Below are 288,358 nucleotides of genomic sequence, written 5' to 3'. Positions count from 1 at the left end.
CAATCAATTCAATTTTTAAGTCTTACTTAAAGAATGCTAATTTTAAATGAGATATTCTTCTGATCATTTCTACAATTGAAGGGATGTAAATTCACATTCATAATGAATGCTTTTTTTTTAATATTTGATTGCAGTAAGCCAAATGATCCTATTTAATATCAAGGACAGAGCTGGTATCTATTTTTTGATAAGTACTTTGCATAGCATACTCCATACAGTTAAAATTTTTTGAGAATGGTTTTAGAAGGCCCAGCTCTTTGGTAGGACAGTCCCAGTTGGTAGCATGAACAGACTCCTCCTGCAGAGCACCAGCCATGGTGCTAAAAGTCGCAAATTCCAGGTTCTTTGTCCTAATAATCTTTTACTGCCTTGTTCTAATCTCCAGCATCACCTACTCAGACTTCAAAGAGAAAGATGTGATCATTAACAACTGTCTTCTCTTTTTAGCTTTCATTTTACCTTGTTGTCAAGTCTTAGTTTGGTTGCCAAAATTCCTACCCTGTTGTACCCTCTCAAGTCTGAAAACAACTTCCTTCAGCCTTGCAGGGCTCACTTGTTTGGCTTCCCATCCTCAAGGTGATGAATTTCAAACACCACAATCTTTGGAAATGAAATGAAATCTTCCGTTCTCAGGACTGTACATATAAAGTCCTGGGAAAACAGTTTTGGAGGGATTTTGACCAGTGCAAGTCAGTCTGAAAAAATTCCTTAGAACAATGTGGTTTTATATGGTAATTACACACACTTAGAGTCAAGGAGAAAGCGTAAGAAATGCTATTTGTTTCTGTGTCTAATATAAATAATTGTCATTATTAACAGAATAGAGGAAAAGACAAAAAGCAGATGCCATAGATAAGTTGGTGACAATGAGCTGTTCATAATAGGAGCATTATTGTGTCTTCTGTGAGGTAATATATAAATATTTTAGTTGAGCAGAGTTTTAGGTCATATATAGCTTTCTTAGGATTTATAAAAGTTCAAGACTCAGATTTTCAGAAAAGCAGCAGTTGAGTGTAGTGCAGATGAGAAACAAATCTGTCCCTGTGACACCTTCAGGTTTCCTGAGCTGAAAGTTACAGCTAGACAAGGTCACGTGGAGTTGCAGGGCCATGCTGTACCTGTTAGCCACTACAGTGCTTTATCATGAATTATTACTGTTCAGATACTATGTTGCCTGCAGTTTGTAGATACTGAAAGAATTTTAAGAGGGACATAGTCAGAATTTCTCAGTATAACACCAGAAGCCAAGCATTTCACTTCTAACAGAGATTCATGGCTTCAGACAAAAATACCCACTCTCCCTTCATTCCCTCTTTAAATAAGGGCTAAGATTTGTGTCTCATGGGATGTTGTGAGATTAATTTTTTTCTTGTATGCATAAACTGTTTTGAAGCTAGAAAGGTTCAAGTCTCACTTGACAACAGCCTTGCATTTACAGTACAAGTGGAGCAGACCCCATCTCTCAGAGAAAGGGACAAACAGCTTGGAACTTGGCAAGTATTCTCTCCAGCTAGAACAAATACAATTTTGCAGCCCATTGATTTCTATTTACAATGCCAGGTTTTATTTGATTTATTTTTTTAAATATCTTTATGCCACAACACCAACCTCCTTTCCCCCTTCACACTTTAAAATGAAGTGTGACCGGCACGTGGTCCTTATTAGCTGAGAGAGATTTTGGATAAGTTAAGGATCAGCAGACAGACAAAACAGGGCCATTTTGGGAAAGCCTTGATGATGCAGCCCAAAATAGTTTTCTCCTTATGTGAGAGAGTTTAGGATTTCTGAGTATATTGGACTACTATATAGTCCAATACTCTGAAATAGTTTTCTCCTTATGTGAGAGAGTTTTTTTGAGTATATTGGACTACTATATAGTATATTTCTGAGTATATTGGACTACTGTGCAACTGCATGGACTGTGTAGGGGGGCCTCACACATCCAGAGATAGGGCAGAGTTACACACCTGCATCTTAGGTGCTGTTTTTATGACTCTTAACAAATAATGGTAGCAAATGCATGGCTGTTACTTGCAGAAAATTCTCTCCTCCTGTGTGACCCTCCCAGCACTCCAGCGTGTGCTGCCCAGCACAGTGCTGCAAGGCATCAAGCCAGAGTTGTCCTGGTGATGAAAGGCAGGGGCTGAGAGTGGATAGTGCCCTGGGATCCTCTCCACAGAGCCTGCTTTGGGGCCCTTACACCAACAGGGCATGAACCCTCCCAGCTTCCCTTCAGCTGCTGTGTGGGTCACTGTGGCTGTGACCACACAGTGCCTGCCACCACGGAATGAGCAGAGGAGCCCGAGGCAGGAGGGTACAGGAGGTGGTGGTGGTGCCTCAGCCAGAGAAATCAGGCTGCTGCTGCTGCCACAGGCACTGTAGAGGTGGGCATGGCTGGGAGGGAACAGGGAGAGAGAGGGAGTAGCCACTGTCAGTGGGAACCATGGACTGATACTCTCTGTACTGTTGGAAGAAGGAAAGTTCTGGCTGATAATAGAAAGTATGCACAATACTTAGGGGTTACAAAGAGAATTTGACCTATCAGTGAATTAAATATGAAGAAACTTGCATTGTCACTGCTCACTCTGACTGGTGCTTATGGGTGAATGGAAGATCAGACTGTCAGGCTGTCAGCTCCTATGAGTCCTAACTTTCCCCTGAAAGGGAGATGGCCATTTTCCCAGCAATGGCCCCAGCTCTTTCAGTTCCAGCCAGTCAAGTCCCATGACATCAAATATTAATCTGGCACAGAACTTGGGCCGTCCGAGTACATTTTCTAACCAACAGCATATCAAACCCTTTGGACCTGATGACATTCACTCCTTTGTTGTCACATCAGTCAGTCACTTTTACCCAGATTCTCAGCCAATTCAAAGGAAAGAGAATGGCACTTCAGAGAACTGACTACTGCAAAAGGACTTTAAAAAAATGAACAGAGGGAAGGCAGGGCTGAACCTCGTCACAAAAGCTCCCACCATGAAGTGGGGAGAGTGCACAAGACGCCTCAGATGACCTCGCAGCAAGAGGCTGTGTTGCTATTTTGCATCACATTTCTCTGCAGGGGCAGGACTGGGATCATCCCAAATTTAGTCTCTGGGCTCCCAGCTACTTCAGAGCCTTGGTCCTGGTCTTTTTGCATAATGACATTTATATTCATTTTATAACAGAATTTCCATCTGTATAACAGATATTTCTAATACTGTGAAAGCAAACAAAGCTCATAAATCAGATTTCCCAGCTGGAGCATGGGAAGACAGGACCAAGGCACTGGTCTCTTCCCATTTTCCTTGCCTGACCATGACATCACTGGTGTGGCAGAGAGGCAGCTTCTGCCTATGCTTTCTCTAGCATCCAGAATTGGCATGATGCTTTGATCCACTTCTAGTTTTGCAAGGAAAAAGCAGCTCTTTACACAGTTATCAGAGGGCTGAGCATACAAGCACAGGACATTAACAAAACCATTCCAGTGAGCTGGGGGAGGGGGCAGGAAATGACAAAAATGAAAAGAATTTTGCTCTTCTCTAGACAAGCCTAGAGACAGTAAGAGAAAATTATAACTTGACCTTCAATTATTGAAAGGAAGCAAGGAAATAAAATTTAGGCTCAAGAAGATTCCTTCCTAATGACTTGAACCAAAAGCCAAAGCACATTAACATATGAGGACTGGAGGGTTCAGAGAAATTGCTGGAAATTGTATGCCTATAGTCTTGGAGGAAAATACAGGAACTCCCTTAATTCAGTAGTATAGCTGGCATGCCTCAAGAAAGGGAAGGTATTGGTATTGGTTCTACTCCTGACCTTGTAATGTGCAGAATAGATGGCTCAGGGGACAGGCAAAGAATACAAGGCAGCTTTTTAAATGGTCAGAGGGATTCTGCCATGGACTTTTTTTCAGAAGGTGTTTCTGACTGAGCTGGAGTGGGAGAAAGGATCACAAGCCCAACATGATTGTTGTCAATTGCAGAATCACCTGTTAAATGATGGCTAGAGGCATAAACTAGCCCTGCTATGCACAACAGGGTGTTCTCTGAAAACTGGTAAGAGCCTTTGGTGTTTCCAAAGTTGGGTGCAAGTACCTGAGCGTGAGCTGTTTATATTTAAGAACAAAAAGTTAGCAAATAAAGGAGACCTAAACATGTTTTTTAAGGATGTCTGAGAGAATTAAAAGCATCGTGTGAAGAGCTACTTCCATGGCAATGGAGTACAAAATTAATTGCTGAGGCTTAAAAGTGATTACTGTCTGAAGGATTGATAATCTTGTGTCTGTTCTAGCAAGGGTTTGAACATGCATGTGAACACACACACACACATCCATAGCTCATCTGAGTTGCTGGTTCCCTTTGAGGCAGCTTCAGCTGCAAGGACAAAGGCAAAATAAGCCCATGGATGGGAAGACCCTCTCAGTCCTTGGTATTTCCATGGCAGGAGTTGCAGCGTAGTAGTCAATGCAGCAGTTATTCTGCAAATGGAGAGCTCTGGTCTCGGGCTGTCAGTCTCACACCCGCCGTTCGGGAACACCTACATTCCATTTAAAAATAGGATTGTAAGACCTGTGAATACAAATGGGCAGAAATTTTACTATTTAAAGGAAAGTTCTGGGGAAACTGTGTCATATATGTAGCTCTTTCTAAAATGCTAAAGGCACCCAGGATTACTTGTTCTGCAACCTCTGCTTTCTGTGTCCAGCCAGTAGATGGATGAAACTCACATCCTGCGTGGGACTATCCTTTCCCCCAGCTGCCTGCTTCCTGCCATGCTCCACTGCACTACTGCTCAGGCAAAAGCATTTTCCAAAGTTGGGAAAGGACTGGAAATCACATGGATTTGCAGTTGGCAGCCTTAATGGTTGCCTGAGTGATCAAAGTTGGTGGCTTGGGGAGGAGCAGCAGAAGTGCAGGAGGTGTGCTCACTGCCTCCAAGGGATGCTCCAGCAAGGGAGAAGCAGCTGGAGGGAGAGCACTGAGAGCCAACACCACCCAGCCCAGCCTCCTGAAGCTCTGGTAGCTTCAGACAAGTGAGATGCAGAATGTCACATGTTGTGAGGAGCTGTGGGGCTGTGAGGGGAGCAGAGGCGGGGCAGGATGATGGAGGATGACAGTGGAGGCACTAGGCCAGATTTGTGGTGTCCCATTCGGAGGTTCAGGTGCTCCCTCGACCAACCCTTTGCTCAGTGTATCTTGGCCAGTTTTAGTGGGTGTTTGCACAGTTCTCAGCTCTCTGAAGAAGTGAGATGACTCCCACTTATGCATTCCTGTTATTTAAAGGGGAAAGCAGGGTGTTTGGACAGGAATGAAGGCATCAATACCTGATACCCCTTTTGGCAGGTAAGCCAAGAGCATGAATGGGATGATCTGCCAATCTCAAGGCATTAAATATTTCTGCTTTGACTTACACCAGCTCCAAGCTGTTGTCAGAAAAACGATTAGCTGCTTACATCCAGACACTAAGCCAAATCCTGGCTCCAGTGAGGCCAGTCATAAAACTCAAATTGATTTCAGCAGCAATAGAAATTAGTCTCCTAGGCAATGGTCAAGACAGAGGAGTTGGATGGCAGTTTCCTATCACCTGACAATGTAAGTTTATGTTAATTCACCCAAGGCTGTGATATTTTGAAAACTGGTGTGTGAGGGTGCATACAGCACCAGGGCACGGCAGTACAGCACTAGGAGACCAAGTCTTGGTAGCTACTGATAGTGATTTCCAAAGTTTCCTGCAATTTCAGATGACTATCTTAGGAATTGAGAGACATGGACATCCTGGCTCCCAGCTGTGCATGACTGACAGTCTATGTCATATCACTTAGTGCTGAAAATTTGTTCATTTAATTACTCAGCCAGACAGAAATATTAAATGCTGTTTCAGAATTCTTATTACAGTATATGCTTTCCAGTAACTGCTTCACTTGTTCTCCACTAGCAGTGGAAGAAAAACCCTCCCCCTGGGTTTTTACTGCCTGTAAGAGTAAACACCTCTTAGAAAGAGATTCTTTTCTTTAGCCATTTTCTGTTTCTGGCTGCATTTACACTGGTCTCAAGAACATGTGCAAATTGCTGTGGATGTTCTTCAACGTCCATTTAGATTTTCTCCTTTCTTTTAAGGAAATGCTCATGGACCATTTTTTTTATTTCCTCTTTGCTTTTCATTTCTACATAATTTCCCATCGTGACTTATTTTCCGATTCCATTCTGCACACATATGAAATAAGTTACATTTTATTCTATTCTAGACCTAAATTCTACATTCACCATTAATCTTAACTTTTTCCTCTTAGATTGCATAAAAAAATCTGCAATTCACAGTCCTGTCTGCTGTCCTGTGGTAATTCAAGTCTTAGATTTATTATATTTGCCAACAGTAAATACTGTATCCATTTTTAGAGAATGATCCAATCTGCTTGTATTTCCTGATCTTTCTTCTCATTCCTTCGTTATGATATGCTTTTTGCCTCTTAATTGTTTCCATATGCAATGGCCTCAGTCACAGTGGCTGCGATGAATAACGTCCATTTCAAACTCTCAGGGTTTTGGTCACAGCAGATAACCATGAACTGGTTACTCCCTGTCTGCAGCAGCACTCCTCATGGACAAGTAATAAGTTCTGCAGTATTGGTAAGTGACAAACACCAAAGAGTAAATGTTGCAGGCAAAAGGCAGCTTGGTTAATGTGATTTCTGCCCTTTTAGCTAATAGTCTTCATTTCACTTTTAAGTTCTGAACAGACATGAAATTTTTTTCCAGTATGGCTGAATAGCATTAGGAACCAACCTAGATTCTCTCCCATGAACTGTGTTTAAAATGTCTTTTTTCTAATAACTGGGGGGGTCCCTTTTATGTTTTATATACTGAGGCTCCTTTCTTAAAGTATAAATCTGAGCCCCTTCAATGAGGCAGAAAGCTCTGCTGGTTCTTCTGCATTTCATGGCTCAGTACAGGGCTGGATGCACTTAACTGGGAGGTGTGAAGGAGCATCCAGGAAGAGATGGAAGCTAAATATATTCTGCTACAAGATTTCTTCCATTCCACTCTCCACCCTCAGATCCCAGAGACTACAATGGCTTATGCAGGGTTTTACATATGCAGCTAATGGTGGAGGGAGGAGAATTCCCACGGATAAAGAGTTTTAGCCCAGTACCAGCACAGCACACAGCCTGAAGTGGTGTTGGGGTGGATTCTGAGGAAAAGGCTCCCATCATTTCTTCCAAAGAGAGGCCCTACACAATTATTTTTAGGAAAGGATTCCTGGCTAGAAGGACATCCTTTCCTACAGCTTTGACATAGGCCCCTGGACAAGGTGGAGAGGAGATGGCATTTCATCTAGACCCCTGCACTTAGTGTTTTCTCTTACTTAGCTCCAAGGGGCTTCCTGCTCTGGGGAGTTTATTTTGCTCCAAGCCACCCTCTGACAGTGTGTGTGCCTCACACAGCTTGCAAGGCTGAAGTGCTGTGGTCCTCCCAAGGCCAGGTGCCTGTTGACACACTTTCCATCTTTTCTGAGAGCATTGCTTTCTCTGTAGGAAGCCCAGCTCCACAAAAACACAAAAGAGCAAATAAGAGTTTCCTCTCATTTGCCCCTGGTTTTTTGCTTATATAATTCCACTAATTTCATTTGCATGAGGACAAAACCAGACCTCTAGTCTCTTGGTAGAAATTATTTTACAGGGCTGTTATCCAAACCAGAAGGCCGAGCTGGAGTCTACTTCTCATGCACAAACCACGACAGCAGAAGTGACATGCAAAGTGGTTATTTTATTCTCACTCTATGTTTTTTATGCATGTTTACGTATGTTGAGTGCAGTGAGATGGGGGCAGAGAACAACAGCCAAGCAGCCTTCCCTCTTCTGCACACGATTGTCCAGCTCACTGGCTTTATCTCCAGGTACACAAAGGGAAATGAAACCATTAAAAAAGAAACCTGCAAGCTGTAAACTCTGAGAGAAAGAAATTACTGTTGGTCTGTCAGGTCTGTAGGTGAATTACTTATTTATGTAGTTCAATAGATCTAATATTAATCACAGATGAAAGACAAAAGTTAAACATGCTTTGCAAACACACAGAATGCCCTCTCTTTTACTTGAGAATGGGTCAACTTAAAATTGCTCCTGGACAGGCACAGATAATCGAGTGGGGAAGCAGAAATGAGGATCAAATGAAAGCAACTCAAATTGCTTCTAAAAGTTTCAAATGAGTATGCAGCTATAAAAGATAACACAAAAGCTAAAAATCATGGCTCAAGCTCAATTTTTTGCAAGCAATCATAAATCTTAACTTCAGCAGCTTTGTGTTCGTCTAGGGGCACTGGACAAGTGAAAAAAGTTGACCTCATCATCATGTGAAGTTTCCTATTCCTGTCCTAAGTTGTCATTGGTAAAAGCCCGCAGCAAAAATTCCAGTTGTAAACAGTGATGTACTGCCAATGTTTCAGCAAGGGTAGCCCACATTTTTTCTTCTCTGCAGCTGTAGCACAGCTTGTGCATAAGGGGCTCCCTGGCTCTAGAGGAGAGGGATGCAGACCAGACCCCCCAGCCCTCCCTTCGTTGGCTTCTCTGGTGAAACATAAATGCCCTTTCTCAGGTGTGACCAAAGAGGGAGATGCTGTAATTTGTAATTTGCTGCAAATGAGAGTCACAAGGTCTTGTTTCTGTGGAGCTGCTCATGGAAATAGGAGCAAGAAGTCCTTACCCTCTCTTGCACGCCCTCCAATTCCACAACACAAAGATGCACCTGCAGGTTTTGCACCCTCACAACTCCTTCTCAGAACTTGTGGCACCTTTCCATACCATCCTTCTGGGAAAGAGACACTTGATTTTTGGGTGGCTGACCATATGAGTGATGGTGCAGATGTTCCTGAAATGTGGGGTGAAATTCAGCTCCCCAGACAGCTGTGGGTTAGACTTCACTGCAGAGCTGAAGGACGTGATGCAGCAGAACAATGAGTTCCCTTCCAACACATCTGCCAAAGGCAGCAGGCACGTGCCTCAGCATGCAGCTCCCACTCTCACTTGCAGGATGGCTCCTTCAAATCTAGTTTTAAAAACATGGGGATCAGTGACTACTTATTAGCTGTCTCACTGCCTGCCTGACAGTTTTCCTTGGTACAATTAAATATGTCTCCAGGATGTATAGTAAGTGTCAATTGAATTTTTAAAGCATCATGCAGACAATATATATGATGTAGAAAAATACACTTCGGATCTGGTAGCCCGTGACTGAAACAGACAAAGAGAAAAAAGGTCTGGGTAAAGAAAATCAGATAAAAAGAGCTTTGGGAAGAATTTCAGGGATAGTAACCTCCCTTTGAAATGTGTCTGTGCAGTCAGCGTCTTGGAGAACCTTGAAAATGTTTGTATTTTTTTTCCTGCTTTATATCTGTAAAAATATCCCACTCATTTTTTCTTCCCCTCAGGCCTAGTCAATATTGTCATTAAACAACTGAAGGACCTCTTCTAAACAATTGGAAAAACTGTGCTTGTAAAACTGTGCAAATACCTGTTTCCAAAAATAACTAAAACTGCTGTGGTTTCAGGGACACGAGTGATGCATTTTGAAATAGGACTAAATCTTTATTTACATGAGAGAGCATGCTAGCTCTGGTCTACTGAGAAAATAATGGGCATTAAACCCTATACAGCACACAGTCCAGTGAATAAAAGTAGATTAGAGTGATTTAGTCATCTACCTTTTCTTTTTAAGACAAACAACTCACTTTGAGGCTGAGCAAAAGAATAACTATTTTGTTAACAAGTCATCTGTTTTGATTTTAAAACTCTTAGGACTTCTTTTATGTAATGGAAGATAATGAGAGGCACAGCAAGAAGCAGGTTTATTGCACCCTACAGAAATGTGTCAATCCAAAGGTGGAATGTCACTTCCTTAACTTGGTCTTCTCTGTGTCACTGAGTTGATGTGATGAGGCTTTGGTACGGTCCCAGCCAGCCAGTGGTGGATTTCCTTCGAGGCAGAGGATGTCCCCAGAGGTAAGAAAGCTGTCCCATGTCCCCACCTGCCTTCACTGCCCAGTGAAGGAGATGGCACGAGAGGGAAGAGGCAGAGAGATGCAGCCTGAGCAGCAGAGGTCTGTGATATTGCCTGCTTAAGCAGCTTGCACTAATTTGAGCAGCCCAAAGGTCAGGACTATTTATGCAGATAAAAGGTCAATGGCAAGCTGGCATGTGGCTGCAGGCTATCTTGGTACGCACTTCACCCGGGGCACTGGTGCAGGCTTCTGATTCACAGTTTGTCTTTCTGCATGAACTTTCAGGCCAAGCTTTGGCTGGGAAAAAAAAATCTCTGCCATGGGAGTTGACACAGTTAGGATCCAGATGCAATTTTTTTTTTTTTTTTTTTGTGGCTCAGGCTCATCTGTAGCTAAATCAAACCTGTGAATCATTATTTATAAAGGCAGCCAAATTCTGAACTGTTTGCTCAATATTTAATCGGCCCTTGTGTTGGATAAACCCCTCTGAAAGCATGCCTGAGTGGAAATAGAGGAAAAAGTGAGTAAGATGCTCAGGATGTGACCTGCTGAAAGAAAGCCAGTGAAAAGCCTGCTGAATTCAACAGAGGTGGATTCTTCAGCTGTCAGTGTGTGTGGACATAAATCTCTTTAAACATGCAGGATCTTAGAGCACAAGACTTAATGACAGGGTTTGAATTTCCAGAGCAGTTTCAGCTGAGGTGAAACAATGTATGTTTGGGTGAAAAAGGGCAGTAGATATACTAAGTTAATCTAGTCAGGTTCTACACTGTATTTCAAATTTTACAGTCAATAAGTACTTCACCTTTGCTGTGGTGAAAATTAAAATATATTTTAACTTTCAGTTCCAGCAGTCTGTTTGCCTGCACTGATTTTAAAGAAAATCCTTTTGACTTCTGCTGTAAATCAGTCCCATATGGGCCCTGGTCCCCAGTAGGAAGTATGGAAAATATTTTGTGACATTTAATTACTCCAAAAAAAAGGTAACGGGAAAGCATCATTACATCGATTTGTTTTTCATCACAGAGGTATTTGGCACCATGCCCTAATTAAGGCTGCAGCAATAACTCTATTATAAGTAGTGCTTTGCCTCCCCCGGGAATTTTTTAATAGTTACCTATGATTCTGTCCTTTTTGTTTGTTAATAAAGAAAAAATATGTTAGGATGAAAGCCTTCCATGTAGAAAGCCACCAAAATGAAGAGTCTTCAGATCCAGAAAAGCATATTTTTCCTCTTATTTCTTCCTGTCAAAATGGAGAATTACCAAGTACTTCCTTGACCACTGTCTTCCTAGATCTTGAGGGGAAGTTTAAACAGTTGCTTGGATGCATCTTGTCTAGCTGTGATGATAATAACTGGGTGGTGCTTCTCACAGAGAAAGGCTTCTGCCCCTTGGGTGGGAGAGCTGCTGACTCCTGATGGCTTCCTCTTACAGCTCCTCAAAGGAAAGAAAAAGAAGCCTTTGCAGAATCTGAAAACATTGGAATACATGCTGCAATTTCCTGGACTTTATGCTGCCTCTTGTAAGTGTTACAGTATTATTTCCACTCCTAGGAAAACAGAACTGTACTAAAGATGATGACTGTGGGATTTCTGTTATCTCGGAGTAAATACGGGGTTTATGCTTTCCCTCCTATTAAGGTATTTTAGAAAGTGAAACACAGAAAAAGTAAGACCTTGCCCAGAATTTGTGTGAGGGCCATAAATTCTTGTACTTCAAGAACATGGCTTAGAAATGGGATCTCTTACTGCCTCTGCCCAGGCAGCATTATCATCTTCCAAAATGAAACACTGGTGAGATGAAGACCTAGAGCTAGGTTATTCTCATAGGAGCACAGAAAATACTGCAGGTTTGTGGACAATGTTCCATCAGAAATCCTCATAAAATGGAAGCAGTTTCTCTTTGAAACTAAGAAAAAAAGAAAAAGATTGTGAGTCCCATTGGCTTTTTACTCTCAATACTAGTCTAGAGCACAATATTAGATATTGTCCCAACCTCTGGCCTCCCACTTTTATGTAAGTGAGCACACCTATCTGCCTTTTTGGACTCTCTTGTTTTGTGTTGGTGAGTGGTCACAATACAGTTAAAGAGTCAGTTTTAGGTCGCCTGAATCAGCTTTACAACATCTAGTCTTGAGGAGGGGAGCAGTGTAATCCCAACAACAGAGCTCTGTATCCACTGGCTGCAAACCTTCCTGGCTTCTCCAGTGGGTCTGGTGCTCCATGGAAGGCACCACAGTGCTAGAGCTGCCCTGGTATTCCTGTCTGAGTTACCTAAAAGCTGGTTGGGATATGCCTGGGTCATATTCAGCACTGACACAGCCATAGGTATATTCTGAAAGCAGATAATGCAGTCCCTTGTGCCAGATACTGCTCTTGTCTGTGTGCTTCCCACAGAAAGTGAAGTGTGGAGGAATCACCTGTCCATAGTCCCCAGGGGAAGAAATGCTATCCCCATGATTTTGGACACTATGGAGTCCAGGTGTGAGTGCTCTAGGGAACAGGCACAAAGGACAGGACAAGGCTTTCAACATGCAAGGAGAAAGTGCAGTTATTCCCACAACCATGTTTGTATTAGAGGAGGTGTCTTCCATCCAACACAGTCCATAAGCCTCTGGCTATTTCTATCCACTGCTGCCATCCAGGTGAGGTGAGGGTAGCCAGTTCTCAGCATTCTGGCTTGTTTCATCAATAGATGCTCTCAGGATACCAGATGCCAAGATGTCTCATTTAGCACTTTAAAATTTTGTAGATAACTAAGCTTTTCCTTGCTGAGGGCTGAATGGGCCTTCCAAATACATCTGGGTGGATAAATCTTGATTTCCATCTTAGTTTTATGCCCATAAATCTTGAATTGAGGCCTTTCTCAGGGGGGCAGGTTCTGTTACAGAAAAAGTTGGAAAAAATCAGACCCATTAATGGGAAAACAGCCATGAGCAATTTTCCTTCTGTATGCAGTAGTGAAATGCTAAGTGTTAGTACTTATGATAAATAAAGAACTTTTTTCTTCTTATCTCAGAAATTCACTTATAAAATTTGCAGTTAATTTCTAATTTGACTGTTCAAATCATCACAATAATCTTGAGGAAGCAGCTATAGCATTTTTGTACCATGGCACAGCATTCTGTATACATCAGTCCAAATGATCCACTAAAGTTGTTATTAAAATGATAGAACAAATTGCATCTACACAATATTAAACATATCACAAAGAGTAACTGTGACAATTGCTGGCATATACAGCTCATCTAACCTTGGAACTCAAATTGCTTTTCTAATTTGCTGCCTTAATCCTTAAACTGTACTTTTATAAAACTGTATTTTTGTGTTGAGGGGGAAGGAAAAAAGCACAGATCACAAACATTGACAAATTTATTAAATTACATAGCAGAGAGAGAAATTATCATATTAAAAAGACAGAGCTGGTAGAACTATACCTGTCCATTGCAACAGAGAAATTACCATCATTTTCCATTATTGCTCTGTCAGAGGTGCCACAGTCACAGCCTGCAGCTGGGGCCAGTGATTTGATGTATTTCCCTGCCTCTTGTGGCACATGCAGGCTGCAGAGAGAGTCAGCTAGGCTGCTGAAAAGCAATTCTGCCTCTCTGGCTACCCCAACATAGCTGGGGATTGCTGGTTTACCTACCTGAGGTTGCCAACAACCCGTGTGTGCAAGGGGCAAATTCCCCCCTCTGACATTAATTTTGCCGGGGTGTTCTCTTTAATGCTTAGTAATGGCACTGGAAGTGTTGGTGTAATTTCACGGGTAGTGTAATTGCAACTTAACTTCGTGGCTGATCTCTTCAACAGATGGAAGCAGGGTGGGGGTGGTGATGAAACCCACAGGAAATGGGTGCTGCTGTAGGAAAATGCAGATGGAAAAAAGGAGACACATAAGAACAGAGAAATGGAAGAGAGGGAGAGAGAGAGAGAGATCAAGGAACCAGGAGGCCTAAGAAACACGCGGCAGAGGGAGGATGCTCTGAATGACCATTTCTTTAGAGAAAACTAAATGTAACTAAAAAGAGAATGAAGAATTTAATTCAAATTACAGATACCAAATCCTTTAAGGGACATACACAAAAACATACAGTATGGTGTTCAGGTTCTCTGGGACCCTTGCATTCAAGTCCCTGCTCCTCAGCAGACCCTTAAGCCATAATCAATGAGCCTTCAACTCACTCATGCTGTGGCCCTCACGTTTCCCAGAGCCTCCATGCTTGTAGTGGCCAGTGGCAAACTCCAGGAACAGGACTCAGTCAGAATTTGGTGCCTGAATACAGCCCTTCCACATATTTCTCATCAAATCCCTTGGGACCAGTTTCACAGAAATGCAGATTTACAACATCTCAACAGATTCCTTGAGCCTGGGCACCTGAGCAACCTAGGTGCCACAATGTTTTGCCTCTCTGAGGTAGTGTGAGGATAAAAGACAGATGCCAAGGAGAGGTCTTGGCACATCAGGCCCAGCATCACGCACCTGAGGGCATTCTGTGGCCAGGCCCCAAGCTAAGGTCTCTACAGGAGATGGTTTTGCTCCACAAAATCCACCAGCACTCTGCTCTGGTCCAGATTTGAGGGTGTGATAGGAATGCACCCCGAATGCTGCTATGCCACTTTTATCCCAAATCTAGAGCAGGTGATGAATTTTTTTGGTCAAGAACTTTTCTGCACAGATTCACGCCTCTAGAAGTGTAAAGAAGTTGGGAATGTCAGAGCAACCCTTAAAATTGAACCAAAGGGGGCATCAGGGAGGAGGAAAATTCAACTGAAGCTCAGCTGTCTGCATCCAGCATAGCCAGACCACAGGCAGGGATTTGCTCCTCCTTCCTATGGCAGTGGTTGGAGGAAGCAAGGGTAACAATAACCTTGGCAGTCATTGCCTGCTCTGGGAAGTAATTTATTCATCCAGGTACACATTACACATTGAAAAAATGTTATCAGAGTTTGAAAAGACAATAGTTCAGATGTGCTTGATTTGTGGACTATAAATACAGGTAAAGGCAAAGGAGGCCTAACAAAGCAGTGCATCACAAAACAGTAACTGCAGGTAGATTTCAAGGCTGAAGGCCAGCTTTTATGGTGGTGTTTCATGTACTGCCTATGAACACAAAGTGAGGATGAGAGGCACTGTACTTAATAAAGGGGTCCTTGATTATTTTAAGAAATTAGGCCTTCTTCTGTTTTTTTCCCCTCCAATTTGCTTCTGAATTCAGTGGATACAAGATCCTGAAAAGAAAGCAGCCCTGAGAATTTGAATTAATGTTCAGGAGGAAAAACTCACAGATTTTTTGTTTTCTGAGTTCATTCATGCCAGTCCCATCCCAAGCACATCCTATTTCTGTGGCCTATAAACTAAAGACCGTGAAGAACTGAGATGAGTAAAACCTCTTTAGTGAGAGCCATTGCTCTAGTTTGAGTCCTGATAAGTATAAAAACTATTTGTTGACATATTGTGTAAATATCAAGTAAATAATTATTTCAATAAATGTGGAAGTAGGTTGTGATCACATTGAAATGGGATTGGTATTGTGATTTTTGTTCAAACTTGGGTCAGAAAACTTTAACTCAGGCCCCCAAAGTTTAATAATGTATTTATGGTCCTGAAAATGAGTGCTGTGGTTTTCACAGAGGACAGGTAGATCTGCTGTCACCAGATTCAGCCAATATTGCAGCTCTCTGTTGAATTATCTTTGAAAATACATGTGCAAGTTTGAAAATTGCATCTGGAACCATTTGTCCAAATGCATCTTACAGAAAACCCTTACAAGACTCCAGATTTTAGCTCAGAATTGCTGGCCACCTGTGCTTAGGCACAGGAGCAGGACATATGCGATTCCTAGCAGGGGAAATGGGGGAGGAAAAGGGAAAATGTCGAATAGGAGAGGTTTAGGTTGGACATGTGGAGGAGTTTCTTCAGAGAAAGGGAGATGAGACATTGGAATGGGCCGCCCAGGGAGGTGATGGTGGAGTCACCATCCCTGGAGGTGTTTAAGGAAAGCCTGGATGTGGCACTCGGTGCCACGGTCTAGTTACATGGTGGAGATCGGTCACGGCTTGGACTCGATGATCTCAGCGATCGTTCCCAACCTAACTGATTCTGTGAAATCTATTCTTTTCAACCACGCTACCAAGCGATGAAGCATCTCTAGCCTGCAGCGCGAGGTGGGAATTTTTCTAGACTGTGCTGGATACAGAGCGAGTCTCATTTGGTAACTCTGTGTGGGTGAGGCTTTCCGGAGCGCAGCACGGAGACAGTGGCTCGAAACGCTGTAGCAAAGGCGCTCCGGGAGACCCGGCTGCCGCCCTGGGCCGGGGGCCGGGCCCGGCGCGGCGGCAGCGGCGGCTCCGCGGGGCTGCGGGGCCGCTCCGGCCCTCACGCACTGCGGGCGGGGGGAGGGGTGCCCGCCTTCCCAGCCCAGAGTGTGCATGTCCGAGTGACGCATTGCAGGTACGAACCCACCAATCAGCGCCCTCCTTACGGAGTCCCCACACTCCTCGACATTTTTTCCTAAAATCCTCTTCCGCACAGAGAAATAGTCCCTAGCCCCGGTCCCCGCCCCCCTTCTCTCGCTGCCCCCCTTCCCCCCGCCGTTTCACAAGCGTTGCTTCCCCCAGTTCCCCGCAGCTCGCTCCTTCCTGCGCCGGGGCTGTGGGGCAGAAGGAGCGGCACTCGGGGTGCGGGGTGCCCTGCGAGGAGAGCGCGCAGAGCCGGGACTCGTTTCGCAATCCACTTCAGTGTCGGGGGAAGGGGAGGGGGAGGGAGCGGCGCGGAGCGATCCGGGCGGTGAGGCGGTTTATGAGGCGCCGCCGGCGGGCGGGCAGGACTCAGTGTGAGGCGAGCCGTGCAGCGGGAAGGTCGCGCAGCGTGCGCCCCGTGCAGCCCTCAGCTCCCACCGCACCCCGCAGCCAGGCCGGGCCACCATGGTGAGTCCCCGGGCACGGGGCAGCCGCGGGGTCCGGCGGGTACCGTTGCGGTGCGGAGGGATGGGGGCGGCTGAGTTCGGTGCAGATGGGGGGCGGGGGGGAGGGGTGGGTTGGCTGCTGTGGGGCGAGGTCGCGGGCAGAAGGCTGTGGGGAGGGATGAAGCTGACCCTCGCCGCGGCCGGCGGGCTCAGGCCGGGGCGGAGGGTCCCGCTCGGAGGCGCCGTTTGCGTGGGAGGAAGTGGTGGTGGCGGCGGCGGCGGGTCCCGCCCGGGTCCCTTTCCCGCCCTGGGGCGTTGGTGTGGATTCAAATCCAAACGGCCCCTGGGTCGGCGGGAGCGCCGTGAGGCGGCGCCGGGCGTTGCCGGGGGGAGCGACGGATAGCGGTCCCTCCTGGGAGGGGACCCGCGGGCTTGGGAGGAGGGGGGAAAGGAGCTTGCCACGATGGCACCAGCTCTGCTTTCTTACCGCTTCCTCCCTCCCTGCTCTCGGCGTGTGCGGCTGAATGAGGCAGCCTGAGCTGTCCGGCTCGCTAGCGAGGTGTGCTGCGCCTGGTCATAATAATGCAGTGCGGAGCCCATCAGCTTCTGAGCAGCATGATGATGAGGGGCAGGCTGTGCCTCACTGCACCATCGCCCTCCTCGCTAGACCTGTTGTCAGCTCGCGTTGGAGCCCCTGTCGATTCCGTGGTAGCGCCATGCTGTTGGTGGCTCTGTTGGATAAGGGATTATTTGTGTTCTTCTTTTTTTTTTTTTTTTTTTTTTAAACAATTTTTGTTTCCCGTTTTGGTCATTGCGGAGAACAGTCCTGCGTTTTAATATTACTAGCGATGCATTTAGAATGGTAATCCACTATCGAAATAGAACACATTTTGTGATATCGGAGAATGGTTTCAAATTCAGTCTAAAGGATGTGAGTTTAACGTTTTTTGGTTTTTTAAAATTAAAACAAGTGGATGCTGAGAAACGTACTAAAAGGAGCAATTCTGTTGCAAAAGCAGCACCACTGACCACTCAGTGCTCTCTCTGCATTAAGAGAAGATGCAGTAGAGTGGAATTGTCTTTTCATTCATTATATTCTTCTGAGGAATCAAATAACTGTCAGCTCATCACGTTTCATGTGAACGATGGCTACTTAAAATTTAAGGGTTTTTGAAATGCTGTCTCCGGGCAAAGAGATTTGGTGAATAGAAGCCTGAATTTATTCTTTAGCTTGAATTGTGAACTTACACAGCAAACCATCCATAAAGCAGGGGGGAAAAACCGGCAATGAATGTAGTAACAAAAGACTTACTGCATTTAGTCATCATCTGTGCAGAACCAAAAATGGAGTATCTTCAAGCAAGGTCCGTGTAAAAAATGGGTGTGTCCAGGAGACACAGTGACACTTTGACTGTGGTTATAGTTCATCCCGACAGACCAGACTGGCTCAGCCTGTGACTGTTCAGTGTTGCCCATACGAGATAAGACAGAATGATTTGTTCCCAAAACAAGCTAACCTACATAAACCTGATTTTAGTCCATATAGTCTGGTCCGGTTGTTGTTCTTAAGTCAGTCCTGCCAGAGCAGAGTTGTCCCCTCAGGTGCGCCTGCGAAGCGCAGCGAGGAGCCGGGTCTCGGAGGGAAGCGGTGTCGCCGCTTGCTGTAGCTGTGCCCTGGGCAGCGCTGTGGAGGAAGGCGCTCCCGCCCTGTGACTGCGCCGCAGCCATAGCGGCTGTAAGGGAACTCCACCTCTAGAGGCTGCGTGTGCCACAGAACGGCCGCGCACACGGCACAGCGGCTCCCCTGCTTTCCCGGGAGCTTTGGCTCCTTTGTCAGGCCCTCCGCACAGCCTGCGGCTTGGGGAATGGGGGCTGTTGCGATGAAAATTCAGGTGCTGCAACGTGAATCGCAGAAAGCCACGTCAGAGCTGCGATGGCATCAAATGGGGGTTTCGGGTGGCTCTCGGCCGCAGTAAGGGCATGTCAGAGCTCCAGCGTGGGCGCCTCACAGCCGGCGTTTGACAGCACGGGGAAGGTGAGCGCGCTGTCACGCGTGTGCTGCACCGTCATGGAGAGCTCCGGGAGGCCCCTGTAGGAAGGCCGCGGTGCCCGGGAAGCGGCAGGCAGGGCTCCAGGCTGCTCCCCTCCACCTGGGTGGCACGGGAGGCTGGGAGCTGGCAGGCTCGCTGGCCCCGCCTTTTACTGCTGTTGCGCAGCAGCGCCTGCAGAGCCCGGCACTGCAGAGTACAGATGGTGTTCGTTCAACCTTGCCCCACCTCCCCGCTTATCTTTCAACTGCTTCATACCTGTGCCTTCTAATAAGCTTTGTGCTCTTCTCAAGCACTGCACCTCTTACAGGTATTGTCAGAGCTCATCCAAATTCCTGGTTAGGGGTCTTAAATTGCTGGAAGAGTTTATAAAGAAGAAAGAGTTTGGGAATGCATAACAACTTACGTACTGCTATGTCATGTCTCCGTATAAAATTGTTTATATAAAACAGTATGTGACTCAACCTGGTAACCCATAAGTATTGACCTAAATAAATTAACTGGGTTCTTACTGCTTAAATCTGATCTACAGTTTTCAATGGATATAAATATCTTATCGAAATGTAGCACATCATTCTCTTCACTCAAACAATAAAAATGTAAATAGCATGCAAAGGTATGAGTCTGTGTTAATGATACTCTGTAGCCAGGTGAAAATCTGTTAGGCTTCTGCTAAGTGACCAGCAGAACACTTCCATCCCAAGGCTTGGTTTTGAATTGGTTCTGTTCTCAGCAGTACTGCTGCCATGCCAGTCTTTTTTAACAAAAGGTGGAACCTGCATGGGAATATTCCTGCAGCAGAGATGAATCTGTGGCTGCCAATTCCCATTGTCTGCTGCTGCAGGAGTTCCTCAGTAGCGTGGTCTTGGTTCTTAGAGTAGGTGAGCTCCAGCCTGAGTGTGGCCTTACCTTGGGCTGTTGCTGTACTGTGTGCACAGAGGGCTTTGTGAGCAGTTCAGCATTTGTACCACTGCTCAAGCAGCCACCTTCACTTCTGTTACAGGAAGAATCACCAGCAGCTGGTAAGTTACATGTTCCCATGCAGCATAAAAATGTAATTGAAATTGGCAAAGTAAAAATTGACAGGTATTGTAAATACATTTTTCTAAGTCTTCCCCTGACAGATGCTAATGTGGAGTGAGGATTTGGTGGGCACAGTTATGATTTTTCAGTCAATATTGCAGTAATTATAAAAAAGTTGCTGCTTAAATGGTCACAACAGGAAAGAAGCTGCAAAAGCAGTGGTGTATTTCAGCAGTGAATATGTCTTATCTGTATTTTTTATGCTTCAGTAAAGAGCTCAGGAAGTTTCCCTTAGGAGGAGGTGTTACTGCAACTCCACTCAAGCTATCCGGAATTTGAAGAATCATCTGGTTTGAGAACCTAGGGAGAGCATTTCTACAGTCCTCAAACGTTATGTTCTTTCAAGAGCAAAGTTCATTTTGGGTTTGGCCTGGAAGATTGGTGGTTTTCATTGCTATCAAATCTAATGAATTCAAAACTGGTGAGAGAGGAGAATGAGGTATACACTGGAGCTTACCCAACTGATGCAGAAATTGTCTTAGACTGCAGAACCTTTCTCTGTTGTCCATGTTACCTAATGTTAACTGAGTCAGTGCAGTCAATGGGCTAAAAAAGTGTAGACAGGCTGTATGCCACTGAAATGACCCATTTGGACTGAAGCTGGTGGCTTGTCTTTTACAGCCAGGTCTTGGACATGAAGTTTCATGTAAATCAGGGGATGGTTTAATTCTGTTAAAGAGTATGTTTTTCTGATTTAGCTGATCTGCCTTAAAATTTGCACTTGGAGGTTACTATTGCCTTACTGAGACCTAAAGTGTTTTGTGTTGAAGCTGAAGCTGGTAGTGTGCTGTGTAAATGAGTTTTTCAAACCAGTCTGTGGTTCTAAAGGGACCTGTGTGCCTTGATCTTGCTGGCACTGCTTGGATTATTGATTGAGTGGTACACGTGGTAATCTATTACTCGAGTGTATGGGGTATTGCAGGGTCTGGAGAGGATAAAAGGCTGCCAGTTCTACTTAGCAAGCAATCCTGATGACTTTTGAGCTTTATTAGAACTATTCTAGAATGTTACAAATCAGTCCTGAAGAGCAGTTATCATACTCAGAGGCCTCTACAAGTCTGTCTTATTTTGCCTTGAACTTTTGCTCCAACTCTAATCATATTCTCTTTTATTGCAGGCTGATCAACTGACAGAAGAGCAGATTGCAGGTGAGGTTTTTGTGTGGTATTGTTACTCCTACTTGACCTGGCACATCTCCTAATCCAGTGACAGTCTGTGTTACACAAGATAGTTAGCTTTCTTAGATACTAAAGTATTATGGTGGAATGTTTTAACTTGTCACCTAATTTTTAAAGGCTTATCTACTGTAAAAGCACCATGGATATAATGAGTTCTAGTTCTGTAGTTAATATAGTTAAACAATCCTCACAGCTTTTCTGGCTAGTAAACTGGTGATTATTCTCTCATGACTACAAAATTGTCCCAATTGCAGACTGAAAGGGGGAGTGGGGCACAGGGGATGACAACAGATCTGGTGAAGGCTTGGAATCTGCAGTGCTTTTTTAACAGAAGGCAAAAATAATTTACTTTGCTGTCTCCTGTCAGCAGAGATGTTTGAGTGGCTCTTGTTGATGACAGCAGAGACTGGCTTCATGATGACAACTCTTGATATTCCATATTTGGAACTGTATTGTGTACTTGGACACAAGTGTTGTGTGTGCTGCTCTGATGGTCTGGCACTTGCTCTGTAATGCTTAAATAAATATGCATCTGTTATATCTTGGTATTGGCCCCCTAGAAACAGGTTATGTGCACTGGCAGCCATTTACTGATGGCAACAACTTGTGGTTATTGTGTCCTACCCATGCAGGCTGCACAAACTTATTGGTCCCATTGCTCTCAGCAGACTGATCTTAACTTCAGTAATAGATGGAACTTAAAGCTGGTAATACAGAATTCAGCTTTGCCACACATGTTCAAGAATGTCATGATTTTGATCTGACAAGTGTATAGTGTTAATACTGGAAAGTCTTGGTGTGCATAACTGTCCTGTGAAATTACTTTAGAGGATGTTGGGTTCTGCTGAGCTGATAGTACCAGGTCAGGCATATGAAGAACAGCCTCTGAGATTCTACTATTTAGTTATGGTGCAGCTCTTGAAGACACTGTATTAAACAGAAGTGTCATTATGAGCTGGTTTGTTTTTGCCATAATTGCCAAATCTGAAGTGTTAAGAACATTCTTCTGTAGCTTTTAGTCTTTAGAAGCCTGCTTTTACTCAAAGGAGACTAATTATGGTTTTGTGGAAAGTCCTTAGTCTATTTACTTGTTGCCATGGTAGTGTCTTACAAGTAAGCACAAGCCAAATTTAGTTCAACTTCGGGTTGGTTTTTTTTTTGGGAGCTGGCCTACATAGCATAAGGGTTTTGTGATCAGTTTAGTTAGAGCAGGCTTTATCAGTTGTCGCTGCTGTCTTTCCAATAATGGTTCATTGTTCTAGTTGTTAATTGTCAAAGCCTTATTAGTTGATGTAGCTAATTATGGAATATAATCAGGAAGCTTATTAACACTACCTTGGGATTAGCGTCAACTTTATGTATTCAGTAATGATCATGTACTCCTCTGAGGCAAAAGTAGATATTGATGAGTCTGTCATACAGGACCAGAGGCTTTCAACTGCATGGAAGGATTAAAAGTATATCTTAGTGGCCAATATAAAAAGGCCTGCCACTTTCTGGGCAGCTGTGATGTTTTGTTAGGCAAATGTATTTGCAAGTAAACCATGAACCTCGGTTGTGAAGACATAAGCCCACTGGTGGTGTGTGAAGGAATCATTCTCAGCACTGCTTAGGAGAGGTTGCATCTGGTCTTGCATGGGAAAACTCTTAAAGACACAGTTTAAGTGTTACACAGAGACTGGCTACAAGAACTTGAGCCACCACCATTCTGACTGAGCTTCCCTGGGGATCCGTAGCGTTTGGTTTGGAGGCAGACATAGGAAATGGTACTGCAAGGCAGAGGTGACATTGCATTGCCATTCCTAAGACAGAAAACCAGAGTACTTAAAGCAGCCACTTCCCCAGGACTTAAATCCTTCCCCCTCTGCTGTGAAGCATCACAGTACAGTTGTTTAAGGTTCCAGATGGCATTTCCTGTGGAATATGCTGATCAAATAGCACTGAAGCTTCTTGTCAGTGTAGGTAGGGGTGAAAACCTTTCCAGATTGTGTTTATATGAAAGACCGATACTGAAAGCCAAGTAGCTACAGAATGGTAATAGTGGCTGCAGTTTCATTCAGCAAGAATTGAAGTTGCTAAGTCAAGTGGCTCTCCCTTTGGATAAGTGTTGTATTACAGAGGTAATGGGGTCAGGACTACCTGGGTGGTCAGGTGGCAGAGCAGCCTGAAGATGCTTTTGTCCCAAAGCCAGCTGGTCAAGTGAGCTGTCCTTCCCCTGGAGTCCAGAGTTCTGAATGGGCTCTGTGTGCAAGCAGGCCCCTATGTATGGTGTTCACTGCCTTGTTCCTTCGGTGTGCTGTGGTTCTCTGCTGGGGATTTGGCCACAACAGGGATTTAAAATTTGTCATAGTAGAAACAGACATGTTGAAGTGTTGAGGTCCTGCTAGCTGTGAAGAGAACAATTGACATTCTGCTATGAAAGTTCCAGACATAGCTGGCTAAATTGTGTAGCAGTGGATATGGTAGTCCTGGTTCACTGAACATATTAGGTCACTGAAGGCTGTCACTTCATTTGGAAAGGTGATGTGGTGCACAGATGCCTCAGAACTTATGGCTGGTTAAAAGAACATTCTGAGCTGGGTTCTTAGAGTTCACATTGTTGGATTAGCATGTCTTTCATGGGGCCTGGAAGCAGTCTTTATCTCAGGATGCTTTTCGGAAGGGTGGAAAGGCTGAGACCTTGTAGCCTTAGCAGAGACTTTTCATTTGCCAGTTTGGTGGAATAAAGAGGATTTGCTTTACATGCTATATGGAATCATGGTGTTTAAGTGTGCCTGGTATGTTTTATAACCTTATGTTGCAGGATGTCAGAATTGAGTTGCTCACTAAACTTCAGTGTTTCATAGGTGCCTTCACTAGCCATGGCTGCAAATCCTCCAAAGCTATGCCAGGTTGTTCTTGTTCTAGTCTAACTGCATCTGTGTATGTTGTCACTCCTTTGTTCTAATCACTGGAGGTGGTTCCTGGAAGTGGTTAGAGAGGTATTCTAGTGGTATTCTTGACTTGATTCAGCATTTCAAGCAGGAATAGGCTGTTCATCTTCAACTTGCTTTATTTTCTTTATGATTTTTAGCTGGTTGCTTCTTAACCTATTGCAACTTGGAGTAAAAGAAGGGTAGAGTTGCCCTTGGAATTGTTCCTTCCAAGTGTTGATAATACACCACTAAAATGGTGTATGCATCTTACAGAAAGCAAGTCTTTGAAATTTTTATACGAATGAAGCATTGCCCTTTCTAAGCAGAGTCACTGCAGTACTGTGAAATGTGCTTTATGTTTGGTTAGTGGTGGTTGCCTTTCACATGAAGGGATGAAGTGGTTAACAGCTAAATGTTTTGAATAACACTTGAGCACTTGACTCTTCATGAGGATGCAACTTTCCCCTTTGGAGGTTCTTCCATGATAGACTGTGAATGTCTACTAGGATTGACCCAAAAGCATTTTCTTCCCTGGTGTAGGACCTTAGCCCTAAGAAATCTGTTGCCTCCAAGATAACTGAAACTAGCCCCCCAGAGACCATTTGGAAGAAATTCCAGGCATAGGTTGTATCTACTTGTTTCTGCTTTGTGATTTTTACATACTGGCTTGAAAGTGTTTCTGCTGGTCCTGTGGTAGCCTTGCTCTGATTCTGTTGCGCTAAACAGTGGGGGTTGGCTCTTGGGACACTTGAGACTTAAATGTAGAAGAGTAGTGGGGTTTTTCCCCTCTGTGGGATTTGACTGTGTGACTCTGGTGTTGTAGCTGTATTCATGAACTATAAAAACCTTATCTTTATAGTTGAATTTTTAATACTTGCCAGCTTGTACTCACCTCAAGAGTTTCAGAGTATGAAGTAAAGGCTTCATCAGGTCATGTGAAAACACAACTTTTGCTGTGACTGATTCTGGTCTGGGAAACCCACCATCTGGAAAGCTGGCTGCATGGAAATGTTGAAAAAAACAATAATTGGAAATACTTCTGATGCAGGAGTACCCTTGAGCTGACAGGCTGTCCAGAGCCATGATCTCTGAGATGGCTGGAAAGCTGGGAAGGGATCTGAAGTCTGCAAGGGAATGGACAAGATGCTCTTGCTTAACTGCCGTGTGTGCGAGCTTGCGCAGTCCAGTGAGCTGGTTTGAGGTGTGTGGCCAAAGACAGATGGCATGGATGAAAACCAACTCCATTTTTGGACTGGACAATTAAACATGTTATGCTTGTATTAATATTCCTGGCCACAGTACAGCCATGGTGTAGGGGGTTAAGAGATGGTGTCAAAACACAGCAAAGCAGTCTTAGGACCAGTCAGAAACATTTCTGTGGAAGCTGTTTCAGGATACAGTAGGGCTGGAGCAGTTTTGTGAGCAGCCTTTCAGCATGAACACTCCAGTGGCTTTCTTCTTTGAACCATTGTGGTAGCATACAATGTTCAGACATCTGTGCCCAGTGGAAGTGGCTTATATTGAGAAACTTGGGTGTAGTTTGGTCAGATAATACCTTTTTCCGTTGACTCATGTCCTCTATCAGTAATAAAGTGCTATTAAGCTGTGGCATATGTACCTTTAAAGTACCATTTTCAATTTTCTCGTGGCAATTCCATATTGTTTTATTTTGAGATGCCATTCCTACCAAGGATGCGGATCACTGTAGTTGCAGACAGCTATTTCAGCGCCATATTAGGAGCCCTTATTCAAGATAGACAGTAACAAACATCTGAGTCTTTTGGAAATGGATGACCTTCCATCCTAATTTAGGTCAACATGCGGTTCATCAGTAGACTGGTGGGTGTGTTTTCAGATGCTGATGTTGCCATATTGCCATTGCAATTACAGCGGGCTGAGCAGTATACCAAAATTTTCTTAGAAGATTGAAATCAAATTTTGTAACTTGCAGCAATCAGTAGCAGTGAATTTTTTTATTGTTAACATTTCAAAGTTTAAGGGATTAACTTTTTTTTTTGTTCTGTACAGAATTCAAAGAAGCTTTTTCACTATTTGACAAGGATGGTGATGGTACTATAACTACAAAGGAGTTGGGGACAGTGATGAGATCACTTGGTCAAAACCCCACAGAAGCAGAGCTACAGGATATGATCAATGAAGTAGATGCTGATGGTAAGAACTTTACTGATAAGTAATTTAGTAAAGTGCCTAAACCATATTTTTCTAACAAAGATTTTTCAACCTTTCAGGCAATGGCACAATTGACTTTCCAGAGTTTCTGACAATGATGGCAAGAAAAATGAAAGATACAGATAGTGAAGAAGAAATTAGAGAAGCGTTCCGTGTCTTTGACAAGGTACAGTAATGTTTACCTGGAACGTTCCTGTTAAGAAAACTTGGTGTGCTTGTAACGTGCTTTCTCACAGATCTGAGGGGTACTCTTGTGTCACAGAGCCTCTAGGCTGGCCAGTCACCCTAAAGCTCAGCCTACTGTGGTGGTATGGGAAAGTCAGATGAGCTGTCAGGATAGTAAAATAAGTGACACAATTTTAAGTACTGCTTGCTGTGATACTGAAATACTTCCAGATGACTGGCAGGAAATTGTTTTAAGTATTTAAAATGTTAATGTTGTAAGTCTTTTATGTAGTCTTTGCTAAGTAAATTGCTAAAAGAATCTAAAGTTACTCAGCTTACTTAAGATGCACCTTGGAGCTGAAAACATGATGTGAAGTGCCTTGGGGTGTGGGAAGGAATACATCAGTTGAGTTAGTGTACACCAGTACTTCAATATTCAGTGTCCCAACTAGTACTGAGATATGTACAAGTCATCTCTGAAGTCCTTGGCTTTATGCTGGACTCCCATGAAACAGGCACATCAGATAAGTAGCTTCTGCTCTAAGAAATCACCACTTGAACCACAGTCATGTGATTTAGTAGGCACCCATCACCTAAGAAGTTGCAAAAGGGGGTGATTGCATTGTTCATGGTTTAAAAATGTCAGAACAGGACAGTCAAAGGCTATAAGCTTACAGTGCCCAAAGACATTGGACAGTGCTGAAGATGTGCTTACAGCTCTCACTACCTTGAGCAAATGCTGGTGCTTAGGGCTGTGTTACCTTCTTAATGCTCAATTTGCTCTGCAATGTTCTTAAGTTATAGTTAAGTCATTAGGCCTTAGGCAAGTCTATTCCAGTGTTCCTTTTTCTCCTCCCAGGATGGTAATGGTTACATTAGTGCTGCAGAACTCCGCCATGTGATGACAAATCTGGGGGAGAAGCTAACAGATGAAGAAGTTGATGAAATGATTAGGGAAGCAGACATTGATGGTGATGGTCAAGTAAACTATGAAGGTAAGGAGTTGTTAATTGTTTCTTTTGGTGTAGCACTTGTCATGCTTGTTCTTGTGCGGGTGCTGTTAGCCACACCAAGTTTAAATAGGGCAGTGTTCAGACAAGTTCATCTGAACACACAGTGTTCCTTTTAGCTAATCTTCAATTAGTATGTACATTGTGTACCTCTCAATGAGTTTAAGTGTTATTGCTGCCTTTGTGCCAAAGGCAAAAAAGGGCTATTTGGTTGTACAGGGTAAGAATTGACTTTGTAAATCTAATGATGTCTAATGACCATTAGAATAAGCAAGTTGTCAAGAGATGTTCATGTGCTGTTCATACTGTTAACTAATGCATGTTGACCTGGCTGTGGGATGTCACTCATTTGTCCTCAATGCTTTTAAAATTACTTGCTGATCAAATGGGGAAAGCCTCTAAAATATACAGAAATTTCAAGACCTTCAGAAGATACTTTAAATACATTTATTTCATGTAAATCAGCTACAACAGTAATTTCTTTCTATTTCTTCCTTTCTTCCTGATACTGAACTGTAAATGAAGTCATGCAAGCAGGAGTTCCTTTAGACAGTTGTTTGCAGCTGAGACACACTAAGCTTGACTTTTTAATATGTTAGAGAAAACATCTAGGGTACTTTCAGATAATCTGTGCTATTTCTGAGGTCTAGATATGCCTTCCCTTTAAGGCCTTTTTCATTGTGGCCTAAGGGTACACAGACATCTGTAAGTGAAAAGTAACTTTTATGTACAAGGCTGCTGCTTCATCACTGTTTGAGTAGGCTGTTCAGAGACTGGCACTGGAGAGTGTCTGTGTCCCAATTGTTTCCAGTTGCTCTTTCAAAACTTGAGCAACCAGTTAACTCCTTTTAGGTTCTGGGTTTCCTGTCATTATTGTACCTGAAACTATGGTTCAGCAAGATGAACGTAGAATCCTATTTTGTGGGTTCTAACTTGAAATGGTTTATGACTAAGCATTGAATCAGTTGCTTAAAGCCAGCCAGGCAAAATAAAATACTTAACTATTCTGCTCTGGAAAATAAAAGTTCAAACCAACACAAAGTCTGCCTGTACAGTTACTTAGTTGATTGTCATTTCAGTGTGATTTGTAGGGATCTTTTAGTCATTCTTGGATATTTTGTCCCCATCTGAGAGTCTGTGGGCATAGGACCCTCTAATGTTTTGTCTTGGAAGTAAGGCTGTTATCCAGTTTACTGATGGACCAACTCTTATGAAAAAATAAAGGCCTTTTGCCATTAAAAATAGGAGGAGTTTAGGTGTGATTACTGAAAAAGAGGACTGTCTTGAAGATGCTTTTTTGAATGTAACTGAAAATGCAGTTTTGAATCAATGTTCAGCACTAGTAAGGCCGCTTCTCAGATCTTGCAATTCAGATTTTTTTCCTTCAAATAACCTATGCAACTCTTTCCTTTTACAGAGTTTGTACAAATGATGACAGCGAAGTGAAGACGTTGTACAGAATGTGTTAAATTTCTTGTACAAAATTGTTTATTTGCCTTTTCTCTGTTTGTAACTTATCTGTAAAAGGTTTTTCCCTTACTGTCAAAAGATTATGCATGTATAGTAATTAGAAGGCCATTCCTCCATGTTTTTCTCCTTTATCTTACTGTCATTGTTCTGATTTTTGGAAAATTGATCTAAGTAACAAATGTTGCATGTGGCTTACTCTGGATATTTAAGCCCTTCTGCACATCTAAAGTTAGATGAAGTTGGTTAACTGAGGGAACATCTGGATTGTCTATTAAAAAAGTAGCTTTCTCTAGGAAACTTAGGTATGACTAGTGTGACAAGTTACATAAAGTAAGCCAGGGTTTACCGTGCATTAGCTGATCCTTGGCTCAAGCAACATGCTGGTTCTAGTTCTCGAGTACGTAGGAGTTTTTCCTATAGGAGTTTTTACCCCTTTCTGTGATGGGAGGATAAGGACTCTTGCAGCTTACCTGCAGGATAGAATGATGTGAATAGCATATATCATGTGGCTAATGCACTGTAAAAGTCATTCTCCTAGCTTACTTCACAGTAACTTGTTTGTGGCCATACCTGTAACATGTTGTTGAAATGTGGAGTCTTAACGTTGTAGACGATTGACAGTCAACAATATGAAACTTAAGTTGCACTAATGCAAAACGGGTGATTTATCCAGGTACTCGTACACAAGTTTTTTTGTACTGCTGGTCCTGTGCCAGAAAACATTTTCTCCTCTTGTTACTATGCTTTTTAAACTTTGTTTAGCCACTTATTTTCAAAAAAATCTGCTTATGGCACGATTTGCCTCAAATCCATTCCAAGTTGTATATTTGTTTTCCAATAAAAAATTACAATTTACCCATACTGTTTCAATGTATCCTTGAATTATTTACAGGAATTGTTCAATGCAGTTGCTGCTCTGTGTTTCAGTATGTAGCAGTTTGGTTTGCTTATGCAATGGATTGGCTGTCTTAAAATAGCTTGGAAGGTGAAAACTTAGTCCTTAAACTCTGGCCCTTAATAGTATTGTTGACTTGAAGAAGCTTTCTTACTAGTAGTTTAAAATGTATTTTACAGTCTTGTGTGGAGCTTGGTGCTTCAATAAACTTACCGTAGTGACTGGCTATGCCCACTATCTGTAGACATTGTGAACTGGATGTTGACCTAGTTCAATAGTTGACCTAAAATTAAAATTCCTTGTTCGGACAACTAAACCTGTTTGCTTTCTTTTAATTATTTTGGAGTTTATTCCCTGTCAGTTGCTACATTGGGGTAACTTAGTCTCACACTTGGGCTTTTCTGAAACTGCCATGTCTGAGTTGCCATTCAGAATGCAGTCAGCTCAAAGTACAGAAGGAAAACATTCTCTTCCTTGTTTGTTATTGAGCATGACTGTGCTTCTAGCACTAGTTTTCTGTCAAGGTTTAATTTTTATTAAAGTGGAAGACAAACCTGGTTTCTACCAAGGATGAATCCAAGAACTCAAAAGAATGCCAGAGGCTGCTCGTGCCCATTGCTTCTCTACTCTGCTGGCAACAACTGCCTTGACTGTACATGTGCAGTATGGTTATCTTGTCTGGGGTTCTGCTGGCCTTTAAACAAAGCATTGGCCCCTGCCTCTGGGTACCATGCAGTGCTCCCTGCTCAGCAGTTACCTAATTTTTAAAACTGTTCCAATCATCTTTGATGTATTTATAAATGCAGTGAGCATCTAAAATTAGGACAGCTGTTCAATCCAAATTCAGGAGCACTTAATCAAGTGTTTATGGTCACTGATCTTAAAGCTCTGCTCTCTGAGGACTCTGAACAGCTCTATTGATTTTCCAGAGAAGGCTTGTCAAAAGTGTTTTGATAGCCAGCATTGGAATTCCTTAGAACTGCTGTTTGTGTGCTGGCACTGATTCAGGAAGCTTGTGCAGTTTTTCTAAATTTCCTAGCAGTTAGGATTTGCCTTCTAGAAAGTAAGTTATCAAACTGACACTTCCTACCCTGTCTTCATCCTGTGCTTCTAAGAGCTTGGGGCAAGACATACTTAGGATGGCACAGGCTGAAGAAAGTTTTCCAGAAGCATCAGAACAACCACCTGAGATTCTGAATTGCTGGAGTATTGGATGTCTCATTTTTATAGGTAAGTAATGCAAACAGGGATCTGACAAGAATTTTTGGTTTAGCTGATCTGGTGCCTTGATTTTCAGTGGGTTGGGAATCACACTTAACCCATTCAGTCTTCTGCTACAGCTCAGTATGCACATAGAAACATCTAAGATGAAAAGGGGAAGATCTTCTCCAATGGAATATCACAATATCCCAACATTCTGAGTTAGAAGGGGGACTCACAAGGATGATGAAAGACTGCCTTAGCCAAGAGAATGGCCTTTGTCAAGATGAATGTGTGAGAAGGCCACTTTTATTTACAGTCATTTTAGCTGTTCCCTGCTTGGGGTGTTCTAGCGTCAGGAATTAAAGCTTCTGGTTTTGTTTAGGGTGAGTGTCCATGTTGCTGTTATGTAAATGAAATACCTGATTTGTAGGTCAGTAATTGAAGTCTTACAGCCCTGTTTACTTAATTCTTTACCTGCAGGATGGGAGTGGTAGATTTCAGTACTTTATGCTAATGGAAGAAGGTCTTGTGAGAACAGAGTAAGTCAAGTGTGGTGGAAGCTAATGGCATGGGTCACGAACCTTTTGGCTGAGGTGCACTTGCAGGTGCTTTTGCAATTGTGAAACAGGCCTTGGGTCACTAGGCAGTTTCTGGATGTTTGTGTGTGTGTAGGAACACTCTGACATTTCAAGTTCAGTTTCTGATAGCTTTACAAGAGACAATCCATCATCCTGTCAAATAGTGTGGAGGTTCTCATGTTCTGTTCCAGCTCAAACAAAAGCCTTTGTGGCACAGCACTGCAGTAAAACAGCTGGTGGTGTTTTAGTCCAAGCTGAACATGGAGGTGGGAGATCTTAGGCCCGAAGATGCCTCCCTGTGTAGGCCTAGGGGGATATCCTAGTGATCTCTGAGAGGAGGGAATGAAGACAGCCAGATTAATCTTAGTAGCACCACTGACAAGGGGAGATGGGCATAGATTTGAAAATACTCTCTTTGAACAGGACAAATGACTTCTTTTACAGTAAGGGGTAAAACACAGATGTGGAATCTGTGCAGATTCAAAACCCAGCTGATGACATGCTGGGCAAGTGTCTCCAGCAGCTCCTGCTTTGAGCAGGGAGTTGGGCTAGGTGATCTCAAGAGGTTTGTGCCAAGCTAAATGATTCCCAGAAGTGCTCCTGCTAGCTTCCTGGGCTTAACTGTTGTGTCCAACCCTACCTTCATCTGGTGACCCTTCCAGTGAAAGAGCATCCACAGTTGCATGGCACAGCCTGGTAAGTTTTAGAGTTGGTCTCTAACTCACCCTAGTAGCTTTAGGAATCACCAGGCAGGAGTAAGACACTACCTCAGGGTTGTAGGTGAGCCATCCTGAAAAACCTGCTCATAATCACTTGTGGCTGTGGAGTTTTGATGGGGGAAATGCATGGCTGGATGAGTAATTGTGGTAGCTGGACAATTTGCAGCCTGTGAGGATAACATTTAATAAATTAATGATAGCTAATGGCTAAAGGAGAAGGTTAGTGAGGATTAAGGCCTGCTAATCAGATCAGTCTTATTATTTGGGTGATACTATAGCTTAGAAGGTAGACAAGCAGGTGATGCAGGAGTGCTGCTGCTGGCCCCGCTGCAGGCAATGCACCCTGGGTGTTCTGGGCTCTCGGGGCTCAGGCAGCCGTGTCTGCTGCTCTAGCAGAGTGGGCCACTCTTGGAGATTGTTCACCAACCACCTGGGCACCATGAGTAATACATTTACTGCTTTCCTGCAGTTGTGTGTGTCACTTCTGGGACTATACTGTGTCAATTGGACTCAGGCCAGTTTAGAGAAAAACTGGTTTGCTAACTGTTGAGCAACTAAGAGGAGTTCCCATAATCTCCTTGCTGGCCATTTCCAGTGGTGGTGGGTGGGAAATACTAGAGACCTGAAAATTTCTCCTTCGAGTACTGCTTTTAGAAATGGCTTTTCTATGGAAGTCTTCATGCCGCAATAGACAATTAAGGAAGTTTAACTCAGTTTTTTAAATCAGACTTCTCAGTTAAAAGCATTCAGCTCTGCAAAACTTCTGTAAAATTGAGTCTTGAAAAGTAATTTTTTTTACCAATGAGAATAGTAGGTATTTGAGATGGCAATGTATATTGATATTCTGGGGCATGCAATGTGAGTTTAAAGAAAAAAATGTCATCTTAACCAAAGGGACAATTCTGAAATTTGTGTACTACATTTTATACCTATGCTTCACAGAACCTTGAAAAGGAGGTTGAATTGTCTTTGGGATGGAGAAAGAGATGATGGAGAATTTGAGAGTTCTCTTTTCTATTTATAACTCCCTTTATAATTTAGTACATGTTTGTGATTGGAATGAGGAGAACTAGCTTATATCTGCTCCAGTTTCTGGCTTTGGAAAAAAAGTTGTCTCCTACACGAATAGATGGCTTGTCAGGTTATCTATTTATTCTGTTTTTGAAGAATTCAGTTGTTGATAGCTGAGTACACACTAAAAAAGGAGTTTTAGGACTTACACTAAGTTTGTGAAGAAAATACAGAAATTACTGGAGTAGCCATGAGGACCTTAGTTGTCCAGTATCCTCTAAGGGCAAGGCTGATGTCATAGTGTCATCTTTAAATGATGTAAAATAGCATATTGAAATGGTTGATTCCCTTCTACCTGCTCCTTAGAAGAATAATTCCTATGTTTTTTTCAAATATGAACTGTGGAGAAGAGAGCATTTATTTCAGTGTCCTGAACTTGAGAGTCCTGAGATACAGTTCAAGAGATTGTGCAAAGATCAACTGGGACACCTTTGACAAAGAAGATTTAGTAAAGATGACTTAAGCAGTAATAGCCTGAAGATGGGGTGTATTCCCTGCACAACTTGGGTGATGTGACACAATAGCTCCTGATGACATTATTGAGAGTTTCAGCTTCAAGCTGTTGAAGAATGGGTCTGCTTTTTCCTGTGTCTGCAGAGTAGCAGATAGTTCCTGCTCCAAGATCTTGCCATTCAAACAGGATGTCATGCAGTGTTCTGCAGTGACTGCACACTGGTACTTGGCTTCTTCAGGAAGAGCTGAACAGAAAATTATAGTGAAGACAAGGAGATGGAAAAGTAAGGGGATGAAAGAATATAAAATTAGGAGAATAGCATGAGAGGAAGACAAAAGTTTGATGCAAATATCTAATAATTGGTGCAAGATGAATCCACCACTATTTTCTGCATAATAGCAACACTCTAGGGCTGGAAGCCCTGCCTTGTTCCTGCAGGGTGTTCTCAAATGGCAAGGGTGGTAGCTGGGTTTATACATTTCTAATGGCCCCCAAAATTGGAATTTAGATTGAAATAGAGAATTTAGATTGTTCCAATTGCATGATCTTCATCTTGCAGATCAGACCTTTGGGTAGGCATGTACTTGCTCAGTAGTTAAACTTCCCTATTAGTAAACCAGTACTTTTATCAGTATTGACACCCTGAGCAGCAAGCAATAGCAGCTCCCCATTCAGTACCTCTCCCTGAAGTCATTTAGGTATCACCATCTTGTGCTGCCTGGTTCCTTGGGACAAGGCAACCCCTCAGAGGTCAGACAGGTATTTCTGTCTGACAGGCTTGAAATTTGGATAGTTGCTGACTGTATCATCACAACAGCACATCCCTGGTCCTGTGGTACCTTCTTAAAAGGCACATGCTTTTTGGCAGCCAGAAAAGTGCTACTAATGGCTCTTGAGAGAAGGAATTTTTGCCAGCTTTTAATGTGTCTGGAATGGCAGAGAAGTTGTCTCTTTCTGGAGTGACAGGTAGTTTATTTTTTTTTACTAAATAGAGGTTTTTTCACCCTGCTAAGATACACAACTCTTGAAATAAAATGGGCAAAAGAGAATCAGCTCTCTCCCATGTTCCCACTCTGTTGTGATTCCTGAACCATTAGAAGATTTGCAACCCCAGGAAGGCTGTGGGTTTTCACAGTTCCCTCTATTTTTAAGGTCTTTAAGACTCTGACTACCATAATTTTTTTCCTATTAAATAACCACTGTTTTTCAAGGACTAATTAAACCTGAGGCGTTTGAAAGACCTGTGAAACTCCCTGTGTCTGAAGTGGAAATGCAGAGTCTTTTATTGCTGCCAAATTAGTCAGACAGACTAGGAAAATCATAATTGAAGGTCTACTCTAAAGCTCTATGGTCAGTGTAGTCTTTACATTGATCTAAAATGTCTTGAAGATGCTTAAAAATAAAGCTTCTTAATGAATGGGGATGTGTGACAATTTCCAATAATTTGGAATTGATTCACAAAGCAATGTAACATGTCATTAGAATTTTTCCTTTTTTAAAGATGCTAGAATTAAGACACTGCATAATTGATTTGCATTTTCAACTCTGAGAATGCTAGGCATTTTTCCATAGAGTTAATAATGGCATTTATTTATACATGCATTGCACTTTAAAAGGCTGCTAAGATAAAAAGTATTAGAGGATTGTCTTCTGTTGACTCTCTGAGGAAGTCATCCCCACCAGGCAGATTAAAAGCCAGTTTGGAAGTTCATCTGAAAGCCAAGAGCAAAGGAGCACTTTAGCAATTCTTCTTGTAGTTTTAATGATTCATTATTCTACCAGCAGGACAAGTTCCTTCATTTTTGAAATGGACTGTGATGCCCAGGCTAATCATGAAGTTACACCTCTCTGCTAGTTTTTCCCCTTCCAGCATAGCAGCATAATTGGATTGATGCTGTGGGGGTTTCTGCAGGCAGTAGCTTCCCTAAAACCTTTAAAATCCTTTTGTGGTTCTTTGCTGGGCCTTGGAAGGAATGCTACAAAGTAATCTCCTCTGTCAGCTTTTGCTTTCCCTTGAATTTCCCTGGTTTTGCCTTTGCCCAAGGAAGCATTAGCTAAGGAGACCCATCTCCACATACCCTGAAGAAATCTTCATGTGGTCCAAGCTGGAGGTCCCTAAATTGCCATGATGTAGATTCATCATTTACCTGGCATAAATTACACTTGAACATGGGTGTTATTGCCAAGATTCTGATAAATTCTCTTTGGCTACTGAAGAGATGTAAAAAATGCTTTTGCTGTTTTTCTCTTCTTAAAAAGTAATCCTCACTACACAAGCAATGAAACTGGGGAAAACAGGGAAAGGGGTTCATATGCATTGTCCTTGCTTTCTTGGCCGCCTCTATCTAAAGAGAAGTCCGCTTCCATGTTAGCAGTTGAAAGATAATTAAAATCAGTCATTTGCTTGTGAAGCAGATTGGAAGTATTATCAAGCCTGAGACCTTATTTCTCATCTGCATTTGAGAGAAAAATACCTCCTTGCATTCTGTCTTTGAAGTGTAGGCAAGCAGTCATTGAGGTGACATGCTGAGCGTTCTTAAGCAAACTGGCAGTTTTCAGAGAACATCTGATGCAATTACATTTTCTATCAGAAGCAAGGGCGAAATGCATCCTCTATTCAAATGTGTATGTTTATGTCTTCAGCCCTCTCTTTTGCACCAAGCCAAAGCAGCCTGTTTTCACCAAAAATGCTGAGAGTTACATCCATTCACTGTTTGTTTAGTAGGATGAAAGGAGTCATATAAATGGTATCCTCACTTGAGCTGAGCCTTTTTTCTTCAAAGGTGAAAGGCAGATTCTAACTTGCCAATCATCCCAAAAGGCAAAATTTCACTTCCAATCTACTACAACTCTGAAGAATACTCTAGCCTGTTCAGACAAGAGGCTTGGGTCAGCTTCTCACAGCTCTGGATTGTTTTGCTATTTCAATAATTTTTGTAAGAATCTATTTATAATTTCACTGATGAAACAATTAGGATGCCACATTGGTTTGTGCTTTCATCAGCTTTTCACTAATTAAAATAGCGACAAATAAAGAGTTTCCATTTCCAATCTTCCTTTAGAGAATAAACTGCACAAGAAGCTCACCTGTTCCATCAGCCAGTGCTAATGGTAGTTATGCCATGTGCCATTGCCTGCAAGAAGCCCAAGTCAACAAGTGAAGCCCACACACAGTTTCAAAGGAGAAGGCAGAGGAAGGTTGTCTATCTATCTGTAAACCACAAATTTGCAGCTTGCTACTAAGTGCTACTGTGTGCTCTCTTCCTGTTTCTGGAGGCATGACAGGGACAATGTTAGCAACATACTGGCTTAAAAGCACCCTGAAGAAATCCCAGCACCTTGTGTTGTGAAGACAAGGTAAAGATTTATGCACAGATGAGAAACAGTAGCTGTGGCTCATTTTCAGAGTTTAAGGGTGGACGTTCTAGGAATTGTTATTTTGTAGCTAAACATGACCTGTAATGTCTGCTGGAGTTGAACTAGATCAGCAATGAAATTTCCCCTTTAGGATGATTGGCAAGTGAAAAGCTGCCTTTCCTCTTTGAGGAAAAAAGGCCCAAGTCAAGTGGAGGATACCATCTGAGATTTCAAATACATTGCTCAGAATATTTTGCTTTCGTGTTTTCACAATTTTCATGTACAGAAGGAGGTTGGTTGGGTTTTTTTAATTCCCCCAGGGAGACATTTGAGTGCTGTAGTTAAACGTTCACTTTTTTTTTTTTTTTCATATTAGTCCTATTTCTTCAGTTCTCACCACCGGTCTCCCTTTTGTGGATGCAAGAAATCTCCAAATAAATCTACTTCTTTACTTTTTGAGTTTTTGTGAAAATCACAGACACTGCTGCTCCTCCCTCCTCTTGGTCTTATTTTCTATTTAAAATACAGAGCTGGTGTGTTTAATTGTTTGGTGAACTCCAGATATTCTGACTTTTTGGGTCCCCAGTCATTCTTGTGAGATAACTTCATTTTAACTTCACTGTTCAGAAGTTGTCTATCTCTGTGGGCAGTACTCTGTCCTGAATCTTTGTGCTTGAGACAGCATAGGAAACAGGAGACTGTCTAGTGTGACAGGTACACAGCAAAAAGGCTTTTCACCTCTTGAACAGAGATTTTATTTTCCTCTTCAGTGAAGCTTAGAAGACTGTTCAGGGCACCTACAGAAGACTACTGAATACAGCCTACATGAACCTGTGGCCATGCAGAAAACAGTCCCATTTCAGATCCTTACTGTTGCTCATGGTATGTGTGTATTCTAATTCACTCATCGTGGGAAGGGTCTATCTCCTCTGCTAACTTGCATCCTCAAAGTAGATCCTAGCAAGGAAATTCTTTTCCAGGCTTACTTGTTTGGCACAGTGCAGCAATCTCAGTAATATGGAGATGAAAACAAAAGTGGCATATGAATTTTGAGCCACTCAGTCAAGCTACCCACAGTGATAAATCTGACATTCTCAGCTCAGTTTGAATTAACTTACCAAAGAGGTTTTTGGCTATTCGCCATTTTTAATTCTTCTATTTTTGTTTGAAGACGTACGTCTTAATTTTCATCTTAAAGGTGTTTTTTTTTTCCCCAAAACATTCTCTATTATAGTAGAGCAGTTTTATGCAATGACTTAATTATAAAAAGTGCTTTAGAAAATCAGTGAAGCATTAGCTTTATGGGGAGCTGTGCTTAAGCAAGAACAGAACCCTGAAAAATACCTATGCAAGAGGATGGGCCATAACCAGGAGTCAATCTCTACCTTCAGTTCCACCATATTGTTCTTCTCTGTCATGTGGAAGTCTGGGAAGTATTGGTAGCTTGAGGGTCCTGTCATTGTGCTGTCCCTGCTGACTTGCTTCCAAGGTATTAACAGTATATCAGGGCATTAACCCCTCAGCTCTCTTCCAGCTCCTAGGTTTGCATGCAAGTAAATCAGATGTAAATTATGGGATAGGAAAACTGATTTATGTGCTACAACATTGAAGCACACCTGTGATTCCCATTTATGTGCTTCTTGATTTCAGAGGTATCTGGATCAAGCCCTCAGTCTCGACCATCTGTGGGGTAGGTCCTGATAGAGTATGTTCTTAAGGATATGCTTCATTTCATCCCCATTTATTAAAGCAATTAAGTGTGTGATTAACTTAAGTAAGAGGTGAAGCCTATGCTAAAAATCAAGCATGAACTTTGCTGAACTGGGACATAAATACTAATTTACTTTAGAGGCTGTCCTCACTCAGCAGCTGGAAAATAAGGCTTCTGCAGACACACAGCCCTGGTAGATATCACTGTGCATACAGATCTTTTCAGACCAGAGCTATCTAAAATCCAACCATTTTGAAGAAAAACACTCTGGCTTGTTTGTGCCTCGTCACGTACACAGGTCCTTCATTTTACAGTAAATTTGGCTACACTGCCTAAGTGTACTCATAACGACAGCCAGTTATTTCAAAGTAAAGACTGGTAGACATTATTGATAAAACAGAAACCACGTCAACAGAGCCTTAACTCTCTATAATTGCTTCTTTTTCAGTCCAGGTGGTTTGTTTTGTTCTGCAGTCCCAAGGACCTCAAAAATTCACTTCAGTAAGTACTATGCAAATGAATATTTCCACCAATAAAATATTCATGGACATCTGAAATGCAAAACATGTACATAAATTGCTGTGTGTTTGCTGAGGCATAGGAGCTCTATGTGTGACCTGAGCACATGAGAAGTAATTCAAATCAGCTTAGCACTAGCTGAGCTGGCAATCCAGAGAGCTATGGGGGGCTGCCTTATTTAAATAAACTCCAACTTGCCAGAGAGGCACTGCTAAATGAGATCCAGTGGATGGCTCTGTGGTGGCCTATGGAGTTATGTCCTCCACTTCCTGACAGTCTTGGAAGTTGCTCCTTTCCACAGCAAAACCAGCAGAACAGGAGGTGTGCCCCACCCCAGCTGCTTTATTGCCAGAGCCTGCTTCTTGCTTTAAACTGCAGGTGAAGTGAAATTCTACCTAAACCAACAGACTTGACACTGAAGCTGTTGAGGCACAGAGCTCTTTCTCTTGACATCACTGTGAGCATGGCAACCACAAATATGGTGATAGTAACTCCTTAAATTGTTGCAAAAAAGGTGTGATAAGTTCATCTATTAATACCCTGACAATCAATAGCAACTTCATCTCAGCTGATGTGGGAGGTCCTGTTACCCCCATGACTTAGACCTGTGGCTTTTGTGCTCTGTGGCACACCAGGACATTGGTCTTTTAAGCACAGCTTGCAAAGAACTGTATTGCAGGAATTGTATTTTAATTGCAATGAGATGGCTGCTGAAAAAGGGGCAACTCATCAGCTCATGTTTATGGGATTTACAGCCAAAATATCTGCAGATGGCTACTAAAACACTTTAGTGTTACTTTTTGTGACTATTCAGCCTTGAAAGTTGTTTCTGGTGTGCATAGGGAAAATCAATATATGTTAACCATCCTCTAAAAAACAGACAAGATAAACAGTGTTTTACTTCTTCCCTTCTAAGGGTTTAAAAGAACTAAGAGTATCTGCCAGATTGACAAGGAGGTGTGTTTTGGTGGTGTGGCTAAGATGAATTCAGATTGTAGATGAGCCCAAAGGATGAATATTTCTGCTGCTGAAAACAGGAGTGAGTGCATTGGATGCATATCATGTCCATGTGGCAGGAAAAAATCTGTAAAATTTCCTTCTTGCTTAAATCACAATTCCATAAAATTAAAATGCTTCAGCCCTTTCAGTATTGAGGCCAACTCTAATCTCTTCAGTAGTAGCATGACTTCTCTGGCCTCTGTAATACAATTCCTGATTTACTGCAAGAGATCAAGCTCAAGGCAGCTCCATTTTACTACTCCAGTCAATATATTGTGTATGTTGTTTATTAAATTGTCAACTATCACTGCACAGGGAATATCAACTGTGTAACTATAATTCCCATCTGTGGGTTTGGCACCCACTGAATAGCCCTCTAGTCACACTCCTCCCAGTAAAGCAAAAAAAGCAAAAAACTAAAGGGCCCCCAAACCTGCAGCTTGATGTATTCTCACTGTAGAATGCTCACATTGTCCTACCACTGGAGTATTCCAGAAGGGGCAGTCACTTCAGTCAGAGAGACTGGGATTTGAAAGCTGGTGTCTTCAGTTTACCTGACTGAATTTGCTAGGTTGAAAATGCAGGTGTGACTGCAGTCTCTTCTTCCAGCAGAACCAGATGATGGGCCATGCTGAGCACTGGAAAATGGCAAAGTCTTCAGTCATTACTATGCTCCACAAAATGACACCTGCTGTGGGCTGAGCTAGGCACCTAATGGAATCCCTATGGGATCTTCTGCAGGAAGGATTAGGCATTGCCTGCCCACATGCCAAGCAGGTGAGTGCTGCAGACTGGAGAGAACCTGAGCAGCCATGTTAGGAGGGCAGTAAGTGGAGGAAATATTGCCAGCCTCCCAGCAGGGCTACTAGGTTAGGTTTGGCCCTTTACTCCTGAGAACTCCTGGCTCCAAGCAGCTCATGTCTGGGAGAGAGATGAACAAAGTGCCTGAACAAACATCTCACCTCCCACACCCCAGAATGCTGTAGATTGTACATCCAATTCCCAGGTGCTTTGTTCCCCTCATTCCCTTCAGAGGGATGGTAGGCACGTAGCTCCGTGTCGTGAACAGCAGCATTTCATTTTGCTTTTAGGTATGGCATTATCAGTGTTACAACATCCAAAATGGCACTAAATACCAATGTGTTACTTTGGATCTTCCTCAAGGACCAGAATTTGACATTTTAAAAAAATCATATTTGTTAGGAAATGTGTTAGGGGTCTATTAACCTCCCTACAGCTGACACTCAAGGCCATGTGTGCAGCGATTGGTTACAATGCCACTAAACCTGGAAATTTAATTATGGGATGCCAGTCCTTTCTTCTCTGTTGTGAAGTGAACATAGTCATCACTTGTTTCTATTTCTGCATGAAAATGATTCATTATGTAGAATGTACTGTACTACAAAAGGGATGGAAGAAAATAGTTCCATGATACATGTTGGGAGACAGAAGCAGTGGCTTGCTGCTGTGATTCACGCTTGTACTGCCCAGGCATTCCAAAAATGGTTTTCTTCACAATTAGCCACAAAATCTGTAAACCATAAAAGGAAAACCATCAGTTTAACAGCAAGTGATTCCGGCTGGCTGCTTGAAATAAAGGAAGGTGATAATTCATGGAGCAAGTAAAATATCAACATTAACTGGACATTTTCTCCTAATTAACTTTACAAGCAGACAGCCCACAGTGGCAGTCTTTGCTCTGAAACTGAAAAGACTCACTGTGCTTCAAAAATCGATATGGTCTGATGAGAACCAGTCCCTGATACTTATTATGGTGTGTCTGTGGCATAGTGCCCTCTGTGCAGCCGCCTGTTGAGGACAGGGGCATGTAAGGGATTGGCTGGACTGCAGCCCTGCTCCCCTGCCCACATATTCCCTGTGGAACAAACTTGGCAGAGAGAAGGCAGTGAGTAGGCTGAGCCCTGGCAGATTGCTCTTCCCCCAGCACAACAAAAAAATGAAAACAACACTGCTGAGAGCACTCAGCTGGATGTCAGCTGAAATATGAAAATGTGGGTGTTGCTTCCCTCAACAAGCCTTTTTGAATTTTTGGGACCTCCTCAAGCTTGGCATGACTAGGTATGTCTCAAGGACAACGTGCTCCTTCCGAGGTTTTTTTATGAGGTCTGAGGATCTGTCATCTTTGATTAAGAGAAGTTTAGAGTTACAAGACAGGGTGCACTGGAGCTATAGCTATGTCATCCCTCTTACAATTTATAAACAGAATAGTTATTAACATGCATGCTGAGAGGTTCCATGTACTTGGGAATGACTCTGGGAAAACATATATACAACGATTAGCACAGAAACATGCACAATTTATTACAGCTGCTAATATACTTTTTTAAACCAGAATCAGCAGTGATAGTGCTTGTGCTCTGCCTTGTGCCTGCCATACCTAGCTCAGCCATGGTCTTGGCTGTACTTCTTACAGTAGACAGAGAGCCCTTTTACCTTTTTGGGCTAAATCAACTTGCTGATCAACAATCTTATGGTGCCACTAATTTCTAGATATCTGATGAAAATGAGAAAAGGGTTTTTTTGTCCTGAGTTATTTATGCCTTGCCATATTTATTTATGATAAAATAGTACTTTTAAGAAATGAATAAGCATCACTACAGTTCTTCAGTGTTTGTTTGAAAGTATAGCAAAGGATTGTATTAATACCAATTATCATGGGACAGACGTTCTCATTTAAGTAAAATCTAAACTTTTATTTGAAAATCCTTTAGGATCTCATTAACTGCTCCATGCCAGGCAACCTATTTTGGTAGGAAAGCTGTTCTGAGTAAACAGCAACTTCCTAAATGAGTTACAGATACTGCTATTATAGAATAATTTGCAGCAAACTATCTCTAACACTTCTAATGTTGTACTTGTAGCCTTGGAATTTCAGCCTGAATCTGGAGTGCTTCATGGACAAACTAGAGCAGATTGGCTGCTGATTTGGAGAACACATTTGCACTTTGTGTTTATTTTGCTGTGTAGCTGTTTTGTGCCAGAAATGTTCTTGTCTGACCTCAAACTAACAACCAGTTATAAATGGCATCTGTGCTGAGGTTTTTCATGGTATACCCTTAGTAATCTCATAAGCAACTGCTCCCCTTCTAAATTTCATCATCATCACCATAATGGCACAAACTGATGCACTAGTGCAGTGCCACTGTGTGTGGGGGCTGGCTTTTCAATTCCATAAATGCATATCAACATCCTGAGAATGGCTTAAAATACAGTTACGGTCAGTAAAAGGATTTGGTAAAAGCAATAGCTCTGTGTTCTATATTAATTCTGAATTATAAACATAGCAGAATATACACAAGTCCTACTTTCCAGATGTTTTCCTTATCCTGGTATTAACTGTTAGGAGAAAGCTCTGTACTATAAGCAATCTCAGGTCTATTGCTAAATGTCAGCTGCTCCACATGTAAGAATTTTTCTTTGTCACTTCAACATTTCCAATATTCTTTTAATTAACCCCTCCCTCCAAAACAGTCTTTTAACGGTCATGATCCCAAGGGTCTGTGTCTCAGGATTAAGGGCTCCTGGGATTTCTTTCTGGGGTCCTGTGTCTGAAAAGACCTTTCTCACCAATCACCTGTACTTAATCATCCCCAAGTCAAATTTGCTGGACTTAAAAATTAAGGCCCCAATCTTCTGTTAGCTCTTACTCAAGAAAGTCTCAGCTCAGTGAGAAGGATCATGGGCCTCCAAAGACCAGTCTGATTATGCTTTTCCCCCTCCCTCCTGCTCATCACTGAAGGCATCACCAGGTCCCTGAAGCTGCCATGTAGACCCAGGCCAGCCCTGCAGCTGCTGCTGAGGTCAGATGGATGCTGCCCCAGGGGCTCAGGCTGCCACCATGCAGCAGGGACAGCCTGGAGCTTGGACATTCAGCTACGACTGTCTTGCTTGACAGGCTCCTGCCTCAAGCACTCCAGGCCCTTCTGCAAGCCTCTGAAACTTGTTTTAGTAGTGCTTGCTCACTGCAGTGTTTGTTTCACCTCTTGAGTGGCATCGTGGCCTGTGGATTATGTCCATGGCTGTCTTCCCTCAGTAGCTCTGCTGCTTGCTTTCCCCAGCACTCCAGAAACTTGAGTTTAGCAGGAAACCTTACTCTTCCTTGTCCCAACAGCCGAAAGTAATCTCCCCCTTGACCTTGCCTGACCATTTGGCCTTTTCTTTGATGAAGGAGAAGACGGATAATTTACAAACCATTCCCATGTGGCGTAAAAACATCCTCTAAAAGGATTTGTTCCTATCTCCCTCAGGGGACCAGTATATTTGAATATGCCAAATATGCATATAGAAATGTCTCTGTGAGTGTTAGAGAACTGTGACAAGCCTTGCCACTTCTCTGGGAGGCTGCTGCAAGCTGGTTGCAATTGGTGCCTATTGGGTGTGGTATTAAGGTGCTTGCACCTTCTTTCTTACTCCTCTTTTGAAGCACACATTACAGCTATTACTAACCAGCAGCAATTGAACCCTTGTCCTGGAATCCCATCAATGAAGCAGTATTTGCAATGGCAGGATGCAACAGATGCTCACTAGCTTGTAGGCTGGCACGTACTCTACCTACTTCCACAGCCATCTAAGGTCAAAGTGCTTCAAGAGCCAAGAGAAATCTATTAATATCATTCTAAGTGTCGTGGCTAAGGTCCAGGTAAGGAGAGCCTCGAGAAGGTATCTTTAGACAAGCAAAATTCTCTGTTTCCCATCTATATTATGACAACAAATAATCTGCTTTTATGGGTAGTCATTAAATGAATGGTGAATCAGTAATCAGTGTGGTTTATATGCTGTGCATGTAACAGTAATGGTGGATGTGAGACCTGCCAAAACTGTGGTCTGCTTTGGACAGCTGACTTTTCAGAATTCTTTTCATTCATGAACCTGCTTTCTTTAGTGATCTGCAACCTCTGTCATGCTTTTCCCTTGTTGCTCATTCTTTTTTCCTCTTCTCTGTCTTGTCCATAGGATTATACTTGGCATCCTACTCACTTTTATTTCAAACATGCCAACTTTGATCTATCTGATCTTTTATTCTAGCTGACCAACACAACAAGAATTATGGCACAAAACTTAAGGAAAATGCTGCTGAGGTTTAAGAAAGAAATCCAGTAAGCTTCCTTCTTTTATAAGTACTTACTGTATTTTGTGTTTACTATTTGTCATAAGGTTGATCTTTAGAATACAGGATTCTAAGCTTCCCATCCTAGATGACAGGAGTATTTGATGGCACATTCATTTATTCAGGATGATGAAGGCTAATTCTTTGTTAGACTGCAAAGGAAAGACATCATGCAGATTTTTTACTGTGCATCTCATGACATTTTATATTTAAATGGGACTTATGTGGTTCTTGAATTGGCCTTAAATCATCTACATGCTGTCACTAAGCATTTTCTTAACAGCTGTTCTTTCCTTTAGTTAATTACTTATCAAATGTCAAAATGTGATGGCTGAGTGAAATGTCCTGTTATCTGAGCAAACCCTAACTTAACAATCAATTTCTGCAGACAAACAAAATTAAGTGCTACATGAAAAATCACGAGACATTGTGACTGCACAAAAGCTTCATTTTTATGCCTGACTAAACCTGACAATCAAAAAATAAGGGAGGAGAGTGGGGAGAATAAATAAATATACATTGTCCTCCCTACCTAATGGTTATGACCAGGCTCAGGATGGACCTCAGCTGTTAAAGACCAAGTTGTGTTTTTTTTCTGGAGAAAAATATAAAATCCTTTTATGGAAGATTATAATTCAGAATTGGCTGGTGGAAGTTGTTGGGGTTTTTTTCAGATGAGTATTCAAAAATCTGCTCATATTCAACAAAATGTATGTTTTCATTCAAGATGGGACTAATTACTGAAACTTCTGGAAAAGCAGACATGACTGTAATAACTGACCAGCCTTACCTATATCTTCTGTGTCTACAAAATTATTATTTGAGTTTGGTTTGGAATGGGGTTGAGGATTGAATTATCTGTTCAAAAATGTAGGCTTCAGCTCATTTCCCAGTTAAAAAAATAGCATAGCCATTAGAAAGAAATATTTAAATACAAAGTAAATGTATTGCATAATATGCTAAGGCGATTTTAGTGTGCTTTTCCACTTCACAGAGTTGCTATGTATTTTCTTAATGGCAGAGATCAACTTCCAAGTATAGCTAGGAATGCCTTTTCTGGATTGCTTTTGATTGCTTTGATTGCAACAACTTCAAGTTTGGGCTTAGAATGAGGTAAGAATATGTAGAGGGAAGCTTGAGTTATGGTGTAGTTTGCTGTCAATGTCTACAAACAAGTGTTATGGGTAGGACTTCAGTTTCATATTAAGAGGAGCTTCCCTAAATAATGTTCCTTGTTAGATCTCCTCTAACCCTGAAATGACAGGAGATGCTAAAATAACATGAGGATTTTATACCAGTGTCTATCAAGTCTAATCTAATCAGAAATGAGCCTTTAATGTGTCACTGACAAAAAAAAAAAAAAGATAAAAGTGAGGCCAGAATCTTGTTATATACACCAAAGCACTTTAGCTCAATAGGATGAGTCTACATTTATTTTAAACCTTGCAGTTATTTCTGTGAATGAAGAGGGGGATCAGAGTATCTCAGGAATGAAATCTCTGTTTGCAGCTCTGCTCTGTAAAGTGTAGCTCTCATTTGCACACCTAAAGCCCACTGTTAAAAAGCTCCAGTGAAAGGAGCAGAAATCCCTGGCTGAGCCCTGCAGCAGCTCGAGCTGTCCAGCAATCAAAGGAAGGAGGACCATGGTAAAAAATAAAATATGCCAGGCAGTGTTTGCTATGAGGACTGGAAAATAAGGTACCTGGATGTGCTGCCTTAGTCTGGGACTGTGTTAACTCACAAAATGTGAGTGTGACTCCCTGGAGAGAGAAAAGCAAGAAAGAAGGATAAAAAGGGGTTATATCCCTACCAGGCATTCACACCAGGCAGGGGAAACTGAGGCAAAGGGTTGTGGCCTGCAGAGCTGTCAGCAGCTGCGTTTTCCTTTCATTCCATATTAAAAAAGGAGCTTATTTAGCACTCTTCTGTTAGTTCTTTGCCCTCCCTTCTTTGCCTGTTAGGAGGGAAGTATGGCCTATCATGGCATTTCAGGGAAGACATTTTCTTTGCAAAGCCCTGAGTGAGCAAAAGAAAATCTTTCTCCTTTTTGTTGCCAATTGTACCTAAGAAAAGAGTTGCATCTACTGTTTATAAGCAGCAAATTATTCTGTGAAATCTGACTGCAGTCTAAACAACGATGAAAAATTTAGGAATTAGTTAGTAGTGATGCACTGGAAGATAATGAAATTCTCAACTTCTTGTTTATATTACAGCATCCATATGTAATGTTTGATAATATATTTGCTGTGGCATTGACATGATTATCTGCATCAATTAAAATGAGTGTTAATTTATAATCAACTGTGATTGGAATCCTGTTCCATGGCAATGAGTTATTCACAACAAGAAATGTTCCATTAATCAATCCAAGAGACTAAAGGGCAGGGTTTAAAAAAAAAAAAATTAGCTGCCTACAAGTGCTAATGATGTTTTTAAGCATTTCTTTTTTTCTGGTGTTTCTTCAAAATACTCACTTAGTTTGAAACAAGTATTCATAAGAAGTTTCTTTCTTGTGCATTGTTTTCCTTAAAAGTGCTTGCATCGATGAAAATAGAAATATATATTTATATATAAATACATAAATAGTATGGAGGACTCAAAAATTAAGACAGTTTTTTAAAGAGCTCTTTGAAAATGGGGAAGACCTCTGAACTGAGAAATAACTGTGTCCTTTTACTGTAGGAACTGATAATTTGGCATATACACTGCAGAAAGTTTTTCCTGGGTTACGTGCTCATTGTATGGGCTGCACCAACGACTTGCAGAATGTGTGGCACACTGTAAAGCCAGGCTGCTAGAAACCCCTATGTGAAGTGGATGTGTCTCATCAGCATCACTGCTCATTCTTCATTGCTTGATGGCAATTGCTTGTGCTTTCCAAGTGCTGTCATGCATGCTGTTTGTTTAAAAAAATCAAAGCAGCAACAAACTTTGAGTGCATTGAGATGATTCACATCACAACTACTGGTGCTCAAAATACTGTGAGCTACATATGGTAAAGAATACACTTTAAAGGCATTTATCTAACACCAAAAGTCTTCTGTTGTTGATGGGCAATGCAAGGTCTGTGAGTCACCCACCACACTTCATAACCATGGCTAATAATTGGCGAAAAGGAGCTCCCTATGGAAGCTGTTGTGTAATGTTGATTTTAATAGCTCCTTGCTCAAGCCTACCCTTTTGCATAACGTGAGTGAGGGCACCTAGTAACTCCGCCACATGAATAACCCCAGTGACTTCACTGTGAGTGGAGTATGGAGCATTGTGAAAGCCTGGCTCCACCAAAGCCAGCAGCAAAACCCGCCCTGCGTGCGGGAGGACAAGATCCCACCTGCAAGGCCCAGCTCGGCTCAGCTCTGCCAGCTGAGGGATGAGAGTCATGGGCCCAGTGTCCTCTCGTGACCTCACTGGGTGAAGAGGGTGAAATGCCTCCCAGCCCTGCCAGTACCAGCCTTGGACTCAGGGGTTCTCTTTTATCTCTTTGAGTCTCAGGTGCTTTGTATTCACTTTTATGTAATCTGTAATTTTTGTGTCTCAGGCTGAATCCTACTTTCAACCAACTGTTTCCACAGATCAGTGTGAGTTCCAATCCCTGCTTCAAATCTGTCAATGCAGGAAGCAAATCTTGCAATCACTTTGCTGGTGTGCAGAGGGGCCAAGTTTTGCCTGGCTGACTGTCCCTGGACACTGAGTGGGCTGTGTGCTCCTCCTGGCAGGGCTGGCATTGATCCGGGGCACAGCAACACCGGGGGCAGGATCTCTGCTGCAGCTCACTTGTAAAATTGGCCTCACAGTGTTGTGACTCAACTGGTTTTATTCCTGACAGAAATGTAAATGTCTGGGCTACAAGGCAGCTGCTACACAAAAAACTTTGTTCAGCGAGCTTAGGAACACAAGGCTGCCGTGCTGTTCAGGTGCACAAGTCCCCGAGTTTAATTCAGATTTTACTCCTAGCTGGGGTTGTTCAACCCCTCTGTAAATGAAGACATGTTACTTGGGTAGTCAGCATGGTTTTAGAATGGATCCTCAGGTTAGAAAACTTTGACCTCAAGTTTTGTTTACAATGTAGGACTCTCACGCAAATTGCAGCACAGAGTGGGGGCGGGGGGAAGCACAACATCTGGTGGGGTTTTACAGCTTCTACTCTAATGCATCATGGCAAATCCACTTAAGTAAGCTGTACAAAAACATCATCACTTCTGCTTAATTATAAATCTGTTGCATGTAATTTTGGGTTTTGAAAATGAATATGGATAAAGAGACTTACCTCTAATCTATATTGATCTCTATCAAGAGATGAACAGATGATGAACTTAAACCATCCAGTTCTATTCCAGTGCATTTCCTGTCTGTACAGAAATGGAAAAATGTTTACTGTAATTAAGACCTAACACTTCAAGTAAACAATTATGATGGTGAGAGATTAAAAAAAAACTGTAAAAAGCAAAATCACATGTGAGGAAATGTCACTACAATTTGCCAAGGTCAGCTGACACCAGAATACAGAAGGCAGGACATGTGCTCATCAGTTTGAGTAATGGGTGTGTTCTTCCTGTGGGCAAAATGCATAAAGGTGAGCATATTGCACAACAGCTTTGTCTCCTCCAAAGTGGGGATAATAGCTTTCTAAAATGTGTCTGAGAACACTGGGTTGGTTTTTATGCTGATGCTGTATTAGTCAGAAGAAACAATCACTCATCCTCCAGGTCTATCACTGCATTGGGAAAGACACACAACTGGAGTGCTGGGGAAGTGATAAAATTCAGACATATGAGAGGCAAAAACGTCATTGACACTCATCATAAAGTGCAAAGGCCAAGAGGGCATTAACCCCTGCTCCTTGTGTGAAGATTTTTCCTGGCTTAGGTTTACAAGTATCACAACATCTTGAAATTTCTGTCTGCCAGGAAAGTGTTTACTGCTTTTAGTGAATGAAGAATGGCTCAACAGAATGGTGGAGTAGTATGTGACCTGGTTGTTACTTGTGAGTCCTGTAATCAGTTGCTCTTGTGTGCCTGGATTTGGAGAAAAAAAGATCTCTATTTTCTCTACTTTCAATCCTTCTTTGTGAAGCATCTGGACAAACAACTTGAGTAACATGATGACCATGGGGATGTAGATCCAGAGATGGATCTGGATGTGTATCCAGATCTCAGTGACCATGGACTTAGTCTACTTAGCCAGCCTTGAGAAGGAAACATGAACGAGGATGAGACCATTTTCAGCTTAGCCAAGGATGAGCACAACCAAGACTTCCTTTCCAGCTGTGACTTGAATTATCACCAGTGTCTGGATGCTTAAGGTAGCCCTGGGACCAATTAGTGTGTGCTGTACTCCACCCACACCTCTGAATAGCCCTTCCTTTGAGGAATGTATTTAGATAACTGCAAATCACAACCCAATGATTCTTTCTCCAGAAACAAGAATCATCACAGTACATTTAGTTCTTCTTTGGAGAAGAAAATATATACACAGCTCTTTTTTATTCCTTATTTCTGAAGCAGCAGGAGATAATTATCTTATTTCAGTGTCCTATTCCAACTATTACATCCTGCTTTACAATCCTATAAAATTCAAAATAACATAAAAAATCCTTAGATGCCTATATTGTGTTATATGTAAAACTTTGTGTGTTTAGAGCCAAAAAGTTTAAAAAGACATCCAGTGTAATTTGTTTGTGCTTGCTTACTTGCATTACTTTTCAGCTTGAATAATACCAATTAGATGGTTTATGATTATTTCACATTGAATTTCACTGCAGGCTCCCTCTGCACCAGCACAGCTCTTCAGTGGTTCACTGGTTGCAGATCCTGTGGGGAGAAAAGATATTTCTTTGTTGAAAGATAAAATTTAGTTTGGAATTTGTTTAAATTGCTGCTGCCTGCTGATCAGTCCTGGACTTTATCAGAGACTCATTAACATGTCGGCCCTGATACTTTGGATGGTATGGATTCTGTGACAAACCTCAGATCTGGCTTGGAAATCCCTGTAATGCCAAATTAATTAAATCCCCAACCCACTGAGTGCCCGGAGTGAGGAATAAGTAAAAGAGAGTAAGGTTAAAAAGGTTAAAAAGTTTAAAACTGAAGCAAGAGTTTGGGTGCAGTGACTCAGCCAAGAGCCAGGGAATCCCACACTGGCTCATGTTCAGGGGATGGATTGGGTCCTGTTGGCACACAGCACACCATGGCCTGGCCACTAGCTCCACCAGGGAGGTGACAAAGGCTGCTTGCTTTTCAAGATGAGTTCACTCTCAGCCCGTGTCTCATACTGAGCCTTTTGCAGAGGTTGGGGCCCACTCTTCCCTCTAAGAACGCGAGTTGGTGAGCTCAAAACAGGATTGTGTGTGCTTGTCAGTGAGCAACATCCAGAGATCCTCCTGCACGTTTACTGGACTTGCTGTTTGTTGGAGGCAGCGTGGCTCAGCAGTGCACTCGGTGGGGACTGAAGAGCTGTGGAGACCATGGGTAAGTAATTTCATCTTTATGTTGTTTTGACTTCCCTGCACATCAGCAGAGATAATGACCTCTGGCCTCTGGTGGCTGCTTTGGAGGTGACAATGACAATGACTACTCAAGGCATTAGTCATGGATCTAGGCGTGGCACAAGAGAGGCTGGGCTCTTATTTTGGTCTTTCAGACCTTTTGCAACACAGCATTCTTAAAGGAAGTCCTTTTCTAACAGCCCTGGAAGTTGACCACTCATTATCCCCTCCTATATGTGGTGTTTCTTGGTTTCTTGGTATTTGTGAGGGCAACAATGGGGCCTGGATGCTGTGCACTCACAAGCTGGTTTCCCAAGCAGCATGAACTCTTGCAGGCTGCTCAGGAACCTGTCATCTCCATCAGCTTGCAGACCAGCATCAGGAATGCAAGGAGGAGGGCAATGCCACCTCTCTCCAGACACGATTTCCCACCTGGGGGAACCCCAGAGGGGGCTCAGAGGAACTGCAAATGAAGACGGGGTTAGAGGGAGTTGTAGGCCGTGCAACTCAGAGGAAGAAAAATATATTCAGGGGTGTGGGAGGAAAGGCAATTGTATAGTTTTTCTAAAAAACCTGAACAGCCCTCTGGCAGAACAAGTAGAAATAAACCTGAAAAGAAATAGTAAGAAACTACAACTAGGTAAATGTTAATCGGAAAAGAAGGCTCTGAACTTAAGGTAATGTACTTATTGATGGCAATAGAAGAAGGTGAAAACTCTGCACATTTTATTTTCTGGCCTGATTCTAGAATTGTACTTCAGCCTATGTATAATTTAAAGTTTTGACTTCAGTGGGAATAATTGTGTTCTGAGAGCCCTGCGTGTGTGTTATGTGTCTGTTGGAGCCAAGGGCTCTGGTGGGAGCAGTGCTTTCTGTGCTGGTTAAGGTTGCTAAAGTGTTTTTAATGCTATTTTTGCTCTTTCTCTGGTGCTTACTATTGCTTGCAGCTTTCTGAAATTTTATGTACTGAACTGAACTCTTCCAGATGGTTTCCTTTTGAAACTGGTTTCATGCATGTGGGCAAGAGAAAAACCAGTTCAGCCATTTAAAATCAGGAATGGCCTTTATTTCCATGCACTGGTTTTAAATAGTTGAGAAATACCTTCTAATCCATACAGTTGTTTCCAATTAGAGGTCAGACTTGCAAGGTGTAAGAATCTTCTCTCCTAAACCTGAAAAACTGAGCACTTCACAGATGTAAAGTTTATCTTTATTTTATTTGGGGCTTTTTTGTTTGTTTTTAATAATTTTCTTGAAGTAGCCCTAAAAATGCAGGATGCCTTGTTCATAAGCTGATGCAGTGTCCCGGTGTAGGTGCAGTTTTAGATTTCTGCTCAGGTGAGTGAAATAAATAACTGGGTCCTAAGACTCCAAGTGAAGTTGGACATGGTCAAAGAAAACAGTAGAATAAGCTCTTGAAGTTACAAAATGGTACATTAATGTAGTTCTCCTCTATGGGAAGCTGAGCAAAGTCTTGGAAAACTTTGCATTAACAGAGAGGGGTTGGTGAGACAGGGTATGTGTTTGCCAATGACAAGGAAAAGCAAGCAAGAACCTTCCTGAAGGTGTTTTATTTATGTGGTTCCTGGTGATCCTCAGGCAGGAAAAGCTTTCTACACAGTGTCGTGGCTCAGACTCACTCAGGCAACACTGAACTGCTTTTAACAGACAGTCAGATATTCTGCTCTTAATTTGGCAGTGGAATCTGCTTTGGTGGCCCATGTGTGACTGCCTCGTGCTGAGCGGTGTTACAGCACCTGTGCCCTGCTCAGTTCCTGGGCCAGGAAGGTCCAGCTGCTGAGAGAGGGAAAATCCCTGCTTGTTTCAGCTGATGCTTCACATCCTTCTCTGGTGGAACAGTTTCCTTAGCAGCAGTGAAAAGGGTCACCCTGGTGCTCTGGGTGGGATGGAAAGAAAAGAAGAGTGGATGCTGACGTGTGCCATGTGCTCAGGCCACCATCCAGAGGGTGGTGCTTCCTTAGGTGTCTCCTTAGGTGTCTCCTTAGGCCAGGAGTTCTCACCCTGCACAGGGAACCTCTGTGAACAAGTTACAGCAACACAGAAACACCTCCCCCTCATTTCATTTGTCTCTCACAGCTGCCCTAAATCCTCCTCCCTGTGGAGTTTCTCTTGGCTGGTGTGATGCTTTCCACCTAGCCAGGAGAGGAGGTGGGTTCCCCTGGTACACCCAAAGGAAAAGAGATGCTGCTGTGTGTCATTGCTTTTCCATATGGAAAGGCACAGGAGGAGGAGGGTGGGGCAGGTGGGTGTGACCTGCCTCGAAAGAGAGCAAGGCCAAGTGAAGAAATACGGGGGTGGGAGAGCCACCCTTATCAAGCACCATAAATGGCTTTCATTGTGGCACATCAAAGCAGAAAGCTTTGATATCTCCTGGTATTTCTTGCTACAGGAAGGCTCCAGAAGATTTGGGGCAATCCTGAGCAGAGTTCCCCCAGCATGAGGTGGGACTGGTATCTGTTCCTGTCCCTGGCATGAAGGATGAAGGATGCCTTTGCATCCCGTTAAGAACGTGTAGTGATGTAATTGGCTCTGGTAATCAGTAACTAGCTCAGGCTATGAGATAAAATAGAGTGGCTCACTGCACTTAGCATTTAGTGGGAGCCATTTCAGACACTGGCTGTAGTGTGGCTGAGCACTTACCAACCACTTCTGCCCATGCCCTGACTCCCACTTCTGCAATGTGGTGTTCCTCAAGGGGCAAGGGAAGGGACTGGCTGCTGGGCTCTGTGTGCTTGCCTCCAGTTCTGCCTTGGTGTTAAGGAAATGCAACTTGTATTTCAGCCCCCTGTGCCCTGGTGCCGATCTGTGGACAAATTGCATTCCCATTCTCTGTTAGCAAGCCCAGGCATTATCTGCTTATGCTGTAAACGCTGAGAGAATGGTCCTTGTGGCAGCACCTAGTTCAGGGTGAATCCAACCCTGAATCAGACTTTAGACTGTCTTGAAATTTGAATAATTCTGAAAGTCATTTCTCTTGTTGAGGCTGGGAGAAACTTGTTCCCAAAAGAAGAGGACAGCTTAGGCAGGCATGTGCTGTGTTGTGAGCACTTGTAGCAGGGAGCCTGCCCAAGGCCACCTTTTCTGTCAGTCCCTGTGAGTAAAAGATGCCTTTGTGCTCCATGTAAATGTCTGGGACAAAGTGTATGCAGGAGAGTCGGGTTATGCCTACAAACTGTGTGCCACTCCTCAGTGTCAGGAAGTGCAAAGGTCTCCTGACTTGCTCTGCCGCCAGAGCTGCTGCCAGCTGCTGTCAGGACACATCTGCCTGGCAGACCTTTTGTGGCCCCTGAGGTCAGCAGGGTGTTACCACCACAGAGTCAGCAACAGCCCTGCTTGGTGGCACATTCCATGGCCCAGGGAGCTGCTGTCCTTCCTCATAAGTGTCCTTGGCCTTTGTTTTATAGGGAAGATCCCAAGATCCCAGTTCTGAAGCCCCCTTCCCCCCCTCCAACCTGCTTGCCCCAGGGTGGAGAAATCAATAAGTGAGGTGCTTGAGTGTTGCCACCAACACTTCAGCTATTATCAGCTGAAGAGAGCTCTTGACTCGAGCCAGGTGAAGGGCTGGCCTTTGCTCTCAGGTTACCTCCATGAGAGAGGATCTGCCGTGCCTGATTTAATGAGTGTCGGTGAGAAGAGCTTACACTGCCCTCTCCTCCCCTGATGGAAGGAAAAGACCGATGGATAACTCAAACCTGCAACCTGATCTGCAGGTCTGTTGCCACCAATTATGTTTTCTGCTGCTGTAACCCAGGGGTTCCCCTTCGAGGTGGTTCTGCTGTTCCCTCATCTGCCCTCTGCAAACAGCCCTCGTGGTCTCTGATGCTGGAATTCCCACTGTGCAGGGAAAATACATGCTCTGGTGGGTTTAAAATAAACAGATACCTCTCTCAAATGGTGTTGGGTAGGAATTGATAGAGATTGATGCCTGTGAGCTTGGCACAATGAACTCCTTGTGTGGCTGCTTGTCTGGAGGTGGCTCCCATTGTACTGGCGTGGCTGCTGGGCAGGCAGCAGGGGATGCATGGCTGAGTTTTCTTTATGGCTGCTTTCAAATATTTATCTGCAGGAGGATAATGGGAGAGCTGTGTTTCCTCTTGGCGTCAGAATTTCAGAAAGGATTTTAATCCCCTGTGCTCCTGCTGCTTGTGGAGCCCTGACAAAAGTGTCTTGATGCTGCTGGTACAGGACTAGCCCTCCTGCCTGATGGCCCCCAGCAGGGATGTGCTTGGACTTGACAGACTGAGCAGCACAGAGGGAAAGTTTTGGGAACTTGACTGAATCTGCTTTTCTGAGCCACAGGGTACAATGAGTGAGAGCTAATAGGGGCTCCTGCTCATTCTCCTCTTTTTTCTCCTGTGTTCCTCCACTTCCCCATTTGAGGTGGTGAGAAATTGAGTGAAGCTGGAGGATGCACAAGTCTTGACTCCAGTGTGAGATGCAGGTGTCCAGCACCTCCCAGCAATGAGCAATGATTTCCCTCTTGCCAGCCTGGCCATTAATGTGAGCTTGTCTTAAGATGATGTGGATGCGACGGCAGGTTTTGTTCCAAACGCTTATGACTTATGAAGGGTTTCAAATGTATTGTCAAAACCTGGTTTAAAACCTCAAAAGCTGCCACAGGCCTGGTACACTGCTCAATTTTAAGTCAGCACTGAGATTACAGGGCTTGATACTCTTTACAACAGGTCTGTCCACAGGGACTTCCTTAACTTGCTGTCTGCTGATCACTGCTCAGTGCCTCATATTTCCTTCAGTCTGAAGGTCTTCTCTTCCTTTGCTGTATCTCTGTGTGGGCAATTGAGAGTTTTATTGTGCCTTTGGAAGGAGGGGGCACTGCAGCAGCTGGAGCATCAGTTTTGGCCTTTGCCTCAATGCTGGCCTTATGGGCTGTGTCTGACAGAGACAAGGACCATGTAAGGTTTTCCTTCTGCCTCCCCAAACCCTCCAGTGACAGTGTGAGCTCTTATAACACCACAACACCCAGCTGAGCAGTTACTGTGCAGCTGGGGCAGAGCCTGCACTCAGGCTGCCTCTGCTGCCCAAGCCGCCCCTCTGGTGAGGCACAGGCAATGCTGGGCACAGGGAGCAGAGCCAAGGGTGCGTTGGGCAGGGAGCAGAGCCAAGGGTGCATTGGGCAGGGAGCAGAGCCAAGGGTGCATTGCTGCCTTGGGAAGGGCTGCAGGGGCACCCCCGGCTGCACGGAGCGAGTGAGAGGAGGGGCTGCAGCCTCCTCCCGCCAGTGCCGGGTTTTGCACAGCTGCTACGCCCCCTTTATCCCGTGCATCCCACCCCTGCACTGGGCAGCAAAGGCATTCCTCTCCCCCGAGTCCAGCCATGAAGTGAAATTCATCTCGCTAACAGCCAAGGAAAGGCTCCTTTGGGTGCAGAAAGCTGCTGTGAGCTCTCCAGGGGACCCTCCTGCAAAGCAGCCACAGCTGCTGGGGCTCAGGGGGGCAAGGAGGAGAGAAGGGCCCATGTGCTCACATCTATTTCCAGGCCCAGTTATCACATAGACGTGTGTTACACTGACTGTGGCTCACTGTGGCAAAGTACAGCCTGGTGATGGGAAGGGAAATCATTCCTCTGTGAGATAGGTGGGGAGTAAAACCTTGGACTGTCAGGTGCAACCCAGTCTGAGGTACAACACTGGGGTTACGCTTTGCTCTGTTAAGTGCTTGATAAAACAGTGGGCTGATAGATACCCAGATGGTATCTAAAATCGTGTATGAGACTGTGTGGGGCTTTTTCCAAAGCAGGGCTGTTGATCAGTGTGTGCACATGTAGCAGTGTGTCAGGGGAACACCTAGGGCTCTCTAGATAAACACATCACTCCTCTCCACGTGGGAGGAGCAGCCACAGAACTGCATCACACCGAGCCCTGCTGGGTGCTCCTCCATCTGCAACCCACTTGGTATGCAAAGACACCTTTCCTGCAGTGAAAAGGCTTTGATTCACCCAGGTCCAGATCACTTTATCGCCATTGCAAAGGTGCTGAGAGCCTACACAGCAGATACCCTTCTGCTTGGTTTGATCATCTGCTGCATTTGTGATCCCAGCAGAGATAACCTGGAAAGGTGTGTTTATTGCTTTGCACTTAGCAGCCAGGGATATGCCTCACAGTTGCACAAACATGCCCTTGGCTAAAGTCTGTTGCTAAGCAATAGTTTAAGATAAGGAATATATACAAATTCCCAAATGTTCAAATTTTAAGGCTTTAGGTACTCATAGGAGAGAGGCATAGCAGCATCTTGCCTTTGTCCACAGCCCCCAAAAGGAATGTTCATCTTTATTAGCCTGGGCACAGCATTACATGGTAAGGATCTGCTTTGTGTTCCCCCTCCTGCAGCCAGCTGCAGTGCACAGCAGAATAAACAGGTCAGATGAGTAACCAGCTGTACCTGTCACCTGAGGTGACAAGGTACAGAGAAAGGACAGCTCCTTCTCCCTGTGCCTTTATTTGTGGCATACTTTTGCACATGGAGATCATAGAATCACAGAATAATTTGGGTTGATAGGGACCTTTAAAAGTCTTCTAATCCAACCCCTCCTGCAGGGAGCAGGGACATCAACTGGATCAGGCTGATTAAAGTCCCTTCAGCCTGACCTTGAATGGTTCCAGGGATGGGGCATCCACAACCTCTCTGGGCAACCTGTTCAATGTTTTACCATCCCCGTTGTAAATAACCTTCTTCCTGATATCTAATCTATCCCAACTCTCCTTCAGTTTAAAGCCATTCCCTTTGTCCTGTTACTCCATGCCCTTGTAAAGAGTGTCCCCCCAGTCTCTCTTGTACCCTGGAAGTGCTGCAAGGTCTCCCTGGAGCCTTCTCCAGGCTCAACAACTCCAACTCTCTCAGCATGTTTTCATAGGAGAGGTGCTCCAGCCCTCTGAGCACCTTTGTGGCCCTGCTCTGGACTTGTTCTGCTGCATCAACATCTCACTTGTGCTGGGGGCTCCAGGCACTCCAGGTGGGCTCTCACCAGAGCAGAGCAGAGGGGCAGAATCACCTCTCTTGTCCTGCTGCCCACACTGAGTTTGATGCAGCCCAAAATACAACTGGCTTTCTGGGCCACCAGTGCACATGGCCAGGTCATGCCCAACATTTCATCCACCAAATGACAGGGAGGAGCCAGAGCCTTTCACTTCTCTCTCTCTCTCTCTCTCTCTCTGCTCCTGTGCATGCTGTGCATGTGGCCCTTGTAGCTACAGGTGGCCTCAGTAGTGTGTCTGTCACCCTCATTGCCTTGATCCCCTCAGCCAGTGAGTCGCTTCATCAGCAAGGGGAACTGCTCCAAGGTGGGTGTGTGCTGCTCACATCTCATGGGCTGTGTCACAAACTTGGGCTGAGTGCATCTGAAACTGAACCTGCTTCTGCATTCTCCACCTGCCCACAGCTTTGAGTCACTCAGTTTTCCTCATGCCCCCTGAACAGTTTTCTCTGCTTTTTGTTGGTGGATCCAAGCAGACCTGTTGGTAGGAAGTCAGCCCCATCCCTGCCTTTCAGCAGAAGCCTTATGGAAAGCCTTCTTGTGCTCTGCCCTGCCCATTTCTCCATGCATGCAAGGGAAAAGCGAGGAGCAGCAGGAGCTTGGCAGCAGCAGCAGTGGGCAGGAGCTGAGCTGACACCCAGGGTGCAAATAGAGTCATAAAGTATAAGTGGCAGTGTGATGCATATTAAAGCAATTTGCAGGGTAATGTTTCCCTGACTATATTCTTAGTAACAGAGAGAAGTGATCTTCCCACCTTCGCTGCAGGCACGTTACCACGCCGGCTCAGAGGCTGCCAGAGGCTCTCAGAGCCTGGCTGCAATACTGGCTGCAGTGCTGGCTGCAGTGCTGGCTGCAATACTGGCTGCAGTGCTGGCTGCAATACTGGCTGCAATGCTGGCTGCAATACTGGCTGCAGTGCTGGCTGCAATACTGGCTGCAATGCTGGCTGCAATGCTGGCTGCAGTACTGGCTACAATACTGGCTGCAATACTGGCTGCAGTGCTGGCTGCAGTGCTGGCTGCAGTGCTGGCTGCAATACTGGCTGCAGTGCTGGCTGCAGAACCCCTCAGAGCCTGGCTGTGCATGGACAGGCCCCATCCCCCATGGCCAGCCTGTGCCCTGCAGCCCTGCCCTGTGCCACAAACCCACAAGTGGGCACATGCCATCTCCCGTGCCTGTCTCCCAGCTGCAAATATAAAAACATGCCCAAGAAATGACTGTGTTCCCTCAGGAATAAGGAAGGGCCAGCCTGGCTAAACTGAGAGGAGAAAACTGTATATCCATGCAGTTACTAACTCTTTATTTGGGAAAAAAGAGCTGTTTGTCTGGTGCTTCTTGGACCTTTGGCTTAATATTAAAATGACCTTCACACAAACTTTCTCCAGCTCCTTCCCAGTGAAGACAGAAGTTCCCATTTCCTTTCATTGGCTCTTGATTCAGAGCAGAGATTCAAAGGCTGGGCTGCAGCTGCCCTCTCCAGTGAGGCCACAATGGAGCAACTGCACTTAAGCTCAGGAGATTTCAACCCCTCCGTCTGCAGGGTGGGTCTCTACAATGCCAGCTAGTGAGCTTCCCTGCAATATGTCCTAAGCAGGTGAAAGGTTTTCCTCTCATCTGCTCTTTCCAGGTCTGAGAATCTGAAACCCTGGCCATGGGATTGCCTTTTCCTCTCCTCTCTCCCCCTGTGCTGGCACAGGAGGTGCGGATTGCAGAGGGCTGGGCATGCAGCTGGGATAAAGGAAAAGGAAGTATTTTCTTTTGGTATATCCACATGGTTCCTCCAAAAGTTGTTGCCAAACACCACCACCATAATTTTCTGCCCATGGCCTTGCTTGGCAAGCTTCCTTTTCACAGAATCATAGCATGGTAGAGATTTTATGTCTGGAAACCACCTAGTCCTATCCCCTTCTCCAACCAGAGCAGGTTGCAGATCTGGAGGGGTTTTGTCTGTTCCCAAGGGTGTATGGCCCACAGCCCCTCTGGGGAGCCCATTCATGTGCTTCACCACCCTCACCGAACAAAACCTGGTTTCATTTTCAAATGGAATTTCTGGTATTTACTGCTGCCACCAACACACCCTTGTGTGAGCTGGGCCGGGAGTTCCTGCCTTCACGTATCTGCTCAAAGAAGGATTGCCCTCCTTTTTCTGCTGCTTCTGGTTTGCTACATTTGTTCCCTTGTCAACCACCTACCCTCATCTCTCCCAAGCAGAAGAAGATGGCAATATTTCCTCTTAGTTTCCAATGGATTTAAAAGTCTGCTTACATGGTTCTTACAGGTATGTAAAATTGTATGTGCAGAACTTAATTTAAAACACAAGTTCATCTACTTGGTGTGTGCTATACAGTCTCTGGAGCATCTTCACACTTTGATGCCAATTTCAAGTCATCTTGAAATCATGCCCTACCTTTCCTGCAAGTAACTTGTTAACCTGCTAAGAATACAATTATTACACAGCCTCTGAAGCCCAACACCACCAGTGTCTGGGTTGCTGTTAACAAACATGGCCAGAGCTTTCTGCATGTTCTCCTGGGAGGGTTGATCATGGAAGTTACTTTTGTTATATCCAATTCTACTTAATATATCTCCAATTTTCCTGTCCCTACATCAAACGTTACATGCAAGGGAGCCTCGAATAACAGCTGCTGCCACTCATGTTAACTGAGAGGAGCACAGGACACTGAAGTGTCTGGTTTCTCATCACTTACAGGATGGATAAAAGTATCTGTTGTACTGACTAGTCCATCAAATATGAATGATGCAGATAGAGTGGCTGTTTACACACAGCGATCTATTTTAGTTAAATTGAAAACACACACAGGGGAGAGTTTCAGCTTTGAGGACAGAAAACACTGGAAATGTCAGGGGCTTTTTTGTATCATCTTTTCTGTTTGCTGGTAACAATTAACTCTGAGGAGTGCCCAGTCCATGGCTAGGAGAGGATGAGCTCTGCTCTCCTAGAACAAAGATCTAAATATCATTAGCTATCTAACGAAATCTCACAAAATTCAGGACAAGGTGCTTGCCTTCTTTTACCACTCTAATTTTTCCAGAATACTCAACTCTTTTGTACAGCATTAACATAAGCATTTACAAAGCCAGTCCCTCTGGAGGATGACAGCAATTGTTTTGCTTCATGTTTAATGGCTTCCTCTCCCTCTGGACTCTGTGCCAGGGCATATTGTAATGAACAAGCTCTGGAAGAATATTATGGCCTCACTCCATCTATTAGGACACTTTACATAGAAATTTATTTTGCACTACCATGAATTGTATAAACACACAAATTAAAGATACATATGCAGTAACTGCTTGCAGAGAGCATTGTCTGCAGCAAACTCATTAGGAGAATGAGTTACTCTGTGCAAAGTCACTTAACCTTTGTGGATTTCCTGATACTGTGTTTATTAATGCCCTTGCTTTATTTTGAAATAGTATCTCTGTGTTGTCTGAAAACATGCTTCAGATTTGAAAATTGACATAGAGCATAAAGGTTTCCTATAAACATACTAATTGTATTGAAAACAAAAAGTGAGGTCTCATTCTGCACTCCTGTGTCCAAGCACAGAAGAGTATGGATGTGTTCATACGCATTCCTGTTCAAACACTTTTGAAAACAAAACTAGGCAATACAGAGCTAAAATCCCTCAGAGGAGGAAAAGGAAAATAATAGCAAGGCTTTGGTTTCCATGGGCAAACATTAATTGTGAGCGGAAGGCTTCTCTGAATAGCCTTTATCAGGATTTGTCCACCGGGCTCACTGGCCAATGTTCTGCTGTGGAAAATATTTCTCCAACAGCAAATGGAGATGGAGGAAAATATCAGACTAACTGTTTGGCAAAAGGTCTGCTTCAGTTAGAAAAACAATGCTCAACATGCACATGTTTCTGTCAGGAAGGCAGCTAGCAGGAACATGGCAATCTAGTAATTTCTCAAGCAGCAAAACCAGGATGTCTCAGGAGCAGCAGGCTGGGTACAGGGTACCCCACACAGAAGTGCTTGGCTGCAGGAAGCTGGGTGTGCAGAGAGCTGCACCTGGAGATATTTTCAGTGCCAAAGCTTCGCTGAGGCTTTACGTAGTATTTTTGTGACAAAAGAAGCCAACAATTAGTCACTGAAAATTCAAGTGACCTTGGTAACCTGACTGCTGAGTCATTCTGTGGCCCATCTTCTACAGTGGTAGAGTTGCCAGGTAAGTGAGGAGAAGCTGTTGCAGATGCCTATCAGGGTGACTCACTTGCCATCATGTTTCTGACTGCACAGACATATGGGACTACGGAATGAAGGCAATGGAAAAATTTGGTTCAGTGGGGTTTAAGTGTGTAGCCTTATTTCAGGGACAAACCATGGAAATGAAAGCAGGTGCTGATGCTGTTGTGTGTTGGAGCAGATCTGTTATTCCTTCAATCCTGTTGTGGTTTGGGGTTTGATCCTGCTTCTGTGGCACAAAGCTGCTTCTGCCTTTGCTGTGAGAAGGCCTGGCATCGTGTGCTTGCTGCATCATCCTTGTATCTTGTACAGCTATAATTATAACCCTGCTGGCTAAGTCAGTAGAGAATAAAGATTCCTCACTTTCACTGAGAGCTTCCAGGTGATATTTGTATATAATACAAATAAAATAAAACTTTGGCCTTCAGGGGAAAGCTGCAGCACAAGGCTACTTGGAATAATTGTACCTATCATACAAGCCATGGCATTCTGCAATGAGCTGGCAAGCAGTATTAACCTGACTGAAACTCCAGCCCTCCTTACAGGTTGGAATCAAAGGCATTGGGGTGGGCTGCAGGTTGGTCCCAAAGCCGTGTATGCTCCATCTGGCAGCACATCTAAGTCCTGCAGTTTGGTAACTGAGGAGTAAGAAATTAGTAAATAAAAAAAAAAAGAAAAAAAAAAAGAAATGTGCCTCTGCCCAAGAGCAGCTACTGCACATTGTCAGTTCAGTATGGAATGGTTGCTGGCAGGGGAAGGGGAGTGGATGTGGAAGGTGCTGCAGATGCTGCCTACAAAGTAAGGAGGAGCCCTGGAAGGTGGCAGGGGGAGGGAGGGATGTGATGGAGAGAGGAAGACCCAAACTCCTGCGGCCTCTGTGCTCTGGTGCTCCACATCCACCATAGAAAAGGAAGCAGCTTGTAAGGAACTGCTAATGCAAGATAGATTATGGATCAACAGCCTTCAGTCTCCCAGGAATTACATGAACAGTCCCATTTATTGCTGGAGCTTGCAGGAGGTTGCCCCTGCATATTGGGGCTGTAAGAATTCTCAAGAGCAATACAAAGCTTTTCACACAAGGGCTGAACAACTGAAGTGCCAAGTCTATAAAAGGTCCTCATCTAAACACATTAATTTGCAAAGACAAGTGAAGCAAGGTTACACATTTCTGGTGGAGACTTACAAGAAGAACATCCCTTGTAACTATTTAGATTTTTCTACTCTCGAGCAAAGGGAGAAGGTGATGCTAAAGTCAGTGAGAGGTAAGTTGTCCTTTCCTGTAAGAAAAGCCAGAGAATTTTAAAACAGTTCTTTCTAGTGAAACCAAAACTGCTCTGATTTTGAAAGCAACTTCATTGTCCTAGAGCTAGATACAATGATTTTTAAGTTGAAACAAAACATTGTTTTAGTTGTGTTTTAACTGACATAACTGATAATCTTACTGACATGATCTGATTACAAATGAATGTTTTCTAACTATAACAGTGAAATTCTACTCTTGAACAAAAACACTTGCTGGATATTGGGCATTTCTTTATACATTGTATATTGAAGTTACAGGACCCACTGGATGAGGATGAAAATTTCTGGTTTTGCAGTAGGTTGTACCATGTTTCTCTCATGTAGGATGATGGAAGCACAGCTCTCAGCATTTTGGTTTTCCTGGTACAGTTATCACCATGACTGCAACTGTGCATACACAGGTTTGAGAAAATGGACAGACTGTCAAATCCATTGATCAAATGTTCAGAGAGATAAAAGTTGAAGACACTTCTCAATGCAATAAGACAGACAGCTGTTAGTCTCTAAATCAGTAGTGAATGGTGACCCCTATATGACAAATCCTCTAATTGTTTTATTGCAAATTATTCATGCTAATTTTTACAAATGTTTGGGGGTTTCTTTTTTTTTTTTTCCTTAAAGCTCTTCAACATGCACACATTCCCATCTTCCACCTCGCTCTCCCAAATGCAATCATCTCTGTGCGTGATTGACCTAAGTGATCACCATGGTTTCCAATTCAATTCAGGTCCCCAAAGAGGTCTTTTAATTAAGAAGCTCTAATAGAATCTCAGAGAAAAGTTCTAGAGTCCCCAGTCTTCAGGCTGTGAGCTACAGATCCCAGGGGTGTCTGTGGCCAACTAGTACGAGACCCTGAGCATGTCCTTTGTGGAAAGGTCATATTCTGTGCAGAAATTTGTGTTAGTGAATCTTAGAGATGTAGGCATCCCATGGAAAATTCCTGGGGATCACACAAAGCTGAACACTCCTATAGCAGGCTGCTGTTGAGCAGTGGGTAGTGGCCAAGAGAGAGGTGAGATGGAAGCAGGTGTGCACAGAAATGTCTTTCTATGAAATTCCAGCTGCAGTTTGTGCTCAGCCCGTGTGAGGAGCTGAGCCTCACTGCCAGTGCTGCCGCACAGGGGAGTGCAGGTGCTGCACCACCCACTGACCTTGGCTGTGCTTTGCTACATGTAAAAGTGCACTTGTTTTGGCAACAGGACTCAGACTATTTAAGAACCATTTTCTACCCAGAAAAAACCAGCTGCAGATTTGAATCGCCGTCACTGGCACTGCAGAGGTGTGATTTCCAAAGCTGCTTGGGACTGGTCTCTGTTTACCTCAGTGGGGCCAATCCCAGCTTGTGTGCACAGGTGTGCAGAGCAGCACATGCTGCTGTTTACTCAGCAGTTGGTACTGTTCTCCAGGAAACCACCTGTGCCTGCTGGACTGTGGATGCACTGTTTGGCAATGTTGTGCAGAAGCACTTGAGAACATTTTCACGCCAGGAACTTCAGCGTTAGACATGCAGGAGAACAAAAAGTGGAACTGGAAAACACTTCTGAACTCTTGCAAGCATGGCATTGGCTGGAAAGTAAAGTTCCAGAAAACTCAAGCCACATATAGAACTTGAGATAACTTTGATGAATTGTTAGTTCTTGGCTGGAAGACAAAAAGAAAAACTCAAATGTTCTGTGTTGATTGTTTCAGGATCAAACATCATGAAATTTTGTTTCAAAATGCTCTCCCTTCTGGCAATTCTCTCAAAACTTCTGGTCATATAAATCTCAGTTACTGAAGATACTGCTTGAGGAGTCTTGTCAGAACAATATTTTGTTTAATTGGAAGCTTTTTAAAGCTCTTTATTTAGTTGAAAATCTCTGAAGTTTTTCTTCAGAATGTAGCTTGAAATAATTTTAAATTTTTCAGCTTATTACTTCTCTGTTGGCCAGCTGAACAGAAAGGACTTTGCAAGTACCCAAGAGGGGATGATGGGAGAACAGAGAAAATAAAACAAAAGAGAAAAGGTTTGGCTGTGATAACTCATCCCCTTAGCACAGCACTACTCCAAGGCCAGACCTGGAGCACTTGTCCAGAGGAACCTGGTGTCCAAGGTACATTCCTGTACCTTGTAATTGCACCAACCTGTGCCTGATGTGGGCCACTCTGATGATTTATAGAAGTCATTTATAGTGCATTAATATAACAAGTGAGTGGAAACTTCCATTAACTCCTCCTCCACAGAAGAGACCTTGAAAGAAAAAGGGGTGTGAGGGAGGGCTGTGCCACGCTGCGACTCGGGTAAGGCAGTCAGGGGTGGGAGGCAGACTGCAGAAAGGAACAGAGCCTGAGTCACAGTGAAGCAACCAGTTCTGCACAGGAAAACACCCCTCTGTCGGCTCCTCTCCTGGCAGAGCTGGTCTGGTGAAAAATGGGGATGAAATGCCTCCCTTGCTCCCCTTCGGAAAACACTTCAGTATCCTCAAAGGGGATTTAAAAGCAGCATCATTATAAGTGGGAAATGAATTGCTCTCTTGCTGGATTTAGCAGCTTCCTGTTTTGGAAACCCGAGATACCATCTCAAATTTCTGTTTGTTGTCAGGCTGGAAGAAGAGACTCAGAGGCTGCAAAGCCTCTGGTGAGGCAGCGCTTCATTTGCTAATTGTCTCTGCCAGACAATGCCATTTACACTGGGCACAAAATCACCTCCAACCTCCAGTGACCAGAAAATTGCTGTATCCTTAACTCCCATCCTTTTGAAACAGCACCCAGCACTGCAAACCTGGACTGCCTGTGTCAGCCCCTCTCCCTGGACAGCAAAATACAGGGATAATTATTGCTGATTCATTCATCCTGCTTTCCAGACATAATTGCAATATCATAAACAACTGCATTATAAATAAAGATGTTTGACTTGTCATGCATAATGTAATGAAGTGTTTGCTTTGAGGACTGTGCTGTTTGACAGGCACAGGACTGGCATCTGCCCCAAGCACACCATGGAGGGATCTGGGTCCCCTGCTCTCTGGCTGGGCTGGGGACTCTGCTGCAGGGCAGGGGCAGAACTGAGGTTCAGAGAGGTCTTTGCAGTCAGGAGGCTGCTTGGCATCTGCTCTTACTCTCACAGACTCAGGTTTTTACATGTTTCTGTCAGAACAGCTGGTGAAGGTGGGCTTTGCCTCTGTGAGAGCTCCTCAGCAAGGAAAACATCTCCTTTATTGCTCTTCTGCTTTTTTAGACCATGATACAATGATTGCCACTTTTGCTGTATAAAATTCAGGTGTTCTGCCTGCCTGCATCTCCTCCTCCATTAGCCAGATGACCACAGCAGCTACATCAGCTCTAAACGGGACCAGACCTGGAAGTTGCAGCTCTGCCACTCAGGGCAATGACCTGCAAGGATTTTTTCCTCCACTGTTTAACACTTGCTTAAGTTGGAGCACTGAGGAAGCCCTTGAATATCGCCCTTCAGCTGGTGGATCTGCATAGATGTTTTGGCTGTGAGATGTTGCTCTTTGTTTTGGAGACAGCACAGCACAGGGAACTGGCCTGACAGCCACAGCTCCCTTCAGTGCTCTCGTGGCTGCTCATGGCAACACAGTAAGCCAGTGTTGCCCAAGTCTGTTTCCTCTAACACCAGCCTTTAAAGAGCAGGAGGTTATTTTCCCTTTGTTGCAAAGACTGGTTCAGGCACATCTGACTGGGATGTGACATTTCCTGAGGGATGTGGTTAAAGACAAAGTAAACTCTGGTGCTTTGGTGACTCCACAAAAATCTGATTGCCTGAGACTGTCATGGAAGAGAGCATCTGGGAAGCAGCAATGCTTCTCCACTCTTCCCTTGGCAAGTTTATGGGACTGCTAAATTTCAGAACTGCCAAATATCTGGACCTCACATGAAGCAGGAATATATTATATGTATCTGAACATTCTGGTGCAGAAAGAAGGGGAGATATGAATAAATTATTAAAAATTAGGTAAAATATATAATAAAATATTAAAATTTATTAAATTATTCTTAATGACCTTTCAAGAGGATCATTGAAATGCAGCTTGGTTCTCTGCAAGGGAAGAAATGATTCTGTATTAAAGGTGGAGCTCCCAAACCAACTGGAGCTCCTTCCAGCAAAAATGAGGGGCAAAAGGACTTATTTTCTTCCCATTTAAACAGAAAGGGAATATTAAATGTCTGTGTGATGCAGAGCAGGTAGCAGGCAATGTGCCAGCATTAGGTACCAGCAAAGATGAGTGGTCTCCTCAGAGGGCACTGAACAATGAAATTCTCCAGCTTTGGTTGGGGCTCAGTTGCAGGCCTCCAGTTGGGCTCCTGCTTGGAGGAGACATGGAACCCTTCTCCCTCTTTCCCTCCCTCCTTCCCTCCCTGCCCCACACCAGTGTTTTGCTCCCTCTCCACATCAAGAGAAAAATGAAGAAAAAGTTAGAGCCAGTATTTTATTCACTTCAGCTTTCAATTTTTAAGACTGTATGAGCAGCTGAAGGACTTAAATCTGTTATTGCCACAGAGGAACCTCATTCTGCTTGATTTATGCTGAGTACACTCATAAACCAAAGCAGCCACAGTTATGAAGAAATGTTCTTCAAAAACCTCATCCTTAATCTCATTTGAGTATGAAACTAAGGGATGGACTTTTTAAGCAGGCCTTCTTGAAACCTGCCCAAAAGATTAATGTGTAAATGCACAGAATGCTCTGGAAACTCTTGAATGGAGATATTTTATTTCCAAACAATCACAGGAGTAACTGTTTGTAGCAAAAAAGATGATTAATGGCATTGTGGCCAAAGTAAGGTAAGTCCCTAAACTTGACAGCATAGTATTTGCATATTACCTCGATGTTAGAGTTTCTCACACTACCTTTGTTTATTTTTACTGGATGAAGCACAAGAAAAGCATGATGCTCACTTAAATCTCCACAAATCCAAACATCTGAAGCTACATTGCTCCATTTTCCTGGCTCTGTTCCTCTCTGAAGGCATGCTGCTTGCATGCTCACTCTCGTTTTTCCCATGAACTACAGGGTGTAGACCAAAATACCCTTTGCAACTGGTAACTCCTAGGCACACTGGGTTCCAGTTAATATAACAACTGGACATTTCAGAATGTGTGAAGCATCTGTGGCATGAATAAGATCAGCAGGAAATATAAGGAGCAATTTTTGTTTTCCACAGGGTCAATTTTATTAAATTCGGTGGAAATATAGTGACCAAAGAAATTACATGGAAAACTGATTCTGTCACCTGTGACAACACTATCAGAGTGGCATGGTGGACATGCTTGGATGTGCAAAGGCTGAGCACCTCTGAGCACTGGCTCAGGGAGGTTCTTTACTTGAATCATCATGGGCTGCTACGCAGTGGTTGCAGCATTGCATCCCTATCAGAGGTTTGTGACACTGACAGGCATGTGATTCTGTGAGAAAGCCAGCTGGATCTTTTAGTACCCAGTCACCTGGGAACCTGCCTTGGTTTCCTGGAGCTGAAGGCACAAGCCAGTTCATTAGAAGCAAAGCTGGGTCAGTGGTTACCTCCCCTCCTGCCAGCGTCACTGACTGATGGACGACTCAGCTTTCCATCTCTGGGAAAACAACCTTCTGTCTGAGCATGCACTGACATCCTGCAGCTCTGAGCAACAACTCAGCAGCAAGGAAAGCGTCCCTGGGAGCCAGGCTTGGGGAGCAGTCTGAGAGTCACTGAGCCAGCAGCCACCCTGCAGGTGGCAGGCGCCACGGCAGTGCTGACAGCACCCAGATGTGTGCCACAGCTGTCCCTGTGGGCACAAAGCAGCTCCCCTCGCCCAAATAAGGAGGGAGAGGCATCTCAGCTCCACATGCTCATTGCATAATTGTCAAATATGCCTGTAATACAAAAGAGTCAGAGGGAATTATTGCTGCAGCACAGTTGCTTTGGGAAGCCTTCCTCTTGTAGGCTCAACTGCAACTATCAAATCTCTGTCGGTTTGGCTGAAAAAAGATCATGGCAGTGATGCCTTTTCACTAAAAAGGATTGTTTCCCACTTTGCTGTCATTAAAAAGAAATACAAACTAGCCAAACTCATTCTTTACCAAGACTCTCTGAAAATGGAACATTTTTTGGACAAAATAACTGTAATTCCAACTGCAGCAGCCAGTGCTGTGCCTGCTTTGGTACCCAGCCAGTGAATTTTCCAGTAAACATCCTCCAGGACTGTTCTCCATTTGGATTTATTAGTCATTACCAAGAAAAGATAATTAGCACTTGTGAAGCATTGTGATAATCAGGAGCACGAAGTGTTTCCAATAGAAACGGACGGGGTCCGTGCGCGGCGCGGGATCGGCCGCGCTCCCTGTGCGGAATGAGCGCGGGCTGGGCAGAGCTCAGCTGGGAACGCCTGGAACCAACTGCTCCAGGGGCACCAATGACACTGCACAGGGGATGAGGCAGGGAGGGGAGCTGTTCCCTGGCCTGCTGGGCCTCTCCTTCTGTTGTCCTGGAGGCAGAGTCACTTTTGTTACAATATGCAATCCTCCTTGTTGGCCAAAGGCAACGGCACATACCACTCCTTTACTGCACAACAGGAAAACAGAAGGTAATTATTTTTTCTTTTTGCATGCACTCTGCCAAAAAATGGAAAAGAATCTTGTGGTGGAACAAGAGGACCACAATACTTTAGGCAATGATATGGGCTTTTTATCTTCCTCTTTCAAAACGAATGAATGAGAAAACTCTGCTAAGACTCAAGTCAATGCTAAAGCTTGCATATTTGGCTCCCCAAAGTTATTGTTCCCCGAACTCCCATTACTTATGATCTGTAATAATCATATGAGACAGGGATGTAAATCTTCTGTTCTTAAATCTCAAACCCTGAGCATTAAGCATGCCAGGATTCCCTGCCACGCCTATTACTGAGCTCAGGGAGGTAAGTCTATCAGATTTATCAACATTGCTATCTAAATAAATACAACAATACATAGGATTGTCTGAAGCAGTTGTCTTTGTTTTTCTGTATCTGGAAGTGTGAACAAAATCCATGCTGAGTGAGAGAGGTAGCATGTAAGTTTGGGAAGACTTCTGTTTTGCTGAGCATGATTATCAAATATAGCTGGAGGATTCACCCTCAAAGTACTTGTAAGTCTGCAACAACCACTCTCTTTCCTGCATTGTACAGAGCATTTCAAGCCAATACAATACCCTTCCAGCCAAGAGGTACTTTGCATCCTCTGGGAAGCAGGCAGGAAATCTCAGGATTGAGTCCAGTATGAATGCAAAGTACTTTGTCTGCAGTTGTTGTGAGTGCTGTGGTGTGGTGAGCTGGTAGAGGGTACCACAGCCCTCTGATTGCTGGTGATGATGCCTTTACTCAGGCACACCTTCCCTGCCACACGTGGAGCAGAGGCTCTTAGGACTGAGATTCCAATGCCAGCAACGCTCATTAATGCACACAAGATGGGACCACCCTGGCAACACCTGACTTGCTGATGCACTCACTGTATTCATTAATGCTTGCCCCTCTTCCAAGAAGATGAGTGCTGTGGCAAGTATGATTATCATCAGGATGAAGTTTGCCTGATCACAACAAACGTGATGGGCTGCTGGCTGCTCACAAGCTATGTGTGCAGGAGCAAATGGATCTGTGAGTGTTTGCTTTTCAGCTGCTGCTGGGAAACAGGCACCCTCCTGCCAGGTCACAGCCCAGCCTCGTTACAGACCTCTTCAAGCAGCTCCTGGGTGGCAGAGGTGGTTGCACAGCTTGTTCTCCAGCGGCTGCCCAGTGCACAGAAGTTGCTATGGCAGTGCTGTGCAAACACTCATGGCACAAGGGAGCGGCGACTCCGGCTCTGTGCCTCACACAGAGGGCTCGCTCCCACCCCGGCAACTGTGGGGCAGGACAAACACCCGAACATAACATCTATTCATATATATCTCTGTTTAAGTCTATTGTCAGATTGCATCTGACTGTGAAACTGGGCTTAAAACACCTGGGTAACAATCTACATATTATGTCAACAACAGCATCTTTCCCCTCCCCTTCCCTCTTTCCCCCTGCAGTACAGAGTGAGCTGACTTCAGAGCACCCTTTGCAGCAAAACGTGTCTTGCTGCATCTTTTTGTCTTCTTGAAACTCCTTTAATTCTGCTACTTTAACACCTACTCCTTCCTCTGCTGCTGGTGCTATTGCAAAAAGGAATGTGGCTGGGGAACACTGTCTCCTAGGAAACCTGCCCCTGGCCTAAAAAAGTCCTTTTGGGTGCCTGTGTGGCACTGCAAAGGCAGAGGACTCATGGGCTGAGCACCTTTCATGGCTGGGCTGCTTTCACCTGCAGTGAAATCAGCCTACATCAGATCTGGAATCCCTCAGTGAACAGATAAATAAGCTGGGCTATTGCATCTGCATCATTTAAGGGGAAAAAATAAAAATATTGGCCTGGAGTGCACCAGGCTGCTGCAAGGAACCTGAGAGCAGTGTGCTTCCCCTGGTGCAGGCATCCTGAGGGAAGGCTGGGGGCGGGAGCTCTCTGATGGTGTGGGCTGGGAGCAGCACAAGGGCCCAGCTCTCCATTAGCCTGCAGATTTCCAAATAACTGTAAACAACAATGACTTTAAGTCTGCTGCCAGAGCCTCAGGCTCTGTAAGAAACATGCCATCTTATTTATTGCCTGAGGATATTATTATTTCCAGAGTGAACTAGTTGTGGATCACAATACTGGGCAGAATTATAGGACAAAGTGTGCTTTAGTGCAAACTTACTTAGTAAATAGTCACAAATCTTTGGACAAAAATGGGCGCAAAGCCCCAACCTTTTTTTATTTTTTGTGGAAAAGTGCAGCAAATTGTTGCATCTTCTTTATCTTGGGACTGGTCTGGTCAGGGTTGGCTCTTGTGTGACAGCACAGTCCAGCTCCACCTCCCTGCCAGGCCCTGGGGAGGTCACACAGAGCTGAGCAGCAGCTCAGCAGGGGCTGTGCCAGCTGTGTCCCCTCCCTGGCTGTCCCAGCCATGGGGAGGCTGTGTGCATCAGAAGCTCCCCACTATTACACCTGACAGGAGATGCAAAATGATGCCAGTGAAGGCTCCACTCCGTACCTCTACTGTGAAACTTCTGTGGACAATCCAAGGATTTAGTTTTAAGGAAGAAGCAGTTCATATACACACATACTGCCTTCAGCACACTTCCCTTTAAAAGACTGCTGCCTTCTTTTGCATCATCAGAAGAAGGATATGAAAATGTTTTGTGCCAGGATTGGTAATGTGGTAGAGCACACAGTTCAGTTACTATATACTGGTAAACACTATATTCCTTGCTAAACTGATGCAATAGGTGATTAGTAAGAATGAAGCTCAGAGCTTATAATTAGTTACTTCATGTAAGGCCTTTCAATAAATATGTAAGTGGAGATATTTATGTGTTTTTAATACTAGTTCAAGTGTGAACTGATTTGGTCTTTGGTCTTACTGCTTTTGTGAGTTATACTGCAATAGCAGCTTTATTTTTAAAAAAGTATTTTTAATTTAAAACTAAAATTTAATTTTAAATTTATCTAGACGAGTGCTACACTAAATATAGTGAGCATATACAGTATATAAAAGCAAGGCAGCAAAAAGGATTATCAAAATAGATGAAATAATTTTGTAAACAGCATATATTGTATGTCTATTTGGTGCGAGTGTCATTCTTGTCCTGTCAGATCTGTGGGGAGACAGCCACATACTTAAACACAACTTGCTCAAGTTGGTGAATTTACTCCTATTTAGAGCATTTCTGGGCTTTAATTCAGGGCTTGGGGGTTTTATTTTCAACCAACACTGAAAGGTGCAAGTGCTTTGAACAGCTGTACCCTAGCATGATTTTTCTACAGTCGCCTTGAACCAGCACTTTGAACTAAGCCTTGCTATTAACTTGAACAGAAGGTTAGCCAGGCACATGTGAAGAAAAAGGCATTCTCTGTTCCTGCCTGTTGCAATTTCTTCTTCAGTTTGGCTTGTCTAAGCTAAGCCTGTAGACCTGAGCCCCGTCCTGGAATTACTTAGCCCAGTTCCAGGTTACAATGGCACTTTTTGTTGGGCCTCTTTGTTTATCTGCTTGTTTTTGGTGTCTGTCCAGGCAATGCAAGTGCTTAGAGCTGCGGGGAGCAGCTTCAGAGCTCCCTGGGTATGACGGTGAATGGAATGACAGGACTGCTGGATTCAAGGTCCAGGGCAGTGAGGAAACATTCAATGGCTGCTTCGTTTTTGCCCTGAGCCTGCAAGACCTCTCCAAGGCTGTTCCAGGCAGTGTGGCTGGTGGTCTGGATCCGGATGGCGTCTCTGAGGACCTTCTGGGCCAGCTCCCTCCGCCCAAGTCTGCTCAGCACCAGGCCCTGCCAACAAACAAGTGGTGGGCAGTTAACAACAGCGCTCAGGAGAGGAAGAAATGGAGCACCCCAAGCTCCCACCAAGCTGCCACATGAGAGCAGGCACAGGACTCCTAGGGAGGGGGCATCTCCACCTGTTTCTGAGGAATAAAAGTGATCAGTTGTTAAGTTCTGTGGTTTTTGATAGTGATGCGCTCTTTAAAAAGCAACTGTGAAAATAATTGTTTTTAAAAGCAGATTCATATTCAGCTCTGCAAGTGCTGCTGCTGTGTGTTACTGGGAGAGCATTTATTGGTGCTATACAGAAGAAAAGCTACAGGCCCTTTAAGCATCCCTCTCTCCTTGCCCAGAAAATATACACAGGTTTGACTACAGCCAGCATCAGAATTCATTCGTGCACATCTGCAACACCCAGCTGAGCCTGAGGTAAAGTCTCTCATCTCCTGCATCCTGATTACATTGAGATCTTCCTTCCCAGCAAACAGGGGCAGAGGGATGTGGTCTCCTCCCAGCCTTGCATGGGCAGGCTAGATGTAACAGCAGGGGATGTAAGAGTTCTGTCCTCCTGCACTTCAATAGATCCTAAAGCAGCGTGGGGGAGGAGAAGGATGGAGGAACCTTGTTTAAAAAGCTGTCCTTAGGGTAAGAAAAGACACAAGTGGGTGTAACCATCTGGAAGGAACAGGAGGGGGAGGATGAAAGAAGTGTTAGGAAGAACATGTTTTCCTATAGGGCTCTCATGGATTTGTCTGAACCACAAGGCACCTAATGAGCCAGGCTCCCTGTAAATTACACAGCAGTCAACCACTGAGCCCAGATGGTCACATGGGCTTTGTCACAGGCCACAACATATCCTGGCATTTTTCTGCTTCCTCCTGAAGGTGCACACACCAGGATGAACTTTCCAGCAGCTTCATCCAGGTGTGGCTTCTGGAAGAAGCAGCCAGCACTGCCATGTCACCTGCCAAGCTCTGCATGGCCTCTGCCCACATTCACCCCTGGAAATGCTGGCAAGTGAGATGACTGCCTGACTTCATGCTTTTCCTGGGACAACATAGTAGGTGGATGCCTATATATAAGGAAAAGCATTAGCTTAATCTTTAATTTGTCTAATTGTCTTTAGTGCATATGAAAAGATGTAAGAAACCTGAAATCTCTCACAACTAGAACCCAAGTAAATTACTGATGAAAGAATGGTGATGCTTTTAGAAATAGTGAAGGTTTTTGCTCTGTTTTGTTTCATTTGCTTTTACAAAAGTACCATTAAACACAGGGTGCAGCAGCATCCTTAAGGCCAGTGATAGTACTAATCCCTACAGAAACACATTCATTTGCCTGAGAGAAATATTAGGAAACAGCCATTTAATCAAATATTGGCAGTGCTATGAAAAACTTCACTGACTCCTTCTTGCCCATAACCTTGACCTGAATAATCAACTCAGTATCAAATGTGATCATTTAGAGATGCAGTGGGGTTGTTTTTTCTTCAGGTTCCTCTCTATGCAGGAAAACTACAAGGCAACAGGGTGTTATCTTAGGATCCCCTTGAGTGCAGGCATAGGTGGCACAGAGGTTCCTGGTGGGAGAGGCTGGTTCCCCTGGAGGTGGCTGCCTGGAGATGGCTGCAGACACGTAATGGCAGACTGCAAGGAATTTGTGCAATTATAATTTGAGTCACCCGCTTGACAGGGATAATGAGCCATAGAAAGGGCAAGAAGTGTGGCCGTAGCAAATCTGCTGCTGAGCCAAGAATAGACAGGAGCTATCTCAGCTCAAGTTTGTCTTCGACCACAAACCCACTCTTCCTAAAATCCCTTCCTGTTGTGCTGACCGAGCAGAGCCGACTGTGCTCTCTGGTGGCGGGGGAGCCAGCGCTGTCCTCACCCTGACACTGAGCAGCATCCAGCCTCTCCGTCTCTCAGAGGGCTGCTGGCCCTGGAGGCACAGGGGCCAGGAGCCCGAGCAGCTGCTGCCTGTCATCCCTCTCCAACGAGGAGGGGAATTCCCTGCCCGGCTGACATCTCGCGCCTCTCAACAATGCTGCACTGAAATCCGCCTCGTCGTAAACTGCTCGTGCAGCTCAGCTCCCTTGCATGCCCCAGCAGCCTTGCTGGTCAAGAACCACAGCCTGGTGTGGCTTCCCTGCTGTGCTCCCCAGGGTTTGCTGTGCTGTGCTGGAGGCCCAGGAGCAGCATTGTGCTCTGCTGTGCCCATGGGGAGTGGGTGCCCACCAGCAAGCACAGCTCAGGTAAACATTTCCTCTTTGGTATCCAGTGCTTTCAAGCTTGCCAGTTTGGCTGAGAAAACATCTGTGAACCCACAGAGAGAGCTGTTCCAGGCTCCCCAAAGCCAGGGGAAGGCCTCCTGTTGATGCTGCACTATACTGCACAGGTGAAACACTGCAATGATTTTGGAGGAAACATTTGCTGAAGGAGTTTGAGATTTTCACCTCCTCCTTGCTTGCATGCACAACTGCTGGTGCCAAATGCTGCCCAGGCCCGTGGCCCTTCCCAGGCATGCCACCATCCTGCTTCCCCCTTCTGACGAGGAACAGCCCCGTGCCCTGTTCCTGCACGCATGCCTGGACTTCCAGGCAGTGTGGGCACATGACCCTGGGCTCCAGGACTCAGCCCAAGTTTGGGGTTTGGCCAAGCCAGGTCTGCCAAGGCTCCCCAGCCCAGCACAGAGCCCGTCCTGTGTCCAGAGTGAGCAGTGACAGATGGTGTCAGCCTTTTAGCGAGGCTTAACTGAAGCGGCACAAATATGTTGCTGATGTTTAAAGGACAGGTTGAACATCATTAATTCTGTGTGCAGGAGAGTTTCTGGTTTTGCATTTCCTCTCTCCCCTCCTCCCCGCACTGCTCCTTGCAAACCACAAGCATTTTGAGAGCTGGAGGCTGAACAAACCTCAAAGCCTCAGGAAGATGCAGCACTGAGCACTTGAGTTTTTGTTTCTCTGAGGTATTTGCACTTGAGAGCTTCTCCTTGCTACTGAATTTCTCATTTCCCCATGGAGTCTGGCTTGCTATAAACAATGCCTGCATGTTGTTGCTATGTAGGTCCAGCTGGAATCTGCCTACAGTGCAAAAGAAAAAAATTGTATCTAAATTCAGAAAGCCACCCACTGACAGGCAATTTGCATTTTTATCTGGAAGATTTTTTTTAAAAAGATTTTTCTAATGAAAGTTCAGCTCCTGAGTTTCTATGGAAACTCATCTGCTTGGTGTGCATGCATAATTTCATAAAGTCAGATCTCAGGAAGAGGAGCAATTAGTATAAATACAAGCAGGAATGTGATTAAGGGTTTCATCCTCTTATTCCTGAAGATAGAGGGTGGGACCGGGTTTTGTTGTCTTTCCTCAGTTTCTATTTGTCTTTTTGCCAAAACAATGCAGAAACTGGTGTACAAGGTAGCCTGACTCCTCTGCCACCTCCTGGCTAGCACTGGCACTTCTGGTTTTGCCCAGTGATTTTCCTCCCAGAGATGACAAGTACCTCTAAGTATGGCCCTCTCTGTCAGTGGTGTTGGTACTGAGTCAGACTCTAAGGAGCAATGAGGACAGGCTTATTTTTAAAACTCAAGCGTATTATAAATAGTAAAAAAATCCAAACCAACTCCAAAGGTGAGTGGGAATAATTTTTCCTTCAAGCTCCTGTGGGCAGCCCAGCCCCCTTGTCAGCCACACAGAGGCATTTAATGTCCTGCTTGCACCAACACAGCTGCACAGTGCTGGGGTGTGAGTTCACTCACTCACTCACTGGAGAAGGTCTGAGGGTAACCTCCACAAATGAATTTGATTTCTTCTAAAGGTCTGAAGATGTACCTTGGCTCTTGTAACCAGGGGCAGAGTGCTGAGGGCAGAGCTGAAGGCAGACTGTAAAAGGGCTGAGAGCTCTGGCAGAAGCTCAGCTGAGGTGAAGGGCTCGGCACAGCCACACAGGGACAGTCTAGCAGGGGACGAGGGCTGGGAGGGGACAGCGAATCTGGTCTGCTGATTTAGTGTGCCTTATGCTGACAGCTGGACTCCTGAATTGATGGTTTTTAATTTCAGGGAACAGAGGGTGTCCATGGGAAGCTTTTTCAAAAGTATTTTTGACCTCGTCTGCATGCAAAACAAACAAAACCTAAACCACTTCTATGGTGACACTGGACTGGACTGCCTTGCCTTCAGTGATGTGATACTTAGTAACTGATACTTGAGTGAGGCTATTTTTGTTTTAGAATAGGAGAACCATATTTCAATTTAAGTTAGATGAGAAAAAAAGTGACTTATTTTCAATTTTCACTAATAAAGAAAGTGAACATAAGCCACACTTCAAGTCCCAGTTTTAGAAGGTCATGAAATTTCTACCTGTGCCTTTATTTCCTTAGAGTTTGACAAAACCTGTTCAAATGTTAGCTCTTAAAATTCCCAGAAAATAGTGCAGGAAAGACATTGTGGAAGACTGCAAAATAAGCCTCATGTACAAGCTGGAATTTATTTTTAGTAAAGAAAATCAAAACTTCCTTTGCAAATATTTAGTTCAAACACCTGATGAGCTGCAGGGAGTTGTCTCCTTCCAAATAGGTGGCACAGATTAGCTTGTTCTTTCCTTTAGGGCTTGTATTGGAAAGAGATGTCCAGAAAAACACGTCATTTCATTCCTGGAAGGTTGCTTTTTGTTGTGTTTGCAAGGTCATCTCATTTTTGGAGAATTTGTATAGGTGGACTAGACTCTACCCTTTACAAATGGATTTTAATAATCACATTAAATGCAAATTCTCACTGTCTCTTTGCCTAAGACTCTAATTCCAAAGTGAGGTTGTCTCTGATGCTTGTCTCTATTTAGCACAGCATTTCTGCCTATTATTGTCTGAATACCCCAAGAAGTTTCCAGAATTAATCAGACTTTGCTGCTGGGCTTCCTTAAGTGCATTATTTAATTAATTTCAAGGTAAATGCAGTATCCTTACTGTTTACTCCAGTCTGTAATGTGGACATGTCCCTTGTGGTTAGTAGGAGAGTAATCAGCAGCTGGCAAAAGCAGGGCATGCTGCAGAAAAGTGATCATTCAGAAGTGTGCTTATTCAGCAGAACCCTACAAAAAGCCTTTCAAGATGCATTTGGCATTTGGTGATAACAGTCTCATGTAACAGAAAATCCGCACTGCTACAGGGCAGCACACGCTTCTGCAATTATTTAGCAATCAGAGCAAGTTGTAAGCAAAATCTGTTGCATTAACCATGAAATATCAGTGTCCTCTTAGAAAATGGCAAAGATTAACCCTGGAAATCCTAGGTCTCCTACAATAAAGAAAGACATATAAGTAGCCAATTGCTCTGTGATTCTTTCCCCCTACATTCATGACCTTTACATCTCTGAAAAGCTAGGATTCTTTTTTAGTTGTGAGCAATGAAGTGAGTTTTTGTGGCGCTGTCACTTAGTCATGCAGTGCCTGGCAGCGTGGGGGTAGCTGATCACCCATTTTGCTGATTCAGTCCAGGTTATGGTGAACCTGAGCTATACATTTGAGCTCTGTTTCTGAAAAGACTGTAGGAGTACAGGGAGCAATCAGGGTCCTCTCACTGAACTGAGTTAGAGACCATATCATCATTTGTTGCCCTAACAAAGGATGACTGGGATTCACTTCTGGGAGAAAGCTTGTCTTTCAGTGTTTCTGCCGCCTCCTTTGTTGAGAGCAGCTTTTCCTCCTCTTCCTTCCCCCCCTCCATCTCCTCTGCCCAAGCTGCTGCATCCCCTGTCAGTCAGTGACGCTGAAGTGCTGCATTTGATAAAGCAGAGGAGGGGAAGGAGAAGGGAGGAGAAGGAAGGCAGGCAGGGCCACTGCAAAACACAGAATGTTGAGAGGAGAAACGAAGGAACAGCACTGATGGGGGGGGGGGGAACTGGCAAGCACTGGGAAAAGCAAAAAACCTGAGACTGCATCATGATTTGTGGCACTTGTACACAGCCTGTGGGTTTTAACTCGGTAGGCTCAGCCTGGAGACTTCAGCTCCAGTACTGCAGGCACCAAAAGGCAGCCTAGCCTTGGCTGTTTAAACTTCACTGCAGCCTCTTTGTGTGCTACACAGGAGTGTGAGAGAAGGGAAGAAATGAGACTGCAAGGAGGTATCAGGAGAGACAGACTACCTGAGTATGAAAACAGTGACAACTAAAGCCCACCAGAGACCTGGGCACATGGATATGCTTTATCAATCACAGTGAGGTTGCAGGGAGAGAAGAAAAAGCAGAAGGAAGAAAAGACCAAAGTGGTGAAGTCCTGAAGAGAGGAACATCCCCTCCCTTAGCTTGCCAGCGTGTTTTCCTAGGCAGTGAGTAATTGCAAAGGCAGCATCTTGCCCAGGCCCCCTGTGAGGCCAAGGCACCCCCTGCCCTGCAGAAGGGAAGCACTGTGCCATGCTGCACACTGCCCTCTGCCCAGGCCTGCTGTCTCTCCTGAGTTCATCAAATGTTAGCAGGGATGTTTCTACTGTGTTTGAAGCTTAAATGTGATAAAACATTTATTGACATAAAAAGCAAACCCTAAGGCAGCATTTCAAACCAGGAGGCTCTGATCTCTTCACAGGGAGGCTCATACAAGCCTAGGGAGAATGAAGAGTTTTTCTGCCTTGTTGGATTGTCGTCACTTAAGCTTCATGCAAAGCAGAATCATCTGCTGCATGCTGAATATTCTCTAGACAGTTCTTCCTTTGCTGAGACCTACATGGAGATGAAGCAGAAAGCGAGAAAACCTAACATGATGCCTCAACCACGTATCTGAGAGTAACTAAACTGAGTATTTGTTTCACAGTCTCTTTTCCTAGGGAAGGAAAGATTCTTCCCAGCCCTGATCTTAGCAGTTGTCACAGTAATGTTGCAATAGAAAACACAGGAGATTCAACTACGACTCAGGCTCATGGTGTCGTCTGTAAAAATATGCACCAAAGAAGGTCCCAAACTAATAATAAATAACAATTTAGATCATATAATTTATAATTTAGATCATATAATAAGGTCCCAGTTCTGCACTGTACCAGCTTCCCTGCCAGAAAGTCTCATTGAAATGAGTGAGATTCAGCCAAATATATCCGAGTATTTCAAAATCTGTGCAGAATTGAAACTGATAACCATCAGCAAAGAGAGAAAAGGCACGTAACACACATGCAGGGTGTTGAAGAGTGGCAGGTAACCTGCTGGCTAAAGCACTCAATTAGAAAGCAGTAGCTGTGCTCCATCGGCTGCTAATACATTTCACATTGAATAATTTGTCATTACTCAGGAACAATTCCAACAGCAGGGACAGAGTCAAGGGACAAGCTTTGGGAAGCAGAAGTCCTGGGTTTAAGTGCTCTCAGGCTAAGGAAGCTTGAGAACTTGCCTCTCCTGTGCCCAGGGAGCACATGGTAACTTCTAGCAAATGTTTTCAAGAGGGTAGGGCAGCTGTTAAGCACCCCCATTGCTCCAGGGGGGTAAAAACTCTGCCTTTATTTTGATAGTAAGCAGGTGCCTATGTTTTGTTGCACCTAACAAGATGTTGCTGCAGATAGCTGGGGAATGTCTAGGCTTAAGCATTGGACACCAAATTAATCTGAGTGTCCACAGTGTGCTGTGGCTGAGGAACATGGAATTTCTGCTTTCTTAGGTATCCCTCCAGTGCCAGTGCTGGATCTTTCCCCAGTTTTTAATGCACTGCCTTGCAACAAAGGAGGGGCTGATGCACACATCTCCCATGCACGTTATCTTCCCTTCTGCATGCAGAGTACATCTTGTCTGAATGTGTGAGTCACGAACAGCTTCTCACAGGCAACAGCTTCAGCTCTGCTGAGGGTCTCAGCCCCAGTGCCGCAGAACTTATGGCCAGAGCAAGTGTTGCATTTGGTATGGCACTGGGGAGGGGCACAGTGCAGCCAAGACACGCTGACAGAAGCACACAGCACGCCAACGTCTCTGAAAGGAGAGCCGAGGTATCTAAAATATCTTAATTTGCTTAGTTTTCCACTACTGGCAGTCTCTGGGAAAGCATGTGATTAATGATATCCTGCACACAGCTACAGCCAGAGCCCTGTGTGCAGTGTCACAGCTGAGCACTAAGCTTAGCTAGGCTGCTGGGAAACACAGTGAGCTGGGCAGGAACACACTGCTGTGGTCCAGCCAGTGCCTCCAGACTCTGCTCCAGTGCCTCTGATCCCACAAGGAGTGTGTGTCCTGATCGTCTCTCAACACAGAATCTCTCCTAAATCACAAACCTCCGTGTACAAAGAGATTTTGCTGAATTACAGTTTGCGTTTTCTGTTACATGCTCAAAGGAGAATTAATGAAGACACTCCTTGAGAAAGTAAAGGCTCGATAAGTACTGCACATAACACACATAACATTAGTGTGAATGGAAGCTCCAGCAACACCGAGAGCTGTGATGTTTTCATGTTTCCCATTTGTTTGGCAAGAAGGGATCTCTGCTTCCTTCTCTTGACTGTGGCCAGCTTGGTGTGTATCAGGACAGCTTGCTGAAAACCTGGAAGTCTTGCTAATTCCCACACCCCTGTTTGTGCAGCTGTGTCTTGTGTACCAGGAGGCAGCACACCCTGCTATTGTGCTGCACACTATTTTATTTACTGCATCACCACAGTCTATGACTCGGTCCTGTCCTGTGATAATAAGCAGCCTAAATAGCACAGAATTAAACTAATTATAACCAGTTTCCTTGTTTATGAAAAATAGTTTTTGAAGGCTCAAGTATAAAGGGGATAGTCATTCCATCCCTTTTCCCTTATGACAGTTCCCTGAGCACTCTCTGAAATACCATTTATGAGTTCAGCTGCAGACCAACCTGACTACTACAATTTCTAGGCTGTCATTTGATCTTGGAGCAAAGTACAATAGGAGGACAATACTGCTTACTAAAACTGCAGCGGCCTGTCTATAGGAAACCATAACTAAAGCTAGAAATTACCGGGAAGATCAGGTTGGAGCTCAGTTGAGAAGCATCTGCTGCAGATCAGGCCAAGGATAATATCTTTAGACCTGCATGCAAGTTTTATTCTCCAGAGACGACTGAACCACCCCAGGATCTCAATGGTTTTAAGAAGTGTATTAGGTTCTTCTCTCAGAAGGTGCTACACACACTTTGGAGAAGAGATCAGAGAAGAGCTGGGGAGTTCTGTCTTGCAGGATTTTACTGTAGTTTCTAAAGTTATATAAACAGAGCCTGAAAGTGATAATGAGCACCTCAGGGATATGGAGAATAACTTACCATAACAGAAAAGCAAGTGATTGGCACAGATAAACCGGAGCTCCAGATTCCCTGGAAACGGGGATAATCCACCTCTGAGAAGCAAAGCGCCAGCCCTCCCGCTAATGGACTGAAATCTGTGCGCTGTGCACTGGATCAGATGTGCTCCTTGCAGCGACCCCAAATGCCCCAGCAGGGCTGCCTTTCCTGGTGGGAACTGCGCAGTTCCCCCGAGAGGAAATGGCCACTCAGTGTCTCAGTGATGGCTGCGGTGTCAGGGCATCACTTATCACCTCCTTGTGACGGCTTTGCTGTCTCCCTGCACGCAGGAAGGAAGCCTGGGAAGTGCAGAGGAAGAGAAGGGGCAGCAAAGCAGCCAAACAACTCAGTCAACTCCTGAGTGGTGCTCGGGAGCCCTGATCCTGCTGCACTGCCAGGGATCCGCTCCGATTGTTGGGCTGCAGGAGCTGCCAGCGAACAAAAGGGTTTGCTGCGAGGATGGCAGTGGGGGAGGGCGATTTCTGCAGCAAGCAGAAATGAGGAGAACAAAGTGTTTGCAATTCCTTGGACAGTGAGGGAGCTGACACACAAACTTCTTAACGTGAACATGCAAAATGCTCATTTCTCCTCTGGGAACCAGTGACTAGAGGCAAAGCCAAGTTCTCTCCCTCAAGCTCAGCGGCTTCAACACAAAAAATTTGAGTTAAGAGGCTGCTCTAAGGATTGCTTTTCCCCAAGGAGAGCTTAGAGCAGTTATTTTGGGATATCTGAAGCACAGGAACATTCCTGGGATTCTGCAATAAGCTTCAGAGCTGGGAAAACAGAATTTGCTAACCAGCCATGGCTTGGAGGGAGACTACCAATCGCCTACAAAAGCCAAATGTTGCTCTACTCTTGTCCTTCTTGATGGAGATGCAAAAGGTATGTGCTAGACAGGCATCATATCCATCAGGTGAGCTCCTCTTTGGATCAGATTAGATTTAGTTTTGGTGGCTCCCTGCAGCCCAGCCCATAACCCACCTGTGTGATTTTGCAGCGTACTCCTGGTGCACTGTCAGGCAGAGGGCAGCTGTCCTGACTTCCCTCTGCATGACTGGGGATGCTTCCTGCCACCACAGCCTTACATACAACGAGCTGCAGTCACCTGCTGGGGAATTCCAGTGGAGAGCACCATCCCACAGGAGACTGTGCTGATGGTCCACCAGCCAGTGCTGTGCTGCTGATGTGCCATTTTTGGAAGGAGGTGTAACCAGCTATGTCACCCCGCAGAGCAGGCTGAAAATAGGATTGCACTCACTGTGCCATGTGGCTCAGTGGTATGTCAGGACATGTATTTTTAGGAAATTCCTCCTTTGGGCAGAAAGGGTGAAAATCTTGGCCTGGTTTGCAGGCTGCTGGCTTTGCCCAGATCCTTCATTCTAGAGTGTGGGAGCATGTCACTCACCAGTCAGTCTGTGGAGGCTCCTAGAGCCTGGATACAGTGCTAGTCCTGCTACCTGCTGATCAGGGTGGCTCTGAAAGGGTAAAAGATGACTGCTCTGGGGCTGTGCTTTTCTTTGTTTCAATGCATGCATGCTTGCTGTCTCTTTGCTGGTGCTTTCAGAGAGGGAACTGATCTCCAGCAGAGCAGGGACAAAGGAAAAGGTAAGGAAGATCAATGTCTTGGGAAGACGATGGTCCCTGAGGAGGAACAATAAAAATGTACCTTTCAGAACGAATGTGTGAGGGGAATAAGGAGCTCAGAGAAGATATCTCATGCAGAGAAGAAACAGAGACAGAGAGAGAGAGAAGCAGATGGTAAACAGGGAATTTGCCTCTGGTGAGGTACTTTCTGCATGCAGCATAATGAAAAAATGCAGAACATCTCCAGGCCAGCCAGTTACTGATGCACAGACAGTCCTGTGAAAAGGACAAGGCAAGGCAGGGCTGGATGCAGAATCAGTGTCTGACAGACACTTGCTGGCTTCCTCTTTTACCCAGAACATCATTCCTATCAGGCAGCATGTGTTCAGCTCCAGCATCTGGGTTGTGATTTTTTGGCAGCTGCACAAAATCTCTGCTATTAAATCCCACCTGCCAGTCTCATGTCTGCTCCCAAAGACCTTTGCCTGTTAGCAAATGTTTCAAAATCACAGTGCCAGGCACAGCACATCATTCTACAATCCTACCCCAGGCAAAAACCCTCATGCAAGGTCTCCTTTTAACTTCAGTGGGCTGCAGAAGGGAAAGGCTAGAGGAGAGGCCTCTAGATAACAGGCAGAAATATTAATTTAGGTCATAGCTTGCACTGCATTCCTTTCAGCACTAATGTGAAACATCTATTTTCCCCCTGAATTATCTGAATAATACTATTTTGTCTGTGACATTCTAAGAAGCTTTCTTTTGAGACACGTTCCATGCTACAGCTGCACAGAGAGAATTTGTGAACTTTGTTCACTGGAATCTGCTCATGTGAAGTTGTTCTTATCCTCTTTGAAATTCTTCCCTTCCCTTCTTTTGCTTCTTAGTCCCAGATGAGCAATACCACAGTATGATGTGTGCATACTCTATGTTGCTCCACTGTTCAAACAGTTCCTTAGTACCAAAATGCAGAAATACAGCTTGCTCATCTATCTTGGGTAAGAGATCTACCCAGAGAAATAACTGCAATTTTTAATTCTGCACAGGGAGAAAGGGCAGAATAAACTTCCACATAAATCATCTGCTGTTATATTTCACAATCTGATTTTCCCTGGCATGAGCCTAGGCAATGAGGCTGTGCTTGTGGTACAAAGGACAACATCTCCTGGAGAAGAAATAAGCTACTTGATTATGGTATCTCTAAAATTGCAAACAAAAGAGACAATCAGTGCTTTTTGATGTGGACATCTGTCAGCAGAGAAACAACTGCTAATTGTCATGTAATAAGCACACCAGACACTTCCATAGCAGTCATCTTTTTGGAAGTCAAGCATGAAAAAAATGTTACTCATCCAAGCACCAAGCATATTTCGTCTGAATCTGGCTGCATTTCTGCAACTGTTTAAAACTCCTAAGTGATACAACGCTTTTTTATAGACAGATACTTGAGATCAAAATACTTAGCCAAAATAAAGCAATCGGTTTTTGTTGGCATGTGGTTAAGTTATCTAGCTTTATATTCTAATATTTGCATTTTAGTTTTAGAAGCAATGTAGGTGTAGCGAGAAGAGGTGCTGGTATCTCACATAAATACAAGCACGTGGGATTTGTAGAGAATTGGTTCACAGCAGAACTATTCAGTTGTACTTCATTCAGAGGAGTCCTTGCTCCCACAGAAGCACTGTAGGAGCTGTCAGTTTGGCAGCTACAGGGCTCTACATGAGCTCTGAGCAATGTTAAAGCAGCACAATGCTGTCTAAAAGCCATGTGAGGGGAGGAATAGCTAATTCTCTTTGTATGAAAGGATTGACTCCAGACAGCCTGCCAACTATAGAATCCATACACGTCATTTCCTAAAGCATCTGCACGCCTCCCTTGCAGGCATGGGCTCATCAGCCCATCCCTTCATTGAAGAGAAGGGAAAAAAATATCTGAAACCTCTCCAGGAACAATAGGTAAGGGGATGTCTTTAATGACTGAACCAGGTTTGAACCCACCAAGAACTTCTTTGCAGTATCTCTTGTTAGATGGCACCCAAGCTGCCTGCACTACAGACTGGCTGGTTTGGTGGTTACATAGTTTGGCACTAGTCTAACGATGGATACTGTATTTGGAACAAATTTTCTTCAGAGCTGCCAGAGAACTGTTTGAACATCAGTGAAGTGGGTAATACCAATCTCTCATGATTTTCAGCAAATCAGTAAAAAAAACCCAACTGCCTAAACATAAGCTGCAATCACACGGAGCCATAAGATACATTTTAGCACTGCCCAGAGTCCTAAGCAAGAAAAACAAAATTACAAACACCATGAAATCTTTTTTACCAGTACAGAGTGAAGAGAACATTTACAGAGCAATAAAACCTCCAGCACAGTATCCATTCCCTAGTCTAGCAAAGCCATTTCATTTTAATGAGCTTGGTTTGCCTTTGTCCCAGGAGGAATAGCCATGGGTATATTAAATGAACCAGCCTGCATTTTTGAGGTACCCAGGGAGGCAGCAACGTGGAAAAGACCCGTGGTGTCTGGGGAGCACAGGAGACAGAAAATGAGGAAAGGGGCATCTTCAGTTGCTGCTGTGTCAAAGGCTCAACAAAACACAGACTCCAGCAGCAGCAGCCCCTGATGGGGATGATGTACTTGTAAAACATTTACATTTTCAGCAGGATGTTTCTAATTAAATTCAATTGGTTTGCACACCTGCTGGGAGTGACTGCTCTGCACCTCATCTCCCGCTTCTACTTGAGCACAGAGGATGCAACTGCTGAGGCTACCACACAGCACTGTGCTCCTTTTGTGCAGACAGTAATTGAGAAAATGGATGGCAACAGCCTGTTTTGTGTTTGCTACTGTTCTAGGAAGTGCTTTATTGTTATTTTTTTTCCCCCTCCAGAGCATCAGAGGTTTTACAGCCGTTTACAAGAGTGGGTATCTGACAGGGCTTTGTGCAGTTTCCTGACTGCAGGATATGAGGATTGATGCTGGCATTAAACCCCTCAGGTCCAAGGAAGGTACCCATACAGATCCTGACTACAATCAGATCACAAGGCAGAGGATGGTACTGAAGCACACCATGATCAGTAGTGCAAGACAGAACAGCCAGCTGTCACTAAACTCCTCTTAACCTGTTTTATGAGCACAGCCTGACTCAAACATTTTAAGAAAAGGTTTTATTGATACTGTGTTATATTGTCTGAGGCATTTATGGTTTTGCCCAGAAAGGTCTGAGACAACCAAACCTTCAGAGAAAGCTGCTAAAACTGTGGACAGTCAGCAGGACTTCTGGCTTATCACTGCTGTCCTAGGCTCCCTTTCTGCATGTTTGGGGAGCCAGCAGTTGTCAGTGAGATGTAAGTCATACCTCAAAAGAATACTTGAATGTAATGGCCTTGTTGTATTGCGGCATTGCCCTGCTGTGAAATGAGAAAAATGCATTTACTGTGCTGAGGCAGCAGGTCAGCATCCCAAATGTTCTCCCCTCCAACAAGCTCACTGGGTCAGAATAATTCTGTTTTGGATTGTACAGGACAGTCTCCTGGGTAACACGCTTCACAGCAATGCTTGGGGGGAACACGCCCTTGAATGCAAGGCAGTCAATGAGATTTATAATTACTGTGTTTTATAACCTCGTTCATTCAGGCAGGGAAGGATACTGCTGAAGAGAGCTCAAACAAGAGAAATCATCAATCTGCAGCTCTGGAAATAACTGTTGTTAATGTGATTTGAATCCCAGATGGCAGAAGGCTCTCTTTTGTCCACCATGCTGTCCAGAGTCAAAAAATGCACACATTAGTTTTGAACTCAGGTGGCTGTAGGGTGTGGAACTGTGACTTCAGCTACCCTCTCCTAGAGAAGGGGATGTGAAATCCACTCTGTATCACTGAAATCTTCTGCCTGCATTAAGCAAGGTCTTGGCTCAAGGCCAGTCCCAGCTGTCCCTGCAGTGATAATGACCACTCTCCCCCAGGGTGCTGGGCGCAGGCAGAATCCAGCTGCATTTTCACACATGCACACATGTAAATTGTCTGAACATGGTGGTGTTAATGCTTCTGGGATGGCAGACTGAACCTATAGATGTCTCATCATCAGCGAGCCCCATGCAGAATGCATTTTATTTTTGGAAAAGCCTGGAGGTAGAAAAAAATAAAATCTCCTGGTACAGTTTATCTCACGCTTTGTTTTTGAGTGTCCTTGATGCATAACAGCATGCTATCATCTCTAAAGATTAAAAACAATCCCTTCTTATTGCTCTGCTGGGTATTTTCAAAGAAATTCATGTACAGATGAAAACAAATAAAAACAATGCCCAGTGGCTCTGAAGAGATCCTGGGCCTCCAGTTTCAAGTAGTCTGGAGACAATTTTAAACATACAGAGACCTACTAAATCCTTAACTACAGCTCCAGTGAGGACATGCAGGCACAACTTCAGTAGCTTTAACAGAGTGAGGCTGGTTGAGGATTTTCAACATCTCCATTTTCTGGTTTTTAGGGTATAGCTTAACTAAGATCCAGAGTTTATCACATGCAACACTGGATTTTCATTATTTTTTAAACTGGAGCTTCAAGTTAAATAACATCACCTTTGTTCAGGCTTGGTTTAAACAAAAATTCAGAGTAACCAGGTTGGTTTTCATGATGTCAAAATCCGGGGGTTTTGATGGACTATGGCAAGGGTGGAGAAAGTCACCCTCTTCACATCAGTGCAGGACTGGGGCCCAAAATGACTGAATTAAATGCAGTGTGAACTGAGAGGGCCTCAGGCACTGATGGAGGAACAGTTCAGCTCGCTTCAGTTAACATGTCTTTTGCTTTTACCCACTTGGCTTCATTGTTCTGAAGATCTGGCCCAGTACAAGAATGAAATCCCACCCCCAGACCCTGTTCTGCTTCCAGCTTTTGCTGGGGGCTATCTCTGATGGACAGTTGCAGGAATTTCTTAAGGAGAAATCTATGTGGCAGTGCTGCACTTAGGAAAGTCTGAAAACAGGCTTTTTTCTTTACTCCTGCTTCTGCACTGCCTTGCTCAGAGTGGAAAGCACTTTGCCAAGGTATACTTGAGGGTTTGGTTTTCAATGGCTGGACAAAATCATTCACAAGATCACTGTGAAGCAAAATAACTCCTGATGGAACTAACCTAAGATGTTTGGGCCAAACACATGAAGTTGAGTACATGAATATTGATTTAGGGGTGTTTGTGGTATGGAGAATAACAGAAATAATGCTGAACATAAAACCATGATCTCTTGATGATAAACAGCCCCACAATGCAGTGTATCACAATACACAGAAAGGAGCACACAACAGGTCATGGTCAGATTATACCTACTCCAGACTTTCATTGCATTTTTAGAAAATCCCTCATTTATTTCTAAATTAACCTTATACCTGCTATGCACTGCCTACCTTCTTTACTGCAGTTGAAATTCCTTTGCTTTTCAGTCTGTATGCTGTCTGGGTGTTGAAGGCCCCCTCATGTTTTTGGACAGTGATATAAAGAATCCCCCCCTTGGCCCTCCCTCACCCTCTTCAAGGCATTAGACTGGTGCTTGGCTGTGTTTGTTAACCTTGGCCATCCCCTGTGCTTTGCTGTGAGCCCAGTGCTGCTGTAAGTTGGCTGCTTGTGGAGTAAAAGCACTACCAGCAGCATTTTAGATGTACAGCACTGCAGAGAGGCAGGTACTTTCAAGGCTTCTTTACCTCTTCTACTTGGGGATTACTGGGAGCACAGTGGCTTTGGTTTGGCAGAGTTAGTTTTATCTTGTCCCTGGTTTACCTCTTAAAGTTTTCCCAGCATACTGAGAGAGTTGTGGAAGCATCAGATCCTTGTGTTGCATGCAGTGAGGGACAGCAATGTTCAAGCAAGGTTATTTAGGCTTGTCAAAGCTCTGTGCAGCAGTCCTAGTCACCTGGGGAAGGGGGTGGCATCCACACCCACAGATGTTTCTCTAACTCCTGTCCTTGAGAAAAACATCTCAAGCCCAGGTAAGTGTTAAAGCACACTATAGTCTTTTATTCCCTGCCCCAAGCATTGGGATATTCTCCCACAGGTGCCTAAAAGCCATCCTAATTCCTTTTATTTGAAAGGTTTCACCTTTCACCATCTATGGTATCTGAGCAAAGGAAGTCTCTCTTAAAGGGAGCTCTCTTCTAATAGGAGATGGGAAGAAGCAGTGCTGGTTCTTCTCAAACTGTGACAGGCTCTATGACCACTGAGATGGAAAAAGTTTGCAAACTGTCTAGTTCAAAGTATGCAAAAATAGCAGGGCTGCAATTCCAACAAGGCTGCTCTTCTGTCCCTGTTTGATGACAGCTGGTGAGAGTGAAAATGAGTGGTGCAAGACTATAGAGACTTAATTGATTGTAGAATTTCAGTTGTATGAATTTGATTTGAAAGGATTTGTGCTACATCTATAAATCATGACTAGTCATTGCTGCCTGCACTGACACTACATTATGTGAGCATTCTTATTCCAGAGACTAGCTGCATTGATACAATCACTTAGTACAGCTGACCAAGCTAAAAATAAATACATAAAAAATAGGCTGTCTTTTGGCTCAAGGATCTCACATATACACCATTTTTACTTTGTGATGCAGCTATTTTTGATGCTTCTATTTTATATTTTCTGGCTTGGGAAAGCTAATTTCAAACAATGGGTTACTTGCAAACCACTTCCTTTGATTGTTCTTCCTTCACTATTCAAAGTAAGAGATAAGTTAAAATGATATATGCTTCAAGTTAGTCTGACTTGCTGTGTCAGCCAGCAAATAATATATAATATATAATTTTTCAGAGAACACAAAACCTATGAGCTAAGAAAGTTTTCTAATTACTGGTTTCTATGGTGAGGTTAAAAAATAATTTCAAGTTGAAGAAATGTGAAATTAACACCTATCTCAAATATTTCACAGTCATTTATCATTAGTGGAAAGCAGTCTTGAGCTTCCAAGGTTGCTTGGTAAACATATTTGCTGTATTTCAGGAACAGCAAGGCGAGGGTTTCTGCTCCTGAAGCCCAGAATTCTCCATGGCTTGTGCATTTTACTGGTCTCTCTCTACGTTTATTTACTTTTCTTGCTCTCAAGGCAAGACAGTTTTCAGGCAAACAAGATACCAAATGGTCCATGAACCTAGGGCTGACAACACTGCAGGCAATTTTGCTCTTAATGTGCATGAAATATGTGTGGCATCTCTTACTCTCACTGAAGTCACAAGGAGAATTGGTATCTGCTTGTACTGCAGAAGCCTGTCCTGAACTATCCTCACATAAATAATCTCAGTTCAGAAAAGATTTAAATGCTGTGGGGTCTGGTTGTGTGTTAGCAAATCTATAAGCTCTCCTACAACATCAAGCTTTGAGCCTCACAATGCAGTGAGGGATTATACAGGACTTTAGAAATGCTTCACTGTGGCATTTGTTTAATGTGACCTAGCTTCATTTGTCTGTATTAGTCACTCCTGTGCTCTGCTGAGCTGCAAGTGACAGCCTCAAAGACAAAACACCTCTGCTGGCCAATCTGCCACAAAAATTACTATAAAAAGTAATTACATGAAGTACAGTGACATCTTCAGAAGCTCTATATATTTTGCTAGATGCAAATACTGCTCTCAATCCCATTAGAAGTGCCAAACCTGCTCACCATTAGCTGCTTTGGGAAACACTGGCCAGGGGAGTATTTACACAAGGATGAAGCTAATCTTTCTCCAGGTTTAAAAAAAACAAACTGCCACAATGTTAGAGCAGCTTGAGAATTTATTTTAGATGCAATTCATAGTTTTCCTTCACTACCAATTTGGTTTAGCCAGGTTGGTATATTATGCCAAATGCTCTGAAAAAGTGCTGTATTTTGCTTTGCAAGGCAAGAGAGGCAGTGGGGGGACCTGTACATTAGGGAGAGGTCTAAGTGCCTAGAGTTGAATGATGGTGATGGTAGGGTTGAGTGTTGAGGGTGAGAGTCAGGAGGAAGGCCAGCATGGCAGATATCCTGGTGGGAGTCTGTTATGGACCAATCAGGATGATGCTTATATTCTATAAGCAACTGGAAGATTAAGTCTTACAATCACAATGTTGTTCTTGTGGGGGACTTCAACTTACCAGATGTCCCCTGGAAATACAACACAGCAGACAGGAAGCAGTCTAGGAGTTCCTGCAGTAAGATTCCTGGGGTTATTCAGGCTGGAGAAATGGAGGTTCAGATAAGACCTTATCACTCTCAACAACTACCTGAAAGAAGGATGTAGCCAGGTGTCCCTTCTCCTGAGTAACAAGTGATAGGACAGGAAAGGTGGCATCAAGTTGGGCCAGGGCAGGTTTGGGTCAGATATCAGGAAGAAATTCTTCAACAAAAGGATTGCCAAGCATTGGGAGAGTCTGTCCAAGGAAGCACTGGAGTCACCATCCCTGGATATTTTTAAAGGATGTCTGGATGTAGTTACTCAGGGACAGGGTTTAGGAATGGACTTGGCAGTGCTGGGATAACAGTTGGACACAGGAATATCAGAGGTCTTTTCCAACCTAAACAATTCCATGATTCAGCTGTATTCTGCCTCTTTAGTGCTGGTTCATGGCATGTTCAATGCAGGTGCTGAAGTCTGCAAGACACAGACACAGACTTTGGCAGGTTGTGGAGAAGGACAGGGACCTACCTGTTGCTTGCAACACAAAGAGAGACAGACCACAAGAGTAAGTTTACCACTGAACAGCAACAGCATGTGCTGTGCTAAGACATGGAACAGCAGCTTCTCCTGATCCTCAGGGTAACAGCCCAGACACATGAGAGCCAAAGCAAGGATGGCAGTCTCCCAGTGCCTCTCAGTATTTGGGTTACATGGTGAGGTTTTGGTAGTGTGGGGGCTAAAGGGGTGGCCAAGGTCAACTCACCATGCTCCATTTCAGGTACCCAGCACTGCCCTCACTCAGCTCCTGCTCCACTCACTTCAAGATCATAAACTGTTTACAAACAAAGCTTCACTCTTTCAACAAATGAGACTCCTCCCTCCTGCCCTCAACTGGCTAGTTCTGCAAGGAAAGTCTTCTTTGGAATCTGGCTCATACTTTCTTACTTTGCACTATGATGGAGCACAGCCCACTTCCCAAACAGCCTTGGGGTCCTGTCCCCTTTTCAAAGCACCAGACCCCAGACACTCAAGTTTTTTGAGGTGATGCAGGACCTTCCATTTACGGTTTCATAACCAAATCTGAGCCTGCTAAAAGCAGCTGATATTATGCTTCATGTAGCTGTGATGTACATAAATACATGTATGTACACAGAGACACGCACAATGACACCACATAAGTTATGGCCCTGCTGTAGGCCACAGAGGATGACAGAACCATTCTAGCAGCTCACCTGTTTATGAACAAACAACAAAAGCATAAAGTCAGGGAGCCTCCTACCAAAGGTGTCTTTGTCCAACAGCTTTACAATAACTGATGAATTCCCAAAAGGCCTAACTTGTAAAAAAATCCCAAACCTAATCACTATGTGGTTTCTGGTAGGAAGGGCACTGTGAGTTACTGAGAAATTCAGTTGTGATACCACAAACTCAGCATAACTCAGAGATGGCAGCTCTATATCTTATTTAAGCATTGAACAAATTTAATTTTCTACTTATTCTGAGTGTAAAGGTTTTACTTGCTGTAAGTGGTCATTATGTGTGATTTGTCTCTGGCCCTTAAGAACACAGGTCTTGCTTATCATTTCCATGCCCCAGTCTCCCTGCAGCTTTAGGAGGAACAGCATTTGCTGGACAGTGAAGTTTTGCACATGGGATGTAATAACCTCATGCAATTGTACAGGCTGGACACCATCTGGGGAGAAGTAGCTCTGCAGAAAAGGACTTGGGGATGCTGGCAGACAAGTGAGCATGAGCCAGCATGGCACCCATCCAGTGCCCAAGGCTAATGGCTTACTGTTGCTGAATTAAGTAATGCACCACAGCAGACTGAAATTAAGTATTTCTTTCTATTTGGATCACATCTGGAGTGCTCTCACCAGTTTTGGGTTCCCCAGTGAATAAAAGAAGATGACAAACTGGAGAAGGATAGGTGAAGGGCCATTGAGATGGCTGGGGAGCCATGATACTATGAAGATTTTGAGAGTGGAACATTTATTCAGCCTTTCCCTCTCCAGGCTAAGGAGAGAAGCAAACACCACCTTCCGCTATCTAATGGGTGACTGAAAGAAAGACAGGACTAAACTTTTCTGAGAGGTGCTCAGTTGCAACAGATTAAGGTTATGGAAAGGAAAACTCTGGTTGAGCAACTATTAAGGAAAAATTCTTCTCAAGGAGTATGCAGCACCAGAACTTGGGCCCAGACAGGTGGTGGAATTGCTATCCTTGAAAATACTCAAGGCTCACTGGACACAGCCCTGAGCTACCTATATCAAATACAGATAATTGAAGCTGACCCCACTGTGAGCAGGAGGTGGGACCAGATGACCTCCATAGCAAAGGTCCTTCCTCACCTGAATTCTTCTGTGATTCTAACGTGCCTCATGACATGTGTGCTAAGATATTAAGGGCACTTAATATATCATCACTGGTGTCCAGTATCAGCAAACACTTTCATCAGCTGGAATGCTGCCGAGCTGACTCAAATACTGTACATCTTGTCTAAATGCAATTAAAAAAGGCACATGGCACTTTGTGTATCTCAATTAGCCTTGCACCATGCACATTGACATTCAAAATCAGCTGAGCTGGGGGTCTGTTCCCCACTCATATTAACCACAGTTTAGATTTTGAGGGATCAGAGCAAAGCTCACACAGTGCAAACCTAACAAATCAAACCCTGAAAGATTGATGTGCCTGCATAAAGCAGCAAACCTCACACACAGCTCCACAGAGCTGATTCTTTTATTGCTCTGCTCTTAGGATGAAAGAGGAGCAACAGGGCAGTGATGTCTTTCCACTTTGGTATCTATTATTGTAACACTAAGTGCTAGCTCCTATCACTCCTGGAATTTTGTCTGGGAAGTTCTGCTACAGCATTTACATTCTTATCTTTGTTTAGTCAATGCTGGCAAATAAAAGCATAAACAAATAATCTCCACTCTACAGCCTGGCAGTACTGAGATGCTGCCACTTGTGTTCCAGTTGATTTTTATTTGCAGTCTCTTATGCTGGTGACAACCTTGGAAAGCAGGTGCAGCCTGGTGAGTGAAGCAACTGCAAACGGATGTTTTTATGAGTCTGCCCTTTTTACTCAAATGCTGAGCAGGTGAACACAAGCAAAGGGAGAACTGGGCTAATTATGAAAACATCAAAGCAGTAATTTCTCTGAAACAAGTCCCTGTATTTTACCTCATTTCCTGCCTTAGGCCATGCACTAGGAGATACTCAACTGCCTCATATAGTTTAAAGAGGTATGTGATCTACACAAACCCTCTTTAATTGCACAAATCTCTCTCTGTACCTTCAGGGAAGAACAGAGGGAGATTTCCACAAGGCAATGCAGAGCAGCAGCCTAACAAAAGGGGCTCTGCCCCAATGCTGGAGAATCCCTCTCTCTGGACAACAGGTAGAAAGAGTGACCAACTCATCTATCTGAGCCAAAGGCTGAGGACTAGGCAATATGAGTTTTCCCCATATAAATCAAAATTAGCACTTCAGACTCTCAGAAGCAAAGAAGTACAAAAGTCTGCTGTTTAGTTTATTCCTTACACAGCCAATGGCTATTAAGTGAAGCATTACCCATCTCATCCATTACTAGTAATGTGGACTGACTTAGGCAAATGTTGTATTTGGCAATGCCAGTGAACTGCAGGACTCCAGAGAGTAACCACAAGGCAGAGATGCTCCAGCCTGCTTCTGATTAAGAAGCTCCCAGTTGTTATGCTGTGCCCAATGACTGTCTCCAGGCCATGCCCTTCCAGATGGAAGAAAGGCTCGGCTAACTAGTCATAAATCTCCCCACTGAAAGGTGATTAGCTTGAAAATCCCCTGTTGTTCTGTCAGGAAGCCATAGAGGAGAGGTGCAAATCCATTAAATTACATCTGGCAGACACACATCTAAGAATACCTGGCACTTGGTGATACATGGAAAGTACCACATTGTACCTTCAGACAGCTCATACGAGTATCTCTTTCCAAATTACCATTCTTGCCATCTAATTCTCATTAGACTCACTCAACTGTTCCATTAATGTTGTATTTCTCCTCCCAAGGGATTAACATTGATTTTTGTTTTGTCTTGAGCACACACAGCAAGGTCATACTGTTTCCTTCAGGGTGGATTCATTCAATAAAGAACTACACTATTAAACCCAACTTGATGTTATTGTCAATAGAGCTTGGCTACCACAATGCTATTTAAGAGAATTTCCATGCAACTCTCCTGAGTCCAGCTACATCCATCATTCCACTTCACAATACACTAGACACTTGACAACTCATTAAAAATATATATAAAGAATGGAAGTCAGGGCTGCATCCCAGGGAAGCCCTACTAACATTCAAACTCCACCTGTAATTTAAAAAATAATAAACAGCAAAATAATTACAAAATGCTTCTGGGAATAGAAGTTCTTCAGCAGAAAATGGAAACAGGAAGGCAGGGAGGCCTGTAAAACACTTTTAGCTGGATATTCTTCATTTCAGGTCACAGGTACATTATTCAGTCACTGGTGGGCTGGGCAGCCTGAATAGGCAACCACTAATTTGGGTTTGGTAAAGCCCTACTTTTGGGGTGATCCAGTCTCTCTTTCGTATCTTGATCAAGTTCCAGCATCAGAGGGGTGAGACTTAGAGCAGCAACTTAGAGCAGACAAAGCTGCCTCCTCTGATGCAGCTTTCCTCTCCCCACAGCATTCCCTCTTTGTACCCACATGGATCTGCAGAGAGCAGATGAATCCCTTCCCAGCCTTTGTTTTACTATCCTGACAAGTCAAGCTCTTTCTTGCCCATCCCTGATGATCACAAGGCCTTTCATTCTCTGTGGCTTCCCCCCTGCACTCCATCTTTTTCCAGCCAGGGATTCTCTTGACTACTTTGGGGAAAACATAGGCAAAAGTCTCATTAGCAATATTAAACAATAGCTCATTGATAGACTAGAGCTTTATAGAAGCATGAGGAAGGACAAGAGGAAAGAAGCAAGAGGGAAAATGTTTAAAAAATGTTTAAAAATGCACCATTTTACATGTTGCAAAGAGCAAACAGGAAATGTATAGTAAGTTCCTGACTCAGGAGTTGAGTTTTCCAAAGGGCTGAGGACTTCCTCCCAATTTCTTGGTCCTGGACTGTCTCTTCTGTTGCTTTCAGATACTCCCTCCACACCACTGGAACAAGCTTCTGACCTAAGTTCACTTAAGATTCTTAGTGAATTTTACCTTTCTTTGATAAAATAACAAATAAATAGCATTGAAAATGCCATCTAGGGCAAATCAAGGTTGGGTTCATGTCCTGCAGAGATCTACAAGGTCGAGAGAGACAAAAAAGGAAGAAACATCCTATGGAACAGCTAATGGAAGAAGAAGAAAGTGATTTTAACTGTCTCTGAATGGTCAATGCCTTATCCTGGTATTTTTAAAGTAAGCAGCAGTCTATGTTTTTTTCTGTCTCTTCTGTTCCTTCCAATTCTTTCCCCTCCCCTTCTCCCTTATGCACCTATATATCACCATCTGCCTGTTCTCCAAATGTACTGGAGAAATGCAGTGCATTGAACAGAAATAAAAGCAGTGAGAAAAATTCTTCACGGCATATAGGGACTTACCCACGTGGAGGGAAAACTTACGGGGTGGGCTGAAATGTTTAAATGTTCTGTACTATCAGAGCAGTCCAAAAATATCCTGCTGGATATTAGGACTTAGCAAATTCACCCTTGCAGTGTTTTCTTGTGCTCTCCATATTAGGTAGACCTAAGAGAGTCCCAGTGTCTGCAGCTCTCAGAGCTGCAGGGCAGAAGACGTCACTGGTCTTCCTCTGGGTGGCTCAAATCTCCTGTTGACTGTCACTATTACTTACTTAAGGAAGGAAAAGGAAAAAAAAAGGCACTTCATTCAAGGTTGCTCCATTTTTGGAATTGCTTGTAATGACTGTTATTCTAATGTGGCTTCTACCTTTAGGTCTGTCATCTCTGCCTTAAAAAATCCAACCCCTTTCTCACCAGGGAAAAACTGCAGAGCTGTACTGGTACAAGGATGGTCTGCTTGTACTGAATTTGCAGAGCAGGAGGATCCATTCACTGCCAGAGAAAGGAAGCACCCTCCCTCCCCCTGCAAAAAGCTATTTTTTGCAGGCGTTGTCATATCTTATCCCCAGGAAGAGGAGAGGGCTGTGCTACAAAGTCCTCAGAGTCACATTTGCTTCTGCTTTACTCTGTCCTCCACAGCACCACTCTAAGAATGTATCCATACAGTTGAGGGCAAGGCACAACACACAGGCACAGCAGATTGCTCTAATGAAAACAAATCCTTGCTAGAGGAAGAAAGAGTTTGCAGATCTGTCTCCTAAACCCCACTCCCACCACAATGACGTTTTCACCACTACTTTATGTTAGGGACATAAGGGTACTCAAAGCTGTAAAGCACATAATTTGTGCTGAACAGTTGCAGTACTTTGTCTAAAATAATTTGTGGTCCAAAATCCTCCATGAATAAAGGCATCTAGACATATAATTAGAATAAATAAGATTTTGCGCTTACAGTGTGTCTGTCATCTGAAAGTATGTGCAGATATTAATTCAGCTCCACAAACCCCAGATGAAGTAGATTAGTAGCTTCATCCCTGTTTTACAGAGGTTTAGAGTAAAGTGTGACACATAATCAGAGCTGGAAGTGCAGCAGGGCTGGCCGTGCCAGCGGTGGTGAGAGCCAGGGCTCCACCTCCTCTCCAGCCTCTCCACTGAATTGCCTTCAATGGAAAATGACGGAGTCGCAGCTCTTTGCTCCCTGCAAGAGAAAGGCACACCCTGTTGCACAACAGTAGCAAAGCCCCCGCCTGAAGTGCTTTATAAACACCAGGAAACGGTGCTTAGCTTGGGAAGAGAAAGCTGGAGCTCGCCTGCTCTCAAACACTTGCTTTGGGTGCTGTGTGTCTCTCTGAGACACCAAGCGATGCCCTCTGTGGCAGCACCCCCACACAGCCCCAGCAGCACAGCTCAGACCTGGAGGATATGTTCTAGGGAGTACCTGAGGTACTTTAACATCAGTATTGGTTGGTATATTTCTGTTTCTATGCATTTTTGCTACAACTCATAAGCCACATCGACGTAGGATCACACAAACAGCACGCAATAAAAAACTGTAGTCAATACATACCTTCAAACCTTAAAATAGCTGTCTCTTGAAGCAGGTGTTACATTCGGTTTTACATTTTACATCTGACACCATACAAAAATATTTAAAGTAATGAATGTAAAGTATATGTGTATTAAGGAAAAAAACCTAGACCCTTAAACAGTATTATGAGTAAATCTTTGGTGGTTTTGTATGCTAAAGAATAGCTAAAAATTATTTTGCAGGCATTACCTACTGCAATTCAAGCTCTTATGACAGCAGTTTCTCAAAGATTCCTCTTAAGTAGTAGCTGTGATCATGAAAACTATTTTTCAGTATCACAAAAGTAATACAACTGTCCAATTCCTCAAAATTGCCCAGTCCTTGACTCTGCTTACTACCTTTGCCTAAGCAGGAGCAAGGGGAGCAGCAGGAAGAAGCCTCTCCAGAAGAGACAAAAACAGGTCATTCACTGTGTCTCTCCAGACACAATTATCCACCTAATTACACTCAAGACAAATGCACAGTTGTCCTAGCGACTGGGGCATGCATTTTAATTGTCATGTTCAATTCTCTGTACACAAATACAAAAAAACTGAGCAAGAAATGTCGCTAGAAAATGGAAACAGACCACAGCACACCTATCTACAAAATAGGCAACAAATTGGGTAAACTACACCCACAAAACAGCTCCTTAGAAGATAAATAACTCCATTAATGTGACAACTAAACTCTTTTGTTCTCACATTTAAACATAGAATGCATTCCAATTTCAGTATTCAAGGTAAAAATGGTTTTAATTAGCATCCTAGCTACCTTACAAGACATACAGACCTTGGTATGATGGAGCCATGATAATCTACCCATGCAGAGAATCTGCCCTGTGATTTATACCATTACTGCATGGCAGTATGAAACAAATCCCCAAGGAAGTAACACATGTCATCCTTGAAAATATTAAGCAATCAAGCCATGTTTTATTACATGAATGGATGCCCTTGAAAACAAGGATGCATGCACCATACTGTGAGGTAAAATGAAATAAATGAACAGAAATAATTCATTTCCATGTACTAATCAGTACAAACTGTAGTCTTCAAATTACCCTGATGCTACCAAATGCGAGTCTGGAGACAATAGGTTGACTCTTCTACTAAAATGAACATGAAATTGAATCCTAAGTACATGATGAAGGCCAAATTAAACAGTCCAAGACTTTGCAAAGTCTTTTTGTTTTTATTCAGCCCTTGCACCCCACTGAATAAATAAGAGCAGACGATTTAAATAAAGCATCATATAGTTTTTAAACACTCAAATCTAATCAAGAGCCATGCACTTATCTTGGGCAAAAGGAACATAATCTATAAAAAAAATCTGTTCTCAATCAAGCTCTTCAGCTTCTAGCATTACCAGCAGAGCAAGATTTGTATTCTGCCAGCTAAAAGGATGTCTCTGGCAAGCAAAATGAAATGTGTGTATATATATATCTACCTAGCAAAGACTAGAACTGCACACTTGCTGGCTGTGTTGTACTCACAGACTGGGACACTGACATCTCTGCAAGGACCTGAGACAGGTGTTACACTGCTTACTGCTATTATTTATAACCACACATTTATCAGAGATGCTGACCACTCAGAAAACAAAATCCTGCCCCTACAGGCATGAGGAGATAGAAACAGAGCTTTGATAAAAAAATCAGGTTAATACAAACCAGCTGAAATAGAACACTATTTCTAGTACTTCTATGAAAATGGATATAGATATAATTACATGAGTAACAGACTAAGAGGTGGACAAGGTTTTTTTAAACACTGAATCTAAACCACTGCCTTTGAAGCTAAGCTATTTTTCTGTAAATCCATTATTTGCTCTAGCCTGCTTATCTTAAAAAGAACAGTAAGAAGTTCAGAGGTAACAGCAATAATGAAAGGAATGGAACTGGCTCAGTGACAGATACCTGCAAAATCAGTAATGGGAAGGGGATGAATAAAAATCATGAGTAAGTTATGTCTTCCAAAGTGAGAATAGGGTGCATCAGTGTAGCTAAGAAGAGCTGCATCAAGAACATAGAGAATTTGGCAGTTCTTTGTACAGCAGAAAAGAGACCTGTGGGTCTCCTTGCCAAAGGGTATTGTGGATGATGAAAGCTCTAACACAGGCTCAAGACAAGCTCATGAAGGAAAAATCCACTGGGAATTACTATGCAAGTACAATCCACCTCTACTTTGGGATGTCCCCAAGCTAAGTCCTCACCTCAGAAGTAGCATGTATGCCTGCCCTGGCCTCATTCTTTCCTAGGCACTTTGCTGCTGCTGGTGAGAAGGAGTACTTGAACCTCTGGCCTGACCTGATACAGTCATGCCAATGTTATGTTTAGTATCTACTTGCAGAAAAAATTCCTGGTAATAGCTTCAGATTCACTTTGGGGAGGGGGGTGATGGCTGGATGAAGCACAGCTTTGCAGAAAAGGACTTGGAGAACAAGCAGCTGGCCATGGGCCAGCAGTGTGCCCTTGCAGCAAAGGCAGCTCACAGTATCCTGGGCTGCACTGGAAAGAGTGTTGCCAAAGGTTGAGGGAGTTCATCCTGCACCTCCACGCAGCACTGGTGAGGCCACACCCAGAGCACCGTGTCCAGTTCTGGGCTCTCCAGTACAAGACATGGACACACTGGAGAGAGTCCAGGCAAAGGGGCATTGAGATCAGCAAGGGACTGGAGCATCAAGGAGAAGCTGAGAGCTGGCACTGCTCAGCCTTGTAGGAGGGAGGGGAAATCTTATCAGTACAGTTAAATGCCTGATGGTAAGGTGCAAAGAAGTGAGACCTCTTAGAACTTCTCAGGGATATCTCATGACTGAAAGAGCAGAAACAGAAACACGAGAAATTCCATTTAAACATTACTCAAAGGTTTGTTTACTGTAAGGGTGATCAAACACTGGAAGAGAACACACAGAGGTTGCTCCATCCTTGGAGCAACTTGCCCAGCTGGAAATGGTCCTGGTATCCTACTCTAGCTGAACCTGTTAACCAGGGAGCTGGAGTTGGACTACAGGATCTCCCAAGATCCCTTCCAACCTCAACCATCCTGTGATTCTGGTATGTGGGTACTATGTCCCCAGCTGCATTTACCACAAAGAACTTCTCCCAGACAATAACCAGGTCTTCCTGTGGCAAGGCCACAATCTACACTAATCTTGGAAAATGATGGTCACCAAACAGCCTACAGCCAATTTGTCGGCCCAGCTTAGGTGACTTAAATCCAGTTTGTTTTTCCAACTTCAGTTGGAGAATACCCAGTGACTGTGAACCCTTCCTGCATGGCTGCCAATCTTATGTTTCGTGGTGCAGATGACAGCCAAAGAACAACTCATGATTAGCACAACCTCTGTTAGCTGTGTATTCTCTTTGATTTCGTTATGGAGCAAATCAAATGTGATCACAAGATTGTGTTTTCCACCCATTCACGTGATCACAACAGACCACATTATGAACAGGGACACATTATGAACAAAACCCAATACATAGCAGCTTTGTTTTGCTGTCAAGGATAGAGATGAGGTAGTGCAGACAGCTACACCACATTCTGATACCAACCTTATTGCCCTTGCCCCAGCCTTCAAGAGAAACAAGAAATCATTACAGCCTTCCCTTGCATTTAGTAATATCCAAGTATGAGTCAAGCAATTTTTTTGCTTTGTTTTGATGGTATTTTTTATTGTTTTCATTAAATCTGGAACAGTGATGGAGATGAGGGTGCCCATTTCCTTCCCTTAAATTGACAATTCTTTCTCTTCCTTGAACTAAAACATGTTGAGAATTGCTGTGACTTGACAAAGTGCTGTGTGAAATGCATGCTGGGCAGAAGTCTTTCAAATATCTCAGTACAAGCTTAGTTTAACTTGAAATATCACATACAGAGCTTTCGGACACAAATGCAACATGCTGGCCTTGGTTTTCTCCTCCTCTGAATCAAAAGTGAGAATGGTACTGAATGCACAGTAGCTGGGAACTAACAAATTTCAGTGTCTTTCTCTAGTTACATACAGGTAGGTGGATTTGTGTATTGCTTTAAAAGGAGGTGTTATCTGCCCCAACTTATGTTATATTTTCTGACTTGGTTGGGCACATGTCAGTTTTGTTATCACCATCCCAAAGCTGTGTATTGCATGATGTTATATAACCAAATTTGGTACATACTGAAGAAAGCCATAGTTATTTGGTTGTAGAAATGTGCTGTCACAGGTCACAGTGTAAGAGAAGGAGACATGGACTAAGCCCTTGTTTCCAGAGCAGCAAAGATACCTGCTCAGTAGAAACTCCATCAGACCCCAGGAGGGAGAAATGCTCTATGACCTGTGCAAGCAGGCCCCAGAAGGAGCCCGTGAAAGGGAAGAAGGAAACAGAGCTTTTCTACTAAAGGAAGGAATGACAGAAATTTTTGAGATGGCATCAGGAGAAATGTGGAAAAAGAACCCCAGCAAGTTGTATTTATTAAAGAAACCATGGTCTCACACGATTTACAACTCTTAGGGACCAACCCAAGCTGTTTCTGGCAGCCAACAGCTATCTAACCAAAGGAGTAGCTGCTCACCTCACCAGGATTATGCTTCAAATAGCCCTGAAAACTGATTCTGTGTGTCTTTTTCAAATGAAAACAAAATTCCTCAACAAATATACTTCCTTAGTTTAGGTGTTAGCCAGTAGTACTTACTCTGTAAAGGCCAATGGTGGATTCCTGATCCAGGCTTAAGGATCCTGTGACATCACTCAGAAACTGCAAGTGTTACAGGAAGCAGCACAGCTGCTGTGTGTGGGATTTTCCAAGTGCCTGTGGTTTCCCAACCACAGCACTGGACACAAAGTGCCAAAGGCCCCTGGATGAAGCAGAGCACGGCACCCACCCCCGGGGACACTCCTGGTGCTGCAGTGCTGCTGTACGGTGCTGCTCTGCCATGCTGCAGCGTGCTTTATATGGAAAACACGCTAATTTGATTGCTATTGTAAACACCCTACAGTCACAGCACAACACAGCCATTTCAGCTGTGCAGAGACAGCTTGTGTGTGTTATGGTGGTGAGTCTACACTGGGTAAAGGTGAAGTTACTGACACCCAATGGACTCATTGCTAGATCTGTGCCCTTCATTTAAAGCCAGCAACACTCTTCAGGTTGGAATTTTCCAAATTTAGCTTTGACAACCCAGTTCCAAGAGCCCAGGGGAAGAGACATGACTACTTTGCTAATTGATGCTGGTACACCAGGGAGGCTCAGCACTGTCTACAGCAGAGCTCTCCCTTAAAGTGGACTAGGTCAGTTGGATGGCAATTGTACCAAGTCAAATAGCAATTCTCACAAGCAGATCCTCTTTCTCTAAATTATTACATATCCACAACAGTACTACTAGAGTGGGAGAACAATGTATTCAAACTGGAGGGACCAGCACAGAAACATGTGTGAATTCAATTACATCTGCCTGTGGACATGTTTTGCATCATTTCAAACCCTGTGGATCTAGTTCATAATCTAGTCTGCCCTCTTGCATAATCCAAGACATATATTTCTCTCTGGTAGGGGACTGAACATACTGTGCTCAAGAACTTGTATTTTTAATAAAAGTACAGCTAGTACTTGGCTAATACATACATTTCAGAAAGACATTCAGTTTTCTTCTGATGGCCTTGAGGACATTCAGAATTTACCACTTGTCACATTACATCCTCAATTGCATAAACCCAGTCTTAAGTTCTCCATGGGGACAGTGCCTCATTCAGAACACAGGACAAAATCACTTAGCCAGCAGCCATTCAATATTTTATTTTCACCCTTTTTATTTGATGTATAGCCCTAAAAGCCTTGTTTACTGCACATTATTCCAGCTCTATTCTGAAGGCAGAATGATTAATTTCTTTACAGACATTTCTATACTGCTCATCAGATGCTTCTAACTTGTTATGTGCAATTTCCTAGCTTTTGGAAAAGCACATAAAGGAATGCCATTATGTGGCACCATGTAACTACTGCCATGATTCATATCAGCAGGGATAGACCAGATCTCTGCTATCTTAGCTAACAGGTGTGAACCACAGTCTGCAGCAGGGCCAAGCTAAAGGAGGTGAGGTACATCTTAAGCAAGTGATTTTCACTGATATTTGCTGGCACCAGGATGGGAAGATTCAGAATCTTAAGGAGGCTGAAGAGCATGGAAAGGAAGTACTCTCACAGGTTCCTGCCTCTTTGTCATTCTCCAGATTGACCTCTTTAATTCACTCTTTCCAGCATGCCCACACCTCCATCCACGTCTTCTTATCTATCCAGTCCTATCTGGCATTATCTATCTTATCCTATTTTCTATCTATCTGTATTTTTCTCACTTTTTGAGTTTCTTTCCTCTTCCATACTTACTTACAGACTGAGTCTCTGCCCTCAAATTTCTCATCTTACTCTCTTTTTCAGCTCTTCTGAATTTTACATCCATCCCTTGACTAAAACATCATCATGGAATACTCTGAACTGGAAGAGACCCACAGGAATCACCGACACCATCCCTTGGTCTCACACAAGGCAGCCCCAAGAGTCATTCCATGTGTCTGAGAGCATTGTCCAACTGCTTCCTGAACTCTGGCAGGCTCAGGGCTGTGACCACTTCTCTGGGATGCCATTCCAGTGCCAAATCTTCCTCTGGGTGAAGAATCTTTCCCTTATATCCAACCTAACCCTCCCTGACACAACTTCAGGCCATTCCCTCAGGTCCTGTCACTGTCACCACAGAGAGATCAGTGCCTGCCCCTCCTCTTGCTCTCATGAGGAAGTTGTAAATGCTGTCCCCAGTCTCCTCTTCTCCAGGCTGAACAGACTAAGTGACCCCAGCTGCTCCTCATATGGCTTCCCTCAAGACCTTCCCTGTTTTGGCTGCCCTCCTTTGGACACTCTCTGAGAGTTTAATTCCCTTCTTACACTGGGGCACCTCAAACTTCCCCCAGCACAGGAGGTGAGGCTGCCCCAGCTCAGAGCAGAGCAGGACAATCCCCTCCCTTGCCCAGCTGTGATGCTGTCCCTGATGCCCCCCAGGACAGGGCTGGCCCTCCTGGCTGCCAGGGCCCTGCTGGCTCAGGTTCACCTCATCACTGACCAGGAGCCCAGGTCCCTTTCTGTGAAGCAGCTTGCCAGTCCCTCATGCCCCATGCTGCACATACACCCAGGGTGGCCCTGGCACAGGGGCCCTCATGAGCCCATGCTGGCTGTGCCCAATGCTTGCACTGCCTTTCTGGTGTTTTTCAATACCTCCTGGAATAATGTCTATCATTTTACCAGTCACTGAAGAGAGACTGGTAACCACAGACAGGCCTGTAGTTACAAGAGTTATTCTCTTGCCCTTCTTGAAAATTACTGGAGTTTGAGGGGAATAAGCATTCACAGGCTCCTTAAAACTTTCAGAAATACTTACCTACTAAGCATATATGTGATTTTTAAAGGTTACAACTTGGATAACCTAGGAAATATTATGGTAAAAAGCACATTCATTTGCTACCCATTCCTGACAAAACCTGGAGATAACAAGGCACCATAAAGAAGATATTGCAGAAGCTTTTAAGGTCTCCTCTTTTAGCCTCCTTTTCAGAAACAGCAAAGCCATGTTGGAATGACATTTTCTGAAGTAAACTGGGCAAGAACATCTGAGATATGCACCTTGGAAACTTTTATTCCAAGTTACTATAGTTTCAGAAAATTGCAAGCAACTGAAATGTGAAGACTCAGAATGTGGTTATGTCCATAACATAAGACAAAAATGAGAGCTATTAGTATCATGTTGGCACCTAATTTGATGGCTTCTCTGGTATCAACAACTTCTCTTAAATTATGACAGAGCAAGGAACATCATTTCATCTAGCTTAGTTTTTACTGAGTGAATTTGTGAAGGCTGTATCACAACAACAAAGTTATATTATTGCCCCATATAAGCCTGACATGTGTACAGCAGCCTTGTAATGTTCTCCTGACATGCACCAGCTATTCATTTGCTATTTTTGTACTGAACAGTTATTATTATCAAATATCTTGCCCTGTGCCTGTAGGTTCTACGATTTCTGTTAATTGTAACTTCACTTAACATTTGATGTCTTGTACACTGATACCCCTTCAGTTTTGGAGTTGCCAGCAAACCTCATCAGGACCATATCTATGCCAGGAGATACAAATATGCTAGCAAAGACACTAAGCAGTCACAAGGATACAGAATTCCTGTAAAAATTAAGTTAGTCAGGACAAACTTCTAAAATTACTAAGAGAGACCTGGTAAGGGCTACAGTTAACAAGACACAGCATTGATGAAACATGATTAACTGCTCTGATTTCACATGAGAACTGGCTTTTGGTCTTCCACAAAGCTCCCTGTATAATTACTATTGTTATTAAGCTCTGGGCCCAGTGTCTGGAAAACAGCTTTGGGCTTGGTGCCACAGAGAAAAAGAATACTTGCTGGGTAGGAGTGTTACCAAAAAAAACCCCACCAGTGTGGAGTCCCTGCCCCTACACAAGGCTGGAGCCAAGCTGCAGCTTATAACAGTAACAGATTCGTTTTATTGTAAACTCGTAGTTTATCTTGATTTTAACAGATAAAAGAAACCAGCCTAAGTTTTATAAATCCCATATCTATCTATCTATCTATCTATCTATCTATCTATCTATCTATCTATCTATCTATCTATCCATCCATCCATCCATCCATCCATCCATCCATCCATCTTTAGTGATTTAGTTCTTTAGATCCTTCAAACATCAGTGTACTGCTTATTTAAAATGCATAACAGTTAGTAGGAAAAGCAGCAAAGACAATGTAAGTGAGTTGACTCCCAAAAGTATCAGCCTTTGTCAATTAAAATATTTACTTTTGACACAAGTCCTAATTAGCTAAAAATTCAATCCAGTCTTAAAATAGAGGTTCAAACTACCCAATTTATTCTTGGAATGGCCACTTGCTCTCAGGATTAGGAAGACAATGGCATCCAGAGCAAGCATAAGCCCTCTCCCCTTTTATTACAGTTAATCAGGAACATAAATACTATAATGGAGCTGAGCCCCTGCAAACTCACCAGGCTGTGCATAATTTCCACTCCAGCTGGATTCACGGTGAGCGCTTCATCATACAATTGCTTAGCCTCCTCCAAATTGCCTTTCATCTCTGCAAGCCTCCCACGCATGTACAGTACAGCATGAGATGTGGGGAAAAGACTAGCTGCCTCCTGGGTACAAAAGCCTGCTTCTTTGAGATGCTGCTGTTCCAGGAAGAGTTCAGCTGAAGGAAAAACAAAACACCAAGCCATAAAAATAAAGCAAAGAACACCCTGCCATTAGATGAAATGAAGCAGAGACCTTTCTTCGTATTAATTATATATCATCTGACTTACTTAAGCATATTAAAACATGAGGCCATAATCCTGCACAATGCTTTGTACTATGGTTAGTGCTTATTATCATAACTGGATTCACTGAATGTATCTTTTCCTAATGCTAAGGAATCTATCCAGATGTTCATGGACACCTTTGGGTGGTGTCCTGACAAAGGCCTTAAGGATTCCTCCATTGGGAAGATAAATGGTGCTGAACTGAGTCCTAAGGAGGCTACTTGGAGTCATCAGAGGTATTTCCAAATAATCTGGAGAAGAAAAAAGAACAGAGTAAGCTATCACTGTCTACTGAGAACTTCAAAAATGTCAGAGTAATAGAACACATCTGAGCTGGACACTAGATAACTTACTTAGGAGAGTACTTTCCCATTTAAAAAGATGATTTAAAATGTTTTTCTCTTCTTATTTGGCAAGTTTATGAGACAACTGTCTCTTAATTTTTCAGAGACTGTTAAAATCAAAAGGCCCTTATAATATAGACTTATTTATATTGTGTATTCATCTATTTACATCTTCATACATTACAGAAAAACAAAATACAGCTCTTGGAAGAGACTGCTCACTTTCTTGAACTATCAGCAACTATCTTAGTGGTTTGCTTAGAAAAAATATGAAACAGGCATATTTACATGTTTGAATGTCAACTTGTTAATAAAATAATGTCTCGTGATAAATTTCATAATGTATCTCATGGCTGAACTTTAACATTTCTCAGGATTTGGACTAGATAATTGTGGTGTTGGACTGGATAATTGTTGTAGATCCCTTCCAACTGAAATTGGAATTCTAATTCTTTCAAAAGGTCAAAAAGTGATACTCAGTTTTCACTGCCACATGTAATTGAAAAGGGAAACTGTTTTTAAATATATATACACATAACACACACATGTAAGCATGTATGTAGATGAAATACTCTTCATACAGGCAGGAATTGCTCTTTGGTCCATAACCTGTGTTCAACATGCACTCGCTGCAAAAACTCAGTCTCTCTCTTATTTTTTTTTAACTGACGTAATGCAGTAAGTATTGACAGTTCAAGAGTCCAATTCAAAATTACTAATTCAGGCTCTAGATTTAGAATAACAATTCTGAAATTAGACACAACCTTAAATGTCCTGACTTTTTAAGGCAGTGAATATTCTTAGGAAGTGTCTGTGAGGGGGGAAATTAGAGTGAAAATTCCTCTTGAATATCTTTGAAACTGTGCAATTTTGAAACACTGGGAGACCCAGATGACTGTGGGGACTTGGCTTGGTCACGTGGAGCTTGCTAGAGGTGAGCAGGGAAGCAGCTCAAAGGCAGTCCCCTGCCTGACCACAGGAAGGATCCACCTTGGCCTATGAGACTGGGATTCTAAATGGCATTACTACTGGCACACCAAAAATGATTCTGTAGTGAAATAACAGCATGGCTGAACACCCTTGCGCTTCTGAGGTGACCTTTCCAGAAGAAGGGTGAGACATTGTTGAGAAAATGCTTGAATATTTCTCAGCCATGCCTAGGTTGTGGTACAAGATAAATGTCATTCTCCAAGGCTGTCAACATGAGCAAAATATTAGCTCCTTCAGAAGAGTTATATTCTTTCAGAATGACTCATACACATTTCTTCCTGGTTAATCATAAAATCTCTGCATGCATCCCTTCCCTTGGCTCCAAAAGGCTGCAGCTATCTATAATAACAGAAGGCAAGGCCATGTACCTTGTCAAGCTGAATATGTGCACAGCCTTATGCAAAAATTGGTGGGAGGACAGTATTTTCCTTGCACTTCCAAGGAACAGAGTGTTTTCCTGCCAAGTGCTGCATAGCAGCTGACGCCATGCATGTGGCATTAATGAGCCTGGGGATGTGCAGAGCGACACTTCACAGCCTGAAGATGAACACTCCCTCCCCAAAGTTTGCACAAACTTAGCAGCACAAAAGAAGGGGTGAAATCCTGGCACTGTCTGAAGTCAGCAGAAGTTCTGGATACTGCCATAGTTCAAGCTCTATTAGCAACTAAGAGCCTCATGTGACTTGTTTCATTTCAGAAGAGAACTAACTGGGAGCAAGTGGGTTTAGATGTGAAATCATGCACGGTGCTTCAATGCATGCAAAATAGAGAGTATTTATTCTTTCTATGGTGCCTGTAAGTCTTCTTCAGTAATAACAATTATTTAGAGGAAGTACAGCAACACAGAATCTAAATAAGAACTACAAACTGTATTTTATGGTATGGTAATGTAGTATATAAAAGTTCAGTCCATTTCTTTGCAGGCTCAATAGTCAATAAAAATGATTTAATGGTGTGGGAGTCCTAATTTGCATAAAAAAGAATGAGAGGGGTGCCTTTTAGTTATGAAAGGAAAGGAATGCTAAAATTTTTAGCTACCCAGCTAAAAATAGACATTAAAGGACATCATTTAGGTCTGCATTAAAATGTGTTTTCTGTAAACTCATTTTTCACTTCTATTACACACTCATTTTATTTACAGAATAACAAGATATGCTTATGTAACATGGAATAAAAACACAGCTAGAGGCAGTCATCAATCAAACTCAAAAAACAAGGACCGATTAAATTTACTATGGTAAAACCCTCAGTGGTACTGAAACACCTGCTTTCATGTTACCTGGGTCAGCAGCTTCCTGTCCACTGGATTAATCAGCCTATCTCCTTATATGAGCTAATTTTGCTGTAAATAACATCTAACCAAATTTGCAGCCCTTGTGAGGCAGTTCTGTTACAGAGACTTGGCATCCAGTTCCACTTCAAAGCAGAGAATACCTTCTCATGCTGACACAGGTTTCTAGTATCTATAATTCTTATCCTGTGAAAGGGTCAATGCTTCAGGGAAACCATTTATGAACCTCTTATCATTGTACTGGAGTGTTCTTGGTACTGACTTTCTTCAGAGCTTTGAATCTAAAACCAAGCTTCCTTGCTCTCTCTCACTTAACACCATCTCCATAAAAACTTCAATAAATCTACATTCTGTTTTGACCTAAAAGCTCTCTGAATGCTACTGAGCAGAGAGATGATGATCCTGCATGTACCACTCTTCTATTATTCTCTGGAGTAATGACTGAAATTAGGGAATATTTCAGCACTCTCACCTGCAAGAAAGAGTCAGTGCACTGCATGGATGGGCCAAGACAGGTTCAATCTCTCCTTGTATTCAGTTTTTGAAGCCTGCACCTGCGCTGAGACCACAGCTGACTTCAAGGTTCAGCCTAGCACAATTCATTCCTTTCTCAGATCCACTTTTTGTTGCCCATTTGTGCTCTCTTGCAATACTGTCCAAACTATTCTGCTGTTCTTCCAAACAACTGCTGTCCTCTGGCTATGGCCTCTTCTGTCTGGACTTGCAACTGGACTGATGGACCCATTTTAATGCTGGGCCCAGTCCCTGAGAGCAGCATGCCTCAGCAGCACTGAGAATATTATTAACTTCTATTACAAGCTCCTAGTTCTTTCAGCTATTTCTGCTAGCATTTAAGCTCACTACAGTGAAGATCCTTAATCAAGTGAAAATTGCCAGAAGCATATCATCTACTTGCTCTCCAAAGACCCCTAACAAATGCACAAATCAAGAGCAGTTCCCAGAAAACTGACAAAGCTGGGTGTCCTACAGTCAGCACCTTTATTCTGTCCAAGATAAAATTATTTGCAGAGCTCTGTTAGGGAGTCCATCAGGGGTGAAACAACAGTGTAACCCAGTCATGTCTGCATCACACTGCTGTCTGAGAAACAGAGCTGTTCAACATCACCTTAAACACTGACTCTATTCCCCATTTCAAAGCAGTGTCAGAAGTGATAGTGCTTGTCACTGCAGCAACTATTTTAATTCTAGCCAAAAAAAATCAAACAGATTTGAAATGTTTTTCTGCAATGTGAAAGAGTTAAAATTTTGTTACTTGTGAATCACGTTTGGTGTTATCCAAGAGGCAGCACTGAACTCCCACAAAGGGGACTGCTCCACATCCCTTGTTGTGTGTGCCTGATGCATCTAAAGCACTCTACTCTTGTCCACCTCAAAAATGTTACTGCAGAGTGATGTGGCCAGGGTAACAGCCAAATGCCCAGCAGGATGGGACAGTGCAGAGCAGCCCTTCACACTCAAGAAGGTGAACACACCTGTGAGGGTGTTGGAAGGTGATTTTTGTTCCACATCATCTGCCTTCGGGAGTTATTAATGCTTGTTACTGCAGGAGCCCTTAGCCAGCTGGAAAGACCCACTCTGCCATCAGCAGAGCTAATACTGAGCTATTACCATGACAAAGGGTCCCCCACTGCCTTTCCTTGCTGGCAGGTGAGGTTTAGTCGTTGTTCCATGCTCTGACACCACCCTGCATGCAGTAGCTTGACAATTCGTAGCAGATTAGGCAGAAGATTGCTCCAGGCATATCCTCACTACAATAATTCCATTTGATGCAAACGTTTGATACAGAAATGAAGCACAGAAATTGCAACATGTTCCCATACACCTGAGATCAGCCACTTGCTCTTTTGAATGAGGCAATAGATTTATACCCTTTCTTTGCCTGCAAAGTGAACTCCAGGGACTGGCTTCAAATTCCCAAGCTTCAGGTCTCACAAATGACCACCAAGCTTCTTTATTTACAAATGCAGCATTACAGTGAAGGTTTTTGGAAGCAGCACATAAGCGCCACAAGCTACCTTCTATACTAAATGGTGCAATCAAAACATGACTAACAGCCCAGTTAAGTATAAATTCCTATTTTCTGTCTCTGGTATGAGCAAATGTCCTGCCTCTTTCATGACTGTGTACATTTTATCACCTGTCCAAACTTACTGAGCAGCTGAGGAAATGCTACTTTTCGGTACCCTTAGTCATTCTCTGGCAGTGCAACAGGTTTCTCTCCATCTCTTGGCAAATTTTCTACAGAATGCTAAACAAAAGGCATTGGTAGCTGCTGCCTGTTTCCATCACAAGTGAGCGTTCAAGACACATGAGAATGTTTGCATCTCCCAGATTTTGAGAAAAGCTCTTTGAAGATTGTCCATGCCAAAGAATTACCAGTCCACAAAGTTTCACATCCTGCTCCAGAAATGAGAAACATCCAGAAGGCTCAGAAATGGAGGAAGCAATCCCAAATGCCCTGTACTGACATAAGGCTGCAAGACCTTTTGACTTTTTAGATTTATTTTTGACAGAAAATAACATAAATCAAACTTGAAAGTGTAGAACAAAACTTATTAATCCCGCTTGAGAATGTTCAGATGAAGAGAAATGGGGGAATTTGGTGATCTTTAGTCTCTACCACAAGTCTAGAACAGACCTTGCTGAACCAGGAGGCTCAGCAGAACTACTGCTGGTTTCTTAACTTCATTTTGAAGGGGACAAAACCAGCTCACTTTACCATTTCTATCACCAGTTGAAGTGCTCCTAGTAAATAAATACTGCAGAGGAGCCATCTTTGCAGACACCTTTATTCTCCTCAGAAATGGAGGTGCAAGGACTCTCTCCTGTTCCCCCTCACCAGGCTCCAGCTTTTCACAGTGCTTTGTGTCACTGTAAAGAGACACAAAAATTAGCAGCCTTTATGGAGCTCAAGAACTCAAGCAGTGAATGGGGATATTCTAAACTTGAAATTCTAAAATTTGGAAGCGCTTAAAAAAATAAATTAAAGAAATTAGAATTGGTTCAACAACCAGTGCTGCATTACAGGACAGTATCTGAGTATCTGACCCAGCCATTCTGGCAATATCAATAAAGATGTCTCCCCCACCTGATTAACAGCTTTAATATCAGAGTTAATAACTTGTGGGGGCTTAGGACTGCTAAAAGCTTGGAGCAGGACAAACACTGCAGTGCCCATGTGCAGGCTGTGCAAACACAGGCTGTGCTGGGTGAGCAGGGGGCAGCAGGGGAGGGCCTGGCTGCACCCCTGGCTGCTGCCAGGATCTGGCTCCACGGCTGCAGACCAGCACGTTGGAGACTTCAGCCCACTGGCTCCAGCAACACTTTCTTGTGGAACAAAGCCCATCTCCTCTAACACAGCTTTTTTCCCAGGAACTGGCCCATATGGAATAAAATAAATAAATCACAAGTGTTTTGCGAAAGGGAAAAAAAAGTTCCTGCTGTACATAACTCGGGGGAGCAGATGTTTTTCCATTAGCTCACTGTTCTCTGCTGCACTGGCTCTCTTTGCATTTCTTGTTTGTAGCATGTTCAGTATAAACTATTTTTCCTAGGTTAAACTTTAGCACGTTACTGAGACAGCAGGTAGCCCACTCCAGCCCCACTGTGAGTACATGGAATAGTATCCTTGTCATTTTTCTCTAAATCTTCCTTCAAATTAGCCTTAGGGTCTACCTGGTGAGGTTCACAGGCTGAGCTTAGCAGGCATTTAGCCAAACTTAGATCAAATTACCAGACCTACTTTGCTGTGAGTGGCCATATTTGGTAAAGTATTGGGTTAGTCAAGAAGCTAAATTGTCAGATATAAACTACTAGTAAAGACAAACAAAGTGGACCTTGTAGTTAAAATTAAAGCTTAAAATAATACAATAACAGGAGCTAGAATATTAGAACTTTTATTAAAACTGGCTTGTAGCATTCTAAAATGCTCTGTATAAATAGAGCATATGGTTATTACTGCCTGGAAGTATAATCACACATACTTCAGATAAAAAATCATTCCAGTTACCGAGAGCCTAGAACTATGAACACTATTTCTTTCCAATACTGACATGCTTTGCTCTCTGGGTCAAAAGTGATCTTATAAAAATGCTGAATGAAGGTAAATTTTGGTCATAAATTTGAACAATTTCAAGTATATTTTCTTTAGCCAAACAGCATGACTCTATTTTCTAAACAAAAAGGAGGAGTACTGGCATGAGTGTTAGAAGTACTAGCTCTAGTAATCTCTAGGATTCCCCTTGCAGCTCTTCCTGAAGGAAGAGGGAGGAGTTAACAAGCTTTACCAGGGCCACCAAAGCTCCTTGCCTCTTCTCAAACTTGAATCCATGCTCTCAGCCATGAAAAGCAGAACAAAAAGGAGAAATGAGCATAAGGATTGCATAATGAACACCTCTCCTGGAGCTGCACCACCACAGCATGTGCACTGTAGCACTGTTCCTAAGTACTCCCTGAAATGAGCTGTTTCTCAGACATGGGGCCAAGAATAATGTTTAGGCTCATAAATGTTAAAGTGTTCCGAGATGACTCTTTTTAAGCAGCCATTATATTCAAGAGGACTAGGGGGGTTATTGTTAAAAGGGACCAGACAAGCTGTGCTAACAATCTCTGCTGCAGAACACTTGGAAATAGAATATATCCATTAGTATTCCAAGCATGCCTGCTGCAGGGGACGTCTCTAGTCTTTGAGAACAGCACACTGCTCTTCCAAAGCTGTGACTACCTGTGCAGAAAACAGGAAGATGTGGAAGCCCACTAAGGCAGTGTGCCAAGTTCCATGCTGCAGATGACTGTACTCCCAGGTGGTCCTGTAAGAGATGGCTGGATGTAAGATTTACAGTGAGAATTCACAGTTTTATTATGATGCTTGAAAGAGAGAGGACTCTTTCTAGAGACCACAGATCCATCAAGCAGCTCTTTGTTTACAGGAGGCTACAAAAAATTACCTTGCCAAAGATCACTAGGCATTGCTGCAGGGAAAGACAAGGTACAGCCTCTGTTATAGTGCAATGCATTTTGATTTAGCAGCTGCACGTCCAAAGATGGTGCTTTATTGTCTTCCCTACAAAACTATGCTGGTCACAAACCCAGAAAAATGACAGATAAAACCACTAAGTGTATGCTCTCTTGTGGGGGAAAGAGGTACCTTTATCACAGCATAAAAGGGATTAACTATTTGCACAGGGTTCACAGCCTTCCCTTCAGCCACTCTTAAGGGAACACACATATTCTCATAAAGCTAATTGTGAAACCTGTTAAGAGAACAAGGGGTCTCCAGCTCAGAGGGACTGGGGACACTTCTGCACAAGGCAGGAACTCCTACTGCAGTTGGAGGATGATACACTAAGGATTCCCCTACGTAAGCATCACTGGATAGGTACCACCCCCTAAGAGTCCCTTTTGCAAGTATATGTGCTGGTGCTGTGGCCTGGCATGGCTGCTGGAGGGCTGTAAGAGCAGCCCCCTATAGCTGTGGAATGGCTGGGTTTGTGTGCCTTTTCCCAACCCCACTGCACAAAGTTCTACTGGACCAGCTGGTTGGTACCATTACTCCTCATGCCCTGGATGTGAGAAGGCGTGGTGGCTGCAATGGCTCTGATGGCACCCAGACACCACAGCAAGCTGGCACTCTCAATCCCTGCCCGTGCACAGAGGCACGGCCAGTGTGTCCTGTGAGTGTCTGGAAAGGACGGATGCTTCATTATAAATTCACTGTAGTATGAGGTTAGGAAACTGTAATCACTTTATCTAAGGATTTATGAGTCACACTAAAAAGGTCCAAGTGTTAATGACAACAAAAACAACAACACACGAGTCATTTCCCAAAGGCACATTAATGTTTTTTCCCTGTGGAGATAGGACACTGAGGTATGAAAAAGTTAGGCAACTTGCCTGGAGTCACAAGATGAGTCACTGATTGAAAAAGGACAAGTCCAAGCTAAACCTGATGAAAATCTACAGCATACTGATGCAGACCTTCCATGAATATCAACTGGCTCCATAGGCAGGCATCAGAATGTTACACTAATTGCCTGCTGCTTTCCACAGCCATTCATTTTGGGGTGAGCTGGAATGTAAAACCACCTGACTACCTCAACTTCCTCTAACCATGCATATCTGTTTAATTTGTCATCTATGAAATATCTGGTTTGGAAGGTACTTCTTACAAGTACACTTGTTCCTCCTTTTAGATGGGAAAGATCCTAATAGTGAAGGTCAGTGACACCCTTCAGATTATTCCATTCGCTAATCCCAGCATAAAGCCAATCCACTTCCACTAAGTCCTCCAATTATTCAGGGACTGTGCCCTTCTCCACAGAGAGTAAAGACTACCCCAAATATCTGCACTTCTGTTCATCCCTCAGGATACCAGAATCCAGCAGCTTCCACACTACCATGAGAAGAGAATGGCCAGTACCTCAGCAGGAGCTCATTAAGCTGCATCCATAACAATAACAGACTTTAGTAATGAAATTACAAAGCAGCCACAGTACATATTTTCAAAATATCAATCCTGAATCGAGTCCAGCTAAAACTAAGCATGAAGCAAAACAAAGGCTTACGAAGTGATAAGAGGGAAAAGTTACAGCATATAAAAATAAATTCTATCTAAAGGAATTAATTAACACCTTTCAGAAAGGTACTCTATTCACACTGAAAAGCAATCACAGCAATTCACAGCAAGCACTAGGTCTTTATTGCTTTTGTCTTTTCAGACAGCAGCAAGAATGTAAACTGCCTAGAGCTAGCTGTAGGATGATGGACAACAGACACCTGACTTCTCATCATAATAAACTCCATTTATTTTGCTCCCCACCAGCCCTCTCTGCAGCCTTAAATCAGGAATATAAACTGAATAAAGCACGATCTTGCTGGTGATTTTGAAGCCCACAGCACATCACTGAAATTTACATCCACACAAGTCATTAAGGAGAACACATGTGATTAACTTAAAGGATGATGCATTCTATAAGGTGACTTCTTTGTTAATATTAATCAAAGTGTAGCAAAAACAATGTCATATATTTTGTTCTAGAACTAAAGGCTAATTGGTAGGAAATTACCCACAAAAACAGCTATGAAAATCTTTGCTGCAAAGTAGGGTGAGATTGCCAGGTCTTATGTGAGAGCTGTCAATTGCATAGATTAGTGAAATGAGAATTTGAAAGGTTCCCCTGCATGAAGAATAGAAATCTATCAGCAGCTTTCCAGGGGGTTCTGCTTTTCTTTCTGCATTGCAAATGGTGAGACATCTAATAAGCAATCACAGCACTCAAAGGTAATTTCAAGTGCGCAACTGTGGGCCCAGTTATGGAAGAAAAACTGTGTCTCCTAAAAACAAAATTACAGGCTTGGAACACTATCAGTTCTGAAATGCTGGAATGTAAGCAGCAGAATGTGCTGGGCAACTCTGTTCCTCAACAAATGTCCTACATAAAACCCCTCCATGGGTTTGGAGATTGCTTGTGGGTAGAATCTCCCTTCACTGTTTTCCCTTTATGTGCTCGGTTGCAGCATCTTTGCATTAGTGTCTCAAACTGCTACTCAACCTAGAAGACCCTGGGAGGTTCAAACACTCAAGGACAGTGGAGAACATGCTCTAATAATTTTCACTTAAACCTCAGCAAAGATTGGAATGCTTAAATCACATTTAAGACATGGTTTACCCAGTCTTATTACAGGGAGGCATTTACTAAAAGGAGAATGAAAATAATTGTCCTTATGAACTACCATTCGTTAGTGAAGAACTACCTACCCTCTTTTTCAAAAAGCATATTATAGTGATGACTAAAGTTTTCTGTGTGTTTTGGAAAAACAAAAGTGAGCTGAGAAATCACACTACTACAGTATTTTTTGGGTCATAATTAAATAAGTGGTGTTTCAAAAACCATCTGGGATAGAATAGCAGATTTTCTGCTGGAATGGAGTAATTTTCAACTCATGACTTCAACTACTCTGTTAATACTTATGTAATTTGATTCATCACTGGGGGGAAAGAGGAACTCCAGGTAGCTCAGGACTTACCAGCTTGTAGCCAAATTTGTTCAAGAGTTGTCCAGAGCTTCACAGGTCCCTGCTTCATAGTGCTGCTCTGCATAGTTATTTCAGACATGGCCTGTTCCAGTCTTGATGCAGCAAGGGAAGAGGCTCGTTGTGAACCTACAAACCAAACAAACTATTATGTATTTTATACTTATTTATGATATTTCCTTGACTTGTTAAGGCAGCAGGTCTGATCCTCCACTCACTGCATTGGTTTTATGTAATAAGAACTCTGGTGAATTTTGGCATGACAAACTGGAGAAGTATGTTTTATAAAAGGTTAATTTACTGAAAAAAACCCCACTAAATTATCCAAGAGCTGCAGCTCAAACAAGCAAATTAAGAGACAGTAATTTTATAAAGGTCTGCTTAGCATTCATCAAGGAAGCAACCGTATTTTGCTTGTTTGGGAAGCAGAAGTCTAGCATCAAATATTTTCCACAAATACCCATTTTATAAGCACAGTCACCATATAATTACAAAATGTGCCCCACTAAGGTAAAAAATTCATACAGCATTACAAGGTAGCTCAGCCCCATTCACACAACACACACATTTCAAGTGACATCAACATTGTTCTACTGATTTAGAGGCAGGGTGGTTTTTCATTTAACCTTGGGGAGCACAGAGTTCAGAGCTTTGACTGTATTAACCTTTAGTATGCACTGTAACATTTACGCAAGAATAAAGTATTTGGCTCCCCCACCTCTGGGACAAAACATCACATCAAAAGCTTATCCCAGGAGGGCTGCATGGGCAGAAATCACATTCTCCAGTACAGCAAGTGGGATTATACTGGTGAGTCAACCTCTCAAAAGGGTATCAACATGGTAGTAACAAAATAAGAAGCTACAAATTGAGATTTCAGAGTTGGCTGTGAGAAATAAATATTTTAGTATACATAGGTTTTAATGTGACTTCATGGTTGATAAGCTCTTTCTCTGGACAGCTGCTGTGACTGAAGCACTTGTGTTGATTAGCATTCTTCTTGAATCTACCCTTACAGGCTGACCTCATAAACCACAAGATCCTAGAGTTAAAATCCCACTTTTTCTCTCCCGCAGCCACGGGGCACATGCACTTAATGGTCTCTCTGAGAGGGACAGCATGCTTTTCCAGCTGGAGTGTGCTCAAGAGAGAGAGGGCTGCCAAACCACACCTCCTCACCAGCAGACCAACACATCACCCTGTGGTCCCCAGCCACGGTCTCCTGGCCATCTCTGGATGCTGAGCAGGGACCAGCCTCAGGCAGGCACAGGGGAGACTTTGCTTTCCTGGCAGGACATGGCTGCAGCTTCTACTTAACCCGAGGTGAGCGTGTCAGGGCTTGGTAGAGACCACAAGTGCAACCCCAGGCTTGGAACTGCAATGGGAAATATTTGTCCTTATTACCTCATCGCTAACTAATGTCATTCATTTCAAGCAGGAGGACTTCAAAACAGCCCTGCAGCAGGCGCCTCCCACGGCTCCCATTTGGAAAATGCAAATGTGTTCTTCCCAGATGCATTTCTTAAATTCCTACATATTTGCAAAGACATTCCTGATCTAATGTTCCAAGAGATGACAGTGCAGTAATGTAGCAATTACAGCTTTAAGAGTATGGGCAAAAGCCATTCAGCTTTGCAGGAAGAATTTATTGTATTTACCAGTTTATTTACCTGATCCACCTTCAACCTGTTTCACTGCATGAGATTCCTCCCCTGCCTTGCCCACTCACACTCCTCTCCCCCATCCCTATCTCCACTAGTGAGAATTTCACTGAAACTCCCAGAAATTTAAGTCAGACTAGAGCTGTTTGACACAGGCAAAAACTACCAAGCATTTATGCCAAGCCATCTAAAACACAGACAGCTTCTCTGCACTGCAGAGACAAGAAAATGGATATATGAACAGCTAGTGATGTTATCAGCAGAGCTCTGAAGCTAGGGCAGACCTCTTGCCTTCTAGATTGGCAAATCTGGAAAAAATGACATGCATTTTGTGGATTGTGCAGTCAGGCTAACAAGATTCTTATATTAGCATGTTTGAATACAACTTTCAGTACCACATTTTCCTGCCAAGGCTGCCCTCCCAGAGAAGATTTGTGGAGCTGTGTTTCTTGCAAGCATCCAAATGTAATGCTGGGCTGTTTGCACTGGGTGGGCAGATAGGCTGGTGTGTTATTCACATCCTCACAGGGCTCAGGGAAATCCTGTTTTCCTTGCAAATCAATCCAAGAAAACTAAATCACCTTTGTGCATTTTGGAGAGGTTCACATGCTGCCTAAGCAGACCCACTTAGAATCTACTAAAGCATCCTTCCCTCACAAAGCAGACTTCACAGGAATATAACAGCACAGTTCCTCTCAAAGAAACCCAAGTTAGCTGCTCCTCATCTTATCTTCATTAGCCCAGTAGTTCCCTGCCAAGAGGGGAATTTGAGACTGATCCTGCTCAGTGCAGTGGGCATCTGCACAGCTGGACAAATGAGACCCAAGTTACTTAGCAATTTACATGGAGGCTCTTTTCTTTTATCTCTTGGCAATCCAATCCTTTGATGTTTACTTTCTTTTCCTTCTTTTCCAGCCTACAAGAAGAAGCAGAATATTTTAGGCAGAGACCATGCCATCCCTGCTTGGCCTCAGACACAGACACACTCCTTGCTCTGGACATGCCAGATGATCAGGCTCTCTCCTAAACCAGCCCATCCTCCACTTTTGCCACCACCGTTCTTGTCCATCTCTGCTGGGATGCTCACAGCAGTTCTCCTTAAAGCTTGCCTGACCAAATAAACTCTGTAAGAGAAGGATTTTGCCAGCCTGGCCCTTTTGGACTGAAAGGGGCTCAGCCACATCTCTGAATCTCAGGCAAGCAGTACAGTGCCCCTGGGGGTGGGCTGATAGCTACTGCAGCCACAAAACATACTATCCTGAGAGGGGAGATCAGCATGTGTCACAGTGGCAGGACTCTGGCCTCCGGGAGGGGGGGAGATGGAAAAACTTCAAGCAACATTAAAAAAATTATCTGAATGTCTCATTATAAGCTATCTACTCCTAAAGAAACGTGCTAAAAAAACCTCCCCACAAAACCTGTCTCGCAGAACTTTAATGTCATGCCTCAAAATACATGCAAATGTTGGCATACGAAGATACCATATCAATTTGTTATTTTAGTGCAGCCTCTTTCTCTATTTAACTGCTCTACCAGACAGAATATAAACTTCACATTTTACAATAAAACCCTCCAAACATTTTGGAAATAACTCATGAAATAACAAACTAATTTTGTTGTGATGAGCTCTGCACATAAGCCCTACAAAATCTATCCAAATAATTTTAAAGCACTGTTCTAGGATGTTTTAAGACCAAAAAGACCAAGTTTAATATTTTACATTTATGTGAAAATTGCTACCAAAATAGAAATGTAGCTCATTAGATTTACTAGGCTTATAAGAAACACAGAACTCCCAAGCCTAAATCACTTCAGGCAAAAGCATTATAAGATAAGACTAAATCAGAGAAAGAATGAAATGGCAAGGCAGCTGACTGATATCAGTGAATTCAGTTAGGAACACTGCTTCAGTTAGGAGAAGATGAAGAAAATAAAGAGGAATTAATCTTTCTGGCAGCAAACCTAAAATTCTGGCACAGCAAATAATCTTACTGTGGTCTAGCTGAGGGAGAGGCCAGTGTCAAAGCCAGCCACAGTGAGTGCCAGCCCTCAGTGATGAGCCCAGAGATGGCAGAGCGCCTGTGCAGCGCAGCGATGCTGCTGCACGCTCCCGGGGGATTGCACAGCAGACAGCACTGCCTGCTCCACAGCCATGCGGAAACATCAGACTGCTCCCTCCTTCCAAGCAGGCAGCCCCAGCCCCAGCCCCAGCTCTGGGGAAGCACAAGGGCAAGAGGGAGTAGAGCTGTACCCTCCAGTCCCACCCACTACTCTCTTCAAAGAGGCTCCCAACAGGAGAGCAGACCCAGGTGCTTCCCTCCTGCAGATGGAGAACAGCCGCACCCAGAGCCTGCAGAGAAACGAGCACAGAGCCCTGCTGAAACCAGCCAGTGCCAGCCCCACACTTATGTGGGTGGTGTAATTTCAGTTCCAGCTCCTTTCTTGCATTCATTGTGGGGGCAACCACGTTAGCATGGAAACCTGGATTCTCAGAGTGGAGGAGGAATATATTTCTTGGCTAAAACCAAACTGCATTCAGTGCAAATCACTTTAGGTGCATGAAAAGCTGATTCAAAGCTTGTACTTTACATTAATTTGCCCTTTTTGGCAGGCAGCACCATGGCATACAGCACAATTAAGACTCAGACAAACCCTAATTCCCTACAGATCCATGAGATTTATGTGTTAGGTTTTTTTTCTTGTCCATTTTCTGAGTTTGAGGTTCACTTTCTTTGCAAGTGTTTCACCTACATTCACAAGCATAGGCATTTGATTCCCTAAAAAACCCTCCAAATTAAAATGCAAGTTTCTCACATTATCATCTGATTTTGAGCTAGGGTTTTAAAGAAGTACCAAGTATCACAAGACTTACAACAAAAATCACAAGTCAGCAGCACTCTCTGAAAGCTTTCTTTCCCCTTTACTGGCAAGATCAGCTTTGATGTCTCAGTTCCTTCCATCTGACTCTATCTGGTACTTTGAATATGTATTTACAATACAATAAAGCATCACAAGGTTTATGCACAAATCCCAAAGCAAATCACCATCTAATAGGAATTGACACTCTCACTCTGCTTTCCAAAACCAACAATAGCAGCTGGCTTGATTAGGACATCTACAAAAAATTAAATGAGGAGGCAGGCTGAGGAAGGGAAGGAATAAAAAATAAAAAGAAGGACAGAATTATACATCTCAGAGAGCTTTGTGAAAGAAAGCAGGAATCCCTCTCTGTGTTATGCATGGGGGAGCCAAGGTACAGGCAAACCACAGGCACACATTCTACAGCAGAGCTGGCCATGGAAGCAGACCTGGACCTCCTGACCAGCAACACGGATGTGCACAGGCCCATCACCCTCTCCAAAGAAAATGAAACATTCATTTCTCACAAAAGCATGTGTTTAGGACAGGAAAGCACAAACCTTGTTTCCTTACCAGAGTCAGTGTCATGAGCATCTGGGAGAGTGAGATGCAGTCCATTATGCTTTTTGATTACTGGTGTTTCAGTCACACTACTTCCTTTCTCAGAGCCACTGTAAAGAAACAAAACTGTGTAACCTGGACATCTCCCAGTGGAGAAACGTTCCCCTCAAAGCAGGCAATAGTTTAGCTGCCATGGGAAGTGAAAAATCAAGGTTTTTTGGATGTATTAACATCTGCCCCACTGCCACTGGACAGAAAGTTCAGAGACTGCCCAGGAGGGGCTCCAGGGCACACACTGGTATTTACTTTATTTGGCTATAAGGAGTCTTTACAAACCACTGGACAAGAAACATGTTGGCAGCTAGAAGTCAGACCAGAGGAGGCCCACTAGCAGACCCAGACCCAGCAAAAACCACCACTTCTTGGGCTTTTCTGCAGAATAATTTGTTCACAGGTCTACTGTGCTGATCCTTTTGAAATAGACCAATTACCACCTTCCACCTGGGTGCTAATTTGTTCATATTTTCATTTCAAAGGGCTTATTTTCTCCCCTTCCTCCTTTGTTCTGTTCAAAAAGAGGAAGAAGATAAAAACTACCAGAAAGCACTGCTTTGTGAAACAGGTCTGCTTATGAAACTCTGGTCTGTTCTTCTACTGGACTTCTGTCCTCACAGGAGAGGCCTTACAAAGAGAAACACACCCAAAAAAAATCATGTGGCTAACAAAAAGTCACTTAACTCAGATCTCTTGAGCCTTCCTGTCACCACATAGTCTGCCACCCCCCAAGGATCAGTGGTGATGATATCTCCTCTCATCATCCATTAAGGGATGAAATACCAAAAGGAAAAGTGACTGCCCTGGCTACTTTTTCTGGCACACTTCCAAGCCTGCAGCTCAGCCTTTGGACAATATTCCTTCCAGGAAGCAAGCTGTCAGAGAGACATGATTGGTGTGGATGCCCCCATCTTTCAGTCTGAGGAGGCTTTGGTAAGGATTGCACAGAATTCCCTTGAATCTGCATTGATCTAGTAGAAGAATTAGCTTGGGACTGCTGTTTGGTTTTAAACACAATTATTCTGTTATCACAGAAAACAACAGCAAAAGACAAACCAAGTCTTGCCCTTCCCAGCTAACAATCTAAGACTGAAAGCCACTTACTGTCATTCATCATAATAGCAATCGTATTTACAGTAGCTAAATAACCTTTTACTTGGGCTTTGGGATCAAGCATAATGGTTTCTGTTAATGCACTCTGAATTCTTGGGCACTGGACTGCACCAATCTCTGTCCTTGAATGGGCCTCCCTTATCTTCCATACTGGTTTCCACACTGATAATTCATTTGAGCCTATCACATAGTGACAGAGAGAAAGGAAAATTAAATTGTCTGTCCTATGCCTTAGCCTTACCTAGACAGGACTGACCCAAATGAAAGTGCCCTGGCCAGAAGCTGCTGGAACTGGATGGACAGCTCAGTCTTACTGCTGTGGATGCAGGAATAAGGCAGCGGCACTTCCATATATTACTGCCATGAGCTTAATGCAGCAGCACTACCATGGAATCACTGCTCAGGCACATGCTGAAACTCTGAAACTCTGGCTAATACACTGTACTCCTCCTCTAGGGACAGGTGAAGAGATTGGAAAATCCCAGGGTGAAAACCCAGTGTAATACATTGTGCAAAACAGCCACTCCCAAAGCTCTGTTATCCCAGAGAAGGGCTGAAATAGAACTACCCTTTGAAAGCTGCAGTACAAAGCCTTCAGCCAGGAAAGCTTTTTGATGCACCATGGAAGAGATAGGAGACAGATGATTTGCTTTCTACGGCAAATCATATGGCTCTGGAAAGGTTGACAGTAGGACAGGAGGACATCTACTGCCCACGTTTTTGAAAAGTAGTTGAGACAGTGGACAAATTGGTGACAAAAAGGCTGAGTGGGACACTTGGTTGTGAGACTGCAGAGGCACCAGTTTGTCAGAGAGAAGACAGGGGACTTGAACAGGCCATATGAATAGCTGCTGGGGATAAAATACTGGGCCTTGAGAGACTTTTTGGTCTGTCAGTCACAGTAAGATTGTAAAGCCAGCGAACGGGCCAGACAAATGCAACTGAAGTGCCATTTAATTGTGTAGGCAATTATCTACTGATTGAACCAGTAAGGAGTACTGGGTGCAACAGCTCCCAACTTTGTGTAAAAGCAACCTTCTCTTTTGCAAGAGGCCCTAAAAATGCCTTTGTCCAAGTCTCACTGATAAGAATTCCCCTTAAGTTCCTCTGCCAGCCCTACCCAGAATACTTTACATATTTGTTAGCTGATACTGCTGCAATTTGCTAAATACAAGGGGCTTCCTGGGTCACTGAATCCAGTCTAAAACTGCAGGTACCAAGTTGATTCTTGTTACCTTTCCAGCAGCATTCCATAATAAAAAAATACCTTATTATGTGTTTTTTGAAAAAAGAAAAAAAAAAGCCCTGCTGGGAATAGCAGTGAAATACATACTAGAGTTTTTAAAAGCAAAAGCAAAGCAATTTGTTTTGTTTAAGATTCTATGGCTAAAGCTTATCAAAAACCTCTAAAGCTATCACATCTTGGGTTTTTAAGTATAACAGCCAAAGCACAGCTTGGGATCCAAATGCAGTCCAAATGGCTGAACTAGTTATTTGTCTGTTTTCCAATGTACTCTCTACAGTCTCAGGCTTGCAGCCCCCCCTTACAAGAGTAAATCTTCCTCAGTCATAATTGTTCAGTGTGGATTTGATCAGCTTCATGAGGACTACTCATGGGTATAAAGATTATTCATGTGAGAGGTACAGGATTGAATCCTTAGCTAAAGACACTAAGGCCTAAGGAAATAAATGATTCAAATCTGTAAAAGACCACTGCTGCTATGTAAATACCGTGATGCTTTGTCTTTGGTTTGCTGCTCATTAGCTAAACCAACAAGAATTACTAAGAACCCCTCAAGGACAACTTGTACACAGACATGCACCATTCTGTACATATACTGCTGGTGTTTATAACACTTATGCAAATGCATACAGAAATTGGGGAACAACTCAAGCTACATCACCCTGCTGTCTTGGTTGCTGCCATCAAGCATGCTGTCATTCCCATCAAACACAATCCCTGTGGACATTATGGGCAAGGGATCTTGGTATAATATTCCCAAGACACTCTACACTGACACCTTGACTAGGGCAATATCCCAAGGGTGTGGGAAAGAAGAAAACCCAACTCAGTATCTTCCACATTTTCTCAACTTTACCTTTTAGTGGGGCAGCAGATGAAAGGGAGGAAACAGGGAAGGTAGCATTTTGTGAATGCAGATTTAGTAGGACAAGGGAAGGGTGAAAGATGGTACATCCTTCCTTTCTTTCCTTGCCCAGTTAGCACCAGGCTGTGCAACCAGCGTGCAACTGCAGCATATGAGTTTGGCACTGTGCCTTTCCTTGGCTTACTCACTTCAGGACTGTGTCACCCCCACACATTCCTGGGTGGTGCCAGCTACTGCAGACTGTGAACAATAGCTGATGAAAGCTCAGCACTACTGGGGAGAAAGAAAATCTGTCCTCCATTCTTGTCATCCAAATATGGATAGAGATGTTTAGACATTTGTTTCAGAAACCTGGGGTTCAAACTGCTTCTTCAATATTAAAACAGTGAGGTTTTGTTGGTTTTTATTTTTTTTAAATAATGGCCATTAAAATCTTCCTTTTTTTTTTTAATCACTGCTAGAAATATTACTTATCTTTTAAACAGTACTGTTTATCACCCTTCTTGCAAAATAACTCAAGTATCTAGAAAACTGAAAAAGATAACCACATTACCAATTACAAATCTGAACTTGCTACAGTGGAGAAAGCCTACCTGTGCTGTAAAACACTGTATACCATCTGCCACATCTGCAACATATGTCTGCATGTCACCAGAGCCTCTTCAGGTCCTTTATGTATCCATTCCAGTTTTACTTTGGTGAAAAGTAAGCTGCAAGATGAAAAAGAATAACTCCTATTTTATTGGCATCTCATAAAAGTAGAGAATCAGTATCATTCCGGCAAGATCCTGGCAGGCAGCATTTTCACTTGCTTTGTACGTGCAGTAATAAAAGAAAACACCATAGCACAAAACATTTCATTTGGCTCAAGTTTGATTCCCCACAAGGAGATGAGAGGATTAACAATATTCCTCATGTGCAGTCAAATCTGCGTCACAAAGCTGGCAGGACAGTGTTAAAAGCAAAGCATTGCAAAGCTAACAAGGTGAAACATAAACTGAATCTCATTTTATTTTGGACAATATTAAAACCAGGAGAAAACAGAATTGCTGTAATACATATGCCCAGGCTGTTTTCTTAGTCTGGCATCTCCTTATAGCACTGGCTTATATAATGAATTTCAGACAAAAACCCCAGCACACTTAACATACACAGATAATTATGTAATGCCTCACAGGAAGGAAACACTTTTTCTTAACCCCAGCTGGCAACCATCTCATGCCCCCAGGCAAGACAGCTGATAGCCTTGTACATTCTTGTTCTAGGCAGTGGAACTGCTGCTACTATTCTTATACCTACAGAAGACGTACTTGCACAGACCGCTGGAATTCAGCAGAATTGGGTCACACAGAGGTTACAAGACAGATTTGGCAATGACACAAGCTACCACTTGCTGCCAGCATGGCTTTTAATACCATCCTTCACTACACCCATTTTATCTAAATTGTGAAGATGATATAATTTATTTCTTTTATATTAATGAAAAACTTTAAATGTTTTCATTAAGTCCAATGTCAACACAATTTTAATTCACTTGATATGGTAGCAATTAATCCACTGGAAGCACATATGTGAACATACATGAATACAACAGTTGAATGTTAAAAATCCTAAAAATGGGTTTGTGAATGTGACCTGCAGGCTCCTGAGGAATCCAAACTACTTCCGAAAGAGACAAGAGCAACTGCATATACCATGTTAGAGAAGAATTCACAGCTGAGAAAGAGATCCTTCACTTGGAATAATTAGAACTCTATTGCCAAGACTGTGTAGTGCATATCTACAGGAGTGTGCTAAAATGGGAGTTTCATTTGGTACTAACAAACATCAGGGTGGGCATTTTTGGTTTGGATTTCTTGTTTGATTGGTTGGTTTTTCCTTGGGGGGCGGGGATGGTAGTTACCAAAATGTAGCCCAACTGTATCAACTGCTATAGTAAAGTCTGCTTATGGCTGCTACAATTTGACCTGGTAGAACAAGCGTTCCATGAAATTCCTTAGGTACAAACTTTGACTAGCAAAGGCAGATCAAGACTCATAATCAAGGGAATTTGTCTTCACCCTTTACAATTTAACATCCCTACTTCTGTATCTTTGATTTTCTTGTTACTGGTGTGAGCAAAACAAATATTGGTAAGAACATAATCTGCTATTAGGCATGCTGATGCCCTAACTGGGAGGAAATGCCTTTATGATTCAGGTATTTGAGGCTAAAACAGACTGATCAAAATTTTTGCTGGGACAAAGATGTAACAGTGGATGGATGCACTGTTAAAAAATAAGTCTGAATTCAAAGGAGTGGTTAGCAATGGAACTGGTCAGTGATGCCTGCTGCTCTGTACTCCCTGTGAACAGGGCTCATAAGAACAAAGCCTGTATCAACACAACAGGATATAGAATCAATCACTTGGGTATAAGGAATACATATCACACTAGAAAGGTGGGAAGTTACATCATGGAGTGCAATGGTATTAAAAAAGACATCAAGTTCCTGAGCAACAATGCAGTTAAAAGGTCAAACAATCCTTAGCATCCATATATAGAAATATAATCAGGTAGGAACTGGAAGACATGGCTATTCTTGATCAGAGCATCAGCAAGACATTTATTAGAATCCTGTTTCTAGTTCTTGCCCTTTGATTCCACAAGATGACTAAAAATGGGATATGGTTCAGAAAATGGTTATGCATGATGAAGTGAGGGCTAGAAAAATGCACTTCATCAGAAGCTTAATAAGTTCAGTTTATTTGCTTTAACCAAGAAGCAGCAAAGAAATTGTTCTGCCCCAGCCTGCAAGCACCTACATGAAGTCTCTCATTGTGAGTCTTTGATGTAAAAGAAAAGATACACAAAATCTAAGAATTTGTTAGAAGCTGAAATCAGTCAAATGGAAATTTCTAAGTAAATGCATTCATGTAACTATCTAGGAAAATAATCTTTGCACCAACTACCTTGTGAGAACAGTAAATTCTGTAGTCATTAAAGCCTTTTCAGCAAGGCAGGATAACATCTGGAAAGCAATGGCAGTGTACAAACAGAAGCTGTGGGTTTGATGCATAGGCTCATGAGTGAGTTCTTTGGGCTGCAATGTGCAGAGGGGTGAGACTACGTCACCCTCCTTCCAGAAGTTACTCTATTAAAATATTCTTCCAGTCCCAGAAGCAAGCACATTGAACAATCCATGCCATTTTAAACAAACAGAATAATTTTTAAACCACTACAAACTTTCAAAATTAAAGACCTTCTAAAGCACTGTACAGCCCAGCCCTCCTTGCAGCAGAAGAACAGTGGTCAAGAAGACCAAGGCTCAGAGACCAGCTGTATTTCATCCCAGAACAAAGCCACACTTCTCAACATGGTAAGATACCACTCAGTATTAATTAAATAAACAAACCTATTAACAGTCAAACTGCAGGACAAGATGGCTCTATTAAAGGCTCCTTCTTCTTCCATTAGCAGGGACATAGATGGCTTATCAGCAAGGAAGTAAAATCACTACATAATATCTTTACACATTGCAGTTAAACATTGAAAAGACAAAGGAATCATTTCATCACTCTGCTGTTTACTGCTTACAGTGAGTATATGTCATCTGCTCTGGATGAAGATGCAATGTTCTATCTCAGGAGCGAGAACAACTAATGAAACCAAGGAAAAAAACAAGTCTCTCACAAAAACATAATGAAGTCTCAGCACAATACTATCAGGAGTTGTAAGGCACAGGCACACTACAGGATCTTGGAGATACCATGCCCTACTAGCTGTTGCAGCAGTTCACCTTGGGAATAGTGTTATCCATGTTATTGTGTAGTCTTATAATGAACCAAACCAAAAGATAAATAGGAGGAATGTAAGAAGCAAAAGGAATCAAACCATACCAGTGGCAGTAGCAAACAATGCAATTAAACATGCTAAGTAAAAGGTGGAAATACAAACAGGGTATCAGGCTGCATCTGCTTGCTATACACTCTTAGTATTTCTCAGCTTCTAATAAGCTTTGTAACAGTGAAACCAGATAAGTAAATACATAGAGAAAACAGGGAGGTAGTATCACTATCTCAAGCTTATAAATTTATTACTTAGCTAGCACTCTAACTACACATAAATCTAATGAGCATTGTGTCCTATTAGTGTCTGCACCCAATTTCAGGGGCATAAATAAAAATTACTTACGTACAGATTTCACCTTATTGTATTTCTTAATATCATTGTGCATTTGTATGATGCTTGTAGTATTAAGCAGTGTAGACTTTTAAAAGGATTCAACATACAAGAATAGCCCCAAGATTATCAATATAGTCATTGGTAATTCTATTAGCCTGTGAATATGAAAACAGATTTGGGCTAAAGCAAGTATATAAATTGCTACTACACCAGCATAGGAAAACAGAGCAAAAAAACCCACAAATCATTCTTGTAATGTGTGTGACTTCAGGGACAGTACCAATGGAAAATAACCAGTGCAACCAGTACTTAGTCTTGATACAAGACTCTAAGCTCCCTCTCAGAAGAGGTTTTCTTTTGTGGTGCATGTGGACAGTATGCAAAGGTTTTTTTCTCTAATGGAACATCAGGTTATTGCCACAAGCAAACACACCCACCTCTCACTCTAGCACATTAACTCTGGCAAATTAAAATCCGGATACAGCCAAATTTGGTGAGACCTAAAGTTCTGAAAATTCAAAATGAATCCATAATGAGGTTTCCTAAGCATCAAAACTTCAGCAGTACAAATTACCATATCACTGTAATAGGTCACACCTTGACAAAAAAGGTAGAGACTGGAATTTTGGAAGACCTACAAAAATTTTCAGAAGCAAGCAAACTACTTCGGTGGATTTCAGAAGGCATTTGACATTTGTTTTCATAAAGACTGATTTCAATTGCTTATACTAATGATATCTCAAGGCCTGGCCAAATACACCTATCTAGCACTTCCAAGAGTCTTTTAATGTTACATGGCTAAATGCTCAGCCTTTAAGTTCTTTAATATTACCATCCATGAAGAAAAGAGGCAATTCTTTCCCATCCCTGAAAATTTAATTACTGAGGTTTAATAGCTAATATTTATTATCAGAAGATCTCACAAGTGCATCTGTATATCATAAATGCTTATGAGAACATCTGTGAAGTTGTAAGTTGCTGTGTATAGCAATAATCAATTGAAGACTTTATGGATGCTCTAGGACTTTAAAAGATTTAATAATCAGTTAATTATTGGGACTTTTAAAACCTGCTTTAAAATGGAGCTCTTAGCATCAAATGTAGCCCTTGTAGTACAGATTTATACAGCATCACAGTGGGATCTGTGTCTTATCACTTGACAAGCAATAAATAATGCCAGTACTATAACAAACAAGAACACCTTCCACTCATTTCAAGGTTGAGAGACTAAATTAGGACTAATGAGTATTATGTAGTCATTTGTCTATATATTTTGCCATCCACTGTCTGCTTAAAACCCCTCCAGTTTTTGAGAGCTTGTCAGCAGCTTCTCAAAGATCTACATGTCTTTGAGCTTTACCAGATCGGTGCTGTCATTCCCCAAAGTCTTTCATTATTCACCCAGATTTGTCTCCTACACACACAGCTGCTGGGTTATTTTGGATTCTGAATGCAAAAGAAACAAAACAAACCACCAAAACATGCAGCAGTGTATCTTAATTCACCAGACAACTGTGTACATAAGCATGAAGCTCCTGACCTTCTGCAGCTAATACACGTGTGCTTTGCTCCTCTGTTAAAGGATGCATGTGCCTGCTGGTTTGTACAGACATTTGCTTGGAGATGGAAACCAGTAACAGCTCCAAGAGCAGCAAACACAATTCCAGTGTCTGGGTGATGGGGGTGGGACAGCAAAGTGCCACAGAACAGCAGAGACCAGCTCACCCTATCACCTCTCTGAAGTCCAGATGCATATTCCACGCCAGAGACAACGAAAACAACAATGCCACAACCTGGATGGGTGGAGGACCCAAGTATGTCCTCTGATAAACTGGAAGGTGTGGATTCAAACCCCTGACACTAGGATCTTCTTGAACCAGTTTCTTCTCCTTTAAGGTAATGGATACATGGGGAGGATACAGGTGAATACAGAACACAAACTGATCTAACAGAGCTGGAAAGAGGATGAAAGAGACAAGAAAAATGATCAAAGTTTTGGAACTCTTTTGATATACAGAGATAGTAAACAGACTTCCCAGCCTGAAAAAGAGAATGAGAGACGAGATGACAGATTTATAAAATCATTAATAGCATGAAGAAGATCAGGAAGTCAAAGCAATCTGTGTTGTTTCAATGAAAAAAAGAATATCCAATAAAGGAATCAAACAGTGGACTTAAAATGGGCAAACAAAGTGCTTTTTCATACAACACAAAACTAAAGTGCAAAACTCATTGCTGCAGGATGTTCTGGAGCAGACACAAATATGTTCAAAAAGGGATTAGAGGAATTCACAGATGACATGCCCATCAGGGGCACTAAAGACAATCTAATGCAACCTCTGGCTCCAAAAGCCTCTGAGCCAATCTGCTGAGAGAAGCAGGGATCACATATGAGGGGTAGGATCATCCTACTGCTAGGTTTCTATACACTTTTCCCTGTGCATTCACCAGATGCCCTGCTGAAGCCAGACAAGCTTGATCAAGAATGGCCACTCTTACATTTTGATATGGCAGGAACATGACTGCAAGCTCATAGTCTTCTTATAACCCAGATTGTCTAGTCTTATTTTATCTGCCAGTGGAACTGTAGTATCTTCACAGAAAATGAGTTACTCAGTTACCCAGTTATTGAGTTTAGCTTCAGTGGTGAGTCACCCAAACAACTCAATTAGATAATAGATACTCCTTCACCATAACTGTTATGGTTTCATTAACCTTCCTACAATACCTGCTAATACCCTAGTCAAATTATGAATAAGAAAAAAAGGAAGCAAAATTGGGGAGCTGCTTTTAATCTCCTGTATTTTTGTTGATAAAAATCAACTTCAAAGTTGCTGTCATCTCAAATAACTCTGTGCTTCTTGCAGTCTCCTGACATTTAAGGGCACATTCTCTAGTTAAATTAATGCCAGCAACTCTGACTGCAACCTCCTTTTATAACTTCATGCTGTGCCATGTTATCTATCACTTTCCCAACAAAAATAAATTGATCATATACTTTTGCAGACATACGGTCCTAATTTTTATGGCTCCCGGCCCAGTTAGCCCCCAATATGAACAAAAAAATAAAAACAAGAAATCTGTCACCATGCCCAAAAATTACTGACTTCATCTTCCTAAGCCAGGGAAACTAGCAAACTCAGAGATGCCATCTCCTCCTTAATAAGAACGCCCTGCTCTGACACCAGTCCTGCATGACAGTGGCGATTTGGCCAATGGTGCTCCACAAACAATGACAGCTACAGCACAGGGTGAAAACAACTTCCAGGGTGGTAGATTCTAGGCTATTTAAAAGTTAACACAATGGAGACAATTTGCTATATTCAGCCTCTTGGCACAAGGCACCTAGAAGGTTCTTGCATATAGAGAAGGAAGGAAACACAAAAAGCGGTGATCAGGAAAGCCAAGATGGCAGCTCAAACTGTAGGAGGAGACTGCAAAGCAAAAGCAAGGGAGCAGCCACCAGCATGGCTCAAGCCCTGGATGTTTTTTCTTGGACTGCCTCCTCCTGCCAGCTGCAGCTTGCACCTGATGGCAGAAGGGCCTCCTGTCTGTCAGGGGAAGGTCCTGCCCCTGGACTATGCTGCCTAACTCTGCGCAGACCCAAATGCCTCTTCCCAAGACAAACAGGGTGTAGCCAGTCCAGCAACCTCATGCCCTTATTTCAGCATTCAGGTCCACCAGATTCACTTCTGATACAGAGACCAAATATGATACCATGAATATTTATGTGGTCCATTCAGAAAGTGCCCCTTACATCAAAAGGGCATCTTGTAGCAAACCTCCTTTATCTTGTAAACCCAGGCTGGTTGTCACTTAAAGGAAAAGCAACAATTAACTAATGGTCTGTAAAAAGCCAAACTGATTTGCTTGTAAAGGAAAAAACCCCAAAAGACACTGAAATTCTTCTTTATCTTCACCTGTCTTCAGTATCAAACCATATCTAGTCATACCCAAGAAAAGAGGGGGAAAAAAAGGATGATAAGAATTATTGTCTGCGTTCCTTTAAGTCATTATTTTTGAATGCCAGGCTTGTGGTATTTTGCTTTTTATTAAGAATGTAGGAAGCAAATTGTTAATAGAGCTGATAAAAACGCTTGTCTCACCCAGTTCATAGAATCCTTTGGGTGATACACCTGAAAAGAGTTTTTATCTTCTTCTCACCCTGATGAGGAATTGCCGACAAAACAATTTTGTAGTATCACAAATCATATGTATTTTAGTCCATATCTTGCCTGAATAAAAATGCAAAAAATAATTTCACAGTTTAAAGTTTTACAGCAAAACTTGGGGAAAAAGTTCCCAGTTTTTCTATGAAGTGTGTTTTCATCACGTTTTTATTTGCAGTATAAAAACAGGTATCCTTTGTACGAAGAGTGAATTAAATTTTATGTTGTAATACTTCAGAAGATGTTAGGCTAAGGTTTATTTTGCAAGTCTCCCCCAGCATTGTTTTGTGAATTTTTTCTTCTCTGACAGTCTCCACTGAAATAGTCCCCATTTTGCTGGACACTGTTATGAACACATTTGAAAAAACAGAGCCAGATCTTGGGCATTCAAGGCTAGGAGCTTGGAGGTCCACCTCCTATTTAATTTCAACCATGAATTCAGTAGGAGTTGCATGCACAGCTTCCCCGTGCAGCAGACCCAAGCCCTCACACTTGAACTCAGGTGACTCTGTGGTGCAGAATCTCATTTTCTGGGTGGAAACAGACCCCTATGTGGCAACACCAAATGCCAGTGTGATCTCAGAGGTGTTCTGGGAACACAGTCCACTGTATTCCACCCATGGGGCAGCGTGGCTAATATCCTATGGCTTGGGCTGGGGACCTGGGAGAGCCCCACTGCATGCCTTGCTGTCTCTCATGGCTTCTTGGCCAGTTTTGGGCACGCCAATCCAGGCTGCTGTGCTTTAACTCTTCCAAAGGCAGAGCAGATAAAGGGAATGACCTTTGCAAAGCATTCAGAGAACTAGGGCCTTCATCACTGCCTGCCTCATATCTTTTACATTTAATCTCTTAATACGGGTGCCTCTCAACTTCAGAGTTATTTGTGGACAGGAAGGAAAGCAGGTTCGGTTCCTCTGTAACTGATATCACTTTTAAAACATTCTCTCATCAGCTGGGCCTGATTCTTCAGAATTTCATTAGATATGCCTCCTGAATAAATTCAGCCAGCCTTGATTAAACTGGAATTCATTTGGAATGGTAGAGTTGAGAACTATCATGCTGCCACAACCACTGGATCAACTCTTGATTTATAGAAATGAAAAAAGAAACCAAGACTAGGGTCTTTGATTGCTGAGCAGAGACCCTTCCAGATGAGAGAAGAGCATTAACAGACCAAGCTGAATATTTAACATGCTGCCAATACTTCCTGTCCCCAAAGACTGCAGAACTGTATGCTTCACTTACTCTTCTAAACTGTTGCATTTTCATAAAAGCTTCTATTATGTGTAGTTTAGGCTGCTTTTAGAGGAAAGGATACCAGGACTCTGGCTAGTAAAGTAACACTCAACATCAACCTCTAACTCACCTCAGTACAACCAATAACATAGCTTCCTTTTGGAAATGTATGTCTGCATCCTGATCCATGTATTTAGAACAGAGTGAAATACCTCCTAATTAACTTAGAGTCAAGGTAATAAAAAGTGACAGTATACTCTTACTATGGATCTATAAATTGTGCAACAAAATACAGTAAAGCAGAACCCCATAATGGATTAATAAAACATTTCTACCCAACTTGACATATATATGAAATCTTGAATGTTAGAGATACTTGGAGCCAAAACTCCGAAACTGCATCATGCCCCCACTGTATTAGTAAATTAGAACCACACAAAATTTGGCTTTGCTATATAGACAATAGGTCTTAAAATAAGCTTTTCTTTTTCAAACTGCATTATACAATATTGGTAAGCAGACCTCACTCCTCATCATTTTAATCTAGAGCAATATAATTTATGCCACCTTGGCACTACTTCAGTAACACACATATAAGAAGTCTTCTTTAAACAGAAATCCTGCTGAAGTCAACAAGAAACCAATTATTCCTCTCTTTAAAACTTAGTACGTGCTTAAGAACCTTGGTAGATCCAGCTCTTTATGAGGAGAATGATCTATGGGATTCTCTCCTAAGTGCAGAGGACAAAGTATTAACATGAGTAACACAAGAAGGGCCAGAGTTTGCTGATATTTAGCAGACACTGACTGAACATTTAAGCAGAGCTGAAAAGGTGGAAATCAATCAGTCAAACACCACTGAATTTCACTATAGAATACTGGTTCTGGGGCACATGTGGGCATGTTGCAACCTAGGTTCTGGCTAAGACAACCCACCATACACTTATGACAGTTCAGAGGCAGTGCTTTTTACAAGATGAGTTTGTTCTGCAGGATATGAAGGAGCAGGTTTATATGCCAGCCTGAAAAAATATAGGGAAACACATGGTTAAAAGGTGGAAGAAGTGACAGAAATTAAGACAGACAAAAGCTCCTTCATTTATGAAAAACTCCTAACAAACACAACCCCAAAAACAACCTCCAAGAAAAATCCAAAATCCCAAACAAATCTACAGTGTCTAGAACAAATCTGCATTTTGGTAAATAGACAGAAAACTGCTGGCTTCACCAAAGAAAATTCCAGAGAAAGAAATGGCTATTTTACTACTACTACCATCAGGAGTTCTATTTGTCTAGGCCTGCAAAGCAAAACCACGATGTAACTGCAGCCTGTGTCAGCACCAGCTGAACATGGTTAGTGCAGGAATAGCAGCAGGGAGACACAGGAGCAGAACCTTTAATGCAGAGCTAGGAACCAGCACACAGACCCAGGTCTGCACTTCAACAGATGTGCCGAGGACCAGCTACAGCAGTTTCACTCAGTCCTTCACTGGCACAATTGAGCTAACCTAGTAAAACCTGTGTTACCATCCGGCTCGACAGCACACTGACTTAGAAAAATCAGGCAGACAAAACTGTACTCATGATAGTGCTGGGCTGCATTTTCACCACAGAAAGTGTTTTGAAGATACATTAAATTTCCTTATTAACTTCTTACTTCATAGTTCCTTTTCACTTTGTACAAGGCTAATTGCAGAGTCAGGACTTGTAGCCCCTAATCCCTGACAGGTTTGAGACCATGTAGATTGGCTTTGGCAATGGTGGCACGTTTTGTCACCTTGTTGCCTCTCCACCAGTAAAGATTCCCCACAGATGTCAGGCCAGACAGCTCAACTGATGCTGTGATAGCTCTCCTTGATCATTACTCTGAGATAAAAACTCAGAATACAACTGTGAACAGCTAGGTTTGTTCCCAGGCATTTTCTTCCTAATAATTCCCCAACTACACACATCAACCCAAGGACATTGCTGACTTACAGAACCCAGTTCCACAGCTTGCATCCTTGACTACTATTCCAGTGTCAGGTTTTCCCAGCAGAAAGCTGTGCACAGTTCAGCTGAACATGAACATAATTCAGGATCTTGTAGGCTGTATATTAAATGTCAGGCTTTATTCCTTAGCTTTGCTGTAAGTTTGAACTGCACTGTTGCACACATGACTGCAGCAGGTACACCTTACACTGTGTAAGTAAGCTGAGTCACTGCTCACGTGTAACAATCAGCAGTCTCAACCTGTCAGAGATACCTAATAGATTTCAATTAGAGCTGCCAACAAAAAATAAAAGCCTTGAGAGAAAGGTGAGAAATATATATGCATATTAAAGAAAAAAAAAACCAAAACAAATCAAAAGTAACAAGAGAATCCACAGCAGATTGAACCTAAAATCAGATTAATGGATTATTTTTCTGCAATATAGTACACCCCAGTGTGACAGATCTTCCAGATGTGCTGAGACAAGATGACACAATATTATACATCTAAAGCACAGCATATGTGATTAGAGAAAATCCTTTGAGAAAACATGCATAGTAATTACATTTTAAACATTCAAAAATATTTGGCCTTCTTTCAATAACAGCCTGAGAAAAACACCTCAGTGTAAAACTGCAAATACAATTTAAAGGCTGGCTGGAATTAACCCAGTCTGACTGCTGAAAAACAGGTTCCATTTTACAGCACAGTGCAGGTGACAGGATTACTGGTTTTTGGTTTACTTTTGTGTTCTTCACCCACCCACAGAAGGCGGGGCTTTTTTGACACACAGTCCAGCACTTAGCAACCATTGACCTTTACAAATTTTTACACAACAGTGCTTTTAAAACTGAACTCTGTTCCAAAATTTAGAGCTAACAGCTGTAATGAAACAGGTAAAAAGAACTCAACATTCAGGGTCTGACAGTCAGCTGAAGGTAATCAGCTCTGTTCAACTGAAATGAATGGATTTTTGTCTTTTAAACGAGCTGAGGATCTGGCACTCAAGCTTCAAGTCAGAGAAGCTCAGGCAGCTTTAACTCCCCAGAAATGAGCATGCATCAGATAAACACAGAAATGAAGTGTAGGGTTAGTGCAGTTTGATCAGCTTGTATCAGCTGACTCCCTACTTTATGCCCTTAAATAAATGGTTCATTTGCAGAATTCTAGCCTCCCATACATCCACAAGGATTCTGCCACTGAAAAAATGAAAGGAACAGAAGTGATGATGCATAGCAAGCTCCAGCCTTTCAAAGAGAAGAGTCCTATGCTTTCCTTTCTCCTGTTTGGGGAGAAAGCCCACACAAAATGGGCAAAATGAGCTTGCAGGAGCTGCCAGTGCTGACCATTGCTGACCATGGAGAGCACAGCAGCCTGAGGCCAAACCCTGCACCTCAACAACTCAGCCAAGGAGGGACAGAATGAGGCTGCACAGAACTCATTGAAATCTGAACACAATGAAATCTCCATGTTTATCCAGCATTACATATTCTGTTAACTCAGTGCAGAGCTCTCTGCAGAATTGCAGCACTCTAGGATAAATCAGAAGAGTATATTTATAATCTGTGCCTTCTGATAAGTTAGCAGCATGTACCAGATTTTTACTGAAGTAAATCAGAAGGGAAAGAACAGATATCAACCTAAAAGCACTAAGAATATTATAACTGTCCTGTTTACCATTTACCACTAGGCATAAAAACTGCTATGCATTTATGTATGCTTTTTTCCCCCTCTTAAAAGGCCACCATGCAAACCAGCTGCAATTCAGAGCTCACAATCTAATTTCTGTTTCTTTTCTTTTCTAAGCCAATATATCCAAAATACAGGTAGAGTGCTCTTCTCCATTCACACCACACTGAAGGCACGGTATTTTCATTAATATGTCCCCTTCCCTAAGTACCTCACTGAAAGGGCATCCAAAAGCCACTGTGCAGAACTCAGTACTCCAAGGCAACTGAAAGTGCTCAGGCTCTCTGCTGACCTGACTGACAGTTTTTCCTCCAGAAAGCTTAACAGAACCTGTCATTATGTATGTGATATATCCTACCATAATTAATTCCCTCAGGGAATGACATCCAGAGGAAGCATGGCTCAAATACATAGCACGCACCAGAAATGTGACATTTTGAAACAGACTACCAACACCAAGATGTACCCATGGAAGAGCCAATATTTTTATTTTCCTTGGCTAGTAGATATATGGCATAAACTAAATCTTGTCATAAAAAGATTGACTGAAAAACTGTTGAACAATACAGATAAAAATTGGTGCTCTTTGCTCTTGAACAGATTTGATTTAATTCCTTAGAAATACAGAAGGTGTTTAAAATCACCATGTGCCATTCAATATACAATGAAGTAACAGCTTCCTTCAGCCTTAGTCAAAAAGCTTCAGAGCTGTAATCCTTTTTCAAATAAGTACCCTGTTCATCAGGCTTCAGCACAAGATGACTCCAAGAAGAAGTAAAATGGCAAGACTGACTATGAAAGCCTCAGTATATACACATACCAAGCTGAATGGCAATGAGAGCACTTTCCAAGTGTTTGTCAAGTCACAGGTCCAAATTGGGCTAAAATTAGAACTGGGAGGGAAGAGCATATGAAAGTATCAAGCCCATCTGCCATATAAAAGGGTCTTTGAAGAAGAAAATGTAGGAAGGGTGGATAGGTATGCCAAATGAATGAGGCAGCTACAGTGAATTACTGCTTTCACACACACAACCTGTGGTTTTGGCCCAGACAAGAGCTGTGCTGTGTGGCTACCCAGGATAGTGAAGCCACATGCAGAAAAGGGAGAGTTAGTGGCTGACACCAAGAGCTAGGATAGCTTACTGCTGCCCTGCCTCAGGAGGCACACACGAGTATCCCACTTGTGCAATTCCAGCACACCACAACTGGATCCTTAACTGCAGCACTTCCTACCCACAGCTCAAGGATATCCTGCACCAGCTTGCATCAATGGTTCTTTCCAACAGAAATGGCAATATAAAACCCAACATGCTGATGAAATAGTACTGCAAATGACATCCTTAAGGTCAATTCCTGTACAGAGTATTCAGAACAACACTCAAACTTCTTGGACATCTTTTTCCTGGAGGCCCTAGAGACATTAGTAAAAGTAGAGACATGTGAGTTGCAGGGCACTTTTAGCACAGATGAGACAGAGAGGGAATTACTTTTGAGAAACACCAGCTCTGTCGGAAGCTGACAGATTCCTAATGCATCAGATTTGTGACTGCTTATTTTTTTCTCTGTGTTTTTCTTCCATTTTGTTCCTTACTTACAATGAGGTTCTACATTCACAGTAGTGCCATTTGGCAGATTTGATAGAGATACTGGCTTTGTCATTAAATTTTCCCCAATCTCTTTCTCCTCCTGTTCTAGGCCAAGATCACAGCTCTATCTGTCAGGTCTCTCCAGGTCCAAGTTTATTTTTATGTAGTACCTGCCATTCAATCAGTGTCAATGCAGGGTTTTTCATGTGATTCCAGCTACCCAAACAGTTTCATCTCACCACTGAAAACTAAATAATAATGTGATGTGCTTGATTGACCCAAATCTGCAGAAGGCTGCCTCAGTAATCCCTGCAGATTTATGTACTTTAAATTGCCATCTCTTCTGAGCAGTTTGCTCTTTCCAAAGGATACAGATTCTGGTATTTATGTTCGGGACTACAACCAATGGACAACTGGAGCCTCAAGTACAAAAATACCACTTTTGCAAAGCTGCTGCATCGTAACCACCACAGAGCATATAATGCCCAAGTCCATACAAGCTAACATGGAGACACTATTAATGTTGTAAAACACATCATCTACATGGCTTGCTTCATAACACAGTTCTATAGGAGTTAACCCAGCAAAGACCACCGTGGGAAATGGATTAAACCACTGAAACATTTTGCCTCCATGTAAGCTGTGTGTTCCCTCTTGTTAAAGCTGCTAATTGCACTGACAGGGCAGCCTGATGTGGCTTGGTACAGCTCCATTCCAATTAAAGACACCACATTCCACTGTGGGCAGCATCTGCAGCAGCACACAGAGGCTCTGCTCACAGATACAAGCCCTCCCTGGATAAATAACACAACTGTGACACTCCCTGTACAAGTGTGAAAAACCAGCCAGGGCACTGGACTCATCTCTTCCTCTCCTCTCCCACGGGCACGGCATCAGGACACATCCACTTGTCAAATTTTTCTTCTGCTGCCATAAATAAAAGTTAAACTTACCTTGTCAAATGAGTCATTCCATGCTTTATTATTGCTACTCAGGAAGCACACCTAAATTACAAGAGTGGAAGAAATACTATGACTGCTCTAAATTGTGTCTCTGCTTGGATCCTCAGACAATTTTGCTTCAATTTTACAGCACAGCCCAGACCCCTGGTATGATGAATGTAGGAATACATTTTTTATGAGCATGGTGGACTGGCAGAAGGAGAAAGGAACAACCCTAAAAGCAGTGATTTCAGCATTTCAGGCCCTTGTACCCAGAGAACGGAGCCACACCAACTACTGTATTGCCATCTATTTTCAACACTACCACCATCCTGCCAGGAACTGTGACCTACAGCTTTGGGAATTTTGTTCTAGAAAAACCCAAGGGATGTCCAATCCATAAACATTAGCTATTTGACCACTTATCACAAGAACACTTATGCAGAAGACACCATGCAGAAACTGAGCTACTATACAACAACATAAAGTTAAATGCTCTTGGGAAAACAAAACATTAGAATGAAGCCTGAAACTTACTGCCTGCATGAACTCATTCAATAATTAATTTATTAAAACAGAGAGAAAAGCAAAAGTTCTTCATTAATAACCCTAAAGAGAACTGTGCAGCAGAGACAGAAAAGCCAGCCGTTCTACTAATTTTACAATATTCTATTACGGGATTTAGTGCTGTAGCTGATTTAAAGGAAGCCAAAAAATTTCTTTCCAATTGTCAAATGAAAGAGGTAGATTCATTTATATAAGGCCAGCTTTCCTTAACACTTTGAACTAAATTGTTTTTATTTAGAGCTTTTAAGATTACATTTGTGCCCTAAATATTCCAACATCTTAATACTCATCCCGTCCCCTGTTAGGACATTATTTTAAATGAAATGTAAAACAGAAGTCTTAATTAATTGATGATATTAAGGAACCTAAGTCACATCTCACACAGATGCTAGCTTATATGACATGGTAAAACTCCAGCTCTGTTCTCCATATTCTGCCTCTCTACAACCATCTTGTTAACTTCAATTTACAGATTATTCTTCCTAACTTCACAGTCTAATCAGATACATACTATTGGTCCCTGTTACCCAGCTGTTCCCCAACCACAGCTGCGTTTCACTGCTGTCTAGATTGATTACAAAACGTTTGCTGCGTCACAGGGCTCCTGGGAAATTCAGAGAGTATCACTGCAAGGAGTCTGGAGCTGAAATGGTTTACTACAGTTATACACCATCCAGGAAATGTGCTTTTGCAAAAGAACAGCTTTTTGCTCCCTATCTGCTGTTGGAAAATCAACCTCTCACTATGCAGAAAAAGTGAATCACCCAGTTACAGGAACAGCAACAAAAAACTACATAAAGGCTTTAGATGGATTTTTCTACTTTCCCTCAATTCCAAAGAAGAGATTTTTAGCTTTACTTCTTTCCCTTCCATTTTTCTCACCTCCATTTCCTTGCCTGGTGCTCCAAATACTCTGCCACCAAATGCCTAAAGAATTGGTAGGAGCTAGTAGCTGTTGCTGGAAGGAGGAAATACAGAGCAGTAACACATTTCGTTTTACTGGAGGCTCATAATGTAAATTGGTGTTTCATGAGCCATTTGAACAGAAAGGGACCAAACTTTAGAAAAGACAATTCACAAACAACAGAAGAGAGGGTTAGGGATCACTTAAAAAAAAAAAGAACACTCCTTAATTTATGAAGCCAGCATAAGGAAACCCACAGGCAGACTGTCCAAGCAATCACAGCTTTGGGCCATTCCTGTGCTTTCAGCTTGCTTCAGCAAATGCCATGCTTTCTTTAAAAACATCTTTCTGCTCCTCATAAAACAACTGTTTGGCTACAGAAAAGCTCTCCACTGAAGTTTTACAAGACCTTTTTCTTAACAGAATAATAATTATTTCTGCTGTTATTTAACCAGACTGCCACTTTCAGGCTAGAATTTCTGTGAAAACCTAAAGAGTACCATTATTTAACCACTTTTACCTCACCTCCAACGTGTAGAAATTTTGTTAGGATGTGCTGATTACCACTTGCAGCATCCCTCCTTTCCTTCCTTACTCATTCTGCTATGATTTGTTACACATGCAAATGAGCAGATTAGACACAAACAGTATGCATTTATATAGTCTTCACTTAAATGCCACAAACTGTCCTTTCCCAGGTGGTGTGCAACTTCCTACAGATTTGCATCCTCTGCACCTGTCCCCAGTGCAATCTGTCTCTGTTTGCCCCAGCCATGCCTTCTCCCAGAGCCACCAGCCCCTGGCAGTGCTGCTGCCATGTCCTCGTGTGTTGTCCCCACTGTCCTGCTGGCTGCTGCTAACCCTGGTACCACATGGCTCGGCTCTGCCTGCCCCCTCCAGCCTTGACTCAGCAGGCTGCTTTTAGAAAACTTGCAGAAACTTATCTTCAGGACTTCCAACACACTGTCAAAACTTGTTTTAAATCAGCCAGTATTTCCAAAAGTGTTCAAGGTATAAAAAGCCCAGCTGCATAATCCCCATTTCTTTAGGAAAACAAGTTTAAAAAGCAGGAATATAATTAGAACACTTCCATTTGAAGGCAAAAGGAGCAAGTCCCTCCATAGGAAAAAGAGGGAAAAAAAACCCACACCAAGAGCAAACAAGTGAAAATTCCTAAATATGTTTGAAAATACAGTAGTAGCTATTAAAATAGCATTGCACACAAAACTGATAAATAAGCATATTTCAGGGGCTGGATCAGAAATTGATGTCCTGCTCATTGGAAATGCTTCTTCACTAGCTAGAAACTTTGTTTTGTTACTATAGTTACTGTCACTACAAGTGGCCCTGACTAAGGCATGAAGTATTCGTTATATAAAACCTCGACGCAACTGCAGCCTTAAACTTCAGAAAGTACCAGCTCTGTGCTCAGTCCCCTTTGCAAATTCTATTCCAAGCCCAAACTCAAAATGCTTTGGTGCCAAATAGGGCACACTCTTGAGCAGCAGTTTACCAGCACTATTTAAGTGCTGAGAACATAATCAACATTGTTCACGATACACACTACAACTGTGAGGGAATTTAGATGGACTGTGCACTGTGCAAGGGAGCAGTGACTTCCTCCCTGGAAAATTAATGCTCTTAGCAGTGGCTATGAGGTACAAGAGAAACTGGCAAACAACCTTAATAAAATTTGCTGACTGACCATTGAATTTGATGGGAAAAAATGCCTGGAGCCAGGAAGCGCACCATGTAGAAAACACATCCTGCAGCACTGCAATTTTTTTATTTCATTATATTTTCATCAGCTTAGTTTGATGAGGTTTAACATCCATAAGAAAAAAAAATAAATATGCTCTCTTTCTTGGCCTTTAATATATTCAGGTTTCACATAATTTTCTTCTTGTTCTTGTGGGGGATATTTTCAGCTAGACAAACCGCTATTATGGATAATCTTGGAAAAGCAGCTTATGAGATCCCCAGTGAAAACAGGGAGATGACAGAACCTCACTTTTTAAGGGAGTCATCTGATGCTGATACTCCAGCACAATGTGCCAGTCTGCTTCAGGCCATCTGCACCATTCTCAGCTGTGCTTTTTTCCCCTACTTGGGTAGGGTAAAACAGCTTGGCTTTCCTTCTCTTCAGCTCGAAATCCAGACACTAAGCATTTTCTTAAAAGGCCAACAGCCCACACAGAACCTGCTTGCCAGTGACTGCAAGCACTAAACGAGTGCCAAGGTCAGAAAATACATCCGCTTGTACACTTGCTTTCCTGCAGTAAGCATTGCTCAAGGTTTGGGTCAAGCCAATGATCAGGGATATTTCTACTACAGCACTATTTAGTTAACTTCTGAAATGCCAGATGTAGCCATTTATGCTACTTAGCTTAAGCTTTAAGCAATTTAAATGCTACAGAAGACTGGAAGAGAATATCTTCTCTTTCCCTTCCGCCCTCAGAGCTGACACCCTGTACTATTCTTAGTGTGGTGTTAATTTCAGAGTTCACACATCAGAGGAAGCATTTCAAATTTATTCATTCATTTGTGAGAACCTCTACAGGGCTTTGTCCTTAATGACTGAGCAACACATTTTTTTTTCAGCTGTGACATTATTTGCTACCAGTCTTACAGCTTATTACAGCCTCATAAGTGCTTAAGGGCAAATCTGCCCTACCCTATAAGAAACATGATTTCCTTAAGGTGCTGTTTAGATACAGAATTGCTTCACTGGTTCTTCCCTATAATAACAGTGCTTACAGTGACACCTAAAACCATGATTTCTGTCTCTCCTATGTCTGGCAACTAATCCCAGATTAATGGTCATGTCTATGTAGGCAAATAATGAGTACCTGCTGGAATACATAATTTGTGAGTACTGCTTCTATCTTTTCGTGGCACTGCAACTTTGCACTGTACTGTTGCTTAGACTGTCTTAGAGAAAAAATAAATTATAGTTCAGCTACAATATTTTTTATGCCCAGAATTCCGGGGCTCAGGGTGCAAGCTGCTAAACCATATAAAATGAGACATTTGCTCTGCCATGTGCAGAGGCCAATTAAATGAGATCAGAAGTAGATACTGCCTTATCTCAAATACAGCTTTTGCACCAGAACTTCGCAGGAGATCTAGGTGGAGAAATGAGTAAAGTCTAAGTTAATAACTGATGAATATCAATTAAAAAAAACTTGCAAGGATTAGGCATGTTTTGAGCCAGTGAGGCATCTGAAGAAGTTGTATTTTTCTTTTAAGACTAGACTGACCTCTAGAACATCAAAAATCTGTACTAGAATTCCCTATACACTTTTCAGTGTTGCTATCACAGCTAATGAGCTGAATAAAATCCCACTGCAGCAGCTTATTTAGATACTGTCCTTCACAGTATCATGACAGGGCTTAAATAATAAACTAATATTGCAGAAGTTTAACACGTTTGTTTCTAAATCACCCCAGAAATTAAGTGAAAGGGTAAGCCTTAACTCAAGCTTGCTTTGCTGTCCTTCTTTCCCTATGTATCAGTCAAACCTTTTAAAACAATGTCTTGATCCAGGTGCATTTTGCTTTTTCTTTTTTTTTCCCCAATTGGAAGAAATGTAGTGGTCTTACACATGCAGGATAAAATCTGTCTGCCAAAACTAAGAAATACACCCTGTCTAGGGCAGTATGGAGAGGGGAATAACACCAAAGATCACAGGCTTTTAAATGCCAGTTTTCCTGCCCTGCACAATACACATTAGGACATCATTATCCTGCAGGATGTCCCTTCCTCTTCCCCACAGGCATTTTGCACAGGACCATGCCCCTGCTGTGGAAACCCTGACTAGGAAACCCTGACAGTGAACCAGCAGGCAATTCTTGGTTGCCACAGAAAAAGAAGCAACATAATTCGAGAGTTGCTAGTAGAGCAGGCTTCAATCCCTATTATGTTTGAAAATCATCTGGCGTGAAGGCTCCAAAGAGACCATATATACTGAAACTTTTTTTTCCTTAAGTGGACTTGAAAAACAAAAACCTTGTTTCAGCTGGCATTTCCAAACTGACAATGTGCAGCCTCTTGATTAAGATGGGACATAGTTTATACCCCTGGCAACAAAGAAGACTCCAGACATTTCCATCTGCTTTAACAGCAGAGCAATGAACAAGAAAATGTAGCACCCAGTTTAGTTTCAGGAGAATGTTTTTCATGAAAAGATAATTTAGTACATGCATCCTGACTTTTACATATAAATGTATATGAAGTAACACTAATTCATATAAGCACTCTGGATGCAAAGAAAACCAAACAAACCACAAATCCTTCCAAACAAACTCCCAATATTACTGTGCACAGCTTTCAACAAATCCTGCTACAGAACAGCACTATAGTGGTGGCTCAAAGGCAGCCAAAGTCTCAGTGCTCCCCCTCTCAGGGGCCATTCTTTCTGGAGATGTAGGAAGAGCACAGATTAAAGCAATCCCACATAGATTAAAAATCCTCCAGGGGTGAGATCAGCAACATGATCTACCCTAAATGAACACTGGCCCCATGCCACCTACCAGCAGCTTCCTGAGGCACATATTACTGCTAGCTGTCCCATTCTCGGCTGTTTTTGATGGCCTGGAAAGGCTCGGGATGGCCTTGGGACAGCCCGCGCTCCTAAGGACGAAAGGAGTCTTCAGGTTTTTTCTCGGTCTTCAGTGTTTATTAGTTTTTTATCTACAATATTTTCTCTCGGCCCGACAGAGGTCCGCACAGCACGTCAGCCATGAGCACACTGTGTGCCCTCAGGGCGGTCACTTATCTTTATACCCAAAACTACATATAAGATATTTACCTATTTTCCCCAATACCTTTCACCCTTATTGACAAGCGCACTTTTAGTAAGAACCAATCCCAAAGTGCCACCACCACCACAGAAGATGGACGACTAGAAGAAGAAGAAGGACAGGACACGCCCTAATTCCTCCATCTTGTCTCCCTAGAATCCCCCTGTACCGAAATTCTAGAACCTGTGTTTTACACTATAATTAATCTATCCTTTCACCATTTATCCCCGTGTGATCCTCCCATCCTCATACAGGTGTCGTCTCATGTGCAGGATCAAAGTCCAGCCACCAGACACTTCTGGCAACATTCCAGGACCTCCGGTTGTCTCGGTGACTCTGCACATCAGGACTGCTGTGCTGAGATCCCACAGCTAGCTTTATTTTAATACAGTACATAGGGCATCTAAGCCTTGGAGACTGCTTTGTGCAGGCCAGGAAAATCCCTGACACTCCAGCTCTCAGAGTCCTTGGCTGCTATGCAGTGCTATTTACCACCAGTGCTTTGCCTGCTGTGGTGGAGCATCCCCACCTCTTTTCGAGGCTGCACTGCGAAATCTGACTGAAATCAGAGTGCATCTGAGAAAGCTGGGTTTTACTGATGCCCTTGCTACTGCTTCTTTAAGCTGTCTCAAGTACTCATTCTTAACACCTGCCTTGCAAAAGCTCCAAGACCCAGGCTACTCAGTGCCCATCTGTCATTTCTGCATCTTTGTCTGGCAGGGAGTCCCAATCCTGGTGGGGGCCCTGGCACCTGCGGGAGGGAGATGCTCTATATTCTTCTCCTCAAGTGCCATTCTGCAATGCTGCATCACACTGGCCTCTCAAAGCACTTCTGCTGCAGTGGTCTGTGCAGGGCTAGAGGAGACCTAAAGCTGCTCCTCACAGCTGTATTGGTGTATCCCTTTGGATCATGCTGGATTACATCACTCCTACTTAAACATGAACTGAAATGACAAGGGGAAGAGTTTTCCCTTTTTCTTCCCAACACAGAAAGTGCCTACATTTTGAAGATCACACAAAATGGCTGACTGATGAAACTCATGGCGCAGGAGGCAGGGCTTCCTCTTTCACTCAGCACCACAGCTCCTTGCCAGCTGGTCATCTCTCCTGCTCATTACACACACTGCAGAGACATGTATATTCCCAGATGCGTTCAGACCCCCACTGCACTACATACTCTACCATCAATGGAAAGACATTTACCTTGTCCTGAGAAAATACAAGAAAAACTACAGGAAAATCTCAAGTCATCACAAGCACCCACATCACAGATACAAATGGCCAGATTGCAGAAGGAAAAAATAAATGAAAAAAATAGTATTAAAAATGTCCAGGAGTTTACTCCCTATGAATTTCAATTCAACTGCTTACTGGTATGAACTTGACTTGAGGTGCTAGATACCAACCTCCTGCCACTTCTCCAGCTGATACAGACATATGGAATAGAGTTCACTGATTAATTTCCAACAGTTCACATGTCCAGCCACAGTGCTCAAAACCACAATTCTATGTCATATTTGCATCATTCTGGGTTGAATTTTCTGTTGGTACATGTAGGAAAAAACTCTGCTAATGACTGTGCCACTTGATTAGGCCATTTAGCACTCCATCCTGATATTCTCTCTTCCTCCTAAAATACAGCCTTATAACTAATTCAGTGCCAAACTACATACATAACAGAAAGCTTCAATTCAAGGTAAAAGTGAATAAGGGAAAGTAAAATTATTCAGATTATCTCTTTCCTGTTGTAAAAATGTTAGCATAATAGGAAATATGTCATGATATCTTCTAAGACGTGTTGGTAACACAGAACTTCTAGGTTACAATCTTTCTCTCCATGATAAGACCTGCATTCTTCACTATCTTTCCTTTACAAACAGAGGCTAAAATATTAAGTAACATCAACACCGACTAATATCAAATAGTATGACTGTGCCTGCTTACATATTTGGTTCTGCAGAAATTAATGACAATGGAAACAGATGCTGACTTACCATCTAAGATGCAATTACTGCAAATATTTCTAAGACAGTGAAGAGCAAGGGCTTTCCCTGTTTTCAGAAGGTAAAAATCACATCTGTGGCTGAAAAATTACCATACTTAGTTTGTGTTCCCTGGTGCATTCTTCAGAACATCTGAATAAATCTGCCTCATTCTTCTTTTTGAAGAAAATACAAATCAAAACATTTTGTGCTCTTCTCATTAGATAAATAAATACTCCTAGGACATTAGAGCAGAAGTCACTCAAGTCTGAAATTTCCAGCTGGAAATAAAAATGCCACCCCTTTCACTGAGTGATCAGAACATTATACTCTACCCATCTCAAGACAACATAGCTTGACAACACTGCAGACTTCTTGGAAAGTCATTTCCTGCACTGAAAAACAATTTGCTAAGCATAATGTCCGTGCCTCTTCGTATTTCAGGATCTGATTTTCAGTAATGATTATCAACAGTAATTCCCAGTGAATTCTAATTTTTAATCTCAAAAACCAATTCCCAACAACAACAACAAAAAACCACTCTTGATCATCCTTGCACTTAAGACTTTTAAGAAGTTTCAGAAAATTCAGAAAACATTTTCCCATACTTCACTGGTAATCAGTTTCTGAGAGCCTCAGGAAACAATTTCAGATTATTGTATCTGTATGTTTGACAGCAAACTTTTCAAAGCCTTCACCAGATATAAAGCAATGAAAAAACAAGACAAGCTGGGTATTTTGTTTATTGACAGTGCCTTGAAGGAGTTCAGGAAGGCTCCAAAATCCTGTTTTCTGTCTGAATTTGCTAACAAAAGCTGGCACCCCATTCAGCCTCACTGAATACCTGTGTAGCCCCACAGCAGGAGAGGAAATTTAGAGCTGGGCTTCCCACACCAACACCACTTTTCTTCTTTGGTTCTCTTTTTAATTTCCAGGCAGCAAGCATGCCTTAGGTTCTCCTTGGGATCTCCATGAACCAGGTCTACCTTTGGAGGTCACAAAACCACCTAGTAGGAACAGAGGGATCTCAATCACTAAGTCTCTTCCTACCTTGGATAACCCCTACATGCACATACTATGGCTAAACTCCATTTCTAAAAGTTCCTACTGACAATGACTCTGCTGCCCAGATAATACACACATGCTATTTTTCAACATACTCTGGTATCCAGGGTAGACAGTCAGGGCTCCTTAACACTTCCTTTGAATATAAAGCAGAACAGACTGTTCTGCTGTTCAAAAGAAAATGGTCCCTACTAGGGAGCAGAGTGTGTTGGGGGGACTAACTCAGTGGTAAGGGAGATATACAGAGCTCTGAAGAACAGAACCCAGTGGCTTCCAGCTCAAATGAACCATGCTAGTCCTGCATTTTTGAATCTATTCTTAAATTCCTTATGTCTGCATTTGCATAACTAGTGTTACCTCTGAAAAGCCAAAACAAACATCTAGAAGCACTGCTGCTCACTATAAAGGCCTTAAATGCATGAAGGCAGTAGCCATTTACTCAGATACTAGAGAAAAAGTTATTATGAAATAAAATTGACTTTTCATCCAGAGGAAAGATTTTAACCATTACTGTAAAGGCTGGAAAACTGTTTATCTTTTCCTTCCTTTCATACCATACTAAGAAAATTAGTCTGCAGTAGGTTTCCTCTCTAAGCTCCACTTAACTCCTTTTATTCATATCCTGAACCCGGTGCTATGAGGGAATGGAATTCTCTCCAGTTACCTTTGAATCCAGCCCTGTAATTTTAAGATGGATTGATATCTTAATGGATTGATAACACAAATCCATTCCTGGCACAGACATTATCTAGGGGGATATTTCTTTCCACTACCTCAAGCTGGTGAATAAAAGGCTATCATGCTCACCTGCTGAATTTTTGTCTTCGATCAGACTATGACCCTTAGAGAAGCATGCATATGCCAACTAGAATCTGCCAAAAGAGGAATCCAATCTTGGGATACTGTAACTCAAAATTTCATCTTCTTTCTTCATCATGGGGGGTGAGGGGGGCAGTGCCAGAAGTGTGAAAATAAATCCAAACCAGAAAAAAGCACCCTAAAACTTCCTAAATTTTTTTTTTAGCTCTAGGTATCTGTGTTATCTTTAATAGAAGTCAGGAGACTACATTAAGGTTCTTCTTTCATATATTTGCCATAAAAATATTCAATATCATTACTAGTTCTACAGAGTATAGTCCCAATTATTGCAATATATCACCAAGGTTTTTAAAGGTTAATTCTATAAAAAACAGAGAACTGTAACATGCCAGCAGAAGCAAACATTCATGGTTACTACAGCAAAAGCCTCAGCTCAACCTTACCATCTCCACATCTCCTTTAGCGAATCACAGAAGCCTAACACATTTTGTATTCTTGTAGCACAGTACTGTTATATCAAGTACATTCTTCCATTTTTTATTACTTTGTATTATTGTCTGGGGCGTCAATAAAGAAATAAAAACATTTTTGGGTCACTCTCGCCAGCCAGGGTGTGAACACATCACTACAAGAAGTCAGATTACAAAAGCTCCACCCTTAAGAGTTTTCATTATCCTATTTATAAAAGTTGTCTAGCATGATCAAATGCTACAGCCAAAATATTAATCTGTCCTTGCTTTAGATCTTACATCCTTGAGGAATTCAAACAAAACAGTATTCTGAGAATTTTAACAAGCTGCTTTCTCACCAAGATGTACTGACTTCCTTGCCTCCTGCCTAATGATGAACTGGAATCATAAAAAATGGGCGGATCTGATTCTCTAAGGCTGAGGCCACCACCACTTCCATGAGAAAAGTGGTAAAACCATTGCAGGGCATGCACAGCTGTCATTCCTGGGGGTGAGGGGGGAGGGGTAGGGGCCACAACTATCCTCACTTTACAGTGACAGTGTGGATCAGCCACAACACAAAGGTGGGCAAACCACTGACTGAGGGACAACTGGCTCTGGGTTCTCCATGAAGACTACAGGCAAGAACACAGGCCTACTTTACTGCTGTCAACAGCACTGCTGGACTCTACCACTGCCCAAAAAGATACGGCTCAAAGAAGGCACGAGTTGTTTATTTTCAACACACAAGAAAGAGCTTGACAAGCAATGGAAAGAGAATTCAAACTAGAAATTAGTTTAATCCTGCATTTTGAGATCCTGATTTTACATCAGGGTTGGAGAGGTTTTTTTGAGGCAAATGGAAGCACCTGGTAAATGACATTGCTTGTATTCCACAGAATAGCTCTCCCCACAGTAAGTCGGCACCAGACTATGATAAATAAATCTTGCCAGACGATTATTTCACATGGCCTTAATGAAATTAATGTAGCAGGGATGAAATCAAGGACATTTTCTGTCAGTAAACCACTTCTAGTCTAGAAGAGAACTTTATATTTTGAGGGCTGGCTGTAACAAATAAACCATTTCTGCTAAAACAACATCAACACAACATGCACAGTTCCTCAAGCAGAATTTACTTCCTTTTTTATAAACACTTTCCAAGATACACATTTAATATTTATTGGCATTTTGAGCCTTTTTTTTCACTCCATTTAAAGTAATTACTCTTGTGCTAGCTTTTTGTAGAACAAAAGCACCTGCATTTGACACATACATTGCTCCAGAATACCAACCCACGTTTCTTTTTGAGTCTTTATGTGTAGAACAGCAGTACTTCCCAGAAGTTTTGTTATTTCTCTTTGTAACTAGTTTACAAACTCTGAGAGCAACAGAATAGTGACTTATAGTCTAGAAAGAGAAGGAATATTAACATGTGTTCATTTAAGAGAGTTACTACCCCTGTGCAACAAGCAGAACTGCCACAGAGACATGACAATTTAACAAAATATTCACCATCACATTGGGCAGCAGTTAGATGGTGTGACATGTAATGCCAGAGGACTGCATTGTTCTAACATAAAGGGGAGCCATCCAGGAGACATGAAACTACCCAGTGAACAACAGAATAGGTTTGGATAAGCAGTCTGGGAGCAACAGAGTATCCATAAAATGGATATGCTATTTCCAGCTTTATACTTGGTATAGACATTCATTTTTTTTCCTCTTCTGGAAGCTAACCAATTAAAGCTAAAAGATGACCAGAAAGCAAAACAGTAATCTGGAAAAGTGACTGAATTAGGAAGGCAAAAACACTTTTCTACAAGCAAAACTGGAAGGAGGAAATATTACTAGCTGAAAATAAAGGAGTATGTTAAGCTCTGTGGTAGATTCTGCAGGGTGCTAGACCCATGGGACTTCTGCATGGAACATTGTGAGATGGATACAGACTTTAAAAAGCAAAATTCTTTCTAAATAAACAATGAACTACTTTAAGAAGATCATCTGGAGGGCAAAGGAGTGTTCACTAAGATTATTTCTTCCCTGAGACAAGCCTGTGAAGGTAATCACTGCCAGACTCAGGTAGAACACCGCCCAAAGGCTGGCCTTTGAGCTGGAAAAAAATTACAGGAACCCATCTTCAGAAAGGCTTATGATTAGCATTACTGACCTGGAGGGAAGACACCTGATGCTAACAGGAGTCTTCTTACCCAAATGTGCTGAATATAGTCCTTTTGAAAATATATACCAAAGCCAACTGTTGGTACAGCATTCATTTGCTTCTTTTAAAAGCATACCATCATGGACAGAATGTAAAATCACTAAGTTTCATCCTGGGCAGTCTCAGCCCATAGAGAAGTGTCAGCAACTTTTCAGATTATACCTTCCATTTAAAGGTTGCTATTTCTATCTTTTACAGTCAGGGCAAGACAGTGTATTTCTTCTGGCTCAGCCCAGCCTGCAATATGTTCAGCAGAGTTGGCTCTCATTCTTCTTTTATGAAGTCTTCCTTTGTCATTGCTTGACAGTACATTCAAGTGCTCAAATTCAGTCAGTGATTCAGTGACTGGAATGTAATGGATTTGTTACTACAGGCCACCTTTCAAGAACTCATCTTCCCAAGTTCGTTTTGTGCCTTTTGGATATCCAGCTCTTCAACATCTCAGTCCAAACCACTGCACCTTTCACTGTATTCAGTGCCTACACTTCACATCCCTCCTCCCTGAGCACCACATCAACCTCTGAAATGTACAGTAAATGTTTAAACACACGAACAAGGGGCACTTTCAGACATATTTGGGTCAGTGTATGAAGTTCATGCCAAAGGATGTTGTGTGTTAGCTGTGCAATGCAGTACATTTTTTCCAACTGCTTCAGCCAACAGCCAACCACATGAACTACCCTAAAAATTTTTTTCTTTAAAATTTGTAATAAAAGAATTTAATAAAAAAAAAAAAAAGCAGCAACTAACTCATTTTAATTACATACAGAGACTAGGGAAACAGTATGAGATGGCTGTAGTTTGGGTCAGCTAAGTCCTTAATTTTTTACATCTTACGCTTTCTTTTATTTAGGATATCCATCTAGGTAATGCTTCTGGGGTTTTTTTCTGCCATCTACAGAGCCCTAAGGTCCTTTAATGTAGCTTTCATCATCTTTTCTCAATACATGCCATCAAACTGTGCTTCCAAAAAGAGATGTCATTAGGAAGGGAGCCCCTAGGCACCACATTACACAGTTGCCTGGTTCATATAAATGTGAATTGGGAAAAATAATCAACCACTTTTAAATACAGCTTTAAAATCATGCAGTTGAACTTGCCTACACTATTTACATGAAACATCTTGTAGTCATTCCACACAGTAGTAAAATTAGCATTTTTCTATAAGGCAGTAGCAAGTGGAGACACACAATAGCATCAGGTCTTTGTCCCTTCAAAGAGGTTTCACAAAGCAGTAAAGCCCTTCTAGCACAAACTGCACTAGAAAGCCTAAAATGGTTCCAAATTTGGTACAAGCTATAGATGTACTCTGTTATTTTTGCTTTCTCCCTCTTTATTGGATTCTCATTCCTTTTTTTCAGAAACACTTGTTTAATTCTATCTTTTAAGCTTTTTTTTTTTTCTCCTTGCCTTGGAACTCTGACATTCTTTCTCCATTCCCTCACTCATGAGTTATTTGCTGGCTGGTTAAGAAAAAGACCCACATGGAGACAGGGCAGTCACACAGCAGAGGCAAGAAGCCAGCCCCCACTCCTCCATCCATGTGTACCTGTGAATGAGTCTCCCTGTCAGCCTTGGTACACTCCCCTGTGTGTGCAAGGAGCAAAGAGGGGTCCTTCCAAGGGCACACACTTTAGCAAGGCTGTGTCTAGGGGCAAGCATGAACCTGGGCCTTCACTACCAATACTAAATTGCTTCTACCAGAAACAACCAATTCTCCAATTCTGCTACTCCTTGGCAAAGGTCTTTGTGCACATCAAAATTCACACCCACAGAAACGTAAGAGATAACAGTCTTATCAGCTTTGGGGAAATCAGATTACCAGACAGCACAAAGGAACCCACCCAGCAGCCCTCCAAGTTACTTTGCATACAATGCTCGCCATGTTTTGTCCTCCCCTGAAACATAAATAATCAGTAACCGCTGGGGGAAAGATCCAGGACATGATGGACCAGTCGGTCAATTGGACAAGGCAAACACTCTTCTCCTGACATAAACAACCTCTTCCTCTGTCTTGTGTATCTTTAGGTGTTTTTGGTAGTCTTCAACAAACATCTAATCTCCAACAGTACAATGTGACCTTTCACTGTATGAGGGGTTTTTACTTTGTTTATCACTTTAAAACCCTAAATCACAATTCAGCAGCCACTGGGCTATTTCCTGCTTCAGTCATACCTATGTTCACAATCTAAAGAGCAAAGCTGGCTTCATTTTAAGTGTTTCCATTACTAGTTTCCACTTCATTCTCAAAGAAGCACAGTCTTAGCTCCTCACATACACAAAGCAACTAACCTCAAAAGCACAGGCAGCAAAGCTATTTTAAATGGCAACATGTAGTTTGCAATAAAAACATTATATGCTGATACAGCACTGAAAGATCCTAAAGCATTCAAGCTCACATTTACACAGCCTCAATCTTCCTATGACCTGCCTTTGCTCTGTTTAGACAACATTCCACTCAGCTTCTGGACTAAACCTGTGGAGGCTGCTCTCTCTTGCTACTGAGAATGCAGGCTATCTAAAGGTAATGATGCACAGGTTTAGAACACTATTTAAGCACAGGCAATTGCAAATGAAAGTTGGTTTTCCAGCAATGCAATAGGATTTTCTGCAGTTTGGCTGAGAAACTCAGCTAGTATGAAATCACCAGATGATACTAGAGTAGCTTTAATTTTTGCACAGAACAGACAAATTCCTTGTTTTGAAAGGTCATGACAGTAAATTGCACGGAATTCAATTTACCTCCCTCAGATGGATGAGGGTCTGACTCAAACAGAGAACAGTGGAAGCCTTTGGCTCCAGGAAGTCTGTGCTGATTCAAACCTACTCCTAGGCAGGCAAATCATCCTTCCTCTCAGCTATACATTATCACAGCTTGTGATTTTCAATTGATCTTTTCCCCCAGATGTCATATTGTAGCAAATTGTGTCATAGATGATCATCAAAATAATGGTCATTGCAAGAAAAAATTGTTTTTAACCAGGGAGTCATCAAATATATAATTACTTGTGATACAGACACTGTCATAGTTGTCTCACCCTCGTTTCTCCACATCTAAAGTGAAATACAAAAAACTACAGGAAACAACACCCTCATCACAATACAGAAGAACAAATACTGGAAAAGAAAACAAGTGTAAGGATTACAGAAAGACTGTGAAGACAGAAAGTAAAAGAATACCCTCCCCAGGAGGGGAGTGACACACCTGTAACACTTGTGATTTAACAGGCTCCTTGTGTACAACTGAGAACAACAGCTGGTGAGCAGCTCATTCCTGACTGGATGATTGGCACCAGGCAACAGCTCTTACCTAAAGCTTTCTGGGTATTCAACAACAGCCATGTTGATAACATCCAGTGCATGCTGATAGTGCTTCTGAGCTGAAAAGAGGAGGGCCAGTAGATGAAGTGAATTCATGTCATCTTTGCACAGCTGCAGGGCTTCTTGAAGATGGTCTATAGCATCTGAAATCTAGAAGGAGATGGCGTAGAAATTACAAGAGAACACATCACTCTTTCAGTCCTACATTATACCTCAAAAATAAGAACAAATAGAGTAAACAGAAGTTCTGAAGAAGTTTTGCTTAGGCACCTTTATTATCAAAACAGGCTGCCAAAATTAACAGACTGCACTACTTGAACAAAACCCACACATTCTAGAGAAAGAAGTCCACAGCATTACTAAATCACTGCTTATAAAGAAGAGCAGCAGACCTGATCCCATCAACCCCCTCATCCTTTGGCATGGTGATTCTATGATGTAAACATATCCACCACAGATGCCCAAATCTCAGCTCCATTTTCTAGGATGAGTGGCTGGCTCTTCAGCTGGGGGTGAACACTGCACATCTCTGCTGCATTTTGTCTCTCATAATGGCCCAAGAAAGTCTTTCATGATTTGGATCAAGAACATAAAAATGAAATTTGAATGTTCAAGGATAAAAGAGTCAAGATTTAAAATGCTGTCAAAAAAAGAAATATATTTGCAAGTAGTGATGTAAAGAGCAGTCCTGACAGTCACAGCAGCAGCATGTTATTAGAACCAAGTCTCGTTTGGCAGAAAACTTAACATCTATAATGAATGCAAGTCTATCACATGCTCTTTGTGATCCAGTACACTATTTTAGACTATCTGGTCAAAAGGGAACTTCTTAGCAGATTTTCTTTAGTTTGTTTACTGGTAAGTTTTATGTAGAGGATTTTCTTTAAGATTCTCTAGTGTCTCAAATTACTGTTACATAAATTATTGCATTTCTGTGGCTCTGGAAAGCTGCAGAAAACAAAGCATAAAAGTGTATAAATTGCTTTTCCTCATGTATGCTTTCCTGCTCCTTCTCTTAACGGATGGAGAATGCAGTTCCTTCTTTTCTACTATGAGAACTTCCCACCTAGCACAGCCTTACAGACATTCTACCCGGGCAAACCACCAGTGTCAAATTCCCACCGCCTCCACAGACCTCTCACAAAAACAAGAAGCACATAACTAAGGAAAGCAACAATCACACCACCTGCAGCTACTACAGAGGTTGTTGATTACCTAAAGTCCAGGTATCCTTCTGGGAGCAGTGCATATTCTGTTCATATGACAACTTCATCCTAATGTCCAAGTGACATTTCTCTGTTGCTGTGCACACATGAGCCATGGTACTTAACTCTGTATTACTGGTGACTCCATGCAAGCCTGGAGATCAGTGTGACTGCTCCAGACATAACCCCAAACTGGCACTTGGCCCACAGCATGAAAACTGCTGAATGTCCTGGCTTGGATTCAGACTGGGATACATGACTGACTGCTCAGCTTTAGTGAATTACTGCTTGTCAGTGGAGCTACTTTAACTACATGTGTTATTAAAGCCTACTGCAAGGGTAAACACGTTGACCTAATCACTCACATTCCCTCAGCAGTTTACTAGAACACATTTTCATACAATATAAAAATTCTAGCAATGACAATACAACTTGGAGCCAGGACCAGACAGTGGTGGGCCCAGATCTGCTTGTTCACAAAGTTGTTCATAGATATACCAGAGGTATATAAATTTGACTTGTTAAAACAAAGCTGCTGTCAAGACTTCTTGCACTCAGGACTAAAAACCCTTCTATTTCTTCCTATTTCTGTCTCAGAGCTGCACAAGTACCCAAAAAGAAAATACAAGTTTGGGGAAAAGTTAATTAGAAGAAAACCTGCAAATCAAACAACTGGAGAAGACTTGGAGCAACCTGTTCCAGATGATCCTGCTTTGAGCAGGGATTGAACTGGGTGATCTCTAAAGGTCCTCTTCAAACTATTCTATAATTAAGACTTGGGAAGGGGATCCTAATTTGCTAGTATGAATCAGGCAAAGAATAACACTTGCAACTAATGCCTTTACTGAGGGACTTCAAAACTGTTGGGGTGCTTGACCTTACTCATGTGAGAATATGCAAACTGAGACCTGCTTTACGTGTTGAAAATGACTTAGGATCAAACTGCAGGTAGGTCCACACCCCTAAGAGAAGCTGGCCATCCAAGGAGCTCTGCGACTCTGTTGCAACATCCATGAAATAGAGCAGCAAAAAAGTGAGTTGTGGTCACTCCTGCAAACCTGTGTCTGCTGGAGAGGCAGCCACATACTGCTGGAAGAAATGTCATCTAAAGTAATTCTGTTCTGTAGTATGGGGCCTGCAATGGTTACATCTCATTTCAGTGCTTCCCTCTAGTATCATCAGAGTCACAGGCAATAGCTGGCCTTAAAAATTAATCATGCTTCCCTGGCACCTCATTTATTAACTTGAGTCCAAAAAGACTCCTTAGTGCTGTAACACCATTACTAGCCTACACAGTACTGCTGCATAATTAGAAACAGTGGACAAAAATAACATGAACTCTCTGCCTTTACAGAAAGCATTATCTGAAACAACAACCTGCAACAGACTAGATGCAATGAAATACAAACTAAATTTCTACATCAACAAAAGCAAGATATTTGGCAGCAGTCAACACAAAACTTCTTTTGAAAGATGTATTTTTATTTAAGTAAATATATAATTTGAGAAAGATGGAAGCTGGTGTCACCCCAGATGGCACCCTGAAACGTCAGGGCTTTATCAGAGGTAGGCTGCCAGTTTAAAATTCCCTACCAGTACTGCACTTTAAAATAATCTTATTTCAGCTGGACTGCAAGTCTAAGTAGGGCCTACAATTAGAAGAAGCTACAGTTCCCTGATTTATCATTCTGTTAACAAATATACCACATGTTTTGCATGGCACACAGGTATCTTCACATCACACTGATTAGGGAGCAAAGATGCTGCAGTAGGCCAGAAATAGCATCCTGCAGCATTACCAAAATAATGCCACAATATGGATTGTTTAGGCTGCCTTTTATATAGTAGGATTTATTTCAATAATGCTATGTGTCTCCTTAAAAACAATGTTGATACGTCACAATTACAGGTATAAAAAGGAAAACAGAGTAAGTGTAAAAAATACTTCCTAACAGTAGAATGAACTTGGGTATTTTAAATGGTAAATGAAACAGGAACCCTTAAAAGGGATTTTCAGGCCTTATAATTTCACGTCAGTTGACAGTTACACTTAATTAACCATTACAACTACCCACTCCATCTCTTTTTATAGCATGGAAAGGAGAAAGCTTTACTGACTGGCAAGAGTTTCCATTGAAAACAGACTTGCTACAGTTCACCAGAACCTCAGGAAAATAGGTATACACCTATGGGTTATTACTTAGTTCTTCCTACAAGCCATTCTTGATCACCAGAACAATCTAGGCTAGGATGTAGGCAGAAAAGCAGCATGTTGCTTTTCAGCAGAGGAGGCAGTTGGTAATCTGGGAAAAAGACAGAATAGAACTACCTACACCCAAGGAGTCACTGAAAAAACCACCTCTTGAATACCTCCTAAAACAGAGCTCCTCTCTTGGGCAGACAGCAGCCTCTCCTCCTTGAAACCAAACAAAAACTGGGCAAAACAGCTGAAATATTTTCTCTGCTCTCTTAAGTGTTGTTTATCTTAACTGTATATCCAGACACTTGGGAAGGAAGTAGGTGCTTTCTGGATAGTGCCACTTGAAACTTGAGGTCTCTTGGAAGTCCACAGGAAACTGGTGAGACTTACAGCGCTCAGCTGCTGACCCTTAGCCATCTTTCCCTCTCCCATTTTCATGAAAAGAAAGGTTAGATCTAATCAAGTATTAAAATGGCATGATGCCTATATAAGTTGTTTTTACATATTCAGTACTGATTTACACGGCAGTCAAGGTCACAAACACCACCACCCCCAAAAAATCCGGATTCAACACTTAAAATTAACAAGAGTGCTGCTGACTCTAGAGAGTAATTTCCATAGAAACCGGTCTGCTTTTTAAAAAACAAGGCAATGCATTAAAATCAGTGAGCTTTAAAATGTTCATTCTACCTTGTTTTTGCTGATCCAAGTGCTGTTACCACAGAAACAGGAGAAGCAGCCGAACCAGGCACTGGGAGTGGGGAGCTGCAAGTCTCATTTGTCACTGGGCTCTGCCAGCCCACTGCAGGTGGAGATATCCACTGCAGCAAGCACAGACCAGGCACTTCAGCTCAGGGGGAAAACCAGACTGAGAGACCCTCCTTACAGAACAGGTTATTCTACACTGTGTTTGGCTGAAAAAGCCACTACAACACTCTGGGGCTGATGTAGACCTCCCAGTCTTCCCAGTGACTCCAGTGGTCTTTAAGACATGCACACATACAACACTCATTATCATCATTTTTTATCTTGGTTGCTGGTGGTTTCAAATGCCAACTCTGCATGAACCTTTTATAACCGTTCCTCCTCTGTCACATCCTCATCTCATGTCAGAGGGATGCCTATGTTTTTCCATTTCCCCTTTGCCTCCCCCAGTGGTGACAGAAACAAGTGCTATTGGAAATATTTTACAGCCTTCCAAGGAAGATTAATTGCTCCAGCTTTGCTTGGCACTCTACTGGTCAGCTGCCTCTCTTGCTTTGTTCCATGAAAACACTGTCTTATCTATGCAAGCTGATACCTATATTTTTCAATGCTGGGTACAGTTACCTTATTTATTGACCCTGACTATGGAAACAAAAAGGTCTATTTGTTGAGCAAAACACTAAGGTATTATATTATATTATAACCTACTATGCAGAAAAGGCCTGATTTATTGGTATTATAGCATTGCCTGATGAAAGCCCTAACTGTGATGTTCAATAGTTAATGCAATCTATCAAAAAAGGTATCATTTTCTTTCAGTTAATCAGAAAGAGAATATATTAGATACTTTAAATAATTAAGTATATTAAAAATGCATTACCAAATGTTTATCATTAAGTAAACTGGCAAAAGAAGAGTAGGGTATTTTACAGCAGTCTAAAAATACAGAAGTCTCAGGTATCTCCTCTCTGTCCAAGCATGCATTAAAGATTTATATCTCACTTGATGGGAGAAGAGCAGGAGCACCATGGCAGGGGTCAGGCTGACACTACACAATACACTGAGATCACACAGCTGTGGGAGCAGAGGCGACTGGCATAACATCGGGGATGAAAACACACAGGTGAACTAGACAAAAGAGGAAAGTGAACATGGGGACAAGAGACTGAATAGAAAGAACAGGAGGGAAGGGAAATGAAGCAACAAGAGAGATGAAACAACATGGCAAAGACAGGCTACAACCAGAAAAAAAAAGAAAGAGTTAAAATGCCAGTAACAGTGAAAACAACAAAAAATCAATGACCACAGAAATCTTCATTTTATTTTTCAGGATATTTCAGCTGAAAAGCTGTAATTCTTTACTCATGGCAAGCAGAAGAGGTAGCAAATCAAACCATCTCCCTATGAGGCAAAAGCTGTGAGAGAAAAAAGGGTAGCTGGGTGTTTTTTAATGAAAGACCCTGAGCAAACTGCATCATAAAGCAGCTAGTAGGCAGATGAGAAAGTTAAATAAGCCATTTTAATTATCCTTTCTTATTGCAGGCTCACAGCACACTGCTCTCATTATGAAAGGGTTACAAAAGTGACATTATCAAGAGGGTGCTCTCTTGGAACAATTAGTTTAACCTAATGAACACACAGCTCCCCTAATTAGCTCAGGAAAGTAAGAAATACCCAACTGTTCAACTCCATAGTGTAGACTAGGGAGAGCAAACTGCAGCAAGCAGAAGGCCTGCCAAAGAAAGAAACTACAATGATGAAATTTCAAATCTAGCTAGAGAGGTATTTAAAAAACAGAAGCCACTCCAATAAAGACTTTAGCTTTTAAACAGAAAGGACAGAGAAATACAACACCCCAGTTTTAAGAAAAAGGGGCAGAAAAATAAAGCACAGCCCAAGTGGTTGGGTTTTTTTTTTTGAAAGGCAGTGCAGAGCATTTTCTGATCAGCTTCACTTTTATGAGTTAACACCTGCAGCAGCATTCAAATGCCAACTAATCCCACTCTCTGCAGAGCTCCAGTACGCGTCAGAGCCTGGCGTCAAACGTGCCCAAGTTTGGAATAAAGCGATCCCAGCGCGCGATCTGGCACCGCACTGAGCCAGGCACAACGGGACAGCCTCTGGAGTGGCCTGTGCGGGACAGGGACACCAGGGAGCAGCAACAAACATACCTCCTCATCCCACACACACAAGGCTGCTCCAAGGCTGCTCAGGAGTTAGAGCTGAACACATTCCCCAGGGAAGGCCATTCCATGTGCCATAGAATTATTATTTTTAGAGTAAGAATTAAAAAATATTTTACATAAACATATTCTGACTGCTTGTCACCGGTTACAACGCAGGAAGGAAGGGACCCTGTTTAGCAAGCCTGGGTCTTGTTCAACTGGACTGTCCTTCCATCCTCCCATGACCCAGTGATTTCCAAATATTTCACATACCTGTCTGACAAGAGCCAGCTGCAGTGACAGGTAGAGGATGATCTGGTGATCTTCAGGGGCCAGGTCATGTGCTCTTTAAGGACAACCACATAAGACAGAAAGAAAAGCGACTGTTAGATTGCACTTTGCAGAACTCCTTCACCATGAGTCACATTAGCGCAGAACAAAACCCAGTCTTCCCCCACAGAAAACTAGTCCAGTAATGGGGAGCACACTGAAACTAGACAAAAAGCAGAACAGTGCTGCTCTGGCTAAGCCAGAATCCCAGGAAAACATATGAGAAACACAGCTGCCAGGATGTTATACAACTTACATGCTCCTTTATTAAATGCCACTTAATATTTTGGAACTTGGATAACTAATATGGAAAAAGCAGCTCTGAGTGCATAACAAACCTATCAAAGCATTATTTTAAGTGATTCAGGTGATAGACACAGTTGTCTAAGTTGTTCCTATACTGCCACTTTTCAAACATTAAGAGAGGGTTGGATTAACACTGAAAAAGTAATCACTATGAGCATGTAGAGGACTAAAGATCAGGAGCCTGTGACACAAACTGGTGCTCAAACATACAAAACATTCTCCACCCTGCAGCTTCTAGTTTAATTTTTGACTCCTAGTTAATTAGCAGACTCCTAATTTGGAAAGGGAAGACACTGAGGGAGGAATGACTTGATGACAGGAGCTGTGCCTGGACCAACACCAAGGCCCTTACTTGTCAAGCTTGGACTCTGAGATACCCCTTCCAGCCCACAGCAGGCACTACACTGAAGCCTTGGCTAGAGAAGGCTGCAGTGTCTCCAGAACCAGATGTGCAGGCCTTTAACAAAGTTGTGTACAAGGTAGGGAACAAGGGAACAGGGATGGACAGCCTAGGCAGAACTGTCCCCTCTCAGACTATGCCAGGCACAAAACTGCAGTGTGAATTTGCTAGCCTGTGGAGAAGCCATTAACCAAGGCAATGCTGGGATAGTGTCTGAGGGAACCCAATCTAGGAGCAAAGGTGGGGCAGCAGCTGATGCCACCTGGCAGTCCACTGCAGGAGCCAGTGGATTCTCCCCTTGTGACTCACAGAGCTCACTCACAGCTCTGCAGCACAGGGAAACCATTTCACATGGGAGAAATGGGGAAGAGGAAGGTCCCTCATAGCCAATTAACATTTCCTGACCTTTTTCTGGGCTGCATTCCAGGACACCAGGGAAGCCTGCACCTGCACTGCCAGGCCCAAAGTGAGCACAATTAATGTCCTTATGAGGGAGAAATGACAGGCTGACAACACTGGTGGTTAAAACCCATGCCAAAACTATTGATTTGCTAATAATAAACAAGTAGCAATAAAATAATTCCTTCAGGAAACAAACCACACACCATTTTAATGGCAGTCACTTTTCAAATACCATCTTGGCCTGTGAGCAAGAAGATTTTGAAGCTCATTTTTATAACTAAAAGCTCTAGAACAAATTAATTTAGTATGGACTGAATATGTCCTGTAACTCTCTAAGTCAAGGTGGCACTCAAGTGTTCTGAAGCAATGCCAAAGACATCAATGTGCAATTAGTACAGGTGAGTCACTAATTTCTCCTTCCACTTCAAAAAATACAAAAAACCTCCCAAACAGTCACAACCCCCCCAACCAAAAAAAATCCCCAACCCCCCTCAAGATTGCAACAAACAACAAAACTCCACAAGGTAGAACCCAGCTTTGCCCTAAGGTGTTAGACAGGGTGAGCCACCTCTTTACAAAGTGTCTCTTGTGAAACCTTCAGTAGCCTCTCCAGCAATGAGTAACAGGGGAAGGTTCACAAGAATATAGCAGATGAAATTAATGGTGCTTTTGGAAAGAAACAAAGGATTGTTACTTTACTGCTCATTTTCCTCAGAAGGAATTAGAAAAACATTTGGTGCAATCTTCCAGCTGAAAAGGCCCCTTACTGAGATGACTACAGGCCAAACTATGGCCTGAGAGATCAAACAGGCTCTTCAAAAAAAGACAAAAAGCAAGAAAGGTACAAAAAGGAAGGAAACCAAACTTAGGCATTTAGAAAACACTAGTAATCAGCTCACTGTCACATTCCTGTTGGCTGATGTTTGAATAACTAATGTTTGGCTAGAAGCTTGTCTGCCTCCTAGGTAAAGATACCATGAAAACAAGTCACAGCCAATGAGAAAGGTCACAGGATAAAAAACAAGGAAGCTGAAAAGCAGTGCAGCACCACAATTCCTTAAAACTGGTCAGCAGTTTATGTATGACACTGGAGTCCACAAACTAGTGTGACTTAAAAGTAAAAGTACACTCTGCATCCAAATAGTGAATGAATAAATGGCTTTTAGAAGTTTTCCCTCTCAGATCTCCATCAGGTAAACACCCAGAATCGTATCTGTGGTTTCAGTTCTTGCACTCACTACAAAACCAGTGTAAGACAAACATGCTGGGCTCCTTCTTGGTCAGCATCAGCAAAACAGCTAAGATCTTTTAACATTGTTCAAATTGTTAAATCTGTACTTTGAGATACCAGAGATCTCAAGTTTTCTTCACTTATGTAATTATGACAACAATAAACTCAGAATTAGATCCTTCAGCCCAAGACTTGGGGCACATAAGCTTCCATTTAATTGCTATCTATAGTCTGTAGGCATCTACATTCACAGTGGGTTGTAAATTGTGAATGTAATTGTACAAATGTAAGTAACTGCCTGAACACCACGTAGTGTATTTTGGGTGGTGTAATTTAATCATATCAGTCAGGAAGCTCACACATTAATGCTCTACTCCACAGAATGGACAAAAAAAGGTTTTAAATCAAGCAGTTGTACTTGAGGTCTCAAGTGTAGTTGCACAAGAGTGCACAGTTGCTTCCAGAGTGCAGCCATTGTATCAGTTTTCCCCAAAAATATAGGGATGAAGGAGAGGTGAGTGGTGCCTGCTTTGTTCCACTAGCTCTAGAACCTCCTCTTCAAAAAACAGCTGATTTAAACACTCATTAGGACAGCAATTATTCTCTCCCCTAGGTGCCCTGGTGCCAGGTCACCCATAGCTGCTTACACCCTGATGGTGGAGGTACTTTCCCACCATGATGGAAATAGGATTTTAAGCCTGCTTCACACAGGAATTGAGACAAAATTAGTTTTCCACGTCTGCCAGCTGGCATCATGTGAGGAAGCTGCATCTCCGAGCACTGTAGATCTCACTGCAGCTAATTTGGGGCTAAGGTTTTTTTCTGTAAGGTGGCAGTACTCTTACCTTTGATGTTCAATCAAATAATCACTGCATTTAGCCATCACAAAAATGGTTTTGACAGACTACTGCTGAAATCTAATGAACTGTTTTCAAACCTTCCAGCACAGAAGCCTTACACAGAGGAAAAAGAAACATAAAAAGAAAAAAAAAATTCTGAATTAATGAAAAAAAATGCACAAAGCAAGTATCTGCAAAATTCCTACTCACCTCTCCAAAGATTGAAGTGCTTTCTTGTTTAATTCATCCTGAGTGCTCTTTAGAGTAGCTGTAGGACAAGATACAATACCATTTAAGTGTTAATTCAATGTTTCAGATCAAATAAATAAATATATGGAGTATCCAAACTGGGAGCATAAACAGTATGGAAATCTCTGTGTGTTTGGGCATGTGCTCATTTCGACATGAATTCTTAAATTCATTTTTATTAAAGATTATTTTAAGTCCTTTGTTTGAAATACTGAAGCATTTTTTATTTATATATGCCACTGAAGGGGGCTGGGAGAAGGGGTCAAACACTAACCAGATACCAAGAAAATAACAGGTCCTCAGCCAGACTGCTTCAAATGCTACAAGCAGTAACCTGCATCACATTCTGATTCAGGTACAGTATGTGTACAGAATGCACACATTCACCACCATCTTCATAGGATGGTGCTGCAGGTGTAACTGGGAACACCAGCAGCCAAACTTACAGCTCTGTGACAAAACACCACCATCTTTGAGACCACAACAGACTTCAGGTTACTTCAGATGTGGCATTAGCCACTAATGCCCTTCTTCCATGCCTCTAATTGCTTGATTAATGGATCCTGCCCAGTACACACATGTATCACTGTATAAATTAATTCCTACCTAAAACCAGAAAAGGAAGAGAAGAATCAAGATCATCAGGAACAGAGGAAGAGCTTAAAGGAACATGGCTTTCTCAGATGCAAAACATCTGGAAACCTAGTGATGATTTTTAGAAATGCATTGGCTGTCTTGTTCTGGTTCTTGCATGGCAGCTGTTTCTTGTTCTGCCTATCCTGAAATTGAGAGCTATTGATCAACAGCATAAGGAAGAGATGAGTAGTTAATCCATCAGCAAACCTCACCATGAATGTATCTGAATTGATACATCAAGTCACTGTATGCTCCAAAATAGCAAGTTACTAAGTAGTATATAATTATGCAACAAACCCAGTGAAATTCAAGTATTCTTAAAAGTTATTAAGAAGAGATGTGTTCTTCTGCAAGACCTGCAAATGTAACCAGTTTCTTTGCATTCTGCAATATGCCAGTGAGTGAAATTTTGTAAGTAAATTATTTGTTGCAGTAGCTATAGTGATCAGACCTTTTGTACTTCTACATTTTCCAACAGTTCTTCAGAATACCTGGTTCATTTGGGAGAAACAGCAATCTTCAGGATTTCCTAATCATAAAGATCAGAACTTGCTTAGGCCACAAAACCTACTCTAAGATAAAAAACTTATCCAAAAATTTGTATTTTAAATAATAAATTTTAAGACATAGACTTTTATGTAAAATGCAGCATCTATTAAAAACATATCACTCTCAGTAGCCTTAAATCAGGCTGCAAAATACTGGATAAAGGTAACAAAGGAAGAAAATTTGGAAATAAATTAAAGAACCAAGATTGATGTAAACAAAAATGCTTGAGGAGACATTGGAAAGGATTTGATCATACCTATAAACATCCCTACAGAAAAAAATCTGACATTCTGTTTCTCATGGAAACTACCATTCTTTAAGTTACAGAGCAATTCTGAAGATGTCACACAGTAAGAAAGACTGAAAGAAATATTGCCATTTGTCCCTTAAATTAAACACCAAATGGAAAAACTAGAACTTCGAGCTTCCACCTGTTAAGACATTTGACTAATGTTCAGTTTGTAGTTAGAAAGAACACAAAATATGTTGTGGAAATGATGGGATTACTCTGTAACTAGTCAGCTTTGCCTCTGCATTACTGGGAAACAGCATGTGACTGCCACCACCCACAATATGGACTGCATCTTCAGCTACCACAAAGTTGGAATGCTGTGTGCAGCTTGGCATCCCCAACAGAAGATGTGGTTCCATTGGAACAAATCCAAAAAAGGGCCATGAAAATGGCTGGAGGGCTGGAAGACGTCTCCTATACAGAAAAGTCGAGAGAGTTGTCATTTTTCAGTCTGGAGAAGGGTCAAGGGAGGATCTCTTAATACTTCAAGGGGGTTTTTAAGAAAGACAGTTATTTTTTTTACCAGGTCCTATAAAGACAGGACAAGGGGCAATGCTTTTAAACTAGAAGAGGGAAGATTTCGATTATACACAGGAAGAAATTCTTTACTAGGAGAGTGGCAAGACTCTGAAACAGGCTGCCCCAAGATATTGCAGATACCCTACCCCTGAATTATTCAAAGAAATCTGCAACCCACTTGTATCACTGAGAAACTCTCACTTCAGACAAAGAAAAGTTTGCACTAAGGAAACAGAGCCTGGTGCGTCTGATTAAACTTTTAAAATTTGTGCTCTATTCTCCCAGGTAAACGGTACCAAAGAATTCTTCAATCCCTACCTAACTTTACTTCCTGCCAGCATGGCTGCTGCAGTTCCATCAACTAAAACAAAATATTACTTATTACTAAGATTAAAATAAGCTCCAAAAGCAGTCTGACCAATGGAAGAGTGGCACAGGAGGGCTTCTGAAACCTGTAAGACTTTTGCAAATGCCACTTGAGCAGCCCAAGATTTATTTTCTGAAGCAATCTGGGTTTTTAAAGCAGCTTCAGCCTTACTAAAATTCAATAGGCTCTTCAGCAGCATTTTGTACCTACACATAAAGCTCTGGATCACATTTAGAAACAAAGGACGACAAGCTCTGTGTTAGTAAAAGCAGTTAGAGCACAGCAGGAGTAGTGAATGCATGAAATGAAACAGTGCCAAGGATCAGAATCAACTCTACAAACATGGGGACAGGAATCTAGTTCTAATCTTGTCCAATGGATTGAGCACCCATTAGCAGCTGAAGCACAGTCAGGTCTATTTATGTAAAACATTTGTTTTGTGGGAAAGGATTCAGTTTGTAATGTGCAAAACTGTTCCTGTATGTGACTCACAATGTAAGAAGTCGGGATGACAGATAAATGGACTTCATAAATAAATTTCTGATCCAAACTAAAATAATTACATATATGCACCCTTTTGCAAATATGACTGAGTTTCAGAAATTATTCCCTTAAGACATCTAATATGGCACAACATACATTTTAAGCACCCAGAATTATAATTAAAAATGGCATGCACTGTTATTTCCAAAAGTAAAGACCAAGTTTGTTCACTAATAATTTATTGACTTCGGGGGGGGGGGGGCTTAACATTAACCAGTGCTATCAGTACACTGACTGAAATCCACAAAGACTGATACAACGAGTTTCTAATTCAGTCCCTGATCCATGACCTTCTACCAAAATTCTAAATGAAAACAGAGATACAGCACAATCTCTGAAAAAAGAATGAGGGACTGTTACATATAAAAAGATTTCACAATTTGTGAGATGGTGATGTGAGGTAAGAACAGCACTTGTATTTCACAATACATTCTCAACCTAGTCTTTCCTCTTCAGCCTTTGGTAAATTCATGTCACCTTTCCCTGTCTTCAGTGAATTCTTCACCAGACCTAAGGGAGGAAAAGTTGACAATACAGCTTATGTCAAAACTGGAAGTATGGGAGGAAGAGGAATGGTTTGCTGTTGTCATTGACAACTGACATTGGAAAGTGATCTGCAGAAAATGAACATTAACTATGCACAGGAGGCTTGGGCTTCTAAGACGGAGGAAAAAAGAGTAAAAGTGTCAATGACTTCCTCTGAGGACACATCTTTTAGCTACTTCAATGAGACTTATTTCAAGAAACATGTAATTAAACATTAAGAATAAGGAAGCTTTCCAGCATAAGTTTCTGGAAATCTTACTTCCTACGGGAGCTTTTTGCAAATCACAAAGAAAAGGCTTTAATACAACTCCTCAGTGCCTTTGTCACACAGGAGGAGAAATAATTACTAGAAGGTTATATTAAATAAGAAAGTCTAACTTGGATGGAAGGCTGAAAGCTTTAGAAGGAAATTGGTCAAATGTCTCAAACACTTAGCTACTATTGAAAATACTGATTGACTGAAAGTCATCTCAACTAGAAAGTTACAGGAATCTCATATATATACACACACATATAGATATTTGACTTGTCTGCATATGTCAGTAAGAACTGGTATAAATACAATGATAAACAAGATAGACAACATGAGACAGGATTACATCACAGAACTGCTGTCTTTCAGCATGTTCTAGCTTTGCTTCCTCACTGTCATTTGCTATTTTTTAACAATGCTAATGAAAAATGTCTTGCTAGTGCAAATTTGACATTTTCTAGTGAAACACAGTTCCATATTCATGACCATCATATGTATGTTTTTGAAGGACTTAATCCATTTTATTAAAATATAATCTGCAAAATGGAATTATATTCTTCACTCCTCCAATACTGAGTGACTTGTCCTGTTGTCTTAAAGACTAGAGATACAGTGAGAAGGCAGATATATTCCACTGTTTCAAAACATAAATGAGAGGCTAATCTGAAAATAATCCAAGGCAGCTGTTGTGAAGACTGTTTGTTTTACATTAAAAAGGACACAATATTGAAATAGTCTCTTGAAAACTCAGGAGGTTTCCAGAAAAAGTTTCCAACTCATATTTTGCTGCACCAAAATCTTTTTAGAGCTAGAGTACAGTACATGCCTCTTCATTCTTTAGAAACCACCTTCTTTTCATACTGAAGTTTACAAAGAGATCATAAGGGGCTGACATAGAAAACCTTCTATCCCTGAAAATAGTCTATGGGATCTTATATAGCTTTACAACAGTTTAAATGATGTCTATGCAAAATGCCTTAAAAACTAGGCTGTTAAGTAGAACTCTATTCCTAGTGGACTTAAAATATATATGTAAGACAAACTTCAGGCTAGGAAGGACATACTTTTTGACATGAACTTTCTAGGGAGAACTACTCTGAGGCAGAGAAATGGAGAACTGGAGAGAGCTGCAGTGCCTGTAAGCCTCCATGATGAAATGCAGTTCTCAGAACAGCTGATCAGATATGGCTGGCTGAAAAACTACACCAACCTGTGCTATTGAAGAGCACAAGAACACTTTCTCACACACTTGCCTTGCAGAATTCTGGTGTAAGTTGCAAGGCCTGCATATTCCATGATAGCATGATAGAGTAATTTAGCTTTGATTCAGGCTTCTTTGCTGAATCAACTTTGAAATAGTTGGTTTGTTTCTGTGGAACCTCTATGAGAGAAAAGCCATTGCTTGCATGAGGGCATGACTGCCAAAATCATTAGGAAACAAACCAGCTCAGCCATTATTCAAAGAAAATGTGTTAGAACATATCTTCTACCCATGTTAGAAGTCACAGAATAAACAAAGACTGTTCCCACCTGTGAGCTTGATGAAGGTCAGAGCTAGAACTCTCCCAAACGCATCAAGCCCTACAAAGCACCAAATCTGCAGAAGCCCCTTGCCCACTCATTCAAGATCCAAGTAAGCAGAGTTAAAATAAAATACTTCTTACATTCAGTGGTCTGTTTCTAGTCAACATCCACATGTACCAGCGAGGTAGATATTTTTATCTTGTTTACTTCTAAGTAAAAGAAACTCCATCACAGAGAGGTTGAATCTCTGTGGGGAATCAGTATCATGCCAGGAACTGAAGTGAGGCATTTCTGACTCCAGTTCTTGGATTGTATTTCTTTATGATTTATGAGTGGGTGACAAAAATATGAAAACAGATGGAAAAATTGACTTTTGGTTGTGTAAATTAAGTGAAAAAAATGTATTACAAATATTCAAGTAAAACACACCAAGCATTGTCAGCTACACTCAGATAATCACCCCCTAAGTAATGACCTGCATATCTCCCTTTACCTAATAACTTCATTTTAATTACCACAGAAGAAGCTCTCTGAGCATGTGAACAATTCCCATTTATCTTGTGATCTGATTGCTTTTCAATGTCTAGTCAGCACTGAAGGAAGATTTTCCAATAAATTCCAATTGCTTGCACTGAAGACTTGGAAAAAATGCTCTCCATGTAACACACTTGACAAAGAAGTAACTCACCATCAGTAGCTTGAAGGCTGTATGTCAGGCCCAGTGCCAGGTATCCCTTTGCCAGGGACTCTCCAGCATCCTCCCCCAGGTCTATCACCATTTTAGCAAAGTGTTCTGCTTCTTCCAGCTGCAAAAGAGGTAGGTTAAGACTTATGGGCATTTCCTCCAATAAAATTCACCATTAGCCTTACCTGCAAGTGATCTGAGAGTCATTCACACAAGGGCTTTCAGTGATCCCAGTGAACACTCATAAAAAGGAGAATGTAGAAGGTCAGATGAGCAGACCTTGGTGCACATGCACAGTTTTAAGAAAAGTTTGGGGTTTGCACACCAAACTCTTTCCAGATGTTTAAGATTAATCAAGGACATGATCTTTTTTTATAGCTTCCCTCAGGCACACTTCAATCATGCAGCCTAAAATGCAAACACTGGATCAGCTGGACTACATATATGATATCCTAGTAAGGCATTGAAAGGTCTAACAGGTTTCTTCCTTCAAAAGAAAACCATTCAGTATTGCTGTCTGATTTTTTTAAACCTTAGCAAATTTTACTGTCTTTCAAACATTAGAATAAAACAAGAAACCACTAACTTCACTGAAAGCTCTCAGCTGCTGCTTGAAATTCTGTTGCCAAAAGGACGCAGAAATTTCAGAACATAAATTTTGATCTGAACTAACACACTACCTTGGCAGCTCTGGCTGCACTAACCGCTTTCTGCATCCTTTGCAAAGACACAATTTCCTTGAAAATGCATTTTATATTATAGATAGAGATTGGAGGAGAGAGCAGTCACAATCTCTCAGGATCAGCCTCCAAAGTGATGGAATATGTAAGCTGGTCTCTTCCACTACATCACAGACTGCTCTCCACAGCCTTCCTTTCAACACATATCTATCAGCATCTGTAAAATCAGAGTTACTGGCAATTTTAAATAAAAAGAGTAAGTTAAATATTATTATAGAATGGAGTGTTTCTTATTTCTAACTTTAAACTCTTATTAATATCACTCACCCATTTTGAGTAGAAAAGACAAAGACCTGTACACTGTATATACATTGAAAGGTGTAGGTTGGAGAGACACTGGCAAAACTTGTAAGTAATGCCTGAAAGATAGAGCCTACAGGAAGATCTCATTTCTGTACAAGACAGTATGCAGATCCTGTCACCCATAATCAGAGTCATCCCTAATCAAGAAGCAGACACCATTACACTATCTGACAAATCCTCCCTGTGGAAACTTTAATTACATCACAACTGACTTTATGGGATGGGGTTGTTTAATTTTGAGAAAGTACTTTTTTTGTTGGAAATCCACCTAGTTTAGACACAAGTACTGTGGATGTGTGCCCTCTTCATACTCAGCATTGTCAGACTTCAGCACCTCATGGCTCCTTAACATCTAAAATGACTCACTCATAACAACCTGGAATTAAAATGCACCATCAGACAAGAAATTGGCCTTCTGCACTGATCTGTTAATACACTACCTATGAACAAAATCTACTTGACTTGATGTAGCATCCTGTCAATGAGCCTCCTAATCCCATCACTTGAAAACATTCAGGTGACAACATTAACTAATGGCTTCATAAACAAACCACCTGGATTTATTAGATGATAGCAAACATTAGAAGAAAATTACTTTTAACATAAACCTGAAGAAAGGCTGAAAACTGCAAGTGAAAAAAGCAAATCTCCACTGCTTGAATTTCTTCCCACTGGTGCAACTCCCTGAGGCCACAGGATTCAAACTAGATGTAGAACAATTATTCCCTAATTTCTGAAACCTCAGATCAGTCAGTCCAACAACCAACACCTATGTTACCATCAAACCCTTTCCTGAAGGCATTAGTGCTCCTCATTGCCCCATCAGCTGAGACTGTGGAAGCCACTAACTGACACAGGAGCACCTCTTGAGGAATACTGGGACTCACCAAGTAAACTGCAAGGCCTGTCTTTGAGGGTGCAATCCAAAGATTACCACAACCACTGGAAATAGTCCCACCGACTTCAGCAATGTTGAGATAGAACCCTTAAACTCTGATCACATCAGGAAGACAGATTTGTTTCAGATTTCTTAACCTGCCAGTAGCCCTAGCAGCTTCCCTGCCACATACTGAAATGTGTCCTGGATCAGAGCCTAGGACAATGAAGAGGTGAGCCATGACTTGCCACATAGAAAAAACCCAAACAACAAACCCCACAAATGAACAACAAAACCCCCTCCTATATTATAACTTAATTCTTAATCTCTCAGAAACTTTTACATAAGACATGAAATCTCTGCAGCTTGAAAATTCATTATGCACCTCTTTGCCACCATAAACAGCTATATTCTCACTCTCTTTCTTTATTGTTTCTCCTCTTCTCCCCACACACACTTTCATCCAAGAAGTGTCCATTAGACAAAGAAAAGAGCTCTACAAGGTATTGAAATGACTAGTGAACAAGAGAAGGGGTAGAGTGCATGGAAAAAATGAATGAAAAGTTTGAAGCTGAAATGAAGACAGGTAAAATTGGAGAGATTTTGTTCCATTGTTTCTCTGAATGGTCACCTGATGGTAATTCCAGTTTCTGACTGGAAATACCTATACTGCACAAATCAGTAGTGCACCATTCAGCCTTCCCGCCTGCCAGTTAGCCAGGACCACCTGTCAGTATCAGATTAATATAATGAATGAATAATTCAAACCATAACTTTTCAGAGTGGCTGAAACAGCACTTCTAGCACATTCTTGTGAACATTTATTCATACTAAACCCTAATGGCACTTTGACCAGCCACAAAGATTCTTATGAATGCAAACCTGGGTCAGCTGAAGTCTGCTTTGAAAATAAGTGGCCTCAACAAACTCCAGCACAGCTGGTTCTGTTTATGAGAACATTTACTTTTCCTTCTTACAGCACTCAGACACTTCTCCCTGCCAGCCCTGCTGTGGGAGCCATCTGCCCCTCTTCTCCCATTCTCCTACTCTTCAGTCATTCTGGGCAAGTGTGAAAAGCCAAACCTTTCACTCACATCACCCACTGTGATGTTTCAACTCTCCAGTGCATCAGTCTTGCAGATGGCCTAGTCAACAGTGAATCTGGCAAGTACTACCTGAAACAGGAACAACCCCCTTGGGACACATTTGGGGTAACCAACCAAACTGCAAGGACCACCAGACTGCAGTCTGGATAAAAGCTCCCTCTCCATGCACCCAATGAGGGACCAGTAGTGAACCTGAGCTGTGATCTGCCACTAAAGCTGTATCTGGGGGGTCCTTACAGATATGGGGTGCCTTCAGTCTGCACTGTGGAGATGAGAAAGGGAGGAGGGAAGGCCTACCATGTTATTCTCTTAGAAGCAACAAAAAACGAAGTCTCAAAGCCCTCCCTCCAATCTGGTCCTTACTGTTCTAACATTTTTCTACATACTTTGCACTGAAAAGCTAGTGGAGAGTAAGGCAGCATTCCAGGCTGCAGGGAGAAGCTCCCTGCCTCCAAAACTTGCATGCAAGAAAGACAACATGGGAGAAAAACAACCTAAGAAGAACTTTCTGCATTTTAAACTCCAGCTATATAAAGTGTCAGGAGGCACCTGGAACCACTAGCTAAGCAACCCCTCTATCACACCAGAAAGCAAACACCTGGCACCTGGAGAGAGACAGGCTGCCAAACTGTGAACTGACACCAATGAGATGGTAATGCTCTGGGGCTGGTTGGGCTTTTTTTCCCCTTTCACTTCCTCCTTTATATTTGAAAGAAAAAGAACAGTTGCTAGGTGTGCTACCCCGAGGGATGTTTCCCCTGGTACAGAGAGTGGCTGTTCCAGCCACCACTGTTATTTGGCCACAGGTTTTGGTGTGTGCTCAAGCCAAGCCCGGAGGCATACTGACAAGGGAGTGGAGAACAGCAGGTGCTGTCCCCTGGCCTAATGCCACCCAGCTGGTGTCCAACGGCCACCCAGATTGTTTTTAGAAAAGCTCAAGCCCTACCCACTGAATCAACAGCTTGCAGGACTAAGTAGAAATTGCACTTCTCACCAGCATACATTTAGAGTAACTAAGGACAAACAAATCAGTGATGTACAGCAGGATGAAAACCGCATTTTAATGTGCCAAAAAAGAGGAGCACACTAAGGAGGAGGTAGGGAATGCATCTGGACTTAGGACAGCAGACACTGGACTTAGGACAGCAGACAAGGTTAATGAAGCAGGTGAATTTGGACACTCATGACACTGAACAATACCCAAGCACTTAAAAGATCAAAATCCTACAGAATGGGTATGTATACAAAATTACACATGATGTTAACTAGTTAAATTGACCTCTTAGCATTTTAATTACACTGGGTTGTAGCTACAGAGACTAATTCAAAGAGAAGAATATAAATAGAGTGAAATGAGAAAGATAAGAAGAAAAATGCATAGGAAGAAAGTGGTCCATAAGGCATAGTCTAATGAAAAGGTTTTGTCCCACAGCTGTTTACAGCACACAAAGCCAATCATGTTATGTATGTCAGAAAAAAAATCCTGTGCTTTCTATTGCTGGTCTAGTCAGCATTTGCTCTCTGTGTCACCATTGTTAAGCCCACCAATTTAGTCTGTGTAAACTCAGCCCCCAGCACTTAGGAATACTCAGGCCTTTCCTCCACTGTAGCTAAAGTGGTTTGTTTACAAAGGCAATGTATTGAAGACAAAATTATTGGTCATTTTTAATGTCTAAAACCCACGGGATTGCCCCAGAACAGCAGTGGTGATGTAATCAAGCATGTCTTTTAGAAAAGACAGAAGAAATTCCTAGCAGCTCCTTGCCTTTCCCTGCTTTCTCAGCAGCCTCTCTGGTGATGCTGATCCTCTCAGATGTCTGTCAGCAGGCAGAGTAACTCCGTAATGGGACTAGATTTCATCTTTTAATATTATTCATACTGCACTATGACCTAAGCATTTCCAGGTGCCTCCAGGGCTCCTAAGTGACTGGGTACCAGCACATGCATAGCATTTATTATCTACAGTGGCAGGGTCAACAACAGACAGAAGGGGAGAGAAGCACCCTCTGATGAAGTGCCCTGTGAAAGTAATGAATGGTAAGCTGTCACCTCAGGAGTATGCAGCTCTAAATCTGCATCCTGCCAACCCCCCTGACACACAAACACCATGACATCCCGACCTCATGGCATGTCCCACTCAGTTTTTATAACTCCATGCACAGCCTGCCCTGGCCCAACACCACCACTTCTCCCTTTCCCTGACTGATGGCATGATCTCTGCCTTCCCAGCAAAGTGCTGCAGTAGAGCACTTGGCTGTGCATACTAGTTCAAAGAAACAAGGGAAATATGAGATACAGCACCATCCTGTGCAGCTTTTGCCATGGAACAAAGTCCTTTGAAAAAGCTTCTATTAGCTGATAATACAGCATCATTTGATGCTACACAAGCTTAGCACACCACCACTATTGCTATTATATCAACTGTGGAGCAATTAAAATGATAGACATGGCCTCATGTCTTCCTGATTCTTGTCACAGTAGAGTTCTAGAAGAGTCAAGCCTATCCTAGGACTACAGTCCATTTCGCTCTATGTGTGTTTACAATATATTCAACATGCCTCCATTGATATCAACTGAGTAAAAGGCAAAAGAAAGCATCAGGGTAATCCTGAACACCTCAAACATGGCTCCCAAAAATGGAGAAATTCAGTATTTAATGCTTGTCTGTAGGAAGAAGTTCCATTTTTAGTATTTTCACAATACCTGCCATAACAGCATCCTGGAGAACCTAGGTTAGTAGTGAAATTAACAGAACTGTACTATTAAAATATTAAAAACAACAACTCATTCTGCAACTCAAAGTCATTGCCAAAATAGGCAAGTGAGCATTCAGCTGAGACCATGCCAGGGAAGGCTGAGTGAAAGAGGAAATTGCAGCAAGCCTTTTAGTGAGCAGAACTCTGAATTTATAGTGGAGCAAGGCAAAGCAGCCTCAGGATGGACATGTTCCAGTGCAAGCTACCTCAACTCTTCTATGGAAATTTAAAACAATATTCTGACCCACAATAGTCAAAGACTTCACAGTGCATTCTGGAAAGTTAAAAGACAGCTGGCTAAACACAAATGGGCTTTGTGTTTGCTTGATAGAATCATCCATGTGCAAGTCCAGCCAACTGCTGTGCTGAAACCCCAGCAAGCTGGAAGGTTTAGCAGCATGTTACCTCAAAAGTAATTCTGAGCCTACTACAAAAGCATTTAAAACACCTGTGTAATAGTTCAGATACAATACAGAGGTTCCAACTTTGCTGGACAGGTTTGACTGCATCCTGACCATACAAATGTGGTTTACATATGTACATTCATTTTGAAGCTTTTCTGGCCCTCCAAGTCTACTGGCTCAAGCTTTAGAATTAATGAAGTATTGATTTATTGTTTACAGTGGATTTTTTTTATTACCTCTAATTCTGAAAAAGGGAGCCAAAACAGTGCTTATGCCACTCAGTTGTTTACTGCAGGCCCAATCCTAGAAGCTAGCAGTTGATGGGGCAGATCATCTGATGTAAGCCAGCAGGGTACCCCTAACATGCCAGCAGAGTACTGCCAACTTGCATCAGTTAATGATCTAGTCATACTGCCACAACAGAAGCTGGGGGAGGCTCAGCTCTTTTCTGCATCAGGCTCTGCTACATATTGATTTGCATGGCACTGTATTAATGCATCCACGTTTTCACTTTGATTTGTTCTGCACTGAGAGATTATTTCATAGATGTGATCAGAGCATCCTCAATGTTGTAAATCATTATAGTATATTTCAATTAATTTTCTGTTTTCCTTGCTCTTAAAGTGTGTTGAGACACCATGTACAGAGCCAGCAAAATGACTTAAGTGATCACTAGATTAATCATGAAAGAAACTGTTCTGTGCTTCTCATGACATTCTGTAATTATCCATCTGCATAAATGTTGTATTTTGGGTTGTTTTTTTATTGCTAGTAGCTGAAAGAAGACTAAAGTACTGCTTGCCCATGGGCTATAAACAAACTGTCTACAGTACTGCGCCACACAGTAGACAGATGCAGGATATAAATTAGCTGCTTCATTTGGATAAATGGTGATCTGATTTCACCCTTTTCCTGCCTAGCCAGAAATCAAGTACACAGATATATTTCCTAATTGAAAAATTAATAATATTTTATATGTTCTGAAAAGGAAGATGTATTTGAATATTTGTAACTGCTAATATTTGTCCATTAGACTGTTCCTGTCCCATGTCTATCTTCCTTTCTATTTATACTGGCATTGATCAGCTTGTTAACTTCCAGTTTAAATTATTCAATTCTGATTTGATTGCCATGTAATTTAAATGCAAATAATTACTGTAAGGATGACATTTAGAAAAACAGCTCTGCTAAGCAGGAAGGTCTTTATTAGGCACAGGAGTCTGGCAGTAATATCAAAAGCACCCCTTTGACTAAGAGATGTAGGAACCTATCATTTCAGTTCTTTTAAAAGATGATCTGATTTCCCTCAGACTCCCCTTAATTAAAACCCTTCTATACCATCATCAAGTTTGCTATGAGGGTAAAGCATAGGCCACTGACTGAAAAGAATGGGAGAGGGAATATTTTTAATTTGGTTTTAGTTCATAAGGCTGTGCTCTAGATAACTGCATTAAAATTGCCCTCTTGTGAAATCGTGATTTTATTTCATAATACCCCCAGTTCTGAGCCAGGGTCTGTTTGAATAACACTGAAAAGCATTTCACACAATAAAAAAGCAGTACATAGAAGAAAAAAAAACCTCTTGCTTTGAAATAATCAAAACCAGCTCATTTTTCCCTTCTCCCCTTGCCTTTGCTACTTTTTAGGGTTAGCCAGTTGTTTTATCAGCTCTGTCATGTATGAGAAGTCTGGACACACTGAATTGCCCAAGCTGGAATTGAATTAGTGTCTCATTGTCTTTTCAAAGTGACGAGGTATTTTTATATGCTAGCTGTGCATTGAAAACTTCATCAGACATACTAAGAACAGCATTCAACACAGCTGTACTGCCTCACTTTCACACTGTTTCAACACCTCTAAGAATAAAAAAAACCTTATTTATTTTATTTTAAAAAATAACATTCACTGTGAATCTTTTTATATATCACTGAATGACTTCCAGCCTTCAAAATTTAGAGACTGAGCTGCAGATAGAAGAGAGTTAAATTGCTCCAAATGTAGAGCAGAAGTAGGTTGGGTAGTTCAGCAAGGATTCCCTTAAGGTCCTCAGACTTGAAGATTTTTCCTAGAAAAAGATGCTGCCCAGCTTTTGCTGACTCACATATAAGCTTAACCACTATAGTTTGAACAGTGTAGTTCATTCAAGAACATACACAACCAGACACCCTCCCTGACAGTGGTGTAAACTGATACACCTCAAGTTTAGCTGAACAGCAGCTTTCATCAGACAGGGATGTAGAAGGTGGGCAGGTGGGGTAAGGGAACAAAACAAAAGCAAATTGGAATAGAAGCAAATTGGCTTCTACAACTTTTCTCAAAGATCTGTGCAGATTATTCTGGCATTTTCTTTCATGTTTTCTTGCATCTTGTTTTACTTCTGTTCAGCAATTGTAATCCTTCACTGACTGCAGGGACACCTCGTGGTGAGGACAGGTGAGAACAGCAGGCTGCCATTCAGTTAATTAAACCAAGTAGAGAAAGAGTGACAGATGTTTCTGTTCCTTTGGATAATCAGAATTTCACGGGCACACAACTTCCACTCCCACTCTGCTTCTGGGACGTACATCAACACATCCAGAACACAAAACATTGACACAGCAACTTCAAGAACAAAGGACTGAGTTGTCCAGCAGACCCGAACTATCCAACAGTCCACTTATAACTATTAACTTGTGTCCTGCAGGGGCTACAAGAGTGGCTGATTCAATGTGACACTCAGTTGAAGCAGCAGTCCTCAGAATGGCTGTTATGACTTTCCCCCCTCCTCCTTTCTTCAATGTGCCAGCAAAATACATTTAAATGACTCACTACAAAATTTCTTGCAGGGATTTTCATTTTTTATAAAGGGCACACATGTGTGTATGATTTTAGCAGGGATTCCCTTTCTCCCCATTGCAACTAGACTGTGGCACTGTCACTGCAGCACCTAATCTGTTACATAATAGGAATTGCATCAGCTTGCTTACCCAGTGCAGTGACCCAATGCAGACCTTGGCAGCCAGCAGAGGCACGGTGGGATCGGTAGGTCGCAGTTTAGCACACTCTCTGAGCACTGACACGGCATATGCCGACTGGGGGAGTGGGAGAGAGGAGGAGGAAATAAAAAAGGCTAATTAGACAATGCTGTTGAGAGTCCATGCAGAACACTGCAGTGACATGTACAAAGAAATGCTGTGGAGAAAAGAATCCCATGTCAGCAACAAGTCAGCAACTTTATTGCCACCTCCACACGCAGCCGTGCGTACACACACGCACACAAACACACTCTTCCCACGCTCAGAGGAAACACGCCTAACAGGCAGCCCTGTCTGTGCACTTCACAAGACACAGTTTTCTTAGCTATCAATGCACTGGTTATTTTAACTCTGCCCTCCCAATACACAAGAATTCTGCTGTAGCTTTCCTTGCATATAATCATCTTCCAGTAAGCCAGAAGAGATCATAAAGAGCTTATCCTCCAGTACATTCATATTTTAGGCTGACTTCACTCAAGAGAGGTTTGTTCAGCTAAAGCAATCTGCTCAGTAGGTTGTTTTGTGTCTTCTCCAGTTCCAGAACATAAAAGAAAGCAACTGGGACCCCACCATACAAAGGGTGGATGCAGATCAATACACTGTTCACTGGGTGGCCCAAGCACACGTTAGAAAGAAAGCCCATAAAGCTCTTGCTGTCTTTCTGGTGTTAGGTTACCATTAATGAGGATGTTTTCCAAGATTAGCACTTGCACAGCCCTTTGGATCTGATGTGCTCTGCAAACATTGTGACATTCATGGCTGCCACATTTCAGATGCTTTTAAAGGGGAGTGAAGAAAGCTCTGGTCTGAGGCAGTGATGAGAAGGCCACTGCAGACAGTAAGAAGGTGACAGGAGTTGCCCTACCAGAGACTCCAAGCCCATTTCACCCAAACCACAGTTTTAAACCTTCCCCACTACTGACCCTAATCCAATTTTTCTCACACTTAAGCTCAAGGGGTATCTTGGAATTTCTCCTTGCATGCCTGTTTCCTCCCAAAGTCTTCCACACAGTCCCAAGACACAATGTTCCTGCTCAGAAGAATGTTAAATAAAAAAGGCCTTTCGATATTACAGAAGAGTGGCAACAGAAGCTTGCAAAGCCCAACAATCTGCTATTCCTATCAGGTCCTGGGTGTCTCCTCCTGACTCCCAGGGGCTCTCCCTACCAGAACTCTGATCTACACATACTCTGGTGACTGCTGCAATCCCCTGCAGCAACACCACAGCTTCACATTCCCACTGTCCATCAGCACTTTCCCTCTTTCCACCACATCAAAGTGGGCTGCACTTGACAGCTTCTTCCTCCACAGATTGAAGGTCCACTTCTTGCTACTGAATTAAAAAGCTTGATTAGGAATTTGCTTGGAAGGGAACCTGGAAAAATGGAAAACCAGATGTACACCAGCCATGCCCACCTTAAAGCAAAGTGGGGTTTTATAACCAATGCAGCAGGGCGCAAATCCTCCTGCTTGAAAAGCTTAGGTACCAACCTTGTGGTCTGAACAAGAGCAGCAGCACACCCTGTAATCTTCAGGTTGCTCATACTTGTGTAGAGCATCAGGCAGGATCAGTAAAAGTGAGGAAGCACTTTGCTAATTTAAAATTCAAAATGCACACTTTGCCTAAAGCCAGAAGGAAGCTTGTCTCAGACCAAGGATGGAAATCAATAAACTTTGTCCTAGAGCTTGAACCATTACTTCATCCCTCTGAGAAACAAAGATGTGTAATTCAACCCTGAGGTACAGGAACACACACACTGCTGTGCTCTGTTGCCATGAGGTGACTAGCATCCCTCAGAATGAACCTCCCTGACACCTGTTTGTTCAGAACAAGTGGTGTCCCAGGTTTTAGTGGCATCTTATTCCCCTCTCACACAAAATGCACTGAAAGCAGCTGGTATTCCCCGCAGCATGATGGATGTGCTGGAAATCCAAGCATAATCCCATAAGGCACCTAGGCCAGATGATATCTTCTTGCCCTCCTACCTGTATTCCAGATCCACAGGTGTATCCCGAAAATAAATAAATGTGACAGCAGGACAATATGCACTGTGACAGCCAGTATATTTGCAGCTGAACTCCACCAACCCTTGTCATCTCACCATGCAAAAGTGAACTGCAAAGGCCAGATATGTAAAAGGCCATACACTGTCCAGAGCCAACGCTTGCAAAAACAGACACAAGCTCAACCCTGCGGTCATTTCTCAGCTCCCCTCCAGCACTGCAGCTGCAGGGAAAGCAGGAGGCACCTGGGAGCTGGTGGCTGCTCTCCTGTGTTCAGCACAATCAGCACTAGCACAAGCCAAAGCAGTGACAGGCCTGTCCTAATTTGGGCCACAGCTGCAGGACCTACACCAGAAGAGAAGTGACACAAGCCATTCCTTGCCAGTTCCTCTTGAACTCTGCTCCCTCTCTGTCTGCAGGACAAGCCAACACCACAGCCTCCAACACCTCACATCACAGAGCCCTGCCATGTCTGTCCTGCCCCAGGCCTGCTCAGGAGGCCACTGCAAAGCAGTGACTACAGAGTGCTGCACAGGAGAAGGTCCCACCTTGTGCCTACACACAAACACCTCAGGTGTTGAGTCACTTCATTACATATGCACTTGAGAGCTTCTGAACATGGATTTACAGAGCAAGAGGCAAAACTTCTGCGCTGCTCCTAAAACATTTACAAAGTTATGTCATTTTAAAGAAGTTTATAAAATTTGCAGCTAAACATATGGAGCAGAAGTGGTTTTGGAAACAGGGTGACATGAAGCCTTTCTCCCCAGCTGCATTTTAAAAATTCAAGAGATATTATATAATTTCACCTTGAAAAATTTACTCAGCAGATATTTTATACAGATGATGAAAACATGAGTCAAGGAATGACAGGAGAAATAATATCCCACTCCCACAGTGACCTTACTTAGAGGAGACTGGCATGACATGTAATATCAAGGTTTCTTAAAGATACTAATTACAGACATTAATAGCCAGGGAAAAATATCAAGCATTCATTATTGAATATCATTGGTTTGTAAAAATATTTAATATGAAACAGTGTTTGTGCAACATTGAAATAATCTGGTAATTAAAATGTACATATTCTTTCACTTAGTGTGGGTGGACCAGGCAGCCAAGTGCATTGTTTGTGAGATTCACTGCAAGGCAATAATAATTTGATTTATTGGTGAGGCATGTTTTGAGAAGAGCAGAAATTGAATTCCAAGTGAGCACATGCTTCCCACTCATGATTCTGAGCTTCAGAGGGGCTCACATAATGATTCAAGCCAGGATTTATGGTGTTTCTATTTAACTTGCTAATTGCTGGCTTATAATGACTGCACTAGAATCAGTTCCCTAGGACTTCAGAAAGCTAGGTCTCATTTGGCCTCTCATCTAGAGCAAGGAATCACAAGGAAGCTATTGGGGAAGCATGGAGAGGACACATCCTCCTGCATAATTATAGTAGCCATGGTTTTGAATTCTGTAAGTGAATAAAATGTAAAGAAAAATAACTATCCAAACACAGAACACAACTCCCACTCCCTATTTACTAATTCAATAATGAAGCATGGAGGCATACTCCTCAAAGATGTTTGCACATTGGCAGAAGGGAACCAAGAGCATCCTACAGTTAATCTGCTTTCTTCCTTTTCCAAATGGCTCAAGAGAATTTGCCATCGGTTATGGTAAACCCATAGATGCTGCCCTAATGGTTTTTCTGGATTACTCCAACACAATTCCCATTCTTTCCTCTCCTTTGCTCTCTCACCATACCAAAGCAATCAGAAAAGGAAATAAAAGAGCCATTTTATATTTAGAAGATAAAGAAAACACAGATATAAGTTAAAGGAAGATTAATTTCCAGACAGTAAATAATGTCTGACAGACTTGTGACGTGCCATGAACAGTTGCTCTTCTCTTGCACAGGTTCCATAAACCTCCCTAGTTTTTTGCTTCTTTGCTACTTTTCAGCCAGAAGGAAAAATATTCCTCAAGATGGTGTGTTGGTAGACAGCCTCCTTCCCAATTTACCTGGCAGTTTAGTATACAAATGAATTTCTACAACTAGTGCTGCTGTATTTCTTGCATCATCCTGTCTAAAAACTGCACTATTTCAAAGCGATTGTGGGGAAGTGGAGGAAATATTTCATCCCAATGCAAGAATTATTATTCCCTGTGTCCTGGGATTCACAGCCATTTAGATATAAATGGCCTTGAACTGACACAGAAAGATGAGAGAATGAGCAAGCAATTAAGAACTCTGCAACCAGTAGTTTTGCTGTTAGCTTTCACTGAATTTAGAGATTTCTGTGAATCTCAGCATGAACATTATTCCCCTAAGACATTTACTTCTCTTAACACAGGAACCGATTCCATCCCTTTTCTTTTGCTTTGTGTTTATCAAATTAGAGCACTGGAGTTAAGCAGCTTCAAATACTCCCTCTTAAAAGTACCTCTTACATTCTAAGATCTATAAGCACACATTTGTACTTGCTAATGTGACAAACACCTCACTTCACACTTTCTGTCAAGAAAAGAGAGTTAAGCCTGAAGGCAATTATAGAGCCCACCTAGGTATTCTGCTCAACAGCCAGGCATCTTAGGAAATTTCCATTTTTGTACTATCTACAGCACACAGACAAACTCCCTTCTAATCTTTCCTTTGCACCAAAAGAAACCAAACTATTGAATATCCCCAAGATAGCTGACCTTTGTAACAGGATCTTTAACCAATGAATGTTCAATATTTTAACTTTCATTCCCCAGCAATGCTATTTAAGGAGCCATCCGAGGCCTCTGCTGCTCCCAAGGTTCCTGCCTGCAATACAAAGAGAAATGTACTTTTTTTTTTAATGTCAGTTGCCTAGCAACCAGCCTAAGCTTTTGCAAGGATACCAACAGAAGGAAGAGCCTAAATCATAAAATTTGTCTGCTGTTGCTGCAGAATTATGTATTAAATATATTTTTAACTTTCCTTCTAACCTTCTGGAAAGCTGTGTGTTGGCAATACAGGCACGGCTGAGTCAAACTTGAAGCTCCTTGAAGCACTTAGAGACATCTGCTTTTGCTGCACTGCTTAAATAAGGTGAAGGATTCCTTTTTTTGGGTGCAGCACAGATAGGAGCAGCTCAGGCATTAGCTTGTCATTATTTGGCTATGACCAGTGTGTATCAGCAACTTGCTAAGGGCTCCAAAATCAGAGTTCACGTCTGTGTAATACTGGTTTCAAAACCTTAAAAATGCTGCCAGCACAAGCTTTGGGCAGGACTGCAGTATCTCCAATTGCTGAGCAGCCACAGGGAGGACAGTGACACTGCAAGACTAGCTCTGGGAAGAGCTGGAGTCCCTCAAAAACACAGCTGAATGACAGATGCCAAAAAGGATTCAATTACTTTGTATAACACCAGACACCTCCTGAAGCATTACATGATTAGGAAAACCATTCAGGTAGACATGCGTGATTTTTTTTCCCTGTTGCCTTAAAGAAGAACAAACATAATGGCTAAAAGCAGAAAGAAGCATTTTGTGTAGCTGAAAGCAGCTTTAGCTGCCTCATTTTGCAAGGTATCATGCTTGGAGCATCCCCTACTGCCAGGTCTACCTACCTACAGGGCAGTGCTGACCATTGCTCCTGTGCTGCCCTCAGTATGGGCTTGAGGGGGCTGGGGAGGGTCAGCAACAATGCAGCAGTCTCTGAGGTCACACAACTGCTGTCTTCAAGGCAAGCACTGAGCTGGCCATGTTCTGCAGGGCTGGAGAGCTGTGTGGCAGGCACCAGAGGAAACATAACCCCCATGAGCAACCCAGCACAAGGCCTGCTGAGCACAGTCCTTGCCTCCAGGTACCTGCCTCCAGCTCCCCGGAGCTCTCACAGAGGCTTTTCCCCACAGACCCCTCTGTTGTTCCCAAGCTCTTCCTTTACTCACTCTTGAGGTACCTCAGCCTCTCAGTGAGCACACAGCTGAGGGGTGAGCGCAATTATCCTCTCCTAGCAGATACTCCAGCCCTCCATCAGCTGGCCTAAGGCTATATTACTGCTCACTCCTCCTCTCCAGAAACACACATCCTAAAGTTCTTCATTCACCAACCAAGTTGTGTTGTGGGGTTTTTTCAGGCAGAGACATTGAACATGACTGTGAAAATGTTCCCATGCATTGCATACACTAACAACAATAAACATCTACTGTACCTTAAAGATTAAGACTCATGAGAGTTGAACGGCTCAACTAGGGCACCCAGCACTTTTAGACTACACAGACTCAGTTGTGTTCACAGAATAATTTCACTGCTATCCTTGAAGAATCCCTCCCTCATTACCATTAGAAAAATGGCAAGTTGGTATCACTAAACACAAATCTTGCTCCTTGTATGGTAGGCAGAAGACAGGCATCAACGCTGCAACATGCTGTCCAAGGCATGTATTTTAACACTCACAATGCAGATCTAGGAGACTTTCTTAAGTACCATAAACTTAAGCTAGAGCCTACTCACTATGCACTTCTTCTCTATCCCAGGGAGCTCCAGCAACACTTTGGGACACCCAGGCTCTGCCCTGTGTGAGGGTAGTAGGTGGAAAGGGACCTGAAAAAGGAGCATGTAACTGATCCAACTGGTCCAAGGCCAAGGAAATGCTTGTGAGTGCACAAGGACCCTATTACACATCCCTTGTGCTTGTAATACATCATCTAGACACTGATAATTCTGCCTCCAAGTTCAGAAATGCCAGTAGAGCTATCCTAGTCTGCAGGAGGGCTGTGTGCTGGTAACCTCCAGAGAAAACTGTTGAGATGGAAAGCAGCAGCAGAGAACAAATCTACCCCAAGCTCTCTTCTCTGCTGTGAACGCTACCAAGTCTTTTCCACTCTGTAAAAACAAGTTTGGTCCTTCCTTCCCCCATGTTGCTCAATACTGGTCACTTTTTCAAAATCTTGAGATGAGCAGATGCAACTGTCTGCACTGGTTTGACTCTGGCAGCAGGACAGTGGCTTGTCTCAGTGCCTGAGGACCCTGCCAGATGGCACCCAGCTATTACACCACTTGCCACTCAGCCTCCCGCCTGGCCACGCACGGCAGCCGAGGCAGGGAGCTGCAATGCCCACTCAGCCCCCAGCTGATACTGCCACACAGCTGAGGTTATTACCAGCAGAAGGAACTCAAAGCATCTGTGAAGAATTCAGCATTCAGCACCACAGGAACAGGGCTACTGCATTAGAATGATTTAAACATCTTTGGCCTATTCAGAACTGCACTTGGTGACATAGGACATCTCCCACCACGTCTTTGCCATTGTCTATGTTTTCCCAGCGCTTCCTTTCCTTTCCCATCTAAATTTGTCTACAAAAGTATTTCAAATGTAATGGTGGATTTTTGTCATTTAGATGTACATGCCCCTCTTGTTCAGTGAATAGAGCTCAATATAAAAGGCATTCCTAAAAATGGGTTAAAAAACAACCAGAGCACACCATCTCTTATGGTGCAAGTTTCTGAGAAACACAGGAAAGTGAAATTGCTGCCACTCCATTATTTCCATCACTTAAGTGGATAAAAGACAGACAGAAAGGTTATGCTTCCCTGAGTTTTTTCATTTACCGTTTTAGGAAGCCCCAAGGCCTGTAGGAACTCACTGAAGTGATGTGCCTATTTTTGTTAAGACACATGCTTTTCAGAATAATGTGTAAACTCAAGCCTACGTGCGGTAATGAGCCAAGGTGGCTGGCCTGACATTCAAACTGATCACTTGTGAAAAATGACAATCACTATTTGGCAATTTCTCGTCTGGCAGAAGAAGAAACTACACTGAAATTTGACTTAATTGACATAGTCTGAATATACAAATGAAACATATCTCTAGTTAAATTCAGTATAGAATAGAGGGTGAGATAGGATTTTATGGCACTTTTAAGAAGGTCAGAATTGAAAATCCTAAAAACATGTTTAAAAAAAAGAGAAACCAAAGTTTCCAGTATTTACAGGTTGATAAAACTGTTCCTGTCATGCCTAGGATTTATGAGTGCAATTTGCTGTACTGCAGAACAAGTAATGCTGCAGGATGTGAGGTTTCATTACCAAGAAATGAGATCATGAATTGGCTGTGACTGAGACAGGTGAAAATAGATCTTCACCTATAAAAGCTCAAGTGTACTCTGCATTGTGCAGTCTAGACTGACCATACTGTTTTCTCATCAGCTCTTTCTGCTACACTGGAGCACTTGCTTGTAAATGAACTCTGTCCTGCTATCAAGCTGCAAAGCAATATAAAATGTATGCCACATCTCCCATTAGCAAGATGACGCATTGCAGAGTATATGACAGGAATCCTCAGGGAATACTTTGGGATTAGAAGTGAAATACTGCACAGATGGGATTGCTGGGTAAGGGAATTCCCTCTGACCCATATAGGGCTCAGAACATTTAGCACTTTTACATCAATAAGCAAGATCAGGACATTTTACCTTGTAAATATTTAAAGTACAGGCAAAAAGACATGATGTACTTCAAAATCTGAAAAGATAGGACAACTACAGAGATAAAAAACATAAAGAGCAACACAAATATCTAAGTAACAAATATTCTTTAACAGGTAGGGAAGGTGAAGAGATATACAAACACAGAATGGACAAGAATGGAACTGCCATTCAAGTTGTTAGAACCTAAAGATCAGGCCCCACTTCTCCTAATCTATGCTAACCTAAAACTGAAGCACAATTATTCTCTCCATACACTCACTCTCAAACATCAGCAGTTAAAATCTTTCATTTGCTCTCCAGAAGATTACTAGAGCTATAGCATTGTCTGCTGTTGAGAATCAGGTCACACAACCTGTAAAGCCTACAGAACTCCCAGATAAACCCCATGTTCATGGTAAGATTCTGAGCCTTTCTGTCATGGCCTGTGTATCATTGCTGTCCTCAGTATCAAGGGTTCAGGTAGCTGCAGGATTTGCACAGACACAGAGGGCAGGACTGTGCTAACTCCAGCTGAATTCCAAGGTGAGCTGGACATGACATGTCAGCCCCCACTTGACATAGGTCAGTGCAAGGTATTAGCACCATGGCACCAAGCTCATTGTTAAAGTATTCCACCAGTACATTTGGGTTTCCTTACACATGACTGAGTCTAGCCATTGCTTTCAAGCTTGGAATTGGATTTTGAAATGCTTGTACTAAACTTCTGTAGCAATCTCTGAGGCTCCTGACTCAAGATCTCTGTTCAGCTCCCTGCTGATCTAATATGCATTGCCAAAGCTTTGGTATCTCATAAATCAGCCAGATCTGTTATATTTAAAAGGAGACAATGATGGAGTCCCAGAACAGAATCAGTGTTTGCAAGGTCCCACAGAAGACACCCCTGGTGCCTCACAGAGGGGTCACTACAGCTTTGCCTATGGTGTTCCACAGCTCTCCAGTGATTTGGGCTCCACACAATCTCCACAGGGCACTCTTTTTCCAGTGTTCTGCTATCCTTATTTTTTTGCTGCTTAATAAGAAACATGAACTTGTGTTGTTGCAATTAGATGCCATCACATCTTGTCCTAACCACCACAGACAAGATTAATCCCTCCTTTTAAAAGCTCTTGCAGACTTCTCTCGGACTTTTTTTCCTCCCCTTTAAGGTGAAAAAATCATTTCAGTCTTTTCATAGTACTGCTTACTATACCTTTAGTCACATTTGATGCTTTTTATTAGACTTTCTCTCCTTGTTCTACCATTTTTTGGAAATAGAATACTTAACAATAGACAGTCTTCCAAGATAAGGCTTTACCTATGCTCACAAAAGTGAAGGTATTTCTTCAGACTACTTCCAAGCTTTGCAGCCACTTACACATCACAAGACAATTTCTTTGCAAAAGCATAGGTTCATCTCTTATTTCCATGCCAAGGCCACTGTTTCCAGCTCAGCCTATAGCCATAAAAGACCAGTAGTAGCTGGAATTTGGCAAGTGAGTGCTAGTTGGTGGTCTCCACTCAGGTCCACATGGATTCCTGTACACTCCATGGGCACAGAATATAGGACCATATTAGGTGGTCCACTTTTGCACAGCATCAATTTGCTCATACCTCCCAAACATGTAGGTGGAGACTCCAGAATGAACTGGCTACATTTTGTACCATCTACATTTCCTACAGGAAGTTCACTCTTTTAAGACTAATAAAGAACAGCTCCTGTTACCTTTGCCTACTTCTCACAACCACATTTCAGCCATCTCAGTGGTTTACTGTGACTTTCACAAATACCACACTAATTTTAAAAAAACACTTATGCTGAAACACATGGCCATGCCAACATTCACATTTTCTTTTTCTAGACCACATTTTACACCAAGCACTTCAAAAATATTAAAACTTACAAGTTCTCTACGAAAAAACATTTAGATTTCCTTTAACAGATGGAGAAACCACAGCTGAAGTCAAGTGCCCAGAGACACAGAGAGAACTGATGGCAGTTTTAGACATCAGTCCTTTCTTATACTAAGCCCATTTATGTTGAACCTGCAGACAATGGACAGCTGTATAATGCTTTTCAACCCACAGCTATGCACAAAATCCATTTTTCTCCTCGGTAATGAGAAAAAACACTACACAGAAAGAACAGTACTCAATACCAAGTGCACACCCCTCATCACAAAGTGCAATCAGAGACTAAAAGGAGAGCACTTGTCCTTTCACAGACCTGCCTGCTGGCACCTACTCCCACACATGACACTACACATTCAAACAAGTAATCCAGATCCACTCTTCCAGAGGAAAATGTGCCCTTTCTGAGCCCTTTGGTTTGAACCTTACCTTTCCACAAGCTACCATGGACAGGGCAAGCTGGTACCAGAGGTGAAATTCATCAAATGCAAACTTCATGGCTCTCTCCAAGCACTGAGAAAGAAATTATGAACGGAATATCAGACTTTATTTATTTTCTTCCTTACGCCTTTTGTCAAGACTGCTGCTTGGGTCAGGAAACAATCTGTTGTGGCCCTGGAGACCCAGGTGATTTTTTTTTTTAATGACACTGTTTTGTTCCAGATTGCAAGGCAAGACGTATTCTATTCCCATCTGTATGGCAGTTGTCTCGTGTCAAGTGGGCAGTTTGCCTTATCTCTCTCTCTGAGTGACCACAATCACTCCTCCCTGGGGAGGGGACATCTGCTGATAACAGACTATTGAAGTCACTGCATGACTGATAAGAACTACAGCACCCCATTGTGAGATGCTCCGCCCAGAGGGAGGAGCCAAGGACTGCTACCCAGATATAATCCAGAGGTTCTGGAACACCAGCACGGCTTCTCCACTGGATTCCCCAAAGGAACAGCAGCTGCCTCTTCTTCCACTGGATCTTTGGAGAAAGAACACGTCCTTTTCTACATGACCCCCTGCTCCAACATAGCCACAGCTGACACTTCAGGAGGACTGCAGCCAGAATTCCAACTGGACTGCTACCAGCACCCTGACCCACAGGGTGTCAGGTTGGGTTCTGACTCTGTCAGGGTTGTTCTAGTGTACCGCATTGTTTATTTCATCCTTTTATTTTCTTCCCTATTAAAGAACTATTATTTCCTGCTCCCATATTTTTTCCTGAGACCCCCTTAACTTAAAATTTATAGCAATTCAGAGGGTTGGGGAGGGATTACATTCTCCATTTCCGGGGAGGCTCCTGCCTTCCTTAGCAGCCTCCTGTCTTTCCAAACCAAGACACATTTACACTTCTCAGCTAATGGGACTTGCTAGTGTACACCATTGCTTCAAAAGGCAGCCACTTTTTTCAAGTGCCTACACATAAATTATGTTAATGTCTCCAACAATTCTGTGTGCCTTTCTAGCCTGTGCAGCCACAGCTCTGCAGCTGTTTCTGCTGACAGCACACTCCATTTTCACCTTCCCTGACAAGCCACCATGAAGAGGGGCTTTGCCAGCGTGTTTGGAGGGGCAGAGGCCGAGGGAGGTACCTCAGACAGCATCACATACTGCCCTCTTCTGCCCAGTGTGATGCTGAGGAGGTCGTAGACTGCAGAGGCGTCCCGGAGGCTGACGGCTCGGTCATCCTGCTGCTCTGGGGCGCGGCTGATCACTGCGTCCCGGTTCGCCTGCGCACACACGAGAGAGCCATCAGAAACCAGGAGAGAACAACAAAACTGACTCCTCCATAGGAAGCTACACCACCACTCATTGCATTTTGTTTAAAATCATCTCAAGATTTTTTTTAAAAAAGTTTATCCCACCGTAACAAAAGTGCTTCCACAGAGCTGTTTTCTACCCACATGAAGGAAACTCAAGAAAATAGGTGTACCTACAGGAAGGAACTGCTACACATATCTCATCTGGATTTGTGTCACAGAATTAGAGCATTATGAAACAGACCTACCAGATCCCATTTCCTCAATAATTCAGAAATTCAAGGCCATCCTTAAACCATCTTCCTTATTACTTCAATTGCCTGGAACTGTGATAACTGCTTTCAAGTTTCATAATTTATCTTCCGTGTCTACACTAGATTTCTTCACAATAGCACCCATTTTTGTTGTTCTTTTTTGCTACTGACCTTTTATTGTCTAATTTGAGCAGGTTGCCAAAGTAATCAGATTTGCCTGTCATCAACTTAAAGCAATTAAAGGTTTGGGCAATGCAATAACAAATTGTTTTTTTCAAATATATAAAACATGTCTTAATTTTGCTAATTTATCAGTACATTGCTGGGCCTAGATCGGGAAGAAACATTACTTTTGACAGAAACAATCAGTTCAGCAGTTTCTGAGTACGTCCCAAAATGCCACATGCCACAGACTCAGATTTACCTCCGAATCCTAGCCCTTTGTGCTTTTCTGAGCGCAAAGAGGGAGATTACAATTCTAGAGTAAAGGGAAAATTCCTTCTGGTTTCCAAACACAGAGGGCCTCACCGAGACTACCCAGCCTCTGGGAGAGGCAGTGCTGGACGCCACTGAGCCTGAGCACCATCTGATAGCACAGACATACTGCCCTGGGCTTCTCAGCTAAAAGGGGTGCAACATCAGACACTCAAGTCTAGACATCTAAAACAGCAGAAAAATCAAGAAAACTGCCAGCAAATTCACCTTGAGCAAAGGCAAACAAAATGTTCCCTCCTTGAAACAGGAAGGTTATGAGATTTATTTTACAATACAACTATAATCTTACACCTATTTCTTTCTAATTGTGGTGAGATTATTTTTTTCTGTAAAAAGGTTAAACATGGGAATTAAGCATAATAAAAATTTCCAGAATATGCAGCCCTTAAAGCCCACACGTACTTCATTGTGATTAAGCTGCAGCTGTCTCATCATGATTTTATCTGTGTAATGCCCCAGTTCCAAGCACTCTTCATCACAGCTTCCAGCCAAGACTGCAAACAAAATTACTGACAACTAACACAATCTCAACCAAGAGCTAAATGGTGACTGCAGCTAAAGGCAAGCTGACAGATCAGACCCAGTCCAGTGTTTGCACAAATAAACTTACAGCAACTCCTGCAGCCACAAAGGCATTTTTCTTTTTCATGCTACTGCAAAAGATGCAATTCGTGATTAAAAAAATAGTTCAGAAAAACAGAATGCATGACAGAATGAAAACTACTTTAAAAATTCTGCCAAGAGTACAGAGGCATAGCTTGTCTATCTTTATTAGCAGAATTAAAAAAAAAAATTAAAAAATAAATACATGCTTAAGCTCTGTTTGGATTTAACATAAAACTGCTACTTTAAAAGGAAATAAAGGAGTTAAGTAAAGCCATATACTGTATGATCCTTATGGCCAAGCGAATCCTCCCACATATATGCAATAGCATTAACAGCTTTTTCTGCACCAGTTACATTGTTATGACAATTGTTTGTAGCAAACAGCTACTGAGACAGCACCCACAGGCTCTGTAATCTCATCAACAACCTCCCATTACAGTCAGCTACAGCCTGATGCTTTTTTGGGTATCCATCAAGTACCAAGCTATGATTTTTAAGTGGATGCATTAGCACAGACACAAAATTAATCAAAACTTATGACTGTCCATCAGGTTTTGCCACAGATACTGGTACTAGAATGAAGAATACACCCCAGTCCTGCAAAAGCAGGAATACAGGGCATACTGCATAGATGCAACATTCTAAAATTGCAGTATTATGTATTGTATATATCATACTTTACCCAAGCAGACAGCAGTTAAATGCAACATATGCATAGGCATGATGAATATTCTTTCCAAGAAGGTCATAGACCTGCTGATTTTGTTCAAGGTTTTCAATCTAAAAGCTATAGAAGGTCTTTGCAATCTATCACTCTCTATGCTTCCATAAAAGCATAAAAGTTGCCACTAGCAAATTCATTGTTACTTCTATCTCAACAATTTCTTTAATACCGAATCTATTCCCAATTGCTAATTCCAGCTGCTCTAAAGAAATAAATCAAGAGCCCACATTATAGTAGAGACATAAAAACCCCACAAACCCCAAAACCAAAAGGCACAAACCTCATAAAAAAACTGACTGAACAGTAGCAAGAATATAGATTGTGTCTAACACAATAAGGTAAATCACTGTCCTAAGTAAGGCTCAAGGTACTACTGCAGTGTCCATACAGAGCTCAGAGAAGGGAATATGAATCACTATTTCCTGAAACCCACTCAGGAAACTGGCATGTCTCTGTGGCCTGGCCTGCCTCTCATAGAAGGCAGGCTGCTGTCCCTCAGATCATCATCAACCTTTTTATTTTCTTTGCCTTCGTTTAGTTTTTGTAAGTATTAATCTGTCAGTGAGAAATCCTGACAGTCACTGGCAAGTACAGGGGCAAAACAGTTGCAGAGTTACTGCAATGAAGAATACCCCCATTCTGTGGGATGGGGAATTTTACCTATTGAAATGTACACAGAGAGACACTTCATTTTGCATTGAGAATGCAAAAAATTCTAAGCTATTAACACCAACATTTTTTCAGCACTCGTATTTCTGTTGTTTCAGACCACTAATTTTCCTGAACACAATTGGAAAAAAGGTTATTTGTACAACACTGGTCTCAAGCAGTGTATCCATAACATAAGCAGCAATTTCAATTTGTCCTACTGCATTATTTCCTCCCTCTCCACTATTAGCAGCAGTAAAACATAGCTACAAATACATTTTCAACATCCCCACCGTGACTATTCCCTTTAAGCTGTTCCCACTGTCACACACACATAATTCACAGCATACAAGCAGGACGGAGAGATGAAAAGTCACACCTAGAGAAGCTCTGTTCAAGGCTGTTTTGTGGGATGGGGAAAGACACCAGTGCTACCAACACAAGTTGCACCACGGGGAATTAGCATAACTTGCATTATAAAAGCAAAAATATACAGTAAATGTTCCTTTTTTTGAAGTATTCCAAGGTAATTGAGCAACCCAGAGATGCATCACACTTGGAAATTTTGGGATGCATAAGGCACAATTAGCTGTGCATGTAGGGGGCTCAGACATGACACCAGTCCTATCTGGGGAGATTGGACACATTTTGCAGTTAGCCCAGACCTAGGACCTTGAGAATCTTCAGCCCCTCTTTCCACAGCCCAGTGGCACAGCCCGTCTGCAGGCCACACACCCCCAAGGGGCTCCAGCCCAGGCTGGCAGCCCTGAGCTAACCCAGCATTCAGGCCCTGTGGTGTCTCTGAACCTGATAGGGCACAGAGCCTGGGGTCAGCAGGGCTTTTCGCTCTGGCTCCAAACACAGCAATGCCACCAAAGGGGACTTTGAGACCTGTGCTGGCTCTGCCTTTCCGAGCAGCCGCGGTGCTGAGCTGCACACAGCTTGGGCCTTCCTACCCACACACACAGGACACTCACCTGCAAACCAGATAAACCCCCCTGTCCACAGAGGATTTGCTGTACATCAGTGATATTTATTTATGGCTTGTTTATTTCAGGAAGGAAGGAAAAGAGCCACAGCAAATCAAAACAGCCATTACTTCAGCAGTTATTACGCACACAGTTACACTGCAGAAAATTAAATTTACCACGGTACAAAGATGTGTTTCTTAATAAAACGTCAAGTAATCATATGAATTACAATAGAGTATATTCCATGTAGCAGCCCCTTCTCACAGCAATTAGCTATGAAGTATCCTTTAATTGCTCACTTTGAAACATGGCTTCCCCTGCTTTTTTCCAAAGAAGAAAAAGAAAGCAATTAAAATCTTTAATGAGTGCCTGCTGCCTGCCCCCTAATTCATGGGCATTCGAATGTTCAACTTGTGTCTTTTCATAATAGACATAATTGCCAGATCCACTGCAACCCATCTATACAGAACAGCAGCATGTTTTACACAGTGTACTGTAATAATGTAATTGGTGTGATTCAATACTACCATTAAGAGAGAAAAACAAATGCCGTGTGTGTAAGATTGACAACAGCCCTTTGAAATCATGCAATTGATGCCTTTTCTGCTAAGAGCTGGGGAATATTTAGCCTATATCCTTTGGGTCTCCCTTTTGGCTGTTTTGCCTGTACTGCCAATAAAATAAATTAATTCTTCACAATGGCAAGAACCTGTTCAATGCAAGAGGCTACAGACTTTTTGCCTAAGTTACTGATCATCTCTACACAGCACCTAAAGGTTTCCCTCACTAACATATGCAAAGAAAATATTAAGGGTTGACTGCATAGCTGCTGTGAAAATGGCATGTGGGTAGAACAGGGAGGACAAACCATGCCCCAGTAACTCACAAAACTCCTCTCAGATATAGTACAACTCATTCCACTTCAGACCAGAAGCACAGCAAATGAAAACTTATCCCCTTGTGAACCACATGGCATCTGTCTCATTTCTGGTAAGCAACAGACCAGAAGTTACTGGGGTCCAATTCAGATGTCAATTCATCAAAACAGCCCCTTATAATTGCCTATTAAATATGACCACATAGATATATTTTACATGTTTCAGGTGCATTCTAACACCTTGTACTGTAGCAGAACTAATTCTGGAAACATCACTGAAAGTAAGACAGACATACAGCCCCATCCAAAACATCCACACAACCCTACACAAAATGACGACAGAGAAGCAGAAAGTAAGCAAATTTGTTTATGGATATTATCTTGGGTAACAAAGTCATCCATTTGCTAACAGTTATCTGGATTTAGAAAGCTATCTTCCAAGAATTTACATCCTCCTTGCAAGTTTGGAAACAAGACTTACTTGCAAAGCAGAAGGAAAAAAGCTCTCATACCCTGCTCTCTAGCAACTCACATTAGAAACATTTATTCAAGAGGTAATTAGCAGAGGTAGTGTATTTCCCACTAGAAACATTCTGCAGTCCATCTTTGCAGGTCCCAAACACATAGCTTTGCCTTGCAAACCGGTTAAGAGACAGCCAGATTTGCTACTGTAAATGCACAAGTGCGATTTGGCAGGAACCAACAGAGCAGGCAACCCTGCCCCCAGTTGTCTCTCTCAGCTGCCACAGTCCAATGGCCCTCAGTAAAATAGGCATGATGGTCATCCAGCTGTTGTATCATCACTGGGCTTGGTGCCATTAAAAAAACAAAAGGGAAAAAGGAAAAACCAGCCTACAAAAGCAACAAGAGATTCTTCTTCACCAACTCATTTGTTGGACAGTGTTATTTTATAAAACTAGGAACTGAAGAGCTAACAGGTTTTATTTATTTCTGTGTTTAAAAATACACAGGTCTAACATGATTCTGTTAAAGGCACGCTCTCAGCCATGAGTTTGTTCTCACCAGTAAAAAGAACAGGACAAGTCCCAGTATCTCTCTTCCCCCTCACCATCTGTTTCATGCTCTCAGGCCCTCCAAGGTCAAATCGCCTTTAGGGATTCAAATCAGAGATAAGATGTGGATGACATTTCTAATCTTCGTTACACAGGCACAGAATTTATTAGTTTTGGATACAAGGAGCTTTATTTCCAGTATGAATGAATACAGAGCCAAAAAAAAAATAAACCATGTTACCTAGTTTGTCTGGTGGACCACATCAGCCAAATTCCCCAGTTGTAAGAGCCAGCATTGCCAGCACTGAATAAAGGCATTTCAGACTGTATGTTGGACCTCAGATTAAAGAAGGGAAGGTTTCTAAATGCAAACAAAGAACTTTTCCTTTTCTTTTTCAACCTCAAAAGTAAACACAGAAAAGTAATACGAAGTGTTCCATTCCTCGCTCTGAGAAGCTTCTGGCTAACTTTAAGGGCAGTGCAGTCAACTCTGCACACTCTTGGGAATAGCTATTAAAATAAACAAAACTGCAGCTAAGGGTTAGTCATGCCAAACCTCCTCTGTCTACACCCTGCAGCTCAAAGCACCAAAGTCTCTGATGGCAGAACCAGTCCTGCTCCCATTGGTAGGTGAAGCAGAAAAATCACACTGCAGCAAGTGACAATATGTCCTCAGTTCTCCTCACAATCAGTGTCACTGGTTTAGATGGGTTAAATACAGTAAAAGAGAGGACTAGTGGTTTAAAAATAGGCAAGGCCATGTTTCTCCAACACGTGATAGGAGCACATCATTCTGCCACAGCCTGAGCTTGTAAAGGCTGTCACCAACTGGTCTTCTTGGTCTGAAGGAGACCATTTTTGTCCTCTCAGAAACACAGCCCATCCACACCATAACTTAGGCTATACAAAAGGAATGACAGAGTAGCCAGGAGGCCACAAACACCCATAAAAACAGCTTTGACTGTGGCAATCTTCAGGCTGCCTGATTTGTTTCGCTAGATTCCTTCATGAGAACTCTACAGCCAAAGGCTGTGACTAAAGAACAGCTGGCACAGAGAAGGAACATTTGCCAAGCTCAACAACCAGGATTCTTCTCATTGTTTACTGAGATACCTCAGCTTATGAAAATAGGTTCCCATTTTTAACAGGACATAAAGAACACAGGAGGCAATTCGTGAGATGCCATGGCAAAGCAGGCTACAAGCTTTCAGTGAAAGTGTTAATATATCCACACATCTCCAGAGCCATGAAAGAGGATTCCATGTTATTTGGCCATTTGAAAACCTTTCACATTCTTCAGCTCAAAGGCAGAGTGAAATAGTGAAGGAACTGTTAATTGCCTCTTTTGAATATATTTTCATTTCATCCCACCAGAATATGTAAACTGAGTCCCTTGCAATGCAAGGGAAAGGGATAAGTAACCACAAGCCAGAAGTGTCCACCATTAAGAGCCAGAGAAGGTTTGGTGAGAAATAGGCTCTGGCTTTCAAGAATCTCAAGGCAATTTCTTGCTTTCTCCTTCACAGGAACTGTTTTACCCTCCCATAACATCTTCTTGGAAGTCACACAGATTCTGGCAAAGCAGATGTCAGCTTCACCTTAGGAAGGCAAGTCAAACATAAAAACAAAGTGGATTTCAGCAGCAAAGGTGTTCCAGGTGTATAATTCTTGAAAAAGTACCACATCTCCTTTTCAGTACACATTTACTTAGAAGTTCTCTGATGATTTATGCTCCTCCCCAGTTCATCTCTACTCAGTGTCCCCTCCACAAGCTGAAATTTCTTTCTGTGTCTCCTTCCCCTAATTCTGTCCCTCTTCAAGGTAATTTTAGAGTAGCAGGACTAAGGAACAGGTGAAGAAGCTGTTCGGCTTTACAGTCCTGCAAGAGAGTTACAATGGCCTGACTGCTTTTGTCTCTTTAAAAATCAGAGAGAAGTACCACCTTTCTGGTCAGTTTTGCTCTGACAGACCGAAGCATCACAGAAGCCAATGTAATTGCATACTTCTGTTTCATTTTAAGGGGTTCACAATTGTAAATACTGGAAGAACACCTAATCCAGTCAAAATCCAGGAACACTAACTATGTTGCTTACTGGCCCACAGAAACACTTGTCATTGACATTGTCTCCAGGAAGCAAAGTATGTTTTATTCAGCTGTTAACATTGTATCATTAGGGAGAGCCCTCAATTACAAATTTGCTTCTAGTTAGCTCATTTCATGAGCTTCCATAAATTGCTTTTTTAAAGAAAAAAAAAAAACCACACACACACAAAACTAAAAACCAACACTTTAAACAAACAACAAACTTGTACATGAGAAAACTCACTAGCCTACAGCAATGCTGTTAGGGAAACAGGTCACATCGTAAGTTAAACAAAACTTCCCTTTCTAAGTACCATAATAAAAATGTACACAAAAGTATTTATGGATTACAAACATATGTAAAAATTAGATTGCTCCCTCTGTTCCTTCACTTAGGAAGAACATTCATGTGATTCCTAAGTGCATTTCTATACACTTGTCCTGAATTTTAGTTAGAACAAACTTGTGGCAAGGCTGATGCAAGATGAAGGCTCAGATGTTCCATTTCCCCAAAATCAGAAATACAGTTATGTGGCTCCTACAGTGCTCTGCTAAAAGAGCTTCTCTTGTTTGTTTTATATGTAGCAAATCAAAGTGCCTTGCATCTTCCTCCAGGAAGTTCCTATATATCAGAAGCAGCATTTAAGCATATACCAAGCTTACTTACTTAACCTAGAACTCACCACAGCAGTCCTGTTTCTACCAATACCATTTGCACACTACTTCATCCATAATTTAGCTACAAGACCAGTTAGTTCAACATTTTAAATGCTATTAGGTAGGGATAACTTTCTCCTCCTCAGCAGAACAAGATTGTGGAGTTTGAGGTTCCATATGGACTCTATAACAGCAAATCCAATCCCAGTTCTGTCACTGCTCCAGACCTCAATCCTCCTCCTGCTTGGAGCAGCCCCAACAAGCCCTCACTGACAGGAGTACTTCTGATTTTAATAGAAGTGCACATGATATCCTACAAGCCCTCACTCCTGTAGTCTCCACTTCTAATTATGAAAAGCCCTTCTGACTAAAGAAAAACCCTTGAAAACACAAAGCAGATGCGCTGAAGAGATTTAATCTAGAAAGCACTGAAGAGCACATAGCAACACTCAGAAGTACATGATTTTGAAGTCAGTTTAATATTTTGGGGTGGTTCCACCTCTTGAATTTTTCCCTGAATTTTAAAAGCAGACAATATTAAATTGCCCTCTTCTATAGAAGTTTGTGGAAAAGGGAAAGAACTTGTGCCAGAAGAACCAGACAAGAAAAACTGAAGAAAGCAAAAACCAAAGTTTCCACAGTATCTTTTTTCAATTTGTCTGAAAGTTATTAAAAATTTTCTAAGAAGGTTGTTGATGTTCCAAGGTTTTGAATCTCATTTTGAGGTACAAGTGACCACTCTGTATTTAAAGCAAAATAAACATTACTTACACATTTTCAGAAAACATTTCTTACACATTTTCTGTGCATTTGCATCTTCTCAGAACATGAAAATTACCAGAAGTCTCCATGCAATTATTTTTCCTCCAGTTTTCTGCCTGCCTCTTAAATGGATATTTTAAAGCCACCAACATTATAAATAGAAGAAATCTAATTATTTAACTGCAGCTTATTATGAATGTTTCTGCATGTCACAAGATTTCCTGTATCACTGCATCAGAAACTGTCAAAAAACAAACGACTGCAGACTAAGGCATGAAAGCAGAGTACTGCATCCTGCAATTCCAAACAGCAGGTACCACCATCATGCCTGGCTTTAGGCAAGGCCTCTTCCTCTCATTCTTGATCCATAAATCCACACAGATGTTATGAATGGAAATGTCTGTCTACTGACAATGTATCTGGATGTCAGAACCTGCATACAGCTATGGTGAATGCAATCAATGTCTCTTATTGACAATTCCCAAACTCTTCACTGAAATTCCACTTAAAAAAGGGGGTGCCACTAATAAAATAACAGATAGCATTTCCACTCAGCATCAGAAGCTTTGCTTCTGTTTATCTAGGGAAGATTCTGTAAACAAAACCAACCAGGAGACATGGAATGCTAGATATCCCTTTGCACTATTAATACTACAAACTCATTTTTGGCTTACCATGGATTCACTGATTAGGAGGAGGAGAAGAGCCTCTTCTACATTGTCTTGAGGGCAGTACACACTGAAAGACAGAACACATTTTTCTGAGGAAGATCAAGAGTTATCCTGCCAGCCTCTTTCTCATTTCACAAGAGAAGCAGTAACTTGAAACATCTCATGCATAATTCATTTGCTAGGTAATACTGTCTTTGCAGGTTCACACAATTAAAAGCTCTGCAATATATCTTAGATGAGTTATACTGAACACTAAATAGATTATTTCAATTTCATAGCAAAGACAGCTCTTTCGCTGGACTTGCTTCTTCCTGGGGTGGGGGGGAAACACTCAAAGTTTAAGGTTTTATTTTTCAGCAGACTTTTTAGTGGGAAGTTGAAAAACAGGAAGGCACAAAACTACTACATGAATCAGTGACATAATTAGTAGTACTGAGGAGTGTTCAAATACACTCCTTCCTCCTTCCAATGAACTGAAATAAAAATGAACACTTACTTCTCTTCTGAGTACAGCTCAGGCCTCCGACAAAGAAGATTGCTAACATAAGACTGATATTCCTTGTTCATGAACTCAGGAAGTGGATCGGATAAAGGGCTCCAGTAACAGTCCTCACTGAGGGAATGCAGAAGTACTTGGGCTAACTGTTTGGCTGCAGTCTAGAGACCAGTACAGAAAAAGACACATATCAGTGAAACCTTCTCCAACACAAAAGATTCACCCCTCACTATGTTCCTTCCACCTTGGGAAGGAGATGTACCAGTGTGACAGCACCACTCTTCAGAAAGTTGGAGTAGCAAAATCACCTGCTAAGGTCTACAAAAGGGACAGTTTCTTCCCTCCTGAGAAAAGACCAAACTTCTGCATTTACACGGTCTTGTTGCAATGCTCTAGGAAAAAAGTTATCCAAAAGGCCTGACAGCAAGGGATGCTTTGGTGAACAAGGACAACTGATTGCCACATGGATTGCTGAGAATCTCACAATAGTTACTATATAGGAGTGGGATGACAGGACATCGTGTGCTCAGCCTCAGAACTTTGTATGCAAGTCTCGGGACCAGAGGCAACTTGTGTTAGCTTTCAAAGATCAACCTTTCATCTGTTCATGTCACTCTCCCTTATAGACTCATAGTTTCATCTTGGTACTGCTTCTCTCTTCTTCTTGCAGTAAAGGAGGGAGGAGAGAAGATGCTTAGGAACTTTATAGTGGGACAGCAACATCACATGTACTTTTTTTACCATCAAGCAGCCAAAGACCCTTCAATAGTTGCTTTCCACTTCATATGCACAGCTGGCAAGCTGGGCCCAAAAGGAGGCAAGTTAACTTCACTAAGCAGAAGTATCTTTGGCATTTACCCTGGCCTGATACCCATCAAATCTATAATTTCTTGCACTGTACATAGATGAGCCTGCAAACAAGCTCAGAGACATCACAATGGGTGGTATCCTCTATGAATTCTAAGCAGCACACCACTCTTTGCTGTAAAGTAAATCCTGCACAAAACAGAGGGCAGGCTGACACTTCAGCACTTCTGTCCTAATAATTGCAAATAGTATTTTGCAACTTCTCTGACTACTGGATATGTATTTTATATGAAATGTACACTTAGAGATGTATTATGAGCCCACCAACAGTAATTTTCTTTTAAATATCAGGACACATATGTTATAGATGTCATACCTCAAAATCTATGGGATCAAATAAACCACACTTAGATTAAAGTTCCTATTCCCAATTACAGCAAAATAACTTGCTTTGATGCAAGGCTCCTGATTTTCACCCCCTCACCACACATGAATTCACTGAATTAGTCTAAAATACAACCACAGTACCACCCCTTAAACATCATAAAGGGAGGCTTCATTGATGGCAGTGGGCTGAGTGTACCATGATGTCTCAAAGAAATGTCACCACATGCAACTCCCTGGAAACCCCAAGACCTTCCCTGCCCTGCTACTGACAAGTTACAGAAAGCTGTCTAACTAAGCTTTTCTATGCTTTTTATAGCAAGTAACTATGAGCAAAATAGCCTAGGGCCCTGCAACATTAGCCAGTATCATTTTATCATCTCAGTGTGTAATTATTTAGTCAGTTTTACCCTGAGGAGTCAACTCTCCTATATTTTTTCCTATAGTCTTAGAGGGGAGGGAAAATAATTTGCCAGCAATACAAAGATCTCTACTGGCTCACACAGAAGTAGGAGTACAGTTTGTGGTAAGCCATTCAGAAGGCAGCAACAAACACTTCTAGTGTCTTTAATTTTAACATACAGTACAGTAGCTGTGTAAATTAGCTTCACTCTTGTTTTGAATAAGACCAAACAAACCAGAAAAGGCCAAGACTCTGATTAATGTTATTTCTGCCTTTGGCTAAAAAAAGCATCATTATGCTTGAAGAACACTGTGATCCCACAAATTAGAGGAAAAAAAAAAATCATGCGTTTTACTTTCATGCTTGAAAAACTTGTTTAATTAAGCACAATCCTCCCTTTGCCCTCTTGATGGCTCTTTAAAAATAAATAAGAAGATGAAAATGCAATTTCTAAATCTCAGGAAAAGCTATTGAATAACCACCGTGAGAGTTCCCCTAAGGGACAAATCCCCCAGGGTGTTGTACAGCTGTCCCCAGTTGCACAGGGACAGGAGCAACTGAGCCACGTTCTGTCACAGTCTAGGAGCAGCAGATGGTCAGACTCATTTCGGCAAAGTGATAAAACAGGCGAGCACAAAAATACTGCTGAGCCCCGATCTCAGCTTGGAAAAGGATACAACCATTGGAGTGGACAATTATTAAAGTCATCTCTTCTAATTTGCTGGACAAGCTTCCACATGCATCGGTAGTCTCAGAAACACTACACAAACCCACGCCCACCTCCCCTGCCCAAGTTCTCTGGAATGACACAAAACACAAAGCAGAATCAAGTACAAGTTTAACTGTAAGAGTATCAATGCTATTGGGGCTGCAAAGCTTTTATTCCCAAGATTGTTACTCTGCAAGCTGTTGACCTTGTCACCTCTTGAGTAACTTCAGTACAAGATCTCTCCAAGGGGAGACAGAAAGGTCCAAGAAGGTAAACAGGCACATAAATATTTCTTTACCTGAGACATTCAGGATAAAAGGATGCAAAGAAGCAGAATGCCAACACAAAAAAAAAAACAATTAAAACAATTAAAATCACTCTGTACTGTATTGAAGAGGGTTTTTACAGAAGGAACATTGAAAGATGTCAGTCTAAAAAAAGCACTGCTTGCTCCAAGAGACAGAAGTACTTAATCCTTTACATGCAAATGCAGAAAGGTGTGCATGCACACTGAAACTGAGAAAGAAAACAAGACAGCTTCACCTGAGCACAGCACTGTCAAACTAATAACATCTCTGTTTCTACTAGGGCTAGAAAATGCACTGAAACCAAGAAAGCAAAACAATCAAACAAAAAACAAAACACAAACCAAACAAAAGTAACCTACACCCCTAGGTCTGAAAGCCTGGAAGTTTCAATTGGGCAGGTTTTTGAATTAAGGGGATCACTTGACATATGACTTCCAAAAGTTAAAAAATTAGAAAAAAAGGTAAAAAAAATAAAGCCAGCAATCAATCAAGTGAGGACAAATACACTTTTGTGCTACAACACTGGCCAATTAATAGAAGTCCTGCATACCCGACTGCCCCACCCTCCCATTTCCCGTTCCCTTACCATTTTGAAGGTCTGAGTAGCTTTTGTTTCTACAGTCCGTAGTATTTCTCGCAGACTCCTCATTCCTTTCACAATATTTCTATAGGGAAGACAGAAAAAAAATAATGAAAAACCCCCAAAAATCAGCACAATGGAGATAGAATATTTTTATGACGTGCCAAAGCTCGGCACCACACCTGAAGTTCAAGCAACCCTTGAAACAATCACTAACACCGAGTGTGCAATAGTGAGACAAGTCACTCTGAGGCACAGACAGGACAATGGCACAGAGCAAGGCACTGACTGCAGCATTGCCTACTCCAGATGGCTTCCTAAGAGAAGATCACATTCACATTTGATGAACAGAGGGGACATTTGGAAGCCTTTCATAGCTCATATTTATAAAGCAGATGCTGCTCCTTAAAAGCATCCACATCTCTTCTTCATACACACAGATTGTACTTGTTTGAATTATATTGAGCTTACGTGATGCTTTTAAGTGACGATTTCTTTTAGGTGGTGCTTAAATGCTTTGTGTCTGATGGTCCAGGCACATGATGAAATTACAGTGGTTTAAACAGTTAATTATCAGGCAGCTAAGTTGCAGTAACTGTCTGCAAGCACAGCTTAACCCACAGTAAAAGGGTTAGACTAAAAAAACCAAATTTTTAAAAAAATCATTATTTTGCATACACCATGAGCAATTAAAGCTGACTAGTTGCCAAATGCTATCTTAATCGTGCCTGTGCACTCAGGGAGATGCAGAGAGGAAAGATTAAACACTGTACATATCAGTTAACACACTGGCAGCCTATCAGCTGTTCAAGGCTAAGGACATGGCCCCACCACCACAGTAACTGCAAAATGGTTCAATGCACATTTATTGCAGGGTCAAAGCCACCCAAAGACATACAAGCTAACAGAAAAGAAACAATGCTGTACAAGACAACAAAATAAGCAGTTGTACTGGTACATTAACTGTCACTTCAGCTTATCCAGGAGAATTTTCTGTGCAGACGAAAGCTAAATTTCATTTATAAACAAAGCCATAAAAACCTTTTCTGTCAAACTGATTAAATTTTGAAGGTAAGCAGTATAAATTTCACTTGTGCCTGCTTTCATGCACTGCAAACCTCCTTGCACTCCAGAATCAACAGCAAACATTTGATAACAACAAAAAAAAAGGTAATTATTTTGGAGGTACATAGATGAAAATGTCATCCTGTTTACCATGAGCACTGGCTACATAAAATGCCACCCTAAAGCTTGTAGTCACCATGACACAGACTGCAAATGCATATGGCCTTACTGCCAAGCAATACCCATCTCAGTTTCAAATTGTGAGGTAATCTGTAGCCTGTCTAATCACGGGCAGTGTACAGGCAGGCAAGAAAGTACGACAAGAGAAAAAAAGCTGAAGACTTGTAAAGTCAGATGCTGTCTTTTTTCCTTCCACTTTCTCCCAAGTAAAAAATGTGCTTTGAGTTTATCAAGAGGAAAAAAGGTCAAGAATGTTCTTTGAAGTTGGACTTAAATACTTCAGCAAGCACTCCAATGACAAGGCAAAGACATCAGGAGCTTTTTCATGGTTCTAGAACAGAATATACTCACAAAGATGCAGTTCTGGACCTTATGCACAAGTAGTGACCAAATCCAACAGAACTGCCTACATGGTATTTACTACCACATAGAAATAATAAATTCCCCCATCAAAACAATTCAGCTACCCAATTGCTCTTCCTGATTACTGAAAACTACCAGCATTTTCTGTTCTTCCATGGGCTCCTTAGGAGGTTGGACAGAAGAGTTATGGAGTATAACAGTTCTACAGCATTTTCAAAAATGCATTTATTTAGGTCTCTTGTTAGCATAATGATATTTGTCTTAATAAGGTGCCAATGAATTGCATTAACCAACATCAGGAAGAAGACAAGTGACCACTTGCAAAGCCAATTAATTTCATATTTGGCACATACTTTCGAGAAGAAAAACCTACCAAAGGAGATAAAATGAGTTTTTTGTTCCTAGAAAACTAAGGCACCATTACAGTCCAACATTTTACACAAGGCCATAAAACAAGTTAAGCCTCCTGGCAGAAACACCTTGCTCTGGGTTGGGGGAAGGGGAGAAGAAAAACAAGGAACAGATACACTGAAGTGAATGAAAGACTAAATGGCAAATTGCTGCCCATCTGTCAGTAGTCAGGGCTGGAACCATGCAGCACATGACAAATGCTTAGGAACACCTTTAACAGAAGGCAGGAGTGCAAAATGGGTGGCACAGGAGGAGCACCCAGCACTCACCACCTCCCAGACAGCTGCCCATGTGGTCAGGATCTATCAAAGAGCACCCACTCCATCCCCTGAGCTCTCAACAATACCAGTTCTACAGGACTGAGGATTTGGCTTGGCAGCTTTTGTATTTTGAACTTTATCAAACATAACTGAGCTGTGACAGGAGACAGAGCACACCTGCCTGCAAACACAGGAGTTTGTCTTTCCACTCCACTGTTCCAAGCCAGGAGCACATCTGAGCACATTTCATTTTGAGCATATGAATTGCTCTGTTCATAACAATAATGAACTCACTGTTCCATTAATATGTGCCCTTTCTATTCTAAATGTGCAATTGAAGGGACTTTTTTTTTAATTAGGACCTTAAGAAATTAACAAAAAGAAAAGTATGTATTTGGAACAGAAATACATGCTATGGAGGTGACTGGATGAGGATGTTGTCATAAAGCCTCTGGCAATCCATGGTGCAAACACTTGATCTTACTTAGATCAGAAACTAAACAATCTTGAGTCTCTGAAAGACTTGGATAGAGGACTACCTGGAAATCCCAGGTAATGTTCCCTCCAGCCATGGCATCATAAGTGAACATTAGATCATGGAAATTAAATGAGTTGGAAGAGTCCATAGACCCCTATTGTATTGCTAAGAGGCCAGAAAAAGAAATGAGGAAAAACAGGAAGGGAAAAGGACATGATCATTAAATTGCATTGGTTTTAGTTTTAGCCACAGTAGTGGTTAGAGCACCATTTGAAAAAAAACATGATGGAGAGCACTTTAGGATTCAGTTACAGTTAATCTAATAAAAATGAACACAAACAGTCATGGGCACAAACTGTGACAAAGAGCAACTCTAGAGTCCAGTCAGTCCAGCTTGGCATAAAAATTTGTTTTGTGCATGTACCATGTCAATATAAATTAATTACCAGTCCATGAATCAAAGCAGTCAAGCAGTCACATCAGAGTTATGTCACACAGTTTGGTTAACATTACATAAAATGTTAATATACTAGAAAACGAAGAAGTACACTATTTTCTAATGCAAATTGCTGGAAAAAAGTACTGACAATAAAGGAGTGGACTGTGGGCACAGAGGTTTGCAAAGACAGTCCCCCAACACGGTCACCAGCAGATCCTGTTCTTATCCCTATTCATTTACTGCTAAAACAATCAGTTGCTGACAGACAGAAAAGAACATCTTGAGATAATTCTTGGTAGCTTGCAGCATCACCCCTCCAGAGTAAAGCAGTAGCCAGAGCACAGAAACATCAGCTACATCGCTGCCTTTGCCAATCTCCTTTTGCATCTTTGCACCTCACCCAGGTTTCTAACAAACCATAGCCTCTCCTTAAACAGCTGTTCATACATAGACACAAGAAAAGGCAAAAAGAAATCAGCCTAATACTCACACATCTGCATCAGAGAAAAACCAAAACAAACAATCAACCAAAACCCAAAATCTAGTGGAGGTGATAACCTCAAGACAACTGGCTGCCTCTTACGGTATGACAGCATCTGCCTTCCTATGTTCTACATCCACAGCATCAACATTCCTCACTGGAGGACCAAAAGAAAGCTTTCTTGGGTTCCAGCATGGCAAACAATGCAGGAAATGCATCTTCAGCAACACAATGTTTTTATGTGGCATCTCATTAAAAGCATCTGTGACATCTACAGCTGAAAGACTTGCTGTTCCTTACAGCTGGCAGTTCAACACCTGAAGGGGAGCCTGGGCCTTTCTTTTATATTGGTGTCTTCTTTTCACTGCACACTGCAAGAGAAAAGGGCATCCCTGACCACACTCTGAGAAGAGCATATCTGATCCTGCCAGCAGGAACAAAAGCATAACAACAGCACTTGTATCCCTGAGCTCTTCTGCCCATTGAGACAAAAATAAAACACTCACTATTCCTTTTATACACATGTAGCACTGGGGAAGGACATCCCACCTGATAGGACCTACCCCCTGAGAGCTTGAGCAGTCATCATCCAAGGCTTATTTCCTACCTGAACACGCTGGAAGCAATAAGGGTTACAAAAGTATTTCTTTGAGCTGTTCAGTATCAGGTGGAGTAATCTACTATACTCATGAAGCATCCTAAAAAGCTTCTTCTCATATCCCTCCCCTTCCCATAACATATCCCAATGCTGCTTATGCCCTCTGGTGGCAGAAACCACACATTAGTATCAGCTGCGAGGGCAGAGGAATTGCCACGTCCCACCAGGCTCCTTTTATCCCAGCGGACTTTGCAACCCTGGCTGACGTTTCTCACTTGCTCTGCTGGAGGTCAGGAGCCCGTGGGATTCCACTCCCATCCCAGCTGCAGGAGCTCCATTGCTCTTTCATCAGGAGACAGCTACAGAGAACATGTTGCTGCTATTGCAGCAATTCAGCTTATAATCAAAGCATGGCTTAATTCACACATGTATTTTGCTTCAAATTGTGTTCCTGTAATTTTTTGTGGATTGTGTTTGTTAGGGATTCGGTTTTTGTTTTTAAGGCTATCATTAAAATAATATGAGAAGGGAGCACACAGGGCTCCCACTGGCCAAAATATCCTGCTAGATATAACGAACACAGTAATGGCCAAAATATCCTGCTAGATATAATGAACTCATCACTGATGAAGACTGAATTTACAATGTTGCTGAATAAAATGAACATGAGTTTGATATTCAAAAGGTGCCTGGAGGACATCCATGCCATATGTTCTAAACGGGATTTTATTTTACTACATAGTTAATGAGCTGACTGGCAAGACCTGGGCTTTTTGTTTGCCCTGAGAAGGGCAGAAGGTTAGGAAAGCACATACTGTGCCACAGCTGGCCAACCCTCAGCCTCACCTGGGAAAAACACACACCAAGCAGATACTGAGACTATGCTTTACAAGTTCATACTTTGCTTTATGCATAAACTTGTACTTGCCTGACTAAAGGGGTCATTTTACAACATCTGAGCTTTGTGTTTTTGTAAGCCTCCAGGTGAAAACAAGGCTTACCTGAAGGCACATCTCACAGATATGCTTAGAGGACAGCTTTGCTCTACACACATGGAGAACAGCAGCTATTCGCAGTTGCATTTAAAGTCATCCTCAGGGATAAAAAGGTAGCAAAAAAGCCCTAAACAAGAAGCAAGCTCCTCCTCCAGCAGAATCAAAGAATAGTATCATTTTTCTACAGAATGATTTCAACTGATTTTTACTGGGAGGTTTTTTTCCTAGGTTTTTGGGGTTTTTTTGGTTTTGGTTTGTTTTTTTGCTTTCTTTTCCCATTCTACTCAGCAGGAAAAGAAGTGAAGAAAAGGAGGGAAAGTATCTTTCGCTGGGGGTGAAGGCAAAAAAAGACAAAATTAAATATTTGTGAACACAGTTTGTGGTGAGAAACCCAGAATCTGACTCCTTGATAATAAATGGGATAATATGGTGCAAGAAGAGGACTAAGGAAGGACAGAATCTTACAAGTGCTGTTTACACATGCTGAAGAGACACTCTCCCACATGACAAAATCTCTCCATTGGATAACCAGAGTTAATTATATTTTGAAGACACAGCCTGGTTTAGGGAACAGCATGTCCTCACCAATGGCCTTTGGAAGTGTCCAGAATCTTTTCTGCTGATCTTGAGAAGGTTTTTCACTGAAGGCTCATAAAATTCATTGTAGGCTCGTAGATATTAACTCCTCCTGCCCTTTTGAAGTTCACTGGGAGCTGTGTTTCAGAGGCATAATAAATACCCTGGAGTAGCACTGTTCCTGCATACATTCTCCAGAGTAAAACCACACAGATTTGCAGCATTGATTGGCATATTTAAGACCTTACACAAACAAACAAATAAATGAAAGAAACTACCTGTAAGATTTTACTGAGCTCTAAACCAGGTGCTGAAAAGCAGTGTAAATTCCACTCTCTCTCTACAGTCAAACCCCCCTTGTCTCCACAGGGAGCTGAGTCAAGACAAGAATACTGTTCTACCTCATCCTACTTGTAGGTCTGGAAAAATGACTCTTAAGAAAGACAGAGAGACACAAACAGAAGACAGGGAAGGACACTGAGGAGACTTGAGATGAGCCAGCAGCCAAAAGTCATAACAGAACATAAGAAAAAAAACAAGTCTTCATCTGAGACAAAACATGCAATATTATCTAATTTTATTAATACCTCCATCCACCTACCCTTTTTTTAACTGAGTCACGTAGGCACTCTGTAGAGCTGCTTCCAGAAAGTAGGAAAGTTCAAACTCAGAGTAAGTCACATTGCTGCCCTTGATACTCCTTGAATGTGTGTTGTTTAAGGTCTGTAAGGGGAAAAAAAAGAAATATCTTGGAATACAGGTAACTATTGGAACTAGCCAGGTTCTTGTGAGCCAGTAACATCTTCAACAATTAAACTTATCAGCTATTCAAAAATGTTATAAAATAAATTTTAAAATATACAATGTCTTCCATGAGATATTCTGCATGCAATATGAGTTTTGATACCTTTCCAACCTTTAATAAAGTAAGTAGAAAGCTGCATATTAACACCAACAGCTTGGGAAATACCACACAAATTACAAAGATCCCGTATGTTGCACAGAAATAACAATACAATGTTTGAGTAGGTTTATCTAGTTCAATATAACAAATATTTGTTAAGAGTTAGCAAGCCATCAGGAGTCCTGATGAAAGAATCTTAACCTTTCCTCTATTTGTCTTATCAAATCTTCCCTGGTTGTGCTGCCTTACTGGTACCACTGTGTCTGTCATCAACCCTGCATTTTTGTGTCAGAGACAACTATGTGAAAGAAGGTTGTAGGGAGGTGGGGGGGTCAGTCTCCTTCCAAGTAACAAGTGATAGAACAAGAGGAAATGGCCTCAAGTTGCAACACAAGTAAATTTCTTCACTGAGAGAGTGGTCCAGCATTGGAACAAGCTGTCCAGGGAAGTGGTCAAGGAATTATCATCCTTGGAAGTGTTCAAAAAGCATGTGGTGCTGGCACCTGGCAACATGGTTTAGTGACAAACATGGCAGTGCTGAATCAATAGCTGGCCTCAGTAAATTCAGAGGTTTTTTCCAACCTTACTGATTCTATGATTCTAAGCAAATTACAGGTCAGATCCTTTTCCTTCTTTGCAGATCCAAGCTGTCAGTAAAAGAAATTTACAGTGTCCAGCACCAGCAGGAACTCATCCTTCCACAATAGAAGGACAGTAATCATTTCAATTTAAAGACTATTCCACTTTTTTTTTTTTTCTGCAGAGAAACAGAGCAGGCCTCTTCTCAGTTGGCTTTTTAAATGAATTTTTATACGTGCACTAAGCTTATTTTTTCTTGTTTCAATACAATTAAAAACAAAACCTGACACAAAACCACACCTTTGCTACTGAGAAGAGTAGAAGTATCTGGTCAGAAGGTCAAAGGCCTTTCAGTTACAGGACAGATAAAAATGCTGTTAACAATCAGTACTGCTGATGCCAAGCATAATGTGTGGCATTGGAAGGGCATGGAAGCATGTGCCCAGCAAATCAGCAGCACCTATTATCTGCATGGCTCAGTGGAAGGCTCCCAGTGTCCATCCTACCAACCAGTGGCTAAGCAGCTGCTTGCTACTAATCACAGAATGGTTTGGTTTGGAAGGGACCTTAAAAGATCATCTAGCTTCAACCTCCCTACCCATGTCCCTGTCCATGGGCAGGGACACCTTCCACTATACCTGGCAGCTCCAAGCCCCACCCAGCCTGGCACTGACTACTTCCAGGGATGGAGGACCTAGGTTCTAATGATCTGGATTCCTCAAGGTTCACTTCGAGAAGGTGAAGCACTGGTAATTAAACTGCTATGGCTGACCCAAAAAGGTTTCTTTCAGCTCATTAGGGATCTCAATAGCCACTGCTGTGCATAATTTATACAGCAGGGATGTAAAATGCCTTGAGTTCCTTCACACCAGCACCTGCCATGCAAAGTTCATAGTTCCTCTTTAGTAAGGCTAAACTTGAGATGCAACTTGTGCATCTCAAAGTATTTGGTGCTTTACCCCAGGCAGAACTTATTTCCAGACATCATTCTCAGAAGAAATAGGTAGAGACCAGCTAAACTGCTGTTTTGCAAATGATTTTACTGAGACACCTCACTTCTTCCAATTTGTTCTCAGACTCCTTGCTATGATCACTTGACATTTCTCCATTTTTTCATTTTTGCTGAGAAACCACTAGAAATTTCACCCAGGCCATACACTAAGCACATTTCTTCTTACCTTCTCAAGCTCCTGCAAGTATACCTGGGCAATAACACAGGCTCTCTCAAAACAAGCCATGACTTCCTCCTCCCTTTCACACAGTCGAGCACGTGAGGCAATTGAGTTGGTTGAGCGCTCCAGTGACAAACCTGCAAAATGGCAACATCATCTTTAACTGAAGCCTACCAACAGCAGTATGGCCATACTATTCTTAATTTACCAGCTGACAGAAAGGCTTTTCCACATGTGGTTTTCCTCTTGATTTGATGACTTTCAGGACACTACCCCCATGAAAATACAATTCCTACACATGCAAGGCATCTTTGTCATGCTGCTCTAACACACAGTACCACTGCACACTCCTACCATGCCTTTCAAACACTTATAAAGGCAGGATACACAATCCCTCTGGCAGGAATCAGCAAACAGAGAAATTAATGCCTATATTTTCAGAGACAGCTACAGATCTTGGGTGCTTCAATTCAGTGCCAGTATGCACTGAATTTGATCATTTCTAGGCATCTGCTACTTCAAGTGAAGCTTTTAATAAGCAGCAGTGTTGAGGGGAAAAAACAAACAAAAAATTCCTAACTGGAAAATTATACAGAAACAAAGTTGGAAATTCTGAGCCCTCTCTTGGAAAATCTGAGCACATGCAGATTGCTCATGGACACACAGCAAGCTCTTGGCAAGGCACAAGAGACTCTTAACCACAAGATCATTCCCTTTCCAAAGAAAGGAAAAAACCCTGGGTTTTGTACTACTGAACTTCTTTCTTGTATCATTATCCAACACCACCAATAAACACAGAGTATGCTAATTGAAGATGCACAGCTACTGGTCCCTACAATAAAAATTTCTACTATCAGACTCTTGTCTGGCATCATACTACGACATCCTTTATACTCTTAAACCTAATTGGATGGGCTACACATCCATATCCCTGTTTTACTCTGATTGGTACAGGTTCTTATGCCACACTGGATCTCTACAAGACACCACTGCTTGAAAACTTGGATCTTCACCAACCACAACTGCACCGACACCTCATAGCCCAACACATGTTGCAAAAAGTTCAGCAGATGCTTTCTAATTGATTTTTTATATAACAGCATTCTCTAATAACAATGACAAACATGTAAGATGCAATACAAAATTCTACTGTTCCTGACACAGATCCACAGAGGTAACAAAAGAAGAAAAGAATTCAGCTGTCCAGACAGCTATCCAATGAAGTCATTTCAACTGCTGCAGCATGTAGCAAGGGATTTGGGAGGACCCACCACAGGCACCAGCCATGCTTTCCTGGACTTTCACAGTTTGAGAGGCACAGCACCTCAGTCTGCTCATTCCAGGAGTCTTGGCAACAACCTGCTGTGAGGCAGAATGGGCAGCCAGGCTTCCCCATGATGTATGATACAGTCTGGGTGCTCCTGCTGGAGGAGCCTGAGGTTCCTAGGCAGTCTTAGCTTTGTTTACTTCTAATGTTCAACATTTGTTCTGTCCCCTTGGTTACTCCACGAGGAGTTTCCCTATCTCATGCCTTACATTTGAGCCAGACATAAGCAGTTAGTTCAGTGGGTTGGGAAAAGGCCTCCCTGGTTCAAGCTCAGGAGGTGGCTCCCCACTCCTTCTGTCCTCTCCCAAGTCACAAGTACACAGTGTGCTTCCTCAAAGATCTGTATCTTGAAGGAACACACGTTCATACCTTTCACCTCTGAAAATACAGACCAGAGTAGAACAGGAGGACTGAATTGATTTCAGACTGACAGGGTGTGTGGGATGGGGATGACAATCATTTTGCTGCTTTTAACTAATGCCCAATCTGTGTTTTCTTCTTCCTTCCAGAAAACACCTTGTACAGCATCCAGACATAACAGATTTTGTCTCTAGTTCATCTATGAAGTCTCTGTCTTTATATTATGGGTTGTTTTCCTATTATTTTAATGGTTCCATTCTCCAACCCTGTAACTTCGTAATGAGTGAAGGAAAAAAATGCTCATTAACTCTCTCTACAGGAAAAGAACAAACCAAAAGTATCCAGCACTACAGTCAGAACAAATAACCTACAAATATTCTTCTTATACCTGTCTCAGTTTTATCTACCTCTGAATTTCTAGTCATTTCCCTTAAGTGAAAATAAATTTTAAGAAGTCTGCATTTCAGAGCCATTTCCCTTAAGTGCAAAGTAGGGTTGAAGGCCCTGCAAAAAAAATCCAGTACAATCCACTGACATTCATATACAAGCAGCATTTAATCAAACTGCAAGAGCTATCCTAACATAGTCTGTTTGGGGGTGTTTATTGTGGGAGATGTCACACAGATAGAAGAGGTTGGTAAAAAGCCATTTCCATACATGCTACAGCCCACTGCAAGGAGTTACTACCTCTGAGCTCTGACATGGGGGAGGAAAGCAAGCAGCCTCTGCCAGCATCAGGTACTGACAACAAACATGCCCATCCATGCAAGGCAGAAAAACAGAGCTGGGGCTGGTCAGAGACAGGGGAAGGAACATCTCCAGAAGGATTCTTGCCACACTAAGTATCCAGCAACACACAGTGTGTTAAAACAGATACTATGCTACACTGCACTACTTGTAAAGGGCTAGGGGGGAAAACAACCCACATGATGTGACATTAGTCATGGTTCTCTCTCTGTCACTGTATGCACCGACCTCATGTCATTCAAGTACAAAATCTTCTACAGAATCCAAACAGGGCTATTATTCCCTACCACAGAAATGCAATGAAAAGAAAAATTAGAGCAAGCAGACTGCAAATCCAGTATACAAGGGGAAGAACAGAAGAAAAACAACATAAGTTCCCTACTCTTGCAGCCACCAATTCAGTTCCCACAGTACAAAGCCCCAACAAAAAGATTTGCTCAGGATGCAGTTGGGTAAGACTTGACAAGCCCACCAGCACAAAGAGCACAAATTCCATCCTCTTGTCCATCCTCCAGTTACCAACACAGAAAAGACTCTGCAGCACAACACACAATTTAAATTCAACTCAGCTTCCACAATGTGTCAAAGTCACTAAAGTGCATGTTACTTCCACACTGGGGTTAGCAAGAAAAGTAGAGCTATTGCCAAGACAGAATTAGCTTCCAAGCAAATCATAAGGCAACATGCTTTCTTGTTAGCTGGTTAAGGTAAAGGGACTCAGGTATTTTTCATAATCAGCTGTGGCAAGAGAATACCAACTTAAAGCTTATCTATCCTAAGATTTTTCTTTTATGAATCAGGTGCCCAAATTTAAATAGATACATATCTATATACTGTAGTAGTTTATCATGCAGTGCAGACAGTTTTCTAATAGAGTATGGCCCAGGCTCAAGATTTTGAGATCTGTTTCCAGATTATCATTCTTTAAAATAACAAATTCTACCCACTTCAGAGGAAGTAACTTTCTATGTATAAAAATGCTGCTTTTCTCTCCTGCATAAAGGTAAAGCTTCCATTCACCTCCTCTAGTTCTCCCAATGATTCATCTCTGGTTCTTCACCTTTCTATAATCTTTGCCCCTTCTTCCCTGCCCCCAACTGCATTTATGGAAGAAAAAACTCAAATCCATAAGGTTTGTAAGTAATCTCTTCCTTGAGTTGAAATGCACTGCTCTCATATATGGAAATCTGAAAGGGGAAATTTTATGAAGGTGTATTTCCACTTTCATCTCAGTCATGCCTGGCTAAGGGAAGACATTGATATCCTATAGCTCCAATGCTCTGAGGTGATGATATTACCAGAACTGGAACATCTATGTGCACATGGACATGTGATATCAGAGTCTCAGCAACATAAATGGGATGAAAAGTCATGTTAGAAGGAATCCTTGAAGGTACATGGTCTGACTTGCTACACAAAGAAGGGCCAGCTCAGGGTGTTACCCAGCTTGGTCTCGAAAACCTCAGTGCACAGACAGAGACTGCACTGGACCAGGGAGGAGACTACAGTGGCTTTACATTTCTATGGTTCATAAAGTAGCTCACCAAACAGCAGCACTCCTCCTTCCAAGTAAGAACAATGTACCAATCCTTTCCTTTTTACAGACTTCAAGCTTTCTATACTTGGATGAATTTAGACAGCCAGGGAAGAGGTGCAAGAATTCGGGGTCATCACTTTCACCAACAGTGCTAGCCTGCAGCTGCTAAAATCCCATGGCCCAGGAGCATCAGAGCTGCCTTGCAAGCTGAAGAAGAGATCAAAGAAAAGCAACAGCATGAAGAGCATGAACCCAAACTCATATGTTGCATCCCAGTGCTATGTGTTGAACACACCTATGGACAGCAGAAGCAAAAGACATCTTAGTGTGGAACTTACAGCGCTGCCAACAGCAGCAGCCCCAGCCTGCAGAGCAAGGTTCCACTGTCTGTGCTCCTGGGCCACACAGACAGGCCAGCCTGGCCAGAAGACAGGTGTGATGCTGAGATAAGTGCATGCAATAGTTTTACTCTCTGCACAGGAAGGTAAGTCATCTGTCTGCACAGGAGGTAAGCAATGCATGATGGTATTGCATGGCAACAGCAAGGAAACTGGTTGTGTGCACACTCCCATCCTGGAGAATGCCAGGTCATTCTGGGTCACTGTCCCCAAGCAAAGGATGCACTTCACTTCTACCACATGGCCTTCAGGCTAGTTCACAAATGTGGCTCTAGGAAATTAATTAGCATTGAAACAAGACTATTTTTAAGACTTCAAACATATCCATGTGCATGCTGACTAATCAACATTCATCAGAATACCAAACACTTTTCAGAGACAAAATTCAAAAGCACAACCACACCACTCTAAAGATGGTATTACTACCAGTTTGCCCTGCCAGCTAAGGTCTGAACTTAAGAGCACAGTCCCCACCTAACCTATTCCATTACAGAGTGCTGGAAAGCAAAATAGCCCAAACCCCAAGAAGCAGCAGTTGGGATTAGTTAGACATAGGCAAGACCCAGCACCATGCATTATTTCTGCCACAATCCACAGCAGTTTAAATAATTCACAACCTAGTCTAGACACTTTTCTCCCCAGCAACTAAACCATGATTTTTTTTCAGCAGGACTTATTTGCAGTGGAAATAGAAGACGGGGAAGAAAGGCCTAGAAGCCCTTGATTTTGAACACATTGATTCATACTGCAGCCCATGAAAGGTGGGGACAAAGAGACCAGTTTTGCTGTTCAAGAAAGCTGCATACTTCTTTGATGCTTCCTATTGTTCAGGATTATTGTACATTTCTGGCAAACTGTTACAATCTTGAAATATCTTTCATGTAAAAGTCTCAGGGGTAAAAAGGCAGAAAATTCCAGTAACCCCATGTACAATTATCTGAAGACCTAACTATAAGCTGGGAATGAAGCTTAAACTTTAAGCAACCTGTAAAGGCTGCTCAATGCAGAACTCAAGACCTCCTTCTCCCACTTTCCTACGAGATGCAATAAACCAATGCTAACAATGTTACTCCAATTATTTTCAAAGCAAGAACTCTATCAGGTTAGACTTGTAATTACAGCTCAAGTTTATTGCTAAAATTAGGACAGCTTTTTGATCAAGTGGCTATGAAGGCAGAAGGCAGCAAGCACTCCCCTGAGACGCAATCTCAGTGCCCTGCCCCCAGTCAATACTGCACAGGCTCTGCATCACACCACATACCCTATGCATACAGAAATCAGCAACTTTAATCCACTGACACTAATTCTTTGGAGCATATCCAGACCTGCTCAGCTGGCTGTTCTTAACCTCCATGGCATGGCTTTTAATCCTTGCTTTAGCCTATAATACAGTGGTCTCCAAAATTCCTTGACCATATTAAGAAAAAAAAAATCATATATTGAGCATGCATACTCAATATACGCATATAGCTATATAAAGACATTGCTTCACAAACTATATATTATATATTTGTTTATTTTTTCAAAAATGCCTTCTAGAAAACATTCTACTGACAGCTACCTGTCAGCAGAGAAAAGCCCTGCAAATTCAGAACACTTGACTTTTTGAAAAAGCAAAAAGGCAGCAATTCACCTTTAAGTTTGACAGGTATTTTAACCATTTTGCCATGAAATAACCAATGAGTTGCAGTATGTACAGATTTTCATGGTCATTCCCCATCTCATTACAAACTAGATTCTATTTGAGGCTTGTGTTTATAAAGTCAACCTCACTCACACCATCCTACAGCACTTTGTGCATTTCTGGACCAAACTGTGCTCCTAAGCAGCTCTTAATGTATTTCATTACTGAACCAGAATGTGGCAACTTCCTTTAGGTGAGATATGTTAGAAACATTTATACTTCCTTGCTACTACATACCAAGCCTCCCACACTGCCCAATTTCTTCTAATACCTATTTTTTCCAAGTCTTTGGCAATGTCTTCTGTGTCTCTTTCAAAGGAAAGCATTTTAGTTTGGTGCCATATAGGTTTTTTCACATTATTTCAGCCATTTTTCCACAGTAAGAAGAACAAGTGTCTCCCCAATGGTATACTTTCTTCATATTTTGCTTTTACATAAGAAAGCTCAAGAGAGGCTTCTAAAAATGAAAGTACTTAATTGAGTGTCATTAGACTTCATTGATTAGATCCAATCCAATGCTTTTATCTGATTGAAGAGCTCGTGCTATTAATGTAAGCTCTGACATTCTTACCATTCACTTGTGCTCCTTTTTCTAGTATTACCTTAAATCCACAGGTTTTTAAGAGAATCTTTAAGCTACATGTCTATTTAATTAGGGTTAGTTTAATTAAAACTAGACAATATACTACATAAATCCACTTAAGTAGGCACAAGTGAGCTGCAACATTGTAAGTGAATTAAATGGTGAGGAAGCCCTTCTGCAGTGTGAAACACACTGTTTTGTAAGACACTTTTGCAGGCTCTACATGACTCAAGACCCTCGGCCATACAGACTAAGTCAGGGAACCACTTTCAATAAAATACTAAAGATCTATTTCAATGTGAGATGCCTTTTTTTTTTTTTTTGCTGGTGGATTTTTTAAGAAAAAAAATTAATATAAGCTATAATACTTTTCTTCTGCACCACAGTAGAATTATCTTGCTCAACCCCTGGGGCACAAGCACCACTTTGGGGACCACTGCTATAACATACTGATTGTCCAGGTAGAAGAGGCTGCCTCCATTCTGTGACATCAAGATACATCTACAGAGCAATGCTCTGAGGCACAGCAAACACAGGGGTGATCAGCAATCTCTTACAGCCCCACATTTAAAGGCTTTGCCAGCACCATCCACATCTATAAATTGTCATGGCATACTGCAGAAATTACTCTTGTTTTACCCTGGTCTAACTACAACAGGAAGAAGCAGAAGAGAAAAAAAGCTAAGTTGAAGGGGCACAGGGGAGAGGAGATGGTACTGATGATTAAGCACTGGAATTTATTCAGCTTGAGTTCACCTGCACTACAGTTAAGCAACATCACCAGCAAGAAAGTTCTCTTCTAGCTGCAGAGTCACTGAATCAGACTAGCCCTAGAATCCTGTTTTCAATTTTTTTGGCACCTCACTACAAGAAAGACCCTGAGGTGCTGGAGCATGTCCAGAGAAGGGCAACAGCGTGGGTGAAGGGTCTGGAGTACAAGTGCTACGAGGAGCAGCTGAGGGAGCTGGGGGTGCTTAGGCTAGGGAAAAGGTGTCTCTCTACAATTACCTGAAAGGAGGGTATAGCAAGGTGGAGGTCAATCTCTTCTACAAGTACACACCAAGTAACAGGACAAGAGAAAATGGCCTCAAGTTGCACCACGACAGGTCTCAATTGGCTATCAGGAAAAATTTATTCACTGAAAGAGCAGTCGGGCACTGCAACAGGCTGCCCAGGAGTCACCATCTTTGGAGGTATTTCAAAGATGTGTAGATGTAGTGCTTAGGGACATGGTTTATTACTGGATTTGGCAGCACTGGGTTAATGGTTGCACTTCATGATCTTACAGGTCTTTTCCAATCTAAATGATTCTATGTGAATTTGGGGAGCAGAAGGGAGAGAAAGGAAGGGTAATTCATATTTTACTATGCTGATTTGTATCGAGCACTCAACACAATTCTGGACAGAGCCTGCAAAGACTAACAGGCTTGTTGCCCAGTCACTTGAAAGACAGAGGCATTTGAAGCTTACTCCAGGGCAAACCATCACATGGAAATCTTCCAACAGCCACTGGACACATCCCATGCTACACAACACAGCCATCTGAAAGCTACCTCTAGCTTAGGCCATCTGTGAGTATGTTTGTCTTTGTTCTCTTCTAGTGAAAGTAAGTGTAGCATGTTGTTTCATTTAAGCCCATAAACATTGTTCCATTTCCTCAGAAAAGCATGGGCAAATACTCTTCCACCTCCTGATGCTGCTAACCCCACACCTTTAGAGAACTAAGCCATAGTGCAGAAGGTGGAGAAGGTTTTATGCATGTGTGCAATCACCATCTTCAACTGTGTGTGGGGAAGGGAGTAGAATAACTAAACTTTACCACTGTAGAAACCAAGTCACATTAACAAAAGGAACCAGAAGTTATTCCCTTTTGTCACTTCCCAAATTTCAGTAATCTGCATTTAGTGGCCTGCATCTAACTCCTCTGTGCTAGAGGTGCAAACTACTTCTGGAACAGTAAACCATCAGAACCAACAGCAGAAAAAAGCTCATGGAGCACAAAGGAAAAGCCTTTGTCCATCAAAGGCTTAGAAAAGCCTAAGTGCCCCAAGAACACCAAGGCTGGGCTTGGCAACTCTTTCACATCCAAGCAGGAAAGCAGTGGCACAAAGGCACACAATTCACCAACACTCAATAGGTTCAAAGGCACTGTGACAATGTAAGGGCAACTCCAGACTCTTAAAAATGGTTTTCTGAAACCCCAAATAAAGCATACTAACACTAGGTCCTTTTATCAAGACATCAACATCTACAGAGTGGGGTTTTGCCTATCAGACAGCTACTGTGATGCCAGCATGAGTTAACAGCATGCTTCCTGTCTTGCTGTCAGAATTGTGAAAGCCAGCACTTTGAGGTGCATACCAGGTATAGAAAAAAGTCTCTCTCTCCCCCTCTGACGTGGATTAACATTTAAAAGATGCATCTTTTGCCAAGCAAAAGTAAAAACAAGTTCTGCCAACAAAATGTCTTATTTAAATTATAATGTCCTATTGTATCATACATCCTTTTGGCTGGGACTCTGTTTTTCTAATGGCCAGGCAAAGAAACTAATTTTATTATTTAGGTTCTGTTTAAAGGAACCCATCTCCCACAGATCTCAGTTCTCAGAGAGATGAATCTCAACCTTTTGTAGTCATGAGAGGATTCCAACAAAGGAATTCATGCCCTGCCCCACCCTTTAAAAAAACAACAAAAACAAACAAAACAACACATACAAAAAACAAAAAAAAAGGCAAAAAAAAAAAAAAAAAAAAAACCAAAAACATACACAAACACACAAAAAAACCCCGCCAAAAAACCTGCCCCAAAACAAAAAAACCCAACACAAATTCTACTCTTCTACTGTGTCCCACTAAGTTCTACTTAGTCACATCAGCAGCTGAAATTACTGACAACAGTAACCTCACCAAGGAGCTGCTAGTAGAGGAAACAGCAGTAAAGTAACAGAGAGAACAGCAAGCAAAGATATCATCTTAAAAGGAGCATGTAGGTCAACAGTTGCATGCTGGCAAGTGTTCATCATCCTCATGAAGCCCATTATCACTGAAAAGCTACATCTGTGTATGAAAAAGTGAAATCAAAGTTTTAGGTAACATTCCCCTGAACTATCACCCAGGTGAATATGCTCTTCCCATCTCAGCTTTGTGCCCAGTATATTGCTGGCTCTTCATGATCAACAAGCTTCCCTAAAACCAATGAAAAACAGTGGTGCTGTCTTTAGGAAGGTTCTAGGTACCTTTCCCAACACTTCAATGAACTCAAGTGCCTCAGTCAGCATCATCACTTCCAAGGTGGGCAGGTTCCAGGCAGTAGTGGATTGGGACCCCTGAGAAGTCAGAACACACCAAGGTAACAACCCTTCTGGTTTAAATGGGATTATTAAATCCCATTTATAGACGATTTAGACCTCCAAGTACAAGCCTATGGCATAATGTCACCAGTCCTAAGCAGCACGATAATTGACACTGAAATTAATGGGCAGAGACAGGGAGGAAATTCAGTCTCAGGATTTTTCCCCTGTACCTTACACCCTGCTGCCCATTTCTGCTAAATGGGTCCATCATAGCACACTGCCCTCAGGTCAGACAGGAACAGCAATGCAGGCAGGATGAAAACTCAGCTTCTGGGGAGGGTGGGGCCAGCTGTGCTGCAAGGAGGTGAAGATCTGAGTTCCCTCTGCTTTTACCACTCTCAGATTTGAGTACTTTCCTTGTAGCCATGTGGCTCCTAAACAACAATACAGAAATGGATCATCTTTATCTTGACATGGGCAATTGCAACATCCTTTTACTTTTCTCCATTAATGCCTAGAGAATATAACGCAAACTACTTAGTTGAACATGGAAAGAATGTCTTCAACCTTCCATTAATCCATTTTCTGCGCTTGACTCAGTGGACTAGACAAGGTATTTTCTTCCTACATTGTAAGATATACACACACACCATCTCTTTTTAGGCATTACAGTGAATTTTTCCTAGGGAACTTCAAAAGCTCTTAAAAATTATCCTGTAGTAAAAATCTCAAGCACAAGATTATGTATAACCACTGGGAGGGGGTTTTTGGCATACAAGAAGTGGAACAGTATTCCAAACACTGTCTGCAAAAAGAAGACATCCTGAAAAGTGCTCTGAAATGAGGGACAGACTCAGAAAGTACATATACTATATACTCCATTAAGAGGTTTATAAAACATTGCCTGAATTAAAAATGCTTCTGGCAAAAAAGAAGTTAGAAGTGTAAACTCACCTTCAAAATAAGCTTATGAATTAAATTATGACCGTACAAAACTATATGATGTTTCTAAACTCAATTGATCTACACTTGAAATTGTTCAAACTACTGGTACTCAAAATCATTCTACACAGTCTGTATTCTAGGACCCTCCATAGTTTTGATACTATGATCTCACTGACCAAAAACTAAGTAGACAAAATCTCATTCCAGAGAAGCTAACAGGAAATTCTAATTAAAAGTAAGGCTACATAAGTTAAGAGGATAACACACAATAACCCAATTATGTTACTTGAGAGGAATAAATCCTTGCATCATAGGACTGGCAGCATTTAGTAAAGAACTGAACTAGAAAAGTTAGTAGCTTAGGATCTGAAGTAAGAGTTTGATGGAGTACTGGAATAGTCTTTAAAACAGAGGTATTCTCTTGTGAAGAGCACAAAAAAACCGAACCAAAACAAACAAAAAAACCAAACCAACAAAATTAAAAAAAATGCCAAACCCACAAACCTTACCTTCCTCCTTTCAATTCTCTAAATTATTTAGTTCAATAAACCAAAAATGAATGAAATAAAACCAAACAGGAAAGTTTATTTTTCCCATTTTAATCTATGAATTTTTGAAAATGCACACATGACAAGAAATTTATCAGCTTATCAGAAACACTGAGTTAAATAAATTCATTTAGTGAACTGAAAATATTAACCAAATTCTTTAGAGAGGAGGGAAAAGTAGATTTACCAGAACATAGCTTTGCAATAAAGCTGTCTTTAACTCTACATTTTATTCTCATTTTCAAATTGAAAATTAGCAACTGAATACAAATCTCACCTAGGAAATTATTCATCATGTAGAAAACTGTACTAGAAAAATGGATGACACACAAGCAAATGTCAAAATGAAAGACTCCAATTAAGCATATAAACAAGTGCGTGATACATCCTCTGATTAGCTAGAATGAACAACTTTAATATCAAGCTTGCATTTGCTGTATGCAAACCTACTGTTTTCAACAGTAGTACAAGCCAACAAAATGAGAAACTAATTAAGAGAAGAATGACTAAGAAGTTTAAAACAGTTTATTGAATTTTTGAGGCTTCACTTGGTCAATTTAAAAACATGATTAAAACCAAGCAAATAGTTTTCAAACCTGCTGAGTAAAAGGTCAGGTTTTTTGTTTATCTCTGTGTGATATCACCATTCTCCTTTCAGAACACCACCAGAATCTCCAAACAACCACAATCCACTTCCAGTATTGGAAACCCAAGACAATCATTTCACATGGGCAGAAAGCAGAACAATATAATTCAAAGTATACAGACCTCATTACCACTGAATTCTTAAAAGATACAACCACAAGAGAAACAGGAACACACATAAGCTCAGCAATTTGTTCTAAGACCAAACAAAAACAAAATAATCCAAAACAAGATGTGCTGAACTCAGGATGCTGGAAGCAGGTTCCAGTCTGTTTATCATTATCAAACTCAGGAAAAACCCCTACGTGGTAGCTTTGAGGTTTTACTTTGAAAATATCACTCACAGATCTTAGCAGAGCTCTAAAGCTCAGTGGCTCAATCCAGCAATGTTTGTTTCAAGATTTTATCTTTGCTTTCTCAAATGTGTCACACCACAGATCTTAAGCATGCTTAAATGACTAAAATGGGTCCAAGGATAAAATACAGATAGCTCTGAACCACTAGCAGAGTCTCATTTCCTCCTAGATACGGCTTGTGGTTGGATTTGTTACAATAAAATGCAGACTACACCAAGGTTTCTTACAGGCACATTATCACCTTGTTCTCTTCCACACCTTTCCGAAGATCTAAAAAAAGACCAAGCTCACATTGCAGCCTTTTGATAAAATGGATGTCTTTTCTGAACTTAAAAAAACCCAAAAACTCAAGAACAAAACCACTTAGAAACAAAATTACAAGGAATAAATCTCAATTTGGTCTGCAGTCTTCTCTCACAGTCACCAGAGAAGAGGCTCTATGTACACCACCATTCACATCAACTGTGTCAGATGTGATGAATCACCCCAGAACAGCCAACTTCTGACTCTACAGAGAGTTCAGACTGAACCTGCACAAATTAAACCCACCCTGAGATGCCAAATGGCCAATAATAACACAAAAAATTACTAAGTTACAAAAATTACAGGATGGACTGGGAGAAAAGGAGAAAAACAGGCAGTGGGACTTTTAAAGCTTTAACTCCCTAGAAATCCATTTAGAAACTAGATAGCCTGTGCAATCCTATGGCATTGCTGCACAAATACAGACAGGTAGCCATCTCCAGGCTACCCCACTCAGGTGGAACAAGTCCAGTGCCTGGCCTGACAGCACAGGGCTAACTGCAGCAGCTCTGACACATCCCTGAGCATAAGCTAAAGCCCCTCTCAGTCAGTACAAAACAGGACCCACACAACACATGAGCCCTGCCTGACTTCACCACCCAGGCTGGCCTCAGGTAAAGCAGCTCTCCTGCTCTCAGCAGCACAGCAAACATTGCCACATCACAGAAGCTTCCTTCTTGGAGCTCAGGTATGCTGAAGCCCTGGCTAGAGCTACACAGTGCTCTGGAAGGGTCAGGTAGTAGCCTAACCTAGCACCAGGAAGGTTTACTCCTTTCAAAGAGATATCTGCAGAGTTTCTGCATCAAGCACAAACAGAGGGAAACCAGTGGGCTCTAACAGCTACAGTTTGTTCTGAAGTCTTTTTTGCTTGCTGTTTCAAATGGACACCATCAGGTAACAAAGCCACAGTATATCCCAACTGAATTAGAAGCAAAGTTTGCTTACTCAATACTGTTTTATGCAACAACAGAGCTACTTGCATCAGAGATTACCAGCAGTAATATGAACTGAGCAGAAGTAAAATTTTAAGGAAGGACTGACTTCATGAAGGATGGGGAGGAAGGACAAGTACAAACCAACCACCTATTAACTAACCAGAGAGGTTAAAATTAGTCATAATGAAAAATCAAACAATTGTCAAAGCTCCACTCACAGCACCCACAAAACTTGTCTCCTCACAATGCAGGGATTTAGAAACAGAACAGGAAGCAGCAGTCAGATGAGACACTGGAGAATCTTCCTCTCTCCCATTTCTCCTGTGACTTGTCAATTGCTCAACCCCTCATACTGATGAAGAACTTCAAAATTTACTTCTTGAAACTCACCTTGTGTGGAAGTTTAGTGAGAAGGCAAGCAAGAATTCTTTTCCCTGCTCAACTTCTTCAATCCAAACATAAGGGTACAAATCCATACTGCCTCTTACCATAATATGAACCCACTACCTGCTTTGGACCTCCAGAGATTTAGTTCAACATCCACCTTCAGTGTTGCAAAGGTTAACAGGTGCTCTAAGGAAGGAAAATTGTTTTTGCTGGATTTCTACAACTGGTTTTATCTGTGCAACTCCTCCCACTGTATCCCACGTTCCTTGCTACATTTTTGTTAATTGCCAACATTAAAAGGACAGGTGTCAACATTTAAAAAATAAGCCTTTTATCTGACTGTTCTTTGTTCCATGACCTTTCCAGCCTAATCCTGAGTGCTTGAGACCCTATGCTGCCATTCTGCATACAGGCATTACTCAGCAGTATTACCTACACAAAACTGAGGCAGTTTCAATTTCACAATATGAGGTGATACAAAGTTCTGCTGCTTTTAACTAATGCTAGATGAACAGGGGTATTCTATTAAACGAACAGCTTTCTCCCATTTCTGAAAATGTGAGCAAGAAATTGACTGAGGAACCTAACTTCTGCCTTGAAATAGACAGGACTGTGGCTTTTCTGGATATTTGCCTAAATGGCCCCTGCAAAAATTTTACTACGAGCAACATTCAAGGCTTCAAATTGCATAAACAACCAGAAGTTCAACCACAGGCAGTAATATAGTATGAATGAACACAATTTCTGGAGAGATAGCAAATTAAAAAGGGGAATAAGATAAATCTATGGCCTAAAGTATCAATACATTTTAAATAATTCAACTCCATATTGTTACTTGCCCTGCAGAAACAGCCTGGACACACGTTATAAAATGAAAATTTACATCTACACTGCTATTGCCATAGCCACCTGCACAAAGTGCTAACACAAGAGTGGCTGAGGGAACATGGCATGAGGGAACAGTGATCCTAGCAGCGAGCGCCCTCTCCAAACTCAGATGGACAAGCTCCACTCTGCTGGACTGCTTTATACCACCAACTTTGGTAGAATACTGAGTGATTTACTACACTCTTGATATCTCAGCTAATATGAAAATAATCATCATGGAGTATAAAGACTGTGGAACCATAACAGCACAGAGGTTTCTCTGCAATGACAGAGACTCCATATGATTTACAGGGCAACACAGTATTTACATTCCATGTTAAACCACACGGGGAAAGAAACCAAAACATTGCCTGACACTCTAAGGCAAACGCCTCCAACATCTCCATATGTAAGTTAGCAGTCAACACAACACAAGGGCTCTTATAACAACAGGGTTATTCCATCAGTTTCCACACACACATCATTACTACACTCACACCTCACCAAGGGTCATACCTGGTTCCCAGTAAGGACAGTGCATCTCCTTCAGACTCTGGAGTGCACCAGGAGTTGCTCTCAAATACACTGCTGAGAATGCACTGGCAACCACCTCTGAGCCATGCAAGTGTCAGTGTGAGGCACAAGTAAATTAGTCCTGCTCCACAGAAGCTCATTAATGAAGCAGATTTGATCAGTACCACAGGAAACAAAAATCAAAGCAAGCAAAGCAGCACAAACAGGGTTTCAAAAAAAGCAGAATGACTCAAATTATTATCAGTAATACTAGCAGCCCAGTCAAACAGTATTTTGGGTAGATTTGGTTTCACTCTTTTACATACCAGTTGAAGGTATCTGATCATCAGAGTTCTCATTCACCTAATTAGCTGGTGGACATGCTGAAAAGAGTAGAAAGCAGTAGATAGGTAGCAGTACTTGAGCAACATTTATAAAGGAACCGAAAGCAAATGAAGGAGAAGATTACTGATCTTTTTCTCCCCCCAAGTCAAAAACTGACAAGGGTCTTTCCCCCACTCAAAAAGGAAATGCAATTTCACTACCCACAGAGGTAGTTTTAATTAGAATCTCTCAAACAGTGCAATGTCTACAGAGTTACAAGGGGGAGGAGAGATTCCTGTTTGTACATAAAATCTGATACTGTGTGACATGCATTGCAAAAATACACTACCTGCTTTGAAAGCACATACGCTGTTAGTCCAAAGTTTAAAACTTGGAGACATCGTTGTTGTTTAATTCACAGAAATCACTGATATGTACAAGTAGATGAATTCTTTCTAACTCAAAGCATAAGCCCCAATCCAGCCAAGAGCTTGATTCTTGATTTAGATTTTCCCAAAATGGACACACAAGCTCAAGTACATCGCTGACTTACAGCCAAGAGTTACCACAAGATTTCCAATTTCAAGCTTTTCTTTACAAGCCAGCCAAGTTTAAAAACCATGGACTAAGACTCCATAATGCCTTCAAGTTTGAAACTACACAGACCATACCATGTAGGATCTTCTACAGCATACATCTTTGCCCCAATCCTGCTCCAACCAAACCACTTGGAGAAATAGCTACAACCTAAAACCAGCATATTGCAAATATACACACATGGTCCTTTACCTTTAATAACAAAGGCTTCAGTTATCAAACGCAGCATGTACAGAGGTTCCTCTTTGGTTGAAAGGTCATCAATTCCTGCTTTTGCATACATGCTGATGGCATCTCTGTAGCATCCCTCCACATAATGCAGCTTTCCTAGGATCAGCATAGCTTCTGTCATGTACTTCGGCTGAAATGGAGCAGAGAGAGAAAAAGTGTTCACAGGGTGAAACACCAGACAGGAATAATGAAGTTCTACAGCAAATTAGGCAGGTTCAGAATGCTTTCCTCTCACAATTGCAAAGGTTAACCTCATGACAGCAGTAGCCAATGAAGGTCAGGCAACCACTTTGGAGCTCAGATTTGAAATACAGTTTGTAAGCCAACTCTTTGGTCTCAGCTGACCTGCTCTATCGATTCACCAGCCACAAAGAGCAGATAAAAGGCTGGCACTGTCACAATTACCTACACACACTAAGAAAAACCCCTGCATTTGAACTAGACAGTAAACATCACTTTTTAGACAAGTAAGCTCCCCTCTCCTCTGTATATTTAATTAAAGAGTGAGAAAAGTCTCAAATTTTCTTTAGTTGTCAAAGAATTTTCATGCAACTGTGAAAAAACAGAAGGCACACCTGCTATTTCTCAGACTCATTTTGTTTAAGGATTTAAAACAAATATTACAGAACCTCAGTAAAACACATCTTTTCAGACACTCTGGAAAGCATGAAAAGGTTCCTAAGCCTTCATACCCATGTTTTAAATACATGCAATCAATACAGGGTCAATACTGCATCAGTAGCTAAGTCACCACTAGCTAAGAAACAGTAATGCCAATTCATGCAGCCAAACTAAACACAAGGAAACGGAAGAATTCAGTAGTTGTGACTGTTAATGGGGTTAAACTATAAAGAGGGTTGGACAGATTCCCCCCCCTTCCTTACTCTCTCCATTTTATGCTCTAAGTAGGCTGACCTTGCTCATTGGAAATTAACATGGTGAAAGTATAATATGCATTTCCAACTTAACTAACCTAGCCTGGCAATTTCAGGACCAGAAGTAATAGGAGTCTGGAGCAGACTGGTGTAATTCACTTACATCTAAACACAGTTATGCAACTGTGTGTCAAAGGACACCAATGCAGCAGCCATCAAAGCAGAGTTTTAAAACCCTCCTGAAGCTCTGCAACTGAGTCCGACAAGCAGCTACTGGCCACACACCCAGATCATAAAACAAAATAAAGGCATTACTTCTCTAATAGATACCAAAGGCAGTGCAAGGCTATAGTCCTCCCAACACAACCCTAAGATCCTGACAGCAGCTTGTAGCACATTTTTCTCCAATCAGGAGCTACCAGTTGTGCAAAACTCCCTCAGATCTGGAGCAGCAGGAGGTCACTCTACTGTGCTGGCCTGACAGCACCCTTATGTGCCCACACCCCACCACTCGAAAGCAATTCTAAGTATTTATCCTGCTTCCTTCCAATTAAAAAAAAAAATAAATAAAGAGGATATGCCCTTGTAGCACATAATTTCTTTGCATATGGAAAAGCAAGTCTCACACCATAAAACCCTGCCTAGAGGAATTACCAGTCTCTCAGTATCACCTACAATACAGCACTGTATATCCACTGACACGAGCAGGCAACACCCACACCTTGTATCAGACTAATAATCACAGCAAAGAAGTATCCAGGAACTGGCAGGAATTAGGATGATAGAGCCCACTTACTCTTAGTTTCCCTCTGCTTAAGATATTGGTCAGATACTGTTTAGCTTCACCCAGTTTGGGCTCACTCTTCTCTGACAGTGGAATGGAGTCCTTCAGTTTGGCAAAATTCTCTTTCAAGCATTCCTCCAGCAGAGCCTCTGCAAGCAGCAAACTCCCATGGTCCTCTGAAAGCAACCAACCAACAAGAAACATTGCTTACTGCTATACTGATGATAAACAGAATTACAAAAACAAAACAACACACCTTGGAGACAGACGATAAACTCAAATGAGGGGATAAGGAAGAACGTGTACACAAAAAAAAAGTTCCATTAACTTTTATCTAGTGGAAACAGTACATTTTGTATAGAAAAATGAAACAACACTGTTGTAACTCGAAGATTGTCCCTCCTTAATCCCTTAATTTTGGCAGCACCATTCCTTCTTACATTGTCACTAATATAACAGTTAAGAATTTTCATCACATAACTCACTTTCAAAAGTGCAAAAACAAAAAGTCTGCAAACATTTCAAAGGATGCTTTTTATTTACAAAGGTACTAGCATGATATGAATGCTTTAGACTACAGAGAAGTGATAGCAGTAACTGCATCAAAAACTTCAACAATTTTCCTGAAAGCATACAGAAAAAAAAAATTAAAATATAAATTATACAGATTCTACATGTCCATTACTAAAGACACACAAGGACTGACCCCCTGCTGTAATTAAAATGCCACATAAAACTCTTTCTACATTAAAATCCATCCCTGTTCACAGTTCCACAGAAGTGTACACTCAAACACAGGTAGCAGCAATGGATACAGCATGAAGCATCATGAAATGTGGCAATCATGCTAAAAAAAAAGTTTAATCTGCCAGAGTATTCAGAGTTCTTACATGACAGGCCCATTTCTGCAGTTCCTTCATTCACAACAACAGCACCTCCATCAGCAGACTAGTGGGTCAAGCTAGGTAAGGAAATCTTTGAATACCCAAAAGCCCAGCCCTACATTTCATATATATTCCATGTTTCAAAGGCTGAAGTTTGAGAATGAGAGGAACACAGTAGTGTATCCATTTCTGTATTTTCAGTCCAGGAGACACCTTATGCCCACTTTCTACCTATACACCATATAATAACTGTATGGTGGTTTAGATTTTTTTCGTTGTTGTGGCCTAAGTGTTCAGCTACATATCAAATTATAATCATAGCTCTTCCTGCTTGTTTGCAGGTCTGCAACTACACAAAGTACGGGTACATAAAATGAGAAGTGTAAGAGTTCAAGTATATTCCCCCCCCCAAACTTGCATGCAGTCATTTCTACACACTAAAGTGCTTTCAGGTAGTCATTAATCCCTTAATCAAACTTAAGGAATTAGGTAAGAACATAGACAATTAAGAAATAAATATACACAACCTCACAAAGCAAATACTACTGTTAAAAAAAATCCCATCCAAGCACACAATCATTTCTAAAAGCACAAAACCTGCTGAAAGAAGTTCTGTAGCAGTAACAAGGCATTACACTCATAACTACCAAGTTATGATGACATGGCAGCAAATTAACAAATCATGTTTTTACAGCAATCATACTGCTGTTATACCTCTTAATTACAAGGGAAGAAACTACTGTGAACTCTTCAACTACTAATGCCCCCAAAGCTCATGGTGATCTCTGCACCTGGGAAAACACAGCTGAAACCTGACTAAAGTTCAAAGGTTGGCCGTATGATTCTCAGCACAGGGTTCAACCTGTATCATGTAAACACTAGGAAAGCCTCAAAAATAAACATGTATTAAACTACCAGCATCTCTCCTATCATGGTTCCCATTGTGAAGTTTAGGGCACGCCAAAAAACTTCAACGCTAGGGCCATATTCTGATCACAATCCCCTAAAGAAGGGGTTTATTCCCAGAAGCAGCTCTTCTGACTTCGGTGGCAAAACCTTTGTACCACTACCGCGGGTAGACTCAGCTCCTGCTCACAACTTACTTGCTCACCTCAGACTGAGTTAAGCTGCCTCCCTCGTTACAAAAGATTTCATTAAAAAAAAAAAAAGGCAGCAAATCAGTTTGTTGTAACAGGGGGGAAATACTAATATACTTGCTATTTACGAAACCTGCTTTACACGTGAAAGCCTTCCAGTAAAGCAGTGACCCTCGGAAACAGAAAGAGGTAACACAAGGGCACCCACCCAAGAACAGCGCTGGGCAGGGGCAAGAGGGAACCAGCATAGCACGTATCGAGAAGCTGATTTGAACCTTTCCAAGCGGGGGCGACCCGCCCGCAGCCCAAACGGGCCGGCGGCACCCGGGGTGGGCTCGGAACCGGCAGCCGCCACCTGCGCCCCTCGCTGCCCCGCGGGCTCGGCAGCGCTGACACCGAAAGGAAGCGCAGAGCGATCCTTCCGAGCGCCGCTGCCTGACCCCGCCGCCTCTCCCAGGCATCCCTCCTGCCCGAGCGCTGCGGAGCCGGGACGCCGGCACGGAACGGCAAACGACGCCCCGCAAGCCGAGGCGGCCGCAGCTCCCGCCCACGCCAGCCCACCGGCGCGGGGCTGCCGACACCGGCGGCGGCAGGGAGCGAGCAGCCGGCCCCGCCGCCGCCCCGCTCCCGGGCGGGTCGGTACCGGCGGCCGCCCCGCCCGCCCCCCGCCGCCGCTTACCCGCGTCCTGCGCGCCCCTCGCCGCCTTCGTCTTGCGCGGGGGCCGCGGCGGCAGCAGCTGCTGTGCGAGGTGGCGGAGCCGCCCCCAGTGCCCCTCCGCCCGGCACCGCTCCATCTCCGCCTCCAGCTTCACGTGCGAGTGCGAGGCCTTGGCCGCCATCTTAGCGCCGGGAGAGACCCGCCCCGCCCCGGCCCGCGGGGAGTCCCCGGCGGCGCCTCCCGAGCTCGGCGGCCGGGGTTGTAGATCCGCCAGGTGCTGGAGGGCGGGCGCGGCCGGGACGTGCTGCCCGAAGGCTGCGGTCGGAGACAGCGTATCAGCCATGGCCGCCACTCCCTGACGCCTCTCGCCTGATACCCGGGCACGGAGCCGCGTCCTGCACCAGCGGCCGCTGTCCCGGCACCGCGGGTGTGGCCCCTCGTTCCCTTCCTGGGCGAGACCGGCCGGGAAGGCCGTTCCCCCACCGCCGCCCTCAGAAGTCACCCGAAGCCCAGGGCTCTCCGCCGGTTGATCCCCACGGACACCGGCCCCCTCCAGCAGCCGCCCCCGCGGGCGGCGCGTGAGGAACGGGCCAAAAGCCGCCCCGGGGCCCGGCTTTGCTCGAGGGCTGTGCCCTTGAGAGGCCGAAGCTGTGGTGTGTAGGTGTCGAGTATGGAAACAGCGGGACCCGGGGCGTGAGGGGAAGCACAGAGCACGGTCAGCAGTGGGCACTGGGGACAGGGTATGGCAGTTCCCACTCGAGCAGCAGGGCAGGAACCATGGCAGTCCTTCACGGACGGGGCTGGAGAGAAGCATCCAGAGCAGGGCACTGCCCTAGCAGTGGGACACGTGCTGACCCTCAGTGCCAGCAGCTCCACCATTGCAGTCCTTCTAGGTTCTGCCCAGGGTATCACCAGTGAGATCCCTCCAATGCGTCCTCTGGGAAGGAGCTGTCTGCATCAAAGGCTGGGGTTGTGGAGACCCCACAGTTCCCAGAATGGGCCAGGTTGCAAGTGAGTCATCTGGTCCAAGCTCCCCTGCTCAAGCAGGGTCATCCTAGAGCATATGGCACAGGATTGTGTCTAGGCAATTTCGGAGTATCTTCATTCATGGAGACTCCACAATGTCTCTGGACAATCTGCTCCTGTACTCAGTCACCTACACAGCAAACTTGTTCTTGGTCATGTTCAGGTAGAATTTTCTATGCATCAGTTTCTGCCTGTTGCTTCTTGTCCTTTTCCTCAGCACTACTGAGTAGAGCCTGGCTACATCCTCTTGGCGCTCTCCCCCTTGTGTACACTATATAGATATGTATAAACTTGTACACATTGATGAGCTCCCCTCTCAGTTGTCTCTTCTCGGGGCTGAAGGAGCCAAACTCCTCCAGCCTTTCCTGGTAAGAGAGATGTTCCAGTCCCTTTATAATCATTGTCACCCTCCACCGGACCCACTCAGGAGCCCCACGTCTCTCTTGTACTGAGGAGCCCAGAACTGGACACAGCACGCCAGATGTGCCTCACCAGGGCTGAGCAGAGGGGCAGGATCACCTCCTCCACCTGCTGGCAGTGCTCTTCCTAAAGCCTCGCACTACACGCTGCTGGCTCACGGGCGGCTCATCACCCACCTGGGCCCCGCCCCGCGGTGGGCGCGGCCCCGCCGCACCTGCGCCGCCGCGAGGGCTCCACGTGGAGCTCCGGGAGCGGTGACGTCGCCCGCGAGGCGGGGAGGGGCGGGGCCGAGCGGATCGGCCAATGGGCGGTGGAGCGGGCGGGGCAGCGCCGGGTCAGGGGTGATCCCGGGATGGTGTCCCGGGAATGGTGGCCAGCCCGCGCCCAGCCCGGAGCCCGCGGCACGGCGGAGACCCGCCCGAGGGTACGTAGTCCGTGGCGGTGGGGCCTCTCCGCCCGCCCCGACAGCCGCCGCTGGAGCGGGGGTGCTGGGGCCTGGGCGGCGGGCCCAGCCCCAGCCCGCTGCGGGGGCGCGTCCTCGGGGATCCAGCCGGGGATGGGAGCCTGGCGGGTGCAAGCGGGGGTAGCTGCAGCTGGGGCCGGGAGAAGAACGGGAGCGGAAGGCGCCAGCCCGCGCCGTGGCTGCCCTCGGCAGCGCGGCCGGCCCCTGTGCAGCTGTGTGCCCCGTCACCTGCCCGTGCAGCGCGCACATGCCCGGCTGCGTGACGGCTTCCCAGCTGTGCGCCCCTCAGGAACGCCAGCCTAAACCGAGCTGCTCATTACGTGGAGCCGCTTCCGTGCCCTGAGCGACCTTTGCTCCCATAGCAGTGGGGCAGGTCTGCCTGAGGCAGAGGGCATGGTTGCTTGTTGGTCTGGAAGGTATATGAAAACCCAGGCCTGGCTAAGGTGTGCACATTAGCTATGAGGAAAAAAATATCTGAAAATTACTGCATAATTCAGTAAAATAGGGGCCCTCATAAAAACTCCTAATTGGAACTCTCTGGTTCTCTGCTTGCCAAGTTTCCAATGCAACAAGTTTTTCTATTCTGAAACTTAATGGGGTTGTTTAGCACTGTCTAAATCCGCTGAAAGTAGATCACATTTTTCATCTGTTTTTTTGGGGGGTATGTTTTCCTTTTTGCAGGAGATCACAATGCCCCAAAGGATGTTTAGAACACATTTGCTGTTCTGTTTTGCTATGGCTGCATTCTTCATCTCTGCCCTAGCTGAGGAACACGTAGGAGAGAGTCAACATCCAAATATTCGCCTTGATAAGAATTTGGTACAAGATAAAGAGTAAGTTTCCCATGTTCTAAAAGTGTAAATTTTACTTCTTAATTATTTTCTTATCTCTAAAGTGTTATGCGAGTTGGACTTAAGCCTAGAGCACCCTGTTTTTTCAGAATGTTGTACGATTAGCTAAAGCCAGATATGAGACATGCTTGCTTGATACATTTGTAGAGATACGAGACCTAGAAAGGCTTTCCCTGGAGCCTTTAGCCCAACTTATGCTATAAAAAATTTCTTACAGAAATCCTGCCTACCCATATCAGCATACTTTAGACAAAATCATATTCCTAATAGGTAGAATTTATTTTTTCATTTGCTTCTTCACAAATGTGGAACAGTTCTAGCAGCAAGTAAAACTTCTTAGAACAGTTCATGGTTGACTGGGAAAGATCTTCCTCCAGTTCCTGTGCTTGGAAGACAGCCAAAAAGAGATTTTGGGCTCTGCTTCAGTTGTTTTGATAGCCTGTTAAGTAGGCCAGAAGAAGTAGAAATTGTTATCTAAGGCATTAGAGGCCTCTACAGCCTCTCTAACAAACAACCTTTGTGTCCCCTTTATCAAACTGTAGCTTTTAGTTGTCCAGGGTGCTTTTAGACATACAATATTTGATCAAAGACTAAATTTGCTGTAAACAGAGCATTAAATCTTAACTGATGGAAATGTTGTGGGTTTTGTTTTTCTTAGACACATCATGGAACACCTGGAAGGTGTTATCGAGAAACCGGAATCTGAGATGTCTCCACAAGAGTTGCAGCTCCATTACTTCAAAATGCATGATTATGATGGCAATAATTTGCTAGATGGGTTAGAACTTGCTACTGCTATCTCACATGTCCACAAAGAGGTTGGTGCAGTTCTGACTCTAAAAGCAGCAGAGCAGTTGCAACACATCCTCGGTGCAGTTACAGATTTTCCTGAACATGAGAGTATTTTTCTCTGGATAGTTCTGGTTGAATTTATAAATGATCACTGCTTTTCGTGTCACATTGCAGTTTTTAGGAAGTTTCCATTTTGGTTTAAACTCTAGAATCAGGAAGGGCTCCAGAGTGAAAATCATTTTACAGAGGACTTACTTAGGCAGGTAGGGATGGGAGAAAGGGAAGTTATCCAAAATGAGGCATATGAATTTGTAGACACTCTTTTCAGCTTCAGACTGTTACTGCTGTTTGTACACAAACTATAAAAAACCTCTTGCACAAAATTTATATTACAAGAACCTGCTATGGTCTGCCTCTTCCTACACTCAATTTCTCTTTCCAGTCATTAGGAACACAATAGAAACACATTATCTCACACTGACCTTCTGGAAGTTACAATTCAGAATAGCATAACTTCCTGCTAATAACCTGTGGCAAGAAATAGTGAGCCAAGAACAGGAGTGGCTGTTTCTTGTGCAAAGGCACCTCTTTGTGTTCCCATAAGGAGTGTTACTAAGTATTTTACTGACTGTAAGCTACAGTGCTGATTTTTTTCACTTCTGTGTTACTGTAAGGTGTTTCTGTAGTGAATAGAAACTACAGTGTCTATACTACATCAAGACCCTAATTAAGAATACATTTATTAGATGATTGTCCATCATTATACATTGTGGTATTCAGCTTTTGGAACTTCTGACCAAGAATGTTGACTGCAGAATGCTTGTTCTGAATCCAAAGAACTTTGACTTCAAACCTTCCATCTGATGAAATTTGCTTACATTGTTATAAATGATTACATAAATCTTAGTGCCAAATTAGGCATCAAACATGAGCAGCTTTGTAAAAAATTAGTTGTCAGTAATCTGTCACACGTGCTACTAGATGAGAAAGACTGCTAAACTGTTCCCTGTGGTTTTGTTTTTGTAGGAAGGTGGTGAACATAGCCAAGCAATGAAGGAAGAAGAGCTGATTAGTCTAATTGATGATGTCTTGAGAGATGATGACAAGAACAATGATGGATACATTGACTATGCAGAATTTGCAAAATCACTGGAATAAGGGTTTGGTTCTCCTTCTAACCACATCAAAATGTGAAACACTATAATGTGATTCATTACTGTCTTGTATCAACCCCTGTGCTGTGAGAAGTAGAGGTGTTCCAGTTCCACCTAAATTTATTTGAAAGTTGTATGAGTCAAGAGTTTTGCTAACTTGGAGTGAGAGCCATGTTTGACTAAACATATTACACATTTGATTTGTGAAGCATGGAAGTGCCAGCAGTACTCAGACAGGGTACAGCTGGCAAACTCCTGAGCAGCTCTATATGAATACTAAATAGAGTCATTAGCATCTAAATTTCAGGTTTTCAGTCATTGGGTTTTATAGTTCTTATTTGCTTACATCTCCTATTTAAAATTATACCTAGAAAGCAAGAAATGATTACTGCATAATAGTTCTATTCCAAGGGGAAATGCCTTTACCTTCTCTCTAATTTACAAGAAAATCTGTAGATAAGTACAGGTGCTTGAAACAGCAGTTGTAGAGGGAAAGCATTTGAGTGTGAGTTATGTTTGAGTTCCACATGACACCATATGAACTTAAACAGCCTTTGAATAAATTGAGTATTTTTAAATATATGTACTTCCTAGCATACCATTACATATAAATATATATACATATGTTTTTCAATTTTTTGTCCTCTACAAATTTACTTTTTATATCTTAATTTAGTGGGGTTTTTTATCTACCTTCCATTTTTTAAGAAAATTGAAGTATTTTATTACATGTTGTGTTAATGCTGTATAGCATTTGCTAGAAAGCTTCTGCTATCTGGTTTTGAACCATAGAATGGCCTCGGTTGGAAGGGACCTTACAGATCATTCAGTTCCAACACCCCTGCCACGGTCAGGGACACATTTCCACTAGACCACATTGCTCAGGTGTTCCCTCCCTAGGGTTAGGGCATCTACAACTTCTCTGTGCAGCCTGTTCCAGTGCCTTTCCACCCACACAGTAAAGAATTTCTTCCTAACATCTAATCTAAACCTAGCCTCTGTCACTACATACTCTTGTAAAGAGTCCCACTCCACCTTTTTTGTAGGCTCCCTTCAGGTACTGGATGGCTGCAGTTAAGTCACCCCAAAGCCTTTTCTTTTCCAGGCTGAACAATTCCAATTCTCTCAGCCTTTCCTCACAGGAGAGGTGCTTCATCCTTGGTGGCCTCCTCTGGGCTCTCTCCAGCAGGTCCATGTCTCTCCTGAGCTGGATGCAGGGTTCCAGGTGGGTGTCAGCAGAGCAGAGGTGCAGAATCCCCTCCCTGGCCCTGCTGCCCACGCTGCTTTGGCTGCAGCCCAGGACAGGTTTGGCTTTCTGGGCAGTGAGGGCACATTTCCAGCTCATGTCCTGCCTCTCACCCAGCAGCACCCCCAAGTTCTTGTCCCCAGGGCTGCTCTTGATCATCCCCCAGCCTGTGTTGATACCAGGGCTGCTCCATCCAGGTGCAGCAACTTGTACTTGGTCTTGTTAAACCTCATGAGATTCCTGTGGGCCCACTTCTCAAGCTTGTCCAGCTTCTGGATAGCATCTTATCCTTCAGGACTGTTTTGAAGGTCACATTAACAGTAAACCAGTTTTCATATTAAAGCTTTTGTTCATTTTGGGTTTTGCAGTATTAGCCAGCAGGAGAGAGCAAGTAATGCTGCCTTGTTAAGGTTTAAGTTCATATTCCTTGACACCTAAATGATGGTATTACTTTCAGGAAGTATTTCATAATTTAACAGTTTCAAGCTACTTGAGTGTTTTCAAATTATCATGGCTCTAGGAATGTTTTCACTGTCTTGACTCAATACTTGATAAGTCAAGCAGTTTAAGAATATTAGAGCTGTGATGTATTGCTGTGTGATTGATGTTTGGTGACTGAAACATAATAGAAATCTTAAATTGCATTCAATGATTTTTCATTAATAAAGAATCTAAATGTTAGCCTATTTCTGTAAAATGTATAAAGAGCTATTTTCTATACAAAATTATTCTTATACAAGAGAAACACATTGTAAAAGAAATTATTTCCTCTCTTTAAATGTTTGTGCAATGAAGCCTGAGTGTTGGATTTTTTTTTTGTACTAACTATTTATTTTGAAACCTTTGTGGCCAAGTTTGTGCTGGTTGTACAAGCAATAAAATTAGGCTGGGGTTTGTACATGCTGATAGGATACACAAGGCTGGAAGTGCTAGTAAGAAATGCACCTCATTTGTTTTGCTGATGTGTTTTTAAGCTTGTCTCTCTTACTCACAGTCATTTAAAAGAAAATTCTTTCAGTTACACTTAGAGGGTTTTTTTGGGTTTTAAGGTTGGTTGTTTGTTTTTTTTTTAATCTCTTCTGAGCCTCTGAATGGTCTGGAGCGAATGTTGAATCGGAAGAAAGTGTAGGAAATGCTAGTGGCTAAGAGGGCAGAAGAGGTTAAGCTGCTCAGCTTGAGCACTTAAAGCAGGTTGCCTGTAGCCCTGTCAACTCTTATATGCTTATTGCTCTTGTGGTTGAACCCCAGCTGGCAGCAAGGGACCACAGAGCCACTCACTCCCCCTGGTCTGATGGCAGAGAGAATCAGAGGGGCAAAAGTGAGAAAATTTGGGGGTTGAAATGAAGACAGTTTAAAGCAAAAGCCCTGAGTGCAAGCAAAGCAAAATAGGGAATTTCTTCACTCCTGTCCATGGGCAGGTGATTGTCAGGAGAGCAAGGCTCCATCATATATAATGATTGCTTGGGAAGACAAATGCCACCACTCCAAATAGACCCCTCCTTCTCTTCCTTCATCCTTAGCTTTATGTGCTGAGCATGACACCATGTGCTCAGGAACAGCCCTTTGGTCATTTGGGGTCAGCTATCCTGGCTCCGTCCTCTCTCAGCTCCTTGTGCACCTCTCACTGGTGTGGTGGGATGAGAGGCAGAAAAAAAGATCTGTGTAAGCTCTGTTCTGCAATAATGAAAAATCCCAGTGTTACCAACTCTATTTTCAGCACAAATCCAAAACACAGCTCTATACTAGCCAGTGTGAAGAAAATTAATTCTTTGCCAGCCAAAATTAGCACAATACTTAAGGCTCTGAGTTTTGGGTTTATTTGAGATGAAAGGGCATGACTCTTACACATGGTTTTCTCATCACATGCAACCACCTGTAAGTCCATTTATGTACTTCTATTGTATTCATGTGAATATTTATTTACTGCTATTACTGTATGTGGCAAAAGACATACACCATAGAAGCTTCATATTGGAAATCATAAATGCTGGTAATATGAACATTATTTGCCAGCTATTTTAAATTTGTTTTAAGGGTCCAGAAGTATAAATAGAAAAATTATTTACTCAAAGGGGAAAACAAAATTGGTACCTTTGATATGCATGAAGAACAAAATAAAATTTCTGCTTTCTTATAAAGAACAGTTCAAGAAAAGTTACCCAAGCTGAAACCTGCATTGTCATGTCTTTACTCAGCCTCCTAAAACAAATACACATGTGTAATTAGTACAATTAAAGATAAGTGTTTTAAGAGCTGTCTAGGGAGCTTTCTCAGTTATTAAGTAGAAAAGTGCAAAATTGCTGAGAGTGATGGTGAATCAGACTTCTTTTTATTTCAAATATAACTGATTTGTGTGCTAGTTGTAGCTCAGATAATACCCTTAAATGTGCTGGCACAGGCTGTATATAAATACAGTATTTTCTCTTTCATATATATAAGATATAGAAAATAGGGCCTTTACAACAGTAGTACTCATCTATAAAACAGTTCTAGCTTCCATAGAACAGTTCAATCTCCATTTCACAGGTAAATAACAAAACAGAAGGGGTATTGGTTTTGCTGAAGATCAATCACATCCCTGGCAGAAACAGAAGATCAGGAGAATGCTGTTGTGTGTGATCTTCACATCTTCATAGCCCATGACCTCAAGGGATAAAGATTAGCATTCCCCATTGCAGAGAACCCATCTAGCCTTGCATTACTGTCTACTGTGTGCTCAGTTTAAAATGTTTGGACTATCTGCTTTTACCTCACAAAATATTGCAGAATCTAGCAACTAAAGAAGATACATAAACTTTTTCTTGAAGAACTCCTAAACTGACTGGGTTTTTTAGTAATAAGTCTAGAACGAAGTCTGTACAGAAAAGAGAAAGATCTTAACAACTTGACCACTGCTTGTCAGGCTTCTGTTAATGACAGGACTGACACCCTAGAAGCCCTCCCATCAAGAGTTTTGCCTGCACATTCACACAACCTTTATGACATTTTTGGGTTTCTTCATTAATCACTTATGACCTCAAAATGTCTTAGATTCATTAGGGAATGGTTACAGACTCACAAATTCCAATTTTGTCTAAAGTATTTTTTAATCCTGCAGTTCACAGGTGAAAGAAGAGTAATTCAGGGGCAATGTCATAATCGACGGAGCCACTAGATAGCGTATGGGCACTGCACATCAGTTCCCTGCAGTATGGAACAGAGATCCAACAACCTGCATTTCCCTAAAGCAATTCCCTAAACCACCACTCTGACTGCAGGCACAGCTTGCTGCTCTATCTTACACCACCACATTGACTGCATGATGCCTGCATTTTTATTGGTTTACAAATTTTATTGGTGTAGATTTCACGTTTCTCTTTGCTGATTTATGACCGGAGATAGCTCCGGGATGCCACTTGCTCAGTTTCTTGGCTGTTTAGGCTTGTAAGTTTTCTGTGCTGTCTAGGTGGCCTGGAAAGGCCCAGGGATGGCCTTGAAGAGCCCGGCGCTTCAAAGGACGAGGAGAGACTTCTCATCTTGTCTCGGTCTCGGTGTTTATTAATTGTTTATCTAAAAGATTTTCTTTCAGCCCGACAGAGGTCTGCACAGCAAGTCAGCCATGGGCACACTCCGAGCCCCCGGGGCGGTCACTTATCTTTATACCCGAAGTTACGTGTACAATATTTATCATTTTTCCCCAATACCTTCTACCCTTATTAACCGGTGCACTTCTAGTAATGACCAATCCCAAAGTGCCACCACCACCACAGAAGATGGAGGCCAAGAAGAAGAAGAAGAAGGACAGGACACGCCCCAATTCCTCCATCTTACTTCTTTAGACCCCCCTGTACCAAAATCCTAAACCCTGTGTTTTACACTCTAATTAACTTATCCCTTCACCATTCACCCAGTGAATTCCTCCCAGTCCTCATACAGGTGTCGTCTCCTGTGTCGGATCAAAGCCCTGCCGCCAGACACTTCTGGCAACATTCCAGGACTCCCGAGCCCCCCAAGGGTGGTCTCGGCCTCTTTGCACCTCCATCCTGAGGTGCTGAGATCCCACATATTGGGTTTTAACTTTTATTGTCATAAAAGTTGACTACAGATGGGACTGGTTACTGGTAATTAATTTTCATTATTTACGGAATCCAAATTAACTTGAAGTGATGGTAAAGGAACTCTCATTGTAATTTTGTCAGTAAAAATATTTGTGTAATAGGAAGGCTCTCTAATATAAACATCAAGCTTGGTCTGACTTCTTGACCATCTCTAGTTTACCTGTGAGAGGAGCCATGATGTATCTACAGTGGTCTCAACCAATGTTAAAGAATATTGGAGGGTTTTAGTAGCACCTGAAGTTTTACTGCTTTTGCATTAGTCATAAGAGCTTTTGTCACAGTTGTTACAAGGCAGAGGTCCAGTATGGTCTGATCAGCCATTTCTGCTTAAGGTGAAGTTTATTGCCTTTTTTTCTCCTCTCCCCCATTACATGTAAGTTTCACTGTCTGTCCATTGCAACATGAAATCACCACATAATTGTCTAAGTTTTTTTTAAACTAGGTAGGGCAAGCATCCTTGCATACCTTAGCCTGGAATATTTGTTATCACAAGGAATTTGTGTTCTAAACACTTCATTAGCACAGGTCCTCTGTCCACATTGAGATTCATTACAAGGGAAGTTATTAATACCTTACAGGAAGTTTCTCTGAAGTTACCTTTTTCTGCTCATTCTGTCTTATAAATTCTGAAGAGCAGCCTAAATCTTAAGGCCTAATACACACTGTAAGTGTCACAATCTTCCTCAGCTGCACTGCAGCTTTGCACGTAGGTAGAGGGCAGTGTAACATACAACTCCAAGTCTGCTGCCACATAGGACATTTTACAAGAAATCAGCACTGCAGCGAACCTAGTGTCACCTTCTGCCATCTCATCCAAGTGACCCGCAGCACTGGATTTCAAGAAGGCTGATGTCAATAAACTCAGAGAATGGGAAGGGAAGATCTAATAAGAAAGGAAAAACAGATTATGGACAGCTTCAATTCATTCAAGAAATGCTAGCAATAAGCCAAGTGCAACTATGGCATTTTAGAGGAAAGTAAGGAAATGCAGCAGAAGTCAGCTAATTCACAACCTTTTAATAGACCTCAGTTGTAAGAGATATCTGTAAATAGACACTAGTACAGCTGGTTGAGAACCCAGCACAACACTCCATTCATGGGAAGGTGTAGAGGGGGTGTAAACGGTTACTAAAGATAGACTAGATACAACTAGCAATACTTACCAAAAGTAAAATAAATTTTACAGGTAAGAAGAGAAAAACAAAGAGAAGTTTGAACCAGTACTCTATGACAGATAAGTGCAGAGGATGTTAAGGAAGTGGAAGAGTTTAATTCCATTTTTTTCTCCCTTTTTCATCAATCTTACTTAAAAGATCAAAAGCAATTAGAGAGTGCAGTTATTTAGGGGGCAAAATTTCAGCCTAAAATATGCAAAACTTGCCTTAGAATAACATATCACATTACATGTCTTCCAGTTCCCTAAGCAATTTCACTTTAGGAGTCTTAAATGGAAGTTGAAGTACCTAGCTGGTGATGTCACACAGCTTGAATTTATTTTATATAATTTTTCCAAGGCCTTTAGTGATATATCCTATAATATCCTCATGGACACGCTAGTGAATGGTGTTCTAAATGAAACTGCTGTGGGAAGGGGCAGGAGGTCAAGTCTAGTTGGATAATTGTATCCACAGAGTAATTCCATCCTAACATCAAAATGTGCATGTTTTGTAAGGAATTCTGTGGGCCTTGGTCCTGTATAAGGTTTTATGTTTTCAATGAAGGCATACAAGATTGAATATGAAGTATGAATATGAATCCTGCAGATGGAACAAGGAAGGACTGCAGATGTTAGAGATACTAAAAAAAATCAGAATCTGAAATGTTCTTGATATGACTTGGATCATCTAAAATGGATGGAATACAATAGTGCAAAATGCTTACACAGAAATACTCATCTGTTCTTGCAAAACTGTCTAGGTTCACAAGAGAAAATACCAGGGACTACGTTGGAACAAGCTGAGCATGAAGGGCAAAGCCCTCACATCAGAATGTTTAAAGGGTCTTAAAGACTACTGAAAGAGCCCATGTGGGCTGATTCCCATAGGAAAAAATTCACCTGGAAGACCACAACCTGTTTAGTGCACTGTACTTCAAGTAAGAGATGAAAGAGTCAGCAAGGGAGATCAGCAAAAATTGTAAGGGGTCCAGAAAACATGAGGAAAGACTTCAAGAAATGTGGCTTTTTTTTCTCTGAAGTAACAACAGAGACAGAAGGTTAATATTCTTCAACTAAAAAGCTATTGCAAAGAATAAGGAACTAACATGTTCCTGATGGAAAGATCAGGAAGAATAAACCATGAAGAAGCATAAACCAAACAGCTTGGGAGATTTAGATTAGACATTGGACAAAACTTCTGTATCAACAATAAGATACTGCAGCTTGGGGTGACATGATTGCAACTTGGTTGTGGGATAGAAAGGTATAGTTAATAATTTTTCCAGATTTCCTCCAGTGAAAGCCTATCTCTGAGTGAGTCAATGACTCAATATCTGTGTGGACTTATTTGGGAGGAGAAATCCCTTATGATGGGATCCACAGCTAAGATCTGAACACAGGACCCGAACAGAGGGAGCCTGTGCTCAGCTCCAGGTCTCAGAGAAATCTTCTCCAAGATCACACAGACTGTCCCACTCTCTCTCTGCTGTAAGGCCTACCTCTTCTGTTTATCATCTCTGCAGACTATCATGGAGCCAGTCATACTCCAGTTTTCTACTAATCCATCTGGATACCAGTTTTGCATCTCTTCTTCTTACCATCATAACCCGTTTTCCTTCTTGAAAAGTTTCTCCTGTAAACTTACTCAGCACTTCTGCCTTCCAGTCAGGCCACTTGTCTTTCAGTCCCAGAAGACAATGGCCAGTGAGACAATCCTGCTGCAGTCAGTTCCTGTGCTGCATGGCAGAGCAGTCTGCAAGCAGCAGCCCCCTGCTCAGTTATGTCAGGGTATAATCACTGGCACTGGCATCGAGGTGCAAAACCCGTCCCAGTTTCTACTGAGCACATTCAAAATGTGACTGTCAAGAGCCAGAAGTGAACACTTTGACTACAAGGAATGCTTCATTTGGAGTTCAAGTCCTAGCTTCAGAGCACAGAGAGAAAAACCAGAAACCCCCAAACAAAGCAGTAAAGACTGTTAAGTCTTTAAAATGACAAAGTAAATTTCTAGACCTATTTTCAACAATTAGTCAACTATTTTTGTTGACACTGAGAATATAGTGTAAGAACATCCATACTGAGTCAAAATCAAGGTCCATCTAGCCTTAGAGCTTGCTTCAAATAGTGGTCAATGATAGATGCTGAGGGAATAATAAATAGAGAAAGAATGATGTCATACTTCTCCAAAATACATACAAGGCTCCAGCAATTTGTAGATTTGGGACTTGGCTTCAACAACAGTGAAACCAACTGATGTCCAGAGCTCAGAACGATCAAGGCTTAAATGTCAAAGTCTGGGAACATTATTAAGCAAAGCCGAGGTCTCAGGGAACATGTTCCATGTCCCATTGTCAGTGGTATGTGCTGGGCAGACCTTACTGTTCACATTGCTCTGCTCTAACTTCCAGTGCGAGCTAAGGGAATCATCCAGGGATACCAAATCAGTGCAGTGCTATAGCAGAGCTGTACTGTTTGCAGATGTCACATTCTTCCTAATGTGAGGGATGCTGAAAATAGTCTAATGAATGTTTGCCTATGGTTTTGGTCATACTTCAAGCACCATATTTAAAAATTTCCCAATTATGAGAAAGTTCTAAGCGCATATTATGCAATGAATTCTCTTGAAGAATAGAATATTATGCCTCAGAACTTACTGTGTCTTAAAACCCTAAATAAGTCCAAAAACACTTATGCTAAAAAATAATACTGGCTTAAAGTCTCATCATGTGTGGCTTGCAGCCATATTGGCACAAATAATTGTAGGTATGAATTTTTTGACACAGTAAAAACCACAAAGATGAGTAGACCGAACTTTGAATTCTGCTCCCTTTCAAAAAGGCCTCCAGGGAGTGTGCAGAAGGGACTGTAAAACCATGCTGTCAGTTTCAGCCTGGATTGCATTGGGAATCAGGAAACATACACCTGAGGATTTTAGACCACAGTACTTGCAGACGGGAGCAGCCTCAGATAAGGAATGTGTCTGTTCAGGATAGATGCAGAGTTGTTTATAAACCTTATATTGCTACCATGAATTTATAAGCATATTGGTACTGACTAGTTGAATTAAGATCTCCAAAGAGTGCATAACACATGGAGGCAGGGACCACTTTCAGTAACCAAATAATTCTGTCACCAGACAGCCTAAAACTATTCAAAGCCACCATTTTTAGCCAAGACCAACAGATCTGAAATATTTTTTGAATCTCTAGGCAAATGAATTTTCAGGATGTTACAAGCCAAAAAGTCTTTAGGAAAATCTCCAAGCAGATGAACTCATTTTTTTTAGCCATCATCTCTTTTAAACACCTTGACCAGTTTCCTTCAACTCTTCCAAAAAATCTGTCCCATAATAAGATTATTCCTGTGAAGCTGTAGGTGGATAGGGCTAATTTTGGCAAAGGGAGGAATAAAAGTAAAGTTTAATAATGGAAACTTAAAGACATTTGCAGCATGCTGAATACTGTTCAGTGGGATCTATATAATACATGATCTTTCCATTGCAGCAAAAATACAAAGTGCTTTTATTGTCAATACGGGAAAAGACCACTTCCTCCATATGAAGTCCTGCCTAGGAGACAGAAAGACCTGTCAGGTCATGAAAGTATTTTTGCTTCCGCCCATTAAAATGTTTATAGGATCCAGATTAATTTTCTAAAATCTTGGCTTGAGGATCTGTGCGGTGCATTACACCATGCTGGCAGTGCAGAATGATGACAATTTCTGACTGCAGATGTGCTTCTACCACAGACCTTATTTAAACTGCAGCATGGCATTGACACACCAAACTAAAGCATTAAATTAGCCAAGGTACTGCCATTACACATCACAGCATGCTGCAAAACCACTCTGAAAGCAGAGCTCAGTCAATGGCCAGCTGCTGTTGGCAGGCCACCCTGAACAGTCTTCCTGGAATAATGGACCCAAGCTATCTAGTTTGATGGGAGTTCAGGTTTGTCAGAGCTCTAAATGATATGATGGTCCAGTAGTGCAGGTAGTTAAATGAAAATATTCTGTGTGGTTATAAAGTCTGCCTCTAGATAGTTCCAAGGCAATAGCTTCTGAAATTCAAATTGCCCAGCTTGGGAAAACATAGCCCACACAGTTTTTACGGAGATCTGGGAATTTTCTGGTTTGTGTAATGTTTAAGAGAAAACTCCCCTTGGGGACCTTACAATGTCCTTTGCAGATTTCTGTGACAGATTCTGTGACAGGCCGTTTCTAGGTCCTTGTAAAGCTCACTTAATAAAACTCTCTGTGGGGAATTGGAAAGGGTTATATAGGCTGCAGGCCAGTCAGCACATTTCCACCCAGCGTGCAGTTGAGCTGTCGTGCAGATATTACAGAAATTATATTACACACAATTCTCAAAGATATTTTAGGTCCTCTAACCCCATCCTACCCCTGACCTACATCCATACCACTTATTTCTGGGGACCAACTGTCCTCCCAACACAGCCACCTCACTAGGGACTGTTCAGCCCGAAAACTCTTCCTGTTGACCTTCACTGGTTGGAAATGAAGAGGAAAATGTACCAACATTGATTCAGTGGGCCAAATAAAAGTCATTCTAAAAACTGCTGAGCTAAGTCATGTCTAGTAACTTGCAACTTCAGCCTGGTACTCAGAGCAGCATGGAGATTTGAAAATCTGTTCTTAATCCTATATGACAGGGATTGCTGGTCAGAAATACAACAACTGAACAGCAGTAAAGAACAAAAAGGTTGAGCAGAGGGGAGCTATAAAGCCAGCACACATACACAAACCCGAGATGTGCTCAAACTTAAACCATTAGATATGCTCCCTGGTAGCATAACCTCCTGTCAAAAACATGGGTACAATATGGAACTAAGTATGTCAGTGGACAAAGTACAGCCTCAAAAGACATTGCAAAAGGTTAAAAGAGTCAACAACATCTAGCAAGTTGACAGCCTTTGACACGGAACTTCTTGCATTCAGGCTGTTTAGCAGCAGCTCCAACTTCAGCCTGAACACAAACTACTGGGGAGCATGTAACTCCAGATGTTTTTCCTTCTCCCTCAAGAGAGGAGAAATGTACAGTTACTCCCTAAAAATTTGCGTTCAAGTGACTTTTCAGTGATACATGAGCTTGGCAATGCCTTGACTATTCATCTAGGCCTTCCACACACAAACCTTCAGTTTCTGGTGACATATGGCATGGGAAAATCCAGCTCAAGCAGCTGAAGTCTGGCAAAATTATAAACAATCAGAAACAAGGTCTTCTAATGGAGGCTGTTAGACAGCATTAGCTATTGGGCCACTGTCATCTTCACAGCCAGAGAGTGATTTAATCTGTCAGTTATGTGAGCACTAGGAGTGATGAATAGGCCTTTGTATTCATTCACATCAAGTATGTACCCAGACTGGCATACAATGTGAGGGTTCTTTTGTCTGATAGTCGACTGGATCTCTAAAGAGCTGGGAATTTGCACAAAACAGCAAAGCAGTGCCACAAAAGATACCACCCATGCTCAGAAAGAGGGATTCCCAAGGTGGCTGACTAGTGCCCTTCCTCCATGACTTACCTTGTCCATCATTACCTACACAACTTAAAAGTCACATGTCAAAAAAGTAGTCCAGTTTTTCACCTCAGTTTTAGCCATCCCAGGTGGCGACATTTAAAATTAGGGTGGCATAGGGGCACAAGTGCAACTTGTCCTAAACTGCCAGCAGCTGGTAAGACAGCAGCCACAGGGCTCCTCTGCAGAGCCAAGCCACTTAGCCCCTGCCAGCAGCCCAGAGTGTTTGGGTGACCACATTCAGAGGCACTCAGCTATGCTCTCAGCATGAGGAGCAGAGCAGGGGCCTGGGGCTGCCCAAGCCAAGCTGCTCCTTTACAGAATGACTTCTTCAGACATTATTGGTGAGAGCATTTCCTGACACCTTTCTTTTGCTGCAGCAGCACAAAAGGACAAGAACTGGGCTAAAAACTCATATCATGTTTTTACCTGGTATAAATGAGAGCAGAATGTGCTCTATCACAAGCCTTTATAAATAAAGCTGGTCACAGCTCTGCCAATTGGAGATAGCAGTTCACTTTGCCCCAGCAGCTGCTTGGGCTGGAAACTGACTGGAACAGGACCACAGGGGGACAAGAGTGAGGTGTGCCATCTGATCAAGGTCATTTATTTGCTTGGCTTTATAATTCTTGGGAAGCCAGTGGCTGCTAGTCTTAAGCCAAACTCCTTCTGCATTGCCATAAAATAAAAAATGTTAACGCATACAAATTCCAATAAAATTAAATCATTATAAAGTTTCCAAAGATATTTCCATATTCCAGCTAAAAACTCTCTGAAAAGTCTCAGTTTAATACTGATTATTACATACTACCTCACAACCCTTTACAACCCTTCCTCCCAGGACAGGTACAGCTTCTGAACTTCCCTCTGTTGTAACCGGAGTGAAAATCTGGAATCTATCACTGGCCACACTTCAACACATCCCATTACATTTTGGCATCACCCACAAAGATTATTTCTACTATTCAGATGAATATGGCCTATTTATTTTTCTCTTATCCTTGTGATCAGTTATTTCTTATGACCTTATCCCAGTGTGGACAAGGTGCTCAGACTTTGTTAGCTCAGTCACGTCATAAATAAGATGAATTATGCTTTCCCTCTCTTTTCCCTTTCTGAGCTGCCCTTAAACATACTTTTAAGGGTGAACTGGTCCTGGGAGGAGACACAGCAGAGAAGAGTGGGTGTGGGTGACTAGAGAGAGATGATGGCATAGGATTTGGAAGGGATGTGCTGGCAGATTGATATATTATGACCACAACATAAAGGCTTGACACCTACTGTGCTGTGGGGTGACCTGGTCTAGCAGAGAGCATGGTGCTACCAGTAGCCACAACTAGAGAAAGTAGGGGAATCTTTCCCTCTCCTATTTCCCTGTAGGTCAGACCTCAGTCTCTGGAGAGCACCTTTCCTTAATCGTCAGTGAGCAGCTGGACCTCAGGCCCCATCAATCTCTATGTGGGATTGTCATGAAAAGCTTGAATGGCATTGTCCATCACTACCAGAAAGCAAACCATACCCCCAGGAACAGGACTGTCAGGGCTGGCTCCTCACTTTTATCTGGCCACTGAAAAAGAAACTGTTGAAGTGCTAGCAAGCCATGGACTATGAGTAGGCACTGAAATCCATCCCTGTGCCATGAAACTGTAGGAATTAAGTGCTTAGAGCTAAGTGTGTATTTAAATGCTCCACTGAAAGGCATAAACCTTGAACTGAGACAGTTGTCAGAGAATGTGAGATAAGGGGAAGATGAAACATCCCTACAGCCATTACTTCTGCAGGCACATGAAGGGTCTACTGTCCAATGAGAACATAGCCAGCTGCACTTGGAACCACCAGGCCAGAGATAAAGTTAAACCAGGACACTACACAGGGGTAGCATCTGCCATTTAAGCAAAGCAAAGAAAGACAATACAGTCCCATACCTGTAAAGATGCAAGTCACCCCAGGCAGTTAATAGGTTCACTGAACAACCATCAACCCAGAAACTAGAGAGAAGGTACCAACTTCTCAGAGTGTTGTGGGCTCTCTCCTTTTGATAGATGAGTCCCAGAAGTCATGCATACTTTTCAGAAGCTGACAGTTGTAGGAAGCCTAGAGTTAACCAAACAGGAAATCAAGTCTGAAAACAAGAAACATGTCAAACTGCAACACAGATTCTTTCTTTAAAAATAAAATAAGGGAGTGATTTGAACATGAAAGCTTTGGCTTAGAAGTAATATTCTAGCCATCAAGAAAATAGGAATAAAGGAGTAAATTTTTGTGATTCCTGAGTGATTTGACATAAAATATGCTGAAATTAACTACTGATATGGATTTGCCTGTCATTCCTTGCTTTACAAGCTGCCTCACTTCACCCCCAGCTTCTCTTCTTCCCTGTAGACACCAAACTAGAGGGGGAAGGGACATTGCAGGACAGGCAGGCAACCTTAGAGTCACAATATATAATACTTCTGTGTGCTTTATCCCACATTTCATACACATGCCTTGACTCTCAATAAGTATACTTACTCACATGTGTACTTATGCAAGTGACAGACAAGACTTAGATGGTCATGGAATCCTGTGAGCAAAGGACATCATGTTGAACAGAAAACATGTGGGAAAACTCCTATAACCCATGGCCATTGCCAGGGCACCATATGGGCTGTGGTGGCAGGATGGGATGTGGGTCTGGCTCTGTGGGGCCCTGGTCAGGCAGGGCTGTGGGCAGCTGGAGCCTGGCCCTGCTGCTGCACCACTGAGGTTGGTGGGCTCAGGGAGCTGGCAGGGGCAGCAGGTCCTTGGGCAGCTTGAGCAGGGGGCTGGCTGGGACATTAGAACCCCTTTGTGCCTCTGAACCACTGGCAGCCACAGATAAATGCCAAAGATATCCCAAGGCCTATGTAAGGACACATTAGTTAGAGGCAGGTTGTGCAGATACAGCTACCTCCAGCTGTTTTGGGTCAAATTTAATAATGCCAGCAAAGGGAAGACATAAAACTCCATTATTCTGATTTACATGGCAGAGCAGCTCCAAGCTCCTCCATTCCTATCAATGGTGAAGGATGGGTTTTTCATGGCCAAGAATACCAACAGAAGAAAGGACCAACCTGAGGCAAGTGTTGTCACCCTCTCCTGCCCACTCTGGGGCTGCCCATGACACCACTTCAGAAAGGTGTAGAGGAGGAGGAGGCTGGAAAAGTGAGGCTATTGCTGCCTTCTCACACCTTATTTGCATTGAGGAGGACCTAAACAGACACCCAGGTTTATTCAGGTGGAATACTTTGTTTGAGGCCTTCTTTTTTTTTTTTTTTTTTTGAGACTAAAAATCTTGTCAGCAAGTGACAGTTTGGGCTGCTGGGCTTTAGTGGTTTTTAATTTTCTCCTTTTGGTGATTTGTGCCAACTGTTACTTCATGCATATGGAATATACAACTTCCAGCCTTTTCTCACTGGTATGAAGTAAGAGTTTGGCACGTGCTGAAAACAACAAGCAGAAATTAACTTGCTCTCTCTCACCTTTAATGTCAATACACACCAGTAATTATTTGGAGAATTAAACATGTAGTCGTCTTGCTGTCACCTTAATTCTCCCCATTAAAAAGGGATTATATAACAAATTAGCCTGATTTATTCTATCTTCTATGGACTTACCCACTGGTTCATTCTTCTTTATTAAATTAGCAAAGAAGCTTTTGGCTTTCAGATATGTTAGGAAATCCTTCCCAAACTGAGACCACCAGTGCTAGGACTTGCTGAAGTGCTTAAACTGCTCTGGAAACCACCTCCTTGGAATGTACAGAGCCTGAACTCCAGATGACCCACCACACAGTGAAAACACATGGGTAGACACTTGTAATCTGATCTTCTGACATTTGCCCTCCAGTTTAGAAAAACCAATCCTCCAATTCACAGGGGTCACAGAATCTTCAGTCTCTTTCCTGTGGTCGTTTAAATATAACCCAGGGTTCAGATTTGAGGTATGTGACAATGGAATCTCTGCTAATTCTTTCTCTGGAGATGGCTTAGCAGGAAGCAGCAGTTGCAAAGCAGAGCTAGATGTCTCTCCACCAGTTGTGCAAGAGCATCCACATGGCCTGCAGTGACAGGGATATCTGCTGGCCAGAAGGGTGAGTTGCAAAGACACAGCATGTTATTCCTCCTCAGCTGACTGTATGTTGGAGAACTAGTGCTTCTTTCATACAGAATTACACAGTATGAAGTCTGCTGATTGCCAGTCATCTGAAGGCCTGATGCAATGCCCCCTGGAGCCAAAGGCTGTTTTTCTTCTGCCTTTATAGGCTTTGGATTATCGCCTTACTCAAAACACTGAACCTTTGAGTATTTCAAGCTGTAGGGTCAAACCTCCTCACTTTCTGCATTCTTTGCTCTTAGCAGTAACAGCCCATGTCACCACCACAATGACAGCACTGATGGCAAACAGATCTGTGAATCAATACAGAAACAATCATGTACTCCTGGTTTTTCCCTCAACTTTCTCCAGCCTCTCCCTTGAGGATATAAACCCAGCTACTCCAGATCAGCCATTCTCATAGGAATTGTAGCTTATTGATTTTAGGCATTAATTTTCAGGTTTCTTATTAAAAATAAAAAAAAGATTCTTATCTATTTTAAAGAAAAAAATCCTGATGTAAACAGAAAAAAAAAATTATTCTGATTTTTCCAAGACTAGACAGTAAATCTGATCTCCTGTACCCACTTTCTCATTAGTTTGAGCTGCATGCCTTTGAAGCCTCAATAATCATCAAAGTAATTAGGTCACCCAAATCTGAGACTGAAATCTGAGATCAAAACTGTACTTCTTAAGGAGTGATGGCTTACAAGCAGATAAATAAAATAATAAAATCCTACCCCCCAAGTGACAAAACACATGGGTAACAATAATGATTCCTACTGCCTCTGGAGATCTTCACACCAAGAAATTAAAGAATTTGCAGTAATTGTCCTCCTAATCATGCTATTACATGCAGTGTGAAAATAGTGTATTTCAAAATCCCTCCCATCAAAACTAAAAGCTTCTATGCACTGAGTGGACATATAAAAATAAGTCTTTGAGAAATGGATGAAGAATCTATGTAGAAAGGATTTCTACACATACCAAAGTAATGACTTAGTATTTCAATAACGAATTTTTTGTCCTCATTTATTAATACATTTTTAGGATTTTACCATGCTGACTTAAACATCTTCAATTCTGCAGTCTGGTTTAATGTGATTTGTATGTAACACATCCCACTGGTGATATGAACTACATGCTTCCTCTTTCCAATACACACAGCTTCAGCTCCAAGTGCAGCAGCTTGTACTTTTCCATATAGTGTTTTTGCTTTGGTCCCCTGTGTCAGGCAGTACTGTAACAGCTAAATGTAATATTGTTAATATTACACTAAAAATCATCTCCTGCTCTATAGAATGTGCTAGTCCTGTAGAAGTGAAACTCTGCTGGAATATTGATCACTCTGTAGGAGGCCAAAAATTTCTGCAGAATATTTGCAAACTTTGTTTTTAGTCCAGCAGCATGGACAGAGTGAAATTGCATTGGCAAGCACACAAACTTGTAAAAAAAATTTCAATCCCCCTCCCAGTGCAGTTCCATGGGACTCAAAACACCAGAAACAACTTCTGACCTCTCTGAGCAATGATCACCCCCAAACATGTTATTCTGCAAACTGGAAAACTTTACAAAAAAAACTAAACTAAGGAAAACTGGTATTATTAAAAGAAAGAAAAAAAAAACCCAACCAAAAAACCAACAAAACCAAAACAGACAAACAAACAAAGCAAACCATGCATTCATTATCCACTTAAATATTGTTTCTGTAATATTTTGCTTTTAAAAAAAGAGGAGAGGAGCTGGAAATTAAAAAACAAAAAGCATCCTAAAGGGTTGAGGTACATACTGTTCAGTGAGGGATTTACTCACAGAGGTTTCATGGAAGTTCCTCACATTATCCCTATTGGCAGCAAGCAGAACTTGTGTTGCAGGGCTTCTGGGCTTGGGTCTGTGGGATGACTACAGAACACCAGAGCAATGTCCATAGCAAGAACAGAGAAACAACCCTAGAGTACATAGGAATGAAACTAAAGAGAATTACAAGCAGATTTTAAGAGCAAGACATCAAAAAGAAGACAGGGATGCTGAAAAAATGGAAATAGAAAAACCCTTCAAAATTATAAAAACCTAAATGATTCATTCAGAATTGTCTCCTCCAAAGCCAAATATTCCTACTGCCTCACTTAATTGACAATGACATTTCCATGGGGCCTGGAATCTGATCTGGCACATAGAATTTACAGAAGCTTATAAAATTTATTTACTGTAACAGCACACCAACAATGATATACTATGGATTTTAGATGAGTATTTTATATTTCCACAGAAGTCAATAAAGTTGTGCCAGCAGAAAACTTGGCTTTACATTCACATAAAATATTTTATCTCAAAGAACAATAGAAACTCTAATCAAATTGAATTACTTTATATTGTTACAAACTGCAATTAATCTGCTCAGACTGAAAAGCTATATGAATTTTTGACTGAAAGGCATGCCATTAAGCTTCTCAGTTGTTTACATGTAATTCAACATGACAGGAATTTGTATGGAGATGAGAGAAAATGAGCTATTTGACATTAACTGTTTGGAATCCTGTCTGAGGCTGTTTGCAGTCTGCAGTGGATTGGCAGGGCTGATCACGTGCCTAAGTGCAGGATTTGTGGGAGGATTTCTCAGACTGAGTTGCTCTTTGAGGAACATTTGCTGAAAACTCACTGTGTCTTTGGGTATCCAAGCCTAGGGAGGAAGTGAACATTAACATCACCATTTTCTAGCAAGAGTAAATAATAAATCTACAAAAAGGAAATACTTGATTTATATTAAGTAGGACAGGTAAAAAGTAATTTAATTTGTACCTCATATGTGAAGCATGGGAGTTACCTCCCCCAGTCCCTTTCCCATAGAATTTGAGACATTTGAGACAAATGATGGAGACCTGCAGAATGTCTGGGCAAAAATGAGCAGCTGGGCACCACAGGGACTGAGTCTTGATCACAGGAGATGCTGTGCAGAAAGATGAAGCTTTGCATTAGGCAAGCACAGAAGAGTATCTGCCAGCTCACTTGTACAGTGACTAGTTGGTGCTAGCTGGGATGCAGAGCCAAGGTGAGTGTAGGTTCTGGTCTCTGTGCTGAGGCCAAGGCTGAAGACAGACTTATTTACTAAAGTTCCTTCTGTTGTGCAAGTTTTTTTAGCACCTTAGCCGAGCTAGTTAGTTAGAAAGCAAGGGGAGACAGAAGTCTCTCTCCAAATAGAATTACATTGAAAACACAAATCTGGAAAGTTCAGAGAACAAGAAGCAATTAAAAAGAGCCAAGTATTTATTTATCTGTTTGTTTAAACTTCATGCTTGGCAACATTCAGACAGCCTTCTGAACTGGGAGAGAACTAGAAGCTTGAATGTCTGAGACATATTTTGGGTCAAAAATGAATGATGGTCTTGTTTGCTAATTTAGGACACCTCAAATAAATAGCATCAGGGAACAGAGGGCAGATAATCAGCATTTGCTGTCACTTTACAATGTTTTGAACTGAGTACCTGAAATATTGAGAACCCCATAATCATCAGGCATTTTCAAAATCTTCATTTAAAACTTTGTCTGTCACAGAAGAATAATTTTCCTTCAAAGATGAACTGTCCCATCCTCCAGGAAAGTGCATTTGAGGAAAATTCATTAGACTAATCAAGAAGGCAGTTGGAAAACCTGACTTCATTCTAAAAAAATGAATATGTTCATGGAAAACCAGCCTCAAGTTAGGGCTTCAAATGAATCAATTTTGAAAGAGGAAATTACATTACTGGCATTAAAAAGACAAGTCTTGAGACACATGTCATAATTTCTTCCACTGGCAAAGAGATGATGCTGAGCAGTGGTGAGAGCAGTCACCCTTGGTGGGTCCCAGTCCCCTGGAAATTTTTGTGACTGTTCTCAAGCACAGAAAGATGTTGGGGTGTCTCTGCCCACCCCACCATCCCAGCTGCCTTTTACACAGGTGCCATACTGCCTAAACTGCTGGTGGACTGTGCCCAGTAACTTTGCTGTGAGGCTGGACCAGCCATCAGCACACTCAGGGACCTGCTTAAGACAAGCACTGCCTGCCTTCACCTGGGAACCCTCGTGGCACAGGGGCTGAAGGGTGACATCCATTTACTTTCATTGGTTGTTCTTGGAGAACTGGATTGGCTACTGGATGTGCTTTTATTGACACACAGCAGCTCTTGCTCACTATCCTCAGCAAGTGGACTCCAAAGCACACAGTCAACTTCCATGAAAGATGGATACTGTCATTAAGAAAAAATACAGAAATCTCAGAGGGAACCACAGAAAGAAACAAACCACAGAGCAAAAATTCTGTTCATCTCTAAACTAGTTGTCCCTCAATTAGGTAATTAGATCTGTAAGAGACTGAAAAGGCCTCTACAAAGACAGTGCAATAACTTTTCACCATGTCTGAGATGATAAAGAAGACAGTTGCGATAAAGCCAGTGGAAAATTATTAATAAAAGAGGTGATTTATGTGCTACTCCTGTTTCTCTAGTTTATTCTTGCTGTTCAGCTGCCCTGAGTTACAACAATTGGAACTGTAAGTATAAATATTGCATTTCTAGCTTTCATGCCCACTTTGAAGACTGAGTCCAGCAAGTGAGGACCAGTGAATCTATAAGGGATATTCAGGTTAGCCTGTAAGACAAATTTATGAGACTCTGAACCTCTGACAAGCATCTGCTTCTGTTCTATTTACTCAGGTAACACAAGAGAGGCCATGCTACTAAAACACATCATAAATGAGTTACTAAATTAGGTCATTCAGCCCCAGCATTAAAACTGGTAGCAATTATATATTGGTTTATTTTATTAATGTGGGCAGTTACCTCTCTAATGGGACTCAGATGAGGATGTTCTTACCAGTAATGGGAAAAATAATCTTTTTTAGTTCTTACTGTCTGCTCCTTTCTCACTATGTATCTAAAATGACTGAAATCCAGTGGCTTCAGAAAATGTAACCTCTAAAGTAGTGCTTTCTTGAAAACAAATTAAAAAAACCCCAACAAAACAAAAAAATATCCCCTGACAAAATAAAACCACTTGAATTGTACAAAAATACCGTGAGAAAGCTTCTCACTAAATAGTTCCTCTGGCAAACACAATAATGGAAGGAAACAGAGTACACTGAATGAAATCTATCCCATGTTAATTATGTTGCTTTTTTCCTTTAGGAAAGACTGTTGGGTATATGGGAGAATACAAACTTCTGAAAATTAAAATGTGCTGCAGAACTGAAATCTTGTTAGCTCTGCTCAATGTTTAGCCTTTCACTTGTGAGCTGGGAAGATATGGCAGTTCATGCAGGAAACACCACGCCTCTGCCAGCCTTTGCATGACAGGAGTAATCAAACTGTCTGCACACAGGGCACACACATGCACTTACTCATGACAAGACAAGGAAACACAAGGAAACACAAGGAAAAACAAGGAAATGTTTTTGGGGTACAAACACAGAGGCAGCTGCCGGTGGTGCCTCCAGCCTCCTTTCTGTGCTATGGAAATGCAAATGAAAACACATCTCCATGAAATTTTGTATTTTGAATATAACTGAAACATAGATTTTTGAACAAATTAAACTTCTTTTGCTCTTTTATTGGTGACACTTATCTAGCTAGAAAATGAGAAGTCATCTTGTTCTTCACTTATAAAAAGCTGCTATAAGTGCATAATATGGTTAACAAAACACATGCATAACTAAGCTTAAATTTAGAAGTTGTCAGTCTCAGTTTTGAAATGCTGTGTGACTTAGCAGAGTCCTAGTCATACCATAGTATGAATTATGGGCAACACTGGCTGTGTTCCCACAAAAATAAGATAAAATATCAGAGCTGCTCCTTGAATTTTGCTTTTCAGCAGAAAATCTTAATGTAAACAGCAATCCATCAACTCATCCACTGCAACCTAGAGCATTACCATTGTGATGAAGTACCAGCAGACATCTTTGTCCCCAGAGCATCCCTCAAGAGCAGGGTGTAGCCCAGAGCATTTGCTTTGATCCATCCCACTGCCATTTGCTTGATGCTCTTCCCCTGCAGACCAAGTTTTAGATGAAGAACTAAAGGGCTTGAAAATTTGGGCCAAAGAACACCTTTGCCTTTTCACAGGAGCTAGGCTCTTTGCCTTGGCCCAAAGCATCATAAGTTCAAAGGGATCATCTGACAGTGCTGGATAGAATAAGTACCAGCATTTATTAGTGATATGAGTCAGCAAATAATCTCTTGCCTTGGAAAGTCAGAAAGTTTGTAGCTGTTGTGTTCCCCACAGAATTTGACATTCTGTCATGAAATACACTGAATTCATGAGTGACTCCAACCTAATCATGAGTCAGACACTCACACTGCTCCATCCTCAAGCATGATAGCCAATGTCCCTCTATCACAAGCTGTAGGACTCAAAATCTCAGAATAATTTGGGCTGGAAGGGACCTCCATAGGTTATTTGGGAAAACTACTTGCTCAGAGTAAGGTCTGCTGAGGTCATGTTTGTTCAGGGCTTCATTCAGTCAGTATCTGGTTATCTCCAAGGTCGCTGATCCTGCAGACTCTCCTGCCATCAATTCCAGTGCTACATCACCCTTCCAGTGAAAAAAACATCCTAATAACAAGGGAGAATTTCCCACATTGTGTTTGGTGTCTCCTGTCCTGTCCTATCACTGTTTTCCTCTTAGAAGAACTTGGATTCAACTTTATACAGATGCTATTTTCTCTCACTGCTACCAAGTCTCCTGACATTCTTCATTCTCAGAAAAAACCTTTCCCTCTAAAACATTCAGTGAAGATGAGCAGATTCATGCTTGCCTCCATCCTTGTTCATGATTTGCAGTCTTCCTTCATCCCTCTTTGGAACCACTCCATTGCCTAGAACAGTGAATGAGTTCAATGCTGAAACAGAGCCAGCCCTTGTCTTCTTTTAAAGAAGTCAGAGAGTCAGCAGTGCTCTACAACCAGGCAAGGCTTTCTGAAACAAATGCATTTTGGATCCTTCAGGTAGCAGGATCCAAAATTCCTCAAGCCAGAAGGCTCAGGCCAAAGTTGATTAAGCCTGCAGCAGGAGAAGACATACTGTTTTCTTGGTACTTTCTCCTCCAGAAATTTAAAATTCACTCTTTTCTCTCTTGTGATCTCTGTAAACTTTCCCTCAGCCTGTGTTTCCTAGGCAGCTCATGCATGTGGAAATAATTTCTGCAATGCCAATATTCCTTTTTGAGTCTGCCTCAGTTCAAGACAAAAGAGCATGGTTCTATTCAATTCTGAAAGGTTATTCTGCACCACATTAGATCAATACCAATACTCTCATGTTTTCTTGTCTTTCAACATAATATGAGGCTCTTATCATTTCCTCTCCTTATAAAAATATATATACAAATGCTGGGAAAGAAAAGCAAGCCCAGCAGTATGAAAGAACTACAAAACATCCTCATATTCTGTGTATTGACAGTCTTGTCATGGTCGGGTTTTGATGTACACAACAGGGAATTCATATGTATCATAAAAATTTACCTGTGGTGAAGTTAGAATGATCAAATTTCTATGTCCTAAGGCAAAAAGCTACTGCAGTAATCTACTCTGAGATTGGCGTGTCATGTCTAACAAGTTGCCTACTAGAGACATCAATATACTGAGATAAGCAATAGCTACCAAAGGGGCTGCTACCAGTCACTCTACCACAGCTTTACTTTGTATCCTTGAGCCACTAAGATTATGTTCACGTACTCTATTACATTTTACATAGTGACTTCATATTTTTAAAACAATTTTTCAAGAGCTGAAAGTAGAATTTTTCATTCTCTCATTTTTAGAATTAGCCTAACTCATATTTTGGTTCAAGAGTGGTAGGGCTTTTTTATTTTCTACCCTGTCATTATAAAAATATTTGAAAAAAAAATGTTTTGTCATTTCTAGCAGCCAGGAATTGATGACAGTAATCAACCAGCTTATTATTATTATTATTATTATTATTATTATTATTATTATTATTATTATTATTATTATTATTATTATTATTATTATTATTGGAAATACTAATTTTGACTATAAGTCAAAGCATGCAATACAGTCATGAGGATGCTTCCATGCAGCAAAAGTTCTGGAAAGCATTTAGGTGGCTTAGTGAATTTTCCATATGGCTCTAGGGAGTAGATATTAAGGAAACTTTACAACCTTTTGAAAAAATATTGCATGTTCTCCCTTCTCCTCAGAGTCCCAGTCCATGAGGTTCCATGATTAAAGCCTCAACTCACCCCAAATTATAAGGGAACCACATGCCGCTCTACACTGACATCAAGAACCCATTTCACACAGTTTGGCTGGATGGAGGTACAAGGAGTACAAGGAGTTCTGGCTGGTGGCTGGACAGAGGTACAAGGGCGTTGCAGAAATCTAGTCTGAGCCTTCTCCCACTTCAGCAAAGCCCATTTATGTTCTTTGCTGAATTCTGTGAGTTTAGACTCATCAGACTGGAAAGCACATGGAAATCCACAGGACCCAGAACATCCACTCACCATAACTAACCACTGCAAAGCTCACAAAGGGCTGGGGCTCCCAGGCTCTGTCCAGGCTCTGCCAGCTGGACTGCACACAGGGGTGCTTTGAAGCTGAAAATCTCCAGCATCTGAAGTCCAGGCTCCCTTCACCCCAGCTTGGGCTGACTATCAATTCAGTCTGCTCTTGACCAGGTCAGAGCCCTTTGGAAAGTCCCAAGATCCTTACAAGGCAGGATCTGCATAATGCCTTCTGCAGACATTGGCACTAGAAGATCAGGAGGGCGGTGGGAAACTGCACAAAGTATCAGGACCTCATAATTCCACAGGGCAGCCTTCAGGTAGTAGTGCAGGCAAACTGCTGAGCCCTGAATCTGTCAGAGGCACAAAACCCAGACAGACTTGAGATAATCTCCTCCACCTCCACTTTCCAATCAGGTAGATTTTTTCTTCCCATTTCTCCCACTGGCTTGTAACTGTTTCAGCAATTAGAGACCTTCTACTTGTCAACATTCCTGTATTCCTTTTGTGTTTATGCTCTTTGTTAATTAGGTCTGGTGCAGGGAGGTTGGACCAAGTGACCCACTGTGGTCTGTTCCAACTTTACCCATTCTGTGATTCTTCCCCACAGATGATGCCTGTAATATTCTCTTAGAGAGCATCTGACCTTGATTTAGGCAGCTAATCCCGATCTTCTCACTCTGCTGTAGGCAGAGTAGAAATTCCTGTTTTCCTGTGGATTCCTCAATCCCTGATATTGATTCTGGCTCTGTCTGCTGCCCTCTGCAGCAGAGACATCCCTTCAAGAAGAGAGATTCAGTGTCAGCAAAGGCCAACATTTTCCTGTCCACTAGCCCCATTAGGCTGAGATCCTCATAGCAGGGCTATGGTGTTTCACTGGTGACATTTCTTCCCTTCCCTGGGAAGAACAGTTTCTGCTTGGATTCTTCCTTCTTGCCTAAATAGAACACATATCACCAAATGTTGCTTATTCAGGGAAAATTGCTATTATTCCTTTAATATGAAACAGATCGATGTACCAAAGACTTGGAGCGACTGAATTAGAAATTAATAGGAAAAAAAACAGAAGATAGAGAGAAAAAACCTCACACAAATCACAAATGAAACAACCCCTGCCCTCAATCTTATACTTAAGCCAAGAAATATATTAAAACTTGGTTTTAACTTGTAACTATTGGCAAGCAAAGTCAATCCTGGAGCAATCACAGAGGAATAAAATAGCAGCTATAAAAACCAGACTGGATACTGAGAGATAAAATCCTGCACATCGATTTTCACAATTAATAACTGCCAGAATTACTGCAACTCATTAAGGAGTTGAAATCAAATCATAAATCAGTCCTCAGCCACATGTTAAGCAAAAAATACCAATTTTAAAACATAATTGCTGAGTGTGGCATTAGTAATTGTAAATTACTAATTGCATGTTGTAGGTACCGATGCTTATCCCTTTGGGTTGCTCACAGTTCTGCATGCATATTTTGCACTACCATTTGGTCCCCAGAGGTGTCACATTCCAGGTTACTTATTCCCAGGGTAGTATATTACAACTTGCTAATTTCCATGTACTTACTTGGCCTGTTAGCCCAATGGACTTGAGCTGTGTCATTTGCCCAGTGGTCATGGGCAGACATGGCTAACAGTCCTTCTTGGAGCCTTAACAGAAAGAGAGGGTTTTCCAGGCTGCAGCAGCGAGGTTCTGTGCTGATAGAACAACTTCCAAATACCATTGGTCATTTACAATGACAAAGCAAAGCACATGATTCCTGTTTACAGGGCATTAGTATGTGTAGCTGTAAAACTCAACATTTGCTAAAGGTTTTACTAACGTTGCACTATTTCATGCTTACAGTTTGTTCCAGAAGAGAGAAAATGTGTTGCATCCAAGACAGACATGCAGTTTCTGACTGTGATGGTTTGCTGCTCCTGAACAGATGTGGTGAGGATGAGGCAAGGGATCATGCCTGTTTCCCTCTCTGGTTGCTCATGGCAGGTATTGCATATGGATTTCTTATCTTCTTCAACTCTTGTAACTTAGTGTAGAACTTGGATGTGACTTGAGAAATTGTTCCAGAAATTAACTCTATCATCTTCACCTTGGGAGAAAAAGCAGTTCCTTCCTCCCTTCTTATCCATTGTAACCCTTATGCAGAGTAAGACTGAGGTTTAGTGGAATTCTTGTGTCTCTGAATTTGAGGTAATTCCACTTCAAAAAAAGAAAGTCCCATAACACATGCAATATTCATGCACCATGGGGGATTTTCTTCAGCTTCACTGAGCTTTGGATTAAGCTTCATAAAACTTGAAACTTTCCACAGTCTCAGACCTCATTGGTTTTGGCCTTTCTGCAAGCCTGCAAGGGACCCAGCAGCACACACACATACATCACACATTCCTCCCTCCTCACCTCAGCAGGATTTCACTTAGCTCCATCTCCATCTTAATTCACCAGTTGACCTAATGATATTTTGACTGAGGCCAATTCCACATTTGCTCATCAATATTGCATCTCACATCTCAGCCCTAGAGATTTCTATATTTATCTTGCCTGGGATTACAGGGAGGACATAAGGAGACTTTAAGTAGCTTGCACTATTCCCCTTGACTTATCAAAGGCTTCTGGTATGGAAACAGTGCTAGCAGTTTGTAAATGAATTTGCAAAACAAACAGACATACAGACAGACACACCAAGTTCACATACAGTATAACATAACATATGATGATGATTGATATGATATATGATATATGGCTGCAAAATATTTTGCTTATGTTTCTTTATGTAGTATGTAGCATGAAGATTCCTGTCCATGGCAAAGCAGGAAGTATCTTTCTACAGGATTTCCCTGATGAAAACATGAAGGTACATCTTCAGGACACATCCACCATGAGTAACTCTTCATGCATGCCATACAATTATCTCTATTTCAGGTGAAATGTATGGGACACTGCTGAGGGCTTGAAACACTTAATTCTACCTCCATTTCCTTTGGGATAGTTCTGGATTATGCTATCTAGTTACTTTGCCTTTATGATTCAATTTTTAAGCACTTACTTGGACAGCTATCAAGTATCCTTTAGGACTCCCACAGACAGAGAAGCAGACTCACTGTAACCATCTGGGGCCAGAACTATGATTAACTTTCAAGTCAATGTGCCTGTAGGAAAGGACTACAAGTTAGATATGTTTCTCCCACTTCAACCAGAAAAATAAAACAAAGTTTAAAAGTGTCCTCGGGATTTGGGTGCCCAGCATGAGACATTTTTACTGTTAGGCATGCAAAAATCACTGATATTTACAAAATTTTAGAAGCTGGTGGTCTCCTGTCCTTAAACTAACAGTGATCCTCCTTCCCCTACACTGGCAACTGAGTTCCATTCACAACTCTTATGGAATATACTCATTTGACACATGGTAATAGGGTCTAAAATCACAATGTCCTTTTGTAATGCTATGACCTGCCCTTCCCGCTGTTTTTTGCATCATTAACCTTTAGGTTTTGGCTTCATTGACTTTGTTTGATGTTTCAACTTACAAGGAAATGACACCAAGACAGCAACCTCACTTGGAGAGTTTGTGATGGGTAATTGCTCCTCATTTGCCTAAGAAATTCTCTAACTGTTTCTGTCCCTCTGTAAGACTGTCTGGAGACATCCAGGATGATGATCTATACCTGAAACCTTTCCTGATCCCATGAACCAACAGCTCCTTGACTCCAAAAACCCAGGATTTCTTCATTGCTTGACAGGGCATCTCCTAGAGTGGCAGTCTGTATGCTTTCACCCTGAACACCTCACTGCTCACACCTCACAGACATCCCTCTAGGCTTATCAATACTCTACCACCAGAACCTACTCAGTTGCTCTCACCACCAGTAACCACATCCACTTTAACTTTCAGCAAAGAACCAAAGACACCTCCTTCCCTACTTCCCCTGCCTGATTACATTGCCTTTTTACTTCCCGGTGCATTCAGAGGAAAATAAGCTTCACAGATGGATGGTGAGCAGTCTATGAATGAAAAGAAACTGGTTGAAGTCCAAATAATGGCTATGTAGTCACAGGTAGACCAGCCTGTGGTTCTTTGGGCTGTCTCTGGCAGGAATTGGGATGGACAACTCCAGTTAACACAAAGTACATGAGGTTGTACACACATACCTTCTCTTGCAAAGACTCTGGCAAAAGTATCAGAGTGTGTAGAGTATCTTATTCTTTGTAGAATTTGCAGCCAAAAATGTCAGACTGCTTTGTAATCTTTAACTAGTCAATCTGAATTATTTCTGTGAAATAGAAGGACTACATAGACATTGATCACTTCACTCCAGCCTTGGAGCGTACTCACCACTGGAGTACAGCATCAGCTGGGTAGTAAGATGCAATGACATCTTCTCAAGTTCAAAAGGAAGTGAAGACTTATTGCTTGTAGTTTGTTTTCATGAGGAGTGTGGGAGGCTCAAGAGGAAACTTCAAAGTGAAGCTGTGTGCAAACACTCAAACTAGACCTGATGGGACCAAACTTGCTTTGCAGAGCAGTTGTCACTCTGTCACAACAACACTGCTCAGGACTGGGAGTGATCAGGGTAGCAAGGCAGTCTACACATTCTAAGAGTTTTGGTTTCTCTGTCAATAACTGAATCAGCCTTAAAAAAAATTTTAAGAAAAAATCCCCAGCAACCTTCTAGGCCGCTGGAAGCCCACATGGGCCCAAGAAGTCCTTGTCTGCACTGTTCTCCATCCTTTCCAGTACATCTATGCAGATTTCCAGGGTAGGAGCAATCTCTAGTCAGCTCTTCCCTATTTAGGGAAATATTTAATCCTGTGTTTACCTGAAGGCGAGTTCTGATGCTTGTTCTTGGGTCAATAATTTCTGTAACAGCAAGAGATAAAAACACACAAAGACATTAATGAAATCAGCATTCTCTCACATGATTAATAATGTTTCCTTTTCAACAGTCAGCAGGTGAAGAAACTCAGCAGTAAAATTCTTCTGCATGGACCCAGAATATGACAACTCCTACCACAACAAGAGAGCATATGTACTGAATCCATTCCTTTCAGTGCAGGCAGAAGGGAAAGTGTTAATTATTCTTTGTGGGATGAATGAAATGCACTGTACAATTAGCACCTTCTGTGCTCCTGCTTAATGACAGGCTTAACTTAAGAGAATTCTCTGTACTGTCCTACGTATCACCTTTCCTCTGACATTATCTTCCTTTTCTTGGCTCTCTACATAGAATTTTAATGAGACTTAATTGTTTTTCCATCAGCTGCAAGGATTTCAATCCCAAGTCATATGTTGGTTGTCATTCTACAGAAGGTGGTATGGGAAGCTGTAGAGATGTTCTCTTGCTAAAACGGAGCAGGAGGCAGCCCCCACACCTCCCACTGCATCCCAGGGAAGGGCTGTCTCTGTGTTTCCAGTGCAGGCCCAGAGACTACAGCTTGGTATTTCTGCAGTTACACAGTGGGGACAGGAAAAATCAGTGACACAAATGACTGCCACCACCTCCCTGCAACTCCACTCGTTGCAAGGAGGCTTGAGGTGTTGGTTCCTGCCTGACAAGGGTTTGCACTCAACACAGAGTACTTGCAGGTGCCAAATGACCTGTACATCAGCCTTCTGGTTTATTTCCTTGGCCATTTACTAGTCACCTGCACACTTTTGTCTTTTGTTTCATCATTCAGACCATCTTCAGTAGTACAGCATATTTAAAACAGATTTACTTACTTCTCTTAAACCATTTCAAGGGCACTTCTGAAGATATCAAAGATTCTCTGAAGCATCATGAGGGAAACAGGATGTTGCAAGAGCAACTGGGTAGAGTTCACCGTATCTGCTGACAACAGGGAGCACAAAGGGTTCCTTGATATACAGACCCATGATGTGGTGCCATTACAGAGAAAGATGCTACGATTACTCTGTATGGTCATCAGGCTGCATGAAGATAAATTCCAGATTTGAAGAGGTGCTGCCCTATAGTTAATCAATAAGCCATTTCAACAGCTGACACTGCCTGTGGGATCCTGGCACTAGGTGTGAGGGTGCAGGGCCTGGGAACAGGGGTGGCATCACAGCAGGCAGGCAAGCCCTGAGCACCAGGGCTCTGAGGCTGATGGGAGAAGTCCCAGACACAGAAAGGGAATCTTGGTCTCTATGCAGAGCTCCCACAGGGCTGCAAAGTCTGCTATCACTCAGCAAAGGACCAGGAGCCTAAAAACAATGATGGTTAATTAATATCTCATACTTCCATAATATTCAATCCTGGGTCCTATATATAACTTACAATCAATGGTCTGGGAGTATGTTAGCAAACAGCAGCATTTATGAAATGAGGAAGCTGAAGCACTTGTTGCTGGTCTGAAGGGTATGAAATCAGAGGAAAATACAATTTGAGGCCTTAGAGAACAGTAGTTTCAGGTCCAGGAGGACAACATCACCTTCCCACTCTGAATCTTGTGCTCCTCAACTGGACAATGTGACAATGGCTAGCCAGTCATGTTTAATCAATACTTAGATATTTCTGTTAGTCATTCATGGACTTAATATTTATTAAAATATTTCTCAGAGCCTTGTTCCTGCACACTACTCTATTTCATCATGTGGAGCATTCAGTGACAGCTTCCATGTAGCTGTCTTCTGTTATCACATCTTCTGCCCTCCCAAAATATCTCTTTCCCTTATGGGAAACAGCATGGAAGAAATAGCATCTTTTATGTCATAGCTGCTGTATGACAACTGTGTGGTTTCCATCTACACCTTACACTCATTATAAATATTCACTTTTTGACAGCTAGAATCTTCCCTTTGGGGCTTTGGTGCCAATCCAAATCCCAGGAAAGTGTAAGAAAACAAATTAATTAGCAGGCACTGGAGAGTGTGAATGTTGCCCAAAGGTATACATTGGCAACTAAATATGGAGAAGCCTGTGATGCTTATTAAGTGACTTGAGTTTGGCTGGTTGGCAGGAACAGAGCTCCTGCACCAGAGAGCAGTGGGCAGCTCTGCAGCTGGAGCACAGCCAGAGCCCTGCACTGCTTCTTTCTAGCTGGGGCTATCTCCTGCTCCACTTAGGGGTGACATCAGGAAGCCAACTCAGATTTGAGGACAGTGCTTTATATTTGATCAGTTGCTATAAGCAAGACAGGTCAGAGTCTCCACATTAACATGCAAGGCTGTAAGATAATCAAACAAAGTGACATCCCCACAGCAATGAGCAGCTTCCCAGATTAACATCCACAGAGCATGGTAGCCACTCAAACAGGGCTCTAATTTTGGCCACTAATAAGAAGATGCAAGTAAGCTGATGAGAACCGAAAAACTTTGTTTACTCCCTCTTTCTCAGACTATTTTTCATTAACCATTACAAATATTCAAATTAAAGCAAACACTGCAGATATGAGGGAATCTTTAATTCACTGACAAGAAATGCTGCCTTCAGGACCTCTTTCAGGACCACTATAAATAGAAAGCCATAGCGATGCAAAACTGAAATCAGTGCTGACAGTCCAGCTCTTGCCTTCTTTAAAGAAGTTGCCAAAATGTGCAGAAATTGAAGTATTAGGAGAGATAACACACTGTTTGCTCAGTGCACCTCATCTGTAATTTACAGATTGCAAATGTTGGCATCACTTGAACACTCTAAATGTTGGCATCACTTGAACACTCTACTCTTCCTTTAAAAATGTGTCCCATGCCTAGAGCTTTCGACAAATCATCTAATTTCCCAACAAGTCAGTAACATTCAAGTGAGTGCTGCTACTAGAGCAGAACAAAATATGTTCCTGTTGTGTCATAAATGGAGAATTGTTGAGTCCAGAACTTACATGTCAAGATGCAGGCAGGGGCTGATGCATTGGTCATACCTTACATTTCTGGATGAACTCCTCTTTCAAAAGCATAACTATACCTCTGAGTATGGGAAATAGGCAAAAGCAAGCAAAAAGATGGCTATACCAGCTCTGGCCTACGGCACCAGATATTTCCATCCCTCATTGCACTAGCTAAATGTAATACTCGTGTAATAAGCAAAGTCCAAAGAATGTCAATTTAAAAGTTCCTCTGAATGTCAAATGTCAACTGTGTCTTATGCCAATATGTTCCCCATTCTCCTCTGTGCTTCTTGCTCCCTCTCCCAGTTACATTTTCTGGTGTTATGTATCTTCTAACCAGGAGGACAGATGTTTAAGTTTCTCTACATAAGAAACTCTCAGCAATCTTCTGAAAGCAGATACCTTTAACAAACAAATTCAATTGCGAAAGAGTCCCACTTACAGAGCAAGCATGCAAACAAAAATTCCATAAAAGTCCCTGAACAAGCCCCATCTTGAGAGAGAACTTGAGAGAGAACCCTGCACTGGGCTGAGGGGATGATTAAGCACTGATAACCCCAGAAACTGGAAAGTTTCCCAGGGGCTTAAGAGATCTTTAAACATAACTCCCTCAGCAACCAAAATTTGAACTCACTTCCTTGGAAGTGAAACTCGAGCCTATTCATCCTGGTAACCCCATGTAAAGGCACCATGTGAAGTGCCTGGCTTTCCAGGCTGAGGCTTTCTGCCTCTGCTGGTGTAGAGCTGCAGCACAGCCAGTGGAAGGAGGCAATTAGCACCAGGCTGATTGATGCCTGCTGATACCTGCACGCTGTGTGAAGGTGAAAATGCAGGGAATGTGTATAGAGCAGGATACCACACACATAACAAGGAGCTGTGGGCCATTGAGGCATGGACAGCTAATGGAAATCCCTCTGCTGTGCCATGATACACCCCCAAGGCACCCACCCAGCTGGCAGGGCTTTTGAGCCCCTGAGAGAATCCATCCTCAGGAAACACAGAGAGAGATGATGTGTGTTTAATGACACAATAGAAATGTTTCTGGCCATGCACATGCATGGATGGAGTCCCCTGACTGGGGAGGAAGCTGGCATCTATGAATCTCATGACCAGAGGAAGCTGGCATCTATGAATCTCATGACCAAACAGGGTCATAAAACATATATAAGTGCACAAAAGGTCATGTGTGCTTTCCTCATGGTCTGTGCCCATGCCTTACCTGGATTTATGAGAGGTGACATCAATCAGTTTTGGAAAATGCTTGGGATCCTCAACTTCCAAGAAAGGAATGGATAAAATCTCCAACAGATCTGGGATTTTGGAAAGCTGTTAGACTCACCTAAAGTAAAACACAGAAAGTATATAATGAAATACTGAATATGGTTTTTTTCTTCCATTATTTCTGAAAAGGGTAGTTAATGTCTTTGCCTGTGCTGTAGAAAACTCTGAGACAAACCTATCCTTCAGGTCACAGGAAGTGGTGACACACAGGCAAAAATAAAATCAGTGTTGCATTCAGTTTACATCTGTGTGGTTCCAACTGCTAGATCCCAGATTATTTTTTCCTTTAATTTTAATCATGCCTGCAGAAAATGAGAACCCTGTGGTCATGCCTGCAGAAAATGAGAACCCTGTGGTACACTCCTTCAAGCCAGAGTGCAGATACTCTGACTCCCCTTCCCTACCAACAGCCTTTTGGGGCCACACCATCCCTGACCATTCCAGAGCACAGCTTCACTGACAGCATACACAACCTGACAAGTAAAAAGTACAAGATGGTGAAGGAATTTTCTTCTCTCCCCACCCCCACCTTCTAGTGGCACAGAATCTACATAAACAAATTATATCATTGACTTTGCCAGTAGATTAGCCTTTTCATCTGGGAATACTACTTCATTTAAAATAAAGGATTAGAAAGCCTTCACAAGAGACAGGTAAAACTAGCATAGACACATCATTCCCAAAATAGCTAAAAAAAAAAAAAGACAAAATAGCAAGAGTCAGAGATTAACCAAGGGACCTACAAGGGCTTTTTTTTTCATTTCTAGCTGCTATGGGCTTTCTTAGACAGAAATAGTTGCTCCCAGAAGTGATGGAAACCTTGGCTTTGTCCTGACTTGAAGCTGAGCTTAACTGGAGGAGTGAAAAGGGAAGTACTTACAAGAAGTACTGATTGGTTGATTGGTCTCCCTGTTAATTCAATTAATATGCTGGCCCACAGGGGCCCTCTGCTGCTCCTCAGCAGCCAGGGCCAGGCAGAGACATAAGTGGAGAGAACAGAGTGGGGGGCAGTGCTTGACTTTCCCTGGGGTTCCACACTGGCTAAACCAGCTGCTGAGGAGAAGCAAAACCTCACATCATCCCCAGTGTATCTCTTGCAAGGAGCACAGTGGGCAAGGAAGCAGCCTGTCCCATGGAAGGGAGGGAAGGAGGGAGAGAAGCTGCCTCAGTCAGTGCAGCAGGAGTCAGTGCTGCTCCCTGCACTATGAGAAGATGGAGGGAGATGTGTCCCCATTCTGTCTTGGAAATAAAATGCTTCTCTTAATCATCCCAGTATAATAATAAAACTTTCCACTCAGGCAGAGCATACAAGACCTCTCATATGCTCTTAAAACTTCTTCCTTGGATTTGCTGTGCAAAAAGGCACCATAAACTACAGGTAAACCCTCAGGTTTTCCCTTGGTGCTGGGAGCCCTCACTTCAGTGCATCCCCACTGGAGCTTCATAAACTGTGAAAATTGCTCTCTTTTGGTTTTTCCCAATGATGCCATGAAACCAAGACACCACAAAAGGGCAACTAACTGCAAATATCAAGCTTCAAAAGATAACAGCTTATATGATCTCTGACAAGTTTCTACAAATATTTTCTTTTGCTACTGTTTAAACCTACTGCAGAGTCCTTATGCATCCATATAGGTAGTCCTGGAGTGGATTTTATGGGGTAACACAAGATCCCCAAGACAGACATGGGTCACCTTGGGCTGACAACAGAAAGGGGAATATAAAAGAAGATTTCAAGGTCATTTCCAAGCCACTAGCAATTTTTTTTTTCTGCTTGCCAAGATACACATTAAATAGTCACATCTTGATACAAACATTATGAAATTTCTGTTCATAGCATATAAACTTCTATAAAAGTTCAGCAAAATTCATGTGGATTCAATCAATGACCTGGAGAATAGGGGGAAGGGAGTATAAATTTTTTTTGCACCAGTAATTTGTATAAATTCAGAAAAAAATTGCATTTTACTGTCAGTCAATATACAAGTCCTTTGTATGACTGGGGGGGCATGACACTGAAATTGCCTAATTTCACTGATTCAATGCAGCTTCTGCCAGTCAACAAGAGCTTTCAGCCTAGACAAAGACTGAAATAAAGCATACCAAATAAAAGCCATGGACATATAATTGTCATTTCCCAAAAGCTTCTTTCAGTCCCAGCTTCTCAGAAAACTACCCAAGCATTAAAGCTGCTGCCTCTCAGGGAAACTAATTATAACTCAAAAAAAAGGGTTGGGGGGGCAGGATGCAACCCACATGTCTAACTGAATATATAAAGGATAATTGTGTCATTAAAACTAACAACATTTGAGATGGCAAAAGAACCACAAGGCAAGAATGGATGTGTTGGACACCATCAGGCTCCCATCAGATTACTCACATAAAAATGCAGCCATCACCAAAAGAATGTAATCCTTGTGTGCTTCCACTGATACGGCTCAGATGTGCATGCTGGTATTTCTGAGCTCTTGCAGAGCTGAAAGTGTCAGCAATTCATTGTTTACTGTCTGGACTGAATTATTGGAGCTCCTTAACCATGCACAGCCAGCCAGTGCTTCATCCACCAAGGCATGCTGATTGCCATCCAAGCAACACAAGCTTCCCCAGAGTTCTAAAGCGGGGTCCTCCTCACACCATCCAAGGAGCTGCTCACAAAGACTCCATTTAATCCCTGCAGCTCCACCTTTGTGGCACAGCAAGACAATTGTCCTTTTGAGAAGAAGAAAGTCCTGGAATCAAGGAAAGCCAGTGCGTGCTGCCAGGAAGGCAGCAGCAGAGGGTAGTCATGCTTTCTGGCCATAATTTATCATGAAAAGGAGTTGCTATCTCTATCAGTGCAATTGCACAGCCCCAAAGAAATCATGAGAACATATTTTCTGAATAACTTCAGTCATTCCCTCATCTAACCTTGCCAACAAAAAGCTCACTAAGACAAGTTTTTCTGTCAGCAGTTGAGCTAATGAAACTCAGCTTCCTATGGATTTGTTACATAACCCCACAAAACTGCTGAAACCAGCTTCCTATCACCCTGTTACACATTTGGGTTTACTCTGCACCCCTCAGTGACAATATTCTCAAGTTTTCTGATGTTTACTCATCCTTCAAAAATAGTCATAGTCCCTGAAAAACTGACAGTGAATAATACCTTATAGGCATCCCTCCCTTACTGCTGTCACCTATTTATCCTGGTGGTCTCACCTATTTCTCTTTCCTGTCTGACACCCTGTAGTTACCTGTCTCCAGTGACATCTTTGGCTCCCACAAAACCTTTGCTTTTCCATTGCTTTGAGGCAAGCAAGAAACAGCCTATGCTCTAGCTGGTTTAAAATCTTTCACACAATGAGGGCAGATGGCTTTTGTACATTTGTGACAAAATGGAAGGACAATGGCTGAACAACCACAGCTTTACCTTGAGGGGGCATTAATCAAGCCTCTGGAAAATTTCCACCAGACTTCATGAAAATCATAAAAATGGTAATGTCTTTGAGAGGTTTTTCTTTCTTTCCAGATTGGCTGAAATTTGCTGACAGTTTGAAAAGTTATGTGGAGGAGCTGGGGGGGGACGGGACCAACAGATGGACAGACAGCCATGGCAACTGTATAAGCCTCATTTCTTCAGAAAACCACACTAAAAATAGAAGAAAAATACTGTGGCTGACAGATTTAATTAACATAAACACACAAGGTTTTTATTCCATTAGCATTCTTACTGGTCTAACTATTGCATGAGAGGTTTAGTTGCCATTTCTGATAGAAAATAACTCAGCTGTGCAACATTCTGTTTGGAAAGAGTCCCTCAGACTGTGAATTCCTAGGCCAAAGACATCCTTTCCTACTGCTTCTTCGCATTAGTCAGGGGTTGCCTCTAGCAGACATAGAGCAATCTCTTAAACTTGTCTTGTGGATTTTTTTCCTTCTCTCTCTTTATTGGTATTTAACTTGGAAGAGCTGCAGACTGAATAAGGATATTAAGACTCACATTTGAAACAATGTGTACTAAGGGAATAAATCAAAGTCATGGTGTCAGTGGAAAAACTCTCAGATTCAATCAGTTTGGAGTTCCTTAATAGAGAGTAGAAACTCTTGGTGAGAAAGTATCAGAGCATCTCATGTGACTGAGGTCCTCCAGGCAGTTGAGCTGGGCCACCCTTTGTGTGCTGGGGCCTGGCAAAGTAAATCCAAGCAGCACGATGCAGTGGCTTGCAGACATGCTAACCTGAAGAAGCCCTCCAGCAATAAAACTCTTAAAGCTGTTTGTAGCATTAGTGCAGATTGTGATACCTCTTCTTTTGAGGGATACAGGCTAATAAGGTATGCCCTCATAACACCTAAAAACTAATAAAAATACTTCTTTGCTCAATCTCTATTATTGGGATTAAAGTTCCTGAGTTATCCTTTCAGTCTAGTCTGTAGCTAGGATGTTTTGTCTGAATGCTGCCTTTGATTTGTAACACCTTGACCCCAGATCAGATACATTTTTCATCATTAATTTAACACAGCCTTTAGGACACTACTAGATGACACACTTGAGTCATCTAGGGAGTTAGAGACAGTGGTCCAAATAAAGTAGAACTTACCTGAAGGAGAAAGCCACTACAAGTTCCATCTAAAGTTCACCTTGGAAGGTCTTTGATAAGTGCAAAGTAGAAGTTTGGGTAGGAGTATGAAATTATTTCATCTAAATATCAGAGGTGCCCATTTTGGGTAGGAGTATGAAATTAATTCCATCTAAATAGCAGAGGTGCCCATTCCATGGGATACTGACATATCAGACACAAACACAGAATGAGCAAGTTTTGGTTGAACCATTATTAAATTTTTCAGCTCTGTGATGGCAGCAGGGCAACTAAGAGACCATGCAGATAATTGCAGCAATATGCAAGGAGAGCAGAAACTAAAATCACTACAATTCATTTAAATCTTCTGCCTAAGGAAATCAATGTAATATAAAAAGATTATCTGAGATAGGATACTGTTGGGAGAGTTCAGATCTTTTTTTATCTGCTGCTCTGTTCCAGGCAGGCTTTTTTTTTCTCTCTCAACTCATGCAGTGCAATCATGGTGAGGAGTTCTTGAACATTTTGTGATCCTAAAATTTTTCCCTTATTTGATTTTGCAGATTCAATCACTTTACAGGGTCCCTAGCCTTCCCCAGGGGCATGGACAGACCCTACAGCCCTACAGAGACTGTGAGATTCACCCCTGCAGCCTTATTGGTTTGGGTTAGCACCCTGCCAAATGACCCAGAAGAAAGCAATCACCTCCTCCTTCCATACACCAGCATCAACATCCACTTCCAATGTGCCAGCTCGCAGCCCTCAAAGCAACATTCCTCAAAGCTGTCTCTCTGCTGCTTCTCCTGCAAAACACTGTCTATGGGAAAGGAACAGACAGATGTCAAGGGCAGCCTGTGACTGACAGTCAACAGTTTTTACTTCTCCTCCCTTGCTCACTCCTGCTCTGTTACTGACAGTTCAGCCTTTCCACAGCCGCTCGTTTCCTTGACTGCTTCCCCAGTCATGTATTTCCATTGTGAAAATCTGAAGGCAGGCCTGTCCTGTTGGTTATTTGCAGATCTTCAATGCACACAGACACTGCAATGACATGAATACAGGTCAGCAGCCAAGTTACTGACATGGGACTCTTTGGAAAAGGAACTGACATGACATACGTGAAAAATTCAAGTCCTGGCAGAGATTTCCATGATGATTGATAAATTCCATCTCAGCAAAGCCATCTTCTGCTGTGAGTATTTCAATGGCATGGAAACTTCAGAGGATTTTTGGTTTTCCTTTATTTTTTGATATTTGTCACACCAATCTGATATAAAATTTTGCACTTTATTTCTACAAACTTTGTGACACAGGCAGGAAGAAAACACAAACACCTGAACTACTTGTGAGATCTGCTTGGGAGATAAGATGAACAAAAATCAAGAGCTAAATCTAGCTGTGGAAAAGGAAACAGACTGTAACTGTTGTCAGGTGAAGCAGAGCCTCTTGGGAGTCATAGGGATCTGGTCTTTCCAAAAGGAGGTGTGCAAACAATTATAAAATAGCCATAAAATTATTTATTTTCAGGGAAATGGATGAGTCCTTAATTTTACAGGTTGAAGAGACCAGAAGAAAAGACATCTGTATGTTTTCATAGCTTGTGTTTGAGTAGATACTCATCAGAAAAAGTTAGAGGGTTTTGACACTGTGAGTACACCATAAAACTCATTTTCTTCTTGCATCCCTTACAAATAACTATCTTCTACTTTCCTCTTTCATTCTCTGGGTTGTAAATAAGGATGGTAACTAAGGAAGAGCATGAAAATGGCAGTCAAGTTTGTGTAGCAGCAGCTGAAAATTTTCTGGTTGTTCAGAAGAACCAAAATCTACTTAGAAGGACTCAGATGCTGGACAACAAGAGGTGGAAATGGGCAAGAGGGGAGCCTGGTGCCCTCAGAGATGTGCCATCCCAAAAGCTCCCTGACAAAGCTCTGTAACTATTCAGCAGCCAGAAAATGCTAAAGCTGAAGCAGAAGACAGCATAGGAGGAGGGAGACCTTGGCACTGTATGGAAGTGGACACTGGATGATTTCACCAGAAACCTCACCACACTTCTCCCTCATGAATGCATGGACCAGCTCTACAGGAAATGCTGTAAGATGAGGAGCCTCTAATTTTAAATGACTCTTACATCAAAATCCCAGGTAATGTTGCAGCACTACAAAGCCTCTTTGAGAGCCTTTGCTGAAGCAGAAATTTTCACCTCACAACAAAGCCAAGAGCAGGAGTTCCTGAAAAAACAGGCCAAAAGCAGCCACCTTGTAAATAACACTAATATCAGAAAGTCTCCTGGACCTCAAAGAGAAACCAGTGGGCCAAGGACCAGGTCACTGGGCTGTACTGGTCCAAGAGATGCTGCTCAGAACATGAGTCATAGAAGCAGGACAGTCACATCCTGTTCTGAGTGTGCTGTTTATTTTTCCTCCTCCTTCAGTCCTGGACATCTCTGCTGTGCCTGCCACCAGTACTGCCAGCTGCAGAGGTTATAAGGTGCACGACTGTCAACAGGAACTGAACTATAATCTCAGCAGCTCCTGAAGCAGCCATCAACTGGCAGCCAAGTTCAGAGACGAGCCAGAAATCTATTGGTCAAAAACTTTTCCTAAAACTGAGTGGATTTTTTTGGTCAATGGGAGTGCAAAGCATGGAAAAGTACTACTCTGACTCAGTTATCTCTCCACAACCACTTGCCTTACATAGAGGTAAATCATTGGTCAAAACCAGCAGCTGAGGAAAAGCAGACTCCCTACCTGGCACACACCAGCCTTGAGGCGGTTTTGGTATGTAAAATCAGTTAAGAGAAAAGACTGGCTCTGCCTCCATATCGGTCTTTAAGACTGTGTGATAGACTCTGAAGCAACAAACATATTCATTTTACACTGAGGAACTTTGTCCCTGACTTTCTGGTCAAAGACAAGAGGGCAGTGACAAGCACAATATTTCAACTGCATGACACAAGGGTAAAACTGTGGTGGTTCGCAGGGGTCCCAGGACGAGTGAAGAGATGAGAATCTTGACTCCATGTTTCAGAAGGCTGATTTATTATTTTATGATATATATTATATTAAAAGAAAGTGATATATTAAAACTATACTAAAGAAAGAAAAGGATTTCATCAGAAGACTACCAAAGAAAGGAATGGAATGATAATAAAATCTTGTGACTGACCAGAGAGTCTGAGACAGCTGGACTGTAATTGGTCACCAAGGAGAAACAATCCACATGAGACCAATCAAAGATGCACCTGATGCGTTCCACAGCAGCAGATAATTATTGTTTTTCTTTTCCTCTGAGGCTTCTCAGCTTCTCAGGAGAAAAAATCCTAGCAAAAGTATTTTTCATAAAATATGTCTGTGACAGTAGAACTGTGGCCCCCCTAGTGCTGCTCACCTCACGCCCCTCAATGAAAGACTAAGCAAGGAAGCCCTGGCTAATTTAGGCACTGTAGGAATTTTACCACTGCCTTCCATGGGAGGAGAATCTGATTGCAGTTATACTGACACCTACCAGCCACTGCATTTTTATAGGATGCCAGCAGACCTAACATGGGTGATACTATTTTTCCAACGAGTGCCCTTATTAACAGTGACAACACGGCTTGTCCAGACAACACACGGCTGTGCAAAGGTCACCTTGAAAGGAATTGTGCTGAAGATCCCAGCTAGAGGATGCAATTAAAAATCTATTACTTTAAATAACTCCCAAAGTCATGCCCTCGTTGCTGCTGGATGTTGGGAAGGCAGATATTTAAGGGACTCCTTCATTTGTTGAGCTCATCACAAGAAATGTTATTAATGCTTAAAAAGGTTTCCTTTGTGAAATCAGCCATTTAGAGCAGAAAGGTAGTGGAACTTATACAAGCAAGCATGCTCCATCAAAAACAAACCTTAGGTTAACTGGCACACACAGCAGAGTGCCCAATAAGACCAGAGCTTCTGTAAGAAAATAATTGTACAAGATAGCCCCTCTGGAACACATTAATATTCAGTCTTCCTGCCATTAGTGTAAT

At 42.3% G+C, this 288,358-nt stretch overlaps 3 protein-coding genes across 5 annotated transcripts; 2 read left to right on the top strand and 1 right to left on the bottom strand.

Moving 5' to 3' along the window:
- Positions 1 to 16,746: 16,746 nt before the first annotated feature.
- CALM2 (calmodulin 2) lies at positions 16,747 to 29,801 on the top strand. Its single transcript, XM_059468676.1, has 6 exons — positions 16,747 to 16,903; positions 21,130 to 21,160; positions 26,134 to 26,277; positions 26,355 to 26,461; positions 27,320 to 27,455; positions 28,888 to 29,801. Exons 1-6 carry the CDS (start codon positions 16,901 to 16,903, stop codon positions 28,914 to 28,916), a joined length of 450 nt encoding a protein of 149 aa, XP_059324659.1. The 5' UTR covers positions 16,747 to 16,900; the 3' UTR covers positions 28,917 to 29,801.
- A 43,350-nt stretch (positions 29,802 to 73,151) lies between these two features.
- TTC7A (tetratricopeptide repeat domain 7A) lies at positions 73,152 to 241,522 on the bottom strand. Of its 3 annotated transcripts, XM_059469396.1 has the most exons (20): positions 241,363 to 241,522; positions 238,715 to 238,878; positions 237,005 to 237,173; positions 220,471 to 220,601; positions 218,411 to 218,532; positions 211,970 to 212,048; positions 208,773 to 208,933; positions 208,280 to 208,343; positions 198,348 to 198,485; positions 197,194 to 197,277; positions 186,371 to 186,475; positions 177,222 to 177,339; positions 171,266 to 171,323; positions 167,821 to 167,893; positions 161,262 to 161,422; positions 129,979 to 130,095; positions 126,123 to 126,220; positions 121,024 to 121,158; positions 110,041 to 110,243; positions 73,152 to 74,910 (listed from the first exon to the last, which is right to left on the bottom strand). In XM_059469396.1, the coding sequence occupies exons 1-20, from the start codon at positions 241,520 to 241,522 to the stop codon at positions 74,689 to 74,691; spliced, it is 2,562 nt and encodes an 853-aa protein (XP_059325379.1). In that variant the 3' UTR covers positions 73,152 to 74,688. The 3 variants fall into 3 exon arrangements, with proteins under 3 accessions (XP_059325379.1, XP_059325380.1, XP_059325381.1); XM_059469397.1 differs by lacking the exon at positions 186,371 to 186,475; XM_059469398.1 differs by lacking the exons at positions 238,715 to 238,878; positions 241,363 to 241,522 and adding an exon at positions 236,218 to 236,274 and having other exon boundaries at positions 237,005 to 237,158.
- Positions 241,523 to 243,094: 1,572 nt separating this feature from the next.
- On the top strand, positions 243,095 to 248,087 carry MCFD2 (multiple coagulation factor deficiency 2, ER cargo receptor complex subunit). Its single transcript, XM_059469399.1, has 4 exons — positions 243,095 to 243,211; positions 243,932 to 244,083; positions 244,760 to 244,919; positions 245,920 to 248,087. Exons 1-4 carry the CDS (start codon positions 243,140 to 243,142, stop codon positions 246,049 to 246,051), a joined length of 516 nt encoding a protein of 171 aa, XP_059325382.1. The 5' UTR covers positions 243,095 to 243,139; the 3' UTR covers positions 246,052 to 248,087.
- Positions 248,088 to 288,358: the final 40,271 nt, after the last annotated feature.

The sequence above is a fragment of the Ammospiza nelsoni genome, chromosome 3, assembly GCF_027579445.1.
Source record: "Ammospiza nelsoni isolate bAmmNel1 chromosome 3, bAmmNel1.pri, whole genome shotgun sequence".
In the NCBI taxonomy this organism is placed as follows: Eukaryota; Metazoa; Chordata; class Aves; order Passeriformes; family Passerellidae; genus Ammospiza; species Ammospiza nelsoni.
Note: the sequence above shows the minus strand (reverse complement) of the source record. Positions and strands in the feature narration are given on the sequence as shown.

Coding starts and splice junctions, on each gene's coding strand:
- MCFD2 (XM_059469399.1), top strand. CDS start 243,140: ATGGTGTCCCGGGAATGGTGGCCAGCCCGCGCCCAGCCCGGAGCCCGC. Junction 243,212..243,931: donor CGGCGGAGACCCGCCCGAGG/GTACGTAGTCCG, acceptor TCCTTTTTGCAG/GAGATCACAATGCCCCAAAG. Junction 244,084..244,759: donor AATTTGGTACAAGATAAAGA/GTAAGTTTCCCA, acceptor TGTTTTTCTTAG/ACACATCATGGAACACCTGG.
- CALM2 (XM_059468676.1), top strand. Junction 26,278..26,354: donor CAATGAAGTAGATGCTGATG/GTAAGAACTTTA, acceptor TCAACCTTTCAG/GCAATGGCACAATTGACTTT. Junction 27,456..28,887: donor TGGTCAAGTAAACTATGAAG/GTAAGGAGTTGT, acceptor TTCCTTTTACAG/AGTTTGTACAAATGATGACA.
- TTC7A (XM_059469396.1), bottom strand. CDS start 241,522: ATGGCGGCCAAGGCCTCGCACTCGCACGTGAAGCTGGAGGCGGAGATG. Junction 212,049..218,410: donor GTGACTCAGTTAAAAAAAGG/GTAGGTGGATGG, acceptor TCTTCCCTATAG/AAATATTGTGAAAGGAATGA. Junction 74,911..110,040: donor TGGAAATTATGCACAGCCTG/GTGAGTTTGCAG, acceptor GTTTGTTGGCAG/GGCCTGGTGCTGAGCAGACT.